The sequence below is a fragment of the Solanum lycopersicum genome, chromosome 6 (genome assembly GCF_036512215.1).
Source record: "Solanum lycopersicum chromosome 6, SLM_r2.1".
NCBI classification, from domain to species: domain Eukaryota; kingdom Viridiplantae; phylum Streptophyta; class Magnoliopsida; order Solanales; family Solanaceae; genus Solanum; species Solanum lycopersicum.
Window position 1 is genome coordinate 42,647,550 of NC_090805.1, and position 220,721 is coordinate 42,868,270.

Genomic DNA, 220,721 nt, shown 5'->3' on the forward strand with positions numbered 1-220,721 from the left:
TCAAAATGGGCTCAAATATAATTAACTCGTCTCAAATTTTATGGGTTGAGTGTAATATAATTTGGATTGAGTTCAGTTTTAATTTTTTTAAGTATTAATTCATTTAAATAATTTATTTTTGATTGATATTAATTTAATCTTCAATTTCAACCTATTTTAATATTTTTATTTACATTGATAGTAATGTATGTTTTTATATTGAATATATAAATTATTGTATATTTTATTTTCTTTTAGAATTTATATTTTATTCACATTATTATTAATGTAATACATGGTCTCGTGAATCATAACTAGTATATACAAACGCATCAACAAAAGTTGGATGGTTTTTCATCTTTTTCTTTAAGTTTAGTTCAAGATTTTGACGAATTTTTAGAATCTCTTGCTAATTAATTAAATATTAAATGTCGAGTCAATTAACAAGAAATTAGGTCAAAGTGTCAGAATGACCCGATGAAGATGCAACAAACTTAGGCATGTTCTTAATTTCAAAAATAAGAAGAGAAGAGATGAACAGAAGGAAGACGGTACATATGATGCTGTGATTTCAAAAAATAAGCGTAAGGTAAAAGAAATTACATCTACAAGCAATAAATCAGAATCATCGAAAAAGATCTTCAATCTGATTCAATGGACCAACAAGACGGGGAAAGAAATTGAGATGAATTGCATAAATTGATTTTATATTCCATTGAAGTTGTTCTTATTATTATAGTATAACATTACACATTTCGAGATTTATAGCCAATTTTTTCAGATTTACATTGTACTTATACAACGGATTTTATGTGTATGTATCAATTAGTTTTCTTGTTTATATGATTTTATGATATATTTTGTTTGTATAAGTTATAAAGAATTTGTATTTGCATAAATTTGAAATTGTATATAGTTATCTTGTTTTTTTATGTTTGATAAATATTAGCAAGTATACATTTCAACAGTTTTGAAAAGTCAGTTTAACTAATATTAAAGAAAAAATTACATGAATTAATATATTTTAAAAAATAATTACTTATTTTAGCGATATTTTTGGTTATTATCATTTATAGCAATATTGTGATAAATCTGTAATATGTATTAAAAGTAAATTATGTAATGTAATATATTTGAATTATAATTGTTATTTAAAATATATTATGTTTGTTTGGTAAAAAATAGTCACATTGTATTGTAAGTGTATTAAAATGTGTGATAAATGTACTATTCATCATTAAAACTTGTATTATATGTGAATAATAAATTGTTCTTGTATTAAACTTGTATTATAAATGAATTAAAAGTGATTAACTGAAAAAAATATTATTGGTATAAATGGTAAATATTTTTTATTATAGTATATTTATGTAAGTTTCCCATTTTTAAAGTTAAATTAGATTACATTAATTTGATAGTTTAAACAAAAAAATTTGATTCAAAACTATATGAAAAGTACTATAAATTGCAATTTTTTGCATATCAATATGATGAAAAAATACATCTTAAAATGTTAGTCAAAGTTCTTGTAGTTTGACTTTAAAAATAGAAATCATGACACTAAAAATGGACGGAAAGAATATATAATTACTTTTTTCTATTTATATATTATCAACAAATATACGTTCAAATAATTTATTTATATAGTTTCGACATTTGTATATATATATTTATTGTATATTTTCAATCAATTGTGTGTGTGTTTATTAAGTAATTTTTGACATGTTATCTTAAAAGTTAAATTATCTTTCTTTATCTGGTAGAAGTCATATTTGATAAGAAATTCTACTCATATACAATAACCATAAATATTTGGGGGATTGTTTTTCTTTTAAACATCTAAAATACTGCCTCATTAATTAAGATAAAGAATCCAATTCATACTTTTTTAAAAAAATTCAGCGAGCTATTGAAACTATAGGTTTGCTATGTAGTTAGATAAACAGTTACTAAGGAGGCTAATTATATTTTAACTCTTCGCTATCTGTTTAGCTTCTCAAATTAAACAATCTTGAACCTTTTCACCATTCGTAGAATTGTAAATTTTGATTTGGATAGCGATTGCTTCTTTTTTGAAGACCAACAAATTTAAAGGAGATATATATATATATAATTGAATTGAAAAAAAAATGTGATTTTTAGAGATCATTATATTCTGTTAGGATAACTACTTCTTCCGTTACTTAATTAATCATTTTTCAATTATATTTCAACTTCCTAATAACCTCATGCCCTTTATGTTTTTCCTTTCAATACGAGTCGAATTCAAAATTTTAATTTGATGGATTCAAAATTTTAACTTGATGAATTTTAATTAAAATCATGCACATGGAGAAGCACATTTATATGACATCACATTTAACATTTAAAAGGTTAAACAAATCAATAAATTAATAAATAATTGATTAAAAAAATTAAAGATTACTTATAAATATTATAAGTGTATGACGTGAAAGTGCTGATCTTTTAATTGAATACGAATTACTTTTTCTATATTGATTTTACAACACACTTTATAAAAACAGATTGCAATAGCATAGAATCATACAATTATATTAAATACAGAAAATTTGAATAAGCAAAATAACACTTTTACTAAACGAAATACAATATCTAACATATATTTGAATTTTTTTTTTTATAAAAAAAAACAATTTCTGGACCGCCACGTCATCCATTTGTTAATTTGATATAAGATTTGTTTTCATCCCAAATGAAATGACCGTTACACTTTCAACTCTCATTCTCTTCTTCAATGGCAATTCTCTCTGCAATATGGCGATTTGACCGTTACAGAAGCACCGGAATAAGGTCATGAAGATGGATCTTCAACCTCCAGATTCTCAATTTCCCTATTCCTTTCTCAATTCAGGTACTTTTTCTCATTTTCCTCTGACTAAGGGTTGGGGGCAACTCGTAGGAATGGGGAAATTGGTATATCAATCATGGTAGTTAGCTTTCTCTTGTTGAATCAGTAATCTGTGTAGATTTGTATTTGTTGAACCTAACTAGTTTGGAATTGGGGGTAGTTGGCTGATCGATGGACTTTTTCGGGATTTTCGCTTCAATTGATGTATTACTCCATAACTCAGTTTCTCGTTTTCCTTTGGACTACGTCAAGATGAACATTCACCTATTTTCTAACTGATTTAGTTTCTCAATGGAGAGCACACTGATGTGAACAAATAGAAGAAAGAAAAATCCATTCTGTTTCTTGAGTTTTATCTTTATACTCTAGTATTTTATTTGTTTGGGCTTGGCTGAGTTCAATTTGCTGGTTAGTTTGACCAGTGTTTGGGATCATGCACTATTGTTCAAAGAAAGGTTTCCGTTTCGTATTGATTTCAATATAGGATTGGAGTGGGAAGACCATTTATGATCTGCCGGACTTACAATAGTGGAAACTAGTTAACTCTTTTCAATTAGTGAGGATCTGCTTCTGTAGGAGGTTTGGTAATTTCAGATTTTATGAAGGTACTGTTAGTATGAGCTCACACACATCTTGATTATTGCATTAGGTATCTTATCTTCACCTGCTATCAGTTTTAGTAGAAAGAGATACAACATCTGTGAAAGCATCAATATACCCACGGATAATGAGTTGAAAATGACAAATCGAAAACTAAACGTTTCAACCTTGCCAAGTTCAGTATAGTACAAAGTTAACCTATGATTGATGTACATCTAAATAACTTAAAAAGCTACCTATTTTGGTTCTTCCTGTATTTCACAATACATTGTTTTAACCTGAAGCAGCTTTTCAAGATACTGTATTCTTCACCAGGTTTGCGAAGGCGGACCAATATGCGTGGGATCTTCTATAGATTCTTATCGTCCTCCTCTGCAAGCTCCAGACCTTCAGCAGCCAGAAGCCTTCTAATGACTCTTTTCTTTTCTTCCTCTGCTTTTCGCCGCATTATGTCTCTTTTCCTTAAGACAAGTGTATGTCGCTTTAACGTATTATTAAAATTCTCCACAGAAGCCTTTCTCTCTTTAGCAATGATTCATCTTTCTTCTAAAAAAAGATCAGTGGGATACGGTCGGCATGAAAGTGATAATTGCATAACTTTGCAAGGACAACCCATATGCGTCAACTTAACAAGATTTTTCAATCAGTGTATCCCTTTCTGTGGCTTCAATCTGCATTCTGATTATTCACTAAATGAAAATGTGTTGTAGAACTGCTATATTTATACCCTTTCTTTATTAAGTTTTCACCAGACCTAATTGTTTTATCCCTCTTTTCTGACTGGGGCAGGTTAGAGAAATTAGTCACTTTTTGCACCTAGGGAACTCGTTGGCAAGCTGAGGCGGCGTTAATTGCTATTCAAGAGGTACGCCAATTTCTCACCATAAAAAGTGGATCTGTTAGCTGCTATTTGGATCATGTGCGTTAAATTTAAGTATTTATAGGAATCACATGTTCCTAGAGAGGAGAGGGAAATCGATTCATATAATATATTTGCTCTTATATATCATCTAGTAGTTTAAATGTCAATAACATATCTAGTTTGAAACAGTCTCTGCTCCATAGACATAATAAAATCATTTTAATGTATCTTAGAGTAATTCTACTATCAATTTAAAAATGTGCTTAATAATCTCCTATAAAAGGTTTCTCCAAGTTATAGAAAATTACAACATGAACTCCATAATAATATAAAACATGTTCCAATTGTGTGGTCAGGCCAACATATTATTAAATTGATATTCCTCTTTTCATTACCTAGTATACATTAGGTAAGAAAGGGTATGTTGCTCGGACTCTTCAAAATGATCCTAGACCCGTGTCAAATTCATAAAAAATGCACTAGTTTCTGGCAATTCAACATGCATCCGTCAACATTTTTTATTATGGTTGTGCATTTTCCTCATCTGAGTCCTGCTCAACTGAATTGCTTTATATCTTCAAATTGCAAAAATACTATTTAGGTATATTTAATCTGGCAAGTTCAAAGTAAAAACTACTTACCTTTGATTTTTGCTTAGATAAACTTATGTCCTGAATGGTACTGTCCAGTGTCCACAAATAAGATCTCATGCATGAGGCAAATTATTAACTTAAGATTTCTATTAAAGACCTTTTTCTCTTTTATCTGTTTAGTATTGTCCAATTGGTAATAGTTCCATTCATAACAGATTATTTCTTTTATGTTCTTTGGTGTAAGCTTATTTCTTTTCTTTTTTTTAGTTTGGACAACATGTTTAGTTTTTACCCCCTAGCTTCTTCATGTTGCCCGGTCTGCATAAACAACTTGTGAAATAATCTTTTTTGTTGTGAACTGTAATTACTCTTTCAAAGGACAAACTTCTACTGCTCAACATAAGGTTGAAAATTGAAAATCATATAATTTAATTTATTCACTTTCATATCAGTCTTATTTCTTCTTCTTTTTTCATTTATACTTGAAACTTGTTATATTCAGAGTTGCATCAAATGGGCAAAATGCACTTCCTGGAGCGGAGAGGCAGCGGGAATGGAGGAGAGAGGGGGCAGGGGTAGGAGGGGGGGGGGGGGGAGCCTCGAGGGCCGGGGGTAGGGGTAGGGGTAGGAGGGGGGGGGGGCGGAGCCTCGAGGGCCGGGGGTAGGGGTAGGAGTAGGAGGGGGGGGGGGGGGCGGAGCCTCGAGGGCCGGGGGTAGGGGTAGGGGTAGGAGGGGGGGGAGGGGCAGTCGTCGGGGCGCGGAGCCTCGAGGGCCGGGGGTAGGGGTAGGGGCGGTCCTCGGGGCGCGGAGCCTCGAGGGCCAAGGGTAGGGGTAGGGGCGGTCCTCGGGGCGCGGAGCCTCGAGGGCCGGGGTAGGGGTAGGGGCGGTCCTCGGGGCGCGGAGCCTCGAGGGCCGGGGGTAGGGGTAGAAGGGGGCGGTCCTCGGGGCGCGGAGCCTCGAGGGCCGGGGGTAGGGGTAGGAGGGGGCAGTCCTCGGGGCGCGAAGCCTCGAGGGCCGGGGGTAGGGGTAGGAGGGGGGGGCAGTCCTCGGGGCGCGAAGCCTCGAGGGCCGGGGGTAGGGGTAGGAGGGGGGGTGGTCCTCGGGGCGCGGAGCCTCTAGGGTCGGGGGTAGTAGGGGGGGGAGGGGGGCGGACCTCGGGGCGCGGAGCCTCGAGGGCCGGGGGTCGGAGGGCGGCGGACCTCATGGCGCGGAGCCTCGAGGGCCGGGGGTAGGAGGGGGGGCGGTCCTCGGGGCGCGGAGCCTCGAGGGCCGGGGGTAGGAGGGGGGGCGGTCCTCGGGGCGCGGAGCCTCGAGGGCCGGGGGTAGGATGGGGGGCGGTCCTCGGGGCGCGGAGCCTCGAGGGCCGGGGGTAGGGGTAGGAGAGGGGCCGTCCTCGGGGCGCGGAGCCTCGAGGGCCGGGGGTAGGAGAGGGGCCGTCCTCGGGGCGCGGAGCCTCGAGGGCCGGGGGTAGGAGGGGGGGTCCTCGGGGCGCGGAGCCTCGAGGGCCGGGGGTAGGAGGGGGGGCGGTCCTCGGGGCGCGGAGCCTCGAGGGCCGGGGGTAGGAGGGGGGGCGGTCCTCGGGGCGCGGAGCCTCGAGGGCCGGGGGTAGGGGTAGGAGAGGGGCGGTCCTCAGGGCGCGGAGCCTCGAGGGCCGGGGTAGGGGTAGGAGAGGGGCGGTCCTCGGGGCGCGGAGCCTCGAGGGCCGGGGTAGGGGTAGGAGAGGGGCGGTCCTCGGGGCGCGGAGCCTCGAGGGCCGGGGTAGGGGTAGGAGGGGGGGGGGGGGGTCCTCGGGGCGTGGAGCCTCGAGGGCCGGGGTAGGGATAGGAGGGGGGGGTCCTCGGGGCGTGGAGCCTCGAGGGCCGGGGTAGGGATAAGAGGGGGGGGCGCGGTCCTCGGGGCGCGGAGCCTCGAGGGCCGGGGGTAGGGAGGGTCGGGGGTAGGAGGGGGGGCGGTCCTCGGGGCGCGGAGCCTCGAGGGCCGGGGGTAGGGAGGGCCGGGGGTAGGAGGGGGGGCGGTCCTCGGGGCGCGGAGCCTCGAGGGCCGGGGGTAGGGGTAGGAGGGCCGGGGGTAGGAGGGGGGCGGTCCTCGGGGCGCGGAGCCTCGAAGGCCGGGGGTAGGAGGGGGGCGGTCCTCGGGGCGCGGAGCCTCGAGGGCCGGGGGTAGGAGGGGGGGCGGTCCTCGGGGCGCGGAGCCTCGAGGGCCGGGGGTAGGAGGGGGGACGGTCCTCGGGGCGCGGAGCCTCGAGGGCCGGGGGTAGGGGTAGGAGGGCCGGGGGTAGGAGGGGGGCGGTCCTCGGGGCGCGGAGCCTCGAAGGCCGGGGGTAGGAGGGGGGGCGGTCCTCGGGGCGCGGAGCCTCGAGGGCCGGGGGTAGGAGGGGGGGCGGTCCTCGGGGCGCAGAGCCTCGAGGGCCGGGGGTAGGAGGGGGGGTCCTCGGGGCGCGGAGCCTCGAGGGCCGGGGGTAGGAGGGGGGGGGGGGGTCCTCGGGGCGCGGAGCCTCGAGGGCCGGGGGTAAGGGGGGGGGGGGGGGGGTCCTCGGGGCGCGGAGCCTCGAGGGCCGGGGGTAGGGGTAGGAGGGGGGCGGTCCTCGGGGCGCGGAGCCTCGAGGGCCGGGGGTAGGGGTAGGAGGGGGGCGGTCCTCGGGGCGCGGAGCCTCGAGGGCCGGGGGTAGGGGTAGGAGGGGGGGAAGGGGCGGTCCTCGGGGCGCGGAGCCTCGAGGGCCGGGGGTAGGGGTAGGAGGGGGGTGCGGTCCTCGGGGCGCGGAGCCTTGAGGGCGCGGAGCCTTGAGGGCGCGGAGCCTCGAGGGCGCGGAGCCTCGAGGGCCGGGGTGGGGGTAGGAGGGGGGCGGTAGGGGTAGGAGGGGGTAGGGGTACGGGGGGCGGTCCTCGGGGCGCGGAGCCTCGAGGGCCGGGGGTAGCGGTACGGGGGGCGGTCCTCGGGGGTAGGGGTAGGAGGGCAGGGGGGTTGGGTAGGTGGCCTCAGGGCGTGGCGTGTCGAGGTTCGGGGGTAGGGGTATAGTAGGTGGCCTCGGGGCTTGGAGCTTCGAGGTCTAGGGCAGGGGGGTAGGGTAGGTGGCCTCGGGGCGTGGCGCCTTGTGGTTCAGGGGGGGAGAGGGGTAGGGTAAGTGTCTAAAGGCGTGGCGCCTCGAGTTTCAGGGAGAGGGGGTAGGGTAGGAGGCCTCGGTAGGCGCGGCGCATCGATATCGGGGGGAGAGTGGGGTAGGGTAGGTGGCCTCGAGGCGTAGCGCCTCGAGTTCCGGAGGGGAGAGGTGGTAGGATAGGCTGGCCTTGGGGCGTGGCACCTCGAGGTTCGGGGGGAGAGGGGGTAGGGTAGGGGTCCTCGGTGTGTGGGGGAGGGGGTATTGTAGGGTAGGGGGCCTCTAGTTGGCTCCTTGAGGTTTGTGGGGGCTCGGGGCGCATTTATTTTAAAAAAATTTATGAATTATTGAGATTTCCCAGTTTTTACGTGTACGCCATGGATCTGGAACTTAGCAACTAAAACAAATTCTGAAAAAATCTTTATGAGGACCTCCGTTATTTTAAAATTACCTGTGTTTTTTCAGTTTTTCGTGTCTTAATTAGCGCATTGATTTGGCGCCTTCCCAAAAGAACTTTTGAAAGAACTTAGTATTATGTAATAAAAGAACTTTTGAAAGGTACCCACACTAATTATAACGTATATTTTTGCATTTAAAGGCCATGTTAATTTACCCAAATTTCTTGATTTTTCCTTGGTATTATTAGTCCATTGATCTAACGCCTTGAAACATTCCAAATATTTTTCTAAAAAATCTTTATGAGGACTTCTGTAACAAATTGGGGAATCATGACATATACTTATACTAACTTTCTAACGCATACTTTCACATTTACAGCCTATTTTAAGAATTACTTAAATTTCTCGATTTTTCGTATGCTTATCATGGATCTGGCGGCCTAAAGAATCCAAGAAAATATTTGAAAAAATTTTATGGGAACCTCTAGAATGATTTAGTTTATATTTTCGCATTTAGAGACTATTTTTGGAATTACCGGAACTCCACAATTTTTTCGAGTGTTATCTGGCGTCCAAACTTTTTTTTAAATAACTTTACGAGGACCTTCATATGTGTTGGGGAACTATTTTGAAAGCTCAAACAATTTTTAGTGCATATTTGCATTTACTGCAGGAAATATAATGTGAGTATACGTGTTAGCCCATGGATCTGACGCCCTGTAGCAAAAAAAAATCTCCGGGATGAGTTTAGGACCATCACGTATACTCACACTATTTTAGCACATATTTTCACATATACATGCCATTTTCTGGAATTATCTAAATTTCTCGAATTTTTATGTGCCTATGAATTTGGTACTCCGGAGCTCCCAAAAAAATTCTTAAAAATATATATTAGGACCTCTGTAGTGAGTTAGAGAACCATCACATATACTAATACGATTTTTAACATCTATTTTTCACATTTACGGACCATTTTAAAAAAAATTACCCAAATTTCTTAATTTTTCATTTGTTTAATTGGCGCATGAATCTAACCAAAAGCACTTACTTTATTTTGTGCATAAAATACTCTCCTTAATGAATTAAACCAAACACATCCTTAAAGCTGCAAAACATTATATTTTTGGGTGAAATTGAATCTGGTTTAAATTTAATGAATTTTGGGGAGGGTTAATAAGTTTTCTATTCGATCACTATTAATTGTCATGATTTTTCTTTTTAGAGTCAAATTATAAGGATATTGACCAATATTTTATAATATATTTTTTCAGTGTGATATGCCAAAAATTGTTATTTACAGTACTTTTCATATAATTTTTGAATATTTATTTTTGAAAAAAATATGAAATTAATATAATCTAACTTAGTTAAACATTAGTTAAAAAATAAGTAATATTTTTCTATTTTTTTAAAAAATAAGTGGTTGTATTACGGTTGGAGTGGGCCTTACAAGAAAGCTACTTTTCATCACTAAATGCGCACAGGGACCAAAAGGGTTGTACAAAATCGAATTAAAAACTGAATCAAATTACAAATTGAGTCAAATCGGAAAAAAAATCTGACTAGTGGTTTGGTTTGACTTGGTTTGGAGTTGGAAAAAGAATCCGATTATATTTGGGTTAGTTTGGTTTCAACTAAAAAAAAATAACTCGAGACTAAACCAACCCGACATTATATATATAATTTTTAAAATTTTATACTATACGAAAAAATATTTATTTACTTTGATATATTTTTTTAAATATCTTATACTTTTTCATAGTTTTTATCTTTTAAAATATTTATTTTTTGTTTGAAAGTTAGAATTCTTAATGATCCAATAAAGATGATAGTCTATACATGTTGGTAATTATAATAAAGTTTAAATCAAAATCAGATTATGCAAAGGGAGAAAGTCAATTCAACACTAAGAATGAGAATAATATTTAGCCACGTAACTAATATTTATGAAACTTCTTTTAACATGATTTAAAGCTTTTACATTATGATTAATTTCATTAAGACTTATTAATTTGCGATATTTGTTTTACGCGATTTCATTATAATTATTTTTTTGAATATTTTAGTGTCTTTAATCATTTCATATTTTGTGTTGTTTTCTTAAAAAACAACTTAGATAGTTGTATTATGATAGGATTAAAGAAATATTTGAAGTATAAGTAAATTATATGTTTTTATGAATACTTTACCTGAAAAACTTGAAAATCCGAAAACTCTAAAAAATTCGAAGTTGAAAAACCCGAGTTTTCTTGATTTGGTTTGATTTGGTTTATAAATTTAAAAATCCTACACAAATGGTTTGGTTTGATACTTCAAATATCCGAACCAATTGTGATACTTTTTCCGGCCATTTTTATTTATCATCTTATACTTTTAATTTGTTTAATTATTAAATAAATGTTAAACTAGATTATATAAATTTGATTTTTTTAAAAAAAATAGATATTCAAAATTATACGAAAATTACTACAAATTGTAATTTTTTTACATATTAAAATGATGGAAAGATACATCATAAAATGTTAGTCAAAATTTTTTAAGTTTGACTCAAAAAAAATAAAACTACGACGTTTGAAATAGACAGAGGTAATATGAAATTATGAGATTATGTCTGTATATGTGACTTCATGCTAATTTCATTTTATGAGATAAAATCTCAAATTCTTCAAAAGGCGTGATTTGAGATTTTATGAATATAAAAATTGACCCACAAATTTATATTTTGTAAGCACCCAACATTTATATCTGCTATCCAATTATTTGATAAGTAAATAAAATTTGTAATTCATGATTTTATATCGTTACTTTTTAAAAATTTATTTCTCATATAACAATTATTTTCACCATCATGTATAAAATTTATTATTACTCAAATCCAATTTTTATCTTATCATTTATATTGGTCAATTTTATTTATGAACAAATGGTTCAAAGTAACAATGTTAGTTCGTCTTCTTGATTATATGATCGAGAAATGCAAGTTTAATAAAAAGAGATTGTTCATACTATATGAGAGAATTATATTAGAGACTTATACACTACAACATGTGTTCAATTTTTTTTCTTAAAATAAAATTTGATTTATAAATTTTTGCTTATTTTTAAAATTGTATAAAGAATTGAGACAATTTAATAGTTTTAGAACTTACGGAGTTTTTATGTATATGAGAAAACATACAACATAAAAAATTCAAATAGCATGTCTAGGTAAAACTTCAACTTCGTTATATGATTGTATATCATGATTTTTTATCATGATTTAATATCGCATGGCCAAACGGACCCTCAATATAATAGACAATTAAAAATAACTACAGAAAGTTTTAAAAATTCAAATGAAGATAAATAATTTAACAAAATATCTTTGGTTAAAATATCTTTTGCAATATGACCTTTAAATTTGTAATATAATACATAAATATGACCCTTAATTTGGCGTCAGTTGATAACTATGACCTTTAAATTTTGGTGTGAACAAGTAGACATTTAAATTTGTATATAACTGAGCAAATGAACTCATTCATCATACACAACTACACGATGAAACTATTTCATCATAAATCATAGTTTTTAGGTTCGAACACCATATAGAAAACCAAAAAAAAAGAAAAAAAACTATATCTATGGGTAAAAATATAGAACTTTTATAATATAAGGGAGTAAATATTTGATTTTGGAGCTATCCGTAATTAATACCATAAGAGTATTTAGTGTAATTAATTAAATTCGATTATATATAACACTCTGTGTCTTTCATTATTCATTCTAGGATGAAATCTCAAACAACTTAAATTTGAGATTTCATTATTCATTCTTAAATTTGGGGTTAACATTAATGATCTCGATTACTGTAATATCATTAAACTATCAAATAAATAAAAAACTAGCATAAACAAGAGAGATAAAAAAGAAGAATGAAAGATGAAGTCAGTTTTACGAATCATACTACTCTATTATTAGCCACAATTGTTAATGTCACTCTAGCTTTTCACGTATTCTATGTTGATCATGAAGATACTACTATGGCATTAGCTCACTAAGTAAAATCAAATGAATATATATTAGTTACTACAAATCAATTTAATTGCGATATACGAGTCAATCTATGCACACTTAGATTATTTCATCGGTTACTATTAAGATTTAACTTCTGTCAATTTAAGCGTTTATAGTAGAGAGACTCTTTTTGAAAGATCAACAAAATTAAATGGGATGATTGAACTGGAATAGAAAGTGAGTTTTAGCTAAAGTCATTTGTGGGAGTAGTAGAAACTCCAAGAGATTGAAACATATGGAAAAAGCTTAGAGATATCATTCATTTGTTACAATAACCACTTCTTCTCTTTCTTAACTAACCATTTTCTAACTATATTTAAATGACATGAGTCGGATTTAAAACTTTAACTTTATTAATTCCTACCTTTAAGGTTCTTGGTACCTCTAAAATTATTGTTTCATATCTAATATTTATTGAAATTTTAATTTTACTTGAAATCTATATATACTCCTAACTAAAATACTGGATTCAGATAAAAGCATTGAATCCGCCTTTACAGGATACAACTGGGAGGAAGGGTGCGCAAGGGTGTTCATTTATGTCCTTTTCGTCTGAAATTTGCATTGTATATATAAAAGCTTAAATTTATTTTTTATGTATATCTAGTACATGTTTAATCCATTTGACTTTCACGTACGTATGTTTACTTTTTATATTTTAAATTTCCTTAGTATAAATTCTGGTACTGAGCCTAGCTTGTGTCCCAAATTCACATGCAAGTCAGTATTTCTTGCTTCAAATCCTGCAGGATAAAAGGAGAGGTTCTTTAATTATAATCTCTTCCAACTGAACCAAAGATAAAAAAAAATTGATTTTGCTAAATATAGTTAACCAACTATTGGATATCAATCCTGAAAATCCTCATAATCACTTCAACTTCTTACTCTTTTTCTATTTTTAGTAAGATGTAAGTAACTATAAATAGCTCTACAAACATCCATTGGCTACTCAAATCATCCTTTCTGTTTTATAAACTATATACATTCTTCTAACAAATTAATTAATGGCTTATTTTAGTAAAGCATTCTTTGCATTGCTCTGCCTCCTCCTACTAGCTATAGTCACAGAAGCTAGGAATATAAATACTAAAAATGTAGATTTTGTTAGAACAAGAGGTGCACATTTTGTACTAAATGGATCGCCTTTTCTGTTCAATGGTTTCAATTCTTATTGGCTAATGCATGTTGCTGCTGAGCCAACTGAGAGATACAAAGTCTCTGAGGTTTTCAAAGAAGCCTCTGCTGCTGGTCTCTCTGTATGCAGGACTTGGGCTTTTAGTGATGGTGGCGATGCAGCATTGCAAATTTCCCCTGGTGTCTATGATGAACGTGTTTTACAGGTCGTTTTTATTATTGCTTACTTATTTGATCAAGCTCATGTAAAAGTTGAAAACTATTTGACAGAACAAACTTTTTGTTTACTTATTATGTCTCGAGAATTAGCGGCTTATAATTTTATATCTATGGCCTTTAATTAACATGGATCTATTCTTTTTGTGATATAGGGATTGGATTTTGTGGTCTCGGAAGCAAGAAAGTATGGGATACGCTTAATATTGAGCTTTGTGAATAACTATAAAGATTTTGGAGGGAGAAGTCAATATGCTCAATGGGCGAAAAATGCAGGAATTCAGAATATCAACAGTGAAGATGATTTCTACACTCATCCAGTTCTTAAAGATTATTACAAGAATCATGTTAAGAAAATAGTGACAAGGGTCAATACAATGACTAGAATCGCATACAGAGATGACTCTACAATAATGGCGTGGGAACTTATCAATGAACCTCGCTGCAATGCTGATTATTCTGGAAGAACAGTTAATGTGAGTTAAAACAGACACAAATCTATCATATGTTATAATGTTATTTTAACTAATATTATATGATGTGATGTGATTTTTGCAGGGATGGGTTCAAGAGATGGCAAGTTATGTGAAATCACTAGACAATAAGCACTTATTGGAGATAGGAATGGAAGGATTTTATGGCGATTCAGTGCCTGAAAAGAAACAAGATAATCCTGGTTTTCAAGTTGGCACAGATTTCATCAGTAGCCATCTTATTAAAGAGATTGATTTTGCTACTATACATGCATACACCGACCAATGGTAAAGAGTACTAAACAGATCTCTATATTGTTAGTGCATATTACATAAACTCGTAAAATATAAAGGAAAACCTTTTTTTGTTAACAGGCTGCCTGGACAAAGTGACGATGCACAAGCAACATTCATGCAAAGATGGATGATAAGTCACTGGCAAGATTCAAGAACCATACTAAAGAAGCCATTGGTTCTCGCTGAATTTGGAAAGTCAAGCAAAGATCCAGGATACAATCAGAACGCAAGAGACACATTCATGAGTTTAGTTTACAGAAATGTGTACAATTTTGCGAAAGCAGGAGGGACGATGGGAGGGAGTTTAGTATGGCAGCTAGTGGCACAAGACATGGACAATTTTGACGATGGTTACTCTATTATCTTGGCACAAAATCCTTCAACTGCAGGGCTAATTTCAGGGCAATCACATGCCATGGCAACTTTGGCTCATTTGGTTAATGGCCCTAATTTGGGTCAGCTACATGGACATCATCCACTAGGTGTTGGGCATCATCCATTAGGAATGGGACATCATCGTTTTGGTCGATGAGATCATGGGATAGGGCACAATTCGTTTTTAAAGTGTCTGATTTATATTTCGGAGTACTCCTATAGCCAATTTGTAATCTTCGCATTAGCAAAAGTTAGCTAGTGATTAACTTTCTGAATGTATTTTTCTTGCATTTCTACATACTTGTAATTTCCGTCATTGAATCGTAATTGTTTGTTATTGGAATTAGATTATTTTATTTTTCTTCATATTTCTGTTTATTTTAGTACGATGATTGCTACTATATAATAGTATCACACTAAAATTATACTTTTTAATGCAACTTCAACTTAAAAGAGTTCTATTTGAAACTTCAACTAAAATACTGGCTTAAATTAAAGGAAAAATTACTTGGATAGATGCCTTTTAATAAATATTTACTGATTTTAGGAATACTTTTAATTTATTATCATTTATAGCAATACTATGTTAAATATGCAATATGTATTAAAAGTGAATTAAGTATGCAATAATATGTATTATAACTATTTTATAAAATATATTATGCATGTTTGGTAAGAAGTTGACACATTGAATTATAAGTGTATTAAAATGTGAGATAAATGCATTATCCATCAATAAAACTTGTATTATATGTGAATAATAAATTATTTTTTGTAATATGAATTAAAAGTGTATTATAAATGTATTAAAGGTGATAAAATGAAAAATATATATATTTTTACTATAAATAGTAAATATTTTTTATTTGTAGTATATTTATGCAAGTTTCCCTGTATTAAATAAACTAAGTGAATTTTGCTAAGGGTGTTTCTTATTTTAACTAAATTATTCTAAATTTTAAATCTCAAAAATATGCATACTTCACAAATTAAAAGGTTGTTTGTCATGTTGTTATTATATGTAAAAACACAAATTGTTATAAAGACATAAAAATATAATATATAAACCGATTCCGATAAATATTTAATTGTTCACTACTACAAATTAAAATTATATATTAATATAGTAGGAATATTATTTTTCATGTGTTAGTTATGGTTGTTGTTGATGAAAAAGAAAAAACGATATTTAAGTTATTACAATTTCAGAATGGTATTCTTATGATGTCATGAAAATTAGTAGAAGCCGTTTTCCCTCTTTCAACAAAATACATTGCATATTTTCTGCAACTTTATATGATAAATCCATGTTACTTCAATTCCCAATCATTTAATAACACACTTTCTCATTATTATTTTTTAATTTTATGAGAGGAATTACTTCACCCCACATATAAAAGTCAAGTGTGTTTCGTATGATCGTAAAGTATTTTCATAAAAAAAAAAAAATCTATTGTAATTGCTTAGTTAATTAGTGAAAAGTACTTCCTGATATATAATATATGAACTAATAATATATTGTTTTAATAAATTAAGTCAAACAATAAAACTAAGCCATAATATAAAGCAATTCACCAAAATAATATATTTTTCTAAAATTTTATGAACTAGTATAAACGTATTTCACAGTAACGTTTTAGGATATATTTTATTTTTTAAAAGACGACGGCATTAGATTGATACACGTTACTCAAAATGACGTTTTAGGAGTAAAATACTGTTTACAGTTACGTATATCAACCTAACACTATTAGTTTTTTAAAAATGAAATATATCATAAAACGTTATTGTGAAATTAGTTTATACTAGTTTTGTAAAAATTTAGAAAAATATATTATTTTAATAAATTGTTTTATATTATGGCTTAGTTTGATCAAAAATTCTGAACTTTTTTAAATGTTAAAGATTAAAATAATATTTAAGTGGTTGAAAGAAGTTATCCGGGGATAGAATTTTTTTTTCATCGATAATCAGAGATCTAAGGTTAGTTTGAAATCTGAATATAAAAAGGATCATGCTATGATCAAGTGAGAAATAAAAGAAAAATTACAAGTTAAAATATTTTTTAGGGAAAAACACTCGTTCATATGTTAAAGAAAATCAATTTCTCCCTTAAATGATTTTTACATTACACAAATTCAAATTATTTTCTAGTGAAAAATCCAAAAAAAAAATACAAATTAAAATAGTTATTAGGACAATAGTGGTCTTTCATAAGTTAGGGAAGTCAATTCCTCCTATTAATAGTAAATATTTTCCTTAAAACCCATTTTATGGAATCAAACATTAGAAAATTGACTTTTATCATTTCAAATTAAATAGGTGATAATAAAAATCCATCATAATTTGTGAATAAGACAACTTTATCCCACCTGACATGACTTGCGAACAAGATAAATTTTATCAATTGGACATAGCTGGTTAACAATTTAAAGATATTACTTCAAAATATAACACATATTGATCCCATTATATGTCATCACTAGTATATATATATGTTATATTTAACGTGATGACATTCACTTTATTTTAAACTAGAGAAGTCACAATAATAATTGCAATTAATACCATGTGAAAATACGATCGACTAAATTAATATAATTCAATTATTCGAACATAACATTATCTTTATTAATTTAAAGTAACTTTAATCCATTCTATTAAAACCAAGGAGTAGTAGTAGGAAGATGAAAAGATGATGATGAAAGTTGAACTTGTTGCCCTTGTGCTAATTGTCCTTCTATTTGTGTCTGGCCTTTAACAAGGCTAATTTCAGCTTGTACTTTTACTAACTCCCGTTCTAAACGATCAATTTCTTGATGTAAAATAGTAATAATTCCAACACACCCATAAACTGGACTCTTAATTCGACAATAAGCTTCGTAGTACAAGGAATCCGCTACATCCGCTCTTTGATGCTCTTGAACTTGCTGATATTTCACACACACACAAAAAAAAAAGAAACAATTAATTAATTTCATGAAAAAATATTTAATATATTTCAACTTAATTACAACTTAGAAAGGAGGAGGTTACTAATGAAATTAAATGAGACGAACAAATACATAAGTAAAAGATGCAATAACGAAGAGAAGCAAATTCAGAATTTAAAAATAATGAAAGCCTACTTATTATATGCGTATAATTTACATGTATATATTTATTTACCTGGAGCAATTTTCCAACATTGCTAGCGCCATAGATTCTGTGAACAAAAGAAAATCTTTGAGGATTATTTGGAGGAAAATATGGCAAAAAAATACAATCTGAAGGACATCTTCGTCTCAATTGTTTGCAAGCAGCACAACGTCTCGAATTCATAATAAGATTTTCAAAATCTTTTGTGTTAAAAGAACAAAAAATCTAGTGTAAATCTACCATTGCTAAGATTTCAGTAGTGTATTTAAATGAGAAGATTTTTAATTTTATTTTTTTATGAACGGCTATATTTTATTTTTTTTAAAAGTGTAGTTTTGAAAGAAATTTAGGAAAGTTACCAGTACATTTTGTAAATCTACCATTGTTTCATCGGACTAAACTTGGTAACATGTTTCAGATTGGTGTTTTTCCTTTTTCTTTCTTGCCTTGTATAATGCAAATTTAAATTTATATTTGAATTAATTTAGTCATTGCCTTTGAGTTTTTTCAATTCAAATAATAGTGAAAAATGTTGGAATTGTCTTTGACGGTAGCACTTTATTTTAAAGTAAATTATGTAATTTTTTGCCAAAGAAGTTCAATGGGAAACAACCTCTTGTGTCTCCTAACTAGATCCGTGTGAAATTTGGAGGAAGAGTGACCTAATAAGCACATATAGTACAAGCAAAAAAAAAATATAATTTATCTAAATGCATAATATTAAGAGCTAATTATATATAATTTTTTTTTACTTATTTATAAATTACAAAAGTCCTTTAAAATTAATTTATGAGTTTCAAATACATCACTCTTCCGAATGCATCACTCGACTTTTAAATATATGAGTAAACATCCAGGATACATTGGTGATGATGTATCAATCAGAGAGAGGATAGAATATCCAAATTAATAGGGGAGGGATGTAGTTGAAAGAAGAAAATATGTAAGAGACGGAATAAGATTCGAATACATAGGAAAAAGACGAAATGTATCCGAGAGAGGAGGGATATATCTAAGAGAAATAGTAATGTATCGTCGAGACGTATTCGAGAGAGGAGGAAAGTGATGTATTGATAAAAAATTATAAAAATTGTAATTTTTTCAAAAAAAGAAAAGTAGAAAGTAGTAACATCACCAACTTCTTCCATTCCAGTTACACCAGATTTCATTCGTATGATTGGATAACAAATTAAAATATTTTGAGATTGTCATTTTAAAATTATAAATTATTTTTTTGACCATTTATTCTATTTGAAAGATGAATAAAATAATTTTAAATAAATAAATAAATATATATATATATATTATCGATTATATAAATTAGAGAAGAAAAAAGATCAAAATCGCCTTTAAACTTGATATCAAAATTTACTTTATCACTTAATTAATCATTTTCATTTAAATACTCATTAATAATTTTAAAGTGATTTAAGTATTAATATAAAATTATAACACTATTCTCATCCCGTCACATCGGAATCATATAACCGCTAGATTATTTATCTATTTATTTATTTATTCACTATTTTTCAAAATACATTTTAATATTAATTACACTAATTAATTAATTTTTTTAAAAAAATAATTTTTCAAGTATCAAAATTTAAAATGTGGGCCATTTTATAAATTTTAAATATTTTTAATTAGTGGACACCCTCTTCATAAATCTCTATACGGTCCCCTCGGCCCTCCTCTCCTTCTTCTTCACCATTTAAATTTATGGTATTTTTTTTTCTCTTCTTTGTCACTCAATAATTTCTTTAAAAATAATTTTAGAGAAAAAGAGGACAAAAATCATTATAATATTTACAATACTCTCTTGATGATTGAATTTTGTGGAAGTCAATTTTTTCTTAACAACTTAAATGAAAAAAAGAAGGTTATATAAGAAAATTAATAAGTTTATATTTTTTTACTCCATAAAATAATAGAGAATTATAATAGATCACTCAAAATTCAAGATAAATTTACATTTATGAAATCAACATCAATAACATAAAATGAAAACGAAGTAAATAATATGATACTAAATTTTACACATTTAATAGCTATTGGAATGAAAATAGTTGATAAAAGGTGAGATGAGTAGAGTCACCTTTTAGGAAATATTCGATCGCTTCAAAGTTATTAAAAAAATATTTAAATATTTTAAATTAAATTTTGATGTAAAATGCGCTGATCGATAAATTAATTTAAATCTATCAATCAAGAAAAAAAATATATAGATATTTTATACTAACATCAATAAATGAAAAAGATAAGTCGAAATTATTAAAGACTCTCGAATGGGATTGATTGACCTTTAGGGGCAATGAAACAGAACATGTCCGATTGCTCTTCGGTGACTTAAAGGGGCAAGGTAGAATTTCTCTCCCTTAAAATGGAAAAAGAAGTTGAATATATTATTTTTTGTTTGTTTTAATTTTATAATTTTATCGTCAATTATTTTTATAATATTTTGAAATATATTTTTTAAATAATATATGTGGTATATGCGATATTTTGAGAGTTTTAATTTGCAAGCAATCACAATAAATTTAAAATGATTAAATTATTTTTGAACCAAGTGAATATTTTTTAAAAATACATACAATAATTGAGACGTGTGTGTTTATTTCCTCTTATATATGAATTTAGTTTTAGTTATATAATATGATTAAATACACTTTAATCGCTATCAAAAATATTCAGAAATAACCTTTATTTAAATGGAATATCCAAAATCAATCAAAAATAACTTAATTTCAATTTAAATTATATATTTTAAATAAATCCTCTAGAGCCTGTTTGGCTCAGCTTAAAAGCTGGTCAAACTGACTTAAAAGCTGGTTTTTGACTTATTTAGTTGTTTGTCAATACTCAAAAAAACTTATTTTAAGCCAAAAGTTAAAAGATGGGGTAGGGGTGTTTTTTTTTTTAGCTTATAAGCTGTTTTAAGTTTATCATATTTTTACCTTTTTGCCCTTAATATTTTTATACAATCTTCAAATTACCCACATAACCCTAACATCTCTTTCTTCCATTTTTTCCTTTTCACGTTTGACATAGCTGCTGAATTTCTTCCTGTTCTTCCAATTTAAAGTGAAGATAAACCTTGAAGTAAATTTTTTCGATTATTTTTTTATTAGCTTTCTTTCTTTTCTCTCGATTGATGTCGATGATATGTTGAAAAATAAAAATTTATATTCCTCTTATAAATAATTTGTGATAATAAAGAAATATGTAAATGATAGACAATTATTATTACCTATGGATGAAACTAAAATAAATCTTAAATAGTTCTTTGATCTATTCAAATTATATACCTTTAAAATCTATAATAAGTTTATATTCCTCTTATAAATAATTTGTGATGAGAAAGAAATATGTGAATGATAGCAAAATATAATTATTTATGATTGTAAAATATAAATTAATTAACTTTTATTATGTTAACTTTTTTAACTTCAGCACTTTTATCCAAACACATAACTGTTTATTTTAAAAATAAGTTTCATCACTTTCAAAAATACTTTTTTAAAGTTGTTTTTATTAAGCCCATCCAAACGGGCCCTAAATCCTATGAGTAACCGTCAAACAATCGCTGGTCATTAAAAAAGCCCACATTATTAATCCTTTCTTGATTTTTCTTTTACCTAGAATTGGTTATCAAAAAAAATCTGATCACATTTTGATTTTTTAGTGAATAATATTTAATTATTTTATGAAATTTTTTGAACGCCTCTTCGAGATATTACATTATTCTTTATATAAATATAAATTAAATTTTATAATAAAATAATCTCAAAAAAACACCATTATTAAAGTTGAATATATGCATGACAAAATAAAAGATTATACTAAAGGTTTTGAACTTCTTGATGATTGGTAAGGCAAGATTAGTTTTCTTTACTTGCACTATTATTAACAAAAACGTTTTTTTCTCTCTTCTATTCATAAATAATATATTAATATAAAGTTGTATTATAATATGTAGTAAGTTGCAAAAGTGATGAATTAGTTTATGAGTTGTAATTCAAAAATAGCTACATGTAATTTGAAGACACGAGGTTATGATTCTATTTTTTAATTCTTTTATTTATATATATAAAAGAAAAAAGTAGTAGCATGGAATCTACAGGCTTTTTTAATAATAATAAAAAATAAAATAATGGCATGGAATCTATAGGCTCTAGCAATGTGAGTTGCATAAAAAAAAAAAATTAGCCAGACCTAACTCCGTGACTCTGTCGTATTTGCAGCAAAATATGCTCGACATATCAACTAATTTATTATTAAAAGGAAAGAATGATTATTACGTCGCGAATTGATTGAGCAGGAATCTTTTAAGTGGAGATTTTGAATAAAATATTATCTGCATGTATTTTTTTATGAAGTTTATGGCATAAAATTTATCTATTGTGATTTATATATTTGATATGATTCGTAGGTTATTAAAAATATGTAATTAAAATTAAAAAAATAAAATCAAGTTAATATTTTATGGACAAAAAAAAATAGTATGTCATTAACAAATTATATAATTTATATAATTTCTTAAAAGATACTGCTAGTTAATTATTAGTGGAACCAATCGAATTACTTGACCAATAAACTTTTTGACAAGTGAATCAATTTGATTTTCAACCTTCCCTTTTCCTCTAAACTCAAGAAATAAAATGTTAAAGAATTAATAATCACACTGTTATTAGAATTGTGTTAATGAAGTTTAACTCATTTTCTTGGACATAGTTGTGTTACATTTATAATATATGGTACTGTTAAATTTCCAATGTAAGGCATAGAATAGTAAAACCAAATATCAGTCTTAATTTGTATAGATCTTTTTTTAAGAAAATCACTTAACTGTACCACTAATTGGTGTGTCAGTCAGTGTCACATTGATAAATAACGTGTGATATTTTATTTTGACAAAAAAAGAAATTTTCATTGATTAATTAGTAATTGTAAGTGAAATCATGTGTCTAACATAAATTCATATTAATTAATTTGTGATATGAATATAAATATTGGATAGAAACTCAAATAATAAAAATGTGCTTAAAATATGCAAGAAAAAAAGGGATTTTTACACCAAATACCTTATACTATGCTATGACTCAGTTACGAACTTCTGTATTTTAAAGTAAAAAAACTTGCCTTTTCTAATATTATGAAAATCCTGCTCTTACTCCTCTTATTATGTATATTCATAGCTAATAGTCGATACATTTAAAAACAATTATTTAAGAACAAACTAGTTTAAAATAAGTTGTTTTTCGAAGTTACTCATATGAGATTTATAAGACTGATTCGTTATTCTGGTGTGTCAAAAAACATCAAATTTAATTGGGAAAATTATGCTGAAAAGCAATCACTTAAATCACAATAAATGTTATAGTTATTGTTTAGGGAAATTCTAATTCACATAGTTTCGCCTTGTATTGCTATTCACATGATTTGTATAATTTGTCTGATTTGTATAGTTCACATGATTTGTATAAATATAATTCGTGATTATATAAATTCAGAATTTTTTTTTAGCTATTTATATGCGATTTATGAAAAAGTCATAATAAAATACCTTGTTTATATAGTGGCAAGCGAAATATATAAACACAATTTTGAAAAAAAAACCCTTCATGTATAAATATATAATTTGTATATACTTACCCTATTTTTGTATTCGCAAGCGAAATATACAAACTAACAGAAATATACCAGCACAACTTCCATAACAGATGAAACTATAGCTATGAAATGCAAATATCGAAATTATAGCTATAAAGCCTTATTATGTTTGCTATTTTTGAAATTTTTGTCAATTTCGTTCGCCATAACGTGAGATATAAACTACTCTGGGTCAATTCACTTTTTTTAAACTATAATTTTTAAATTTAAATTATAATTTTAAAATATTAACACAAATATATATAAGACAATATTATACATTGTTACTATGCAAATATATTTTGGCTTACTCCTATCAAACTAAAATCCCCCGTTATTAGATAATATAAAGTACATAAATCGCATATATTTGGGGGGCTAATTACATTCTATCACGAAATTTTTTCCAATTTCAAAAAATTCTTGTTACTCTCATATACATTCCTTTATTATCTGATACATTATTTAATGGAAGGGATGTAACGAAAGGAGATGAGTATATCCAAAAATTGATAGGATGTTTCCGAGAGAATTTTTATATGTGTTTTTAAATTATTGAAATTTTTTGAGATGATGATATTTTAAATTGTATATTTATATAATTTTTCATATTAGATAGGAAAAATTATTGAAATGCACGTCTTATGTTTCCCCTATTTCTAATATCCTTTTTCTATTCCTAAAAACCTCTAAAATTCTTTATTTTTAAAAAATATATCCGAGCTGCATATTAATGTATTCGAGTCAGTATTTAATGTATTCAATTTATTATATAATGTGTATGACTTACATATTATGTATCCGAACTATTTTTAATGTATCCGAACTATATATTAATATATCTATTTTTGTATTACTTTTTAAGGGATTAATATAATTATAAATAAAAAAGGAATAGATTGTATTTTCTATTATAAGCTCCAAAAACCTAACCACAATTCATATCAAATCACGAGTTTGGCTAGACTAATCAAATGGGCCTAAGTTCAACGATTCTATTCATTTGTATAGGATTTTCATTATTTATTTTATTTTTTGAAATAACATAGAACATAAATGTACTATTTTTTTTTTAATAAAGGAGCATGTTTGTAATTTTAAAATATATATAACTGAAGAAAAAAGAAAATTTCTTATGTCGCGCGGGCCAGGAGAAGCGGCGGAGGGTAGTGGTCCAAAGTGTGTGAATTAGTGCGCAAATTAACCAGGACCGCCAAATATAGATTCTATATATATATATATATATATAAGTGCTTAACATTTTTTTTTTATATAAGTAATAAAAAAGAAGCACCGGACCACACCACTCCACTCTTCCGCTGCACTATTGTCACTCTCAAATCTCAAATCAACCAAACAACAATGGCGTTTTCTTCATCCTCCATTTCTCCATGTTGTTCATCTAAATTCTCTTCAAATTCATACTTACCAGAAACGTATTTGAAGGCAAAGGTGAAGAAAATCGATGCGTTTAACAGCAACACACATACATTTCCACTCCTACAATCTATCAAGTAATTTTTGATTTCTATTTCGATTTTGATTTCTCTATCTCACGTACTATTTATGTTATGTGTGTATTCTCAATCACATTATTATGAGTTAACATTCAGTTTCGTCCACTATAATTTCTCTAACAGTATTCTTTTTTCTTTTTTTTTTTTAGCTTCCCGTGTAGTTTTAAGGCCATTGATGCCCTTGTAGACTTTTGTCTTCAGCTTAATAGCTCTAGTGTGGATTGTGAAGTTTTTGAATCTCGGTCAAAATATTGAGCTAGTGAATTTCATCTGTCAAAATAAAGTGGGTTGAGATTTGAGAATAATGATTTCTCAGGTTTAAACCCCTGCCTTGTTGGTGGGAGTTAAGCACGTACTCCGTGGAATAATCTAGCAAGCTGCATGAGACATTTTTTTTTAGCTACTATTTTGGGCATAAATTTGAATCAGATTTTGAAATTTTAAACTTCAAATATTTTGAAGCAACTTTTTGGGACTTCCACCTACAAAGCATCAATTTGTCTCCAACTAAAATACATTTCCAAACATAATTTCAAATTCCAAATATCACAACTTCAAAAACTCAAATTTTCAAGTTTCAAGTTCAAAATCTAAGGCCAAACGGGAGTTTAATCTTGTATATGGAATTATTGCTATATGAAGTGCTCTATATTTTCATCCAACGGAAAGTTAAATTTGTATTAAAAAAATTGTACTATATATTTTATACAACAAGTTAAAAGAAAGATTTGTTGTCTCAACAGTTTATCTAATTAAGATATCTAAAAAAATGACTCATGTGAATGGACACCTTGTATCGTAATTCCATGTTCTCTCTTTGTGATTGTACAAAAGATTTGTTGACTGACTTAAAACCAAGATTTTACTTGAGCATAATATTGGGTCCTACATCGAGTGCTATCCTGATAGATGATACTTCCCAACTATTACACTGTCCTTATTAAATGAGATAATCACACGATTCAACAGTAATAGGTATCCACGGTATCATTACTATGTTTTACTTTTCCCTTTGAGGAATCTTTTCTAGCTTAATGTTTCTATTCTGCTGAAGCCTTTCTTCGTTTTAATGATTTCTAGTTCAAAATGGGAAAGAGGAGAGTTGTTTCAGTTCAGGATAAGGGCAGCTGTTACAACTGAAGGTTAATCTATGTTGAAACATTAAATATCATCCTTATATATGATTTTATTCAGTTTTTTATTTTTCATTCTTTTCCCATTTGATGTTTTGGCAGAATACTTATTGGATGGATCTACAGAGAACAATCAGCTTCTTAAAGGGGACAGCTGGTCTGTTCATAAATTTGGTGGTACATGTGTGGGGAACTCTGAAAGAATTCGCAACGTTGCGGATGTTATAATTCAGGACCAATCAGAAGGAAAGTTGGTCGTTGTGTCTGCAATGTCAAAGGTCACAGATATGATGTATGATCTGATTCACAAGGCCCAGTCACGAGATGAGTCATACCTAACCGCATTAGATGCTGTCCTAGAAAAACACAAATTAACTGCTATGGATCTACTTGATGGCGATGAGCTTGCTAGTTTCTTATCTCGTATTCATCATGACATCAACAACCTAAAAGCCATGCTCCGTGCAATATACATTGGTAGATTGTGCTTTCCCTCTTTACTTGCTGAATGTCTCAAAGAAACACTTGTCAGAACCTCTATGTTCATAATTATGGGAAAAATAATAGGAAAAGTTTTCAAATTTGGACTACTCTTGGCAGCTCCATTGTCAGATAATTGTAAATTTTTTGTGGAATACTAAAAATGAAGGAAAATTCCTTTAGAGTATTCCGAATTGTCGTTTTGCTCCAGAACTTTGCATCCTGGTAAAAAGAAGAACATCAAATTGTTAAACTGAGTGTCCATATTATCTAAAAACTTAAGATGTTAGAGAGAGCACACTTTTATTACTTAATTGTATTCTCAACATGCCCCCTCATGTGCGTTCTGACACCTTGTTGAAGTGTGTGACCATATCATCTAAAATTTTAAAAGCTTAAGTTGTTAGAGAGAGTACACTTTTATTATTTAATTGTTTTCTCAACACAAATAGTGCAATACGGTCTTTGCTGAATGCTGTGGTAATTGTCAGTCATGAGGCTGAGGTTGGCATAATGGTCATTCTTCAATCTCTTTTTGTTTTTAATATAACTGAACTGTTTCCAAGCTAAAGTTTCTTCATTTGACCATATTTTTCCTGAAGTATCTGATTTTGAACCAAACCTCCTACTTTTGCTTTCAACTGACACAATAGCTTATTTGTATTGTAGCTGGTCATGCAACAGAATCATTCACGGATTTTGTTGCTGGGCATGGAGAGTTATGGTCTGCTCAGTTGCTGGCATCTGTTGTCAGAATGGTGATTCTCACATATGATCTTTTCCGGTCTTTAGGAAGCTATTGTATCTTTTAGTTATGTAAACTAAAATTTTGTTCCCACATATATGATTTTTTTTTCAAATTCCTATATTTGCAGAGTGGTGTAGAGTCTAAATGGATGGACACAAGAGAGGTGCTTGTTGTGAACCCCATGGGCTCTAATCAAGTTGATCCAGATTATCTTAAGTCAGGGGAAAGGCTTGAGAAATGGTACTCTAAGAATCCATCCATGACTATCATTGCCACTGGTTTTATAGCTAGCACTCCCCAAGACATTCCTACAACTTTGAAAAGAGATGGAAGTGATTTCTCTGCAGCTATCATGGGGGCACTGTTTAAAGCACGTCAAGTCACGATTTGGACAGATGTTGATGGCGTCTATAGTGCTGATCCAAGAAAAGGTTCATCCTCACTCAGTGCATGCTTTGCTCAATCTGAAACATATCAAGACCTTTCTCTGGCGAAATTTTATATCAAGCATCATTGTTCTCTATTAGTTGCTCATATATTGCCTTTTTTATTTAAAATCAATGATGAACTCCATTATGAAGTTAAGATCAACTAAAGGATACTTCATCTGCAGTAAGCGAGGCAGTAATACTGGAGAGACTATCTTATCAAGAGGCATGGGAAATGGTGATGTCGTGATTCTGTGTGGTTTCTGAAGTTAATAAGAGCTGTCAAGGCATTTTCTAATATAAAATTTCTCACCTTTTTGCAGTCATATTTTGGTGCCAATGTCTTGCATCCACGGACAATTGTTCCAGTTATGCAATATGACATTCCTATCATTATAAAAAACATCTTTAACCTTGCTGCACCTGGAACAAGGATCTGCCGATCTACTGATAATGAATTTGTAGATGGACAGATATCAGAATCCCCTGTCAAAGGATTTGCAACGATTGACAAACTAGCTCTAGTGAATGTTGAGGGGTAGGACCAATAGTTTACTTGCAAAAAAGAATTGATGGGTGTTAGGACTGCACTGCATCCAGTCATACTGTACATCTATTCACAAATTTCTTTGCTTACGCAAAATCGGTTACTTTCTGCAGAACCGGAATGACTGGTGTTCCTGGTACAGCTAGTGACATTTTTGGTGTAGTAAAAAGTGTTGGTGCTAACGTAATCATGATATCGCAGGCATGTTTATTCTTTGATTTCGGGTTAAGCTTATGATGCTTATAACTTCATGAAATTAATTGAGTGCTATAATACAGGCTAGTAGTGAGCATTCAATCTGCTTTGCGGTGCCTGAAAAAGAAGTGAAAGCTGTTGCTGATGCTTTAGAGTCTAGGTTTGGTCAGGCTCTGAGTTCCGGGCGCCTTTCTCAGGTATTCTGCCTTTTTCAATTCAATGTCTGAAGTTAAACACAGTTGTGGATCAGCATAAGAAATAAGCGAAAAAGCAGGAATAATTCTCCACTATGCCTGTTATCTTATAAATTATCTCTTTAAGGCGTTGTATAAGTCCAGAATGACAAAGAGAAGAATCCGTAATGATTACGTTGTCACAAATCTTGAACACTTTTGTTGGAGGAGAAAACCTCATTGCTTAAGGGCATATAGTGACGATGGTTTGCAAAATGTAACTCAGAGTCATAGGGATCATGAATTCCACAATAAAGTTATTATGGTGCTAATTATATCAGAAAGAGGAGAAAAATGTTTAGTGTGGGTTGAGCATTGCATTTATGTCCACCCATAATGTGGAACAACTGTGGGAGTTGTTCCTCTCATTGCAAAAAAAATTAGGTTGACTAGCAGATCTGAAAAGACTGCTTCTGGGGTTGTAGGTTCTCGTTTTTCCAACTTAAAACTTGAGAAGCCCAATCAAGCAAGCTTAACTGCTTAAGAATTAGTAAAGTAAAGCCATAAAAGCTAGTGGTCTCTAGATGCACAAAAGATGGGAAGGAGAACTGGATCAACAGCTTTCAGGGTGCTGATGAGCAGTGCTGTAATCATTTACTCTGCTTGATGCTAATTTCTTTTCGAAAGTTATGGGTAACGAATTCATGATGATCAGGCAATTGAAATCATGAAGCAGATTGAAAATTAGAATAGCCAAAGACAGAAGAAGTGAGGAAAAGTCTGGTAATCACTTTCAGCTTCTGTAGACGTCTCAGAAATGAACACGTACTGCAACTGCTACATTTTGTATGTGGTAATTCTAATTGGCTAAAAATATCACCTCAACATGTCAACACTCGGTAGGTATTTCTGTCTTAAAATATTATACAAAGTAAAGCTAACCTGAGAGGAAACAATCTTGCACATGAAACTTCTTCACACAACCTTCCTCTGTTAAAATAAGAGCTTAGATAAAAAAATAAATCAGCACACTTTCCAGAAATTCATTAGATTTGAAAATTCTTATCATGTTATGAGATAATGTAGAGTTTTTATGAAATTTTGAACTTGGTTTTTGAAGCAGAGTCATGTGCTTCTTTCTGTATTCTTAACAAAAGTTAGTTGTGGGATTTCGGGTACAGTTCATCTGAATTTCAATAACATATGAAGTTTATTGCTTTCTGCTTTTATTTTTTTGTCACTAACTTGGTGTGCAACATTATTTTCATCTACCTGATTAAAAACTTCTTTAATCAACCTGTTAAACTTCAAGTCTTCTCCAGATTTCAGTGATTCCAGGCTGTAGTATTTTGGCTGCTGTTGGTCAGAGAATGGCAAGCTCTTCTGGAGTTAGTGCTACATTTTTCAGTGCACTTGCAAAGGTTTGGTATATCTGATCCTTTTAAATAATAATTGAGAACATTTATGTGAATGTATATAGGTGTGTCTTGTCTAGAGTTACTGGTATTCTTGTAATCCGGTTAAATTAAAAATCTGCTTGTATTTGACCATTTTGTGGATATATCTTGTGTAAATATAATATTCTCCTGATTTTCGTCTATAGTTTATCCATTTCAAGAAAAAAAATAAAAATCATCTATAGTTTATTTTGCTACTGTTATGAGCCCTTAGCCCCTTACATGCATTCCATATCAATTCTCTAACTACCATATCGATCAATCAACTACTACTCAATCCCAAAAGAGCTGAGATCCGCTATACTAATCCCATTTTATCCATTCTACTGTATACGGGCCATTATATTTGTAAACTTCATCTTTGATTCATGATATCATGACTACTTTAACACGTGTGTCAACCTACTGCAAGTCTCCTCCTTTAGGCCGACTTGGTACCGGCTATGTGAAGCTCACTTAATTATAATCTATCTACCATACTGTTCTTGGTATTACGTAAAATGATCTACAGTTTATATGAGCTTTGAACTTTGCTTTAATTGCTGTCTGCTTTTGGCAACTTTGTGTTGCTTTTCCATAAAAATGATACCATGACATTCAAGCAAGAGTTATATAAGATGATCACCGTTACTAGTTGAATTTCATATAATCTATAATGTTTATCATCTTATCTAAGTCACATCTAATTTTGCAGGCAAATATTAATATTCGTGCTATAGCTCAAGGTTGCTCAGAGTACAATGTAACAGTAGTTGTTAAGCAAGAAGACTGTGTGAGGGCTTTACGTGCTGTGCACTCAAGATTCTATTTGACAAGAACTGCTATTGCTGTGGGCATTGTTGGACCTGGGTTGATAGGGGGTACATTGCTTGACCAGCTCAAGGATCAGGTCTTTCAATTCAAGTTCATGCTAATTTGTTATGTTGTATCCTACAACTGTTGAAGTCAATATATATTTTCTTCAATTGAGTATCATTCTTTCGCCTATTAATGCCCATGATTTAAGGGCAGTCGAGACTTTGATAACATCTTTTCTTTTCATTGGCAGTCAGCTGTCTTAAAGGAAAAATTCAACATTGACTTGCGCGTGATGGGTATAATTGGAAAAAACTCGATGCTATTAAGTGACTCGTAAGTCTTGAAAATCCATCTTTCCTTCTTTGGCCCTAAGATTTTTTGATTGTGTTTTTCTGTTTAGAATGAAGGAATCTGAATAAAAAAAATCAAGTGCAAAAAGGCAGAAAGATTCTAAAATTGTTATTCTAATTGATAAACAGAACAAGATTTTTTCAGCTATATGAATTTTTCGACCAATTGCAGAGATACATATTATTTTTTCAATTGAATTACTTTCTTTATCACTTTGGTAAAAGATGGGGTTTGCATAGCAAATACAAAATCTTAACTGCTCAATCGCAGTTACTCATTCCAGAAGAATATATTATGTTTTTGCCTTTGGATGACATGTTTCCAACCTTGTTCAGGGCTTTTATTAGTCAAACATAGGGAACCATATGTCATGTTATTTCTCCCTTCATCCTGTCTTTTGATTAGTATGAACATTAATGATAGAATATTTGATTTTTCTTTTTTTTAGATATACCTTCATGTTAATAGATAAAATGAACGTATTCAGGTGGCTGTTGGATTAAATTAGCACGAAGATGAAAGAAAATATATATTTAGATTACACATTGTCAAGTAGCTTTTATCTTTATAGACAGGGATCAATCTTCTTGGAGTGGAAACGGGATAGTTAGTAAAAGAAATAGGAACGGAAGGGGTACTTGCTAATTGGGAATTTTTGATTTGAGCTTCTTTTGTAAAATTAATAGTTGCATTTATGTAGAATAATAAATGAGCAATGCTAAGCTGATAAAGAATAAAATTTCTCCTAAAGGTTTCATCAAAGCTAGACTTCTAAAATATTTGCATACTTAGTGCCTACTTTGTGGTTCATATAAAGAAGTCTAGAGTATCTGTTGCTTGGTTCTTGCATTTTTTTTGTGAGTTGACTTATAATTCATTTTTTGCTACTTCAAATGGTAGCCTTAGCTAGAAATGTGCAAATAGATTTGAGTGTTCATTTATTCCCTCTCTTCCCGTCCTTAAAACTGATCTCATGCTCGCTTTGTTCATAACTTTATATAGCTTTTTACATTTTTAGTTTCAATGTGACCAAGGAACTTCCTAGTTTTTTTTGTGCTACTGATATTTCAAAGTCACAGGTTTCCTCAGTGTCAATCTCTGTGTGTCATGGTAGATCTTTAATAAGATGGAAAAATAAAGATTATGAGGAATTTAACATCTTCTCTCTCCTTCTCCTTATTTTTCACTATTACCTATTTAATATTTTATTACGTCTTTCTTGTTATTGGTTAACTTGCTGGTTCAAAAAGATACAAAGCCTTTCCAGCTGGTCACTGTTGCTTTCTGTCCGTAAATATTATTGAACTGTCTTCAGGGGTGCTGATGACAAGACATTCTTTTCAATGTTGATAGGGGTATTGATTTGTCGAAGTGGAAAGAACTGCAAAATCAAGATGGAGAAATGGCTGACTTGAATAAGTTTGTTCAACACGTGAGTGAAAATTATTTCATCCCAAATAGTGTTATAGTGGATTGCACTGCAGACTCTCATATCGCAAGCCATTACTATGACTGGTTGCATAGAGGAATCCATGTGGTCACCCCAAATAAAAAGGCTAATTCAGGACCACTTGACCGGGTAACTAAGTACTTTCATGTTTGATTTCATTTCCTCTTAAAAGTGCTTAACCTCGCAAACTTTCTTGCGCTTTGATCCACTATGTCAATAATCAAGTTTTCAGCCCTTGGTAATTATATTTTTCTTTACGCTGTCTTTCCATTATGATAGAATTGAAGACCTTGTAAAACTTTTGTCGTTATCTCTATTACAAAAATACCTCGAGACGAAACCAGCTAGTAAACGGCAATTATAAATAGCTGGAGGAGGAAGCTTCTCATACTTTTTATTTTTTTAATTTTCCTTCTATTGCCTCCAGTACTTGAAGCTGAGAGATCTACAACGACAATCATATACACACTACTTCTATGAAGCTACTGTTGGAGCTGGACTACCAATCATTAGCACCTTACGTGGTCTTCTTGAAACTGGGGACAAGATTTTGCGGATTGAGGGTATTTTTAGGTTGGTATGAATGAGATTATTCATTTTATGGGATTCAGATGAAACTCATCTTATCCTAAATTGTGGATTGTATAATGAAGCTATCCTTGTCTTAGCTACAAGAAGCACCATTTGAGTGCAAAACTTCTCTATTTAATCTGATCCCTTTTTTCATTTCCATGCATTCATTCTTTTCTTTTCTTTTCTTTTTTGGCAGTGGAACTCTGAGTTACATATTTAATAACTTCATGGGGACAAAAGCTTTTAGCCAAGTGGTGAAGGAGGCGAAAGAGGCTGGTTATACTGAGCCAGATCCAAGGGATGACCTATCTGGAACAGACGTTGCCAGAAAGGTATTGGCTGATAGGTTTTGGATGTTTACATTTACTGTTATGAAGTGTCAACCCTACGCAAGATCTCATTCTTTTTCTTTTTGTCCAATGCTTGATGAAATTTCCAACCACAACTTAGTGTTGCAAAAACGATATCTGTCAATTTACTTCTATACTGATCCCACCTCTTGCTGTTCATTTCCCTTCCGCCTTAGAATTAAAGACCAAGTTTTATTTTTGAGTTTACCCATGGCTTGATGATTTTTGATGTGCAAAAACTTTCCTGTTCCAGGTGATAATTCTTGCTAGAGAAAGTGGATTAAACCTAGAGCTTTCAGATATCCCTGTTCAGAGCCTTGTGCCAGAACCTTTAAGGGTGAGTGCTTAGCTTATATCCATGCAACATTAATTGGCAAGGCATATTTATTCTCTATGAAGTGATATTTTCTGTATTTCTCAGGCTACTGCATCTGCCGAGGACTTTTTGCTGGACCTTCCAAAATTTGATCATGAGTTGTCTAAACAGAGGCAGGAGGCTGAAGATGAAGAGGAGGTGAGTACTCTGGACTTGTAGAATTGAGCCTCAGAGTATTCTGATAGTCATGTTGTCTGAACGAACCTGCTATACTCCCTCCGTTGAAGTTACTTTTTTCCATACCTTTTTAGACCGTAGTAATGTCAAACAATCAATTTTCAAGCATCATCTCAGTACCTTGCCAAGTCACATGAAACATTTAATTTCACGTAGTAAGAATATGACTTTATATAGAACAAGAGCCGTTAGAATTCCACTGTGGAAGAGTTCCATTTTGCACGTTCAGTATCTTGCATTGAAGTGTCCCTTGTTTCCATCTGAAAATGTTGATATTCATGAAGGTCTTGAGGTATGTTGGAGTAGTGGATGTTGTCAACGGAAAAGGTGCTGTTGAATTGCGGAGATACAACAAGGACCATCCATTCGCGCAACTCTCTGGATCGGACAACATAATTGCATTCACTACTGAAAGATATTGTAAGCAACCTCTAATAGTTCGTGGTCCGGGAGCTGGGGCTGAAGTGACAGCAGGTGGAATATTCAGTGATATATTGCGACTTGCCTCATATCTTGGTGCTCCATCATAATTCATGGTGCTTCCCCCCAGTAATCGTAATTCTGCATTTCGTTTGGTCATCCCCCTTGCTTATAGTAGCAGCAGATATATAGTTACATGATTGTTGTGTAATTGTGAGCAACTGATAGTGTTGCTCACTTTGTATCATGGCGCTTATCATCGTAGGTTGCTTATTTAGGAATAAGTCTGATAGGTACTAAAGCTGTATGATGGTCATATGATGTTGTATGTCAATGGAATTAATTAACTGTTCAAAGCTTTCTTTTTGCTTTATAATTATTGGAATTCACCTCAGATCTCAGAGCTTTACTACGTTATAAAGAAGAGAACCGAAAGTTTAGCAGTTTTTACGTTGTAGATATTGAGCATCATTTAAAATGCTGAAACCTTCCACTAGAACAATGTTTTTCGTGAGAGCTAGCCATATGAAGGACCAGATATTGAAACAAGACAGAAGAACTCAAACATCAACCTAGGCGGAATTCTGATATTCTTTAAAAGGACCTCAATGAACTTAGATCAACTTAATACAGATATACCTGTCATATTTCCTTAAGCAAGATAATTTTTGTTGAAAGAGACTTGTGATTTCTTTTTGAGTCCTCTAATCAAGTTACAACAACTGATACAGAAGCACTACCAGAGGACTTCAAGCTCCATTTCCAGGGAATAAAGTTTGTTCGACTTCCATTTGTAGTTCTTGAGATAAGTCGTGGCAGAGTGCATGACTCTAAACGCTCTAGACTAAACAGTATAACTCAGTCAATTTTAGGAGCAAGATAAAACTTTGGATCCCGGAAAAACCTTGTGATTGTCTCAGCTGTTGTGGGTGATAGATCAGTAGTTTCCAAAAGGTACTCCTTTGATGACTTAGCTATTGCTTCAATTGAACCAATAGTTTGATTAAGCTGAATCAGACAAAAAGAAAAGAGAGTGAGTCGAGAGACTAAACGTGAAACTGATGATGTGCACTTCTATCATTCTTTAAACCACATGCTATGAACAGGAAAAGGTAACAAATCTGATGCAACACAACTGTGAAATATCACTAAATAAATTACCACATTTGCGCCATGGCTGTCAACCCCAGGTATAGATGTAACCACTTGTAGGTAAATCTCCATGGCCTGTACTGATTTTTCCTTCTAACAGCAAGAGAAAATGTCTCAGGTTTAGAAAAAACATTAGGTGATTAGTCAGAAAAGATTGAGGGAGCTGTTCAACCATCTACCTCAGCTTTTATTTTTGCTAATGCATCCTGGCGTTTGCATGCTGCAACAGATATTTTGGAGGTAAATTATATATTTAAGTTTCTTTTGTTTAGCTTGAGAGAACTGCCATCTTACCCCCACGAGCATGTGCTATCTTCACAATTTTTTCGAAGCCCATCTCCAGATCTCGAACAGGAACAAATGTTGGCCTTCCAAGTCGCACTCCATACCTTAAAAAAGATGAGGAGATTATCCTAGTTCTTCAAATACGCACCAGTTTGATATACAGAAAACAGTTGAAGAAGGTGAAGTTAAAATTGTCTCACTTGATATAGGAGTGTATCAAAGAATCATTCTGTTCCTTTGTAGGAAGGGTGATAACAACATAGAAATTCGCAAACTGCTCCTTCAATTTCTGAACTCTACATCAATTCACAATCTTATCAATTTTAGATGAAGTGAAACTGGAGTTTGAGAGATATACGACATGTTTACTTTCTATAGAAAGATTCTGTATCGACGCCATCCCAATTCGTCAGAAACATGAAAGCTACGGACAAACCACCACAATTAAAGATAAAATCCTGTAAATCGGAAATGTTATTACTTCCAGTTGCTAAAGAAGGAATTATACGAAGACCAAGACAGATGAAAAGAGTAGTTTTACCGGTGCAATTGGCACAATATTTAAACGGAAAGAATTTTCCTTGAGAAAGCAAGAGATGAAATTGAGAAAGGAAGGGTGTTGTTCATCCCTCCATGTGCTACGCATCATACAAACACCATTGCTACCTGCAAGAGCTGACGGTCAATGGTAATGCATGTCATTTGCTTTGGAGGTACAGTGCAACTGATCCTTTAAAATGGCAATCTAGAACAGTCAATATATCTGGAAATATTGCTATCAAAAGCAAAACAAATGCTGAAAATATTGTTCCTAGAGTTAAGAACTGCAAAAACCCTGTAAAGAACTTATTTGAGAGTACCTTACTGATTCTCCTAAACATTAGAGACAGAAAAAGTAAAAAATAGTGTATAACACAGAACAAGCAAGTGAGAAGATAAATTTTCTTCCATACATGAGAACTGTAGATCTAATCATTCAAAGCTAAGAATAAGCAAATGAAGTCACTAAAGCAATTTGTTAATATGAATTGTCAAGATATTTGTCATCTAAAAATTACTAAACATTCATGATAATGATCAATACAACACACACATCAAATAATGCATAAAACATGATTGTTCGCGATGTTTATCAAGCCTCCAAAATCTGCATATCACACGTTCAAACATAAAAGTGCATTACCTTGAGCAGTAGGAACTCAGATGAACAAACCAGTCACAAGAAAATCTGACTACTCCACTTACACTCCCATAAACATCAAGCACAAAGTAACCTCAAAGATAATTCGAGATTTAGAACTAAAATCTGATCCATCACCTCACGAACTAAACACTAATCAAATTTAGCAGCAGATAGGGGAATGGTATGCCACTCTTGAACTTCTATAACAGGCAGAAAAATTCAAATTCACATGCTTGAGATGCATTTTAGGTTTTAATCAAACAAAATTGACATAAAAAACTTAGAGTAAATACTCAAAAATCTACTACGAGTACGTTAAATCAGACTACAAAAATTCAGAACCGAGTAAATTACAGACTTATTTCCTTCAAAATCCGAAGCTCAACGCTTGGAATGCATTTTGAGTTTTATTCAAACAAATTGAACCAAAAAAATTTCATTAAAACAGAGTAGATACTCTCTACTCCCAGTACGTTAAATCAAATTCCATAAGTTCAGAACCGAGTAAATTACAGGCTTAACTCCTTCAAAATTCGAAATAAACACAGGAAAATGAAAAACTGAAACTCGTCGTAACACAAAGTCAGTCATCATTCTTCATACAATCACATCAAATTTATAACAACAGACTGTAAATTGCAATATTGAAGCAGAATGAATTGCTGATCCTTCAATTAATGTTGTAAAACAAGCAAAATATCGTTGAAAAAGAGGAAATGAGATAATACATGAAGTCGATAAGCTTGCAGAATTTGAAAATGGCGTCGAGTCTCTAAATCCTCGATTCATCACTAATTTTTCAGATTTTTTTTGTGATTTCAGTATTTGAATATACCGAGTTGGTTTATATACAAGACCGTCTTCAAATTTTTGGGCCATTTGGGCCTGGACGGACCAAACCATTTTTGTGGTAATAGTTTATTATGGGCAACTTTCACATATAGCAAACAAAAAATTCATATTTGTATAATATAGCAAACTTTGCATAATTGCGCTCCATAGCAAACATAAAAACTGTATAATCGCTATACATATACAAGTGTATAATTCGCTGGCCTAAATTGTATAATTCGCTGGTCTAAATTGTATAATTCGCTGGCCTATTTCGCTGCAATTGTATAATTTGCTTTGCATATAGTTGAATCGAATTAAAATGTATGTATATTGCATAATTATAAGTTTATAGCAAAAAGATATATGTTTTTCTCGCTTTATACGAAATCAAAAACACAATATATACACTTCTGTTGTATAAAGCTAGATAAAATTGTATTTCACTGCAATTGTATAATTCACAATTGTATAATTCGTTGGCCTTTTTCTCTGCAATTTTTGAAGTAAAATGTTTGTAAATTGTATAATTAAGTGTATAACACGAAGATATACATTTTTGCATGTGTTTATACAATTTTCTCTCGCTTTATACAAAACAGAAACAGAATTATACACTTCTGTGTATAAAGCGAGAGAGGCGAGCGAGAATAGAGAGTGGCGAGCGAGATTCCTGGGAGAGAGACGCTGGCAAATTTTAGATAATGTTTGCTATGGAGCACAATTAAATCAAACCCTAGCTATTCTATTTAATTTAGGTTATTAGTTTGCTATTCTATACAATTTTCCCTAGTTTATACGGATAAGCCACTTTGTGAACCGAGTTTTAAATAATAGTGTCACTATTTGAAATTTTATTTAAAAGGTAGTTATTTTTGATGTGGAAATAATGTGAAATGGCTTTCGAACTTAAATAAGTGAAAACTTCGCTATTTTTAGTGACTTTTGACTCTCTTTAACTATTTTCAGTTACCTAATTTGTTCGCGCCATTTGTGAATTTGTAAAAGCAAAAGGGACCATTGTAATAACATACAAATTTAAGTAAAAAATAATTTAAGATATTTATACATGGATATTGATGTATATATGTTTTAAGAGGTGGTTAAATCGATTTTATTTTATGGGATAAAATGCTATTTAGTTAAAACCTCCTATTCTAAAAAGAAAAATATAGTAGTGAAAATTGTGACGTTGAGATTGATGTTTAAGAGTGTTAGGATCAATGGGATTAGGAATAATAATCGGGATAAAAATAGGAGTGACCTCAATGGTGGATTCAATGAGGAAAGAGAAGTTGTGAAAAGGTGATATAAATCGTTAGATATAGTGAGGATGAAAAAAATTAGAAGTAGGGCGAACAAATGTACGAAAAAATTAATTAGATAGAATACGATACATCTTCAACTTATAAGTAATATAAATATAAAAGGATAATAGATAATTGAGTGTTGTCTCGATATTAGTATTTTCTTTTAGTCTTTTGACATGGTGATAGGGTAGAGCACGTGCTTCAACAAGAGGCACAGATTTTATTCAATCGCCAATAGTCGATTTCATTCATCCTCATATCACAAATCTATTTTTTGGAATCAAAGCACAGAATAACAGTAGATTCTACAAAGTTCCGTTCTTTGATGGAACACCCAACACAAATTTCACCATTGATAACAGTCCTCAAAACACTCTGAATTAACTCAGCACAACCTTAGAACAGAAGAGAGAAATCAAAAGAAAAAAAGGAAGTAGCTTTCCAGTTCCCCTTTATTCATCTGAAATGCCCACCATTGATTTAAGCAGAACACCTTCATGTGTCACTCTTTTTCCATCTTTTCAACAAGGACCCAAGATTCAATTTTCCCTTACAAAATCAGCTGTTAATTCGTTTCTGTATAGTTTTAAACCTAAAAGATTTCATTTCTTGAAACCATGTTCTTCCCTAAAGGAAACCAAGAAACAGCAGACCCTTTTGAAAACACCAAACAAATCTCCTCAGAGTTTCAGGAGACTGGTTAACTTGAACCCCAAAAATGATGATGGAGAGAGTGAGAGTGAGAGGGATAGTGGGTCAGGAGATGATGATAATGCTATTAAAGGTACCATTTTGGCTGGTCTTTTGATTGTGGGTGTGATTGGTGGATTTGGAACTGTTGGGTACATATACAAGGACCAGATCAATGCTTTCTTGAACCAGTTTTCTGGCATTATTGAAGGTAATCTTATATGACTTCTTGTATTAGGTTTCTATACTTACTTGTGGACATTAGAATAAGATATGTTTAGATAGTTCCTATTGGTTAATAGTTCAATCAATCAATAAACTGTGCTTCAATCCCCGAATCGATTGGCTTCCACATCAATAGTCATTCCACTGTATTGAGGGTTAACAATTAGGCGCATTACATAAGTATGTCCTTTGTCTTAGCCTTCAGTTGAAATCACACAAGTAGACACTTAATGTACTATAAAGTTGAACAAGTAGATACACATATCCTACATGGCAAATCTCAGAAGTATACACTTAATCTAAATGGGAATTGGGAGCTTCTTTTTGGTGAATGACCATAAATTTCTAATAAGAAAATTTTATGCGAAAATACGAATCTATGTGACTCTTGGGCTCATGGCTCTTTCTCTTTGCTATTTCCATATTATGCTAGAAGGATGCACCAATCATATAGTTGTTGCCTAACCTGACACGGTCTTCTTCTCTTGGATAAAACAAAACTATTTGGCAAATATCTACTCTTACCTCCTTGTGTTTCCCTGTCTCCTCCTCGTGTATCAAAAATAGGTGAAATAGCATTTCCAAACAAGTATTACCGCTTGCCAAGCTCAAGGTTTCTTTATCTTGTAAACCTGTTTGAACTGATTTGGGTTCCATGTGGCTTTTTTGGTGCTAGTTTGCTTCCTAATACAATTATCTCACACAATACAGTTAGGTGGAAATTTCAAACAAAACTGAGAAACTTGTAAGCCAAATGAATAAAGAATGCAATGATTTTCAAGATTTATCATGTGAGTATACTTTTATGGATTCATTTTGATTGAGGCTCCTCACATGGCAGGTTACGGGCCAGCTGGATATGCTCTTTTTGTTGCAGTTTATGCTGGACTAGAAGTAAGAATTACACTTTGTTTGCTTGGTTTAAAATATTTCGAGAAGCTGCAGCAATGTACTTGTTAGGGGTACAATGTTGTCTAATTGGAAAAACTTTTGTGGTCATAAAATATGGTGTATTTTCCGGTGCGGTCCCATCATATTAGGTTGTGCATGTCTAAGTTTTGTACTTCAGAAGATACTCATAGAGGGCTTATATTATGAACTGACAGAAGTAGCAAGAGTTAATATTCTTATTTTGTCAGTAAGTGAAACTAATGTATTTCAGTCAAGTTTCCTGGGCTTTTGCTTGACCCATGTTCTAGTTCTTTATTCATAATAAGATTAAATGTGCCTAGCGCAATAAGTGAAACCTTTAGAGTTTCTATATGGAACTGACTTTCAATATTGCACTTCTGATGTAGATCCTTGCAATACCTGCCATTCCGTTGACCATGTCGGCTGGTCTTCTATTTGGCACTGTCACTGGGACCATCATTGTTTCCATTGGTGGAACGGTAAGCTGATCATTCCATTCAATATAGCCACGATGACGTACAATGTGTTCTCAATAGTGTGATATGAACTCAGGTGGCGGCAAGTGTTGCATTCTTGATTGCCAGATATTTTGCTCGGGAACGTATTCTTAAGTTGGTCGAAGGGAACAAGAAATTTCTTGCAATAGACAAAGCAATTGGAGAAAATGGTTTCAAAGTTGTGACTCTTCTCCGTTTGAGCCCCTTGCTTCCATTTTCTCTCGGGAATTACCTTTATGGTCTTACTTCAGTCGAGTTTGTACCATATGTACTAGGAAGGTGAGTCTCATTTTCTATTTTCACTTCCTTCTTCACCTTTAGGCTAATGGTCAGATGTCTAAATTTCTGTGTTTTGGGTTCACTTCGAGGATGAAGTTCATTTTCGAGGATTTGGAAGAATTCAGATTCTTTTCCCCTGTATTCATGTGAAAATGTATCTTAACATATGCATATAGAAAGAAATACCTCAGTGCTATAATTTTGCATGAATTGTGTAATTTGATATCAGGCCTTTCAGTCACTTAGGCTTTTTTTGTCAGAGAGATGTTTTTGAGGTGGAAATTCCAAGGTAACAGCTATCATATGGTATGTGCTATCTGGTGATGCAAATGAGCTGGCCATTACGTGATCAATTACAAGTGCCAAAAAAGGAAAAACCTAAATTGTGGGGAGAAGAAGAACAGGCTGTCTTTTACATGCCTGTTTTCTTGTTTTATAGTGATATCAAACTCTTTTTTACAGTCTTTGATCACCTTGGGTGATATTTAGCATTAGCAAAGCTGTTTTGTTGAACAATGTAGTAAGGTTTCGTTTGCAATCTAGATTCTAGGTTTGTGGAAGTAGCCTCTCCTTCAGATTTCTTTTTGTTAGATATGAGGGATTGTTTGAGGATAGTGCGATGTCATAGCTATCCAAGAGAGCGAGTATGATAACTTCATGTTGTGCGTCAAATGTACTTTTGCTTTTTGAGGACTTGTTGATTCACTTGTCAGGCATGCTCTTCATATTGATAATATCTTATGTTTTTTACGCAGTTGGCTAGGAATGCTTCCTGGATCATGGGCGTATGTGAGTGCAGGTGCATTTGGCCGTGCAATTCTTGTGAGTTTGCCACTTGTTTATCTTGTGCACTTATCTGTGTGATCTCTATCTCATCTTATAATCAGTCATTTTCTCTGTGATTTTTATTTTTCCTGTCCTGTGGAAATGAGAATTGCAATTTCTGGTTAAGAGAAGCAGGCAGAGTATATAACAGTTGAAATAGCTTCAGAAGTGTACTCTTGCCAATTTATCGTTGTTTTACTCAACCAGAAACATTACAGGCTCTGCTTGGTTCACTCACACTGGCCTAGTGGAGGCAAAAACATTAGATGATTTCTCTCCATTTGTTTTAAGTCTTGGTGGACAAAGTACTTGGTATCTGTGTAGGTAGGTACCCATTAAATTGGTGGAGGTGCGCGCAAACTAGCCCCGGCACCGTGATTATTAAAAAAAAAAAGAAAGACAAAGGACGTTATGTCTTAATCATGACAAGCTAACACAGTTGAGATTAATTACCTACCAACTATTCTGATTTGATCTCACTGGACTATGAAAACAAAAGCGTATTGGGCATGTGAAACCCAAATTGAGACATTCCATTCTCAGTGCTATTGAGTAGCTTTACAACCATTCATAAGTTTCTACTTTGTTCATATTGAGATGTTGTAAGTTGTTGCCTTTCCATCCTTGATGTTAGAACATTAAAAGTTCTGTTAATCTAGGAAGTTTCGAACTCAAATAATAAAGTGATAACTCGCAAGAAATTCAGCAACTCCGTCAATGAACTTATATTTCTTGGTGTTCCAGCAAGAAGGATCTGAAATTGGCCTAGGAGGAAACCAGCTATTGACCCTTGGAGTTGGTTTATTGTTTACAGCACTTGCTGCAACTTATGTAACACGGCTCGCTAAGGTAACACTGATCATTTCCTGTTACAACACTATGCTCATACTGAACCTTGTGTATTTTGATACTTGCATATTCCTTCATCTCTGTAATGAAAGATCTGATCTGTATTTTATGATCGATCGGTTGTAACTTGTTCTTCATCAATGCAGGACGCTGTAAAAGATATTGAGTGAGCAGAATTATTTGTGCCCTAACCAAGTAGAGTTTACAAGCTCTTTTATCAACATGGACAACTAAAAAGGGCAGATCGGTGCACTAAACTCTCACTATGCACAACTACCTCGTGTAAATTGGAAAAACGATATACAGTTAATGAAATCAGATAGGACAAGTTGAGTTGTATCATCTTATTTGTATCATATCATTGATTCTTGATGCGTAGAGGATGAACAGAAAGGAATAGAAGGATTAATTAGCCCCTATTTGTGCTTTATGTTTGTAGCACAATTATGATTTTATTTGAATTGTATTAATCTAACTAATCTAAAAGCTTAAACTGTTGAGAATGAACATTCTTATTTCGGGCATTTCACTCCCTAATCAGATGTAGCATGCTGACACCGAGTTCATCTAAAGCTAGTACTTTCGATGCAAGATAATAATTTATATGTAAAAAATTATGAAAGTTTGCAATAAATAGGAGGTATAAATACATAATTTTAAATCTTGGGCATGTTTTATCCCTATTATGCTAGGTGGGGTGGTTTTAAGACCGTACGGGGTGGGTTCATCATAGTAAATGAAAATGGTTCATTTATATGCTTCCCCATGAATCTTTGAAAAACAAAAAAATTAAGTATCGTCTATTTAAATTAATATAACTTAAAAGAGAAAATGAATTAATATTTATAAATTTTATTTTTAATATCAAATTTAATTTTTAAAAAATAAATATTCAAAAAATTATGCAAAATAGATTTATGTGGCAAAGATTTATGCAGGGCGGATAGGTGAGTTGAAAATTAAAAAAATTGTAATGCTTGGTGGAGTGAGGCGGGTTAAATTTTTTTACGTATTAAGCTTAACCCACCCCACCCCATTGTTATCTCTATGTATCTCAAACACTCCAGTTCTATTCATATTATCGTTTGTGCAAGAGATATCATAGACACTTACTTTATTTCTTCAGGGAATACTATCTTAAAAGATCACTCAATTTTAGGAATTGATGTAGTAACATCATTAAAGTTTATTTTGTATCAAAAAAATCACTTAACTTACAAAGTTATTAAAATTTGTTGGGTATCAAAAAAATCATTCAACTTAAATTTTTATATCAATAAAATCACTCAACTTAAACATTTGTGTTAGTAAAATTATTAAACAAAATTTATCATTAATTTTATTTGTTTCATATAAAATAGACCCAACAAATATATAAAATTAAGAAAACTAATTTAATTTTTTTATGGGAAACTTCTCTAGTGAAACAAATACTTTTTTCTTAATATACTAATTACTAAATAAAAAGAAATAATTAGGAGTTCTATTTATTGGCCCACTAGTGCATATTTTTGAAAATGAACACAAATAAATTATCGATGAAATTTGTATTCACAAATCTAATTAGGACTCATCAGAAAATAAGAGTACTAAAATAATATTTAAAATTAACTGACAGCTTTTCTTTAACAATGCAAAAATTAAACAACAGTGATCTAATAAAACTTGTCTTTTTTGTTTAGTAACTTTTTTCAAAAAAAATAAAAATAAAAATAATTTTATATATCATTGTTCTTCTTCATTGAAATTTAAAATTATTTTGGCATCGTTAATCTTGATCTTTTTTTATAACTTCAATTTTTCAACTTAATTTTTTGCTTTAACTAGTCAATTTTGTGTAGATATTTTTTTTTTTGAAATGATAATAATAATATCATAATGCTTACATACTTTAATAAAAGTATGTTATTAAAGTATGTATTTCATTAGTTAAGTTTGTTCCTAAAAGTTAAATAACAACTTTTTAAATTTTTTTATTCATTTATAGGGTTCGTATTTATATGAAACAAACAAAAATAATGATAAATTTTGTTTAATGATTTTACTAACACAAATGTCTAAGTTAAGTGATTTTATTGATATAAAAATCTAAGTTGAGTGATTTTTTTGATACCCAACAAACTTTAAAATTGAGTGATTTTATTGATATAAAAATCTAAGTTGAGTGATTCTTTTGATATAAAACAAACTTTAATGACTTTGCTAAATCAAATTCTTGAAGTTGAGTAATCTTTTAAGATATTAACTTATTGATTTATTTAGAGAAATTTAATTTAACATGAAATTTAAGAAATCAGATTTTTTAAAAACTTCTAATTGAAGTTTTGAATTGACATAATATTTGTGTGACAAGGTGGGTAACTCATGAGTATAATAAAAGTATCATTGTGCATTACGAAAAGTTGTAAATTATACGCTGAATTATATGGATAAGGACTTGAAAATTAATTTTTGAGTGAACAAGAACAAATCTTACACTGAATTATAATATTAATTTTTTATCTTATCCAAAATCTATAGAATCATCATAATATGTTTACTACTTATTTATCATATTTTTTCTTGGATAGGTCTTCAAAACTTCCGTAAGATATGTTGATATTAATTCGTGGCAACCACGTTTAATCAATGCTCAAAATATTCTCTCACTTCATGTTGTAATATGAACACACTAATGACGGCACTCTCTCTCTCGATTATTTTATTTGTTCGCTATATCAAAAATAAATTTTTAAATTATTTTTCATGTCTATTGAAATTATACACCTAATACTATGAAATTTATAGTACTAAATATATACTAATTCGATTATTGAACTTAAAATTACAATGAAAAAGAAAGTTGAATAACTTTATAAAATAAAACGTAAATTACATAGTATACATATATTTAAGCTCGATGGTGAACAAGATCTAAATCTTATTCAACATACAAAAACCAAGTAATGGAAAAGGAATCAACTTCAATGGAATGCAAATTTTGGTCAAGTTTCCAATTTAGAAATCAAATTAAAGTAAATATTATTAAATTATCAATGGGAGGTACTTAAATTAGATGCAACGATGCAAGAACGCGCTATCTATAATACTTCAAAGATTGCAAAGATCACATTAATCGTCATATATAGAAGAATGCAGATTTTGTATATCCTCAAATATTTTCTAATGTTCAAAATTATCAGAAATTAATATAAAAGTATATAAAAAAAATGCTGTGAATAATAAGAAAATAATTAAGATTTGAAATGCGTCTCTATCCTATATATTGTTTAAGATTGTTTTGAAACCTATTTTGGAAAATTTAAGGTATATTACTGTACCAAAACTTCCACTACGAGACAGATTTAAAAAAAGGCTGAATTATAAGAGTCTATTATTCACAATCATATCTTACATGACTATTCTCACGTCCCAATCAAAGTGAAAAGTGTTGTCGTGTTATAAAGTCAGAAATTAATGATTTTAATAAATTGTTAAAAAACATGAAGTAACTGAAATTTATAGAAGCAATAAGAGAGATGAACAGAAATCAATCAATGAAAAAATTAAAATCTGTAAAAACACGTATCAAAATCTGTAAATTTTTAATAGGAAAAAGATCAAGTCCACTGAACTCATAGTGTCCCCTTAAAGAAATTATTTCCCTCTAGTATCCGAGGTTTGATTTTGGAATATCAACAACAGTAAAATACACGAAGTAATTTGTTGTGCAGAAGAAGAAGAAGAGATCAGAAAATTCGTAAGGAAAAATTCTGAAGAGTGAAAAGTATTTATAAGCAAGAGGAACAAGTTCCGAAAGGTTGCAACCCTTTCAGAATCCTCACAACCATTAATGAAACTTTGCAACCTTTCAAATGGTAATGATTGTTCCTGAAAGTTGCAACCTCTCAGAATACTCATGACGGCAATTTTAAATAAAATGAAAAAGTTTTTTTAAATTCAAACGGGTCACGCGCGGATTCGAGTCGGGTCGAGTTAATCAACTAATTGAATGAATTAGCCTTTTAATTTAGTTAAATAAATAAATAATTATATAATTAAAACGAACTTTATCCAAAAAATAATCTCTCAATTATTTGTCGAAGCCGAGCGATGACCACGACGCGAGGGGGACCCCTCTTTTCCAACCCTTTTAACAATTAATAGGAGTGTTTCTATATTTAAATTCTCCTACTTTTCTTTCCACCACCGATGAGGACAAATGCCTTTTCATTAAAACATAAAAAGACTTTTCAAGTTCCTCTCTTTCCCTCTATTTTCCATCAATTCTTGCAACATACCCAACAAAAAAAATATTTACATTGTTGTCAGAACTCTAATCTAGAACTTATGGTTAAGAGTGAAGCACAATTTTCCAATATTCTATAACTCATGTTGATCAGGTCACGAGTTATTAATGCATATATTAGAAATAATAATAACTGTTAGGTAGTGGAGCTTGATTAATATATATAATTATTTACGCGGTTTAACCTTCGCGGTGAGGTTGCCAGGGGGTTATGGGTGTCGGGAGCCCCCCATCCGAAAGCGGGGTTCGGGACAGCGCCCTGACCTAAATTTTAGGTTTTCTTATTTATTCTCTGTAACCAAAAATACTCTGAGTTATTAATATAAATATACCTCACCGCCGTGGAAGTTTACTCATGGGGCTCTAGATCTCTCATCTCTTTTCTCTTGAAAGTTCTTGTATTCTTCAGTCATCTAGTGTGTGTGCATGAATTCGATCCTAACAATAACTTTATACAGAATTTGATTATGTAAATATGAGTGTTTACAGGAAATTAAAAGGAATAAGAAAGGAAGATAATTAAATAACTTAATTAGTTCTTAATATCACCAATTAGATATCAGAATTTTTTTAGTCAAATGGAGTTGTTAATTAGAAGGATAATTAAAGGACATGATTCCATACGGAAATGAAACGATAATCCGAGAAATAAGAATAACATTAATAAATGAGTTATGGATCCTGTGGAAGATCATTACAACCATATTCATCTAAAAAAACAGATTAAACAAAAACTTTAAATCTTAAAAAAAATAAAAAAAATCTTGCAAAAAATCCGACATGTTATCTACATTCAGATACTGTATATATCTATTTAATTTGATTGAGCTACTGAATCTGTTTTTAACAAATAGAGCTGTTGTGAATTCTTAAGAGAGGAAAAAATAGAAATAGTTTCTCCGTTTCAAAATAAGTATTATTTAGCAATAACCATAAAAAAAGTTTTAAAGTAAGTATTATGAGAGGCAGAGCTAGACTTTGTATTTGTATTAGAAAATTAATTGACAGCTTACGGTAAGGAAGTGGCGATGGAAATGAAATTTCTCTTTCTTTTTCTTTTTTTATTTTCAAAAAAAGGAAGCATGTTTTGCAATATTTTTTTTGTTCTAAAATTTAGAACCCAAACTCCTAATTCCGATTCGGTAAGTGTTACCTCAAGGATTCAAGACAAATTAGTATGTTTTTTCTAATTACATTCTTATACTTAATAGTATTTCTCTAGATTATACACAATTACTTTAGATAATATTTTTTGCTTACAATTCATACACTAAAAAAGTAAATAAAAATAATAAAATAATTTATAATCATACCAAATATAATTTTTTTATTTTTTTATTAAACTCCGAATCAAGTCGAACAACATAGAGAAAAGAGAGTATTAATTATGTATTATATTATGGAGAATGTGAAATGACACCAAGAATGACATAACCAAATATTCAACTCAAGATAGGTACAGTACTAATATTGTTAGCTGATATCTTTATAAATATTTTTTTATGACGAAATCAACAAACAAATTATAAAAAAAAAATTGTCCACACCTTTCATCCCCTCAACTCTCTCTTTTAATCACAGCATGTAAAGCAAGAAAAACTTATAGTTGTCATACTACTAAAATATGTACTAATAAAACGTATAAAATAATAACACCACGATTTCCATAACAAATACTATTGCTACACGTGATTTTCTTTATCGTCCACTATATAACAATAAAAAACAATGAATTGAGTTAGAAATTAAAACCTCAAAATTTCAAATTTGTTAAACCATGGAAAATACAACTTTCAATAACAACATAATTGGTGATGAAGAAGCACCATTTGAATTTAAGAATCTACTATCTGAAATGTTCACATCTTTACCTAATCAAAATCCCACTACCTCCAATTCATTAGAAAATGTTCCTAAAATTGCATTTTCTTGTTCTTCTCCTTCTTCTAATAATTCATCGTCTTCATCGCAAAATATTATTTCATTTGGGAATAAAGCTGATTCTTTTTTCCTAGAGGATAATGAATTAGATTATGATATGATAACGGAGAAAGTGATAATGAGCAACGTCAACATATCGAATTCATCGATGGCATCTAAGAGGATATGTAGAAGTCCTTTGCAATCTCAAGATCATCTTTTGGCTGAAAGGAAACGTCGTGAAAGGTTCTCCCAACTTTTTGCTCTCTTGGCTAAAGCTATACCGCAACTCAAGAAGGTATGTTGGAATTTCAAATTTAATTTATACTTTTGATTTTTGAATATAACATAAGGATGAACTTTTATCTTTCGCGAAAAGAGGAAAGAGAAAAATTAAAATAGAAAATTTAAAACCCTCGCAAAAGAACTATACCTATAAACCTATGTAACAAAAAGAAAATTACATCTTTTTCTCAAAATGGAAATTATTATTTGTCTAGTTGAATCGAACCTCAAACCTTTCGAGGAACATGATGTGGAGAAGACAGTAGGTTTCAATTCCACTAGTAAATTCCAATTTAGCATTCTTGATGTTGTTGTTAGTGTCAAATATAATCTTTTTTTAATTTGATATTTTTGAGTATACATTCTTGACCAACATATTAGTGATAACTAGTGACCAATTTTGTGTTGAAATTGTTGAAGTCGCTAGCTATACCACAGTCTGAATCAAATTATTACGGTAGAATGCTAGTTAGTTAAGTACTCTTATATATGCTCAGAAGATGCGAGCGGTGGAAATGAAGATATTGAGATGAATGTGTGGACATATTGGGAGTGAATTAAGAATGAGAATATTGAGTCAAAGTGGGAGTGACATTCGTGGTGGACAAGACGAGGGAAGTATGACTGAGATAGTTTGGGCATGTGAAGAAGAGATGTGTGGATGCCCCAGTAAAGAGGTGCGCAGAGGTAGACAGAAGAAGTATTAGGTTAGAGGTGATTGGCATGAAGCATCTTTGGCCTACCGAGGACATGACCTTTAGATAGGAGGGTATGAAGGTCGAATACTAGACTAGAATGTTAGTATGTTGTGGAGGGTTGTTTTTGCTTTTTGAGATTTTAGGTTTGTTGGTGTTTGTCGTTGTACTATCCGTATTATTCTTGCTTATGGTATCTATCATCGTATGTTGTTTAATATATTTCGACTATCACACTATTTTGTTATTTTTGATCCTTTCTATAGTAATCTACACTGTTTTTCTTCTTCTTTATACTTAATTTACTGCTCTCAAGCTGAGTTTTTTTGAAAACAATCACTCTACCTCCACGAGGTAGTAGTACAGTGTGCGTAGATACATTCTACCCTCCTCAGATTTAACTTGTGAGATTTCACGGAATATGTTTCTTTTTGTAGTCCTACTACGAATAATAATGTTTTTATTTATATTGTTTGATGATGCAGTTGGACAAAGCTTCAATTCTTGAAGATGCTATAAAGTACATAGGAGAACTTCAAGAACGTGTTAGTTCTTTAGAGGAAGCTGCTCGGACGATAAAAAGTAGTACAAACTTGATTGAATCAACTCATCCCACACTAGTACACAAACAATATTCTCATGATGATCATGTTGATGATCTTGAATCCAAAAGACATGAGAATATTAATGATATAAAGGTTCAAATTCTGGACAAAAATGTACTCATAGGAATCCATTGCAATAAGCAAATGAGGAGTATTTTCTCTATTATTGCTGGAATAATGGAAAAGCTACATCTTACTATTCACCACATAAGAGTTTCCCCATCCAATCATACTTCTCTTCATTATATCTCCATTCTTGCTGAGGTAATTATTATTTCTCATTCTTCAATTTATAGTTATCACACATTTTTTTAATAACTATGGTAACTTTCCGGTATCTTAATTAATTTTGTGAGATACCTGCAACCTTCTACCAGCAACATGTACCAGGTAACTCTATTCACCAAAGATAGGACAAATGAAAAGAATTGCCTGATATTTATTTTGTCTCCACTGAATTTTGAACCTGAGATAATCATACTTTTGTCAAATCATAGCAACTTTCTAATACTGATAATGACATTCATTATATCCTTGCAGATTGATGAGAATGTTGATATTAAAGTGCAGGATGTTGAAAAGGCGTTTGAATTACATCTTCTTACCATACAAGACTCGACACAAGAATAAATTTGACTTTAAATATGTTCAAGGTCACTCCGATTGGGACAAATTTGTTAGTGTTAAATGAATCCTTTGATTAAATTCATGCTTTAATTTGTACTATTAATATGGATAACAACGTATATATGTATTGCTGGAACTATATATATATATATAAAATATCTTTTTTTGAGCCAAGAATAGTTTGTTGTATTGACATTTCGTTTAACTATTAATTTTTTTTATGAGACATTATTATAAATTATCGATTGAACTTTTGAGACCAATATTATTTGCAATAGTTAATCAGTAATACATGTGACTATTAGATCCAACTGTTAATCAATACTTCTTCTATTCACTTTTATTTGTCGTGTTATATTTTTCGAAAGTTAATTTGACTAATTTTTATAGTTAAATTAGATTACGTTAAATCGATATTTTTTTTAAAAAAAATATATTCAAAAACTATACAAAAGTACTATAAATTGCAATTTTTTACATATCAATAAAGATGAAAATATACATAATAAAATGTTGATCAAAATTCTTATAATTTGACTCTAAAAAAGAAAATCATGACAATTAATTATAGACGGAGGGAGTAATACTTTTGGTTTTGCTATTCTGATTCATAAAAAAATGGAACAACCACAATTGAAATTTATTAAAAAATAAATCAAACATCTCTTTTTTTCAAAAAAGAACAAAAAGCATAATTCATCTTTTCAAACATTGCATAGATTGTGTGATTTTGACTTATTTTACTAAAATGCAGCTAGTACCTATCTGTGATGACAATAATTTTTTTAAATCACGATAAAAATATGTATAAACTGAGCAAAGCTTTAAGTAGTGGCGTAGTCATAAGAGGACAATCGAACATTTTTCTTAAAAAATTATACTAATATATAGATTAATAAAAGATAGTTTTTAAATATATATATATATTAAATCTAGAATATTTTGATAATTTTTTGACTTTATTACTAATTTTACAACTATAGAATCCAAACCTTTAAACGATAGATTCACCAAAAACAATGTGAAGAAACAAATTCTAGTTAAATCCCCTAAAATCTGTGTCCTGTTTCACCAAGCACAATGAATATTATAGTAATTACTCCTAATTTAATACGTTTTTCGAGATTTAATTGGCAACGTTACTCCTATACTTATTTATCCACGTGCTCAAAATGAATTTGCCCTAGTGGGTGGCAAACTCGATAAGTACAAAAAAAAAATATATTACTAAGCTAAATAATGTCTTGAGAAAATAAATTTAATCAGTATATAATGTATGTTAAATAACCTGAATAAAACATAGTTAGATTCATAGAGATCCACGTTACTCATAATACATATATCTAATAAAAACATAAAAGTATGGTGTTTTGTCTGATTTCAATGTGTTAGAATCGAAATAACAAGAATTTAAATATTGATGATTGTAGAGCGTAAAAATAAAGAAAATTAATGCTAAAAACACACTCATAGTATTTTAATATGATTTTATTACCTTTTATAAACTATTTTATTACCTGTCTAATTTTGAAAAAGGTACGGTGGAGAGTAAGTCATAGGTATTTTCTAAGAATGAAAAGGTAATTAATTAAGATAAAATTCTTCTTCTTCTTTTTTCTGTAAAAATTCATTTTTTTTAAATTATTTTATTCTAAACTACTTTATTTCAAAGACTAATTACGCATGTACGTAAAATAAGCATTAATTATATGAAAGATATTTTAATTGAGTGTGTGTATGTCTAAACTAAGCAAATTCACCGACAAGACAATTTGAGCTTCTAGACGCAAAACGACTTGCAACATGGTCGGTCTTTACCACATTAATTTTATTATTTTTTACGATACTAAAATTTAAAATGAACAAATAAAAATAACGAATTTGATATATTTTAATTGGTATTTCGTTAATTCCTTAATCACGAACTACATAATCATTTTTCTTAATTTTCAACTTATCCGACTTAATTCAAAGTATAAGGAATGTAATACATAATTCTTATATTTGTTTAAATTATTATACTAGGAGTTATAATAATTAATCATTTAAAATATTTAAGAAAATATTTTTTAAACTCTTTAAATAGTAATGAAGACGCATAAATTAGACCAAAATACCCCTTCACTAAATAAGATTCGTCATTTCCTGTGCATGCTTTATTTTGTAAATTTAATTTGAGATGAATCTCTATAAAGATACTAATCACCTGCTCATGAACCTTATCAATAAATTAAATACACCAACTTCAAATGACATTATAAGTAGGTTACAAAAGTTCAACTAGGACTTCAAATTAAAAAATGAAACTTAGAACCATTCCTTTAGTATGTTACATTATCTAAGATTTAGAAAAGATCTGATCATCTTATCTTAAGCAAATTTAATTTGTTTTAGCAAGTTGAATCCTAACTAATCATTTCAAAAATTTAGGCTATTCTAATTAAAGGAAAAGGTTATGGTATGAAACTGCTTTAGTATAAAGCATTTCACCTTCAAATTAAAGTGAAAATTTCAGACATAAATATCAAGATTAGTCAACCAAAAGGAAAAGCTTACGAATATGAGTACCCTATTTTATTTTATTTTATTTTGTTTTGTAAAAAGGTATAGAAAAGTTAAAGTATTCTTTTCTTATTGATTGCGTAATTAAACAATCATAAAGTTTGTTTTCCTATAGAAGAAAAATACCCAACCCCAACCCCTACCCCACCACACAAAGAAAAAAGGGAAGATAAAAAAAAATTTTATTTTTTTTTTTGTTTGATTTATAATTTAAATGAATATTTTTTTTATAACTTTTAATTTTATGTTTCTACGTGATATGTTTGATGTAATAAGATAAGAAGGAAACGAATATCACAAATTTCGTTTTCAATTTATTTGTCTTTTATTTTTTTTTTAGCTCATTTCAAAATGAACGCTTTTTTCATTTTTGATAACTCTTTATTTTCATCTTTCTAAATTATCATATTTAAAGTCATAAGATTTAATTAATTTTGATATACATATATTTTTAATTTATAGCTATGAAATTCAAAAATTCGCGTCAAATCAAAATCAGAAAAACAAATTCAACAACATACAATTTCTCTTTATATATTTTCCTTCTTTCAAACATCCTAAAGAAAGAATGAAACATTTTTCAAATGTGGATGGACTAAAAACTTTGACATATTTAGGGTACAGGTTCTGGAAGATGTTTAAATGGGGAGGAAATGGAAGAGCCTTCTCTTTGACTAAATTTATGTTCATGATGAGTTATTACTAATATTAATTAATTAATACATTAATTAATTAATTGAATTAGTGAGGATGAAAAGATGACAGCTTTTCACACGTGGTATAAATATATAAAATATATATTATTTTAATTGGACACTTTGGAAAAAAATAATCAGTATTATTTCTATTCATCTCTTTTTAATTTTTTTTTTTAGGGTGGGGTGGTAGTGAGCTATTCAATGGAGACCTAATCCTTGATACCTTTCCTTGAGAAAGTATACACGGTTAAGTCTTTGAGTAAAATTTTTGTCTTTCGTAATGGAAAGTAATTATTACGATTCTTTTCAAGTAAGTTCATTAAATTTCAATTCTTTTTTTATTATATCGATCTATATTATTGTTGTTTGTTGATACTCAAGTTAATTAGTTGTTGAAAAATCTCATTTTGAAAGATGAAGCGTTTTTACTACAATTTCAATTTGGAAGCTCAAATAATGTACTTACAATTTCTTGTGTAAATGTTTAATCTCTTCAAAAATCTAGTAATTAGTTTGCATTTCACTAAAATTAGAACACCATTTTAGAAAGAAGAAAAAAGCTAGAAGAAAGAAGAGAAAATGGTACTACATTATTGTAAGGATAATTAATAAGGTCAATAAATGCAACTAAAAGTTCATTAATACTAATTACTCTTTACAACCTTATATCCTTTAATTTGATTTTTGTTTCCTTTTCTCTTAGGGCATGGAATATAGTGGTAATTATAACTATGAAGATGAGAGCTTCTTTGAATTCAAGCCAAATATTTCTCAAGGTATCTATGATTTATCAAGTGCTTACAACACAAATATTGAAGAAAAAAGTGGTCAAAAGTCAATTTCTTCTAATAATTCTTCCTCTAATTCTGGGGGATTTCTCATTTCATTTTCTTCAAATCAAGAAGAAGATATTGGTGCAATGATAAGCTCAGAAAATTCATGCCAAGAATCATTTTTATTAGGGGAAAATAATAATAACAATAATAATAATAATAATGTTATGTATAAGAGGAGTCCACAACAAGCACAAGATCATGTTATTGCAGAGAGGAAGAGGAGAGAAAAAATGGGAGACCTTTTCATCTCTTTGTCAAAGATTGTACCTGGTCTTAAGAAGGTAAACTTCTTTTCTTTTATCCTCTGTCTTTCTAGTTTTGACGTAACTGATAAAATTACTTTCATATAATTAGGATTGAGGTCATATAGTCGAATTGTAAAAATAAACTATTGCATAAATATCTGGTAAGACTATATGTGCAATAAACTCAATCTTGTGATTTGACTTTTTTTCAAACTTCACATAGCAAAAATTTAGTGTATCAAAATGCATTTTTCTTTCCTAACTCCCAACACTAGTGACTCACAATCATTTGTGATAACTTTTGATTAAAAGTAAAATAATTGTAGAATAAATTAATAAAAAGTCTAGTGATTCGACGACATCTATATATCATATATACAACATGAAAAACCAAATAAATTTGAAACCCTTGGCCCTCTAGCTCTCACCTCTGCTTTCGAACTAGTATCTTAACTAGCGAGACTATGAATAAAAAGAATTCATACAGTCAATTAAACATGCTTGAATAAAGAGAGTAATAGAGTAAATAATTATTTTCTATCTTCCTTTCAAAAAATATTTTTTTTAAAAAGGAAAAAAAATGAAAATGGTGAAAAGGCGATATATTCTTTTAAATAATTGTAGTACTTTGTAATTTCCGAAGACTTTTGAAAAAAAAAACATTTGGGTTCTCAAAATACAAATAGCAAGTGTTATAAGCATTAGTCTGTGGCATGGCTACATAGACTAAAGGGTGATCGATTGAATATCAAAAATTCTATAATTATATTTTATAAGTATATAAAAATAATAGTGTATTTATTCGAAAATATTTTTTTTTTAGATAGAAGTGAATAAGTAGATCATGTATTTTTAGGTTTCAGTTTATAGATCACTTGATACACAAATATGATTGTATATTTTTTTTTGTGTGTGTTTTATAGTTAGATAAATCATCTATCCTTGGAGATACGATTGAGTACATGAAAGAGCTTCAAGAACAAGTAAAACTTCTTGAAGAGTCAAAGAAAAACACATCATCATCTTTGGAACATAATGATTCTAACAAGGAACAAGTATTAGGATCAAACAAGATTAAGGTAAGGATTATGGACAAAAATGTACTTATTAACATACATTGCAACAAACAAGATGGAATGTTGGGAAGATTGCTAGTCCAAATGGAGCAATTGCATCTTTCAGTCCATGACATGAGGATTATGCCTTTTGGTCCTACTAATCTTGAAATATCACTTCTTGCTCAGGTACTTTAATTTATAATTAACACTCTTAATCTTCAATTAAGTATGACATCTACTGCAAAATTAACCATAATTTTGTTTCTACCTACTATTGAACAATTGACACTAGATTTTTGAGGTCTCAACAACTTTACAACAACTTGATACCTTAAAAGACAAAACTCCAGAGATATAAAACTAAAATAACCCATGAGTTGTTTTAAAGAGTGATCATCCATTTTTTAATATTGCATGGCAGTCATAAAATTATTCTCTTATAACCCAAAAAAAACAACTCAACTATACTCAGGTGGGGTCTGATCAAGGTGAGGTCATGTAATCTGACCTTAGTAATCCTACCTTTGTGGTGTAGGGAGTTGGCTATTTCGATAAATTTATGGCTCAAGTAAATTATTATTTTAGAATAGGTGAAAGAAATGGAAGAATAAAAAGTTGGGATGAAAATATTGAAGAAATAGAAGTACCGATAGTAAAATAGTAAAGATAACTCCTGATAAAATAAAATAGTAAAGAAAATTAAAGTTATAGAAATAACACTAGTAATGAAATTGAATGATATGATAATACTAGCAATAATAATAAGAATGGTATTGAAACATATATGTGTTCTAGACTACTTATTAACCGTCTATTGTAATTTTCGATCTTCATGTTCCCTAATCTAACTAGGGTCATATCCTCGGTGAGTAGAAGATATGCAATGTCTTGTCTAAATATCTCTCCCCAATTCGTCCTACACCTATGTACTTCTATTTCTCCTCAAGCTTATCACTTTTTAGCCTCTTGCACCTTTTCATTGGGCATTTGTTCTCTGTCATCTTTCACGTGTCAGAACCATCTCAATGTCCTTTCCAAGATCTTGTCCATCTTAGATTACTCTCATCTTGCCTCTTATATTTTCGTTTTTAATTTTATTCATTCTTAGTATATGTGCTCATACATAATTGAAACATCCTCATCTTTACTATTTTCATTTTTTGAATGTGCAAATTTTTGACTGGCCAATATTCCACCCTCTACAACATAGTCACTCTAACAATCATTCTATAAAACTCATCTTGAAGTCTCCTTGCCAGAATCTCAACGGCTAGTGACGCTCCAAATCACAAAAAATAATTCAATTATCACTATGCAAATGATTAATCATAATTTTTTATCGTTAAATAATTCATAGCTAACATATATTTTTTATAAGTATACGCTAATGCTTGAGTCCTTTTTTTAGAATTTTTTTTTAGAAAATGTGAACTACTATGGTCCTAAAACACTGGTTCTCACTTCGTCAACTCACCTTATGTATTATCCTTGTTACAACTTACACCACTTTAAAGAAAAATACCATTTTTATACCCACTTTTTTAAAAAATAATAAATCACATGATATACCACATGGTGGAAAACATCGGGTAATAGATTGGTTCAGAAAATGAGTTCTTTTTAAGGACTTATTGACACATAGCTATATAGTTAAATGAAGATTCTATACGTGATAACCTACTTGTATTTTTCTTTAACCTTATTATAATCTGTGATATATGAGCATTGCTGAGTTATATTTTGTCACAAATATTAGTTTTTTTACATATATGTACAAATGCGATAGAAAATTTAAATGATTATCGACGAAATTATCCAAATGCAATAATATAGGCTTTATACATGAGTTCGAAGCCTAAAGGGTATAAAATGTTAATAAAAATTTCAAAATGGAATATTAAGCAAAACAGCAAAATCGCTGGAATAGCAGCGATTTTCTCCGCTGGAAAAAGCAAAATCGTTGCTACACCAGCGATTTAGCAAAATATGATTTTTTTTAACAAAAAAAAATTAAAAAAGCAGCGATTTTGTTGCAATTTTGAAAAAATTAAATCGCAGCAGCGACTTTTAAATGATTTTTTTTTAATAAAACGCTCCACCTAGAGCGATTTACCTTTCTTTTTTTTTAATTGAAAAATACAAAAACAAATTTTGCTAAATCGCTGCTGTAGTAGCTATTTTGCCTTTTTCGGCGGAGAAAATCACTGTTATTCCAATAATTTTGCCGTTCTGATTAATATAAAATTTCATATACAATTTTAAAATTTTTATTAACATTTTATACCCTTTAAGTTCCGAACTCCTTTATAAATAGCAAAAAACACATCATCATTTGTTTATTTGAACTACTTGCAGATGGAGGATGGATGCTGCATAAATGTAGAGGATATTGTAAAGGCCATCCAAATCAACATCCTGGACCTCGTAAATAATTAAAACACATACACATTTTAAATTACCTATATGTATAATTAATTGAGGGATCTTTGCAGATTAATGTGTGATACTTAATTTCCTCTTCCTTTTAGTATGTATTTTTCTTTGTGGCAAAATTCCTTATATATATACACTGGACGAAAAATTAATTTACTTAAGTTTGGCATTTTTTTGTTTTTTCATTTGGCGTTCGTTTTGATCCCGATTAATTAATCGGATTACAAAGAAAGTGCTTTTAGTATATCTTTCAAATTTGAAATATAAATTGTATAATGAAAAGTGAGTAGAAAAATAACTTATAACCTGTTTTTCAACTTGAATTTAAAATTTTCATATTTAAATATTAATTTTCAAATAATTAAAGTGTAAATTATTTTTAAAAATATTTAAAAAGAATATTTTTTATGATCATACCTTATCATTAATTAGCAACTTCGGATTAGTTAAAGATTTCAAAGCTCCACATAAGAACACTTTCCTTCAATATATAAATATTTTCTTTTAATTTGTATAGTGAATATAGTTGAAGATTTGAAATATTTTCCTTGTCTGAACTCTCTTTGTCACTACACTTACCTCACTATACACTATAATATTTTTTCACAATTCTCATCTTTTTTGACATATCCTTCACAAAGAAAGAATTACCACTATTTTATAGGGGAGAAATTTTTCTTTGTATTGAATAAGAATAATGTGGATCTTAGGCTCGTAGGTGCTCACTCTATTATTATAAGTTACTATAAATCACAGTGTATAATTGTATATGTACAACTATTTAAAAGTTATAGTTAAAAACTCTTGATTTCTTAGAAAATCCAATTTTTCCTAACTTCTCTTACCAAGTACAACTAATAATTCACTCTTGTAAGCACTCTCGTTTATTTTATGTTAAAGAAATAAGCACTACACAACCATTCAAAAATTCATTACCTATACTATTACAAATTTCATTTTTTATGTATTTCATTGATGAAAAAACTTGTTCCATATAAACAGTAGCAATATGAAGAATGAGAGTAAGCACATAAACAAGTAGCAAGTTTGATGCTAATCTGACTTCACCAATACTTTAGCAAAATCACTAATTCTCTTCAAGTTGAAGAACCTCGTGTTAAAATTACGAGCATAAACTATAAAATTATCAAGATGTCAACTGAGATGTCGAAGCTTATTGCTATCAACTTAATTCATATGATACTCAGTTAACCTTATTATATATCCTGTTCTTATCAAAACCACCAAATGAACTAACTGAATTCAAGCTAGCCATACGAAGAAGTAAGTCACTATTCACATCATAAATACAATTATTACGCTCTTGAAAATGCAAATTATAAAAGACATAACAAATCTGAACGAGCAAATGATGAGAATATGTTATGTCAAGAGATTTACGCTTGGACTTTTCAGGCAAGCAGTTACCGTTCATGATAATGTAGCATCAAAAAGTGATAATTCTCGCTAAAAATATATATTTAATAGCAATTAAATTGTTATTATTAATTAACTGTCACTAAATATTATATTTGTTTTGTATCTATACATATTGATACATAATTTGCAAATAGCATTTTAAAATTTATATCAAATGTTGAACACCCGACTAACTCACGAATCAGGCAAATCACTCTTTGATAGGGGTGGGTAAAATCAGTCTGAATATTCATGATCCATCTAATTCATTTATGTTTGGATAAATTAATAATCCATTTATTTTATTGTATGGACTTCTTATTTGATCTGTTTATTTCATCCCACTTTAATTAAATTTCAGCTAATTTCATCTCACTTTAATTAAATTTCGGCTAATATAATGCTTTTCAAATTGATTCAAGAGAAATTACAAATGTCTTTTTCAAAACATTCAAATAAAATTTCTCATAAATCAATTGAAATGCTTTTAATATGACACTATAAAAAATAATTTATTTTATGTACAAAAAAATACATGTTGTGAACGAGGCATATGTTTCTGAAGATTACAAAGGCTTCATTAATTAGTTTTCAAGAATGAGCTCTAACTTCCAATCCAAATTATTGTCCATTAAATTATTCTATTTGTAGATAATATATCTTAAACAAATATGAAACAGTTGAAGAAGTTATAATAATTTAAATAAATTATACGAACTATTCAAACTTATTTATTTTCTGAGGGAAAAACAATAGTAAAATATAAAGCGATATTCAATTAATAGAACTTTCAAAACAATGAGCCAATACATTTAATTTTATAAGAAGAATATATTTTTCTCCTATGTTTTCAAACATGACTATGAATTTCAGTAAATTAATAGATAAAAATTTTAACTTTAATATTTATCTTAAAATTTTAAAACTAAGAACAAACAACAATTGTTATTTTTGGATTTTGATTTAAGTTTATCTTTTTAAAATTACTTAGTTACTTAATATTTTAGTTGAATTAATACCTTTAAAATCATTTTATATTTATCATATATATTAAGAATAGGAAATAAAAAAATTATATGAAAATCTATGCTCGATATATAATATTGTTTAAAATTAATTGAGAAAACAGTAACTACAGTAACAACATAAAGTTATATACTATATTGTCTTTTATCTCCTATCATTAAAGTTTTGAGTTATGCCAGCCAATAATATTTAAAATGTACCAATCATACGTGCAAAGTTATGCAAATGAAAAAGTAATCCAAATGTTTAAATTAATATGTGAGTAAGTAGTGTTTGGTTAATGAACAGTTTAAAAAGAGTTGCCTTTTATGCATTTATTAAATAATTATCTATGCAGAAAATACTTTTAAATATTAATTAAACTGTGGGTGTGTAATAAAAAGCCGTTTATTTTGGATACATTTGGAATTGAACTTTTTCTCCAACGCATAAATTCTTTTAATTTTAATTACTACAAAAATCACTTTTACAACTTATTATTTAGTTTGTCGTTTAGTAATTTTTTAATTTTTATTTTTGAAAATGCTAGTTATCCAGTGACTTTTAGAAAGTATTATTTAGTTTGTAGTTTTAAAAAATTAGCAATGTTTGAGTATTGGTTTTCAGAATTTTGAAGATAAGAATAAATTATAAATATATTCAAATAAGAATGTTTTAACTTTTACAAAAATAAGAAGTTAGGAATAGAAAGAAAAATCTTTTTTAAAACAACACTAATATACTGTTTTAAAATATATCACTGTTAATTTTTGGAGCTGCTTAAAATTTTTAATTTGTTTCTTTGAATTGTAATTTATTATTTAAATTAATTGATAGAAATTTGAGAGATCCCCATAAGTACAATCTTCTCAAGCCTAAAGTACTACTCCGTGATAGTTTTTTTTTTATCTGCTCACAAGAACTGGAACGAAGCTTTGGTTCATAGATGCACCGCTTATTGTTAGTTCAATGTCGGAATTACTGTCACACTCAAGCAATTGCATCAAATTCTCAGATTTCTCAATTTGCTCGTTTGGGTCAAATTCAGAATGCCCGAAGGGTGTTCGACGAAATGCCCAAGAAAAATGTGACTTCTTGGAACTCTATAATAACTGGGTATTTCCAAAATCACCTACCCAATGAAGGCCAGTGTATGTTTGATCAAATGCCTGAGAGAAACATTGTTTCATGGAATGGGTTAATTTCAGGTTATGTTAAGAATAGGATGGTGAAAGAAGCAAGGGAAGTGTTTGACAAAATGCCCCAACGAAACGTCATTTCTTGGACTGCTATGGTCAGAGGGTATGTTGAGGAGGGGTTTGTTGAGGAGGCGGAAGCCCTGTTTTGGCAAATGCCTGAAAAGAATGTTGTGTCATGGACTGTGATGATAGGTGGGTTGATTCAAGAAGGGAGAGTTGATGAGGCTAGAAGGCTTTATGACATGATGCCAGTAAAGGATGTAGTTGTGAGGACTAATATGATATGTGGATATTGTCAGGAAGGTAGGCTGGATGAGGCGCGCGACCTCTTTGATCGCATGCCGAAAAAGAATGTGGTGTCTTGGACGGCCATGGTATCAGGATATGCCCAAAATGGTAAACTGGATATTGCCAGAAAACTTTTTGAAGTCATGCCTGAGAAGAATGAGATCTCATGGACTGCAATTATAATAAGCTATGTGCAATATGGTAGATTTGAAGAGGCGTGGAAGCTTTTCGAAGTGATGCCTGTTAGAACTACTCCTGCTTGTAATGCCATAATTCTTGGAATAGGACAGAATGGGGAGGTCGCTAAGGCGCGGATGGTGTTTGATCTTTTGAAGGAGAAGGATGATGCAACATGGAGTGCAATGATAAAGGTGTATGAAAGGAAAGGATATGAGTTAGAGGCGCTGGATTTGTTTCACCAAATGCAAGTAGACAGGTTTCGGCCAAATTTCTCTTCGTTGATAAGCATACTTTCAATTTGTGCTAGTCTTGCAAGTCTCAATTATGGTAGAGAGATACATGCACAGTTAATCAGAACCGAGTGTGATGATGACGTGTATGTCTCTTCTGTATTAATTACGATGTACATCAAATGTGGTGATTTCGTCAAGGCCAAATTAATATTTGACAGATTTTCTCCAAAAGATGTGGTCATGTGGAATTCTATCATAACAGGTTATGCTCAACATGGATTAGGAGATGAAGCTCTAGAAGTGTTCAGAGAAATGTGTTCTTTAGGTATCACCCCAGACGAGGTTACCTTTGTTGGAGTTTTATCTGCATGTAGCTACACTGGGAAAGTGAAAGAAGGGCAAGATATCTTTGACTCCATGAATTCAAAATATCAGATGGAGCCAGGATCTGCACATTATGCTTGCATGGTTGACATGCTTGGTCGAGCTGGTCGATTGAATGAGGCGATGGATATGATCAACAAAATGACTGCAGAAGCAGATGCAATTATTTGGGGTTCTTTAATGGGTGCATGTAGGATGCATATGAACCTAGATTTAGCAGAAGTTGCTGCAAAGAAACTTTTACAGCTTGAACCCCAAAATTCAGGGCCCTATGTCCTACTTTCCAATATTTATGCATCCAAAGGTAAGTGGGCTGATGTTGCTTCACTTAGGAAGTCAATGCAGTCTAGGGAAGTGGTCAAATCACCTGGTTGTAGTTGGCTTGAGGCTGACAAAGAAGTGCATATGTTCACTGGTGGAGAGAGCATGCCCCATCCCGAGCATGAATCAATTCTCAAAATATTAGAAAAGTTGAGTCCTATGTTAAGAGAAGCTGGTTATATTCCTGATGGAAGCTTTGCTTTGCATGATGTGGAGGAAGAAGAGAAGTTGCATAGCTTGAATTATCACAGTGAGAAACTAGCTGTGGCCTATGGACTTCTTAAATTGCCTCAAGGTATGCCTATACGAATAATGAAAAATCTTCGAGTTTGTGGTGATTGTCATTCTGCTATTAAGTTAATCGCTAAAGTCACAGGAAGAGAGATAATTCTGAGAGATGCCAACAGATTTCACCATTTTAAGGATGGGGTATGTTCTTGCAAGGATTTTTGGTGACTGCTCTGTTGCTTTGTGCATAATTCATTAAAAAGCGGCTTTGGTGCTGTGGTCAATGGTGACTTTCAATTAGCATTCAACTGTATGCATTCACATCTAATAGATTGTGGAAGAGTATCATAAAACCCACAATTGATGAGCATTTCATCTCAAATCACTGGAGATATAGTCTGTGTTTGTCGAACAAGTACAGAGGATTGTGTTGTAAACTCAAAAAAGACATTTGTGAACATAAAAGAATGCAAAGATTAAGATGGAGCTAATTTTTGTTCGAATTATAGAGATGGAAGGGTTGAAGGTTAGAAATCTTGAGCTTAATGTCTAATCTCATGCTAAACAATGTTCAGCACCAAGCCAGGCCACTCATTATTGCAAGTATGCAACCTTCAGGACTGGAGTTCCACTTGCTGGAGCTGGTTTCCTGAGCATGAACCCAGTCAGAAAATTAGCATGAACTGGGATTAGGGCTGGGAACTTAGCTTTTGAACTATGCTGAACAGACACGACTTATACCTCAGCTTGTCCTTTTTGCTATGCATTGCAGCATCAGCCATGCTGATGAACTGAAATGGCCCTAATCTATCAAAAACAATCTTGATTCCCATCTTGGCATGCTTAAATGTGTTGGCATTATTGCAGCTACTGTTATCTTCATCAGCCGCTTGGTAATACAGAGTCACACTGGACAAAAGTTCAAGCGAAGGTAAAAACTGTCCTGCCTAAGTTCACTTGAAAATTGCAAATGTTGAAAACGGGGTTTGAATAAAATAAAACCCGACTTCATGGGGATGAAATTCTGAGAAGAAAGGACTGCATTCAGCATTTAGTAGGACCTACAGGCCCATAGTGTCCAGAAAGAAGTGAAGGTATGGGAATCAAAAATATGAAATGAGCAACAAAAGTTTGCTCCTCAAATGGCACAGGAGGTACAATGAGCAGGGATGAATTCTGCCTTACGGAAGAGTGTGATAGCAATAAAATAAAGTGCACTAAACCAGTGGCTACTTCATACAGAATTGCATTATAACAACCAATTCGTAGGAATTTATAGAGAAAACTGAAGACTGGAGGAGCTTTTTCCTGAATATAGTCATCTTCACAATCTCAAGATGCTACATCGAGGTGGATCAGGACTCCATTAAGAAAGAGAAAAAGAACCAAATGCTACGTGGGGTGGGTTGAATGAAGCCTTTTCGGGTTTAGACCAAACCGCATCGCAACAGCCCTGCCCCATTGCCATCTCTACTACCTTATCAACTATGGTCGCATCAGTTGTTTAGTTAAGCAAATCTGGGCCATTAAAATTTAAATGGGAGATGTGCAGAGCTAGTGAAGAAGAGCCTGATACACTCAAGAGTCAAGATTATAGGCTTAACTGTTATTGCAGAGTGAGTTCTAGATCTCATCATTATTGCAGAGAACAAAGATCACTCCGAACACTCCAAGCTTCAAATTTCGCCCTTTGTTGTAGCTCCAACTTTCCCCGTTTCTCATCAACCAAATCAATAAGCGTGATGGCCATACGACGTGTGCGTCCAATGAAGCTTACGATTCACAAATTTAGCGTATCTCACTATGTTTAAAATCTTCAAAGATTAATAATGTATATGGAGTAGTAATGCTGAGATTAATAATATAGGGATTAGTATGCAAGGTTTATTTTTACCAAGTATTTGGTTCATTTGTTTCCCACCCCATCTTGTTTTTGGACTTTATAACAAAAACTTCTTTACAATTACACTTTTGAATTATTATTTAATTATCGGACAATATTATATTTGTTATTACCTTCTAACAACTAGTTATGAGAAAAATAATTTTATTGTCATGCCCTTTTTTCACCCTTTTATGGTCACATAAAATAAAAACAAATACAAACATTTTCTTAGAAAATGCATTATTAATGTCCTTCCTATCGGTGCAAATATTTCTTAAGGTGTTGCATCAAAATTGTGATGTTTGTAGGATGTGTGGCTTAGAGGCTAAATAGTTGACCTTACGTTTTTCAGTTGGCAGGCTCCCATTAACTGGCCCGATTTTTAAAAAAAATGTTATGAATTTTGCAACACACTTATTTTGTCAATATTCAAAATTTATTGAGCTACTAAGATTGAGTGTCCCTCTTTTATGGAAAGCAAGAAAATTTGTTATGCTTTAATGGTGGGTACATATGCATATAATGACATAAATAGTAAGACTTGATTTGATTTATATGAATATTATGATGTTGTGGCGAAATTCAATAAATGTGAATTATATACCTAACAAGATTTACTATGTAATTACTTTGGCCTGAGATAGGGTTGTTGTACCCATATTCAATTTGTAAGGAATACTATAACAGTTGAGGCACGAAGTTTTTGAAAAAAATACTACAAAAGAATTGGTCAAAGTTTCACATACTGTCAAATGCAAAGAATGTCATACAAATGTTGCAAAAGTCTTTTCACTGTTTGAAATATTGAAGTAAAAAATATTACTTTTTTGTTGGTAAACTATTTACTAATATCATATTTGTATGAATAAATTGACGGATACAAGTTGTAAGTTTTCTTGCTTTTTCTCGAGGAACTGGATGTATTTTTTCATCATATTAATATGCAAAAAATTGTAATTTATAGCACTTTTCATATAATTTTAAAATATCTAAATTTTTGTTTAAAATATCAAATTAATGTCCTTTGAAAATTAATCAAATTGGACAAATATTTCCGGACGGAGGGAGTAGTAACAAATGAAGACCCATTTATGATCACACAAGTTGTTTGATTCTTGGAGACACCTTAGGCAGCAGCAGATCTGAAAAAACAAACACCTTCAACTCTATCTCAAGAACCATTAAAATATGGACTTTTATCAGTAGAAAATAACAAGGAAAGCTCAATAACATCTTGGAAAACCCATGATCTAAATAGAATCATCATCCTAAAGGATCCAACATCAGTTGCTATGGAATCAGAAGTGATTTCACCAAAACCATTACTAAATGAACAAACAACTGAACCAACCACATCGGAAAAGGAATTGACAATTTACATTCAGAAAAAAACTAAAACTCCTGTATATGGTAAAGTACTTGCAACCAAATGCTTAAAAAAGAAGCTACTTTACAGGGGAGATCAGACTATGAGGTCGAAATCAACCCAATTCTGCCCCAAACGCGAAGATGATGAAGAAGAATCATTGTGATCTTGATGATATGATGACGATGAGGTAGGATTAGTGTGGGAATAACTTCGGTATGAATAGAGATTAGGAGGGTAACAGATGAAAGTGCAGAAGCAGAGAGCTAAACGACCAATCTGTTGAAAAGGATAACAAATAACAAGATCCAACAGTTGCTGACTGCTTACTGGTTCTGGCAAACATGCCAGCAACTGCCAAATCTCTGCTGAAATTTTTGCCACTGACACCACCAATACCCCATTGAATGTCATATTTTTTTTCACTTTTCTGCCAAACAGAATGTAATTGTGTGGTCTAAAAAGTTGGAGACCATATGGAATAAATGGCCAAAAGTGGACTTTGGGTAAGTTAAGTGTCCCAAAATGAAATTCATAAAACATTCAGATCTTGATACGCAATAATATTCATATATATTTGTAATAAATAATAGAGGTCATAATTCACTCAAAAGAGAAAACATTATTAGCAGATGCCACTTGCCATCATGATAAAACTATGGATTTATTCGGTATGCATCTCATCTAGTCTGACTCGATATAACGTTATAACCAATAATTTACGTGGAGTTAAAAAATTTTAATTTATGAATTTTAATTATAATTATTAGATTTCTTTTTTTTTTTTGCTTACTAAGTTCTTGTTATATTATCTATACATATTATCTAATTTATATATAAATTTGAGCTAAAATTATTAAATATTTTATTGAATCCGCGATAATAATTGGTGGCTATGCACAAGTGAAATTATTGAATAATTTTATTGAATCCATAATAATAATTGGTGGCTATGCACAATTGGTTATGACTGTTTGAAAGAGACTAAAAAACATAGTGTAAACATGTGGTTTTCCTATTTTGTTGGAATAGCTAACTAATCAAAATCAAACAACTCATCACAATATATACGGTGAGGCCTAGATGAGTTGGTCAATTATGAAATTAAACGAGTCAATATATTCGACATTAAAACAAATTATTCCTTGAAAGTTAAAAAAATTTAATTATTAAGTCACTCTAGTTAATTTCTTTAATGGTCAGTTAAATTATAAAAATGAATCAATAAAATCAATTTTGTATTAATAGAATCACTTCCTAATTTATATCAGCTTACCTTTTGATAAGTATTATATAGTACGATAAGAAAAAAATTCAGTTTTGATTGAGACATGCTTAATACTATAATCAACTCGTCTTTTTGACACTTCAAAATAAATCTATAAAATTCACAAGATAACGATATTATCATATGAAACCTACTTATTTAATAAAATTTTGTACTACCTCAAACCGTCTGACTCGATTTTCCAAATAATAATTGCATTAACTATCCTCAAAATAATATTCGTTTAACCAGTAATTAAAAAGGGTCTTTGGCTTTTTCAAAGACACAATTTTTTAAAAGACACGTAATTTTCTTATTAAATAGTTAATAAATCAAAATAAAGCAACTCACCACTATATAGATGTTTAGGCACTTATGGCAGCTTGTACATCATCCACACAATCAAGTCAATATTTAAAATATTTTTTCCACGAACAATTGTTTAAAAAGATGAATAAACTTAGTCATTTAGTTATTAAATATGGATTGTAAATTTGTAATAGGATATTTGAGATTTCTTAAATCAGAGATTTTAAGTTTAATTAAAAAAAAAATTACGTTAGACTGCATCAACTCATGTTATTCCATTTTCAAATACTGAAAACTAAAGTATTAACAATAAATTAATAATATCAATCACTATTTTTAGGATAAACATTTGAAAGTCCAAATGCATTGATTGATTCATTATATATATTTCATCAGTTTAATTAGGTAACTATTTATATAAATTATTATATTTCAAACTTTTAATAATGGCAAAGGCACACGATTTTTGTTTTCTTTATTCATACCAATTGAGAATTTAAAAACTTAAAAAAATTTTAAAAAGAAGAAATTAAAGTGATTGGTCATGCATTTATAATTGGAAATCAACTTTGTTTGTCCACAGGCCATTAAATCAATTGCTTCCAGCCAAATTTTTCTAGGGAACGACTGAAATAATACAAGACAGAAAAAGGAAAAGAAAACTTACGTAAATATACTATAATTAAAAAAATATTTTTTTTTCACTTAATCACTTTTAATAAAAATTTAATAAAAGTTTACAAAGAATAATTTATTATTCACATATAATACAAATTTTAATGATGAATAATACATTTTATCATTTTAATACACTTATAATACAATGTGATATTTTTTTACCAAACAAACATGATATATTTCAAAAAATAATTACTACATTAATTTAATCTAAATACGAATAGATCAGTCTTCATGTGAAGTCCACTAAACTTGGTGCATCTCAAATTTATCATTAAAAGTCTTTTATTCACCTTTTATTTAAATTGCAATCAATTAATTAACCACAATTGTGGTATAATGATTAAAAGTTTTTTATCCTTTACTATCATAAATTTTGATTTTGAATTTTAAATATGAAAAATATTCTATTAAGAAGTCTCCGTTGATAAACCTTATGTAACATGATTCAAATTAACTAGATATAGAAAAACAATCAATTAAACTTGTTTAGAAGTAGCTAAGAATTTTTGGAGTTCGAATGTCACCAAAGAGGCGAAGCTAGAACACTTCATTTCAGATAAATTCTTTAAATTGCTTAAACAATAAATTCGTATTAATAAATTCATTAAATATATAAAAATATTAAATCTAAAATTCGATTATTATCAATTTTTACTGTTATTATAAATTTTAAAAATCAATAAAGGCGGCTTAGATTGACCCAAAATATAATATGCTTCAAGATAATTAATGTAACAAGACATTATAATCAATTACTTTTATAAAATAGAAAGCAAAATTGAATATTTCTTACGCGCCATTGATCTATTTGTTTTTTGATTATTTGGATAAGTAATAATTATATTTTTATTTTGATCTATTTTGTATAGATTAATTTTGAGTGCATATGATTGCTATGTGTTTGAGTTATTCTTGTTATTTCACCTCTGTATCATAAAATGTTGCGTTAATGACTTGTATTTTCAGTCTTAGTTCACTGTTGTCTAAGTATCTCTTGAATCTGCTATATTTTTTGGTTTATTCGTTTGTGGATCTTCATCGCATAGGCTTATCAGTCTTACTTGGTTTGAGTGCTTTAATCACTGTTTGAGTCCCTCGTTTAAGCATATAGAATTATGTTCTTGCTACTAGGATTCTTGATTCAAACATGTTGCCATTTCTTTAAGATTTATTGTTAGCATAGATTAATATTGAGTGCAAGATTCAAGCTCTCTGTTAGTAATTGATTGCTGTGTGTTTGAATTATTTTTTGTTATTTTCACCTCTGTCTCGTATCAATGTTGCATTCATTTTATCAATTAATCCAACTTACTCTTTTATTCTCTCACAACTTCTTGTTATTTTCACCTCTGTCTCACAAAAAACAAAAATATCTCACAACTTCTTCGTCTCAATTTAAGTATTTTACTTTTCTTTTTTTAAAAAAAAAATGTTTCAAAAAGAATGTCTTCAATATTTTACATGATAAATTTAAAATTACAACATTTAAAATGTTGCGTACACACGTCTGTAAAGTAGATTATTGCGTAAGAATGACAAGTAAAAAAGGGCAAGTATGTAGTTGTAGTTACATAAATGCAAGAGCAGTAAACGATTCAAACAAACTTTAAAATGAACAAAATGGCAAAGACTTCTCCAAATGTTTTGGTGGTTGAAAATTTTAAAAATTACATTTTGAATTAATGATTCAATTGATGTGAGCCTGGTTTAGGCTCCAAGCACTCAAAGTGGAGATGTCAACATGTTGGGATCCATTGTTGAAAACAAAAATATGGGCATTATCATTGATGGCCAAAGTTGGATAAGCTCTTGTTGTGATGCAAGCTTTTCCACCTCCGCCAAAGCTTTCTACAATCGAATGATCAATCTGAAAAAATAGATCCTTTTTATTAGACTCCTCCCCAGGAGCTCTCACTTTATTTCTCTCTCGCTGATATGTATAATTAATTCGATAGTGAAACTTACCAAAGTTCTTAGTGATAATTTTTCTGTAAGAGGATCAATGTCCAAAAAGGCTCCATAATTGGTTTTATCATATTCAAGGCCCACAGATGACCTGCATTTCAAAAAATTTACTCTCAATCTATAAATCTACAAGTAGAAAACAAAAATTTATTGGTTATCAATGTAAAACCAAATCCAGGGTGATTTTTGTACCTTTTTTGGTCACAGCCCATTAACACAACAAACTTGTCATTCTTTTTGAAAATTCTAAAGAATATTGCTGTATATTCTTCAATTTTATTTGAGGCCAAAACTAGCAACCCAAAAGGTCCAACACCAGTGTTGGCTAATGAACCACTTTGGTTAGCTATCTCTTGTGGATTCGTCCAATTTGATTCCAGCACCTCTGCCTGCTCAAGCACCGCAATTGGAATTGAGAAGGAGATTTCTACATCAGCCTGTCGTATTATGAGTGTCAAATTAGCAAGTTGTTTTGAATTTGGACGAATAATATCAACAAAAGAAATTGACAAGCTTTTGCATAGGAAGAATTATACCTGTGCAGCAGTGACACCACAAATCTCACGTTTTAAACCAGCTTCGAGTGTTATATTTTGTAAATCAACTTTGTTTGTCCTCAGCATTTCGATTTCTTCAACAGGCCATTGAACCAATTGCTTTCCACCTTTATCCAGCCAAATTTTCCTAGGAAACGACTGTAATAGTACAAGGATATTGAACTTTAGTTTTGACGGAAAAATGAGAAGTTCAAAATTAAATTTGTCTTTGGGATAAAAATAAATGGTCACCTAAACGAATTATTACCTGAAGACCAGACCATCCTTTAATTAAATCGATTTCCTTACTTGTAGACTCATTAACCCAAGCAATGAAGATTCTCCTCTTCTTCTCACTATCAAAAAAAGATTTGGAAGCGTAATACCTTCCATAATCCAATCGTAATCCTGATTCATTGTCTACCGATCCCTCATCTGGTGTATACACATCGTTGTGATGGTCATACGCTCCAACAGTATAATAATCAACAAATGAACGAGCCACGCTATTTTTAAGCACGTGTTTTATCCCTGAAAAAATCTCTGAAATGTCAAGTCCATTTTCCCCGTCAACTAAGACAGGGAAAAAATCAGGGCATTCCCACATTGTAGTTTCACTGGACGAATGCAGAGGCCGCTCTGCTTCAGTCCAACGAATAAAATCTTCACTCTTATATAAAACAGCAGTTCCTCTGTTTTCTCTTTCATTTCCTATAACAACTCTCCAAATCCCATCAGGCCCTAACCACGCGGTGGTTGGGTCTCTAAACGATTCTTTCTCATCTTCATTCGGTATCATGATTGGATTATCAGGAGATTTAACCCATTCGACAAGGTAAGGGTCGGATGGATCTTTAGGCACAGCTAGATTTTGAAGTTGAACTTTTTGTGAATTGCCTCCGGTATAGAGTATAGCTGGTGTGCCATCTTGGAGGATCGTCGCAGAACCTGTGAAGAAATGAATTTTTTATTTATACTTGATATAATGATATCGATCTATCTCCTGAAATAATAAACAAAATATTTTCACAAAAATCGTAACAACCTGACCAACAACCGTTGATATCATATGCGTCTGAAGGCAAAAGAGCGGGAGGATGAATAGTCCAGTTGACAAGATCAGTTGAAGTAGAATGGCCCCATGCTATGTTTCCCCATTCTGCACTTTCAGGATTGTACTGGTAAAATAAATGGTAAATTCCCTTGTAGATCATTGGTCCTGCAAATATAATGACAAGTGTTCGTGAAGAAGGTATTTTTTTTCAAACAAACACGGAGGGTAAAATTGGCAAAACAATTTGCTACTACTATTACTTGACATTATATTGCTATTTAAAAGGTAGATCAATGTAATAAAATTGTAAGTTCTCTAAACAGAACATTGATGATTAGACTGGAAAACTTACCATTAGGATCTGTAAATTCAACGACATGCCATGTATTCCCAGTTCATCAGCATTACAAGTCAATCACACGATTCATCGGAACATAAATCAATTAAAAAGAATTAACTTCGACTAGATTACACAAAATTAATCATATTTCTGAAGAAGAATGAGTGTGTTAAGAATGTACCATTTATCCAATTCTTGGGAGGTTGGAAATGATAAGCAGTTCTGTAAGGCTGAGCCATGAGGAGAGTTTTACTTTCTTTTTCTTTTGTATATGATATATTGCATACAACTGAAGAGGTGTATATATTAATTTCCCATCATACTCTCTCTTGTACAGGTCAAAATATTTTATTTACAAGTAAGTCATAATATATTCCAATTAATCCAAAATAATACATTCTAATTAATTCCATAGAATATGATCCAAACCAAACCAAGACGGCTAAGTCTTCCCTTTATCTATTATATTCAGTGGTCATAATAATATATTCAGACTTTCATTTATCGTGTACAAGTTAAAATATTATATTCACCGGTCATAATAATATATTCAGACTTCCATTTATCGTGTACAAGTCAAAATATTATATTCACGGGGCAAAATATTATACTCCAACTTGTTTGTATATATTCAACGAGTAGAAGTCATTCACATCCCTAACTATTCTTTAAAAATAAAATTTGTTCACATATTATATGAGATAAAAATGTTAATTTCATAACACATTTTGATTCTTCATTTATTTAACAAGTATATGTAGCAAATTATTAAGAGGGGTGAAAATTATTAAACTTAGGATGGTTTTGTTCACTTTAACATAGTTATTTGACCTTTTTAAATTTGTTACGTTACCGGACACCTCATATCAATGTATTGAACCTTGGTTCCAAGTTTCATGTAACATCCAACATCTATTGCTTGAGTTCGAACGCAACCCCATCTCTGCATGAAAAGGGATACTTCAACACAATCTACTAGAATTTTATTTGTTTGAGATTCAAGAAACTCGATCACTGCAAGGAAATGTATACTTTCAACACAAAATTTTACTAGAAACTATTGTTTTAAGTTCAAGAGACTCGTTCAGCAAGAACATGGATACTTCAAATACAAAACTAGTTGTTCAAAATTGTAAACAGCTGAATGTTTCAAGATAAAAGGGCTAAAACCAGATAATGCAAAAAATTAAGCAAGCGACACTCCTCTCAAAAAGGTCAAGCAGATCAACGGTAACGACGGAGAGACAGAGTCTGGTTCCTTTTCCAGGTTGCCCTTCTTGAGGGGCGAGCCTTGTGGTGGAGATGTCCTCTTCCTCGGAGTCCTCTGTATTTCTTACCAGCTGAAGTAAGACCACGCAATTCTCTGTGCTTATGCACTGGGTTGCAGATCCAGTTGATCCTTGGATCATTGCGGATAGCAGCATGAGCCTGGTCAACCAATATTACCTCAAAGTACTTGTAGGTAGAATCCTGCATTGGATAAGGTTAAGGTTAACGTATTATCATCATTAAGCATGTGTAAACAAAGTCCGCGACATGAAAAAATCGCAAATTTCAGTCAGCAAAACAGAACCATTTGTGAAGTGGTGTTCGCATACTCAGAAAAGTAATTCAACCAACCTGCAAGCCATATTATTAGGAGTATATTTTTGAAGCACAGACTTCTACATTTGTGGAGCTAATAAGATAAATCATAATATAGCGCTTGCAAGGTGGTTGAATTTGTTCATTATAAAAATAAAAAAAAACACGTTTCTTTGTCTCAATTACAAATGCAGTTAACTTTGCACTCTAGCATGTGAGCACATAAAAAAAATGCACTACAATGTACGAGAAATAGGTAAAAAGGTTAAAACAGATACCTCATTAATCCAGTAGGAGTTCAGGACTCTAAGACCACCCAACTTCCTTCCAGCACGCTCCTCAGCAACAGATCGCTTGCTGCGCTGGAACTTCAATTGTGTGACTCCCTGGTTGGTGGGCTTACCATACACAATACCCTTTGAAACAGGCCTCTTCCTTCCACCACGTTTCACACGAACACGATAGACCACATAACCCTGCAAAAATAATGATCTTAATAAAAATCCTGATGTAGTCCATACTATGGGAAAAGGCAGCATTTTACATTTAACATGATAAAGAAAATATTTCTTCATTAATACTGTTCCTCAAAAGGGAACAAGAAACAGAGGAGTATGCATATGCATTTCTATCCTTTGTATCTCAAAACTGTACAGAAATAAACCAACAATGAACAAAAATTCATACAGCCTTCACAAGAAGCTCAGCAATCACAGACGTATGTCACCAACATAACCCAGAAATAGTATCAGACCCAACAGTGAGACAAATATCAGAAGACACAACCGAATAGGCAACTAATGTACACAAAATATAAAAAACTAAAGAGCATGAATCAAACTTAATTTCCACTAGATATCCAAACTCACAACTCATTTACTGAACAAATCTTGGAAAAAAAGATAAAATGTCTGTAATCCTATCATTAAGTAGATATGGAGTATATTACTAGATACAACAGAAATATACCTGCTTGGCCTTGTATCCCAAGCGGCGTGCCTTGTCAGGACGTGTAGGCCTGGTGACACGGACGATAGAAGGGAGTTGACGGTACTCCCAGCACCTCACCCTTTGCAAGAACCTCATAACATCCGACTGCTTCTTCCTCCATAGCTCCGACACATAAGTGTAAGCACCTGCATTTCCACCAAACGTCAAAAACAAGCCACTATTCTAGCAACACCAATATCCATAAATACCACTTCAAGACTCATTTTTACTTTACCCTATCCAGCTTTTAGGATAAAATAGCCACATTTTCATCTCATGCGTGCATTTGGGATAAAATTACCATTTAATCTTAATCAGAGGGCAACTATGTAGCGGAAAATGCAGCATATTCCGTAAAATCGAACTCTATAATTGAAACACCACGCATAGCCTATTAGAATAAGATATCATTTTCTTACGAAGAGTTATCAATCACCCTATACATAAACAACCACGTCCAAAGCTAGTCCTCCCACCATAGCCAGATTATAGCAGACATTGTGTGTATATCTGATTCAATTACTAGATCTACGTTTGTTCAGTGCAACAAATTCTAATGAAAATTTAATAATTTAACAGAAGCATTACAACAAAATGTCCGATTATCTAACCTAAAGAGATGATTAGAAGTAGGAACCTGTTCCTAATCACAAAAAGACCTTACACAAAACCTATAGATTGTTCATTTTCAACTAAATTTTCGACATGAATGAACACAGCAAAGAGTACAATACAGAGAGAGATTTGATAGACGAACGTACCCATTGCGTCTGCTGTTCTTCTACCTCTGTGGTGTTCGGCGTCTCTAGGGTTTTGAGTGACACGTTATAAAAAGGAGTGTCGTTACCCTCCGGAATAGCCTTTTTGGCCCATAGGCCCATTGATGATGATCAGATTTAACTAGCAATTCTACTAGGATGGTTTGCACAAATAACCCCTTTTTATTTATCTCTAATTATTCAAATATAATTTTTGAAATTGATGCTCCTTTACATCTTAGTAGATTATTATTTATATAGTTCAAAATTGAGGGAAGGACAAAAAATACTATAATGTATTATATAGTCTATTTCTAAATGAGCTCCTCGACATGTTTACAAGTTTGTGACAAATATTAGCCTTTTAGGTGTTTTTGAATAACTATCATGTTTCTAATTAATGTTAAACTAAATGATGTGAACAAATTAGTTATTTTAATTAGAGATTTACAAAATGATTATTATTTTGACTATAATGAACCTACATAAGATAGTTGATTTTTAAAGTGTTTTTGTTTGCACCCTGATTTAAGTTAGGGATCCCTTTAAGATATTGAGTTAAATATTAAAATTTATTTGGATCAAGAATTGATATATATTAGAGCCTAGCTACTATGAAAGATCAAAATTTGAATGATATATAGTTCAAATTGAAATCTTTGATTGCAAAAATTAGGTTATAATGTAGTCTAAATTATGAAATTCTTATGTTTTTATTCAAATTTAGTAGGTTTCAAACTTTAAGTTCGGCTATAAAATTGATGCACGACAAAACTTAAACTACTTTTAATCTAGTTATTATAAAATTATTTAACTTTAAATTACTTCTTTTATTATTTTATAAATCAAACATGTTTAACTACACCATCACAAGTGAGTATCAAATGGTTTGAGATAATATGTTATGGGATCAAGTTAATCCATGAGTGATAAATTGAATTCCTATTAGATAGCTGTAATATAAAGGTAGAGTTTCCACCTTGATGGGTGAAGACATTTTTTAGGTCTTTTTAAGGCCTAGTTTATTTTACTTATGCATAAATGATTTGTGTTTAGATGGGATCGATTTTGATCTATAATTAAATTTATTTTTCATAATTTTTTTTGAACAAATTGTTTATTTGTTCGGATGATTCTTTCTTGAAAAGTCATTTTTTTCGATTCTACTAAATACAAAGCATACTTAGAAGTAACAAATTTAATTGTATATATATTTTAGGCTTTATTGTATCTTTGATAGAACTACATGTAATAACTCTAGATGGTTTATTGTCCTTTAAAGAATATACGTACAATAACTATTGCAAGATAATAATCTTTCACGCCTTTCTGGTCACCGGACCGGAATCGGGTCACCGGACCGGAATGAACCGGTACCAGACCGGACCGGAATCCGTTGACCGGAATTTTGACCGGTACCGGGATGAACCGGACCGAAATTACCGGGATGGTTCATCGGTTCCGTCCCGTTCCACTATATACCGGGACGGAACCGGAATGAACCGGAACGGACCGGGATGGAACGGGACGGGATTAACGGGACGATATTTTTTAAATTACGAAAATATAATTTTTTTTATTTTTTAAGTATAAATTAATAGTTTTTAAATTTATACTATAATTTTTAACTTAAGTTTATTTTAAAGATATTTTATTAATTTTTTTTTATTATTGTTAAGTTTGCAAGTAATCTAATAAAGTTTTCAAAATTTAAATCTTTTGAAGTTTATACTTTATAAGTTATTACTTATATTTATTAATATTTATTTTATAAGTTATATTTATAACTTGTATCTTGTAAATATTAAATAAATAAAATTTGTAATTTTAAAAAAGTAAATTAAATTACAAAAATTAAAAAATATCAATTTAATTTATTTAAATTTGTAACAAATTACAATTTCAATTTACAACTATTAGTAGAGTACATAGCTTACGCAGCCACCTTCTAGGAAGGGTTCTGTTTCAACTATGTCTCGAGACTCGAATGTAATACTAATAGTTGTATAGTCCCGTAAATCCTCTTTCTAACTCAGCTAGGGATTGATTGTGATCAACTTCTGGTCTTGGTAAAGCTCGTTGACGATCTTGAATTTCAATGCCATCATCACTACCACATCCAATAGCTGAATCTATGAAAAGTTCAAATTGACTATCTAACTTTGGAAGTCCTTGATTTCTACGCTCAGCATTTATCCAGTCTCTAAATAACACTGATATCTCCAGGCTGTCTTCTGCTAACGAATATCTGTGGTCTCCAATTTGAAATCTTGCCGCGCTGAAAGCTGCCTCCGAAGCTACTGATGATCCTTGAATTGCAAGCACATCCTTCACCATCCTACTAAGTTTTGGATATTGAGCTCCACGATTTCTCCACCAATTCAATAGTTCCGGTATACCATTATCGTTTGTAATATCATCTGTACCCTGTTCAAGATATTTAACAAATTCACATTTATTAGAAGAGTCAAGACCAAGTTTATGTTTCACTCGTCCATGAGCACCTACTTGATTTGTAGACGTTTGAGGATTTTCAACATTATTTAAGAATGAATATTTATCATACATTTCTTTTGCAAAGTATTTTATACTATTTTGACATGTTACCAAATCAGGTTCTTCTTCAGGTTGAATATCTAAATTCTGATAAATGCATTCAACTAAAGCTTTTGTACCATATTCTTTATATTCGGGGTTGAAAAGAAGTGCAGTTAAATAAATTTGAGGAATAGGAAAAAAATATTTTTAAAATTTTGTAATCATAACTTCAATAGCAGAGGTGAATAAAGTATTTGTTTTATATTCAGAAAAAATAGATGAAATCTCACATATGTGTATTAAAATTTCAGAAATAGTAGGATAATATATTCCAAAAAAAAATTTAGTAGCATCATAAAATGATTTCAAAAATATTCTAAGTTCATTTACTTCATCCCAATCACTATCATTAATTTTAAATTCAGGATAAGCATTATGATTATTAAATAGCGTAGTAATAGGTTGCCTATATGCATAAGCAACTTCAAGCATATCATAAAAGGAATTCCATCTAGTTTTTACATGCTTCAGAACTTTTCTAAACGGAAGTTTAAATGCATTACAAAGTTCTTTAAATTGATTAATTCTACTACTACTATTCATATGAAAAATGTAAAAACAAGCATTATCAATTTTATCACAACTATTTTCAAATAATTTCACACCGTCACTAACAACCAAATTTAATATATGCGCGGCACATCTAACATGAAAAGCATATTTACTAATAGGACAAAGTCTAGGTTCTAGCAAATTAATAGCATTTAAATTAGCAGAGGCATTATCTAAAGTAATACTAACGACTTTATCACAAAGACCAAAAAAATCTAAAATTTCCAAACACAGTAGTAGCAATATAAATTCCGGTTTTTTTCTTTTGACAAATTTTATAACCAATAATTCTTTTTTGTAAATTCCAATTATAATCGATCCAATGCGCAGTAACAGTTAAATAATCAAAACCATTAGGACTACGACCCATATCAGTAGTAATAGCAACTCTACAATCCATTAGTTCAAAATAGGCACGTAAATATTGACAATGTTTTTCTTGAAATTCGAAAATATCTCTTTTTACCATGCTTCTTGATAAACCTTGAAAACTAGGATTATATGTTTCACGAATATAAGCAATAAAACCCGGATGTTCTCCAAAACTAAAAGGTAAACCACAAACAACAACCATTTTAGCAAAGTTTTCACGATCACGATCCTTGTTATAGGTTCGATGTGTAAGAGGACCACTTGGGTTCGAAGTATTTAACTCACTTTGAACCATATTTGATCCTCTAACCGATTCTTCAACATTACAATTTCCACCAACTTCAAGAGAAGACATATATGCAAACCACTCTTTACTATGCTTGTTAATCAAATGTTTTTTTAATCCCCCCGTTGAACCTCCCGTCCCACCAGATGTATATTTAAAATGTTGTTTACAAAGATTACATATACTAAAAGTTTTTTCTTCATTCAAATAACAAAATTTCCACACATGTGATTTTAAAGAACGTTGTACCTTGGTCTTACCTCTAGTTGGAATAATAAGGGGACGAGTAGTTCCAACCGGAGGTGGAGCTTCAATACCTATACTATTGACTGTATTGAGGTCGGCGGCGGGGCTAGTCGGTGTATCATCTAAATCTACTTCTTCATCTAAATTTAATTGTTCATCCGTTTCCACTTCTTCATTTTCTTGATTAATACCATAATATCTTTCATAGAGTTCATGGGGAGTCGGACTATCTGAATTAATATTTATAGGACCGGGACGGGAAAAACTAGTTTCATTCACATGCGTAAATTCATCTGTATTTATTCTAACAAGAGGAATTTTAGATTTAGACGAACTAACACCTTTGTTAGTTTTTTTAACTAATTTTTTTACTGATTCTACTAGACCTTTTTTACTTCCACTTTTTTTAGAACACTCCATGATATAAAATTATAAATTATAAAATACGAAACTTAACAAGAACAACTTACAAGTTAAATAATAAATACAAAAAATAAATATAAGATTAGAGAGTGGAACGAAGTTACCAAACGTTTGTATAAGAACAAACGATTATAATGAAAATTAAAATATTGATGTCGAAACTTGAAATTTGAAGAAGATTCCTCCTCCGAAATACACCAAATGACCAAATGATATAAGTTATACTTATAAATATGAATGTAATTTGGAAATATATATTCTCTCAAATACTCAGATTATATTTGTAAGTTGTAAACTTGTAAATAAAATTTTTTTACACACAACTCTAATTTATACAACAAAAAAAACTAGCCGTTTTAATTTTTCCGTTTAAAATTTAAAGCTGTTCTTGGGAAAAGGGTAGGGGGCGGGGGGGGGGGGGGGGCCTGCACTGCAGCTGCAGTGCTGCTTTATGCAGACTGCAGTCTGCAGGGGCGGGCAGGGGCGAGATTTTTGAAAAAAATTTAAATTTTAAAATATAATTTATAAAAAATATAAATATAAATTATATAAAATATAAAAAAATTAATGTATATTAAATAAACCGGACCGAAACCGGAACGGACCGGACCGGAACCGGAATGAACCGGTAGCGGTACACCGGTACGAAACTACGGTTCCGTCCCGTTCCGTGTACCGGTTTAGAATATCCCGGCCCGTCACGTAGGCAACCGAAACGGGACGAACCGGAACGAACCGGAACGATACCGATACGTCCCGTTCCGTTGTCCAGTCTTACGCCTTATAACTCTAATTTCTCTATTATTTTACTTCTAAACATTCCTATTAAAACCCAAGGAGAAGTGGAAAACACCCTATTATGGGAAAGTGTATAAATAGGTGTTTGGAGGATCACTATTTAAAAGTATCTTATATTGTCTCTATTTGATATTGTTTGTCATATTTCATTTTTCGAAAGTCAATTTGATTATTTTTCAAAATTAAATTAGATTACATTAATTTGATATTTTAAATAAAAAAATTAAATATTCTAAAACGATATGAAAAGTATTATAAATTATAATTTTTTGCATATAAATATGATGAAAAATACATCTTAAATTTTTATTGTTTAATTCTAAAAATAAAAACCACGATAACCAATGCCAAACAAAGGAAATACAAAATATGTTAAAGCAAATTCAGGCTTATAATATTAAAATAAAAAATTCTAGGTTGAAGTTACATAATATCATATCTTTTAAATTGTTCATTTCAATGTATTCCTTTTATTTTAGTATTCCTAACCTCTCATAAGAGTTTTCTTTTTATATTGTGTATTTAACGGAGTTATTTATTCACTATCTATTTCAAAATAATTCAAATGTAAAATAGTTTTTTATAACCAAACGACCTGCAGTTCCTTTGGGCTGTACTGTGGACGCTTTAGTAGTAAAATAAAATGAAGTGTTTAATTTGGTCTCGGCCTTAAACGAAACACAACAAAGCCACCACAGATCTCTTGGCCGAGAAATAACAGAAAAAATCCCCTTTACAAACAGTAGTAGCAGAATTAGGAGGGGGAAAAAGTCTGCGTGTTCGACAGGGAAAAGGGAGCTCTCCACCTTCTCCTCGGTCTCTCCGTCGCATTATCTATTTATCAAGTTTGTCTTTTTCATATTTCTTTTTACCTGTACAAGTTGATTGGAGGAGGAATTTTGGGTGGTTTTCTTCACCGATCTCTTCTCCAAGAAATGTCGGCTATTTCGAATTTCACGGCGTGCCGGCGTTTCCAAAATGGAGCTGCATTAACAAAAGACTCACCTGGGGTTGGTTTGATTACTAACAAGTTTCTGGCGACCAAGATTTCTACGCCATTCCACAAGGTAAGTAATTTGTTTTCCTGGTTTTCACCAAGTTTGGACTAATGGGTAACCGGTATATTAATGAAACCATTACTCCTTCGTTATAAACGATGTTAACATTAAAAAAGGTCCAATTTTTATGCTTTTTTGGTATCTTGCTTACGTGTTTTAGCTTTTATTAATGAACTGTGTCCCAAATCTAAACTAGTTGAGGTCTATATAAGCTAGTTGGTGTCTTTCTTTCCTTTTGTAGCATTATTAATGAACAATGTTGCAATTCTAAACTAGTTGAAGTCTATATATGTCTGCTCTATTGGGGCCTGTGGAAGATCATTCATAGTAGTTTGATTATATGTAGGCTGTCTGTTTATGTTTTTCCATAGGAATGCAAATGCTATGTGAATACCATGGACTTCTCCTGGTTTTAGTGTGATACCTTAGAATTTGGCGGCACGTTTCTTGATTAAGCTGCTGGTCCATTTCAGAGTTATTTTACTATTTGTGCTATTCTGTAGTTTTGTATGATGTTTTTAGAAGTGACTGGAATAGTCTCAGACTGTCAAATAATGACATGTTTATTCTATTTCTCGAGCACATGTGTGAATTCGGTGACTCTGGTTTCTTGCTCATATTTCTCGATCATCTGCGTGAGTGAAAAGCAGCTACCCACTCTAGTGGTGCTCTTCTTCTTCATAGCATAAAAGCTTTAAATGGAAATTTCTTTTACTTCCATATTAATGACTGAGGTCATTAAGTTCGATGGTTTCTATGCTCTAGTGATAATTTTCTCATCTTGTTTTTAGTTTTTTTTGTCACTCCCTCCATTTCAAACTAAGTGGTGTTTTTACCTTTTCATTTGTTTCAAAATAAGTAAAAATACATCTTACTTTCTAGTAACGAGTAGTTTTCTTAAGGGGCGTGCCCAAGCTAAAAACACCAATTATTTGAAATGGAGGGAGTAATAATTTAGAATTTTACGCGGTAAATTAAATTTTATAAGTGATCCGATTTAAAATAATGAATGGCTTTGCATATTCTAAAGGGCTGTTGTGGTTCACTTTGCTCTGCTCAGGTGTCTCTCGTATGTTCAAAAAGGACGTTTAAAGGTTCAAATATAAGAATGACAATGTTAGATGACAAACTTTCCAGCGGGAAGGTTGTTGTGCCATCTGAAGTGCTGGTAGTGGATCTGTGCTATATCTCTTATTATCAAGTACTTATTTTGGAAAATTTGGAGTTGACTTCTCTTATACTTTTGGTAAAATTGTTGGTTCATTAATTTGTGACACTTACATCAGCACTTCTTCCTATCTCTAGAAGGATTGTACACAAAAATTTGATTCCATAATGGTGCTAAATTTAGTAAACATCATCAAACTTTTTTCTATTTGAATACAACTTTTGAAAAAGTTAGTTGACATGATAAAAGAACCTTCAGAAGGTACTTGAATATTAGAGAAAGTTTATCTTGGGAACTGAAGAAAGGAAGAGATAGGAAGGAAACGAGAGTGAATTTTCTCTTCTCTTGTTTGGTTGGTAGAGAAAGATTTGAGGATCATGGAGTACGGAAAGATCTTTTCCAAATTGGTGGCACGAAGCTGTGTTCTCTGTTTCTTCCTAACAATAGAAAGGAAGTGACGGCTTTTTCTCTAAATTTTTCTATCGTATTTTCTCTTCCCTTTCTCTGTTCCAAGCAAACAGTTAAGAAATGATATTATTTTTTACTTTCAATCTACACTCTTGTTTTTCAGATGAAACAAAAATGATTACACTGTTTTAAGTTTTAATACTTCTATACAAAAGTTATTTACGTTAGTTCAATGGATATCTAAAATCTAGAGGAAGGTAAATTATCAAAAAGTTTAAAAGTAAAAGTTTTCAGATGAAACAAAAATGATTACACTGTTTTAAGTTTTAATACTTCTATACAAAAGTTATTTACGTTAGTTCAATGGATATCTAAAATCTAGAGGAAGGTAAATTATCAAAAAGTTTAAAAGTAAAAGTTAAGGAAAATATATATCTGTTTTCACTTTCAATAAAAAAGGGAGGTATATCTGTTTTTTTCTCAAATTACGTAGTATTAAAGTAGTAATTGTTATTCGCTATAAATGTAGCAATTGAAGAGTGTGACTACCAAAGTTGTTTGATGTGCAACTGAATCAATCTACTACTGATGAGATTATTTTTCTATGCAGGCATATGAGCTCGTTCAAGGAGCAAAAGTAAGTCTCTTTTTTGAGTTGAAATGTAACTAATTTATGTTTGCTATGCTTTTTCTTTTTCCTTTCCCTCCTCTTTATTTTTTTTCACATTTGTATTTATTTTGAAGTATGCATGTGGGATATATCTGTTCGGAAAGTATTTTACAGCTGAACAGTAACCTAAGTATTTGAGTTGGTATGAAGTGTATAGATGGTGATATTCTGACTGTTCTGGGCCACGTCAAATTATAGTAGAAAAATCTGAAAAGTATTGCTTTAATCTAGTGGATACGGAGTGCAGTCTAGTCCTAGACCTATTTTTCTTTTTAGATTTTTGTTTTGTTTTTCCTTTTCTTTTTCTTGTCCAATACGGACTATACAGTGAATCAGATCTCCGGTCAGAAAAAGAAGCATATCTTTTCATGAAAAACTCTTGCTCGAGTGCTGCTACCTCTGGTTGGTGGAACATATATATAAAATTAGACACTTAGCTATTGCGTGTCATACACTTTTTGGTTACTGCTTTGTTAGTGAAAGGACACCTTAAATGGGTATTGTTTCGTGTCACAATATAACTGTTTGAGTTCATCTGAGAAGCAACTATGTGGTATATGATTTTAGTTGTATGATTTTAATCTAATGAAAGCCAACCACTATATACATATTTCAATCAATCAATAACCTTAATTACAATCTAATTGAGGTCGACTTTGTGAGTCATCTTTATACGTCCCTTACTATTCTAGGACATTTGGATTTTCATTCCAAAGTATTGGTAAATATTTGTCTGTCTCACAGCACTGACCCTCATATGGGACAATAAGGCTCTTTTTTTTTCCATCTGTAATATTCGGGCACATCTTATTCCATGATGTTAGTTATAGATTGTCTCCTAGGGCTAGTTAAGAGGTTTCCTAGATCCATTCTTATCTCTAATATGCGAGTTATTGCATAGGAGCGGGGTTTTTACCCTGTGTGCACCCAAAGGTAGCGGCTGCGGGTTTCCCTTGTCATAAGAATAATTAAAAAAACTCTCATCTCTACGCGGACTCCCATGTCAGAATAATTCTAAGATACTTGTACAAAGAGTGGACTAATTTGGTGTGTCAGCAACAACAAAGGCAACAACTAGGGTTTTATCTCAACTGGTATCACCTGTATGGATTTTTTTTACAATTGTCTTCTCCTCTTAGCGAAGTTCGCATCAATATGCATATTTCAAATTTTAAAGTTTTTGGTGATGGGTACACAGGAAAATGGGTTACTTTTATCATTTTGGTTGTGTTGTTTTCATTGTTGTTGTCATTGTAGCTCTTATTATGCTGCCATTGTCATTATTGTTTATTATTCCTAAAGTTGTTAATTCATCCCTGTCAAGCAATTTTCAAGTATAAACTTGAAATAAAAGAAGCCCCAAGGGCCTTGGTTCTAAGGCAAAGGTTGTACAAGAAGGGATGTGTGATAGGTAATAGCATAAAATTGAATCCTGTCCAGTGAACTAAGTATGGTGTTTAAGTAGATAGGATCCCATTATCCAATGGGTAATGTAGATGATAATATCAGAGTTAAGAAGATAAATTTATAAATAAACATACCAAATAGTTCAATGAATAACATATATTCCCCTGAGACATGACAATGGACCTCTCATTCAATTTTTAATCATCCTCCTCTTCTTTCTTGATATAACTTTGGGGAGACATCCCCTTTTTGCTGGATATCATCATAATTATCAAATTTATGACTTCAAAAAATGTTTTTGTAGTCTTAAGGAACTAAGATTCATTATTCCAACAGATAAAGTTGTTCAAAACTCTAGCTTTTTTCCATTTTCATAAGTTCTGTACATTCAATCATTTTTCAGTCCACAATCTATTTACTTCACTTATTCATTGATATGCTAAATAAACTAGTAGAATTGGTAATTTCTCTAGCCCATTAAACGTTTTTTCTGCTGTTTAACACGTATATGCCTTTGATAATTGGAACTTGGATGTATAGGTAAAATGGAGTTATATTATGGAGGGATCGTTGCCTGAACCACCGACTGCTGTTCTCTTGCATGGTATTCTTGGCAGCAGGAAAAACTGGGGTAATGACTCATTTAAAGATTTGTAACATTTCGGCACAACACACAAATGTCTTGTGTATTCACTGAATTCTCATGATTCTTTTAAAGTGCCTTGTTTTTCAAATTTCTTATCCTTGTATCTCTGAGCATATATTAACATTGCACATGCAGTGCTCGGTCAAGTCTTCTTATGTAACTAGCAGTTGGAATTTTGCTTGAAACGAGAACAGTTCCAACACCAGAATGTCTAAATGAAATTGTTATCATTTCCAAAACAGAGAGGAGTTGTAGAAACTTGAAAACTAATTCATGTACCATCTAATTCCCTCAATTTTCCAAATGGCACGGAATAATTCTTTCCTTACCCATTGCTTACCTCTTTATGAAATTAATAACCCATTCCATATTTCCATCTGCACAGAGTAATGTTCTATGTCCTTAGATTTCCATCTGCACTGAGTAATGTTCTATGTCCTTAGTTTTCTATCTTGATGCTCTAAATTGCACAATTGTTACACCTAGTAGCAGCTGATGCTGGTTGAGTTCAATTTGTTTCAGTTTTATTGGTGATTGCTGATTAGGACCATCTTAGCTATACTTCAGAAACTCTTTCTTGGATAGGAAAAACTTGCTTTCGTTTAGCAGAAAAGTTAAGGGAGTGTTGTGACAGAGATACTGGAAAGGAGATTCCATATTTTTTTTCTTTTCACCCGACCATGAACCAAGTTTCATGATGCATCATGCTTATTGCTCTCTGTGAATTCTCCTTTTATCTTCAAGTACAATGGGTTTACTCAAATTCTGTTTCCCCCTTTTTGTTTTGATATCTAACTGTGTTGCAAGTTCTTCTGCAATGTACTTCAGAATCCTGATAAAGAACCTGTAGTTTGAGCCTTGAGGAAGTTCATATTACAATAAAATGTAAAACTATTTGCTTAACGAAAAGACTGATTTAAAAGTGTCTCTATTGCTGGAGTGCAAGGGAAATTTTACATCTTGTGGCATAGAGGTTCTTATTTCCATAGAGAATTACTAGTTAATTGCCGACTTACTATTGCTTTAGATAGTTTTCTTTTGATTTCTATTATTTTTATTTTTCTTATTCCTCCAATCTGCTCAACCAATTTTTTCGTTCTTCAAGTTTCTTCTCGTCAACCTTTTTTCATGACAATCTCAAATTTTCAGGAAGCTTTGCTAGGAGATTGGCCCAAGAATTTCCGAAATGGCAGGTAGTAGAGATAAGCACTACTTCTTATCCCTTCTTATATACGCAATATCTTAAAGAGTTCTACATTATGTTTACCTTGTCTCAATTGGACAGGGAGTGTGTTTTGTTGCATGTTGTTTACTGTTGGCCAATTCAACCCCCTTTTCTTCTATATTTTATCTGTGAAGAATGAAGAGAAAGGAAGATTTGATCTGGCATTACTACCCTTGAGAGATAGTCTATTCTTATATTCGTAAAGCTTGGAGACATTGAAAAGCCCAAGAAGATTCTTTTCACATAACCATAGATTAGGCAATTCCCAGGCTGCTCAATTAGTGGTCACTGAAAGGGAAGGAGGTCTCAGGTTCAAATCCCAATGAAGGCAAAAAACACTTGGTGGTTTGTTTCCATCAGTCTAAACCATGGTTGTCAGGGTTACCCGTATCTGCGCTAGTAGAGATAGCAAGTACCTAGTGAATAGTTGAGGTGAGTGCACGCTGGCCCGTACACCACTGTCATTAGAAAAAAACATAATCATAGATTATATAAAAACAACACCTGAGTGTTTTTGTTGAACTTTTGGATAAGTGACATCCTCTTGTCTGTTCTTCAATTCTTTCCTGTATACTGTATTGAGCTGCTTACATTTTATCACTAAAATGATACGTCCTAAAACAATTTCTTTTTGGTTGTTGGAAGACAAATATAGGAACAAATTCAATTTCAAACTTCATTGAAGTCATTAATTAACATCCTATAGAAACTCTTTTGGGAACAATAAGTTTGGAGCGCAATGATGTTGGGGCAACTTTTGTTGTAGGGGTGCTGTATCATATGTGGCTACGCGTCAAGTCCTTACCTGAAAACAGTGCTCTATTTTTATCGATTTATTTGATCAAAAAGGTAATATTAAAACATATAGTGAAGCTTTAGAAAATAAAACAAAAACATATGAAGCTCCCAATTTTTTGGGGTTCTGATGTGCTTTATTACCCTCCTGAGAGAGGCAACTAGAAACAGATTGTGATGTATTGAACTGTTCTATTTGAGCTTGTTTGAGTTTTCCTGAATATTTTTCATTAACTCTTGGAAGATACTATTAATTGCGGTCTCATATTCTTGAACCAATATTTTCTCCTCTTTGTGGGGATGTCATCTTGAATTCATTTGCTTTTGATGCCTTTCGCCAGTTGTTGTCCTCAAAAATCACGTTCTTCTTCAACTGATTGTTGATATTTTATGATTGACTTGTTTTGATATGATATTTGGGTGATACTGATATTGTTGCGGACAGTCTTACAGTAGATTTACTTTTCTGCAGTTTCTCCTGGTGGACTTGCGGTGCCATGGTGATTCAGCATCCCTCAAGAAGAGAGGCACACATACAGTCGCGTCAGCTGCTCTTGATGTCCTAAAGCTGGTATAGTTTCTTGACCATGACCTGTTGCCTTATGCAAGTACTGTATTTTCTTGAGTGCCATTTTATATGGCATCCGTATCACTAAGCTTTTTGTGGGGCAGGCATGGAAAATTTTGACAGACATTATCAGTCAGTCCTTGACTGTGCTTCTATTTGTTTCGTTGAAGTTTAGAAGAGCATGACCAGTTGCATTATTCTCAAATGTATATTTTTCTTTGAATATTGATAAACATATTATCTTTCTGCAAGTAGATATGGGTCTTGCATGCACACTTGTGGATGTTTACATGTTTCATGTGGAAACATTAGCTATGGTCATGTCATCCTAGAAGCCCCCATGATTGATGTTGTTCCTTCCGTTATTGTTGAACTTTTTTGCCCTCATAGTTGACTTGCAATTCTAATTCTTTCAGTTAGATATCCATTTCCTATTTCATCCCTTTTTTTGTGGGATCAGTTCTCTACTTAGTCAAGTAGACAACATTCATTATTATTGGGTTCTCCCATTACATTCCCAACTGCTTTCAAATTTTCAAAGAGGGGACTAGCTTCATCTTCAAACCCATGAAAGTGAAGCTTTCTTCATCCATCTAAAGGCATCACATCTACTGGTGGTTTTACAATGACTTGCATGGCTTTTCGTCGTCACAACAATGGGTAATGAAGTGTCAACCTTAGTGTTGACTGAATGAATCTTTGTTGATCATCGAATGATGTTCTGATTCCCATGAATTTTCACTACATGCTTTGTTTGGACTGAATCACAAGATTTCTGAGTGTTAGTAATCTCTGTTCTCCCCTTGGCTTGATTGGTCAAGGCAGTTGACCTGTGCAACCTAGGTGAGAGGCCAAGATATGTGCATCATGTGATTTTTCCACATCAGCTAGGTGTCACCATCTCTTTTTGATAAGGTAAATAATTTTATCAATATTGGGAAATCCCTGCATACAAGATGTAGAGAAACCTACTCTAAAATATGATTCTCTACGAAGTCACCCACTCAACTAAACAAACAAGAACCTATTTGTGCAACAAAAGAAACTAGAGACAAGAAGCTACTCTTCACATGTACAAAATCACCCCAACCCCTTCGAAAGCTCTCCTATCCCTCTCCCTCCGCACAACCCATATACGTCTCTGATAAGTGTCCTGGCCAACTATCTTATGGCCTATTTGTTAATTTGCTCTAAGATGCTGCATTTTATGCAGGATTATTTTTTTGACGTGACAAGGCTAGTTTAATTTGAATCAAATATGGGTCCCGCAGACCTGTCCAAGATGTCCACTCTATGTACTCGACACATGTGGTCCTTCCCTCTGTGTTTGTGTTACATTGTCAGTGACTTACATTGTTGTCTCTTATGATTCTCTTGTTTTTCTGATTTTGTGTTGGGTCAAATGGTTCCCCATTTTGCCTCTTCACTTCTTGCCTGAGATGTTAACACTATTACGGTAACACATTGCTTGGGCTCAATCTTTATTTCTTCTGTCTAGCTTGGCCAGCTCAGACTGACTCCCCGAGTTGTAGTTGGTCACAGCTTTGGAGGAAAAGGTAACTTTTAGCTTATTACAGTGAAAAGCTACTTGGTGAATTCAATTGATATTTTGTTGTTTAGACATTGATCTTCCTTATTACTATGCAGTTGCATTGAGCATGGTTGAGCAGGTTCCAAAGCCCCTTGCACGGCCTGTTAGAGTAAGTATTCTGTATGAAGACTGTAAAAGCATGCTTGCAGTAATATCAAACACAGTTTTGGATATAGATTGGAACTTGTGAGTGGTTAAAGCAATGTTAAGAACTCAGTTAAGGCAGTATATACCATTTGCTTCACAATTCTCTCATTTTGAATGGGTGATATCGGTAATTGATCTTTACGCATAAGTATCCCGTAATAAAATTCTACAAGCATACTTGAGATAATATCAAATACTGTTTCAATATAGCTTAAACTTGTGAAAACTTAAAAGTAATGTTAAAAGCTCAGTTAAGGCTATATACCATTTGCCTTCCAGTTTTCTCGTTTACATATGATGATTTTGGTAATTGGCTTTCAGGGATGATAATTTTCTTTTCTATTGCACTTTCTTTTGTCTTGCAATCTATTTTTCCATCATGTGTTTTTTTTTCTTTTTCTTTCCACTCCAAATTCTTAGAAGTAATTCAAACTAATTGGGTCATAGGTCTGGGTTCTAGATGCCACTCCAGGAGAGGTTCGAGCTGGTGCAGATGGAGATGATCATCCAGCTGAATTGATATCATTTCTGAGTAAATTACCAAAAGAGGTAAGTCCTTCTGGTGATTTCACTTTGTATGAAAATGTCTCCATGTATGTTGCTTTACATGAACCTTAACAAACTTTATTCTCTCTACTTGTTAACTCTCCATGATATCTTTAGTGTGTCAATATAGATACGTGTTCATTTTAGGATTTTTGAGAAGAAATTGGGATGGGAGGTACAGTGGGCCTATTAGTGTGTTCATTCTCTGATGTGTATAGTTTAAAAGAGCAAAATAGGATTGCATTCTGAAGATAGAAATTTCTTGTTAAGTGTGTCATGTTTTTTTTTGTACCTCGCTTGTATAAATATTTGATCAAAATTGTGGATGGCTGCTCCTACATATAGAGTTGAGATTTGCTTAGTTATTGTAAACAATAGCTATCTCCCTCTTTGATAATAAATGTTTCACCTGTCCAAAAAGAATTCGCAAGAACTACTTTAGGTTTAAGGTATGATTGATATTTAATGTAATATGCTTACAATGACAAAGTAGTTTTTGGTGGCAAAAGCGTGTCCATTAGTTTGGAAGTAGAAGCTGAATGTGTCGGAGCAATGGAGAACAAGCCTTTCTCCTTCATATTTTACCTTGCTTTTGACTAATTCTTCTGTTCTTGCATGTTGATATTGTTTGACACTACTCTTGGTTTATAACTTGAAATAGCTTACAGTGTTGTGTTGAAACTTTATTAGCCTAGGCTATACAATTCACTCACTCAACTGTTGGTTCTCCTTCTCATCTCTCTCTCGTTCTGTCTTTGTTTTTTTACTGATATATTCACATAATCTGTATTGACGTCAATTCTTTTTATGAATAATATTTTTCAAGGAAGGTCTCTTCAAAACGAGATATTGTGGATGCTCTGATACAAGAAGGTTTTTCCAGGGATGTAGCACAGGTATCCCCTGGCCTCACATATTTTTCTTTCTAGGAATTCTGAAAGGTTAAACACTTAAACTTCAACTTTGCAAAACTTAAATTGCTGTATAAACGAAGACATTTTTCTGCATCTAGTGAGGCACTGAGCTTGATATTGAGTAACTGAGGAATGAGATCTCTGAAGTTCGTTAGAAACATTATCAATGTACTTCTTTAAGTTGTTGTAATTTTTTCCACTCTTCACAGTGCATGGAGAGTGAGCCAGTATATATCTCTTGACTACTACTGTGAAAGAAAAAGAGAATGATGATTTAGTAGGCCTACCAAGGATAAGTTGTCCAAAACAAAAACGGAAAAGAACCGTACCACAATAGTGACACTCCCCAGTCTCTCTTAGCATCTTGTAATGGACCTATAGCCTTAGTATGAAAGGCAGGAGAATACCCTATCTCGAATGCCTCTGACATGTCTACCTGGGTCCTGGAAAGATACATGTGATATGCCCACCGGAAACAATTGCCAACTTTGGGGAGAAACTTCTAATTTTACAATATCTTAAGCCCCTTAGTCAACTCTAACCAATATAAGTCCTTTATAGTAGCAATCAATCTCTTCCACCTTTCCTTTCTAAAGAGAGCTTATAGAAAAACATTGGGAGTCTTGTTTTTCCATATGATTTATTGGAAATGATGTTCTTGAATTTTGTTGGTTAGAATAGGAGACGATGTTTCACTCTACACCATTCAAAATTTAAACCGTCATTGCTGAAGCTGGATTCAGAAGTTAGAGCGCACGGGTTCAGAATTCTTGTGCTCCTATTATTCCTCTAATGCAGCTAGTTTGATTCTTTTTTTAATAATACACATAGGGGTCGTTTTGTATGCTGAACAAGCATAGATAGTAAAAGAATAAAAAATTAATACTGCCTTATCCCTTGTTTGGTTACTAATCCTAAGATAAGTTATACTATAATTAGTAATTATACTGAGATAAGTTAGCCGGTGGGCGGAATAATAGTACCGGGAATAGTTATCCCTCGATAAAACAATGAAAATGACAAAATACTCCTGAGGTCCCTACAACCCTTTTTCTGTATAACGTGGTGGGTATTTTTGTAAACAAACAATTTTTCTTATAAAGTATGCAATGTATGTTATTTTTAATATAACAAACTAAACAGTCAATAAGAAATAGTACCAAGATAATTGATCACATCATCACTAATCCCAACATAACTTGTCTACGAACCAAATGACCCATAGTCTCTATTCCTTTCACTTAACATATAAGGCCAGAGCAAGGCATAGCGGATTTCACCAAACTTACTGCGTCTACACTAGATATGCCTGTCTTCACTGCTCAAAGTGGATGACCTCATCACGCATGCATTTAACACTATTTCTTTGGTGCAAGAAAAGGTTTGAATAGAATAGGGGAATTCAGTCGAGGGAAATGCAATTAACACTAGTGCACAGTCCAAAACTTAGTGGATGCCTGACCCTCTATCCTGTCTCCACTTAAATATCAAACTTTTGTCCGTGGCCGCGTTCAAAATTGCACAAGTAGCATGTAATTGTTTGTAAAATAGATTTAGTAAAGGAGTATATCATGCAGTATGTCTGACTAAAAGTTCATCTATAAAGGCCATCATTCCATCAAACATTGTTCATTACCATATTTCTAACTGTTGATTTGCTTGCACATGAGACATGAGTTGGCCCAGTTCTCATTTTTTTCCCAACTGATGTCTGACAGTTACCTTTGTAAATTTTGCAGTGGGTGGTAACTAACCTTCGTCAAACCAACACTGCTGGTTCATCTCCTTCACCTTTGTCATGGGTGTTTGATCTCAAAGGTATTGCTGAAATGTATCAATCATATGAAGAAACAAATCTGTGGTAGGTTGCTCATGTCTGTTTTAAATTGCAGATTTTTGTATGATCATTCTTTTGGCTTCTTGTTCATTCCTCAACTGTTACAAGCGTGTACCAGTTGTCCAATACTGGCGTAGCCTGGACATGTACTAATTGTGGTTCAACAAATTACAAGCATGCACACCCTCTTTATCTTGTTGCTATAAATTAAATCAAAAGATTTTAGAAAAAAACATGGAAATCTTGATAAGTTGCAGGATATATTATGACTAGATTAAATTTCAACATTAATATAAGAATAGCAAGACGATCAGGAGTTTTTCTTCTAGGGGCAATGTACTGGGGGACTGGTCGCTCAGCTCAATGCTAGCACAGCTATAGAAAAAAAAAACTAAAAGGGAAGTGGAATATCTGGTATTATTGGAGCCTTAAAAAGTATTACGTATCGACATGCTAAGAATAAATGTGCACTGTAATAACTTATTTTATTCATATGATAATGAATGTGTGGCTTTTGCGAGGACTAAATTGAAGCTGGTTAAATACTTTAATTGTAGGTGAGTATATCAATGGTCTATTTCATATCTTTTTTGTGTTTTGTCACCAAGTTTCTAGTGGATCAAATCCATGGCTCATTCCCCCCAAAAAGGAGGGAATACTTATTGCAAGATCTTCTTGCAGGAAAATTGTGGAGGATGTTCCTCGGGGCGTGCATGTTAACTTTTTGAAAGCAGAAAGAAGTTTGCATAGATGGGCTCTTGAGGATATTAGAAGAATCCATGTTGCTGAGGAACAGGCTGTAGAGGAAGGAGGTGGAGTCGAAATGCATGTCCTCGAAGATGCAGGTCATTGGGTAGGTTGCTTCTTTCCTACACATTTCTTTCTTCTGTATGTATATATTTTGTTAGTTCTCAAGACGCAGAGTGTTTTTATTTTAAAATGTGCATCAGAGTTGGAAGCTGATAATTTATCATTCTTCCTCCCTTTCAAATCTTGAACTGTAGTTTGATTACGTTTGGAGTTTAGGAAAGAAAGATAAGACTTTTTTGTGTCTTGAACATGTCATGAGATTTCTCCAGCTATAAAAGCATGTCATTTAGAGTAAAAGTTAAACTGTCTCCAAATATAGAAAGGTGTCATTCTGCTTTGTATGGACTAATAAGGAAATAATGCCAAAGAAAATAGAATGGAGGGGGTACCTAGGTCGACTAGAGTTCATAAAATACCCGATGAATTGTGTCTCGGGAACTGATGGCCTCATCATTCCTTCTAGTGTTGGACTATCTACCCTCTTCTCCCAAACCGATATACAAAGAATAGCTAACCTGGTTGAATCCGGAAAAACAACTTTGCGTTACTAATGCTATCATATTCTGCATCTTTGGTTTCCCATTGTGTGGCGATGAACTGTGTCAAACAGAGCTTCTAGGAAGACAATTATAATTCTGATTTCTGACAGACAACAATGAACTTAGGGTACATGTTACTTGCTGTTTACATAAATTGTACAATTTTGCATCGCTTGATCCTTTGTCCTAATGCGAAGTATGTATCTTTTTTCCAGGTACATGCTGATAACCCAGATGGGCTATTCAAGATCCTTTCATTTTCCTTCCAAGGATTTTAGGCCCAAGGAATTCTGGCATTGACCCTATGACCTGAATATAGGTTGTGAACCCCTTGCAACCTATAAGATTGCAGAAAGATCCAATTCTTTTTGTAGTATAGTGTATATCATCTCATTCATTATGATTTGCTCGTTCTAGAATGTGATGTGCAGAAATTAGTTTGGTGGGGCTGTTTCACCTTTAAAGCTGAGTACACGATACAGAATTGTGCAAAGAACTTATTTACAAGTTATGTCCTGATGGATCATTAAACACCAGCTTTACTGGGTAATGTAAGCTCATTTATCTTCTTCAAATGAATATGATTCTACCAATTCATACATCAATTACATTCTGGAAACTAGGCATCACCAGTACCCATTGCAAATCATTTGTCTGATATGGATATAAGGGCATCTAGTAGCTGGTTCATCTAAAGGGGCGAACCATCTAATAGTGAAGCAAATGATTAGAGGAGGTTTTGATGGTGCAACACTCTTAACTATTCTCAAACTTGAAAAAATAGGTAGGACCGCGTGGCCGCACATATCCGGTAATAAGAACGAACTCGAGGGTTCCAACAAGCTACTGCGTACAATCATAGATTTTCATTGAATATATTATGCGACTGAAATAATTACCTGCGTATATACATTTAAATCAGAATCACTCATGAATGTGATTGAACTCTTTGGCTTTCAAAGAACAGCGAAATAAACTTCCCAAATTTTTTCCCTTGAAAAACCAAACCCAAGCATTCTTAAACAAGCCAAGTACAACTTTTTATTGAGCCGAATGTTTGTTGTATCTTGTGAACTCTTACAATGATATCCACAAAATCTTGACTAAAGAAAAAACACAACCACGTTAAATTAAAGTGATTACTTCACTTACTTCCTTCAATCCTGCTGAACAGGAACAGGCCCCATACGTCTCCGAGGAGAAGCGGATGGATGCTGAGGAGAGGATGAACCAGAAAGAGGCTGTCTTCGAGGAGATGACGACTCAGAGGAAGGCTGTCGTGGAGGAGAGGATGTCTCAGGAATAGGCTGCATCCGAGGAGGAGAGGATGACTCAAGAAGAGGCCTTCCGGTGCCAATGAGGGAAGTTTTCCGGACACTTTGGTTTGAAAGTAACAGCCGAAACGTCCATTGGAGAACATTTGGTGTGAATACTCTATAGAGAAGGAAAATGTCGTACCAACTCGGATATTTCACGTATGGATCTCCTCGGCATGCCCCTGATACAATCAACTTTGCAAAGTCCTCCACTGAACTTCCAGATGCATGAACCTTGAATGAGAATGCAAGTAACAACTTTAATTGCACAGAGATAAAACATTACCAAGAGTTCCAAGAAAACCAGAAATTGAAGGTTAATGAAATCCATGATAAATGAAAAAGACAAACGTAGTTTATACGATCTTGCCCGATTCTTAAAAGTAATAACCCTGTGTACGGTTAAGTTCATTCTAATTTAACACTTAGGACCGACCAATACAGCCGGTTAAACTTCAATATCAACATCTTCATTCTGTCAATACTAGTCCACAATCTTGGGCAAGTAACACAATTTTTCTCGGAATAGGGAGACTTACTTCTCTTTCTTCCTTCCACTGCATCTCAGCACCTTCCTCTAGCATGAATCTTCCACCTGTCATTTCAGTCCCAATCCATCCGTGTGTCGCTATTGTGACCCCTACGTCACCGTCCACCTCGAATCTCAAGGTCTCATAAAAATTTACAAGTGCTGCTTTCGCTGCCTATATTATAATACGACACACAAATTATCATCTCTCAAAGGGAAAATGCAACAAAAGAACCACTTGGGGACAAATGAAATAGGGGGCTGACGAAAAAATATTGAGTAATTCAATTCTCATACTGGACGAATTCCATTAGAAGGAATAGATAGCAATGGTCAGAATCACTAACTGCATATAAGCTCATCCTTGGCAAGGGCAACCAACTCTCTACTGAAGCATTGACTATGACTCGGCCTCTGCTTTGTCGCAGATAAGGTAGTGCAACATAGGTAGGATACACATTTCCCCAAAAATTGATATCCTGAAATGGACAATATTCAGACATTTACAAATTTAAAAGGTTTTGGGAGTAAAATGCAAGTTGTTGTACCCCTGCAACAAGATACTTAGAGAAAAATCATTCTACCAATACATTCCCGTCAAAGCTGAATATAAATAATTGTGAATGATTCTGAGTAAAAGCTCCACATACCATCAAAATGGGGAAGACATTTGTATCTGTGGCTTCTTCTAGGTAGAAGGTATGACCCAAACTTGCTGTATTTACAAGATGATCCACTGAAAATACGGAAATGAACGGAGATTATCGTCAGAGTTAAATTCAGACAACCTTTTGGTCACTAGGTGCTATTCTACGAGATTGAAACATGCCAAGCTATACATGCTCCCAATAAGTGCTTTACAAATATCAATTGACCAATGCAATCAGAAACAAATTCATCCGTCTCTAGAACATAACTTGGAGACTGAAACTAAATAACATGTTATGTAAGTTTCAACTTTTTTGTTTTTTCAAAATAGTTGTAACATCTTATTGTGTTTCCTAGACAAATAGTTGTATTTGCTTAATGAGAAATGAAATAGGACATAATATTCTCGCGATAGTAGTAGCACTCAGTAACATCAATGTCACTGTAAAACACGATGCTAGAAAGTTGAACTCGCTCTTGGTAATTTTTTATTACTGAAAAGGTCACATTTTAACAATTTGGTTCGACGTACACATTGTTGGGAGGGACTGCAAGTGTCCACTGCTTTCTCATTTCAATGAGAGAAGAGGTGTTAAAACTACATACTTTTAACACTATTTACAACATAAAACTGGAGATACAAACAAGTGGATATATCAATCAAATTGCTTACCACGCCCGTATAAGTTTACGGTCTCAGTAATGAATCTCCTACAATCAGCTTCCTTGACAACATCTGCAGCTGTTATAACAACACTTTTTGCACCTAATGCCCTCGCATTCTCGCTAATTCCCCAGAGTCTGGTTTCTCTTCGTGCAACCAGAACCAGATGAGCTTTCTTCTTTGCATATTCATATGCAATTTGCTAATTTTACAGAGCAAAACCAAGTATTTGTCACTTGTTCAATAAACAACAAATAGTAACTTTGGGCTTCTTTAATTTCAAACTAAAAATTCGTCTTTGTAACTCCAAAAACTCAAATTCCACAAAAAAAAAACTCAAGAATAGTTCTATCCATTGCATGCTAGGAATTTCTCCTCTAGAAAGAAATGAGTGTTGCCCAAAATATAATAAACCATTTTTTCATCGAAATCTGAGTAAAATCAATACAACTAGACATTTAATTTTCAAGTTCTAAAAACTGATCCAAACCAATTTTTTGGTTTTTTTTTTTTCACTCAGTTTTTTCAGATGCCCAAACACAATTTCAAAATCTATGGTCAAACTGGAACCGAGTCTAATTAAGGTATAGCTCTTCTTTTTTTTTGTTTACCTCTCCAATACCAGAAGAAGCTCCAGTGATGATGACGATTTTGTCCTCCATGTCTTCACCAAAGAACGAGTTGTACATCCTCTCACAAGTGTTGATGAAATACAAAGCAGGCCATGAAAAAGCCAACATAACCAAACTTGCTGGTGGCACCACAAAATTAAGCACTGAATTCACCAAATCCATCATTTTTTAACAACAAGATGAAGAAAAAAAACAGAGCAGAATGGTGTTACAATAATTTGTTGTTGATTTTTGGGTATATTATATGTGTTGAGTAGATAGAGCTGAGTATAATAACAAGATGCATGAAGTTGAACACGTGCTTTAAGGATTTGGTGACGAATGGAAGGGACTTGTTTTTGGAACTTAATGCATGAGATCACAACAAGTCATTATCTGTTTTTGAGTTATATTACTTATTTTTTATTTCTTTTTTTGCTTTAGAAGAAAAAAAAGGTTAAAAATACCTCTTTCATATATATATAAAAAAAATATCACAAGGCAAAAGAAAAATCCGTAAGATATTAAGTTTACTTAAAATAATTATCCTGAACATAAGTTTAATGATATTACGTTTCAAATAAAAGTTTATTAATATAAATTATACTCTTATGACCAAAACACAATTTATTTTCCAGGTATAAGTAAAGTAACACAAATTATACCTACACATAAGAGAAATTAAGCTTAAGGCACAAGTAATGCCCAAACAGAAGTTTAATGGCCTAATATAAGTTGTGTTATATGACTTAAGTTTAGCTGAGGAACTTTCGTATATAGTAACTCAAAAATAGATTAATTATATTTTATAATTAAAATTTACTGATTATGATTTATAAATACATGTTATAGGGAGGAGAGGGGCGAGCGAGACTGGGAGAAGGAGGAGAGAGGCGATCGAAAGAGTGGAGAGAGGTGAATTGTATATGTATATCAGTTAGATAATTGTATATTATACATATGTATTTGTATATTCCAGCAAGAGAGATTGGAAAAGGAGAGACGAGTGAGATTGGGAAAAGGATGAGATAGGCGAGCGAGAGAGGACAATTAATCTGTATAATTCACATATCATTTGTAAAATTTGCGGGCGCATATATTTAATTCACGTGTTTTTGTATAATTTAGTCATATACAAATACAAATCATCGTATACAAATATAAAACAAAGAATTGTTAGTTCCGAGTTACACATATGTGACGAATTATACATATACAAACTCGAAATCAGCCCACACAATTAATGATTTATGTTAGTTGCTAGTGATAATTATAGCAAACTATAACTATGATGAGTAATTAAGTAGTATAAGTTTGCTTAACCACATAATGTTCCTTTTAATTTAGTGTAGGGACAAAATGAAAATATTTATTCCATAAAACTAAATTTATTTTGTAAATAATAAATTTTAAATTATGATTCATATATATTCACAACATATTTTTACATTTCTCATGATTTTTTTTTTAAAAACTCGGACATTTAAAATAATATATTTTGCAATTAGAAGATCTTATTAACTTGATAATTAATATATATATATATATATATATATATATATATATATATATATATATATTTGCATTAACAAAAATATATATCTCATAGAAATTAGTTATTTGATAAATAATAAAAATTAAACTAACACGAACTTCACAAGACGTTATTACATGTCATATGACTTTTCTTTGTCTAAAATACTGAAATATTAAGAAATAATAAATCAGTAAAACAAAAAGGGCAATGTTTTAATAACTATTTTGGAGAAAACTTCATGACAAATAAAAAAATTAAATTGTAATAATTTTAACTCTTGAGAAGTTTGATAATTCAAGATAAAGATATGCAGAACCATTTGTCTACATCACAAGAAAAATTGTTAAAAAAACAAATGAATACATCATGTTAACTTCATATATTGGAACATTACATACTAATGTATATATTAAGCAAAAAGATTATACTCCTTCTGTTCCATTTTATGTGACACTTTTCGCATTTCGAGATTTAAACAAGTGTATCTTTGATTGTAACTTTTTCATAGATCCTTTTAACATTTTGAATTATCAATTATCGCGACTTATACTACTCTTTAGGTAGTTTACAAATATATAAAATTCATTTCAAAAAAATTGAAAATTTCATATGCAGATGTTCGGTCAAAATTAAAATGTTTGACTCTAGAAAAACGAAAAGTGTCACATAAAATGGAACAGAGAGATCGTATTATATCATCACAATTACTTTCCTTAAGTACTCCATGTTAAGATATATACCCTCTTAACATAGACCAATTTACTTCATTAGAATAGTTTTGCTAGATTTTAAACTCACTCAAAGAGAATAAATCACGCAAAAATTTTAAAAATGTAAGAAGAAGAGTTGAAGATTATAAAAGTTGTGGTTGAAAATGAGAGAAAACTCTTCTATTTATAGTTAACAGAGGGTAGTATGAACAAGTATTTTTCGTGTCTTATCTAAAAAGTCATGACCTTAGCCCAACCGTGAACTTTTCACGACGGCCTAAACGACCCATGAAAGGGTTGATGACCCGTTTAAAGGAAAGAAAGTGGCCGTTTAGGCAACCCAAAATTTAGCCCCCAACTTTACGACTCCATTCACGGACTATGAAGGGCTAAACATTCCATGAAAGCTCCCTTACATGTCTCCCATAAGCTTTTTAAGTCGGGCTATTTTAGTCATTTTCGATGCGTCTGGTACCAAAGCTATGTTGTTTTAACCCCTATAATAAGCCCTATATACGTATTTTAAGTCCTAAAACTACACATTCTAAAATCATTCTCCTAAATCCCGAATTTCTTTCAAGTTCTTCTCCTAATTTCTCTTTAAAGCTAAGAAAGAACAAGTTAGGATTTCACTTCAAGATCTTTGATTCATCATAGCACTGGGGTCTTTATTACTAAGGTATGTTAGTATTCACCTATGAAATCCTTTTCTCCATAGGATTCCCAAGATCTTTCAATTTTACAAGTTCACTTCTCAATCCAAAATTAGGATTTTATTCAAAGTCTTCATGTGTTCTTCTTAATTATAATTTAATTAATTATTTTCTATCTTTTATGCATGAATTGAAGTATTTACATGATTTTGAGTTGAATTCATATGAACTCATTCATGATTCATGATTTTAGACTATAAACACATGATGAAGCTCACGAGCACAAACACACTATAACACTATAAGTTTAGTGCTTCATTAGTCAAAGATAGTATAGTATAAAGATCGTTTCCATTAGAATTGATATAAATAATAATTCAATTAAATCTTGCTAACTATTATTCAGGTGATCAAAAGAAAAGAGTTGACTGTGGTGATGAACTACTTTTATAGACAAAATGATAATTAAAATTAATTGGTCACTATGAAGATTGATATCAATATTAAAGATAGGGTATGGTAAAAGCCTAAACATGTGCATAATGATAGTTGAGATTTGACTATATTCATTTATCACATCTAAAGTTCTATCAATCCTCTCGAATTCAATACCTTATTAGAGTATACGTTGAATTTCTAAAAAGGTCAACAATATTATTTTGTTGTTATTTTAAATATATTTTTTCCCTTCTATAAATATTGATAGAGTAACAAAGAAACAATAATGAGAAGTGGTGAATGTATGACCTCAGACAAGTAGATTGTCTCTAAAAAAAATTATTTATGTTGTTATGGTGTGTATTTTTAACGGTCTTTAACTTATTATAAAAATTATTGATGAAAAGGTGATAAAATAAATGATGAAAAATAGAAACAACTAATGTAATATAACTACGAGGACTTATAGTATTATAATTAAAGAATGTAAAAGAGTGTGAATAACGTTTGTAATAATTAGTAATAACTAAGAGAATATATATAATGTTATAGCTAATGAATTAATGTGCAATAGTTGAATTTGTAATAAATTTTGATTAATTATACTATTTTTTTTATTATAGTTATTAGATTTTAATTTAGGGAAAATTGTACAAAATAGCAAATTATTAACTCAAATTAAATGTTATATCCAAAGTTTTATTTAATTCTAATTCATAGCAAACAGTTCGCCACTCGCCTATCTCCCTAGAAATCTCGCTCGCCACTCTCCCTGATCTCACCCGCCACTCTCCCTCACCTCTCTCACTTAATACAAACACAAATGTATGAGTTGTGTTTGTGTTTGTATAAAGCAAGAGAAAACTGTATATACACATGCAAATACATATATCTCGTCCTATACACTTATAATTATACAATATGAATCTTCCCCTGCTTAGTTCTCTTTTACCTTTCTTGCTTTATACAAAATATAATATATAATTTTCGTTTGCATAAAGCGAGAAAGAGATTTATATACAAATCTATCTGTATACAAAAATACAATTACAATTACATATAATATACATATTTATATGTAAATACATATAATGCACATATACATATACGACTGAAAATCACAACAAAAATATAACATACAAATATATATATATATATATATATATATATATATATATATATGTATGTATGTATATGTATGTATGTATAAGTATACCAAAATATACAAATACAAATTTTTAGCTATATGTAAATCGAAATATACATATTAATAATCATAACAAACATAAAATTTATTATAGAGTACAATTATATAAACTATAAATATAACATATAAATATAATTTTTGTGTTTGCTAAATCTAACATTTACTCAAAAAATGTTGGGCTTAACAAGCCAACTCCAAAAATCATATGATAAGTCGAGTAAAAAGTAAATAACATATTTCAATCAATAAAGTATATCATCTACAAACCTGAATTTATTATTTTGAAATTTACAATAAATAAAGCTTGGAGTCATCTATGAGATTTAAGTTCAAATCAATTATATAGAAATGCTAGACAACTATTCATCAATATGTCTGCTTCTGACCGAATGCATTTTTAATTTTATTTCTGTGAAGCAGAAATTCGAACATGGAAAAAGAGGCAAAATATCTCTGTTTTATTTTATCAAAAGAGAAGGAAAAATAATACCTATGGCTAACCGTTTTTCTAGGTATTCCCAAACACGCTGGATTACTATACTATTTTCTTGAATAATAAACCTTGACTACTCAAAAATATTTATGTAAAAATTAATTCTTTTTCTAATTTTATCACAAAATTTAATTTTTGTTTTGATAAAACAAATAATGGCAAGTAATAAAACAGTTGAATTTTCTGGAAAAAAAATTAAACTTTTTTTTTGGAAGCCCAGAATACCCTCATTAGGTGCGCCTTGACCAGCATTCCTGCATTAATCCAACCTAACATAACCTTATTTTTTGTATACTTAAATCTTGAATTTTGTTTTTTTGGCTTCAATGTTGGATTTCTGGTCTGGGTTTTTTATCTTTTAATCTCTGTTTTTGTCATTCTTGAATTTTTTTTGGGGGTTTTCAGAACAATCTTGATGTATATGTTTTGATTGGTAAAATGGAAATAGAAACCTGGAAAAATCAAGAATCTGTTGTGAAATGTTAATTTGTTTAGATGAATATGATAATACTGAAAGATATTGTGGAAAGTTTGGGTCTTTGGTTGCTAATTATAATTTAGGGCTCAAATGCATTTGTTTGATAGAATATATTGTTGTAGACTTATGGGCTGTATTTGTTCAAAGGGTTCCTCAACAGATCATGATGATGTTGTTGAACATGAAAAGGAAAAAGAAATACAAGTTGATAAATCTTCTGTACAGTTGGTTGCTCCATCAGTAAGGGAAGAGATTAAAGAAATAGTTAAACCCAATGTAACATCAGAAGATAATGGTGTAACAACAAAAGTTGATGATGATGAGAAAACTAGGATTACAGAGAGGCCTAAGGACGGACGATTCAAGAGACAATCGACGATGGATTTTGGACTGATACGATCAAGGTCTCGAGTTGTTAACATGCCTCATGGTGGAATAGGGGAGCTCTGTGCTGCAGGTTGGCCATTATGGCTAAGTTCAGTTGCACAAGAGGCTATTCAAGGGTGGGTTCCTCGAAGTGCAGAATCATTTGAAAAATTGAACAAAGTCAGTTCTAACGTTATCTTTAAATCCTTACATTTTTATACTTTGAAATGTATAGTTTGCCCAATGTTCGTGATCTAAAGAAGATTATCATACTGATAGAATCAACCATGTGATGTTTTGCAGTATTGTTTCATATCCCCTTGTTTCCCTGTCCTCTTGAGTGTTTTAGGAACAGGATTTTCTAGATATTTCATTTTGTTACACATGATCTCGATGTGTCCTTTTACTTATTTTTGTTGCTTTCAATTTGAAAAATGAATTTTCAGTTTTAATTGCGGATGTAATCATAATGCATACGTTATAATTTCATAAAACATAACTAAAGTAAGTTGTATAATCTGACTTTGTTTGGTTGCATAATTTTTTCTTGCTGTTAGATCTGTTCAAGCTAAAATGGAATTAAGATTGTGAATTTCTGATTGAAAAAATGGATGCATGTGAATTTCTGATTGAAACAATGGATGCATTTAACTTTTAGATATCTCTTGATATTTGGAAATATGATAACCTCTAATGTTTATTTTCCAATGCAGATTGGTCAAGGAACATATAGTAATGTCTACAAGGCCCGTGACCTTGAAACCGACAAAATTGTTGCAATGAAGAAAGTAAAATTTGTCAATATGGATCCAGAGAGTGTTCGTTTTATGGCAAGAGAGATTTGTATTTTGCGTAGATTGGACCATCCAAATGTAATGAAACTTGAGGCTTTGGTCACATCCAGGATTTCAGGCAGCATATATCTTGTATTCGAATACATGGAGCACGATCTTGCTGGACTTGCATCAGCACCTGGGATCAAGTTCACTGAACCACAGGTATTTCTTCTTAGGTAGGTGCATTATGCTTACAAAGTTGTTTACAAGTTCTTTATATCCTTATGTTGCACAATTTGAATTGTATTTCAGATAAAGTGTTATATGCAACAAATGCTTTTGGGACTCGAACACTGTCATAGTCGGGGTATACTTCATCGAGACATTAAGGGTTCAAATCTTTTAATTGGTGATAATGGTGTTCTAAAGATCGGAGACTTTGGTCTGGCGACGTCTTTTAAGCCCAACCAAAAGCAGCCATTAACAAGTCGTGTCGTAACACTGTGGTATAGGGCTCCTGAGCTTTTGCTCGGTTCAACAGAGTATGGAGTGGCCATTGATATGTGGAGTGCTGGCTGCATCCTTGCTGAATTATTTACTGGAAAGCCTATAATGCCTGGAAGAACAGAGGTACCCCCATTTCGGGGCTCGAATTCACTCCTTGATCTCTACTTCCCTAGAAAAATTTACAGTTTTCTCCATGCTTACAATCAAAAAAGAAATTAATCATCAAGCACTAAATCCAATCGATTTCTAACTATTTTTCATCTCATTAACCAATTAGCACCCGTTTCTTCATGCATTTATTAAGTGAGAGATTTGAAAAAATTGCTAGGTGGAACAAATGCATAAAATCTTCAAGCTTTGTGGTTCACCTTCTGAGGAGTACTGGAGTAAATCAAAACTTCCACTTGCTACTAGTTTTAAGCAACAGAACCCATATAAGCGTGGTATTGCTGATACATTCAAGGACTTGCCTCCGACAGCTTTGGCTCTTGTTGATGCCTTACTTTCAATAGAACCAGAAAAGCGCGGCACTGCTTCTTCTGCACTCAGTAGTGAGGTAATGTCAAAAACTCATCTCTTCCTTACGGAAGTATATCTTCCTTCGGGAAAGTAATTTTCCCTCTTTGCCATGAAGAAGAAAAGTATTTCCCACTTTAGTGATTGATAAATGCAGTTAATATCAATCCTATATCTATAATTAAGTGGAAGTTATCTTGTTACTTTCCTAGGAACAATTTCAGTAAAAAAATTACTCCCACTTAAGAAGGTGAACAATTCCTCAGCAAAGAGCTAGAAGATTCATCGTTTGTTGTCAATCTATGCCTTCTGTGATGAACTTATGTAACTTGGCTTTCTTGTTTAATGTGAAGAATCAAAGAAAAAATCTCTTCATCTGATCAATCCATTTGTTAAGCATCTATAATAACATCTATTTTGAAAAACATTTCATAACTTCAACACTTGTCCTAGCATGATAATTTTTGTTTTTAAGCTATGCATTTTGCAATGACCTATGTAGCCTGCCTCTGCCAATCGATGATACGAGGCAGCTTTATTGTTTTGATTTGGGGAATCATTTGTTCAATATATCAGAATATGTTGTTCATCCGCTATATATTTCACTACCAAAAGAACTGCTTTATAACTTTATTCTTTGGTTTTATTTACTTTTCAGTTCTTCAAAACGAATCCCCTACCTTGTGATCCATATAGTTTACCAAAGTATCCTCCGAGCAAGGAATACGATACTAAGGTTCGAGATCAAGAAGCAAGAAGGTATACTGCATTAGTTGCATAAATACATTACTGATCAGTTATGTGTTTTGAATCCAGCATATGCTATTCATATGTTACATTAATATATTTAGTATAACTCATTTCATCTTATTCTACTTAGATTAATTTAAAGTTGTTGCTTATGTTTTCTCAATTTTGTTTCTTCTATTCTCCTTTTATATTCCTCCAGTACAATGCTGTAAGCCTCTAACAAATATGATTTGAAATTAATAATGTGGGGGGTTAGTGAAAGTTTAACACTATCATGCAACCCAATTTTGATTTCCACCTTCTTCATTGGGCATGGCTACTTCTTGGACTGCCTTGGAGGATGAGAAATATGTTAAACAACTCTACAAATGGAGAGTTCGGATAAAACAAGCTCTCACTGGTTAAATACTGGTTCCTACTCTGACCAAAAATAGAGTGACTTGTAATTTTGTTCTCATGCTTTGACTTGTGTATGTTTACTATCATGTTCTCCAAAGGAAGTGCAACTTTCTTGTAACCAAACTTTGCTATTCTTTCATATAGTTTCACAGTTGTGTTATCTTAATCACAGGCGAAAGGCTGAGGCTGGAAAAGCACATGGAGCCGAAACAACTAAGAAGTCATCGGGACAAGCAAAGGAAGAACCGGCAACAGAATTCAATGCTCACGGACAGGTTTTATTTTCTTCTAGTTGTCCAAGACTTATACAGAATATTCACATTTTCTTGCTTAAGACCCCTGTTGTTGCACCAATGACTTATGCAAATTGCAGGGACAGACGAGCAAAGGCATCAGAGTGAAATACAATGCTCTCGAGGACAATAGAGCTGGTTTCTCTATAGAGCCACCAGCATTGAGATACGGACTCACTCATTCTAATTCGGTGATCCATCCTAATACATCTGGTTACACATGGAACAACAAAGCAAAGGATGATTCAAGTGCAATCAATGAACGGGCATATCCCGCTTCCCAACATGGTGTAGAGCTTTCAAGGCAAGGTTCTCACAAGCCTCGAGCTACAGGAGAGTTTTCAAACATTCGTTCAAGGAGAGATGATAGGTCATCTGGTGGAGATTCCACGGTGAGTTCCATGGATAAAAAATTCCCCATTATCTAGCATGCTTTTATATCCAGAGTTATTATCATTAGGTATATATAAACAAACACTCGAACTTGACCTTAACTAGCAAGTAAGCACTCCAACTTTGAGAGTGCACATAGACACCTCAACTTGCTCTCAACTGGCAACTAGCACTCCAGCTCGTCTCCACTTTGCCTCGTAGACACCCAATGCTGACATGAAACATAAATTTTGGAGGTGTCTAGTTGATGAACTGACACAATAGAGACAAGTTGAGGTGTCTAGATGTGCATACTCAAAGTTAGAGTGTTTAGTTGACAGTTGAGGCCAAGGTTGAAGCGTCTATCTAAGTATTAAGCCTTTCATTTATTGTCTGTTCAAAGATCAGTTAACTGATCCGATTGACACAAACACACAGAGGTCTAATAGTCAAGTCATCAAGGAACCATTTAGGATGTTGGGCTAGATGGTATCATTGTTACATGTTTTGAGAAGAAATTGATTCATTTTGCAGTGGCATAAAAATGTTATTGATCCCACACAACACGCACAATCAGATATATAGGATGTTCTTAAGTCTAATGATTGAAGTCATCCAGGATCCACTAGCAGTTGAGCTGCAGAGTTAGCTTATGATCATTTGAGAAGAAATTTTGATTTGATGACTAACTTCCTGCTTTTTCATGTGCTGTTTTGATATTTTGAACTTTTCCTCTTTTTTTTGAGCTTTCTTGAGTGTAACTTGCCCCGCCCCTCGCTTCAGGTTTATGTGTCCAAGAGAAGCAGACTCCTGCACTCTGGACCACTAATGTCACAAGGGGGAAGTATGGAAGACATGTTAAAGGAACATGAGAGACAAATTCAAGAAGCAGTTCGGAAAGCATGTCAAGACAAGACAAGGCCCGAATAGAATTGATTAATCTCTTCTGGTGGAAAGGCTCTCGTATAATTTAACTCTTCTGCACATGAAATCCACATTTATACAGGGCTTGAAAGGAGATATATCTATTATCCATATCAGGAGTAAGGTTCTTTTCATCTAGTGACCTTATATTTGCTTTGTGTAGTTTGAAGAATTTGTCATAATGTAAAATCCATTTCTTCTTTTATATCTAGAAAAACTTAAGCTCACTAGTTGGTTCTGGATAGCTTTAGAAGGGAACTAAACCCTTTTGTAATATATTCAGAGGATTGATTGAAATACTGTAGTTGAACCAATATTCTCATGAGTTTTTCTCTAAGAAACCATTTATTTTATCCACTTCCAATGATGAATAAAATGAAACAGAACAACGAAAACTTGGAGCTTCCAAATTTCCACTTATCAAGCACAACAATCCACCCCTGTTAGAGGCTGAGTTAGTATTTTCATCGTATCAAATGAACCTAATACATGGGTTTTGCGACTGCGCGCATTAATTACTAATGTACTGCACTAATATTGACTAGTGCCGTTCCAATACTTTTGCCTTGGAAGATTCCAGAAAAAGCAGCTGCTGCACTTTCAAGACCTTTAGCAATATCTTGTAAATATACAATTTTTTTTGTCCCTTATAAGTGAAATGACCCATTCAAGGTATTGAGGATAGTATTTCCAATAATTAACATCAGAAAATCCTTCTATTCTTATGCATTTTGAGATAAGGTTGTGGATACCATATTGCTCCTTCAGTCCATACTGTGAAATCATTCCACAAACTACAATTCTACCATGACACTTCATGTGTAAAATTACCTCATCTAGCATTGCACCTCCAACATTAGCAAAGTACCATTTGGACAAACCCTAAAAAAACCATGACCAAGTTACACATTTGGCCGGTCGACAAAAAATATATAGTTAGGTACATCTACCAGCTAAATATACAAAGATATACATTATTACGTATAGAATATGTATACTCCTTCTTCTGTTTCATTTTACACTACACTCTTTTCTTCTAAGTCTAGTAAAAGAAATGATACATTTCTATATTATTTAAAAATAAATTCAGCTTCAAAAATTTTCATTTTATTCTAAATAACATGTTTTTTTTCTAGCAAGTAATTCCATTTTTTTGCTTTATTTCTTAAATTTTGTGCAACTGTACCTAGTCAAACGCCACTTAAAATGAAAAGAAGGAAGTAATTCCCACTGATATATATAATATATGGATAAGACACAAGCATTGTATAATCAAAATTTCAGACATATATTAAAGTATCATATAATTTTGTATATTTGTTTGACTTGTGTGATATTCAAATATCTTTTATGCGCTTCAACTATGTGGAGTCACAGTGTGTTATGTAAGTTAACGCGGCAAATCGTCTTAAAAACACAATAAAAAAGCGACGAATCGTCTTGAAAACAGCAGTATAATTTTTTTAAAAAATAAATTTAAAAATAATAAAACCTTTATTTAGTTAAGATACGTCCGCGTGAAATTTCAATTACAATCTATGGTACTTATGCTTTAGCCGTATAATGTATAAGTGGATCACATGAGTAGTAGATCAAATAAGTACCTTTTCAATGCTTCACCTAAATTTTCTTTCTTATTCTTATAGTTAAATAGTTAAAAGCATCATCAAATCCAAGCTTTTTTTTAAGATGTCAACCTGCACATGCACATGCACATGCATATTATATTATTTAATAAATTAATATTCTCAATTCCTTGAATTTATTAATTAAAAAGTGACAATAATTACTGTAAAATTTAATTATTTTAATTACCTTCTCATCGGTATTTGTACACAGAGGCGGAGTTAGAATTTTTAATAAGGAGGTTTATAACATATAGAAATAGATAATCAAAGGAAATTCAACATATACTATATATGCATATAAACTTATTTTAATCATATATAAATTATATAATTTTTCGCTAAAGGGAGTTTAAATGAACCCCTTAATGCAATATAGCTCCGCCCTTGCTCGTACTTCCAACAACATAAGAGTTCATCATTGTCCAGCAAGTTGACCAATACCTCCAGCTGCTGTAGAAACATATACTACTTCTCCTTCCTTCACTGATCGATGATATATTCTTAATACCGAAATAAGCTGTAAATCCACCCATTCCTGCATATTATTAATATTTCGTTTCTTGGATCTGTTATTAACTTGACATATTGTTTTAAAAAATAAATTAGATTTTTGAATTTGTGATTCTAAATTAAAGACATGTATAATGTATTAAAATGACTTTTAGTATTGTGATTTTAAATATGAGTAAAAAATTAGAATGAAAGAATTGTCAAGAATTTGAGAAGCACATTATTTAATAAAAAGACAAATAAATTAAAACGGAAAAAATAACTTTTTCCTTTTCTACTCTTAGCCCCTTTGATATTACATGTTTATACCATGCCAATAAATGTAAGATTCATAATTCCATATATATAGTTAAATGGTAAAAACATATACCTATAAGCCGACGTTTACAATAAACGAATATACGTATGGTAGTTTTGCCTATACACTAGTCTCACATAATTAACTTGGACATATTTCTTTAAGAAAATTATTTATTTTTTAAAAAAGGATGTATTTTTAGTAATTTATTTTATATAAATAAATACCTTTGAAAAAGATGAAGTTCGTTTCTTTATGTAGAACTTTATTTTTGTAAAATTGAAAAAATATAATTAATATTTTCTTGATTATATAAATATGAAATAAAATGGGATATATATACTGAAGGCTAGTCAGTACCAAGAATTCCGGTATAATGTGATAAATGGACGTCCGTATATTTGATTGTCAATAATACCCTTGGATTTTTAATCATACTATATTCTTCCTATCCAATAACTCCCCAAACGTAACTTCCCTCTACAAAATCTGGATAAGTACATTCCATTACTTTTGCCACGCTAAAAACCTCAATAATCTGCACTAATTAATGTTAATTGCGATAATAATAATAGTAATAGTAATAGTAATAGTAATAATAATAGTATTAATAGCAGTCCATCGAATTAAATTGGCCAAAGATGTGCGTTCGTGAGCCTATGCTAAAGTTTCAATCAATTTCTGCCAATATCCACGCCAAGTAATATTAGTAGTAGTAGTAGTAATAATAATAATAATAATAATAATAAAATAATATTAGTATTAATAATAATAATAATAATAGTAATAGTAGTAGTAATAATAAGAATAGTAATAATAATAATAGTAGTAGTAGTAATAGTAGTAACAATAGTAATAGTAATAGTAGTAATAATAATAGTAATAACAGTGATAATAATAATAATAATAATAATAATAATAATAATAACAACAACAACAACAACAGAAAAAGCTTAAAAATACTCCTAAACTATTTGAAATAGCTCATATATACCATTAAACTTTATTTCGGCTCAAAATTACCCTTCCCGTCATACTATTGTGTAAAAAAAAGTACCCTTCTTATTAACGGAAGTTGTTAAATGCCATGTGGATGCCATATGGATGCTACATTGCATGCCAATAGAATTTCATTGCCACGTAGACTAAATAAGCCATATTTATCCTTAAACTATATTTCGGCTCAAAACTACCCCAACCGTCAAACTATTGGGATCAAAAATACCCTTCTAATTAACAGAAATTGTTAAATGTCATATGGATATATACACACACACACATATTCTTGTTTTGGATTACTTGTGTAATGTTTAATGGACTTCCGTCAAGAGGTAATATTTGATTATGGATTGTTCTTAAATTCATACATCAATATTAGCATATTAGTCAAATTATAATATTTTATATTAATAGTAAGTAGATTAAATAACTCATATTTTAGAAATAAAAAATTATATCTAAGTAATAAAATTTGTAAGCTAATTTATTTAAATAAATTTATTATTATAAATATAAAATAGAAAATCAAGAAAAATTAATAAAATGACTAAAAGGATTTGAAGGGTTATTTTTGTCTTTATCTAGATTAGTTTCATGGGTATTAGAGTTAATACCACCAAATGGAAGGTATTAGTTATGCACCCTCTAATACCGTGTAGGGTGTATAACTAATCTATGGATTGATTATACATAGACCCAAAAATCTTACAAACATAGTACTAAATAATATCACACATAATACTTGGACTATTTTTCTAATATTCTCTACCAAACGATCCCTTATAGATACGAAATATATCTGAACACTCATATTTTTTCGCCCACAACGTCCATACACAATTACGAGATACATATTTCACCTCATTTAGTACAACTATTCACATAAGCAAAATCAAAAGACTTTTTTGCCGCCGCTTCGATTAATACCCAATAGCAACTCACTCTTGTTAGTGAAAGTTTAATTTTGAAACAAGTATGCTAGAGAACATGAAGAGTTTTCGCACTTGGTATTTACTGTTGGATTATAACATGAATGCAAGGTTGTGGTGGAGGTTTCCGAATCTTGAAGAACTGGACCTCAATGTTAAAGATGTGCCTGGTTTTTCTTTGTTTCCCATAGCGGAAGTTCAAAGTCACCTTCATTTTTTTATCTTGTGGGTCTAGTGCATGTTGATATTTTTTTCAGGCTAGTGCCACGTAGGCCTAAAAGGAATAAAAAAATTATTTATAAAATAAGTTCTGAAAATACTTGAACCTCAATATAATATAAGCGTGTCTCTGAAATTTCGAATATAGATTGAGGTTGCATATAAGCTTAAAATATATATATACACATTACAAATATTTTTATGCCATGTGACATGGACCCGACAGATAAAACAAAATTAAAGAAAACTCACATCTTAAACCCAATCCATCAACAATTTCATAATTGTCAAAATTATAAATTTGAAAATTTATAGGTCTGCAATATTATTCTCAAATTTATTTAATTTGTGTGGAAAAAAAATCATAAATTAACCTTCAAAGATCGATTTACATTTTTTGATTTTTTGGTAATTAATAAATAGACCTTCAATCAAAATTCCATTTAAATTTTTTGATGTTAAATAAACTGACCTTTAATAAAAGATCGATTGTAATTAAAACTTAAAAGTATGTGATTGTGTATAGGAACTTGATTTCTTTTTTTAAAAAGAATAATTAAATAAACCACATTTTATCTCTATTCAAATTTTTGTAAAAGGAGATAAATAAACAAACCAAACGGCGGAAGAAAAAAAAAGGCAGTGATTTTCTCCTCCATTTAACTTCCTTACTCGTCCAGCCAGTTATATCTATCGACAATTATTTTAATTAAATTTAGACTTAATTTCGGTATAATTGAATTCATGCAACTTTCTTAGCGTGCAGTGATTAACTCATATTTATATTATATGACACCGAAAATTAAAATATTTTATCATGTTAATGAAAAAGTTGGTTGAGTAATTTTATAAGTATAATAGAGAAATCAAATGACTTTATTAATAGAAAATAAAATTGAATGGCTTTATAACATAATTGAATAATGATTTGAGATATATGACCGCTAACATAAACAAAATCTTTTTCAGATCGAAAAAATGTGGGGTACAACGTAGATCCAGCTGTTGATTTGTAGTTTTAAATTTTGGTCAGACCTAAACTTGATTACTTCTTTTTATATCTAATCTATAGTTTTTCTCAGTTCCCATTTCTCTAAACTCAAAAGCATCAAATTAAGAAATATTGGTGTCCTGTTCTCTGCTCTTAATAACCCAAGGTCAGATTTCTAAATTTTATTTTTCATACATTTTATTCTATTTAATTGACATCATTATTAAGTAATGTCTTTTAATCAGATAATACTATAAACATTTCATCTTTCTACAATGATCTGATTTTTTTTTCAATCCGGATCAACTCAAAGTTTCTCTCTTAAATAATTTCAAACTTGTTTCAAGTCTTTTGATATTTTATAGACTTGAAATGATTCACATTTTGTGATATATAGAATTTTAAATTTTGACTTCAAAGCTCTTATGTTGGTAGTAAATTTTAGTTGAAAATAAATGACAAAAATGAATTAAAAAATTAAGATTATACAAGAGAATAATAAAATAATAGAAAATAAACCTATATGTATAATAATGATTTAAACATGCATATTGAAGAGAATGAAAAAAGAAAGAGGGAGAAGATGAAAAGAATAAAGCGGCTGGTGGACTTGGGGTGGGATGGGGAAACAACAGATTTGAGCTTTAAAGAAATTGACTTGTTAATGAATCATTAATGAAGGTGTTTAAATTTAAGATAATTATTTAATATCATATTTAAGGAATTTGTGTATCTAATTAAATTTTTTAAAATATATGGTATAAATATTAGAAGTGATAATATTTGTAATTGTTTTAAACTAGAGGTAAATAATATATATATAATTAGAGGCGGTTCTAGGATTTGCTGATTGGGGGTGTCATACCATTTAAGTAAGATAATATGATCAGTTATTTTAATTTTGGGTTACAATTCGGGTTATTGATTTTTTTTATAAACAAATCGATCAAATATGCATGTTAGTAATATTTTATTTTAGATATTTTGTGATTAGATATAACTAAAGAATTCAATTTTCATTCTCTTTTTGAAATTAGATGTCTTATTCGTTGAAATTTTGAGGAAAAAAGAAGATTTTTCACATTAATATTTGAGCTTGTATAAATCATTAAATATTAACATAATATATTCATATTCCATTAGCTTTCTGTGTTGTTGAAGATATTTAATAAAGAAAGAATGAAAATTATAGTTTCAGACTAGTCTTCTTACTCAGCAAAAACGTCGGTGAAGATAGAAATAACCTTGGAATTTAAAAAAACTCTAATAATAATATTCATCATTTTTAAAAACTATTTTTTAAATGTATTCTTAATAATATTTATTTGATGTTCATAATTCAAAGGGAAAATGTATAAGTACGCCCTTAACCTACGCCTGAAATCTTAGATTCACACTTATACTATGCTAAGGTCCTATTATCACTTGAACTTATTTTATTAATAATTTTCTACCCCTTTTTGTCCTACGTGGCATTAGTTTGAAAAAAAAAATGTCAACACACGTTGGGCCCAAAAGATAGTGTCACATAGGTCAAAAAGGGGTAGAAAATTATTTATAAAATAAGTTCAGGGTGTATAGTATAGTATAAGTGTGTCTCTAAAATTTTGGACATAGGTTGAGGAGGTACTTGTGCATTATCCCTAATTCAAAACTCATTAATTGATAAAAATAAACACGTTACTCTTATGAGACAAATAATTAGTGCAAGAGAAATTAAAAAAAACTAAAAGATAATTATAAAAAGGGGCCAATTTGAATCAATAAAGAATAGTTAATAAATAAGAATGAATGGACAAAGAAAAAATTAAGCCCTTTACACACTAATGAAAAAAGAAAAGAAAAGAAACAAACATTTTAAAAAGGTGGGGTTGGTATATATGTATATATATACAACGTTTTTTCCGAGATCAGTGGATGTCGTAGCACCCCCACCTCTCCACGTAGATCCGTCCCTGTATATAATATTGATGTATGTGTAGTTAGGTAGTTTTTCTTAAACAAAGGTGCAAATATTCTTTAAGAAGATTCTAGCTCACTACGACATAATCTACATAGACCCAACAATATCACTATTAACTTGTCCCATCTAGAATACAACAGTCCAACAACGTCGTATATTCAAGCAACTGTGGGTTAGTTGTAGAGTTCAAAACTCCACAAAAAGAATACCTTTCTTTATCATATAATTACCCTATTTTATATAGTTAATATAATTGAACACTTGGAATATTCTTCTTTGTGTCAACTATCTCTTTCATTACACTAACTTTACTACAATATTTTTCCACACTTCTCATATTGTTTTCACAAAAGAAGAAACATCATTATTTATAAATGAAAAAGTCTTCCATATAACCAATGGGTAGAACTAGAGATTGTAGTGCGATAGATATGACTTAAGTTATACGCAGGGCGACTCAACATAATTTAAAGTCTAAAATGAAATTTTACATAGAGACCTAAAATTATGAAAAATAAAAGAATATTTATAATTTTCTTTGTTCAACATTTTCCGGTCATTGATTCATATTTTTGACTTTTTATTATTCTAACTATTAAAGATTTGAAGAATGTAGTGTAGAAGGAATTAAAAAAGATAGGTAATGTGAGTGTTAACGAAGAAAATACAATATATATATATATATATATATTTTTTTTTTATTATAATTAATTATTTCTTTTATAAAAAATTAAATATAATTTTTTATTTTTAAAAAAATTGAGGCCCAAAAAATTGAGTGCCTAAGGCATTGGCCTAAAATTTTTTAGCCAAGAATAGGCACCGGTTATACAAAACTAATGGTAATATGACCTACAAGAAGCTAATGACTATGACAGTTACAAAACTAATAGGAATCTTGATAACGATTTATTTACTCCGTCCGGAATTGTTTGTCATGTTATGCTTTTCGAAAGTCAATTTAATGAATTTTTTCAAGTTAAATAAGATCTCATTAATTTGATATTTTCAACAAAAAATTTATATATTCTAAAATTATATGAAAGTATTATAAATTGCAATTTTTAGCATATTAATGTGATGAAAAAAATATATCTTAGTCAAAATTTTTATAATTTGACTTTAAAAATAGAAACCATAACAAATAATTCTGGACGGATAGAGTATACCCAGCAATGTGTTGTTTGTAGAAGATCATGCTGGATTCTTGTAACATCAAATGCATTTCACTGGAAAAGAAAATGTGACGAATGGCCAATTTTGGTGATAACAGATTATACGTTAAAGGTGACAAAACAATTAACTCAAGCCATGGATGTTGTTGAGACTTGTGGAAAAGGAACTCTTTCTTCTGGAGAGCCTTCAAACAAACCTAGTACTGCATCAATCTATGATGATGATGAAGTTGTGGGCTTTGAGAAAGATGCAGAAATTATAATGAAGAAATTGATACGAGGAACAAAGGAGCGGGATCTTATCTCAATCTATGGAATGCCCGGACTTGGTAAAACAACTTTGGCAAGGAAGGTGTACAACAATCCCTCTATTGTTAATTATTTTGAAGTTAAAGCATGGTGTGCTGTGTCACAAGCATATAATAGGAGTACGTTATTGGTTGAGATTTTCAAACAAGCTACAAATGATAAGATCAAAATCAAAGAGGACGATGATGTAGCTGACATGTTACGCAAGGTTCTAATAGGCAAGAGATACCTCATCGTATTAGATGACATTTGGGAAGTCGAGGCATGGGAAGATTTGGGAATATGTTTCCCTCAAGGTGAATGTGGAAGCAGAGTAATGGTCACAACACGAATTGAACAAGTGGCTAAGCATCTTCAGCACCACAGTCATCCTTATTCTCTTAGCTTTCTCTCATCCAAAAAGAGTTGGGAATTATTGGAGAAGAAGGTATTTCGAGGAGAGAGTTGTCCCCCCGATCTACTGGAAGCAGGGTTGCAAGTTGCCCTACACTGTAAGGGATTACCTCTTGTGGTTGTTCTGATTGCTGGAATGATTGCAAAAATGGATAGGGAGGCGTCCTTGTGGCTCGAGGTTGCAAATGACTTAAGTTCTCTTGCTTTAGGAGAGCAGAGTATGAAGGTAATACAATCAAGTTATGACCATTTAGAAAACCACTTAAAGCCCTGCCTTCTTTACATGGCATTGTTTCCAGAAGACCATAAGATTACAGTGGACGATCTGCTCAAGTTGTGGATGGCTGAGGAGTTTGTATTGAATGTCGAAACAGAGAACATGGAGGAAGCATCTCGAGTTTGCTTGAGTGATTTGCTTAACAGAAGCCTAATAATAATGGTCTCCGGAATGAGATTTTATGATAATGTACAATACTGCTCACTTCATGATGTAGTGCGTGAGTTCTGCTTGAGAAAACTCACAGAAGACAAGTATATGCAGCTCACAGTTCCATACAATCCATATCAACATTTGCATTCCACAGAGTCACGGTTATGCATTTTTATTCATGATGATTTTGTTAAACAATTAGATCATCCCGACTACCAGCTGGATAAGATTCCAAGGCTGGATTTCAAGGAAACGAACTCTTTGGAGTTCATTGCTCATCCAAAACTCAATGTGTGGAATAACCAATATTCAAATCCTTTAGATTTAGTTCTTAAATTAAGATTTGTTCGGGTATTGGATTTGATGGATGTGGAATTGCCAGATTCATGGGCTACTGCAATTCAATCGCTAACTGAGTTGAGATACCTTGCACTTTGTGTCAAACAATTTGAATTGAAGTGGATATCACACCTACACAATCTCCAAACTCTGCGGCTCAAGTCAAGTGAGAAGTTACGCCTAAGGGCTGCTACTTTATGGGAAATGACCAAACTAAGGCATGTGAATATAGACTGTTTTTCCGTGGCATGGGAAGACAATGAGCAAGAAAGTTCTTCAACAAGTTTGCTAGAGAACATGAAGAGTTTTGGCACTTGCAATATACGCTTCGATAATATGAATGCAAGATTCTGGTGGAGGTTTCCGAATCTTGAAGAACTCTGCCTCAGTGTTGAAGATGTACCTGAGTTTCCTTACTTTCCGATAGTGGAAGTTCATAGTCACCTTCATTTTCTTTCTCTGGAGTTCCCTTTAATCGAATTATTTAATTCATTTGGATGGGAGAGGTTTTGTGTGTTCCCTTCAAATCTTAGGCATTTGGACCTTGACAAATGTTTCTTGACGGAAGAAATGGTTTTAAACATTGCAAGACTGAAGAAGCTTGAGAGTCTCAAATTATTTTTGGGATTTCCTTCTATGAGATCATATTGTTGGGATGTCACAAATGTGGAGTTTCCTTCACTCAAATACTTGGGATTATTCTTTATGAAGATAGAAGAATGGAAAGCTTCAGAGGAATCGTTTCCTGTGCTTGAGAAGCTAGTTATAAGTGCATGGCCCGGTTTCAGGGGGATCAAGGAGATCCCCCCAAGCTTTGCGGATATTCTAACCCTAAGACGTATTGAACTGTTTGACTGCACGGACTCTCTAGGGGTTTCAGCTATGAATATGAAAAGAGAGATTGAAGAAAACACAGGATGTGACAGTCTCCAAGTTGTTATACAGAAGTAAATAAATGTATTTAAAAGAACTTCATTGCTACTTCTTAATTCTACTTCTATATTGTTGCATTATTATCTGTTTTTTAGGACTTGATCTGAGCTGATAGCTAGGTACATTGATAATCATAACGTCTTATCATTTATCCTTCAATCAATCATCTTTAAATTCATTTTATCTTTTTGCTTTCAGGAAGTGTTATTATTTGATATTTTTTTGGGGAATCACATGAACGTCAACTTGAGATATTAACATGAACGTCAACTTGAGATTTTAACTTGAGTAGAATGGAAGGCTTCAGAGGAATCCTTTCCTGTTCTTGAGAAGTTAGTTATAAGAAGAAGTTCCATCAAGGAGATTCCCCCTAGCTTTGCGGATATTCCAACACTAAAACTTATTGCACTGATTGGCTGCAAGGAGTCTGTAGGGGTTTCAGCTATGAATATCAAAAGAGAGATTGAAGAAAACACAGGATGTGACAGTCTCCATGTTGTAGTTGTAAAACAAAACTAAATGTATTTAATTAAAAGCAATTCAAAGTTATTTTTACTTCTGTATGTCACATTATTATCTGTTTTTCTTATTAGGGAACTTCTTAACTTGGAAGCTGAGATTGCAATTCAATTTGGATGTTTTTGAGAGGTCAAAACTGCTTTATTTCAAAATGTGAGATGTATGGTTATGCTTTTGAGAAAAATATATATAAGTGCTTTTGGAGCAGCAGAAACTGTTTTCACAGTCAAAGATAATTTATGACTCATTCCATGTTTCATTTTCAAACATTTATCTTAAGTTGACTATTATTTTAAATTATTGCTTAAAAACCAAGTCTTATAATGCTTCTGTAAGGATAAATTTGTGAAAGTGCTTACTTATTTGATTGGAAAGAAGAAATTTCTGCTCACCTTCACCTATTCAACTGTGTTTGCCTCCTCCTCTGAAAATCATCTTCCTAACTTTATAGAGAAAATGATCAAAATGGTCCTTAATATATTGCGGAGTTGATTTACTAGGCCCTTAACAGAGGCAGACCTAGGATTTAAAAACGAAATGGCACACTAGAGGCCGATGTGTGCTAGTCGAAGCATCACTATAAAATCTTGGGAAAATGTTTTCCAAACAAGTATAAAATTGAAGGTATTGAAATAAATATAAATGTGTAACATAGTTCAAATGCATGTATGGTTGGATGACAATGACTTTTGAGTGTACACTTTGAGGTTTCTAGTTCAAATTTGGAAAAAATAACAACAAGAAAACGCAACAATCAAGAATCGAACTTAATACACTTTGCTTTTGAAGAAGTGCAGTGATCAGTGTTGGACCAACGCACCAACTCAACTAACGTATTTATGGGTGCACAATTGGTTATGATCCTTATTTATTTGTATACATGTATATATACATAATTTTTTTCAAAGTTAACAGGTGTACGTGCACTCCCTTTCTTAAACACGAGTCCGCTTCTCGTCCTTGATGTATAATTCGCTCTGAAATAATCCTTAATGAATGTAAAAGAAATGAGTGTTTTTAGGTCCACAACCTAAAACACATTAAGGACTAGTTTGCTTGGGGGTTATACATAAAAAAAGTAAAAAAAATAATTCAAATTCTTGATGTATTAAGGTCGATTGACAAATATATGGTAAATAAACTAGTAATTAAAAAGCTGACTTTATAATAGTTAAGAAAAATACATTAACATAAGTTGCTCCTTCATCCTCTAAATAGGCATACTACGCTGTTCAACTAATACTGATCATATATTATTACAAAAGAGAACCAAAAAAGTTAAAAGTTGAATTACGATTTTACCCTTATTATAAATTAAAATGTTATAAAAATATTTAATTATTTAATATAGATATTAAGTTATATTATTTTAATAGAAATGTTAATGACTTTTGCACTTCTTTAGATTAATTCTTAATTAAAATATCTAATTTAATTTATTTTCTTGAAATATTTACCCTTTAAATAGATACATGTATATGGTTTATCTTCTAAATTAATTTATGTTCTTAATTAATATTTGTCTTTAATTTTTGTAACACTTGACCTTTCAACTTTGTAAGTGAATCTTCATATTCCAAAGCTATACTTTTTCCTATAAATACAATCTTTTAACATTATTTTTTTAGAAAAATTTACACGTGATACAATTTTTGTGTGTGGAAGACTAGGGAAGCTTTAATTAAGTGAAGAAAATTTCAAGGCAAGAGGATTTGTGTCAAGATTACAAGGCATAATGTGATTATATGAATGTTAATTACTAAAATATCGAAGCTTGATGTATTTATTTTTATTTATTTATTTGTCGAGATCAGAACTATGGTAAGACCCCTCCATTTATGTAGTTAAATATCACTTCCATTAACTAGTCTTCCAAATATTTTAATTTTTTATGGTCAAAAGTTGAATGTTTATTACTATAACTTTGTTTCAATTTGCATTATCAAGAAAAAACAGGAAAAAAATTGTCTTAGAATTTTTCTATTTTTCGTTGGTTGCATTATGCTAAACTTGCTCCTATATATGATACTTTTTCTTTGTATTTGTAATTTTGTTTTAAGAATATATTTGATTGAAGGGTTATTTTTTGCTTTAGAAAATGAGACAAATACGATTATAAAAATAGTGTATAAGACATGCAAAACAATTAATGCTTACAAGTCTAATTTCAAATTATTAATAATTATATTTTTGCATTTTAAATTTTAAATATTTGTAAAGAATCATTCTTACATGTGCTTGTGGATAAAATCTATAGTTTTTCGATAATTTTCATTAAAATTATCATGAGATCCAAATCTCAAAGTCAAAAAAATGATATACTAAAATGCTTAAGAAGTTAGAAGATCTTTTATCCTTTGACCAAATATTGCTGCTATTAATTTTTTAACAAAAAAATGTAAAATATATTTTAACAAACTTTTAATTGTAAGAATACTAATATTGTCATTTTGACTCTCCACTAAATTAAAATCTGATTTATTTAATTAAATATTAATATTTTATTTGTATAATTACATAATTTGAATACCAATCATTGCACTTTAAATCTTAGTTATTTCCTTCTAATAAGTTTTTTATTTATAAATTTTAATTACTTAATTGCATTCTACTTAATGAGAAGGAGAATTTCATCTTTTACTAATTAATGTCAAACATTTTATCTTCTTGAAATGTATAAATATTAATTTAATTTCAACATTTTTATGAGACAAAAAAGACATTTTAAGAAAGTTAATCATAAGATAGTATGCCTCCATTTTTGTTTTTGCTACTTTATTTTATCTTTTAAAACAAATATATAATTTCTATATCAAAATTATAATAAAGGGAGGACTAAATGTAAAAAAAATTCTTCAAGTTAATTATACATTACAAACATTTTTTTAAAAGTTAAATTGTTAATCATTTTATTCATCGTTATGAAGTGAACGTGCAACGCACGTGTCCATATACTAGTGTAGAAAAAAAACTAAACTAAATATGAACCACCGTACGCACATACAGCTGTTGATAATTGGGATTTTTATATTAAGTCATGTTGGAATTCCTCAACAAAAGATTGCAAAGCTAATGTAACCTAAATAAAAGATTACAAAGCTATATAACCTAAGGAATTATAAACTCTAATTCCTAGAGAAATTATAAACTCTAATTCCTAGTTAAGAAATTATAAACTCTAATTTCTAGCTATTTAAAGACACAAAACCCCCTTCTAATGTTCTTCAAGTTCTACAACTTGTCGAACAACTCCTACTCACAAACTCAGATTGTAAACAAGACTCTTGAATACAATCTTATAATTTTTCCTCACAAATTGCAACACTCCCAATAAATCTCAAAACTCTTTCAAACCTCTTGATCGTATTTTAATCTTTTCTCTATGTAAGTGCGAAATTTTTTCTGATGCAAATAGCTCCCTATTTATAGATTAGAACTTCAACAACTCCTTGTATAATTCAACTTGTATTTGCCTTCTCCAAGTCGTTGTTGACTTCTACTTGGACTCTTTTTCTACAGAATTTCCTTAAATAAATAAGAAAGCACAATTTCCTTAAATAGGAATTAGTTTTCCTTCTTTCGCTTGGCTTTGAACTCCTTTATAAAAGGAAACTTTCTGTATTGGTTGCTTGTCAAAAAAAAATAAAATAATTCCACAACTTTATAACTTCTAATTCACGTGGTTGACGTTTTCCTTATCCAAGTCTGATTCGTTCTGTAAGGAACACGTCTGTACAACCTGTTTCTGTTAGGTTGTTAGGTTATTGTTTTTTCATTAACAGTTTCTTTCATCTGTTCCTGTATTTGTCAATTATCAAAATGTTTATCATTCTAACAAATTTCTCCTTTTTGATGATGACAATTATACATTTCGAACTCAGCAAATAAGACACACATCTTTCTTCTTTTGCTATGTTACTACTACAACTCCTTAGCTTTGCCATACTTCAAAACAACGACACTTTAACAAATTCCCCCTTTTTGACTATGACAAATTCTATCTGCTTGCATTGAATAGTTACACATAACTCATATGCAGCTGCTTCCCCCTTTTGACATCAGGCAAAAATAAAACTTTGAAGGCATACACTACAGTAAGAGAAACAAATTCTATACTCATGGTCACTAGGGCTAACACCTACACATCACCTAAAAATCAAGAACTCAGTTAGCTATAGCACAAGATCTGCACAAACATATGAGATAGACATGAACCTGAAACTCAAACCCAACATAAACATTAATCAAAAAGCATATACACCAAAAATGTATTAAAAATAAAGATAGAATCAAGAAATTGTGGTGAGAAATAATTTGGAAGTCAAAGGCTAGAGTGACTAGGTAATACCAAAAGATGAAAGAATTAATAAAAGTCATTTTTCAGCAACAACGATATCTTTTGGATTAACAAAATTAGTAGCCTTCTCAATTTCAAAGTTAACCTTGGTCTATGCACGCTCAATTCCTTTTTTTAATTACTTTTAAGGAACTTGTTTAATCAATCATGTTCCTTCTGCAGAAACAATTGTTCACTCATCTTTAATTTCAATAGAGTCAGCATGAGGAACAAATTTTCTTGAATATCACTTGTAAAGAAACATGTTCTCTTAATCTGTTCCCTGGACGTGTACTATCAGGTGCAACACCAATTATAATTTTTTTATATCAATCCGAAATTCCAGTTTATATGATTTCTAATAGAAGAACTAGGTTCGATAAATGGATCTCTCATCGATTCCCCCTTACTAGATGCACCCAAGTTGAGTTTAACAAGTGAACTTAGTTCAAGTATAGGGTCTCCAAAATATTCCCCCTCATAATGTAAATCCTCCAAGACTTTACTCAATACAAAAGATTTCCCCTAAGAACCAACACACTCTACTTTCTTAATCTATATTTATAAGGCACCAAAGTAGAGGTGTCCTCCATCAAATTCATCTCAACCATAGACCATCACATTGGGATAAGACTTTTTAAGAAGATATTTATTTTGATAGTATTTAGGGCATGAATATCTTTTGTGACAAGTGGTTCAAGTGCATTGACTTTATACTTAATCATGAATAATTATAGTGCACATACCTTAGATCTCTGGATAATGCTGAATTTTGCTTCAATTTTACCAAGTCTCTCTCCTGTGCTAGATGCAAATACAATGTTATAGTGCATGGGTAGCATGACTTTAAAAGTGGTATAGAGACATACAACTTAATGTACAAAATCTGAGCATAGAATTCAAGATTAGAGGGCAATATGTGCAATGTTGATTAGCCATTTAGAGATACTCATGTGACCTTAATCATCCCCAAGTTTTAAATTTTTCTTTTTGAAAGTGTTTTCCTTGGCTGATCATATTTTTGATTGATTGATCATTTGAGTGCGCGTAATTGTTAGATACTGCACATGCTTCTTTCAGTATTTTCACTTTTTTTTACACTTTTTTTTCCAGTCAATGTTATTCATCCATTCCTGTTTCCTTTTTCTTTCAAGCGAGAGAAATTTCTTCTAGTTTCAATCATGCATCTAAAGCAACACGTTCAATTGGTGAATGTTGCCTGCTTCCTCTCACTTTACTTGCAAATTCAAAGGTTAGAGTTAGGAACCCAGACTAGCTTGGGTCCTTTGTTTTGATCAAAAAGATAAATAAGATCTCTACGAGCCCATTTGTGCAGACTGTTTTTAGGAATATACCTGTTCCTCTAAACAGTTTCATAAGTTCCTTTTGTTTTATTTTCTCCAGTAGCTTTGTATTTATGACAATATTGTTTAGGGTGACTTGAGTTACCACAAATAATACAAAACATAGGATTCCCATTTATGGGATGTTCATACCCTATTCCAGTTTTAATGTTCCTATTATTGTTACCTAGATGGGTTACTATCATGGAGGATTTTGTCCACTTATTTGCTCTTGCCAGATCACTTCTCATCCTAGTCAATTCAAGATTTATTCTCCTAGATTTTTTCTTTTCTAGTTTTAAGTTATTTTTGAGTTTGTCGACCTTAAGTTTTTGGTCAGACAGTTCACCCCCTTTTTCTTTACCAAGAACTTTTAGTTTTAGATTCTCTGTTCTTAGTTCCAGATTGTGAGATTCAAGTTGATTGATTTTACTTTGAAGGTCATATTTGTTCTTATTAAGATCAATGTGCTCAAACTTTAAGCTAGACAGGAAAGCAAGTAGTTGACTCTTGGTGTTAACAAGTTCTTGAATTGTGTCTATGGAAGCAAGCAATAGGAATGAAAGCTTTTTCTAAGAGAACTTTACTAGTTTATCATTTAGGTTTAGAAATTTTACCTCAGTTTCTTCAGAGTTTGATTCAGGTTCAACATCTGATTCTTCTATCGCCATCAAAGCAATGTCCTCATCATCTTCTTCATACATGTCCGATGAATCTGTTCCCCAAGCTGCATACATTGCTTGTTCTTTTTCTTTGTTTTTCTTTTTATTAAAGAGTTCCTTTCTTTTTCAGTTTTTTCCTTTTTCCATTCTAATTCCCACATTGGGCAATCCTTGATCTGATGATCTGTCTTACCACACTTGAAGCAGCCTCCACTTTGTGGTCTCTCAAGATTTCTTTCTTTTTGGGGTAGTGATTTCTTGCTAGCGTTTAATCTTCTTTTTAAGAGTTTCTTGAAGTTCTTACTTATTAGAGCAAGATCATCATTATCTATGTCAGATTCATCACTTTCAGTTGCTTTAAATCCAAGATTTTTCTCTTTATTTCCTTCACCTCTTTTGTCAACATTCATCTCATAAGTTTTGAGCTTTCCAACTAATTCATCCAGAGTCATATTGGGGCTTCTCTAATTGCAGTGACTTTTATTTACGAAGACCTAGGTAGAGTTCTAAGTACTTTGTCGACCTGTTCCTCAGTGGTGTATACTTTGCCCAAGGATATTAATTCGTTTACCACAGTGGTGAATCTAGTAATCATATCTTGAAGAGATTCTTCGGACTTCATCTTAAAGGCTTCACATTCAGAACAAAGTCTGATAATTCTGAATTTACGCACTTGAGTTGTACCTTCGTGAACATTTTGTAAAGTGTCCCATATTTGTTTTGCAGAGGTACAACTAGAGATGCGATTAAACTCATCAATTCCTAGTCCACATACGATAATGCACTTGGCTTTTGCATTTTCCCCTAGCATCTTGTAGTCAGCTTCTCCGTATTTTTCAGTAGGTTTAGGTACCTTATTCCCTTCACTATCAGTAATAGTAGGAATTAATGGTCCATTAGTAATTCTAACCCATAGTTCGCAATCTCAGCTTGAATGAAGTCTTCCATCCTAGTCTTCCACCAAGAGTAGTATTCTCCATTAAATAATGGTGGTTTGTTGATGTGTTGCCCATGACCATGCCCAAGAGGAGGTGCAAAATTCATAATTGTCTTATCTTGAGTTATTGAACTCTTCAAAGATAACCTGCTCTAATACCAATTTTGGAATTCTACCCTCTTGAATTCTTCACAGTAACACGTACAGACAACGTGTTTCTATTTGTTTGAAACTTAATGATAATCAATTCGAACAATTCAAACCTAAACTTAATTATTTTTATACCTTCTTAACGTGTATGACTAATTATTAACATGTCATGCACTGAGTTATTTGTTTATACTCATTTATATTTCCACAACATGTCATGTAGTACTACTATATATTTATAGTATCACTCTTCATTCTTCAATATATCTCCATTAATTTATGATGATGATGAAGTTGTGAGATTTGAGAAAGATGAAGAAATTATAATGATGAAATTGACACGAGGAACAAAGAAGCGGGATGTTATCTCCATCTATGGAATGCCTGGACTTGGTAAAACAACTTTGACAAGGAAGGTGTACAACAATCCCTATATTGTTAATTACTTTGATGTTAAAACATGGTGTGCTGTGTCACAAGCATATAATAGGAAGAAGTTGTTGGCAGAGATTTTTAACCAAACAACACGTAGAGAAATGGATGAAGATGATGACATAGCTGATTTGTTGCGCAAGAGTCTAGAGGAAGAAGATATCTCATTGTATTAGATGACATTTGGGATGTCGAGGCATGGGAAGATTTAGGAACATGTTTCCCTCAAGGTAAATATGGAAGCAAAGTAATGGTCAGTCACAACACAAATTGAACATGTGGCTAAGCATCTTCAGCACCACGGTGATCCTTATTCTCTTATTTTTCTAACATCCACACAGAGTTGGAAATTATTGGAGAATAAGTTATCTCGAAGAGAGAGATGTCCCCTGGATCTACTGGAAGCAGGTTTGAGAGTTGCCCAACACTGTAAGGGATTGCCTCTTATGGTTGTCCTTGTCGCTGGATTTATTGCCAAAATGGAAAGGGAGCTCGAGGTTGCGAATGATTTAAGTTCCCTTGTTTTAGGAGAGCAGAGTATGAAGGTTATACAATCAAGTTATGAACATTTAGAAGACCATTAAAGCCTTGACTTCTTTACATGGCATTGTTTCTAGAGGACCATAAGATTCTAGTGACGATCTGCTGAAGCTGCGGATGGCTGAAGTGTTTGTATTGAATGCTGAAACAACGAACATGGAGGAAGCATCTCATAATTGCTTGAGAGATTTGCTTAATAGAAGCCTTGTAATGGTCTCTGGGATGAGAATTAATGAGTTAATAACTTTGAAGGTCACTCAACTATCAATTGTTTTTCATAGAATGTCACTCATCTTTCAATTTTAACTCAAAAGTCACTCAATAATGATTTCTTTGCATAGAAAGTCACTCAACTTTCATTTTCAACTTAAAAGTCACTCAACTATGACTTCTTTGCACAAAAAGTCACTCAACCTATTTAATTATTTTTTCATTTTCCCTACTTTATTCTTCTTCTTATTTATATAAATTTATTACACATTATCAATACGAGACTCTACCATATTTAAATGTATATACATTGAAATAGACCAATGCTACAAATTATAGTCACACAAAAGCAAAAGACGGGCAGGTAATTGTTTCAATATTATTACATGGTTAGTATGCCACAAACTTTGGATAGTACTGCAATATTATTCCAAAAAATAAAATGTATGTTTCTAACCACCATTGTTGTATGAGTTATGTTAATGCTTCATACTCAAAAAGGTTCCCTCTTTTCTGTTGGGTATGTCTGCCCTGAGTTTTTTACCATACATATGTTTTTTTTTTAATAAAAGGTGTGGATTGTCTATTCTTTTTTTTGGTAGGAAAAAGTTTAGGACTTTATAAATAGATGAATATTCCTTCTAACTTTATTCGCATTCACAGTGTAGTCTTAAGGGCTTTGAGAGTTTTAGTAGGGGGGAGAATTTATGGGACACAAGCTTGATACATTATGACTTGTGTGAACCTCCCATGTATTCCGAGTGAATTGATTGAGGTTGTTTCTCTATATATTTTGTACTCTTATATATATTGAAACCTATTTTTTAGTCATTGCAAACATTTTCTCTTTAAAAGATGAAATCTATCAAATTTGATTAGTGAAAATGAGATGATATTAAAAAACTTATGATTTGTGAATGTTGTAATGAAAGAACATATTCTGTAATTTCTATCATTGTCCAAATTAAAGTATTTTTTAAGAAAAAAGTACAAGTTCAATAGCATTAAAAATAACCAATAGTAACTTTAAAGACAATATTTGAGAAATTGCAACAACTAAAGCAATTGCAGGAGCTTCATAGGCACTTCCAGTCTTCTTAACATGATGAGACAAAATAGAGAGGACTATAATAATACTTGATATTGAATACATAAGAGCGAAAGTGGAAAATATGTATTATGTAACCAACGTAGCGCACACTTTATTAATCATGTCCATGCTTTCGAAATCTGATGGGAAAAAATGCTTCAATCGGTAAACAACGACGATTTAGCAGAAACAGAGATCATATCCAACTAATAATATGTGGTAAAATAGATCAATCATAGGTTCTACATATGTTGTGAAGAAAAAAAAAACATCTAACGACAGAGTGAAAAACAATGTAAGTTGGCTTATCAAAAAATAAAATTACAGAAAAAGAAAGTACTTCACTTTATTTGATAGCAAATTTCATTTTTGTACAATTTATGAGTAAATAATATGTAGATACTAAAATCATCCATCATTCAACTCATTTTTATTCACATGACAAGTCAAAAATTTATATATTCACATCTAACCCATTTTCAACTCATTTATATGCGATCTAATACTCTGTTAGCTAGCCAACACAAGTCACAACACATGAATAACATCATAGTTACTTAGGGAGAAGTTGACGATGTTTGTGTAGAAGGTTTTGGTAATTCTGTCTTTAATACACTTGGAACCTCAGGATCTAAAATAACGGGTAATTCATGCTTTGTAAATGTTGGGATCTCTGAATTTGGGGTAGTTGGTAGCTTATGGTTTGGTACACTTGGTTTTTTAGGCCAAGAAACAGTTGGAGTTTCAGATTCTGGTGCTGCTGCTGGGGCTACTGGAATATCAAGCTTTGAAGAATTAGATTTTTTGGGTTTTAAGAAACCAGGTATATCTGGCTCTGAGAAACTAGGAGTCTTTAAATTTGGAGAACTTGGGGTCTCATACTTCGGTGAATTTGGCATCTCGAAATTTGAAGAACTTGGTGTGTCGGGCTTTTGGGAACTAGGAGTTTCGGATTTTGGAAAACTTGGAGTCTCAAAACTTGAGGTGCCATGCTTTGGGGAGCTTGGCATCTTGGGCTTTGGAAAGCTTGGCGTCTCAGGCTTTGGGGAACTTGGGGTCTCGGTCTTTGGGGAACTTGGAGTCTCGGGCTTTGGGGAGCTTAGCATCTCGAACTTTGCGGAACTTGGCGTCTTGGGCTTTGGAGATCTTGGTGTCTTGGGCTTTGGGGAACTTGGCGTCTCGGGCTTTTGGGAGCTTGGGGTCGCGGGCTTTAGGGAACTTGGAGTATCGGACTTTGTAGAACTTGGTGTCTCGAGATTTAGGGAGCTTGGCGTCTCAGGTTTTGAAAAAATAAGAGTCTTGGGATTCGGGGAACTTGAAGTCTCGGGCTTTGACAAACTAGGAGTCTCGATCTTTGAGAAACTAGGGGTCTCGAGCTTCGGGGAACTTGGAGTCTCGGACTTTGAAAAACTAGGAGTTTCAGGCTTTAGGGAACTTGAGGGACTTGGAGAACTTGGAGTGTCAGGTTTTGATAAACTAGGAGCCTTGGGCTTTGAGAAACTTGACATCTCGGGCGTTGGGGAACTTGGTGCCTTAGGCTTCGAGGAATTTGGAGTATTAGGCTTTGAGAAACTAGGAGTCTTAGGCTTTGAAAAGCTAGATGTCTCAGGCTTTGAGAAACTAGGGGTCTCAGGCTTTGGGGAATCTTGTGTCTTGGGGCTTGGAGAACTTGCCATTTCAGGCTTTGTGAAAGTAGGGGTCTCAGACTTTGGGGAACTCGGAGTCTCGGGTTTTGAAAAACTGGGAGTCTTAGATTTTGCGGAGCTTGAAGTCTCAGGCTTTGAGAAACTAGGAGTCTCGAGCTTTGGGAAGCTAGGGGTCTCGAGCTTTGTGAAACTAGGGGTCTCGAGCTTTGTGAAACTAGGGGTCTCAGGCTTCGAAGAACTTGGAATTTCTGGCTTTAAAGAAGTAGGAGTATCTAACTTTGGGGAATTCAGAGTCCCAGGCTTTGAAAAAGTAGGAGTCTCAAATTTTGAGAAACTAGGGGTTTTAGGCTTTGAAAAACTAGGGGTCTCAAGCTTTTGAGAATCAGGGGTCTCTGGCTTTAGGGAATTAGGTTTCTTAGGCTTTAAAAAACTAGAAATCTTGGGTTTTGTAGAACTAGGAGTCTCAGATTTTGAAAAACTTGGAATCTCAGGTTTTGATAAAGTAGGAGTCTTAGGCTTAGAGAAAGTAGGAGTCTCAGGCTTCGATAAAGTAGGGGTATCGGGCTTTGGGGAAGTAGGAGTCTTGGTCATTGAAAAACTAGGGTTCTCAGGCTTTGAGAAGGTAGGATTCTCAGATTTTGGTGAACCAGGGGTCTTGGGCTCAGAGAAACTTGGAGTCTTGGGCTTTGAGAAAATAAGAGTTTCAGGCTTGGATAAAGTAAGAGTCTCAGGCTTTGGAGAACTAGGGGTATCAAGTTTTGAAAAACTAGGAGTCTCAGGCTTTGAGAAACTAGGAGTCTCAGGTTTTGAAAAACTAGGGGTCTCGGGCTTTGAAAAAGTAGGGGTCTCAGGTTTTAAAAAACTAGGTGTCTCAAGCTTTGAGACAGGTGTCTCAGGCTTTGAGAAACTAGGAGTTTCTGACTTGGAGAAACTAGGAGCCTCAGGTTTTGAGAAACTAGGGATTTCAGGTTTGGAAAAACTAGGTGTCTCAGGATTTGAGAAACTAGATGTCTTAGGGTTTGAGAAACTAGGAGTTTTTGACTTTGAGAAACTAGGAGTCTCAGGCTTTGAAAAAGTAGGAATCTCTGGTTTTGAGAAAGTAGGGGTTTCAGGTTTTGAAAAGCTAGGTGACTTAGACTTTGAGAAACTAGGTGTTTCAGGTTTTGAGAAACTAGGGATGTCAGGCTTTGCAAGACTAGGGGTCTCAGGCTTTGAAAGACTAGGTGAACTGGAGAAACTTAGGGTAGTTGGCGTTGAGAAACTAGGGGTCTCAGGATTTGTAAAACTAGAAATTTTGAAATTTGAGAAACTAGGAGTCTCGGGCTTTGAGAACCCTGGTGTTCCAGGTTTAGAGAAACTAGGATTCTCTGGCTTTGAGAAACTAGGTGTTTCAGGTTTAGAAAAACTAGGGTTCTCAGGCTTTGAAAGACCGGGGGAATTGGAGAAACTTGGGGTAGCAGGCATTAAGAAAGTAGGGGTAGTGGGCGTCGAGAAACTTGGGACAACGGATGTTGAAAAACTAGGATTAGCGGGTGCTGAAAAACTTGGGGTCTGAAGAAGGCGACTTGCCGTTATAGTAGTTATCATGTCGTCATGCATAAAGTAGATAAAAGCAAACAATAAGATGGAGGAAAAGTTGTAGGGCCAAGCCATTTTTGTGCTGAGACAAGAAACTTAAAGAAAAATATGGTAAAAGAAAATAAAATTTTGATATTTTAATTGTTTTTCATTTAGCTATATATAGATTTTTAAAGGCATGTAAAAGGGAGGATTTCAATACTTGATAGGTTAGTTGTCCTATTTATCTGCCAATATTATAGTATCTAGAATTTGTATTATGATAGCAAGATTATAGTATCTTGAATATCGCTAGAATGAAGGAATGCTCAAATTTTCTAGCTTAAATGAGATTATTAAGGAAACAAATAATTGTTAAACTATTTACTAATTATCTTTAAATTATCAATCATTATGTCTTTTAATTATGTCCTTTCTTTCTTTCTAGCCTTTCTCTCAGGATAAAATTTAAATAAAAGTGGGTATAAGAAAGACACATCATATCATAATCAAACATAATTGAACTTAACATGCATATAACTCTATCATGATAAGAATGGCAGCATTGATTTCTTCTTTTAATAACTAAAATCATTACACTTTTCACCATATATCTTTAAAAATAAACATATAAACTTCCTTAGTCTATTTATTTTATAAGGCATTGTTTGATTGAATACCGCGTCTGGATGTTAACTTTATTTAAGTATTAATATTATTACTACAAATATTAAAATAATTATTGATAATTTAATTTGATGGAGAAAAAATTATATTATATGAATATACTTAAAAGTATTAATCAACTATCGACAAAATAATATTCCATATTTTAGTAAATTATGATAACTTTTGGGAGCATTGGGATGTCCCAGTTAAAAGAAATAAAAAGTTGATTATAACTCGAAACAAAATTAGGCTTTGTATGGAACAATAGCGACAGAAAGACAACTTACCAACAAGATGTCGATCATCAATATATCATTGTTGTAGAGACATGGTGGGAAATAAGTATTTATTAATCTGCTGATAATTTTGATTTAATGTGGATATCTCACCTTTTGGATCTTCAAACTCTAGTTGTTTGTTCATCTAATATATTAAGGACATCTCTTGCAACTATTTGGAAAATGAAGACGCGGAGGCATTTGGATGTAGACAAACTTTCTTTTGTATGGGATGACAATGATAAAGAAATTTTTGAACAATGTTCAACAACTATGCTAGAGAACTTGAAGACATTTCACACTCATCGTATATCTGTGGATGATCTGAATCCAAGGTTCTGGTGGAGATTTGCGAATCTTGAAGAACTTAGCCTCCGTGTTGAAGCTTTACCTAGTTGTCCTTTGTTTCCATCAGCGGAAGTTCATACTCATACTCATCTTCAATCTCTTAATCTGATCATAAGCCCTTGAGGATTCTTCGATTCAGTTGGTTGGGAGAGCTACTGTGTCTTCGCTTCGAATATTAGGGATTTGTGCATTGGCGGTTGTTCCTTAACAAAAGAAATGACTAAATATTACAAGATTGAAGAAGCTTCAAAGTCTCTCATTACAGGGGGACTTTTATCATGGAAATCAGAGAACTCTTGTTTGGACGTCACAAGTGTCGAGTTCCCTGCACTCAAATACTTGGAATTACACTTTGTGAGGATGGAAGAATGGAAAGCATCGGAGGAATCATTTCATGTGCTTGAGGAGCTGTCTATAAGAAGTGATTACTTCTACAAGGAGATCCCTTCGAGCTTTGCAGATATTTCAACACTGCGACTTATTAAACTATTTGACTACACGGACTCTCTTAGGGTTTCAGCTATGAATATCAAAAAAGAAATCGAAGAAAACACAGGATGTGATAGTCTCCAAGTTCTTTTATTGTCCTAGTTCGATACACATAGCATAGAGTCATAGACATGCATTCTCATTCTTAATCCAAGTAAGTAGTCAACTAAACAATATTGTATTTAATTTTTCTTCTGCAAGATTTGCAAGTCTCCCTATTTATTTGTATTTCAGAATGTATTTAAGTTTCACAAATAGTTATCTCAATTTATAAATAGACACAACACTAGGAGATCTCAATTTATGAATTCATTTACTTGTCGTTTCAGCTGTGAACATCAAAAAAGATAGAGAAGAAAACACTGGATGATAGTCTCCAAGTTAGCCATATTACGTGGTGAAAATCGTCCAAAATCATACAATGAGTCTAATCTTCCTTCCCGAAGAAAAGAGATAAAGCTGCCTTTTGGGACATCTACCATATCAAATTTAGCCTTCATTTGCGACTCAGTCATGAACTCATCGCATGGGACTTGTCTAGTGCATTTCAAAACTCCTGTGAGCAGATTACATCAAAATATTCACTCAAAAGATAGTGGATATAGCAGAGGTTGTGGGTTTACCTTGGGATTCCAAAAAAAAAAAAAAGACTACTAGTAGTAAAAGCTTGTTTAGTGATTAGTTCTCATCACTTGTATTGATCATTATTAATCATACATGTGAGTGTGCTCATTACTATAAATCTAGAATACATGTTCTTAATTAAGTTGATTTTTTATTCTAAATTCTTTCTTAACCAAGTGTTATTTGTAGTTTTGATAATTTAACAAATTCAGGGACCTTATGAAGGAACCTGGTTCTTGGCTCAATATACTTTTCATTGCCAACTGGAGAAAGTACAAAAAGTTGGTGCATAGTCTCCAACAGTGGCAGAAATGGCAGACGCGCCAGGTACCTCAGCCAATGGGATTGTTTTATGTTTTATGACCTTTCTACATAAACAAAACATCCCTATACTCACAATTAATTTTTACAATTTGAAAAGGCATCTCAAGAACTCTTGCAAAGGCTTACAAAAGGAGTGAAGAAACATCCTCAAGGTCAACTCAAATCTGAAAGAGTTGGAAGCTTAGTTGTCTTAGGATTATTTCTTCTGCATGTAAATTGTAAATCTGTTCCTCTCTATATAAAGGAATCAAATAGTTGTTTGGTGTAAAAATCCTAAAGCAGTTGAGTCCAACTAATTTAGTGGGCAACCTTGTTTGTTGCTTAGCAAAACTTCTAAGTCATCCGGAGCGTGGTGATTTAGTGGGCAATATGCGTGTTGGTTAGTTGAATCCTAAATTGTCTAGAGGTGATAACTTAGTGGGCAGGGTGAAATCCGCTTAGGCTCTTCAAGCAATAGAGTTATTGCTTGGTTGTGAGATTAATAGCTTTTTCTCAGGTTATTGTAATCGCGTTTCACTTTTGATTGTGAAGATTAGTGAAAATGGTTGAAAATCCTGTGTGACAGGTCGTGGTTTTACTCCCTTGAGCAAGGAAGTTTCCACGTAAACTGTTTGTGCTATTTTATGTTGTTACTTACTATTTGTTCTTACTTCGAGCTGTGTCAAGAGACCTAATCCGTTGACTGGTAGTGGACGCACGCATTCTAACACCAAGTCTTACTATAATCCTTTTATTTAAGCACCACCAACAATTAATAGTATTAACTCTAAACCAGAAGTTGACAGACCATAAAATTTATTTTTGCAAGTGGAAAATCAAATGGTGCTAATAGGTTCTTAGATTTGACACATGAAGGATTGATAACACAACCACGCCAGCCTTCATTTATGCTTTAATTAAAGGTTATAAAATCACCAAAATCATTGCCCCTACTCATACAATAGGGACTATTTTTGTCATGACCTAAATCTGAATGGTTCTGACGTAGGATCATTATTTATCATGCATGTGAACATTACTATTTAGATCTAGAATACATTATCTTAATTAAGTTGACTTTTTATTCTAAGTTATTGCTTAAAACAAAGTGTTACTATAATCCTTTTATTTAAGCGCCACCAACAATAATTAACATAAATGTTATATTTTAGTCATTTTCCGATTATTATCATATGCACGTTCAACATTTATTCAAACTATTTACCATCAATTAAGTTAAATTTCTTTTGTTTGTACATAGGTAATAGTAGACCATTACTATTCAAACTATTCACAGAACTCTTTTTTCCTCTCCCTAGGAAGAGCTTTCACCTCTTTTGCTCCCTTAGTGATTCGAACTCGCAATCTTCAGATTGAAAGTGAAGGAGGCTTATCATTCGAACAATTCCCTCTCATCATTCATTATTGACTTGACATACATCTTAAGAAACAAATTAAATTTAATGCTTTAAAAAAAACTAGATATTTATTTAATAGCAAAAATAAATAAATAAAATGTTTTTCTAAACGGGACAAGTAATATTGGATTGGGGATATATAGTTGATATTCACACACCAACTATATATTTGTATCATTCTTCAAGATTGAAGTCCACCATTATCTCCTATAATACAATTCTCTCTCATTTTATATTTCTGTCGTTACCATCACCTTTTGATCTCTCATCTGTTGCCACCCTCATCAACAACACAAGGTGAGAATCATTTTTAAGTTCTTTTTGTTGTTATTTTGCTATGTCTCTTCTGATCTTTTGTACAATAATATATATTCACTTTTATATGCCTTCTTTATATGTGTTGTGATTATGAGTTCCTTTTCTTTCCAAAATACACTGATTCACAATGATTATATATATTAAGTATATTTGATTATACTTATCACTATACTCTTAGAAAAAGAATCATATTTAACCTTTGTTATATTTTTTTGATACCATCCAACATTAAGTCCATAATTATCCTTCATCCGTTAAATCTTCATATTTCCACATAATGTTATCTGTAAGGGGCCTATATAGATTTTGATTTTATCTAATTAAATCTAAATATCATTTTAACCCACCCACATAGAATTGAACTCGACCCACTAACCACAAAAATGAACCTAAGACCAAGCCCTTAAACTATCGTGGGTTTGGGTTTATGTATCTCAAGGGGAGATGGGTTAATAGAGGAATGAAATTGTTAGATCTCCACAACCACTGAAAAAACTGAAACATCGCCCTTGAATTGAATTTGTTTTAATTTATTTTTAGTTACAACAAAGCTGATTGTTGTCTGAGGTAAAAGAGGAGGTATATAATTCTCTTTTACATCAGACATTTAATGAGAATGAAATTAGGTTTATTTTGATTAGTGAATTTGGTTTAATGTGTGGAGCAGGTTAAATTTATTTAAATAATATTTTGATTTAATTCAGAAAAAAAATAAAATTCACGAAGGCGCTACATTAGTATTTGTATGTGGGAATAGGAAGGTTTAACTAATAAAGGGTAACTAGATGATAAAGAATAATATATCATTCATGATGAAGGGTAAACATGATCCTTTTCTAATCTAAGATTATATCTAATTAAGTTATGAAATAACTTGGTTTCCCTTTCTTTTATGAAATTAGGGTGACATAACAATTGATTCAAGGAATGGAAGTTGTTGAGACTTGTGGAAAAGCAACTCTTTCTGCTGGAGAACCTTCCACCAAACGTAGTATTACATCAATTTATGATGATGATGAAGTTGTGGGCTTTGAGAATGATGCACAAATTATAATGAAGAAATTGATACGAGGAACAAAGGAGCGGGATCTTATCTCCATCTATGGAATGCCCGGACTTGGTAAAACAACTTTGGCAAGGAAGGTGTACAACAATCCCTATATTGTTAATTACTTTGATGTTAAAACATGGTGTGCTGTGTCACAAGCATATAATAGGAGGACATTATTGGTTGAGATTTTCAAACAAGCTACAGACGATAAGATCAAAATCAAAGAGGACGATGATGTAGCTGACATGTTGCGCAAGGTTCTAATTGGCAAGAGATACCTCATCGTATTAGATGACATTTGGGATGTCGAGGCATGGGAAGATTTGGGAATATGTTTCCCTCAAGGTGAATGTGGAAGCAGAGTAATGGTCACAACACGAATTGAACAAGTGGCTAAGCATCTTCAGCACCACAGTCATCCTTATTCTCTTAGCTTTCTCTCATCCAAAAAGAGTTGGGAATTATTGGAGAAGAAGGTATTTCGAGGAGAGAGTTGTCCCCCCGATCTACTGGAAGCAGGGTTGCAAGTTGCCCTACACTGTAAGGGATTACCGCTTGTGGTTGTTCTGATTGCTGGAATGCTTGCAAAAATGGATAGGAAGTCGTCCTTGTGGCTCAAGGTTGCAAATGACTTAAGTTCTCTTGCTTTAGGAGAGCAGAGTATGAAGGTAATACAATCAAGTTATGACCATTTAGAAAACCACTTAAAGCCCTGCCTTCTTTACATGGCATTGTTTCCAGAAGACCATAAGATTACAGTGGACGATCTGCTCAAGTTGTGGATGGCTGAGGAGTTTGTATTGAATGTCAAAACAGAGAACATGGAGGAAGCATATCGAGTTTGCTTGAGTGATTTGCTTAACAAAAGCCTAGTAATGGCCTCTGGAATCAGAGCTAATCGTGATGTAGTGCACTGCTCACTTCATGATGTAGTGCGTGAGTTCTGCTTGAGAAAACTCACAGAAGACAAGTATATGCATTCCACAGATTCACGGTTATGCATTTATATTCATGATGATCTTGTTAAACAATTAGATTATTCTGAATACCAGCTGGATAAGATTCCAATGCTGGGTTTCAAGGAAACAAATTCTTTGGAGTTCATTGCTCATCCAAAACTCAGTACATGGAATAACAGATATTGGAATCCTTTAGATTTAGTTGTTAAATTAAGATCTGTTCGAGCGTTGCATTTGATGGAAGTCTCGTTGCCAGATTCATGGGCTACTGCAATTCAATCACTAACTGAGTTGAGGTACCTCACACTTCATGTCAGACAATTTGAATTTGAGTGGATATCACACCTACACCATCTCCAAACTCTGCAGCTCAAGTTAAGAAATTATAAGAGTATACGCCTTAGGGCTGCTACTATATGGGAAATGAAGAAGCTAAGGCATGTGAATATATATAGTTTTCCGGTGGTATGGGAAGACATTAATGACGAAGGAGGTTTTGAAACAAGTATGCTAGAGAACATGAAGACTTTTCGCACTTGCAATATACGGTTGGATAATATGAATACAAGGTTGTGGTGGAGGTTTCCGAATCTTGAAGAACTCGGCCTCAAGGTTGAAGATGAACCTAAGTTTCCTTTGTTTCCAATACCAGAAGTTCATACTCGGCTTCATTCTGTTTCTCTGAGGTTCTCAGTAATGGAAGTCTTCAATTCAGTTGGATGGGAGAGGTATTTTGTGTTCCCTTCAAATATTAGGCATTTGGACCTTACCGGCTTTTTCTTGACGGAAGAAATGGTTTTAAACATTGCAAGATTGAAGAAGCTTGAGAGTCTCAAATTATTTTTGGGATTTCCTTTTGGGAGATCAGAGTACCATTATTGGGATGTCACAAATGTGGAGTTCCCTGCACTCAAATACTTGAGATTAGACGTTATGAGGATAGTAGAATGGAAGGCTTCAGAGGAATCCTTTCCTGTTCTTGAGAAGTTAGTTATAAAAGGAGGTTACATCAAGGAGATTCCTCCTAGCTTTGCGGATATTCCAACACTAAAACTTATTCAACTGATTAACTGCATGGAGTCTGTAGGGGTTTCAGCTATGAATATCAAAAGAGAAATTGAAGAAAACACAGGATGTGACAATCTCCATGTTGTAGTTGTAAAACCAAAATAAATGTATTTAGAAGCAATTCAAAGTTGCTCTATTTCCACTTCTGTATTGTCACATTATTATCTGTTTTTCTTATTAGGGAACTTTTTAACTTGGAAGCTGAGATTGCAATTCAATTTTGAAGTTTTTGAGAGGTCAAAACTGCTTTATTTCAAAATGTGAGATGTTTGGTTATGCTTTTGTGAGAAAATATATAAATGCTTTTGGAGCAGCAGAAACTGTTGTCACAGTTTAAAATAATTTATGACTCATTCCATGTTTCATTTTCAAACATTTATCTTAAGTTGACCATTATGTTAAATTATTGCTTAAAAAACAAGTCTTATAATGCTGCTGTAAGGATAAATTTGTGAAAGTGCTTACTTATTTGATTGGAAAGAATAAAATTTCTGCTCACCTTCACCTATTCAACTGTGTCTGCCTCCTCCTCTGAAAATCATCTTGCTAACTTTATAGGGAAAATTATCAAAATGGTCCTTGAAGAAAACCTTACCTCAATACAAGAACCAGGTTCTTTTAATTCTGTCGCAACACAATAAAATAAAAATTTATCGTGAAAATCTTCCTAACTTAAGGAAGTAAAAAATCACACCGAAGTTTTATATTAATTCAAGATTTACAACTCAGTTAATCAATGAATTTAACCCTAAACTTCTATTTTTTTATTAACTATAATCGAAATTCTCCACTCAACAAGAAGTCAAACTCGCTTCTTCTTTACAACGACTCTCAACTCTTCTTAACGCTGACCACCCAAGAGTCAAACTCAATTCTTGTTTACAATTCTCACAACCTCTCTTCCAAGAAGTCAAACCCACTTCTTGTTACAATTCTCTCAAGGCTCAACTCCAAGAAGTCAAACCCACTTCTTGTTACACACAATCTAGGAATTATTACAACTCAATAATAAACCTAGAACAAATCAACAAAGACTAATAACCCTAGACTTTAATTGATCAGACTTCAACATTCAATAGTTCTGAGTGGAACAGACGTGGACCTGGTCCTTACATTGTTGTTATGAAGGTGAACCTGGTCCTTACGTTGCTGTGACGAAGGCCTGCATTTTTTCTCCAGTAAATACTGCTCTCAAGATGATATATTTTGTGAATATCCAATGGCTATTGTTCTGGCTTTGCTGATAAATTCTCTCGATTTGTGTTTATGCAAAGACGTTAGTTTTTCAACTTCTTGATCCTTTTATAGATTTGATTTTGTAATGAAAGAACATGCTATGCAATTTCTATCATTGTCCAAATTAAAGTTTTTTTAAGAAAAAAGTGCAAGTTCAAAAGCATTAAAAATAACCAACACTAACTTGAAAGGCAACATTTAAGAAAGGCATAATACATAAATATGCCCTTTAACTTGGCTTCGAATCACATTTATGCCCTTCAACTTTGCGTGTGCACAAGTAGACACTTAAACTTGTATAAAGTTGAACAAATAGACACACATGTCATCCTACGTGTCATTTTTGTCCTACGTGGTGTCCTATGTGTATTGTGCTATGTAGGACTCATGTGTTTATTTATTTAAAATTTGGATAGTTAAAGTGTCTGTTTGTGCATTATGAAAGTTGGAGGTCAAATTTAAAATTTAAAGCCAAGTTTAGGATCCAATATATGCATTATGCCTTTGAGAAATTGCAACAACTAAAGCAATTGCAGCAATTATAAGTGGGAACTATAATAATACTTGACATGATAGGCACTTCCAATCTTCTTAACATGATGAGACAAAATAGAGAGAACTATAATAATACTTGATATCATATATTATTATAAGTGGGAACTTCAAAGTGAAAAGTTGAATTACCATTTTATCCTACACTAAATAAAATTATTATAAAAATATTAATTAAATATTCTATCATTTATAAAGAAAATCATCATATTCAACACTACACCATAATTTACACATTCATGGCATATTTAAATTTTAATAAAAATCAATGAAGTATTTGGGTATACAAAGAGGTGAACTAATATACTTGCAATGTCATTTATTTCAACATTTTCAATACTTTAAAATAACTTTTCATCTTACTAAATTAATTCAATGTTTATAAGGACTTTTCAACTTCCAACTATAGTTATAGAATTTTATAAATAGTCAGTTCAATGAAGCATGGTAAATTCATTGAGGTTTTCTTCTGGAGTTACAATACCACATGTCCTCTTCTTCTTTTTCATTATTTATCTTTAATGTGTCAGTTAAAGGGTTCCATACAGGGGCCGGTAGATATAGTTAAAAATGTTATTGGCATGAATAAATGAAAAGTGTGTGTGTGTTTATTCAAGATTTAAGCTGATAGCTCTTTTTTTTCCAATTGCTTTTATTTATTTCGTTACATTTGAGTATTATTCTATTAAGATGTTTGATGTTTCTGATTTGAAGAAGAATTGAAAGTTGTGTTAATTGCAAGAATGTTATGACTTGCTAATTTCTTTGATTTTATCTAATAATAATATTTCATTACTCGCGTGAAGTAGGAATCAAAATAAATATGTTGATTTCAGTTCATTTGTGAAATTGTTTTTAAATAACCCTCATGAGTTATAATTATTATATCACACTCTCTAATTAGTTCGATTTTAGAGTATTATAAAGGATCTAATTTCATGTAGCAGTGGTAGTTTTATCCATATTGGATCTTGAAATTGTTGAGTCTAAGCCTTATCTTTATCTTGTCTATGCCAAAAAAGAACATTATGAAACTTGGATTTTAATTACCAAAAATTAGAAAAATAAAGATTTACAAGATTTAGGATTTGAATAAATTGCAATCTTTTAGTCTTTCAACAATTTCAATAATACCAAATAATACCAACTTCTTATGAACCATTCACATACAAAAGAAAAAGAAAACATAATTAACAATTAATTAAGTAAACAAAGAATATAATATTATATCATCGTGTGTATATATGTAAGGAAAAAGTTAGATTACAATTCTATTTCTACATTAAATTTCAATGTTATAAATTATTTAATAAACTAAATATTGAATAGTAAATCATCATATTAGTACATGAATCAACCATTTATGCACTTTTAGTCAATTTATAATTAAGGATTTGTGTTGTTTTTATTAGGATGATATATGAACTTTCAATTGTAAAAACAATGATTTTTTTTGGTAAATATCAATAAATTTGAAGTGGAGAAAATATGTCATTTACAAAAAAAAATTTATATAAAATATTTTGGGATAAACGTGCAACACACATTTCTGGAACTAGTCAAATACATAAGAGCAAAGTGAAAAATATATATTATGCAACCAACGTAGCGCACACTTAATTAATCATGTCCATGCTTTCGAAATCTGATAGGAAAAAATGTTTCAGTCTATAAACAACGACGATTTAGCAGAAACAGAGATCATGTCCGGCTAATAATATGTGGTAAAATAGATCAATCATAGAATCTACATATGTTGATTAAGAAAAAACAAACATCTAACGATAGAGTGAAAAACAATGTAAGTTGGCTTATCAAAAAATAAAATTACAGAAAAAAAAGTGTTTCACTTTATTTGATAACAAATTTCATTTTTGTACAATTTATGAGTAAATAATATGTGGATACAAAAATCATCCATCATTCAACTCATTTTTATTCACATGACAAGTAAAAACTTTATCTATTCGCATCTAACCCATTTTCAACTCATTTATATGCGATCTAATACTCTGTTAGCTAGCCAACACAAGTCATGACACATAAATAACATCATAGTTACTTAGGGAGAAGTTGACAATGTGTGTTCAGAAGGTTTTGGTATTTCTCTCTTTAATATACTTGGAATCTCAGGATCTAAAATAACAGGTAATTCAGGCTTTGTAAATGTTGGGATCTCTGATGGTAGCTTACGGTTTGATACACTTGGTTTTTCAGGCCTAGAAACAGTTGGAGTCTCAGGTTTCGGGGCTGCTGTTGGGGCTACTGGAATATCAAGCTTTGAAGAATTAGAGGTTTTGGGTTTTAAGAAACCAGGTAAATCTGGCTCTAAGAAGCTAGAAGTCTTAAAATTTGGAGAACTTGGGGTCTCATGCTTCGGCGAACTTGGCGTCTTGGAATTTGGGGAACTTGGTGTCTCGGGATTTTGGTAACTAGGAGTTTCTGGTTTTGGAAAACTTGAAGTCTTAAAACTTGAGGTGTCAGGCTTTTGGGAGCTTGGCGTCTCGGGCTTTGAGGAGCTTGGTGTCTTGGGCTTTAGAAAGTTTGGCGTCTCAGGCTTTGGGGAACTTGGGATCTCGATCTTTGGGGAACTTAGAGTCTCGGGCTTTTGGGAGCTTGGCATCTCGGGCATTGCAGAATTTCGTTTCTCGGGCTTTGGAGAGCTTGCTGTCTCGGACTTTGGGGAACTTGGAGTATCGGGCTTTGGGGAGCTTGGGGTCTCGGGCTTTGGGGAACTTGGAGTATCAGCCTTTGTAGAACTTGGTGTCTCACGTTTTGAAAAAATAGGAGTCTTGGGATTCTGGGAACTTGGATTCTCGGGTTTTGAGAAACTAGGAATCTCGGGTTTTGAAAAACTAGGAGTATCGATCTTTGAGAAACTAGGGGTCTCGGCCTTCTGGGAACTTGGAATCTCGGGCTTCGAAAAACTAGGAGTTTTAGGTTTTAGGGAACTTGAGGGACTTGGAGAACTTGGAGTCTCAGATTTTGAGAAATTAGGAGCCTTGGGCTTTGAGAAACTTGACATCTCGGGTGTTGGGGAACTTGGTGCCTTAGGCTTCGAGGAACTTGGAGTATTAGTCTTTGAGAAACTAGGAGTCTCAGGCTTTGAAAAGCTAGGTTTCTTAAGCTTTGAGAAACTAGGGGTCTCAAGCTTTGGAGAATTTTGTGTCTTGGGGCTTGGAGAACTTGGCGTTTCAGGCTTTGTGAAAGTAGGGGTCTCAGACTTTGGGGAACTTGGAGTCTCGGGTTTTGTAAAAATGGGAGTCTCATATTTTGGGGAACTTGATGTCTCAGGCTTTGAGAAACTAGGAGTCTCGAGCTTTGGGAAACTAGGGGTTTCGGGCTTTGAGAAACTAGGGGTCTCAGGCTTCGGAGAACTTGGAATTTCAAGCTTTGAAAAAGAAGGAGTATCTAACTTTGGGTAAATCGGAGTCTCAGGCTTTGAGAAAGTAGGAGTCTCAGGTTTTGAGAAACTAGGGGCATTAGGCTTTGAAAAACTAGGGGTCTCGAGCTTTTGAGAATCAGAGGTCTCTGGCTTTAGGGAATTAGGTTTCTCAGGCTTTGAAAAACTGGGAATCATGGGTTTTGTAGAACTAGGGGTTTCGGGTTTTGAAAAACTTGGGATCTCAGGTTTTGAGAAAGTAGGAGTCTTAGGCTTTGAGAAAGTAGGGGTCTCGGGCTTTGGGGAAGTAGGAGTCTTGGTCATTGAAAAACTAGGGTTCTCAGGTTTTGAGAAGGTAGGATTCTCAGACTTTGGTGAACCAGGGATTTTGGGCTCGGAGAAACTTGGAGTCTTGGGCTTTGAGAAAATAAGAGTTTCAGGCTTGGAAAAAGTAGAAGTCTCAGGCTTTAGAGAACTAGGGGTATCAAGTTTTGAAAAACTAGGAGTCTCAGGCTTTGAGAAACTAGGAGTTTCAGGTTTTGAAACACTAGGGGTCTCGGGCTTTGAGAAAGTAGGGGTCTTAGGTTTTGAGAAACCAGGGGTTTCAGGTTTTGAGAAACTAGGTGTTTCAAGCTTTGAGACAGGTGTCTTAGGCTTTGAGAAACTAGGAGTTTCAGGCTTTGAGAAACTAGAAGCCTCAGGTTTTGAGAAACTAAGAGTTTCAGGTTTGGAAAAACTAGGTGTCTCAGGCTTTGAAAAACTAAGTGTCTCAGTCGTTGAGAAACTAGGAGTTTCTGGCTTTGAGAAACTATGAGTCTCGGGCTTTGAAAAAGTAGGGTTCTCTGATTTTGAGAAAGTAGAGGTTTCAGGTTTTGAAAAACTAGGAGTTTCAGGCTTTGAGAAACTAGGTGTTTCAGGTTTTGAAAAACTAGGGATGTCATGCTTTGCAAGACTAGGGACCTCAGGCTTTGAAAGACTAGGGGCCTCAGGCTTTGAAAGACTAGGTGGATTGGAGAAACTTAGGGTAGTTGGCGTTGAGAAACTAGGGGTCTCGGGTTTTGTAATACTAGAAATTTTGGGCTTTGAGAAACTAGGAGTCTCGGGCTTTGAGAAACTTGGTGTTCCAGGTTTAGAGAAATTAGGATTCTCAGGCTTTGAGAAACTAGGTGTCTCAGGATTTGAGAAACTAAGAGTCTTGGGCTTTGAAAAACTAGGTTTTTCAGGTTTAGAAAAACTAGGGTTCTCAGGCTTTGAAAGACCGGGGGAATTGGAGAAACTTGGGTTAGCAGGCATTGAGAAGCTGGGATTAGTGGGCGTCGAGAAACTTGGGACAGCGGATGTTGAAAAACTAGGAGTAGCGGGTGCTGAAAAACTAGGGGTCTGAAGAAGGCGACGTGCCGTTATAGTAGTTATCATGTCGTCATGCATAAAGTAGATAAAAGCAAACAATAAGATGGAGGAAAAGTTGTAATGCCAAGCCATCTTTGTGTTGATGCAAGAAACTTAAAGAAAAATGTGGTAAAAGAAACTAAAATTTTGATATTTTAATTGTTTTCCATTTAGCTATATATATAGATTTTTAAAGGCATGTAAAAGGGAGGATTTCAATACTTGATAGGTTAGTTGTCCTATTTATCCGCCAATATTATAGTATTTAGAATTTGTATTATGATAGCAAAATTATAGTATCTTGAATATCGCTAGAATGAAGGAATGCTCAAATTTTCTAGCTTATATGAGATTATTAAGGAAGCAAATAATTGTTAAACTATTTACTAATTATCTTTAAATTATCAATCATTATGTCTTTTAATTATGTCCTTTCTTTCTTTCTACTCTTCCTCTCAGGATAAAATTTAAATAAAAGTGGGTTTAAGAAAGACACGTCATATCATAATCAAACATAATTGAACTTAACATGCATATAACTCTATCACGATAAGAATGACAACGTTGATTTATTCTTTTAATAACTAAAATCATTACATTATATGAATATATTTAAAAGTATTAATCAACTATCGACAAAATAATATTCCATATTTTAGTAAAATATGATAACTTTTGGGAGCATTGGGATGTCCCAGTTAAAAGAAATAAAAAGTTGATTATAACTCGGAACAAAATTAGGCTTTGTATGGAACAATAGTGACAGAAAGACTACTTACCAACAAGATGTCGATCATCAATATATCATTGTTGTAGAGACATGGCGGGGAATAAGTATTTATTAATCCTTAATTAGATTTCTTAAATTTGAGATTTGAAAATGGAGTCATCTTTGGTTGCACAAATCATGAGTTGCAGGGTGACAAAGCAGGCAAGAGCAAACGCAACACGAAAAATTAGATTCATCTTAACTTAGTAATTTTGTTGTGGAGTTTATGGGTAAAGTGATCACTAAAATCACATCATATATTATTATAAGCGGGAAGCTTCAACCTTCAAAGTTGGATTACCATTTTGCCCCTCCACTAAATCAAAATAAATTAATTTATTTTTAAATACTTATATTTAATTACATAATGGTATAATATAAAGTCCTAAAACTACACTTTAATTTTTTAGTTATGACATTATAATTGTAATTAAATAGGTTAAATTAAATTAGAGTAGAAAACAATAATGTATAAAACTCTTCGAATTTTGAAATTAACATAAATTTATTTGTCATAAAACTATAATGTATGAAACTCTTCAAAGTTTGTGATTCCTTGAATTTAGAAACTAAAACAAATGCATCTATCATGGTTCAATGCCCTGCTAAAAAAAATTTGGTAGATGAAAGGCAATCAAATCATCATATCATATCATATCATATTATACTAAAAGCATGAAGCTCCATAGTTGAAAGTTGAATTACAAAAATATCCCTAATTATATTAAAAGTAACCACTTTCTCCTGATCATTTAAATAATGTATCAAACTTTTCATATTACAACATTTATATCTTTTGTCTTTTAAACTTCAATTAGTTAAATATTTTATACCCTTTTCGTATTCTTTGCACTTTATAAAGTTACCACACTGTCAAATTTCTTTATCATTTTATTCTTACTCCTCGATTTATCGAGCATTCGTTGCCTGATCTTACACCTGGTAAGTGCTAAACTACTTTCTAAATGTGTGCAAGTTCCATTGTGTTTGGCGTGTCTTAAAACAAGTCTGTCTTGCAGAGCAGAGAAAAAGCATGAGAGAAATCAGTAAAGCTGACGGGCCTAGGATTAAGTATCTGGAAAGAGTTGTTCATAAGAAGAGGAAGTATTCCGAGCAGCACTCTGTTCGAACTGCTACCCAGGAGTTCCTTGAGAAAGCTGCCCGTGAACTTCTTGGTGAAAACCAGAGTGGTTTTAAGGGACCTTTACAACTGCCAGAGGGTGATGATGAAGACATACCTATGAGCTGATTTTCTGGTAGATTTTTAACTCATTTCTTCCAGTTTATATTCTCTCTCTACTTTATGGGTCTTGTAGTTGCACTGTTGGCATATTATTTTATCTTCTCAAAATATTTTCATGGCTTTTACGCAATTTAATTTCTTTAGATTATGATATCCCTTAGATAAAATTATATTATATTATACTAAATACTAAAATAAGAAGGTGTAAAGTCAAACTTTGAAAACAAAAATATTTCATAGAAAATTATTAGAAATTATTTCATAGAAAATTGTTAGAAATTACTTTTTTTTTAAAAAAAAAGTCTCTATTCTTTCTCTATAGTTAGTGTGGTTAAATGGATTAAACTTGTTATCCTTTCTCTATAATTATTATAATTAAATGTATTGAATTATTAGTAACAACAATCAACCTTTATTCTCCCCCATGTCTAAGATCACTAACTTCTAAAAATTACCTTAAATAACTCTTCACCTTTTCATCTAATCATATAAATTTTTAGCTATATATATGTATCATGAAAAAGTAATTTTTCTTTATCACTTACCTCTTGTTGATGTGAATCATTAGACAATTTTCATGTACTTTTTTTGTTTTAAATATTCATATTTGTTTGATTCTAATTAGAATGATATTTTGTATCATAGTTTTATCTTTATCATTTTAGATGTTTTTTTTTTTGTTACTGGAGAGGTATCATCAAGAACTTTACTCCTTATGTATTTTTTTTACTATATATATGGTTATAATTAAAGTCTTAAGAAGGGTATGAATGTTGTATTTCTTCTTATCTGTTTATTTTTGTTATATTCTTTACCGATTTATAATTCTTTAATTTAATCTACTATGAAATTATAAATGTTATGTATATTTTTATCAGTGCTGAAATTACTAATTTATGACTTTTATATTCAGTTTTAAATGTACTTTTATAATATTTTTTTCTTTTATCCTTTCCTTACTGATATAGTTTCTTTAAGTAGATACATATTTGTGTACTTAGTATATGGAGCGTAATGAGAGATTATTAAGGATAAATCATATAAATATATTCATATTATTAGATGCTATAGTAATATTATTATTTTTCCATATTTCTTGCTTGATAGTCAATGTAATATTCGATTATTATGAATTTTATTTAATGAATAAAATATAAATTGGTAAAACTAATATTTTTAAATTCAACTCCTAACTTAAAAGTTGAATTACCATTTTGCCCTTATTTTATTTCCAAATTAAATTAAACATTAATATATAATTAATTTAATATTAATAATCATATTTAAATACATGCATCTAGACACCATGGTTTAAATTCTATTTATTTACATACTAAGTAATAATTATATTATATTGTACTAAATACTAAAAATAAGAAGGTGTAAGGTCAAACTTTTAAAGATAAAAATATTTTATAGAAAATTGCTAGAAATTGTAATTTTTTGCGTGTCAATATAATAAAAAATACATCGTAAAATGTTAGTCAAAATACTCATTGTTTGACTCTATTAAAAGAAATCATGACAATTAAAACTGGATGGAGGTAGTAAAAGAATAAAAGTAAAAGATGGAAAACATATATACTCTCTCTATCCCATTTTATGTGACACTAATACATTCATGAGGAGACAGAAAAGTGAGTCTACTTTTGAAGGACAATTTAATAATTATTTCAAAGTTTTCATTTATTTCTTAAACTCCATATCGGATCAAATGTTTCCACATAAAATGGGAAGGAGAGAGTATTATTTTATGGCATTGTACATAAATAGGACCCTTAAGTCGGTTTTAAATTTTAACTTTAACCTTAAACTTTCAAAGTGCACAAAGAGGCACTTTAGATATCCAACTCTTAAACAAAAAAACACTCGAATATTGTAGCCCAAATACGTGAAATGCAGATAATCCAACGTGGATTAGTAAATCACTCAAGTCAAATATCAGATCAAACTTAAGTTAAATAATATAAAAGGAAGGAGCATAAACAAAGTTATCTTTTCCGATTGGAAACATGGGGTACAATACATACAGCTATTGATTGGGAGTTTTTATGTATTTATTTGTTTAATCAACAATTATATTTATATCATTGAAGTCCACCATCTCTATTCTTTCTCAGTTTTTTCCATTTCTCTCAACACAAAAGCATCAAATTAAGCTATCTTCTCAATAACCCAAGCAAGGTCAGATTTATAGATTGTTTTATTTTTATTTTTCATACATTTTACTCATTATTCATTACTATTTTTTAATCAGTTTTTTCTTGGTTATTTTTTACTTTTTTTATTTATTTGCTTCTCCACTTATTTACTGGGGATTTTGTTCCATTCAGAAGTTAAATTTTAGAGTTGTTAAACTAAATTAGAAATTACGAATCATATCTATATATAATAATATTTATATATTATCACATTTCATCTTCTTCATTGATCTGTTTCTTTTTTCAATCTCAACCAACTCAAAATTTCTATTAAACAGTTTTAAATTTTAGATATGAGTTCCTCTCAATATTTTCATATATTATTCATTTGAAATGATTAACACATTTATGGTAAGTTAAAATTTAAAATTTGAGCTTCGAAGCTTTGTCAATGACGGATTATTCCATTTTTCATTCTCAATAGTAAGAAAGAATATTAAGGTGAAGTTAAACTCGCATATTTAAGTCTGGGATCCGATCTGCCACTATATGGGAAAGGGATTTAAACAAAACTTGATGAACTAGCTATTGTATTCGGCAATTTCATATATAATTTAATCGTCGACAGGTCACTGATTTTTCCTCTTTTTTCAAGCTTTGGTCCAAACCCAACAGTGTGTTTGTTTGTAAAATCAAATGCATTTTGCCGAAAATAAAAATGACCATTTTTGGTAATAAAAGATTATTGAGTAACGAATTTTGACTCAGGGAACCTAGAATTAAAATCGAAAGAAAATACACGGAGGTAAAAGTGTATGTAGTAGCGGATATATTTGTGACACAAAACGTTATATGTTACATTAATTTGATATGTTTGCGTTTGGTTTTTTTCTTCTCTAAATTCTAAAATGATGTTGTTTTCGTTTCTTTTATGAAAGGTGACAAAGCCCATGGAGGTTGTTGGAACTTGTGGAAAAAGAACTTCTTCTTCTGGACATACTTCAAACAAACCTAGTAATATTACATCAATTTATGATGATGATGATGATGTTGTGGGCTTTGAGATACATGCACAAATTATAGTGAATAAATTGATACGAGGAACCAAGGAGCGGAATGTTATCTCCATCTATGGGATGCCCGGTCTTGGTAAAACAACTTTGGCAAGAAAGGTGTACAACAATCCTTCTATTCTTAATTACTTTGATGTTAAAGCATGGTGTGCTGTGTCGCAAGCATATAATAGGAGAACGTTGTTGGTTGAGATTTTCAAACAAGCTACAAGTAATAAGATCAAAATCAAAGAGGACGATGATGTAGCTGACATGTTGCGCAAGGTTCTAATAGGCAAGAGATACCTCATCGTACTAGATGACATTTGGGATGTCGAGGCATGGGAAGATTTGGGAATATGTTTCCCTCAAGGTGAATGTGGAAGCAGAGTAATGGTCACAACACGAATTGAACAAATAGCTAAGCATCTTCAGCACCACAGTGATCCTCCTTATTCTCTTAGCTTTCTAACGTCCGAAGAGAGTTGGGGATTATTGGAGAAGAAGATATTTCGAGGAGAGAGTTGCCCCCCGGATCTAGTGGAAGCAGGGTTACAAGTTGCCCTACACTGTAAGGGATTGCCTCTTACGGTTGTCTTGATTGCTGGAATTTTAGGAAAAACGGAAAGGGAGGCGTCCTTGTGGCTCGAGGTTGCAGCAGACTTAAGTTCTCTTGCTTTAGGACAGCAGAGTATGAAGGTGATACAATCAAGTTATGACCATTTAGAAGACCACTTAAAGCCTTGCCTTCTTTACATGGCATTGTTTCCAGAGGACCATAAGATCCCAGTAGACCATCTGTTGAAGTTGTGGATAGCTGAAGAGTTTGTATTGAATGCCGGAACAGAGAACATGGAGGAAGCATGTCGAGTTTGCTTGAGTGATTTGCTTAACAGAAGCCTAATAATGGTCTCCGGAATGAGATTTTATTGTGATGTACAATACTACTCACTTCATGATGTAGTGCGTGAGTTTTGCTTGAGAAAACTCACAGAAGACAAGTATATGCAGCTCGCAGTGCCATTCAATCCGTATCAACATTTGCATTCCACGATATCACGGTTGTACATTTATATTCATGATGATCTCGTTAAACAACTAGATCATTCAAACTACCAGCTGGATAAGATTCCAATGCTGGATTTCAAGGAAACAAACTCTTTGGAGTTCATTGCTCATCCAAAACTCAATGTGTGGAATAATCAATATTCAAATCCTTTAGATTTAGTTGTTAAATTAAGATTTGTTCGGGCATTGGATTTGATGGATGTGGAATTGCCAGATTCATGGGCTACTGCAATTCAATCGCTAACTGAGTTGAGATACCTTGCACTTTGTGTCAAACAATTTGAATTGAAGTGGATATCACACCTACACCATCTCCAAACTCTCTGGCTCAAGTCAAGTGAGAAGTTACGCCTAAGGGCTGCTACTTTATGGGAAATGATGAAACTAAGGCATGTGAATATAGATTGTTTTTCCGTGGCATGGGAAGACAATGAGCAAGAAAGTTCTCCAACAACTTTGCTAGAGAACATGAAGAGTTTTGGCACTTGCAATATACACTTCGATAATATGAATGCAAGATTCTGGTGGAGGTTTCCGAATCTTGAAGAACTCTGCCTCAGCGTTAAAGATGTACCTGAGTTTCCTTACTTTCCCATAGCGGAAGTTCATAGTCACCTTCATTTTCTTTCTCTGGAGTTCCCTTTAATGGAGTTATTTGATTCATTTGGATGGGAGAGGTTTTGTGTGTTCCCTTCAAATCTTAGGCATTTGGACCTTGCCAAATGTTTGTTGACGGAAGAAATGGTTTTAAACATTGCAAGACTGAAGAAGCTTGAGAGTCTCAAATTACAAATGGGATTTCCTTCTATGAGATCATATTGTTGGGATGTCACAAATGTGGAGTTTCCTGCACTCAAATACTTGGGATTATTCTTTATGCAGATAGAAGAATGGAAAGCTTCAGAGGAATCGTTTCCTGTGCTTGAGAAGCTAGTTATAAGTGCATGGCCCGGTTTCAGGGAGATCAAGGAGATCCCCCCAAGCTTTGCAGATATTCTAACCCTAAGACGTATTGAACTGTTTGACTGCACGGACTCTCTAGGGGTTTCAGCTATGAATATGAAAAGAGAGATTGAAGAAAACACAGGCTGTGACAGTCTCCAAGTTGTTATACAGAAGTAAATAAATGTATTTAAAAGCACTTCATTGCTACTCTGCTTCTACTTCTTAATTCTACTTCTATATTGTTGCATTATTATCTGTTCTTTAGGACTTGATCTGAGTTGATAGCTATATACTTTGATAATTATAACATCTTATCATTTATCCTTCAATCAATCATCTTTAAATTCATTTTATCTTTTTGCTTTCAAGAAGTGTTATTATTTGACATTTTTTGGGGAATCACATGAACGTCAATTTGAGATATTAAATTTTCTAATAAATAAATAATCGTTGGTGAACAGATAAATAAATTTAGAGAGGCCGAAAAAAATGAACAAATATTATAATTCTAACATGTAAAAAGTTCAGCTCTACCTTTTGCTTTACATATATCTTTTTAAAGTTTCTCATTTAAATGTATAATTAAAATGGATAACTTAAGGGAGAATTGATCATATTTGACAACAATTCAACTTATGATATATACTTGAAAGGGAAAAATATTACACAAAACTATTCAGTTTTGTTTTAGTGTTTTATAAAAATCAACATACCAGAGTGATGTAATTCAATTTGATACTAGACTTCTATTCCTATTGCAGTGTCGAGAAACACCTCTATTACTACAAGAAAAGAATTTACAACTTGCAATAAATTTGAAAAATTGTCCATATTTCATATTGAATATGATCAATTAACTTATTGTGTAGTTATCAATGTATTTGGGATTAAAAGAAGTTCCAGTCTAGTCATATTCCTCTATAGATCATCCAACACATCCTTGAACCCAAGTCAAAAGTTTGTTAATTGTTGTCTTCTTTTCCTGGTTCACTTGGCACATCAAAGTGTGACAGTTTTTAAGGTCTTTAAGTCCTTACAGTGGCTTACCAAATTTGAAATTTGTCTTCAAGATATGGTAGTATAGATCTTGAAGAATTTTTTTATTGTATCTTTAACAATTTCAGTTAAGAAAACTTGCGTGAATACTCAATTAACGTGTGTTATTTAATATGTCCTAACAATAACTTTATAGAAATATATACAAAGTTTAAAACATGTACTCAAAAGCAATTAATGACATAATTGTAAATGAACATACTAGGATATGTAACAATAGAATGAACAGAATGAAAAAATGGAGCCCACGGAATGCACATTATTCCCTTAAGAAATTATTTCCTTGTAGTACTTGAGGTTTGAAGGAATAGATTCTCTCATATAGAACGATTCTATTAACCATTGTATTGATACAAAAATAATGGTGTCATTGAGTCATTCAACAAGATCAAAATACACGAATATTTAAGGCATAATACATTTATTGGATCCTAAACTTGACTTCAAATTTTAACTTTGACCTCTAACTTTCATAATGCACAAACAGACATTTTAACTATCCAACTTTTTAAATAAATAAACACATGAGTCCTACATAGCACAATACACGTAGGACACCACGTAGGACGTAGGATGACATGTAGGACACGCGTGTTTATTTGTTCAACTTTATACAAACTTAAGTCTCTACTTGTGCACACCCAAAGTTGAAGGGCATAAATGTGATTGAAGCCAAGTTAAAGGGCACAATTATGTATTATGTTAATATTTAATTGTGCAAAGGAGGAAGAAAAAGTTCAGAATTTTCATTGTTTTGAAATGAGAGGAAATCCTTCTATTTATAGCAACAAACTGGAGTATGAACAAATACGTATTATTGTGCTTTATCGGGAAGAACACAACTCTTCGGAAATGTCACAACCTTTCATAAAAGTCACAACTTTTTCATAAAAGCCACAACTCTTTATAAAAGTCACAACTTTTCATAGATGTCACAATTTTTCATAAAAATCACAACTTTTCATGAACACCTTGTTTGGATGGTTGTTCATGTTGTTAGTTTAAATATAAAATTTATTTTGATTGTGACGTTACTTAATTTCTATTGTATCGTATTTGTATCGTTTAAATCCATCATTAGATAATGACAAAAAGACCCATTTTGTATACCTTGCAATTTCTTGTAGATTTTTCATTGAAATTATGGATATGTGACATTATGTAATGACGAAGAATGATACAATTTATTTAAATGGTGTATTTTTTTAAACAATATAGTACGATACTATACGATACAATGAAACAATACCTACCAACCGTCCAAACAAAGTGTTAATTGTTGTTATTGATCTCACGCTAATATCAAATCAAGTGTTTGCATGGCCCACAACGGTAAAAAATGTTGAAATAACAATTCTACCCCTCGGATTCCGGTCAATCTCCGTCAACCCAAAACTCCCATCCGTTTTACCCAACCTTTCTCCTTCTTCCTCCACACTGGAGCACAACCCATGAAGCAAACAAGCTTCGAGCTCGCAAAACCCACCAAATACCCGACCCCAAACCCATTAGATCCGCTGTCTCCGGCGAGAATCATCACGAAACAACACTGCAGCTCGAACCAGACACAAAAACAGCAACCAAATGACCCTCAAAACCCCATGAAAACAGACCCAACAACCACAAGAAACCTAAACCAAGAAACCAGCCATCAACGAAACCTCTGAGCTCCGTCAAACATTGAGCTCCAAGCTCTAAAAAACATTAGGAGGAATTAATTTTGATTCTTGTATATAAATTAAAATTAAAATTAATTTTGATTTTTCTATATAAATCAAAATTAATTTTGAATTTTTTAGTTCTAAAATTAACGTGTAAAGTATTTAACTAGTTGACAGTCATTGAGTGGCTCATTAATACACGTTGGAGCGATTGTCTTTCACGCTCTTTGACTGTAAAAATTGTGTGTTTATTTATTAAAAGGTAGGATAGTTAAAGTGCATATTTGTTCACTATGAAAGTTGGAGGTCAAAGTAAAATTTGAAGCCAAGTTTAGGATCCAAATTCAAGTATTATGCCTATTACAAAATATCTAACAATCCTCCACTAGTTTTTAACATTTCTCGTAATATCATGCATACCAGAAAGTATCTTGTGATAGATTTGAACTTTCTATTAGTGCAAGTACTTTAAAGTTTTGACGAAGTAACTGATATGTTGAAAGATTCGAACCACAATTTCTTGTGGTCAAAATCGAAAATATCACACACATAATATTATTCATAGCTTGGAAACCTCATTATTTGTTTTACAACGTTTATGGCCATGTGTTCATCCAAATTTCAAGAATATTTGCAAGACCAATCCTTAAAATCTTGCTTGAAGCAACACCATTTCAATACACATATTGGTGAAATTAGCTACTATGTCCTTGTTACTATAGACATTTATTAATTTCATTAACAATTAATTCAACCTATGTGTAATAGTCTGCACTATAGAGTTGGTTACTATGCCCTTGTTATCTCAAGCATTTAACAACTTCTCACGTAATATAATGCAGTACAATTGAATAAAGGCTCTAAAATAAGACTCATATTTTAGCAACACAAAGTAAATTATTATTACCCGTTGAACTTGTATTTTCAGAGTGTATACTAACTCAAAGTTGATTCCCATCACCTTTGTTTAGTTTCAGATTTAATGGAAGTATAAAATGGTACCATGAGGAACAATTTTCTGTTCTTAGTTTGATTAGTATACTCTTTAAAATGGTACACTCAGTACTACATCAATATAATAGAATAGCAAAAACAAAACAAAATAGATTTAAACCTTGCACTATCTCTAAGTTCTCTTTCAAGAGGAAAATCTTCTGTTGTGTCTTTGTTTCATCCCTGAGTTGAGAAAATTATCTTTCCCTCAAACTCCACCTGCTTTGAAGCAGAATTAATTTGTTTGACTTCTTCAACTGTTACCTTATTTTCAAGGTAGATTCATCAAAGGTAACATCCGTCTCTGGACACCATAAACGGTATCCTTTGACTCCAGAAGTAATTTTCATAAATAAAGCTTTTTTTGCTCTTGGGTCCAACTTTGATTCTCTTACATGATAATATGCAATTGAGCCAAATAACATATAAAGAACCATAATCTTCCGCAGGTTTTCCATACCATTTTTCAAATGGTGTTTTCCCACCAATAGCAGCAGATGGTAGACGATTAATGAGGTGGCAGACATATGTTATTGCCTCAGCCCAAAATCCTTTGCCCAAGCCAGCATTGGACAACATACACTGAACATTATCCAACAAAGTTTGGTTCATGCGTTCTGCCACTCCATTCTGTTGTGGTGTATTTCTGACAGTGAAATGTCTGACGATGCCATTTTCCTCACAAATTTTATGAAAAAAATCATTCTTGTATTCTCCACCATTGTCTGTGCGAAGACACTTGCTCTTTCTGCCACTTTGAGTCTCTATTATCGCCTTTCATTTGAGAAAAATTCTCAATGCTTCATCTTTTCTTTTCATCGTATACACCCACAAACATAGAGAAATGTCATCAACAAAGTTTAAAAAATAGTATTTCCCACCTAATGAAGGTGTTTTGGAAGCACCCCAAACATCTAAATGAATATAATCCAAAATACCTTTAATATTATGGATAGTTGTTCCAAATTAAACCCTTGTTTGCTTTCCCTTGATATAACGCTCACAAAACTCCAAGTTGCAAGTTTTCACTCCTTTTAGCAATCCCTGATCTGATAAAGTTTTCAAGGATTTTCCTCCAGCATGTCCCAAGCGCATATGTCACAACTCGGTCATTTCTGCCTCCTTCTCGTCATTCAATGTTGTTGTCGTTGTCCCAATAACTGCACTACCTTGATAGTGGTACATGTTATTATTTCTTTGAATTGCCTTCATTACCACCAGTGCACCAGAGCATATTTTCATCACGTCATTATCTGCAATGACTTTGAACCCCTTTGACTCTAGGGCTCCTACAGAATTGAGATTTTTCTTCAAATATGGTACATATCGAACATCTGTTAATGTTCTACTTAATCCATCATGGTTCCTTAATCGGATCGAACCAACACCATATGTGGTAAGAGAGTTATTGTTTGCAGTGTGAATAACTCTACATTCTTCTTCTTGTAAATCAACAAACCAGTCTCGATTGGGACACATATGATAGCTACAAGCTGAGTCCATCAACCATACATCAGATGATTTGGATGAACCTGTTGTAACTAGTGAGTAATCGGAGTCATCACAATCAGCCACATTTGAATCCATGACAGTCTACCCATTATTTGGTTTGGCTTTGCTATTCAACTTTGGTAGTCTTTCTTCCAATGCTCTTTTTCTCTGGAAAAGGCACATTCATCTTTGCTGAATCTGGATCTTGACTTAGATCTCCCTTTCTTCGTTCTCGTATGATTTTGAGAACGACCTCTCGCAATCAGTGCTTCTGCTTCTCTGCCTTTTTGTTTTTCTCTCTTTCTTTGTTCATAATTATATAAGGCTGAACAAACTTCTTTGAGAGATACTTCATCATTCCCATGCAGTAGAGCCGTTTCAAGATGCTCGAACTCATCAGGAAGTGAACTTAAAAACATTAAGGTCATATCTCCATCAGTAAAAATCACGTCCATATTCTGTAAATTTGTTGTCAACTTATTAAAGATGGTGAAATGATCATTCATTGTGCTACTAGGAATATAAGTAAAGCGTAACACTCTTCTTTTCATGTAAAGTTTATTTTGACTGTTTTTCTTCAAGAATTTTTCCTCCAATGAATTTCATAATTTATTTGCAGATGTTTCCTTCGTGTATGGATACTTTTGTTCTCTTGTGAGGTGAGATTGATGGTACCGCAATCAACAAGGTTGATAATCTTCCAATCTTCTTCTCCTACACCTTCTGGTTTCTTTTCTTCTATAGCAATATCTATCCATTTGATGAAAAAGAACATCAAGGACCCCGCCTTGCCACATTCCGAAATGTGTTGATCTGTCAAAAATTTCAACTGCAAATTTCGCATTTGACACAATTATTGTCATAAGTGAAGATGTCAATGATGATGTATTACTGACACTCGATGTGGACTCATCATTTTTCTTGTCTCCTATTTGTACAACAAATACTATTTACTAGCTAACAATGCAGTGACCAAAGTAAATCCTTTTCTGATGTGAAAGTTCAGACTATGCTGCAACCACAGAGCTTACTCATACAATACCTTGGCTCTGATACCAATTGTTGCGGAAGCCGAATATATAGAGAGTGATGGAATCACAACTATTATATCTAAAGGTAACTAATAAATAGTAAATGAGACAGCAATAAAAAAAATAAGAATTAACGAGGTTCGGCAAACTTTTGTTTTCTTTTGCCTATTCCTGGAACACAACCAATCAATATTTATTTCACTCCAAAAGAGTACAAGCGAAATACTACAAGAGAGAAAGAAGAACAAATGTCTTAGGAGATGAGTAGGCAAGTTAGAAGTGTGTTATAAATGAATTAGGAGCTACCTATTTATATGAGTGAATTCTTCCTATTGATGTCATCCATGACATCATAATATGTCAAAATATCAAGATTTACCTTGTGAAATCAATTTATGGTTCACCAACAAAAAGATGTTATCTTGACTTTTGTACTAATGAAGAATTATCCTTCTAACTACCATATCTTCTCATAAATCCATTTTTGAATCTTGTCAAATTTAACATGAAGAACTCAGCCTCCAGGTTAAATGTGTACCCAAGTTTCCTTTGTTTCCCATCCCGGATGTTCATACTCTTTCTTTCGAGTTAGGTTTAATTAAATTCTGGAATTCAGTTGGATGGGAGAGGTATTATGTTTTCCCCTCAAATCTTAGGGAGCTGCACCTTTATGGCTTTCTGTTGACGGAAGAAATGGTTTAAAACATTGCAAGATTGGAGAAGCTTGAGAGTCTCAAATTAGCATTGGGAATTCCTTCGAGGAGATCACAGAGTTATTGTTGGGACGTCAGAAATGTCGAGTTCCCTGCACTCAAATACTTGACATTACTGAGTGTGCTAGTAGATGAGTGGAAGGCTTCAGAGGAATCCTTTCCAGTGCTTGGGGTGCTGGTTTTGAATTCCAGGAGATCCCCCCTAGCTTTGCGGATGTTCCAACTCTGCGACTTATTGAACTGTTTGACTGCACGGACTCTCTTAATATTTCAGCTATGAATATCAAAAAGAGAAATAGAAGAAAACACAGGATGTGACGCTCTCCAATTTGTTATAAAAATGAGTAGTTGTTGTTGTTGATCTTGTTGAACAATTAGATCATTCTGAATACCAATTGGATAAGATTCCAAAGCTCGAGTCCACCAATAAAACATATTGTTATGGTAAATGTCCTATGAGTCTTTTTTGTATGAGTATGGTTCGATATATTCAAGTTCGATTTCAGTATTTTACTTGGTAAATCGATAATTATGATTCGTTTAACTTCAACTAACATATATATACTCGTATAATAAAGTATTATGACTTCAACATTTAGGAAAAGGTCTCAATTGTATCATACTAACACATTACACATGTAAAAATATATATACAAATAAAGTACAAACAACTCTTTTTGTTAATCAATTACAATTCAAATATATTTCAATTAAAATAGAGTAGTCAAAGTTTTAACTTCTAAACATTTTAGTTTATACTAATACTAGGTTTCATGTTTATTAGTATTTTATTAATATAGTATGTTATTTATATAACTATATATACTTCAGTATGGTATTTGATATTTCAGTATGTTACATCTAAATATTAAATATCGTATCAAATACAAAAAAAAAATATATTGTGTACCACACCAAATATCATAATATCAGAATCATGGTATTAAAATATTTGATATATATCATACCATGCCTAGCCCTGGCAGAGAGTGACAATGGTAAAATTTTCCAGTCCTTGGTATCATATAGAGTAGTACAATACACTACTCTATTCCAAAAATATGCATTCCAAGTTACCAAGCAATTTTTTGGTTTTAGTTACTTTCCTATTCTTTTAAAAGAGAATAAAATTTGAGTTATTATCACGGTGTGGGGGTTGATTTGACTCCTACAATATCCAAAAAATTATGAATACCATAAAAAATAATTATCCAAGTGAAAATGATACATATTCAGTAATCCAGAGTTTAAAAGAAATTATTGATATCATAAAAGATAATGTTGATAATGAAATCATAGATGATATATACAATACCTTTAGAATTAGCTATGCGTAAGTAACACTTATCGTATTTACAACTTTTTTTAATATTATGTGCATTTCGAAAGACAATACTAGAACTTGTGGATGCAATAAGAAAAATTAGAGATAAACTTCAACTAGATTTAATGCTTAACAAAAAAAAATAAAACACAATCGTCTTAGATATATTTATACTTTGAATTATTAATTTATGATATTGATGGGAGCATATATTATATACGGATCTTCTAAAAATATATTTTATTATTATATTATCAAAACATGTGACTTTTTCCATTGGCTCGAGTTGGAACTGAAAAAAATATTATCATAAAAAGATTATTAAGTTATCGAATATTAATGGGAAAATACACAAGTACTCCCTATACTATGACAAAAATCTGAGAGACACACCTTAACTAAACTAAGGTCTTATTATCCCCTGAACTTTTTTTTTGTTTTGTAATTTTGTACACTTTTTGTCTTATGTGGCACACTCATGACTCCAAGGAATTGAGGCGCGTGAGAGATATTTGGATGTCACGTAAGCTAGTGCACAAAGTTACAAAAAAAAAAGTTTACGGAGATAATAGAACCTTAATTTAATTAAAATGTATCTCTGAAATTTCGATTATAGTCTAGGATGTACTTGTACATTTTTCGAATATTAATTTAGTGACATTTGTGAGTTTTTACTGTAGTTTAGTCATGACCTAAATTTGAATTAGAATGGTCCTGACTTCTGACTTAGGATTATTAATCATGCATGTGAATGTGCACATTACTCTTTAGATCTAGAATATATTATCTTAATTAAGTTGACTTTTTATTCTTAATTATTGCTTTAAGCAAAGTGTTACTATAATCCTTTAATCTAAGCGCCAGCAACAATAATTAATACAAATGTTATTTTAGTTATTTTTTCTATTATTATTATTATTATTATTATTATTATTATTATTATTATGTGCCCGTTCAATATTTATTTAAACTATTCACCATCAATTAAGTTCAATTTCTTTTGTTTGTATATTAGTAATAGTTGACCAATCAATCTGAGAGAGCCTTTATTTTGATTATATTTATTAGAAAAAATGCACAAGTACCTTTTTATACTATGATCAAAATTCAAAAGGCACACCTTAACTATTGTAAGGTTCTATTACTCTCTGTTTTTTTTCAAAAAAAAATTATGCACCTTTTTGGCTGATGTGACATTCAAATATCTCTCACGCGCCTTAATTGCGTGGAGTCATGGAGCGTTCTATGTAAGATAAAAGGTGTATAAATTTTTATTTTTTAAAAAAAGTTTGGGGATAACAAGACCTTAATTTAGTTAAGGTGTGTCTCTGAGATTTTAATCATAGTCTAGAGGGTACTTGTGCATTTTCCCTATTTATTATGTAGTTAATATTCACTCATATTATAAGATTAGGGTGTATTTAAATTCAGTTAATCATGTAGATGAGTGTTTTAAGGTTATCAATAGTTTGGAATGAAACTAATAATCTATGCTGAGTTTAGGAATGTTTTCAATAATTCTCTCTTTATTTATTTACTACTCCTTTTGTCCAACCATAGTTGTTCACTATTGACTTGACATACACCTTAATAAACAAATTAAATTTAATGCTTTCAGAAAAATATTAGATATTGAACACATTTAATAGCATAAAACAAATATAAAAGGATAAATATCTTTTGATTTTCTAAAATGGATAAGCATTATTGGAGAAGGAATAGTTGATATTCCCACACCAACTATATATTTGTATCATTCTTGAAGATTGAAGTCCACCATTATCTCCTATGATACAATTCTCTCTCATTTTATATTTCTGTCGTTACCATCACCTTTTGATCTCTCATCTGTTGCCACCCTCATCAACAACACAAGGTGAGAATCATTTTTAAGTTCTTTTTGTTGTTATTTTGCTACGTCTCTTCTGATCTTTTGTACAACAATATATAGTCACTTTTATATGCCTTCTTTATATATGTTGTGATTATGAGTTCCTTTTCTTTCCAAAATACACTGATTCACAATGATTATATATATTAAAGTATATTTGATCATACTTATCACCCTACTCTTAGAAAAAGAATCATATTTGACCTTTGTCATACTTTTTTGACATATTTTCTTTTACCATCCAACATTAAGTCAATAATTATCCTTCATCCGTTAAATCTTCATATTTCCACATAATGTTATCTATAAGGGGCCTATATGGATTTTGGTTTTACCTAATTAAATCTAAATATCATTTTAACCCACCCACATTGAATTGAACTCGACCAACTAACCACAAAAATGAACCTAAGACCAAGCCCTTAAACTATCATGGATTTGGGTTTATGCTTTTAAAGGAGAGATGGGTTAATGGAGTTGTACAGAGGAATGAAATTGTTAGATCTCCACCATCACCGAGAAACTGAGACATCGCCCCTGAACCATCGAATCAAATCCACCAAATAAGTATATCACCAAACTACACTAAATATTCTAGATATATAGAAGTTTTCGGAGACATTAAAATATTGGCCTAATCCATCGGTAGCTTCTTAAAGTTGGCACAAACTTTCACTTAAACACTCTAACTAGACTATTCATTTTAGACACTTTATTAAGGATCTATTGTGTCATTTAAATATTTTTTTTACAATCAGCAAAAAGATATAATGTGTTTGTTATGCACTCGCGAATGACGTGTAAAGTGTCCAATTAAATGACAATATTTGCCATTTGTGCCTAAAATCATTCTTAAATAATGATTTTGAGAAAAATTAAAATGTAACCAATGAATCAATGACATGTGGCATTTTGCCCACACAATTTAAAAGAAAACATTTAACCAAAAATATTTTGCAACCTTCTCATCATCTTCTCCAAAATAATAATTTAGCAGAAACACTGCCCTCCCCCCCTCCCCCCAAATCCATCACTTCTCAATCATACACCAACCCTTTTATTATAGAAGTATAAAGCTAAGTCATGCATTCACATTCTTCTTAATCAATAACAAAACACTAAAATTGAACAGAAATAATTAAAGTTAAGTGAAAAAAATAAGAAAGCACTTACAGTGGACTGTAAGTCTTAAGTAAAGTATGAAGGTAAGTGAAGAAAGAGGAAAAATCAAATCCACTTCCATAAGTAATTTCCTCCAAAAAAAAAAAAAAGAATTTCATGACTATTGCAACATTTAAATCTTCAAATAAGTCATTTCCTAAAATTTTAAAACATTCGTCATGGATGGAGTTGAGTTTGAAAATTGAAGGCTAAAAATGGGGAAGAAGAAAAAGAAAAAAAATTGATTAAAAAAGTTTTTCACGCGCAATAAACGAGTGGATCACACTCTCCATGACGTGTCTACAAAAAGTGTCAAAATGACAATGAAAACTTATGTCAGGTGACTAAAATGAACAAAGTCTAGTTAGAATGTCTAAGTGAAAATTTGTGTCAACTTAAAGGGTCCACTGATGGGTTAGATCTAAAATATTGGATTGAATGTTAAAATTTATTTTTAGTTTTAAAGCTGATTGTTGTCTGATGTAAAAGAGGAGGTATATAATTTTCTACCCAGAAAAATTTAAGAAGAATCAAATTAGGTTTATTTTGATTAGTGAATTTGGTTTAATGCGTGGAGTAGGTTAGAATTATTTAAATAATATTTTGATTTAATTAGAAGAAATAAAATTCAAGTAGGCGCTACATTAGTATTTGTATGTGGGAATATGAAGGTTTAAGTAATAAAGGGTAAATAGATGACAAAGATAAATGTATCAAAATATTCATGAAAAAGGGTAAACATATAATCCTTTTCTAAGAGTATTTTTAAGTTATGAAATAATGAAATGTAGTTTCCTTTCTTTTCCGAAATTAGGGTGACAAAGCAATTAATTGAAGGCATGGAAGTTGTTGAGACTTGTGGAAAAGGAACTCTTTCTGCTGGAGAACCTTCCACCAAACGTACTATTACATCCATTTATGATGATGATGAAGTTGTGGGCTTTGAGAATGATGCAGAAGTTATAATGATGAAATTGATACGAGGAACAAAGGAGCGAGATGTTATCTCCATCTATGGAATGCCTGGACTCGGTAAAACTACTTTGGCAAGGAAGGTGTACAACAATCCCTCTATTGCTAATTACTTTGATGTTAAAGCATGGTGTGCTGTGTCACAAGCATATAATAGGAGGACGTTATTGGTTGAGATTTTCAAACAAGCTACAGACGATGAGATCAAAATCAAAGAAGATGATGATGTAGCTGACATGTTGCGCAGGGTTCTAATTGGCAAGAGATACCTCATCGTATTAGATGATATTTGGGATGTCGAGGCATGGGAAGATTTGGGAATATGTTTTCCTTTAGGTGAATATGAAAGCAGAGTAATGGTCACAACACGAATTGAACAAGTGACTAAGCATCTTCAGCACCACAGTCATCCTTATTCTCTTAAATTTCTAACGTCCCAAGAGAGTTGGGAATTATTGGAGAAGAAGGTATTTCGAGGAGAGAGTTGTCCCCCCGATCTAGTGGAAGCAGGGTTACAAGTTGCCCTACACTGTAAGGGATTGCCTCTTGCGGTTGTCCTGATTGCTGGAATTATTGCAAAAATGAAAAGGGAGGCATCCTTGTGGGTCGAGGTTGCAAATGACTTAAGTTCTTTTGCTTTAGGAGAGCAGAGTATGAAGGTAATACAATCAAGTTACCACCATTTAGATGACCACTTAAAGCCTTGCCTTCTTTACATGGCATTGTTTCCAGAAGACCATAAGATCCCAGTGGACGATCTGCTCAAGTTGTGGATGGCTGAAGAGTTTGTATTGAATTCTGAAACAGAGAACATGGAGGAAGCATCTCGAAATTGCTTGTGTGGTTTGCTTAACAAAAGTCTAGTAATGATGTACGGAAGGAACGATAATCGTGATGTACGGTACTGCTCACTTCATGATGTAGTGCGTGAGTTCTGCTTGAGAAAACTCACAGAAGACAAGTACATGCAGCTCATAGTTCCATACAATCCATATCAACATTTGCATTCCACGGAATCACGGTTATGCATTTATATTCATGATGATTTTTTTAAACAATCAGATCATCCCGACTACCAGCTGGATAAGATTCCAATGCTCAATTTCAAGGAAACAAATTCTTTGGAGTTCATTGCTCATCCAAAACTGAATACATGGAATAACCAATATTGGAATCCTTTAGATTTGATTGTTAAATTAAGATTTGTTCGGGCGTTGCATTTGATGGATGTCGCATTGCCAGATTCATGGGCTACTGCAATTCAATCACTATCTGAGTTGAGGTACCTTGCAATTTGTGTCAGACAGTTTGAATTGGAGTGGATATCACACCTACACAATCTCCAAACTCTGCAGGTCAAGTCAAGTAATAAGGGTATACGCCTTAGGGCTGCTACTTTATGGGAAATGAAGAAGCTAAGGCATGTGAATATATACAGTTTTCAGGTGGTATGGGAAGACATTAATGACGAAGGAGGTTTTAAAACAAGTATGCTAGAGAACATGAAGACTTTTCGCACTAGCAATGTACGGCTGGATAATATGAATGCAAGGTTGTGGTGGAGGTTTCCGAATCTTGAAGAACTCGGCCTCAAGGTTGAAGATGAACCTAAGTTTCCTTTGTTTCCAGTACCAGAAGTTCATACTCGCATTCATTCTCTTTCTCTGTCGTTACCTTCAATGAAATTCTTAGATTCAGTTGGATGGGAGAGGTATTTTGAGTTCCCTTCTAATATTAGGCATTTGGACCTTGGCGGCTGTTTGTTGACGGAAGAAATGGCTTTAAACATTGCAAGATTGAAGAAGCTTGAGAGTCTCAAATTATTTTATGGATTAACTTTAGGGAGATCAATGAGCTTATGCTGGGATGTGACAAATGTGGAGTTCCCTGCACTCAAATACTTGACATTATGCCGTGTGAAGATGAAAGAATGGGAAGCTTCAGAGGAATCCTTTCCTGTGCTTGAGAAGCTAGTTATAATAGGAGGTTTCATCACGGAGATGCCTCCTAGCTTTGCGGATATTCCAACACTACAACTTATTCAACTGATTGACTGCAAGGACTCCCTAGGTGTTTCAGTTATGAATATCAAAAGAGAGATTGAAGAAAACACAGGATGTGACAATCTCCGTGTTCTAATGGAAAAACATAAATAAGAGGTCATTTGGTGGAAAGATTAACAACACAGAGATTAGTGATTAGTAGTGCAAAGTTTATTTTTATCAAGTGTTTGGTTCATTTTTTTTCTGTCTCATCTTGTGTTTGGATAAAAAGTTTCTTCCCAATTATACCCTTGAATTATTAAGTAAATGGATCAAGGTAGAAAATTGCCGGACAATATTATTTTTTCATAACCTTCTAAACTAGCTATGAGAAGAACAATTTACTTGTTTAGTTTGTTATTTTTTCACTTGAATTATTTGAGTATAAATAATTGTCATCCTAATAAATTGATCACTCACAAAATGTCATTTTTCAAATTAAAAGATATAAACAATCTACTTTTAAAATCGAAAAAACGGTCATTAGTAAAAATGAATAAACCATCTAAATGTACACATAAAATTGGGTTAGAGTTTTAATATGCATATAAATTTTTAAATTGTTTAAAATACAAATAATTAGAAATCATTCATATATATACACATTCAATTTAGACTACAAACTTCATATACAATTAAACAGCACAGATTTTAATTTTGTATTGGATTTATTAGTAACAAACAACTTTCTCTAAATAATTTGTAAGTTAATTTATTTAAATAAATTTACTAATACAAATATAAATCATATTATGACTATGAACATCGAAAAAGATAGAGAAGAAAACACTGGATGCGATAGTCTCCAGGTTAGCCATACTACGTGGTGAAGATCGTCCAAAATCATATAATAAGTCTAATCTTCCTTCCCGAAGATGAGAGATAAACCTTCCTTTTGGCATCGTTGCATTACCATTAATTCCATGTCCGAAAAATGGAGTAACAAAATCTCTGTCCAGCACTCAACATGTTATGACTTGTCACTACTAGCTAAAACAACTGTGAATACCTTCAGATAGATAACTTTATAATTTCGAATTTAGAGAACCTTTAACTAGTAAGTACTGCCCGCAAGAGCATGAGCAGATTACCACAAAATGTTCACTCAAAATATAATAGAGGCTGTGGGTTTACCTGCTGGGGATTCCAAAAAAAGAAAAAAAAAAAAACATGACCAATAGCTAGTAAAAGCTTGTTTATTCAGTGCAATAAAAATAATTTTTAGCGGCATTAAATATTAACACTAATAAAGAGTGCTTAAGTCTTTACCGGCATTAGTTAAGTGTCACTAGAACTAATGTCGCTAAAGGCTTTAGGAACATATACAAAGAGTGACAATTACCGCTAAAAATATATATTTAGCGACAATTAAAAATGAAATGCCGCTAATGGTCATTTTTGTTGTAGTGAGTGAAGATTCTTGGGACCTTAAACCACTTCTTTATTGCAAATTATCTTGATTAGTTCTCATCACTTGTATTGATCATTATTAATCATACCTCTGAGTGTGCACATTACTTTAGATTTAGAATATATAATCATATTTAAGTTGATTTTTTATTCTAAATTCTTTCTTAACCAAGTCTTACTATAATCCTTTTATTCAAGCACGACCAACAATTAATTGTATTAACTCTAAACCAGAAGTTGACATACCATAAAATTTATTTTTGCAAGTGGAAAATCAAATGGTGCTAATAGGTTCTTAGATTTGACACATGAAGGATTGATAACACAACCACGCCAGCCTTCATTTATGCTTTAATTGAGTGTTACAAAATCACCAAAATCATGGAAAAAGGGATAATCTCATATATCATCATAATGGTGACAAAATGGGCGAGTTGGGTTAAATTTGGGCGGGTTCAAACTGGATTAACATAAAATGGAAAATAATTCAATACACCCATATTTGATATGGGTAAAAATGAATTGGGGAACAAATGGTTGGGTAAAATACTAATTTACCCATATCTACTTAAGTATTCAACACGGAGAAATATTGTAATCTTTTTTAGATGAAAAATGTTGAAAATGCTTCATTTAGTTTTATTGTATCATAAATATAAAATAAATTTATAATTAATTAATGTTATATCAAGGGGAACATATTCTTAATATCAAAGTAGATGAATATTTGCATTTTAGGACTAAAACATGTTTAATACACTTTAAACAATGTCAATACTAATGCATGATTTGTTTATACTAAACTATTATTTATCATCCAATATAAAACTAAACAAATAAAAGAATATAATTATAATTAACAAAAAAAATGTACATTTAAAATATATTTTTTTGGAGGCCAAAGACTTCACCTTTAAGAGAAAAATAATGTTTTATAGAAGAACATAAAAAGGTTAGGGAATATACACACGTACCATCCTAGACTATGACTGAAATTTCAGAGACACGCCTTAACTAAACTAGGGTCCTATTACCCCCTCAACTTATTTTTTTTTTTTGTAATTTTTACACTTTTTTGGCTTATGTGACATCCAAAATACTTCACACGCGCCTCAATTGCGTGGATTCATAGAATTGATGGGGTAATAGGACCTTAGTTTAATTAAGGCGTGTCTCTAAGATTTCGGTCATAATTCAGGAGGTACTTATGCATTTTCCCAAAAGGTCACAATATTTTTGGGAGAAAACAGTCAAAAGACTCCCTAATCCATATTAGAAATTTCAACTACACACTTTAACTTTATGAGAGTCCTATCATCCATGAAGTGTTTAAAACTAAAATTTATATTTTCTTGAATGCTTAGCTGTCAAAGAGAGTGTATTTAACTCTGTTTGAGAGAGTGAACACAAAAATAAATATTAAAATTTTATTTTTAATAGCTCTTTTTAAAATATATGTATTTTTATTTATTTTTTCTTATCTATTGTTTTTCTTCTCCATAGCAACCAAATTCCTTAACCGAATTCACCATTATTGATTGTACACAAACTTTTAAACTCTCATGTAAAAAATTTTAAGAACCAATCAATTCAATTGAAGATAAAATGACATGCATTTATATCATCCAAAAAGGAGATCTTGATCGGAGTTGAAAAAACTAATCAAATTGGGTTTACATCAAATTCAATTGAACTCGCAAATGAGAATGCTTTTTTATTTATTTATGGGAAAATACCCAAGTACCCCCTCAACCTATGCCCGAAATCTCAAAGACACACTTATACTATACTAAGGTCCTATTACCCTCCTGAACTTATTTTATATGTAATTTTCTAGCCCTTTTTAGCCTACGTGGCACTAGTTCGAAAAAAATCAATCATCGTTAGGCCCACAAGATAGTGCCACGTAAGCTAAAAAGGGGTAAAAAATTATTAATAAAATAAGTTCAGGATGGTAATAGGACCTTAGTATAGTATAAGTGTGTCTCTAAGATTTCGGTCATAGGTTGAGGGGGTACTTATGCATTATCCCTTTATTTATGGATCCTTTAATTATCAATCTCAAATTTCTATTGACCTCCATTAATGGCATTGTTACTGCCTTCATTCGTTCTCCATCTTTCCTTACTTTTTTGAGTGTGTATTCGTTCTCCATCTTCGACAAGCAAAACTCGAATATTGCTTGACAAACTCTTGCTATCAATATTTATCTTTGATCCTCACAATTTAACAGGAATTCAAAAGAATAAGGGGAAGAATTTACTTCAGGAATTTGAAGAAATTGGGAGAGTATAGGAAAAAGTGAAAAAGAATTATTAAAAAATTGATAAAAAATAATAAATTAATCAATTTCCACCGGTCAAATGTGTGAAGTTCACATGTCAAGATAAATCTGGTTGTGGCTTTTTAAGGATGTAATTATTACAGTTTTAAACAGTTCAGGTGGGTGATAGGACTCTCGTAAAGTTAAAGTGTGTAGTTGGAAATGTGGATATAGATTAAGGGGCTTTAAATTTTCTCATATTTTTGGTGATATCATGAATTTTGAGTGAATAAAAATTAGAAGTTTAATCATTTGGCTAATCCATATTTTACCCATATTTTTATGGGTTGAATATGTATATATTTTACTGTTCTGAAAAGTCACTCACCTAATCCATTAAAATATTGACGAATTGAACGAATTACTAAAATATGAGTTCATTTTACCTCCAGAAGATCATTATAATGATTTTTTCAATTAATCTTTCGTTGTCTTTGAACCAAATATGTAAAACTTTTGCATTGTATTCTATCATTGACCCACTCATATAATAGGGACTATTTTCGTCATGACCTAGATTTAAATTTGAATGGTTCTGACTTCTGACTTAGGATCATTATTAATCATGCATGTGAATGTGCACATTACTCTTTAGATCCAGAATACATTATCTTAACTAAGTTGACTTTTTATTCTACAGTATTGCTTAAAGCAAAGTGTTACTCACCAACAATACATTAATATAAATGTTATTTTAGTCATTTTATCTATTATTATCCTCGCGTTCAACATTTATTCAAACTATTCACCATCAATTAAGTAAATTTTCTTTTGTTTGTACTTTAGTAATACCTGACCAACCGATACACGAAAGATATTCACTCATGTTATAAGATTTAGGTGTATTTAAGTCTAGTTAGTCAAGTAGATGAGTGTTTTAAGGCTATTAATAGTTTGAAATGAAACTAATAATTTGTGTCGAATTAAGGGGCGTTTTCAATTTTTCTCTTTTTATTTATTTACTTATTCCGTTTGTCCAACCATAGTTGTCCATTACTGACTTGACATACATCTTAAGAAACAAATAAAATTTAATGCTTTCAGAAAAATATTAGATACAGAACACGTATTTAATAGCAAAGATAAAATAAATACAAAAAGATAAATTATCTTTTAATTTCTAAAGTGGATAACTCCCTCCTCCCCATTTTATATGTCAACTTTCGGATTTCAAGATTCAGATAAGTCTATCTTTGACCGTAAATTATTCATAGATCTTTTAAACATTCTAAAATATCAATTAGTGTGACTTATAGTACTTTAATATATAAAAAAAAAAATTAAAGATTTCATGCGTAAATTTCTGATCAAACTTAAACTGTTTGACTCTAAAAAAATACAATGTGTCATATAAACTGTGACAAAGGGAATAATGAACAGGGAATAGTTGATATCCCACAGCAACTATATATTTGTATCATTCTTCAAGATTGAAGTCCACCATTGTCTCCTATAATACAACTCTCTCTCATTTTATATTTCTGTTACCATCACCTTTTGGACCAATTGATCTCTCATTTGTTGCCACCCTCATCAACAACACAAGGTGAGCATCCTTTTTAAGTTCTTTTTGCTGTTATTTTGCTATGTCTCTTCTGATCTTTTGTACAATAATATGCATTTTTTTGTGCCTTCTTTATATATGTTGTGATTATGAGTTCCTTTTCTTTCCAAAATACACTGATTCACAATGATTATATATACTAATATATTTGATCATATTTATTCCTGTACTCTTAGAAAAAGGATCATATTTGACCTTTATCATATTTTTTTTGATATATTTATTTTTACCATTCAACTTTTAAGTCATTGTTACCCTTCATTCATTAAGTCTCCATATTTTCGCATAATATTATCTATGTGGCGCCTATGTTGATTTTAGTTTTACCTAATTAAATCTAAATATTATGAAAATTACTTTAACTCACAGAGAATTGAACTCAACCCACTGATAACCACAAAAATGAACCTAAGACCAAGCCCTTAACTATCGTGGGTTTGGGTTTATGCTTGTCTAGGAGAGCACATGTAGAATGTTTGTGAAATTCTGCCTATTTTTTAAATTAAATGTTAATTAATCAATTTTGTGCATCGAAATTAAAGATGAAGCTTGGCTTTAATTAATTACTTAACAAAAATATTGAATTGAATGTTAAAATTTATTTTTAGTTCAAAAGCTGATTGTTGTCTAATGCAAAAGAGCAGGTATATAATTTTCTACGTTTGTTCCAATACAAACGCCCATAGAGAAAATTTAAGAAGAATCAAATTATGTTTATTTTGATCAGTGAATTCGGTTTAATGTGCGGAGTAGGTTAAAACTATTTAGATAACATATTGATTTAATTAGAAGAAAATAAAATTCGCGTAGGTTCTACATTAGTATTCTATGTGGAAATATGAAGGTTTAACAAATAAAGGATAAATATGGTCTTATAGTTGGATGACAAAGATAAATATATTAAAATTCACGATAAATAATAAATATGATCCTTTTTTAAGAATATAGGAACAAAAATGACCCTTTTCTGTTTTATTTATTAGTGGAGTCCATATTTATATGACATAATAAAAAATATTTATTTTGTCATGTCAAATTTTGTAAGATAAAACTTACCTTAAGTGATTTTGGAAGATATAAAATAAAATTTAATAACTTTACTATATCAATTCTCATAGTTGAGTTATCTTATGTCTTCTAGGATATTAACTTATTTTAGAGGCGAAGCCACGATAAAAAATTTGGGAGTTCTAAATAAATCGTCAATTAATTTTATTAGAGCTTTACAAATTAATATACATATATATTTAATTAAATTAATTGAACAAATTCAATAGCTTCCACCTAGCTCCGCCTCTGGCTCATACAGAGTAGCAAGGTTGGCATTAATACTTCCTGTATGGGGAAGAAGATACCTTGTATTCACGTTGATTACATATTGGTTACACATAAGACTTTACTTTTATTAAATGTAAAAGAGAAAATACATAAAATTTCTTTAAACTTGTCATCAAAACTTATTTTAGCACTAAAATTTTACGTATATTTAAATATCCCTTTAACTATTTGTAAGTGAATTAACTTTAACCTTAGTGGATGACGTGGCGAATTTAAAAAATTTATGTATCACTCTGTTTGACACGCAATATTCGTCAAATTATTAGAAATATGTTGTGTGTTAGATTTTTATTCTAGGCTTGTAATGGAGAAGATGGAACTAAGAAGAAGAAGATTAGTAAGTAGTGAAAAAGAGAACAAAAATATATGGAAAAAGTATTTTTTTTAAAAAGAAAAAACTAAAACCAAAAAATGACATGGAAAAAGAAAAAAGAAATGAAAACAAATTTTTTCCACCATATGACGTGTTGTCAATGTGTCACTAAGGTGGTGGTGATGTGGCTTGCGCGTATATCACATCCAACTGCGAAATGGGTACTGTATGTATAAAATCATCTCCAATCCACCTCTATTTTATTCTTCATTCTCTATATTTGGAGAGTAAAATAATGAATTAATACTCCAACCCACCTTCAAATCACTCTATGTTCAAATTTAGAGAGTTGAATAGTTGTTATCTCTTTTTCATTTTTTTAATATTTTATTATTATTTCCATCACTTTCTAACAAACATATTATTTTACATATAATTTTATTAATTAAATATCTAATATTCATAATTTTTTTAAATGTTATATAATATTTTAAAAATATATTATTTGATGTATACTACTTTACTTTCAAATAAATAGTATATTTAAATTTTTTCTAATTTTCATCAATAATTAAATTTAATTTTATTACTAAATTTTCGTTACAAAGAATACACAAAATTAAAATGGTAAAATGAAAAATTAATTTAAATACATCTAACAATGCAATAAATACAATACACAACATAATAGTTAATTTGCGATGAAACAAGAATCATGTCGAAAAGATGTTGAAAGAAAATTCGAAGTTTCACAATTATTGCAGGACCATCATATTTTTAGACAAAGAAAGTGCTACATGATAATGACTACATGTATTATACTGCACAACGTGATAATTGAGAATAACCGTGATCTTAATGCACTAATTCAAGATGTCATAAAGGCTCTAACTTCAACGACAAAAGTGGTGAAAATGGTGGTAGATGAAAATTTCGATTTGAACAATTTTTATCTAGACATAAAAAAACTAAGGACAAAAATATTCATTTTAAACTCCATAATGCATTAATCGAGCATTTATGAGAGTAGCATAATGATTTCGAAAATTAAGTATTTATGTAATTGTATTTCAATTTTATTTAAATTTGTCCATTAATTTAATATTATATAATATCTTCTTGCAATTTATGGTGTTCAAAAATATAGAATGAAATATGATTTTATATTAAATGAAAAAAAAATTAAAAATAAAATTTTGTATCATATAAGAATTCTATAAAATAATTATTGGGGAAAAGAAATAAATGATTTATATTATGAAATAAGTTAATAAGAATGAAATAGAAATAATAATAATATAATATTGAGGATAGAGGAAACTATTCTTTTTTTAGAATAAAATAGAGAATTGAGTTGAAGTTGATTGTTCGAGAAAATGAAAAACTCTATATTTGGAGAGTAAAATAGAATTTAGAGTTGAAAAACCTATTTAATTCACCTGAAAGTTCTTTTAATGGGATGTTTAAACATCTATAAAAATTACAATACTAAATTGAGGTTTGTGAACAAGTTTGAGGGGAATTTTGTGTATTTCCTCAATGTATAAAGAAAGACTCATTTATTTCATCGGCTAAAAATTGTTTGACTCTTTTTGAGGTAAAAAAAATAATTTTATAAAATTGAAATTAAAAAATAATAGCAAGAATGAGTCTTTTTTCCAAACGACAATAACATGATCCAAAGGTTTAATGAATGACATAAATGGGTCATGGTTTTGGAAAAGACATAAAGACACCATCAAAGTTGTCCCGTATTTGCATTAAGACACCTTAACTTTTAAAATGTCCTATCACCCCACAGAACTATTTAATTTCTTTGTAAATGGACCATTTTGACCCATTTCCTAGTCTGAGTTGTTACCACGCACTTGAGGCGCGTAATGCATTATTTTTACTGCCATGGACCAGTTTAAAGGTGCCATGTGTCATTATTTTTCTTCATTATTAATTATTTTATCAATTTATGTCATCTTTCCCAAATTTAAACCCAAAATAATCATTGTTAGCCCTAATTTTTTAATTTCATAGTTTTTTCCATAGCAAAATCAATTTTGATACTCTTTGTTTGACCACTTCATCATCTTCTCTAAGAAAATAAGACACCACTATTGGCGAGAAACTTCTGGATCAATGAAGAATGTGATTTTCTTGTTCAATAAATTCAAAGTAAACACTTACAAGCTATGGATGTTCTTGTCTAAGCATCACAACTGGCCATAATGACTGAGAAAAAGATTGTCTGCCACAAGTTGGCCAATGGAACATGATGAACAAGAAAATGGTTAATGGAGGAACTGTTGTCAATTGGATCTGCAACTTTTCTTGCAATGTGCAAGAAAGTGTTCACATGGATTTTGTTCTGAGTTAGCATAAATGTGTGAGTTATTTAGGTCTGAGTTTTGCTATCAAAAGGGTTGCAACTAATAGCAATCCCACATTCAAAATTTTATTGTCACCTAACTCCATAGCTGAATAAAAAAATATCCGAATGAAGAAAAATTAACGAAAATTTCTTGAAGGTGCAAGCCAAACAGAGAAGAAAAGAAATGGAGAAGATGACTTCTCTTTAAAGAATAGGGTCGGGTCAGGTTGAATAGGGAGTTGAGCAACACGCGCCACTACAGAGACGAGAAAATGGGTCAAAATGACCCATTTACAAAGAAATTAATTAATTCTGTGGGGTAATAGGACACTTTAAAAGTTAAGGTGTCTTTATGCGAATACGGAACAACTTTGATGGTGTGTGTTTTCTCTTTTTTCTTCTGTAAGTTATGAAATAATGTAATTTCCTTTCTTTTACGAAACAAAGCAATTAATTGAAGGCATGGAAGTTGTTGAGACTTGTGGAAAAGGAACTCTTTCTGGTGGAGAACCTTCCACCAAACGTACTATTACATCCATTTATGATGATGATGAAGTTGTGGGCTTTGAAAAAGACGCTGAAATTATAATGATGAAATTGATACGAGGAACAAAGGAGCGGGATGTTATCTCCATCTATGGAATGCCTGGACTTGGTAAAACTACTTTGGCGAGGAAAGTGTACAACAATCCCTATATTGTTATATACGTTTCGCTGGCCTATTTCGCTACAATTGTATAATTCGCTGGCCTATTTCGCTGCCATTGTATAATTCGCTGATCTATTTTGCTGCAATATCTGTATAAAATTTGCATTTGTTTATAATTGAATCGAAGTAAAATGTTTGTATATTGTATAATTATAAGTGTATAGGAAGAAGATATATGTTTTTACATGTGTATATACAATTTTCTCTCGCTTTAAACAAAACATAAACAAAATTTATACACTTCTGTTGTATAAAGCGAGAGAAAATTGTATTTCACTGCAATTTTATAATACGTTGGCCTATTCCACTGCAATATCTGTATAAAATTTGCATTCGTATATAATTGAATCGAAGTAAAATGTTTGTATATTGTATAATTAAGTGTATAACATGAAGATATATGTTTTTGCATGTGTACATACAATTTTCTCTCGTTTTTTACAAAACAAAAACGCAATTTATACACTTCTGTTCTATAAAGCGAGAGAGGCGAGCGAGAGTTTAGGGAGAGTGGCAAGCGAGAATTTAGGGAGAGAGGTGACTGATAAACGTTTTCTATGGGGCACAATTAAATTAATAAATTAAACATCAGCTACTCCATTTATTTTAAATTATTTGTTTGCTATTACGTACAATTATCCCTTTCTTTATATGTGGACGTAGATCAACTGAGAAATCCACATTAAATTATTGCGTCTCTTTTATTATATTTCTCTTATGTTGTCTGACATGTGATTTATTTGGATCCTAAGATTGTTATACTAAGTTAGAAATTACAATTCTTAGAAATTTCCATCCTAAGATTAAATGAAGTGAACTACTGAAGTAAGCTGTTTGTTCATTTCGTTCATCTTTGATTATATAGTGGTGGCTTTTAGACTCATAAAACTTTACTTTGTTACTAAAAAAAATTCTTCTAAAATTTTAAGATTGTTGATGTTTGTTTTATGAAAAGATTGATTTGTTTTTTACTTTTATAAATAGGAACGTTACTATTATTTTTGATACATAAAAATACATAAAACTTTTAAATTTATGATAAAATATTTTCCTTCCGTAATTTAACATCAGTTCCAATAAATATATATACAAGTTAAATCAAATAATTTTATTGTTTGACATAAATTACGACCGGTAAAAAAAAATTGTGACAGTTAAAAAAAAGTGGGCAATATTTTGGGGGAAAAAAAGGGACGGAAATAACGTCAGCTCCTGATTGGGACTTCCAAATTTTAGCGAGACCTAAATTTAAAATGATTATTGTATGCCTACTTAACGTGTATGATTAATCAATAACATGCCATGTAGTACTGTACAATATTTGTTTAATTAACATGTACTTAGTCTTACTACATTACTTTAATTACTTCTTAATTTAAAATTTTGTACATCTCTTAATGTTTATGATTAATTATGTTTACTCTTGCTATGATAAAAATGATAAGTGAATAAAAATATTTTTAGTATAGTGTACATAATAAAAATGAATGTAGACCATGAGATTCGAGTGTATGATTTGCTCAAGTTGTGGATGGCTGAAGAGTTTGTATTGAGTTCTGAAACAGAGAACTTGGAGGAAGCATCTAGAGTTTGCTTGAACGATCTACTTAATAGAAGCCTTGTAATGGTCTCTACAAGGAAAATCAATGGTGACATAGAAAGGTGCATACTTCATGATGTAGTGCGTGAGTTTTGCTTGAAAAAACTTAAAGAAGAAAAGTTTATGCAGCTAACAGTGCCATACAGTCCATATCAGCATTTATGTTGTATGAACTCACGGTTATGTGTTTATATTCATGATGATCTTGTTAAACAATTAGATCATTTCGAATATCAGTTTGATAAGATTCCAATGCTTGAGTCTAAGGAAAGTACAAAGTGTTTTGGTGAATGTCTTTAAGATCCTTGGAATTTATTGAATGTTCAACCCATGGAAAAAATCAAATCCTTTACCTTTACTTGTTAAGTTAAAACTTGTTCGGGTGTTGCATTTTCCTTATGAGGATCTGCCAAGTTCTTGGCCTACCGCAGTACAATCCCTGACTCACCTAGGAATTTCTGTTGAAAATTTTGATTTCAACTGGATATCTCACCTTTTGGATCTTCAAACTCTAGTGGTTCGTTCATCTAATATATTTAGGACATCGCCTGCAACTATCTGGAAAATGAAGAAGCTGAGGCATTTGAATGTAAACAAACTTTTCGTGGCATGGGATTTTTGAAGAATGTTAAACAAGTATGCTAGAGAACTTGAAGACATTTTGCACTTATCGTATATCTGTGGATGATATGAATCCAAGGATCAGGTGGAGATTTGCGAATCTTGAAGAACTTAGCCTCTGTGTTGAAGCTTAACCTAGTTGTCCTTTGTTTCCATCAGCGGAAGTTCATACTCATACTCGTCTTCAATCTCTTAATCTGATCATAAGCCCTCGAGGATTCTTTGATTCAGTTGGTTGGGAGAGCTACTTTGTCTTCCCTTCAAATCTCAGGGATTTGTGCATTGGTGGTTGTTTCTTAACGAAAGAAATGATTCTAAACCTAGCAAGATTGGAGAAGCTTGAGAGTTTCACATTAGAGGGGGGAAATCACCGATGGGAATCAGCTTACTATTGTTGGGACGTTACAAATGTGAAGTTCCCTGCACTCAAATACTTCGAATTACACTTTGTGAAGATGGAAAAATGGGAAGCTTCAGAGGAATCCTTTTCCGCGCTTAAGGAACTATCTGTAAGAACTGGTTACTTCTACAAGGTGATCCCTCCGTGCTTTGCAGATATTACAACACTGCGACTTATTAAAAACTGTATGACTAAAAACCAACTCTCTAAAGGTTTCAGCTATGAATATCAAAAAAGATATCGAAGATAACACAGGATGTGACAGCCTCCAAGTTCTTTTATTGTAGTATTTGTTTTGCTTTGTATTCTTTATTTATTTTGTATCAATCATATTTGAAATACAACTGTATTCATCCTTTCTTTGATTGGATAAAAATACATTTGACACACATTCTATTTGTATTTATACAAATATACAAAATACAGTTTTTCAAATACAATTGAAATAAAATACAAAACTCTAATAAAATTGATACTTTTACCATTTTAACCAAAGTAATGTATGATTGGTAGACTATAACAACTTGTATCAACTCCCAGCATGGGAAAGGATTATTAAGCTTAATGAATAGATATGTCAAAGTTGGTACTATTTAACAACTGGAGCTTTCAAACAGCTCCATATACATTATAGCCAGTAGCTAACCAGGTGTTGTGAAGTTACTTACATATTGCCATTTCTTTTTAACTTAGTGCATCCGCTTCATCAAAATCTACAGATTTCTATATCACCTGCTCGCAGTAGCGGAGCCAGAATTTTCATCTATTCTATTGAGCTGCTCTGTTGGTATTATGTATCAACGTTACCATAGTTATAAATATGAATGTTAACCAGGATAGAATGAGACAGGCGTAGGGGGGATCGGAACAAGATCAGTTTTTAGTCCACCTATTCTATTCAGCATGCTTTGTGTATACGTTAACAGAATCAACTAAATGAAGTATAAACAATGAATTTGAAATTCAATAAATGAATGAATTACAATAAAATATTAACTTCTCATAAAGTTCAAATTTTGAATCCGCCTCGAAAAATATCCATCATAATTTGCTCCTAGACATGTCTTGTTCCAAATAGTAGTTTATAGTATGTCATAACAAACACGTTTTCAATTGATTTGTTAGGTCCTCTGTTTCTTCTTTAGTATAGTACAAAAAATAACTACAAAATGCACTTTATCATTGAATTTTCATCTAGAATATTCAATGCATATGAATATTAATTAAATCAGCTCAAAAGCATTGTATCTTTTTTCATTTCTTTCACTTTAAACTAAGAAACAAATCATGTAAAATCACTATTTAATTGTGAATTCTTTCCCCTCTTCCATTTCACATCTAGTTAAAAAACCAAACCATCTAGCTCCTCCATATACCCTCACAAGTCTATCCCAATGAAAGAAAACCAAATAACATCCAAAAAACAACAAACAATGATCCTGAACAAGCTCATATTATCATGTATTTTCTTCATCTTTCTCTTGTACTTGATACTAAGAGCAAACTCCCCATCTTTCAAGCTGAAAAACTTATCAATAAGCTCATGCAACAAGATTCCACCATCTCTAGCTGAATCAATTCTCCACTATGCCACTACCAACAAAACAATACAACAAAAACACGAAGAAATATCAATAACACTTAAGGTCCTTGAGAAGAAATCACCATGCAATTTCTTAGTCTTTGGACTTGGATTAGATAGCTTAATGTGGAGTTCACTCAACCATAATGGACGAACGGTCTTCATCGAAGAAAATATACATTGGATCCAAAAAATTACTAAAGAAGTACCTTCACTAGAAGCTTATCATTACATTTATGACACTAGACTTGATCAAGCTCCTGAACTTCTAAGTATTGGTAAAAGAGAAGATTCTTGCAAGAAAAACTTAGGTGATCCAAGAAATTCTAAGTGTCCACTTGCCCTAACAAATATGCCAAAAGAAGTGTATGAAATTGAATGGGATTTAATTATGATTGACGCACCAACAGGTTCATTTTATAATTTACCAGGGAGGATGAAAGTGATATATACTGTTGGATTATTGGCTAGGAATAGAGAAAATGGAGAAACTGATGTGTTTGTGCATGATTGTAAAAGGTATGTTGAAGATCAATTCTCTAGGAATTTTCTTTGTGAGGGATACATTAGAGGACAAGTTAGAAATCTTAGGCACTTCACTATCCCAAGTTATAGAAGTGGTTTGGTCAAGTCCTTTTGTCCTTGACTCCTAGTCTTGTCACACTGTGTTCTGTAATCTTTCAATTATCATATAGTTTTACATTTACACGAAAGAGGACCTGTCTTATTGAAAGCTAAGAATATGTGTATTTTGTTTATTTTTCCTTTTGTTTGATCTATTATTTAAAAATTTCGTGTATATGTAAAATTTTCCCTTGTGGATCATAAATGGTTTGATAGAAAGCCATACGATATCGATACGTTGAACATCGAATTCTCGCGAAAGTTCCACCTTAAATAAATTAGAAGTATGAACAAATTATGAGAATTCTGAAGGTTTTATTATGTTATAAATTTCAATAAATACGTAAGAAAGAAAAGAAATGCATGTATATAACATATTAACATAGATGTTTATAGTATGAGTTCGAACAATTTGTGGTGTTTAATCGAAGAACCGTGAGGTTAGAGGACTGATTTTACAAATATACAAAGTGAAGGCGTCAATTTGTATATATTAAGCTAAAATTGAAAATGACGAGAACGACGTCGTTTGGTCTCGCCAAAACTCTTCTCTCCTTTATCTTCTTTTTTTTCATTCGTTGTCCTCCTCAGACTGCAATTTTTTTGAGCTTTGGAAATGGCGAAAGGGAAGAAAGAGCTGTTAGCGTCAGCACCATGGAGGGTAGACCAAGAACAAGATGAAAAGTTCAAAGACGCAAGGCTCAAAGTCACTAGCCAACCAGGTAAAACATCCACTATGCACGTTCCTGGTAAAAAAACCGTGAATTCCAAAGACAATGAAGCAGATGATTCACTTGAAATTGATCCTGAACTTCGTTACAGCTTCCAACGTAACTTCCAGGTCCCTCTCTCTACTCTCTCTCTCTCTCTCTCTCTCTTTGTTGTTTGTAGATATGAGGGGCGGCGTCAGGTAGGGAAGAGAGGTTTATCCATCTCTTTCGGAGGGAAATTACACTATTTATACATGATGAAACCCCTTTGACTTTGTAATGTGTTAAGTTCTTCGTATTTTGAAGCCCCCTTAGTGAAAATCCCCGTTCCGCAATTGGTGTACACATAAAGTCATGAACTTGTGTTGTTAGTATATGGAAATTGTTACTCCGCTATTGAGTCTGGGATAAGGAAGGATTGTTGGTTTGCGTAAAACTAGTAGTCCACAACTTGTGATAAATTCTGTGATTAACAAGATTGGGTTTATATAGGCTATAGCTGAACCCACTGTGTAGGTGAACAGCCACTGTAACTTATATTGCAGGTATAAACTAATTAAAATTTGAGTATATGAAATTGCTAACTGTATGTGGGTTGGTTTCGCTGTTTAAGTTGGATTCAAAAGGTTGCTGATTTCATATGAGTGATTAAGAAGATTGTTGATTTCTTTTGATAGGTTATTACATTCCAGTTATTGAGAATAGTACCTTCAACGAATTGCTTTTGGCTATTTGCTAATGGAATGGAAAAATAGTTTTATCAACTTTTTGTCAGAGAAATAGTGAATTGTTATGATATAATAGTGAAGACGAGTCAATGAGGATTTTCTCTTGGTAAAGTTGAACCACAAACACATTGAGCATTACTCGATTGGGAAAAGCATAGGACGCAATTGGAATAATTTTAGGGTCTTCAACTCCTTCTGTGTGACTCTATAAGAATGGATATGTTGCAATAGACTTGATTTATATAGCTTTAATCTTTAGTCTGCCAAATAACAGAAAAAGAACGGGGGTGAGGGAACAGGAGAGAGAATGGTACTTCCATGTATGTGTTTTTCTGTTCATAGAGCTTTAATCTGCAAAGAGAAGACCTTTAATAACTTTCAAACTTCAAAAAGAAGTGATGGGACTACTCTTCTAAAATCTGGGAGAGTAAGAAAACAAAGGTGACTATGCTCATAGATCATAGATGAATTTGTGGAACTAACTACAACAACAAACCCAGTGTGATCCCACAAGTGATGAAAAAACAACTAATGGTCCAAGGTATCCCAATGTTAGCAGTTGGCGATGTAAGTTTCTATCATGAAGACCAGTGTGCCACTTGACTTAAGTTATCTAGTGAAGAGATAGAGAGCTGAATGAGTTCCACATCCTTATGTGTCCATATGTCTGGGACCCGCATGCCTCAAATAGTTCCACTTGTGAGGTGGAGCCGTGGAGGTTGTCTAAACATACTAACATTTATTTTGGTTCTCATAGAGCATAGACCTTAATATAACGACCCCTCAAACCATTTTTTTTTCTCGAGTCAGAAGTTGTGTTGCATCAATGTGGCTTTCAGTGTATTGCATGTGTCAGACAAGCAGTACATTTAGTAGATATATATTAGGTAGATTCTAGAGGAGTTCTGTGTAATGAAGAAACCTGTATTTGTGTTTGTTTCCAATTACATGCCCTTCCATGTAAGTGGAGAGACAGTAAGTGGATTACGAAATTAGTTTCCAGTCCGTAGTTGAACAATGGTTTTTTCTCCACTATATTGTTTTTTCTTATTTTGTCCTCAATGTGAAGCATTAGATTTTAAATGAGCCTTAGAGGCACATCAAGAGTAAGACAAAAATTAATTAAGCAACTTGAATTGACATGAAGAATAAAATAGGAAAAGGAAACTATAAAAGTTACGAAAAAGAAAAGAGCACAAGGAAGAAGCTAAGGACAGCAATGACAATGGGCGCTATTCCAGTCATACATACATACCCTTCACAATTTGATTAGCTCCGGCCACCTCTGTGCTTCAGTACACCCTTGTCTGCTTGCTCCTCCTTTGTCTCTCCATTTGCTTTTTCAACCACCCTTGTACTCTCCCTCCCACTCTTTCGAGCTCTTTTCTAATACCCTCTATTCCTCTCCTCATATTTGTTACTTCCACTCTCCCCCATCACCTTAGTGCTTGTTGCATAAGCCTTGCTCAAACTATTCTTTTTAGCATCAACAATTTCATGTCATTGATAGTGCAGAAGTACTTGCTCAATGGGCTGTCTTATGATCTCCCAGTGCTTAAATTCAGGGTTTGACTTGGATACTCACTATGAATTTAGGCTTGGGACTTCCATGTTGGAGGTCTCAAGTTTGAAACCCCTTGCCAGCAAAAGCAAGGGGTTTGCCTTCTGGGTCGAGCTTGTAGTCGGGCTTGCCTAGTGCAGCTCACCTCTCATGTGTGGTTTGCGAGCTATTGTATAGGAGCGGGGGTTTTACCCTGTGTGCACCCAAAGGCTAGCGGCTACAGGTTTCCCTTGTCATAAAAAAAATATCTTCCATTTTTGCTTGACAGCAATCCTAGATTAGCTCTAAGAGGTTTCAGATGGTTTCACTGTGCCAAGATTCCCTGTACTTGAAATTTGGGCTTATTTGCGACCAAATACATAAATATTTGGAATAATTGGATGATCCAGCTGACAAAGGATGAAACTCGAGGGATTTGGATTAAAAAATAATAGATGTGTACTTGGAAGTTTGACTGAAGATTGGACTGAAAGGAACTGTGGCATATAGGTGGGGAAATGTTGAGAGAGAGATGAAAGGAATTGTTGGGGAAGATAGCTAATTTTATAAACGTAAAATCAATCTGACAAGTATTTGGATTGACAATCCTAAACCTGACAATATGTAGAAGAACTATAGATGACAAAATACATTCATCTGAACCTTTTCTATGATTGATTATTAATCTATTTGTTCAATCCTTTTACACCGTTAGAAGACCAATGCAATCTAAATCTTAAGTTAAGCTGTGTATCTGAAAGACTGATACGGGTACATGATTAAGGAAATTTTAGGAAATTAAGTTGATGCTCTTTTTGATGATGGATGACACCCTTCAATATAGTAATTTAGTATCTGCTATACTTTTAAAAGCTATGGAGCCTTTGATATCTCTTGATTTATTAGAAAATAACAGTACATTCTTTCATCTCTTTGCAGTTTCTTCAACGTGTCTTCAGCATTGACACAGTTGTTAAACCTCTGCCTCCTACAATGGCATACAATGTTTCTCGTAACTTGACCTTCTTTACGAGTATCTTTACGCAATTCTTTGGTAAGCCTATTTGTCTGTTGCATATTACAATTTGCTTACAAGAAAAAAGGTCCTTTTTTGTGCCGTTCCCTTGGGAGCTACTTTTGGCTAGTTTGGTTATTTTCATCATTTTGCTGAAATGTTTGTTTTTCTTATGAAGACCCCTTTTCAGTTTGCTTCTTTTGGAGTATCTATCCTTGCGTCTTTTTGTTTGGAGGTGGGGGATCATTGGGAATTCTTTTTTCAAATAAAAGCTTGCTGGGAGGTTTGAATCTTGGAGTTTTAGGTGTTAAGGCTGGAGATTTTACTTTAGGTAATATTTGTTAAGTTGTCTATGCAAGTTGCAAATGCAAAGGTGGGAATGAAGTCAAGACTAGCAGAGTCTCCTGTGGTATGGCTAAAAGATGAAAAGGAGAAAAAGATTTTCTTTTGTTTCCCCCTAGTTTTTTTAGATCTTAATTCTTTCCTTATGGGTATAGTACAGGGAAAGCAAATGAAGTATAAAAACAGATATGTTTTTCCCCTTCTAAAACCTTTTGATCATTTTTGTTTCCTTCCCCTTCTCTTCTTCTTTATTTTCGCGCTTTAACCTATTTTTTTCATTTTGGCAGATCCTCAAGGAATAGCAAATGCACAGAAATCTCTCGGCTTAGGACAGGAAGAAAAAGTTCGTAAGGTCCGCTAAAGGACTCATTTAATCTCTGCAAGGAGTAATGTTGAGTTCTCTTTGTCCTTTGCTTGTACCTCTGATATTCTGGGCAATTTTGTATTCTATATACATTTGCTGATAAATGACAAGTAATCTTTGAACTGATCAGTTTACCAACATAAGTACCAGTAACTCCTAGTTAGATATATCCCCATGCTACTAGCCCTGTTTACCTTCATCCACATCGGTACACACTTCTAATCATTTACATCTAATTTAGCCAAAAAAAACGTGTTAGATCTCTTCTGAATGGTATTTTCTTGATCCTTGACGAAATCTTTTCATCAGTCCGGTAAGACATAGCTGGGTAACCAGTATTTCTACTAGATTTTGAATCATGAATCTGTTTCAACGAAGGAGTTGTAGGTGCAGTTGTCCTCTGCGTTCCAAAAACTTAAAAATCATAAATTTCCGTTGTCTTATAGTTTCTGAAGAGAAGTCTTAGAGCAATTGTAAAGTTGTTTTCGAGGGTTATGGTTTCGAGCCAGGAGAGATGTTTGTGTGAGAATAGATCCCTTGTGTAAACGCGCCATGTTTCGTGTGTTGGGTTTCCTTTCCTTTATCTAATAGTTCTTCACATCTGTGGGAAATTTTATGGATGTTACAATTTTAAGGTATCATACCTTGGAAATTAATGATCGTACCCGTGATTACTTATAGCAACTGGCAGATAAGGGTGTGAGCACACTCATAATCTTCAACATGAACTTAATTAATAATTGTTTCAATTATTCAAAAACTATATAGTAAGTTCTTACCTACTGTTAAAAAATAATAATGGGTGCAATGACACTCCGCATTCATTATTAATTCAAAATCACAACCTCATCTGTCCATCTCAAATTCTTGAAAATATTAATTAAAAGCGAGTTTTGACTATTTTGTCCCTATTTATTTCTTAAGCTATAACCTCTCTTCATATTTACTTTATTCCAGTGTTTGTATTGTAAAAATCACCTACACTCTATGTTCTTCTAACAGCCTTTTCTATCAATACCATTAATATTTACTATCATTTTATATGTTTGAAGCACATTAACGTGAGAATCTTTAAAAGAATGATAAAATTGTAGAATGTCACACATTCCTAATATATCAGTAACTGCCTCATGATTCTCCACAAGAACAAGACAATTATATTCTTAACTAAATATAGAAAAATACCCACAAAAACATATTAAGGCAGAGCTCAGTTCACTACACATAAATGGTAGTAATTAGTAGAAGTAAATCAATTTCCTTCCATTACATCAAAGAGTGGCAAGTTGCTGAATATTCATTGGATAAACAACATCAGGTCCACCACTAAAAGCCTTCCTTCCAAACAAGACGTTTACTGCTTCAGTTGGATGAAATGCATCCCAAAATATGTATTGTTCCCTGTTAGAACATGGTGTTTGGAATGGTAAACATGTTATTTGCCCTCTATTTCTCCCTACTCCACAACATCCAAGATTTACTTCACTAAATCCTGTTACATATACAAAAGTTGAAATTACAAATTTAGTTAAAACCTATGGATTAATAATATATATTGACTTACCATAGTGTCTGGAATTAGCAAGAAGATCTTGAAACATATTCCTAATGTCAATGTAAGAAAATTTGAAGCCAGGGAAATTGGTATTTAGGCTGGTGAGCATTGATCTAACATTGTTATGGAATGGAAGAACAAGTTGATTCACTTCCTCTGAACATGCACCATTTTGGCTTTGTGCAAGAATACTTGGAATACACCCCATTAGTCCTACTCCACCAATCACAAATTTTCTTGCTCCAAGATTGTATAATCTCTGCAATTTTGTTTAGTAAATGAAAATGAGAAAACAAATTACAAGAAAAGAAAATACTATGAGATAACAAAAAGAGAATTCTTACTATAAGTTGTTGATTATACTGTTGTGTCAAGAGAGTAGCATATTCTTGAGGATTATATTGATTTTTTGTATTATAATTAGGCATAAGGTAATTGTTAAGGTAGTCATTGCTTCCCATTCCAACAAAGAAAATTGATTTTGCTAGTGCCTCTTCCACATCTCCATTGTTTCTTAATTGGTTCAGTGTGCTCTCAAAATTTGTGATTTGCTGATTGAATGGAATGCGCCCTACCTGTATAAAAATTTCACAATGATGAACAATTAATTACTACATGCAAGATTCTACTAATTAATTAAAAAAGTAAAGAAATGTAAAAGTACTTGGGTAGGTGGTAGGTAGGTGTAGTGCATTTAAGTTTATTTAATTGTTCATGGATTCATTGTTGCTATGTTTGAAGTATCATTTATTAGGTTGTACTTGTGAGTTAGATGCATCATTATTCCTCGAGGTTACCTACCACAATTACAGAGAGAGATAAGAATTTCTCTATTTTTAATTAGAGGTTTTGAGCTCAGACGAAAAAATCCTATTAAAAAGAGTTTCTTCCCTTAATTAGGTCATCTGTTTCACGATTCAAATTAATTAAACCTCCGATAAATATGGGACGCCAAAAAATTAAGGTTTGTAGGCCATATGGTCTCTTTTTTCTTCCTTTCATCCAAATGCAACTTATTTGAGTCGGTGGTTCGTCAAAAACTAATTCTTTAACATCAAAAAATGGTACTGAAACACTAAATTACTGCATACACATTGGCCTTTTCGAACCTTACTTATGAAATTATATTAAATACGTTATTATTGTCTTGGTCATCATCGAAATGGCTACTTACTTATTTTAACTTTTATACACTACTCTAATTACACTAATTAAGATCACTATAGGCAATTGAGCGTTATAAGGGAAATTAATAACCTAAGACAACAGGATAAATTACATAAAAAATACAATAATAGTGTACTATGTACAAGTTTACTCTTTTTTTTTCTTTCTAATTTTGCTTTGAGGTTGAGGTGATTTTTGCCACAAAATGATTAAATAGAGAGTACTTACAAAATTTCTTCCAGTATTATCAAGAATGCCAGCAGCAGCAGAGGCATAATTGACTCCAAATCTCATTTGGTCTCCAGAAACCTGTGAGTATGCTGGAGTCAAAGGCAGTCCAAGCAATTCAGCTGCATGTACAATGCCATGTGTTAATATTTATTTACGCTAATTAATTTCTATACATTCACTTACATAATAATAATAATCAACATGCATGCTACCATCAAGAATCACGATAGAATAGATAATATACAATCTCTCTGCGTTTAACTAAAGGTTTTGAGTTCGAGCAGTCAGTTTATGTTTTTTCCGACTTACACAACGCGAATTATACGTACCAATAACATCAACCATAGTGAGACCATTGGAGAAACGACCAGTAGGGCCACCATTAAAATCAATTCCATAAGGAAAATAGTTAGCCTTAGCTAAAGAAGCTAAGTTATTGTTATTGCCATTGTCTATCAATGAGTCTCCAAAAATAAACATGGCAGGCACCAATGCACTTTTTGTTCCACTTCCTTCTTCTTGACATATTACATTATTATTATTATTCACTAGCAATAAAAACATCAAAAAACACAAAGGAAATAGCCTAAAATTACAAGCCATATTTTATTTTATTTTATTGTAAAATGGATTTTCTAGTATGAGAAATGTAAGTTGAAATTGTTATGAGAAGGTTTAATATAGAGGTGGGGGGGAAATAAATATGCGGTTGGTTAGAGAGGAGTAAATGAATTCACCTGTATGTTGTTGCTTGATGCAGTAAATTAAATGAGAAATAATTGATGAGTGAGTATATAAGAATTAATCTTTAGAAAAATATTTAATTAATTTCTATGTCATGATTTTGTATATATGCCAAAGTGCTACTCTCTCTACAACAATAATTAATCATCATATAAATAATGTATATTTATGCTAATTCATGAGTGTGTATTGACTCCATAAGAATTGATCTTGAGAATATAATTAATTAACTTCTATGTCATAATTTTGTATGCCAAGTGCTACTCACTCTACAACAATAATTAATCATCATATAAATAATGTATATTTATGCTAATTGATGAGTGTGTATTGACTCCATAAGAATTGATCTTGAGAATATAATTAATTAACTTCTGTCATAATTTTGTATGCCAAGTGTTACTTTACAACAATAATTAATCATCACATAAATAATGTATATTTACTACTATTATGCTTATTCATTTCACTAATAATTTGTCCATGTGCGTGGCTATTTGGAAAGTTATCATACTTTTCATGTATTGATTCTTCAGTAAACTGTTTTTATATATTACAATATATATTTAAATTTATTGCTCTAATTTAATTTTAACTTGATAGCAAATTTTTTTAAAAAGAACTTTAAATTTTGTGGTCATAAGTTAAAAGATAGAATGTACTAAATTATCTTTTAAGCATTTCTTGAGTAAACTTATTTAAAAAATAAATATCTTTTAAACAAATTAAAAATGAATTAGAGAAACAAATTGAGTGGAAAGAGTACTTATTATTCTCCGTTGATATTATAGTCATTTGGTAGAGTCTATTAGCAAAAACAATGTTTGCATTAGCTTTATGTATATTTTTTCATTCTATGTATAATTAATGCTTGCATTAGTTATGCACTCTATTGTTTATTGGAGAGTGTATCGGGGGGAGCTATGGCTGGTGAGGATGATCAGCTAAACACCAGTCTTCAAAAAATTAAATCATATATATAGATAAAATAAATGTATTATAAGGATATATGAATAAATGAACACTCTTTAAAAATAACAAAGGTTTGTGGTGCCTGATAAGCTTATCTCATTTAAGAACCTAAGGTCTCTTTGGTTCGATACGTGCATGCCCCATAATAACAAAATAATGCTTGTATTAATAATGCAAAGAAATTTAATTAATACATGCATTAGCTGGTTAAAGACCTAATTATTTCTTAAAATTCTTTTACACCTTCACCATCATAATTGTGGAAGATATTTTTGTCAACAAATATTTTTATACACTATATATTTTTTTTAATACAACAAAAAATAAAGCATAAAAATATATTCTATGCATAAGTAATGTAAACATAACTAATACAAACATTACTAATAAACTCTATTTAGTATTATTTTTATAATACGTTACTCTATCAAACGATCCTACTCATATTTAACATAATTAATAAATAATCTTATCTATAAGAAGAGTAAATGCTTAAATTATAGAAAAGGGTCATAGTTGTTTTTGTAGTTTTTTTTTTTAAAAAAAGTTATATTTGTCTTTCGGCATATTTTTTTTATATATTTGCTCTTGTCATTTAACTTTAGGCACGTTGATTTAGCACTTCTTAGGGGTTTATTTTGTAAAATTAATCTTATTAATTGTGTTTTATATATTCGAATTTGACTAGTACTTTTTTATATAGTTATTAATGATAAAGATAGTGTTGAAAGATACGATTTCTTTTGATTCATTAAAATGGACGATTATAAAAACAAAATTTTATTTTAATATAACAGCCAAATAAAATCAAACCGTAAGAGTACTTCCCTCACTTTATTAAGGGTGATCTTTTTATAGAAAAAAAACAGTTAAGATCAATAAATGTTTTTCATCGTACAAAACCATCATGTATTTCAAAACAAATTCAAACTGACAAACGAATATATTAAATTAAAAAACATTAATTAAATGGTGAAGGTGGATTTGAATATGATTTTTCGATGAAATGAAAATTGAAAATGAGTGAGCTAAGTGATGAAGAAGATATAATTATTAAAGAGTAAAATATAGTTAATAAAAGAAAAGTTAATTAATAAATAAAATAAATATAATTTATAATATGACACTGATATAATGTTGATGTGACAGCAAATGTAATTTATCAAATATTATGAGAATAATATCACATGTTTCAAGGTAATAATAAGTTTACTTTTACATAAATGTATAATAGATGACTATAATAATTTAAGTGTGTAAACCGACTTTTTCGGAGTTACAAATTTTTTACATGAATCTATATCATGTGAATGTCAATGCCATGCAAAAATATGAGGTGTGAGTTAAGAAATGATTGGTCCGTTTGGGCGGAGGGAGCATTGCGCGTTTTTACATTTAATAATGCTCTGCTTCCTTCATTTAATTATACTTCGCTGGCCGGTAACAATATAATCAAGTCTCACACTTCCCAAGAAAATATAAGAAAAAAATGCAATGTTTGGGAAGGTTTAATTTATGACTAACACAAATAAATGCAAAAATACACACTTCATTCATATTCACTACCTAAAAGTCTCATCTTCACCCGTAAAACTTCTTAACAAAATGCATGTGCAAATACAAATTCAAATTGCAATTTAAAATTTTATAACCAAATGAGATGTTCACTGTGCTGTGCAACTTGTGCAGTGTAAGTCTGCAAAAAAACTTGTTTTCGTGTGTAGGAGACAGTTGAGAAGGTTTTTTCAATAATAAAAAAACTCACCTGGTGTTCGACACATTATAAAAGGATAAAATGCTTCCTAACAAATGACTTACGTGAAGTCGAGATGGTTGTTTAGCATTTACCAACACATGATGGCTCTTTTGTTTGTTAGGTTCACTACGAGTGTAGTATATATATAAATATACTAGTGAATTCAGCCGCGCTTCGCGCGGTCATAATAACTTGTTAAATTCACTAACTAACTTTTTAGAATAATTGAGTACTTAAAATATTTTATATATTTTTTATAGTGACATCCTAACGATTAAATCAGATTTCATGTTTAATGAAATATATTATTAGTATTTAAGTTTTATATCTTTTATAATCTTAAGTAAGAGTCTTTATCTTCTAATAATATTTTTTATATCGCTAAACTTATGCTCCTTATTTTTGTAAGTAAAAGAAAATTTGATTCAAGAAGTTATATACATGTTTATCTATACATAATTTTTCCTTTCATTTATATGGAAGCATTGATGAAAAACATTTTAATATAAATGCAACAACCTATTTAAATTAGTTATTTAAACTTGAAAATCAAAAAATTAAAAACGTAGAAACATAAGAAAGAAAAAGTTTTGAACTGTGAAAACCCAATTGATCATTTGAACTTCATTTTTATGATTCTATCATTTTAAATTTTCACGACTTAAAATTTAAAAAAATAGAAAAACAATGAATAATAACTTTTATTAAAAAAATAATCAATATATAGCGTATGGTAAAAATAATTTAAAAAACTAAACAATCTATATTTTTTCATTCCTCTACAAATTTATATATGTCGTATCCATCCAATCATAAGTAACTAAAAGGATGTATTTAATCATTATTTTTATTTATTTCTTTTGAATTTCAACTATGGAAAACTCAATTTGACTATGAAAGTTTAAAATTTAACTCATAATTTTTAAAATTTTGAGAAATAATAAAAAAGATTTTCAATCCAAATCATTGGCAAAAAGTCAAAGTAATTTGCATTACACAATTCCAGTTTCCATAAATTATTTTTCATTTTTTAAAATAACAATTATTTTTTAAAAATTGTACAATAAAAGTGGACAATTGCCTATAAAGTTTTCTGATTTATGGTCATAATTATTGTGTCTTAAGAAATTTATATAAAAAAATGTAGTGAAGCAAACTCTCTTTGGTGTCTTGTTCTCGTTTTACTTTCCTTTTCTCTAGCAACTAAAAGGATAAAGAATTAACAATTCATAATATAAATAACAATCAATCTCTTTTTCTGTATGAATTTTTTAGTAACATTTTTTTTGTTTATTGGCTTCTAAAACAATTTCTTGAACTTGAATTTAAATTTGTTCCTACAAAAAATATAATATTATACTTACAGTTCACATTTTATAGATGCTTATGTTTTTTAATATGCTATTTTTACAAAAATGTATATAAAAAAATAATTTCACTTCTTTTGGTATGTGTGAATTTTAAGCAACCTCGTTTTGTTATTGATTTTCAAATGTGTCTCTTAGGTTGAGACTCTAAGTAACACTTCTTCCAACAAAATATAAAATTATAGTTTATAGTTCACATTTTAACATATTACTTTTGAAAAATGTATATAGAAAAGAAAATAGATATTCTCACTTCTTTTGATATGTGCGAATTTTTTAACAACCTTTTTAGGTTGAGACTCCATATAAGAGTTTCTCCTGCAAATTATAAAATCATAATTCAGGGCTCACATTTCATAAAAACTCATATTTTTTATTAGATTCCTTTTGAAAATTGAATAAATAAAAGAAGATAGATATTCTTACCATTAATTCATATAAAAGATTATAAATTTGAGCCTCCAAGCAACACTCCTCAAAAATATAATATCATAATTCAAGGTTAACAATTCATAAACACTCATGTCTTTTGATAAATTTTTTCTGAAAAATGCATAAATAGAAAAAGATAAATATTCTTATCATCAATTTATATAAAAGAAAATAGACATTCTCACATGTATATTATAATAATAACTAAATTAATAGATGAAATTTAGGGACAGAATTGAATATTTGCAACACATAAAATGTGTTTTATGTATCGTTGTCCAGTTGGGTATATTGTAACGTATATATACAAAATAATAAAGGAATTAATGTAAGAATTTAAACGAAAATGATTAATAGAGGGCATTTATTTAATTTATTTAATATATTAAGATGAAAATAAGATAAAATAAAAAAATCAGGCATGAAAATTACTTACTAAGATAATAAAATATGGACTACACTGACAATGCTAAAATAAAATAATTAAAAAAAAGGAAAAAAAGAAAGAAAAGAAAGAAAAAAACCTTCTTGCAAAAAGAGATTGAAATAAAAAGAAGAATAATTGAAAGGAAATTATGAATGAAAAAGGACAAAATGTTATGTGGTATTAGATATTTGCTTTAGTATTTATAGTTAGTATAATAATTAGTAACATATGAATATGAAAAGATAAATAACATTCATTAGAGTAATTATAATTCAATGACTTTAATTGTGATTAACAATATTTAAGAGACTCTTTTTATATTTTAAAATTTAAAAAATGATTTAAAAAATATATTAAAAAAAAGATGAATATTTTTCTAGCCCTTAGAGGCATAGTATTTATAGTTAGTATGATAATTAGTAACATATGAATATGAAAAGATAAATAATAATTAGTAACATATCAATATGAAAAGATAAATAACATCCATTGGAGTAATTATAATTCAATGACTTTAATTGTGATTAACAATATTTAAGAGACTCTTTTTATATTTTAAAATTTTAAAAATGATTTAAAAAATATATTAAAAAAAAGATGAATATTTTTCTAGCCCTTAGAGGCATGCCACATCAGCGGTTTTGAATTCAGATTTATATATTATATATTGATTTTTCCTACTATTTGACATGCAAAAATACGTCTTTTCTAATTGTTTCAAGTTTTTTTATTAGTTCGAACTTCGTATTAAGTTCCTCCTAAACCATAGATAAGTAATATGAAATTGTAATAAGTAAATATATTTGTTTTCAGGATCTATTTGCTGACAGACTTTTATTTATTTGAAAAGAAACAATCCCTCATTTAACTTTTCAAATCTCCTTTCAATATCACAAACAGATGTCATAATTTTGTGTTCATATTTATGCAAGACCTACTTAGTCACGTAATGTCAATTCTTGTAAGCCTAAAATTTTATAATATTATTTGGTTTAAAAGAATTTCAATCCCTAAGAACTTGTACTTAAGTGTCAATTCCACAATCAGTGTGTCATTTGACATACATAAATAAGGAACATAGCCTTATCGATCCCTCTAAGAAAAATCACAAAAGAAGATCTAGTACGCATAGCATAAAATTCCTTTTGCTGCCAAAGGTGTATGAAGACACTTACATGAGGCATCTGATTGAATAGACTAAAGTTCAAACAAACAAAAAATATATCAGAGATAAATATACATCGATAATGAAAATAGCGATACACTAAACACCAAGCTTTACTAGTCAACACCAAGAAACAATCATACAGATTGTTAAGTCCACTTTTACACGAAGGTGACAACATGGCAAAAGAATGTTTAAGGCTTCCATAGCTTCATGGTGCAGTCTTCTCCATATGTGGCAACAAGGTTTATATGGGGATGGTGAGTGATACCAATTACATCCTTTTCATGTACCTGCCATAATGCACAAACTAAAGCTCAGTAACTTGGCCTTTATCCTGTTCCGAAAGCAAGAATAACAGAGAGTCCCAGGACTTAAAACCAACAACTCTAAGAACCCACCTACAAATATAATGCATCTGTAACAAGGAATAACTACCATATTCGACATTCAACTTGACACTATGCAAGTATATGAATAAACAAGTGCATTTGAATAAACAAGTTTGTGTGTTGTTTAGGGAAGCTGTACAAAATGCCAGTAAGGGAGGATAACGAGTAACTAAAAGGAAATAGTATATGTAACATTTGGTAAACTGTGAGTGGAATCGAGACCAGGGAGAGAAATAAACACAAAATGAATAAGCTGATGTTTCTATCATTTTATCTTCTTTCGCTAGCAGATTGGTTGGAGATGTATTTTATGAGAAGAGAAATGAGACATGTTAAACCAAAATATTCAAGCTATTTCCCCTAATTTTCTTCGTATAAATATCAGGTAAGAAACTGAAAACAAGGACACGTCATCAGTGAATGATTTTTGAAACAAAAACATTTTAAGAAATCAATATCCTCCTGTACTCTGTTATTTTTCATCTTTTGACAAATACAGAAAATATTTAACTTAGCCTAGGCCGCATTCACATATGTGAGTATGTCTGAGGTACATACACATATGTCCCAGCAATGTGAGCGAGCAAACAAGAGACAAAGAAAGCAAGAAAGCCTTGTAATGATACCAAACTCAAATTGTTAACTCTAAATGTAGGATTTGTAACTGTGACAACGAGTAATCAAACTTCACGTCAGAGTTGAAGCTTACCTTCATCAGATGCTCCAGTTTGTTTGATTGATAACTAAAGCAGTACAAGTTTCTGTTGAAATGCACAAACCACATGATCAGCATAAAAGGGATAAATCCTTGCATTAAATACCAATATCGTCCACTTAATGAAGTTCAAAATAAGTAGCACTTATCGTGATGGAAAAAAGACATAAAATATTTGTCACTGTACAATCAGCAATGACAATTCAAAAGAACTACAAGAGAGCTGTAATAGTTTCAGAATAACTCGAAAAAATTAAAGTGAGTAACTATGTTTAATCTTAGAGATGAAGCAAGTCCTTGAAGTTTGTTAAATGTAAGAGGAGAGGAATCCTCGAGGATGAAATAAAATCAAAGTTCACCAAGGTTTCATTAAAGTCACTCTCTCTTTTCCCTTTGAAACAAGAAATAATTGTACCAATCTTGGAACTCCAATGAAGCAAAGGGACATAAATTTCATATCATACCTGTCTTCACCTACACAGTATATCCATTCTCCTTTTGGTGATAGACAAGCAGCCACAAAGTCTCCACCTTCTCTTTTACCAGATGAGAAACTTTTGACGACCTACATGACAATTGCACAGCATAAGTTCACTTACCGTTTGTGCTCCCTAATATTTTGAAAGATTACAACCACTTCAGTTCATTATCCTTATGTTATCTTCTTTTAGAAAATAAATTTGACATTTTGATTTCTAACTGTTGCTTGTCAGAAATGCTTCCACTCCCCAACTTGTTCACTCCTTGCTTTGGCAAAGGGAAAAATCTCCCAAAACAAAAACCTATCGAATGGGAAAGAAGAATGATCCACGAATAACAATGCCTACCTGTCCTTGAAGTGTCATCAGATAAATAGATGATGTCTTATTGCACACTATAATGTGTTCATTATTCTTAGGGAAAAGATGGACAGAATTCACAGATGCATCGCCACCCTGTAAGAGAAAAAAATTCAAACGAGTTCAAAAAACAAAATCGTGTAAAAGAAGGTATACTGAGAAAAACTAACAAATAATAAGTAATATAGTGGTAATATGCCCCAGGCAAGTTGAATACCCTTAAAGGAGGAGGTGGTCTAAATGTCTGCAAACACTCTGTAGTTTTGGCATCCCAGACCTGTTTTGAGGCAACTCAGACAAATTATGCACACAGAATAAAGCAGATAACCCCAATATAAATGGAAAAGAAAATAGCATGCTTCTCTCTACCTTCACTTGAAACTTCAAAGACAATCATCTTACCTTCACTGAGCCGTCACTAGATGCGGTGATGACTCGAGATCCATCAAAGGTAAAGATGGCATCATTCACATAAGAAGAATGTCCGCGGAATTCTTTTAACAATTTACCTGACTTCAGGCCATGAATTCTATAAGAGATGAAACAGAGATATCAGGCATGCTTCTCCCAACCAAGACAAACAGTAATTAATTAATAGCTATAACGGTGGATCTGAGGATATCATTTAGCTTAAACCACTAAGCCTAACAGCTACTGATGACATGCCATCACAGTAAATGGTCAAAGGAAAAAAACCTCGCTGTGCTGTCAAAGGATGTGCTTAAGATCTGAGTTCCATCTCGAGAGAAGACAAGACTGGTGACACCCTGAGAATGTGCACGTTCAAGGCGACGCAAGCACTGACCAGTCCTTATGCGCCAGACCTATAAAACACAGTAACATAAGAACAAGCAATCCAAAATCAAATCTAACACGTTTACACGAGGAAATGGACATAAGATGGAGGTGTTTATAAGGAAGAATTTTTATTATGGTGAGCACAAAGCAGCTGTTGTTCTGTACATGAGCAGAAGTATATATATTCATTTATTTTTACTTTTTGATGACCGTGGTGTCTGAACCAACTTTCCCACACCTCGACTAATGGCATGGGATACCTGCCACCTCCCAGTATATATGTTCTATGCCTACACTTTAGAGAAATTAAGATCTCAAAGGGAGGTCAACAAGCAACTAAATTCAAAATATGTTGCAACTTCTTTGTTCCCAAAACACCTTATGTTCCTTGCTTTCTAGATTACCCAAAGTATGCGTGGATGGGTAGAACGCAATCGCTTACTGCTATTTTCTCCTTCTCCTACCCATCATGCATATCCAAGCTGTATTCAAGTAACAAGACACCACCAATTTACCTAGTTAAAGATCCATAATGGGAAACTATGAAAAGACGTAGAAAAAGGTGATTTATATGTCCTCATTCATTAAAGCACAGATAGCTTCTGGAGCCCGAGGACCCATTCTAACAATAAAAAACTTGAGGAAGAGGGTGACTCACATCAGTTGGTGCCACATGTGCACACGGTCGGGGAAGATGTGAAACATTTACTAATTCATCGCCAACTAGGGCAATGACTGTGGGGCATGATATGGACTTTGCAATGTGTTTGATATTGTGTAGGTAATTTTGTTTCAGTTAAGACTGCTAACTAAGTTGGGCAAGATGAAGAGATAATGAGGAATTTAGAAATAAAAGGAATCAAAAGCTTTTGAAAACTTCGTGAACTCCTTGTTACAGATAAGATGACCGTTGTTATTTCTTGTAAAGTTTTGTAGTACCTACAGGATACCAGTTAGTATAGATTGATTGTTGGTTTTTGGTAGTAAAACACAATCTTAACTATTCCCATATACGACTAGTTTTTGGGGTTATTCAAAGAAATATAAGTAAAACACCTCATCAGAAAATATCAAATTCAAGTCTGGTATTAGTACTGGTACTAGATATACTGGAATATGCACCAGATACAATAAATTTGACGATTTGTACTTCAGCGCCATCAATTTTATGATGAATTGTAATGTATTTCCTAAATTTCATAGCTTTCTTGACTTCTCACTCTAAGTTGTAACCAAACTGATATTAAATATGACACTAATCCCGTACTGTATACAAAATACCGAACCAAACCATTAAGACGTGATGAGCTTGTCAGAAGTCATTATGTTCTTATATTATTTTAAAAAGCCTATAAAAAAGTTCAAAGACGACACTCTGCTAAGGGCTGTCCAACATTCTACCAACTACCATTTTTAACTAGCTAAAATAGAGATATGTATAGGCATATGAAGGATGTGCCATAAATTCGACAACTTGGACTCTCGCACTGATTCGCTAATTAAAGTTTCTGATAAAACAAGCGCTAAGCAAAAATAGCCATTATAATTTTGTTTCTTCTCTCTTTCAATTGATCATTGAATCCTTCTCCAGCTCCAACAAATGTTAAAGATGATTTCTTTATAAGCAAATTATTAAGGATCTTTATGAAGCTGTTTTCAATTTAACATATAAGGCAACACAATATGTTGCTTCATTTGATTGCTTCAGCATGTTACATCAAATTGCATTTGCACATAATACATATCTGAAGTTCAATCACAGCATAACAATGTTAAAACAGATTGCTCAAGACCTAAGTTGCTTGGACTCTCCAAAAATGTAGCCGCACCCATGTCGGACCCTCCAAAAACTGTACCAGTTTTGAAGGATCTAATACGCACCCAATGACATTTTTGAAGAGTCCGAGCAACATGGCTCAGGACTTCCTCACGTGTCTCAGTTCTCTCATAGTCAAATTGGCAGGATGAAGATAATAAGAAATCAAAAGGTTTTACTATATATCTGGAACATGTTCTTCTCACTTTTAAGAATTGTTTGAGTGGTGCCTAATAATGTAAGAAAGCCTATGAGTGCTGACGTTCATTGAGAGTTGGAAAATCCATCAACATCTGGAAAATGGTGCCTGCTTGTATATTTGGGTGCATCTGGAATGACAGGAATTAGAAGATGCTTTGATGGTATCACAACTCCTAATCATGTCGCAAAACCTAGTGCTTATTAAACCTTTTTTTCTGGTTAAACAAAGGCATATGTAACTACTCATGAACTTTCTTTCTGATTGTATCCTTTCAAGTGTTAAGAGTAAACAGTTGTACATGAGCCGACACATCTTTATGTCGTAATCTACGCTGTGCATCTACTTGATGCATTTCGAATGAAATCTTATACTACATCAAGACAAAAGGTTTTACTGTATAAACTAAAAGCAGAATAGAAACTAAACGTTTACCTTTATTTTTCCATCTTGTGACCCAGACGCGAGCATCTCCGAGTCTCTGCTAAAATCAACACAAAGGACAGCATCATCATGCATCATAAAAGTTTCCTACATAAATATACAGCAAGTCAGAAAATACAAAAGATTCAACCACAAGCATGAACATCCAGAGTTCAAAAAATAAGTAAACACAAATTCAGATGCATCAGCTGCTGATTAGGAAATGAAAGAAGCAGGAATCCAGCACGATAGACAAAACTAACACACACACACACCCCAAAAAAAAAGGAGGAAGAAAAACAAATGACCCTATATTTATAAATTCTAGATAACAAACAGCTTTGCAACCTTTTTGGTAAAAAAATTGCTTTAGATTTAAACTACCTGCATATTGACATTTACAAAGGAATAACTGCTTAAGGCAATTCATAAGACAACTAGCAAACCAGCAGCTAAAATATTATATATCTTCTACTGATTAATATATTTGGCAAATACAGTGTAGAAGTCACAATACTGCAATTGCTCCCAGCAAAGATTTAGCATCAGTAGTAACATACAGAGATGAAACAGCCAAAGAATTACACTTGAATTCCAAATAAATACAGCCCAAAAAATAATCAAAATTTAAAAGAAATAAATGTATAACTCACATCAGCCTGATATTGAAGATCCTTCTTCAGTTTTCCACTTATGTGATCCCAGACCTGGTGAGTAATGTAAAAATAAATTGGATCAACTCTACCATCAATAAAGCATAAAAGAGAAGGAATAAAAGTGAAAGATAGCATGGAGAGAGACTTAGCTTTAGCATACCTCAATAAATCCATCAACTGAGCATGAGACAAGAAATTGTCCATCCGGTGAGAACCTAGAACATTCTGGATGACTCTTCTTACCAAACTGCAGCACAAAATTCAGTACATAAATGAAATTATCAAATTTAAGTTTCTTATCCCCCCCCCCCCCACCACCACCTCCACCACCTTATTACTACTGAAAGAGGAAAAGAGACAAGGCTTGAAACAAAAGAAAAAATCAGAGACTAGGAAAAATAGCTGGACAAACTCATCTAGTGAGAAACCTATTAACAGAAAAAGACACCAGTAAAAAGAAAAATGGAGAGACAAAACATGCATGAAGGTGATAACCAGCTGAGAGCAGTTTCAGCATGTGGGTAGATTCATAATAGGAATAACAAAAAGTAAACACCCCCTTCTGCTCTAACCTTCCAAAGGATAATGAGCATGAAAACAAATATAAAAGAAAATAAGATAAAACAGATATTCAAAAAAATCTAGGTCACCATGTTTTTGAATTTCACAGAAACTTCTGAAGCAAAATCCAAGAATTGAAAGTTTGTGTCAACAACATATCTCTTTGATGAAGTTATAAAAAACCTAACATGAAACACAAATTTTAAACCTAACATGCAAAAAGAGCTTATGTAAACCAACAAACCTTAATAGTGTGACCAAGTGTTGTCGGATACATATCCTCTTCATCTTGTTTCATAGCAGCTGTTCCTCGGAATAGATCAAACTGTGTTCCAGGTGGAAGTAAACCTGAAAAGTGTTGTCGGACACATGAGCATGAAAATCAATGTTTGCTTACTCTTCAACAAAGTGAAAATGCTCGGAAGTTTCATGTTAATTACTAACAAGTCAATTGAGAATCTAGAGGTGGGATTTCCAGCAGTGATGAAAATGATATATCTCACCTTGATGTTGTTGCCATTTCAAGGCTTGACCAATCAAAGCCATTAGGCGTGATGGTGGAACAACAGAAACCTCAGCAGAAAGCGCTGCATGCAGCCAAAGAAGATATATTATAATCTTAGTTGCGTTGTTAACCAAATTATGCATTAATAAGTACATATAATTGACAATGACACTCCAACCATTTCAATCCTGAAATATCATAAACTGCTCAGCCCTATTTAGTACTGTAGAATTGGTATACTTCTTAATGTATTACAAAGACGTGGAGGACCACTATAAGGCCATCATTATGCAGATAAGATAATACAGATCTCAGAATATAACATATCCAAAGATCATATAAATTAGAATAGAGACGGATCATAGAAGGAATTGCAGCAATGAGATGTTAATCTGGTGGGAATGTGGGATAAAGTAATAGGAATGATAGTAAGATGCAGCTTTTTATGTAGTGGTTCTTAGAACAGGTGAGCGATTTAGGAAGTACACCTTCCTTTTACTTGGTAGGAACTTTACGAAACTACTTCAAGGGAGTTACTTAATCACATCTCAGGTGGTTGTACTTTTTTTTCTGATGAAGTAATCACATCTCAGGTGGTCATTCAATACCTCTTTGAAGAGTTTAACAGGCTAAACAGCTTTACATTCATCTCGGCACCATGCATCTATGTCTATAATATCAAGACAGATTGCTAACATTTAATTACTCTGAGTACTGAAACGAAACAGTCTCATAAAACTTGCTCCCGTGTTACATGCAACATTTGCACATATTGCAAATATCTTTGTTTCAAGATTTTCTTTTAAGATTCAAACTAAATGTTTTATCAATCTAAGCAAAGTGGGATTTTGGCAACCTTGGGAAATTTGGGCACGCCTTTTCTCCTTGGTTGAGTCATTATAAGCCTGCACATATAACATTTGCAGGCAAGGTCAAAATCCACATTAAGTTAAACCTCAAGTCAAGGGTATCAAGACAACTTCAAGCAGTTAAGGATGCAGCAGACAGTTAAGAAGACAATTATTTTACACCATCAGAGATCTAACAGGAGGTTGAGCACATGTCAGAAACAAGTATAATATTTTTCTTCTTATTTTTTTATGAAGAACAAGAATACATTTTCTTTTGGAGATGAAAAAGTAAAACAAGTATACTTGCGCAGCTAATATTGCATTGTGAATAATACAAACAACAATCGCTGAGGGTGTTCAAACCTCAACTAGCGACATAAAGAAAAGACCGCATAGCTTAATCTCTTTTTTTTAAGAATGATTCTAACCTCATGGGGATCAAAGTAAGTCCGGACTAGTAGATGCTCGAGCCGCAAATATCTTTCTGGTTGCTCCTGTTTCATGACACCCATCACGTTGGTTTGCCTTAAAATAGCTCGTGCAGTATCCATCTCTCGAAGTTCAATCATTTCTAAGACAATCTATCAGATACAGGAAAGAGTAAGGAGCAGAAAAGGTTGTACTGAAAAGACAGCAAAAGGTGATCAAATACATCAGAGAAAACCAAGAAAGTTAAAAAAATTTGCACTTCAATATTTTTCCACCAAGCTGAAGCTCATCTGAATACAAAACCAGATTGCCAAAGAAGCACATTGAACAAAATTTTGAAGTTCTACTGAGTGCATGAGTCAGTCACACGAAACTGAATTCTAAAGTTCTGCCCAGGTGCAAGTATGCAGCAATCACGAGAAACTAAAGTCCAGCCCAGTCCAAGCATGCAACAATCACGAGATATGAAATCAGCATGGCAGAGATACTTGGATGCAAAGTGGAACCCAACAACCACATGCTTGGGGATTCCAATTGGGAGCCAAATACAAATGCTATACCACTTGCAATTGGTAAAAGAGATGCTTGAAAGGATATTGTCAAGTTGGAAGAAGCAAAATTTGTCATTTGGTTTTTTGTGTATGTTGGGGGCGGGACAGGTATGTTAACAAATAGTGAATTAGACGATTAGAAAATAAATTGTGATGTCACTCTTTCCCCTTCCAGAAAAAGGAAAAGAGAATAGGTCGGCTGAGAAGAGATTTCCTATGGAGTGGAAACAAGGAGAACAAGATGTCATTACAAAAATAGTCATCACAGCAGAAATGACGTTTAGACATCAACAAGCATAGTTTGCACAGCAAGAGCCCTTTATTAGAATGACCATGGAGGTAGGAAGTACAACTCAAAGAACAGACCATTGTGGAAATACACTGCAACTGCTAGGCAACGGAAGAAGGAAACTGATCCAGTATGCTCTCAAGGAGTAGAAGTGTGGAAGAGTAATAGAAATCTATGGGAGGATCATGTAAAAATATATGCTTGTCAGTGGGAAATAGAATGAAAAAGAGGTTTTGGCAAGACACTAGGACTGGCCATATTCTACTAAAGAATGAATCCACAGATCATTAAAATATGGCAGTTAATACTTAATATTGATGTAACAGTGACACAACATTGGTCACAAAGAAGATGAGAACTACATTTTAGAAGAAGTTGTTAAGGCTAGGAAGTCGAAGGGATTATGAGAACTACATGTGTACTCTGTTGGGGAAGCTGGAGAAGATTAGAATTTTCCAGGTGTAAAAGGTACAGACGTACAGTTAGATAGAAACATCAAAATCATGGAAGCACATTGTTAAATATGGGTACACATCAGAGCAAGAATCAAAGTACCACCATACAGTGGCCTTGGAAGATAATACAGACAAAGAAGCACCACCTAAAGTGGCCATATTTCGCAATGTGCAGTATATGCAATATGTCTGAAGAGAATTAGGAGGAGGTGAATCACTTCTTTATTCACAGCCAGGCAGCCAAGAAGTGGTGGTGTACGTTTCTCAGTATACTCAATCTATTACCTCACTAACAAATACTACTCACTCTCACATCCAACATATTTAATACAACTCTCAAAAATACTGAATCCATAAAAAGAGCAAGTAAGAGGATAATAACCTTAAAAAACACTATTTAAAAGAGGATGACATATTTTAGGCACTAAGCTTTCTTTGAAACAATGAAGAGGTGCAAACCTGCTCATATAAATCCTCCAGTATCTTTCTAGGAAGCTTAAGTTGTGCAACTTGAGGTAGTACAGCATCCCATCTTCCACTATTAATATCAGCTATAAAAGTTTCAAGGCTATCCACAGTATTAAGAGAAACCTGGCACTCATTTTGCAATGTCTGGAAAGATTGATGCAGAGAGTTCTCCTTGCAGAATTGAAGAACTATCTTAATGACACTGCAAAGAAGAAAGATAACATTATCTCTCACATGCAACAATAACAATAAGATACTCCTATGTTGTTCCCAATTGATATGTCTATTGTCTGCAAGTTAGTATCTTCAATAAGAGCAATGTCAAATGGCTTTCTTGAGAAAGAAAATGGTCCTGACAACAAATAGCTCAACTAGCTAGAACTGCTACTTCTACATGCATCAGTTCAGAAACAGCTTCTATCCAGTAATGTGGTCCTAAGGCTAGCTCCAGTGGCAAAAGGTGGAGGATTCATAACTTAGGTCGCAGGTTCAACCCCCACACCATGCAAAGGGAAGCCCGGTATGTAAGTGGAGAAGGGTAGAGGGGCGGGCTCATTATCCACCGAGTTAAGAAGGTTGTGATTGGTCCAAAAAGGGTGGCGAGTCACAGACGGATTTCTTGGTTATTAAATATGGGTTGGATAAATGCAACGGGCATTGCAAGAAGTCTTCTTGTTATACATGGTTCCCAAAACAAAATTTGCCTAGCCTGATCAAGGATGTGGCCTAATGGTGAATAAAGTGGGTTGAGAACCACGGGCTATCAGGTTCAATTCCCAACAGAGGCAAATATATTAGGTGATTTCTTCTCACTACCCAGCATTGTTGGATAGAGTTATTCAGTAGCAGATACCTATACTGGTGGGAGGTGGCAGGTGCGCCATCGAATTAGTTGAGGTGCACACAGGTAGGTCTGAACACCATGGTTATTGGAAAAAAAAGTTGCGAGTGCTGCAAGAAGTCTTCTTTATTATACATGGTGCGTTACTTAACTATACAAAAAGGTAAGGTAAGACTAGCAACTTGATAGTGGTAACCCCTCTATATTACTTCTCCTAAGAAATCAGTATCTCCATACTGTTATCAACCACACCTCACTAAGAATGACTATACATGAATCCTCAATATCCATTCAGCTCGTCTTCTTTCCTTTTTCAATAATGATGGTGCCCCAGCCAGTGGCAAAGCTATCTATTTATCATACAAGATCAAAGCAGAGGTACTACAATTAAAGTTTCGATTTTCACCTTTCTTTTGGTCAGAATAAGCAAATTCTATAGTCATGAGGCACCATAGACGACAAATAAAACTTCTTTATCACATTCCTCTATTATATCAACAGATATCCTTGCTCATTTCGAATTCTAAAAATTCATGATATAATTTTTCCACACATCCAAAAAAAAAAAATTCATTAGGCGAACATACACAGAGAGACAGAGAAGAAACTTACTCTCGAGCTTCGATTTCCAGTGTAGAAGACATTTGCTAAGAATGAGAATGCTTATAATCCCTAGCTAAGCCCTGCTTTTGAGAGTAAAATCACGAACAGAAATAAATACATATACACAGAGAGATGTAAGGGTTTTGTCTATGAACTGAACTTCGCCAGAACCGTTGCGCAGTTCTCCAATTTTCTCACTCGTGGGCCTGATAAGTGGGTTGGGCCTAGAAATGTTTTTTCAAGCCTAACCAATGTATTACACAAGGCTTTTACCTCGACCCGTAATTAACGGCCCAAGTTTTTTTTTTTTTTTATAGAACAATTAAGTTAGTTTACTTATTGTCATTGTTCCTATAAGTTTCACAAATCTCCAAGATCCCTCAATTTTCTCTTTAAAACAAAAAATGTTATTAATGTATCCAACACTCCATGAGTGTATCTAACCCTCTTCTTAATGTACTAGCGCATGTATTCAATCCTTTTTTTAATGTATCAGCGCTTTGATTTTTTGGTCATATGATGTATCCGAACCCTCCTTTAATGTATCCGTTTAAGAAAAATCTATAATTATAAATTTTTAAGGGAAAGATTGTAAATTTTCCTTCTATAATTTGCCTTTTTTTTCAAACATTGTAAATCAACGACTTCACCAATCACATTTTGACCTCAGTAACTATGATGTTCAACGTGGCTTTGTGCTGATAGGTCATATGCATGCCTGGTATTCATGAGAGCTCTAAAGACTAGGTCAAAATCTCATAGAAGTGGTCATATTTCCACTTCTCATATAGGTGACTTCATCAAGTGTATATTGTTTTAACTACACCATCCTTAATTAAAGACTATGAATTCATTAAGCGTTAATAATTTATTCTTTCATTTTTAGTAGCAATTCACTCACCCTCAGTTAATACGCAGTATCAACATTGACTTGTTAACACTTCATGAGATCACTAATCACATAAATTGAGTTAACATCTCTATTGACAATCATATTGGCCTTAAACCCTCCCCCAAGCCCACCCAAGAAAAACTATGTTTGATTAATTGGCAATAATTTTTTTTTGACTTCCAAATATTCATTTCATGTATAGCTTGGTTGTCCTTCAAAGTGATCAAAAAATCCACATATGTATATCCAAGATAATTATTTATTTATAAAATATCATTTTAATTCACTTCTAAGCGTGGTATATATAATTTTTTGCACAAATAAGATATTTTCATACCACGCTTAAAAACTATTACTGATTTTTACAGTAGTTCATATATGGCTTTTTGGAAAAAAAATCAAAGTAAGATATTATTAAGTTGAGTGCATTGATGATAAAGTAATGTCAATTGCGGCATGTAGGTCAAGACAAATTGATACATTTTGATGTTATATTCAACCAATTATCTTGTTGGACAACTGACAATCTCTCATATTGTAATAATTTTTAGTTTTTATTAATGGTAATTGGCGTAAATTTTGATTTTTCTTTTAGGAAAAGGTTTTAGATTGTCTAGTCTTTAATTTTTCTATTAGGAAAAGATTTATGATTTTATAAAAAAATATTTTTTTCTTTTAACTTAATTAGCATTCACAATGCAATTTTAGGATTTTGATGGTTTTGGTTATGGGGGTAATTTTTGTGAATTTCCTTGTATTTTGGGTGAAATTGGTGAGGTTGTTACTCTCTATATTTTGTACTCTCATATTTATAATGAATTATTCGTAGGTCGATTGATCGAACCACGTTAAAATTATCTCTTTAATTTTGATATATTTCTCATTTGTTTTTTTACTCATAATCTTTAAAATTTATTTTACCAACTTTCACACTACACCTACTTATTTCGATCCTAACACAATACCTCATTTAAACTTAGTTGAGTTTACTGCAATTAAATGGTATGTTTTTCTTTTTTTGTTTTCACTCATCACCTCATAAAAAATTATTTCATTTACTCTATTTAATTATCATGATGTCTAAATAAATCTCATGCCACTTCATGTAAAGTCATTTCATTTAATCCACAAAATCATTAGGATTTTTAATTTTATACTCAAAGTAACCTCATATGAATTTATTTCATTTACTCCGCAAAATTATCATGATTTTTAATTTTCGCTCATTTTATCTTATATTAACTTTTTTTATATAACTCTACCGAGTTTCGATGGTCTAGATTTTTTCACATAAAAATGCAAACATCCCTTGACACATTAAATAATATACATGTATATACATAGATATATGTGTGACAAAAATGAGAACTACACATGGCAAGGATGCACTGATATTTGCTTACCTATTGATTGAAGCTAGTGGAGATCATCATCAAGTGTAATTTTCTGCATTTGAATTTTTATGTTTGAACATATTGTGAATTACGCGGTAATTTTATGAATTTTCATATTAATCTTTTGAAAAATTTCCATATAATTTTAAAAAATAAATTTATAGTGTGAGGTGTTTGAAAATATATTTTAAAAAATAAATATGTAAAAATGATATTTCAAAATTCACAATATCATAATCTATCTTATCAAGAAGTTCATGATCTTCACGTTATATGACTAATAAATGTGTAGGGTTAGGGAATTAAGTTGGTTAGTAATTAGGTCAAATCAAAATCTATCCCGTAACTTCTGAATGCTGTCTAATCTAATTTTTTTTTTGTTAGGAATGTGACATATTCAATTATTTAAGCATTTGTTCATCATTCAAGTAATTTACATTATTATTCTAAGAAATCGAATAAGATTTTTTTTTTTCCTTTCAATTATCATTAGCTATCCGCGTAACTTTTTAAATATTTTTCAATGCTTCAAACCTTAAATCAAGAATTTATGAATAATTGAATTAATCCTATTGCTAAAGACCTTACTCAAACAAATTCATTAATAAATGAATTTTAGGACAAAATCAATTAACCAAAAACCATAACTTTAAAACTACAAAAAAAAAAAAAAAAAAACAAGAATAACTTTTATTATTCCACATAAAAATCATATTCTTAACATGAAAATAGAAATTATTACTTGATCTTGGAGTTGGAGTAACTTGAATAATCCCTTAGAACTAAGAATCCAAAGAAAGATATATATTGTTTTATTGGTTTACCTAAAATTGGATGTGGTCCAAATTGTATAATGGACTTATAAATGGTAAGTTACTCTATTAAGGATATTTCCCTTTTTAGTCTAGGAAATAACTCTCAGTTCACACCATATGATATGAGCTTTTTCTTTCAAATATTCACACACTGAAACACCAGCTTTAATTTTCTTATTTGTTGACTGATCCAAAAATTGAACCCACCACAAAATTATAGAAACATACAATTTTAATATTTCTGATGCTTGATTAGATATTTCGAATTTAATTTTCACAAATAAAAGAAAAAATCTTGAAAAGATCAGTACCTCTCCGGTTCTCAGCCGCCTTCTTTTGCACTAATGTTTCTTACGACGTCTCTTCTCTTATGCAATTCCTAACTAGTTAGTAGTTTTTCTCAGGACCTAAATAAGAGGTTTCAACTTTTCAGCGTATTTAACATAACCAATAATTCTATATTGAAAAAATCTCAAAATTACAAACAATTTTAATCGATATTCAACTGAGGGCCCTGTTAAGTAAGATGGGAGCCAATACGAAGCTAACAAACTTTCTTAAATGGAACCCTAATCTAGATACAATAAGATCAATTGGAGTTAGCAAATCTAAAGTGTGGCATTTTGCTAGTTATAGTTTTCGATTGTGTATGCATCAAAAAATAGAACCTTAATTTTAAAACCATATTCATTATGCTACACATGGACATATAATTTTCTGTGAAAAGTAAAATACTGTATTATTATAAATACAGGAAAAATGAAGTTTCAAGCGATTAAGATTCAATTATTTAGTTAAAAATGTAATAATTGTAGTGATTAAAATTGTTACATAGCTGACTTTTTCTTTTCTTGAATAATAAATACCCTCAGGAAGTACAATAATTTGATCCCCATATTAAGCTAAACTGCTCATGCAGTTTGTTGGATTTTTCCTTTTTAAGCAGCAACTTGTAATTAATCTCCATGTATTGTTTGCCTTTATCAAGCTAGAATTGAAGCAACTGATTGAATTTTTTTTTTAAAGTTAGTATAGTATTTTGCTAGTGGAAGACCTTTGATTTCTCTTTCACCCTTTTGACCTTTAATTTTGTCTTAGTATTTGTAAATTTTATTATTCATTAACTTTAATTATTGCTGATTTATCAGAGCAAGTCTCACTCCTAAATCATGTAGTATAAAACAATAATTGATTTTAACATATATTGCTGATTTATCATAGCAAGTCTCACTCATAAACCATGTAGTATAAAACAATAAATATAATTTTCACATATGGCTGATTTATCATAGCAAGTCTCACTCATAAACCTATCATATATTTATTTATATAAAAGACAACTCCAGGTCCGCTTACGTGGCGTGGCGTTTAGAAGTAAGAATTTTTTTAAAAATTTATTTATTTCTAAAATCAGCCTTCCTTTTTTATGAAAAGATGTAATTTTTATAAAAAAAATTGCGACTTTAATAAAGAGTTGTGACTTTTATCAAAAGTTGTGATTTTAATAAAGAGTTGTGACTTTTATAATAAAATCGTGAATTTTATGAAAAGTTGGAATTTTAATGAAGATTTGCGACTTTTATGAAAATGTTATGACTTTATTGAAGAGTTGCGACTTTCATAAAAAAAATTGTGACTTTTATGAAAAATTGGGAATTAATGAAGATTTGCGACTTCTATGAAAATGTTCTGACTTTATTGAAGAGTTACGACTTTATGAAAAATTATGACTTTTATGAAAGGTTGTGAACTCGAAGGGTTGCAACTTTACTAAATATTTGTAACATTTCTGATAAGATACAATAAACAGTTGTTCACATTATCCTTTGATGTCTATAAATAGAGAGATTTCCTCTCATTTTAAAACAACAACTTTGATCTTCTTCTTTTACTTCTACAAAATTAAAGATTCGTGTATTTTGTTCCTGTTGAGTGACTTACTGACATCATTGTTTTGTATCAATAAGTTGGTGAATAAAATTGTCTCATCCTGAAAGGATGTAATTCTTTAAACATTGGTATTGGAGGGGAGTAATTTTCTTAAAGGGGCATTATTGTGCATTCAATTTTTTCCTTTCTATTTCATTCTATTTTTACATATCCTAGTGTATTTTTTACACTCATTAATTTATACTTATGTTATCAATTGTAGTTTTTAAGTACAAATTTTAAACTCTGTTTTTATGTTTCTGCAAAATTATTGTCTTTGGTTATATTGAACATATACACATATAGTACATATATTCATTGTGCAGAAAATAATTATTGTACTCAGTTCCAATAATTTATGTTGTGATATTCTATATTAAATTTTATAACTTAAAAGTACTATATATAAGTTAAATATTATCTATTTTTACATAAATATGAAAATTTCTCACTTATAATCTATGCAACTTAAATGTTTCTTTATATTACGAAATGTCTTTGTATATATATTCTTATTTTTTTAATTTATTTTTCCTTTAATATTAATTAAAAAATCAATAGTTTATTATTTTGTGAACAATTCATTCAGTAGAGAATCTTGAGTTGTGTGATAATAACAAATAATCAAATTCATGTTGAAATATTGCTAATATTTTTTAAAGAACCCATTTTCCTATTATTTTTTTAACTGTGTGGATATTAGAAAAAAAATAATTGCATATTCAATGCAATTATTATTTATAACCGCGCGAAGTGCGTACAAATTACCTAGTGTAGTATAAAATAATAAAAAGTACATTAATTTTTGCATAATCAATTCTTGCGTTACTAATACATTGCATAGTGTTTCTTATATCGGTTATTCCATCTTCTATTCTGTATGTCTTATATATGTTTTTGTTATACGGTTTCTAAGTTGCAAACTAAACACCTTATTAGTTTATATATGAACAATTCATCTCCTAACCAATTATTAAATTATCAAATATGATATTACTTATACATATTTGATATGCATATAAAACTCATATCCAAGGGCGTACTTACCCATATCGAAGGGGTGTCATCAAATTTTAGTTCAGTAAATACATATATGCAAGTATTTACACCTTTTGACACAAGTTAAAGATTTAATCTTGTGATTAAGGTGTTGTGAAAAGTCCTTGAGGTCAGTACTCTAGTCCTAGTAGCCACATAATTATATTTTCTTACTATAACCATTGACGCCTCATGATTATATATTTTTTACTATAACAATCGACATTCTTTAATGACAATTTTGGATCCGCTATTGATCTCCAAGACCAGTCACCAAACCTATCCTTAGTTAGGACTTGATTCTGCTATGCAGAAGTACACTAAGTAAAGGGTAAATAGTTGCTCGTGCCGAGTAGCGGTGTCATGGATGGATTAATTAAGTTGAATTTGAGAAGGTCAAAGTGAATTGAGTTATAAATACATGGGTTATAACTGGCCAAAATACTATAACAAAATTCATAAATTTTAATTTTATAATTTTTAGTACCTAATTTTTTTCTTTCTTTATTATGATTACATATGGTATATTAAAAAATCTTTCGTGAGTCAGTTTGAGCTTTATATCAACCTCTAATAGAAAGTAAAATAGATTAGGCTAAAATGAGCTGAACTAATAATAAGCGGATCAATTACCTAACTTTCGCAAACTTGAGCAGTTAGATTATATTTTCATGAGAAATTTTTGTTATCCCTTACTAGTACCTAGTATTTACACCTAATTAACTAAACAAATAACCATAAGAGTTAACCATGATTAATTAAGTGATAAAAAGTACACATACATTATTGGCTTGATGTAAACCTCGTGCGAATAATTTTTCACCGGCCCTAAAGAAATTGTATAGATCTGGAAAGATAAAATGGGAAACAGAAGGGAATGCATATAAGACTTAGGACCACCTACAAATAAAGGAGGCTTGAATTGCAGAAGAAGATCATAAATATAATATTATGAATACCACCATCTTTGAAATAGACATAAACCATTTAACCCTATACTGCAAAATCCAATTTTTCTAAACCTAATATCTGACCACCTGATAAGTAACCAAAAATAGAAAATGAAAAAGACTTCAATTTGTGGTCCAAAGTCCAGCCAAAATATTTTTTTTTAAAAAAAAAACACCATGTGCACTAATTTCCATCAAAACTTTGGCTTATACACCTTTGAAAATATTAGTTTATGAATTATGATTAAGAAAGGGAAACTTTTTTTTTATTTCAAAAGATAATATTTATATATTATTATTATTACTTATGCAATTCATAACAATATACATGATCGTTTCGGATATTTTATTATCCAAGTATTGGCGAAAGGATGTTTGCGTAAGCTTATAAGCAATGACTGAAATATTTATTGTGTAGTTATATCCATATAACATAAAAAATAATAAATTATAGCTATTTATTTTAAATATGTATTAATATTTGTCATATTTTATAGTTTTTCTCTCTTTTTCTTTTAGGCTTATTTATATGTTTAGTTAACACTAAATATACTATTATAAGCTTAAAATTGGGGGATAATCATAACATGGTCACCGAAACTTATGAAATTAAAACTTTTGGGATGTAGAAATTAAGTATATATTTTAATATTTATCTTTTTCAACAATTAATTAGTCTCACCTTTCCTTCAAAGTTCCAAAGCACGTATCTTTCATTGTCATTTGACTAGTAGATAACCGAGGGCAGTAAAATAGCCTATATGATTCGATTATGTTTTGACTACGGGTTATTT

The 220,721-nt window shown here is 32.3% G+C and overlaps 24 protein-coding genes and 2 long non-coding RNA genes across 36 annotated transcripts; 18 read left to right on the plus strand and 8 right to left on the minus strand.

Annotated features, from left to right (window-relative positions):
• Positions 1 to 2,668: 2,668 nt before the first annotated feature.
• LOC104648070 (uncharacterized) lies at positions 2,669 to 5,483 on the plus strand. Its single transcript, XR_742096.4, has 3 exons — positions 2,669 to 2,851; positions 4,238 to 4,313; positions 5,406 to 5,483. It is a non-coding gene; the product is annotated as an uncharacterized lncRNA (long non-coding RNA).
• Positions 5,484 to 12,969: 7,486 nt separating this feature from the next.
• LOC138349158 (mannan endo-1,4-beta-mannosidase 5-like) lies at positions 12,970 to 15,292 on the plus strand. Its single transcript, XM_069299291.1, has 4 exons — positions 12,970 to 13,794; positions 13,960 to 14,280; positions 14,363 to 14,565; positions 14,653 to 15,292. The coding sequence occupies exons 1-4, from the start codon at positions 13,459 to 13,461 to the stop codon at positions 15,104 to 15,106; spliced, it is 1,314 nt and encodes a 437-aa protein (XP_069155392.1). The 5' UTR covers positions 12,970 to 13,458; the 3' UTR covers positions 15,107 to 15,292.
• Positions 15,293 to 25,001: 9,709 nt separating this feature from the next.
• On the plus strand, positions 25,002 to 35,303 carry LOC101258465 (bifunctional aspartokinase/homoserine dehydrogenase 1, chloroplastic). The gene is made up of 18 exons (XM_004241802.5): positions 25,002 to 25,250; positions 26,334 to 26,395; positions 26,489 to 26,863; positions 27,536 to 27,624; positions 27,742 to 28,045; positions 28,228 to 28,280; positions 28,366 to 28,580; positions 28,703 to 28,790; positions 28,868 to 28,981; positions 30,280 to 30,378; positions 31,109 to 31,303; positions 31,463 to 31,545; positions 32,917 to 33,142; positions 33,441 to 33,586; positions 33,783 to 33,918; positions 34,190 to 34,273; positions 34,358 to 34,450; positions 34,774 to 35,303. The coding sequence occupies exons 1-18, from the start codon at positions 25,099 to 25,101 to the stop codon at positions 35,017 to 35,019; spliced, it is 2,760 nt and encodes a 919-aa protein (XP_004241850.1). The 5' UTR covers positions 25,002 to 25,098; the 3' UTR covers positions 35,020 to 35,303.
• A 166-nt stretch (positions 35,304 to 35,469) lies between these two features.
• LOC101260831 (protein PARTING DANCERS homolog) lies at positions 35,470 to 38,345 on the minus strand. Of its 4 annotated transcripts, none has more exons than XM_069299292.1 (8): positions 38,258 to 38,345; positions 36,888 to 37,012; positions 36,716 to 36,804; positions 36,547 to 36,642; positions 36,356 to 36,450; positions 36,241 to 36,281; positions 36,071 to 36,151; positions 35,470 to 35,917 (listed from the first exon to the last, which is right to left on the minus strand). In XM_069299292.1, the coding sequence occupies exons 1-8, from the start codon at positions 38,316 to 38,318 to the stop codon at positions 35,768 to 35,770; spliced, it is 738 nt and encodes a 245-aa protein (XP_069155393.1). In that variant the 5' UTR covers positions 38,319 to 38,345; the 3' UTR covers positions 35,470 to 35,767. The 4 variants fall into 4 exon arrangements, with proteins under 4 accessions (XP_069155393.1, XP_004242258.1, XP_010322790.1 ...); XM_004242210.5 differs by having other exon boundaries at positions 36,071 to 36,154; XM_010324488.4 differs by having other exon boundaries at positions 36,888 to 37,021; positions 38,258 to 38,343.
• Positions 38,346 to 39,808: 1,463 nt separating this feature from the next.
• On the plus strand, positions 39,809 to 44,471 carry LOC101245369 (uncharacterized). Its single transcript, XM_004241844.5, has 7 exons — positions 39,809 to 40,571; positions 41,427 to 41,479; positions 41,884 to 41,976; positions 42,050 to 42,273; positions 43,029 to 43,095; positions 43,843 to 43,947; positions 44,094 to 44,471. The coding sequence occupies exons 1-7, from the start codon at positions 40,136 to 40,138 to the stop codon at positions 44,115 to 44,117; spliced, it is 1,002 nt and encodes a 333-aa protein (XP_004241892.1). The 5' UTR covers positions 39,809 to 40,135; the 3' UTR covers positions 44,118 to 44,471.
• Positions 44,472 to 49,975: 5,504 nt separating this feature from the next.
• Positions 49,976 to 52,538, plus strand: LOC112941719 (transcription factor bHLH18-like). The gene is made up of 3 exons (XM_026031732.2): positions 49,976 to 50,453; positions 51,621 to 52,004; positions 52,281 to 52,538. The coding sequence occupies exons 1-3, from the start codon at positions 50,013 to 50,015 to the stop codon at positions 52,368 to 52,370; spliced, it is 915 nt and encodes a 304-aa protein (XP_025887517.1). The 5' UTR covers positions 49,976 to 50,012; the 3' UTR covers positions 52,371 to 52,538.
• A 3,233-nt stretch (positions 52,539 to 55,771) lies between these two features.
• LOC112941643 (transcription factor bHLH18-like) lies at positions 55,772 to 60,368 on the plus strand. Its single transcript, XM_026031351.2, has 4 exons — positions 55,772 to 55,937; positions 56,331 to 56,744; positions 57,632 to 57,952; positions 60,122 to 60,368. The coding sequence occupies exons 1-4, from the start codon at positions 55,908 to 55,910 to the stop codon at positions 60,200 to 60,202; spliced, it is 846 nt and encodes a 281-aa protein (XP_025887136.1). The 5' UTR covers positions 55,772 to 55,907; the 3' UTR covers positions 60,203 to 60,368.
• A 2,967-nt stretch (positions 60,369 to 63,335) lies between these two features.
• On the plus strand, positions 63,336 to 69,252 carry LOC104648069 (pentatricopeptide repeat-containing protein At1g56690, mitochondrial-like). The gene has a single exon (XM_010324484.4). It carries the CDS (start codon positions 63,570 to 63,572, stop codon positions 65,682 to 65,684), a length of 2,115 nt encoding a protein of 704 aa, XP_010322786.1. The 5' UTR covers positions 63,336 to 63,569; the 3' UTR covers positions 65,685 to 69,252.
• Positions 69,253 to 72,396: 3,144 nt separating this feature from the next.
• LOC101268695 (beta-fructofuranosidase, insoluble isoenzyme CWINV3-like) lies at positions 72,397 to 75,163 on the minus strand. 2 transcript variants are annotated; one of them, XM_069299293.1, is made up of 7 exons: positions 75,041 to 75,163; positions 74,511 to 74,684; positions 73,734 to 74,413; positions 73,466 to 73,624; positions 73,122 to 73,366; positions 72,930 to 73,020; positions 72,397 to 72,831 (listed from the first exon to the last, which is right to left on the minus strand). In XM_069299293.1, exons 1-7 carry the CDS (start codon positions 75,096 to 75,098, stop codon positions 72,652 to 72,654), a joined length of 1,587 nt encoding a protein of 528 aa, XP_069155394.1. In that variant the 5' UTR covers positions 75,099 to 75,163; the 3' UTR covers positions 72,397 to 72,651. The 2 variants fall into 2 exon arrangements, with proteins under 2 accessions (XP_069155394.1, XP_069155395.1); XM_069299294.1 differs by having other exon boundaries at positions 74,872 to 75,135.
• A 723-nt stretch (positions 75,164 to 75,886) lies between these two features.
• LOC101252296 (large ribosomal subunit protein eL15) lies at positions 75,887 to 78,347 on the minus strand. Its single transcript, XM_004241869.5, has 4 exons — positions 78,195 to 78,347; positions 77,413 to 77,579; positions 76,722 to 76,919; positions 75,887 to 76,329 (listed from the first exon to the last, which is right to left on the minus strand). Exons 1-4 carry the CDS (start codon positions 78,196 to 78,198, stop codon positions 76,084 to 76,086), a joined length of 615 nt encoding a protein of 204 aa, XP_004241917.1. The 5' UTR covers positions 78,199 to 78,347; the 3' UTR covers positions 75,887 to 76,083.
• A 5,700-nt stretch (positions 78,348 to 84,047) lies between these two features.
• On the plus strand, positions 84,048 to 98,370 carry LOC101266233 (uncharacterized). 5 transcript variants are annotated; one of them, XR_742095.4, is made up of 13 exons: positions 84,048 to 84,533; positions 85,585 to 85,692; positions 86,711 to 86,737; positions 88,718 to 88,808; positions 89,973 to 90,016; positions 91,316 to 91,414; positions 92,910 to 92,967; positions 93,059 to 93,111; positions 93,597 to 93,698; positions 94,522 to 94,591; positions 96,349 to 96,470; positions 97,128 to 97,299; positions 98,011 to 98,370. XR_742095.4 is itself a non-coding variant. In XM_004241828.5 (13 exons), the coding sequence occupies exons 1-13, from the start codon at positions 84,402 to 84,404 to the stop codon at positions 98,071 to 98,073; spliced, it is 1,137 nt and encodes a 378-aa protein (XP_004241876.1). In that variant the 5' UTR covers positions 84,048 to 84,401; the 3' UTR covers positions 98,074 to 98,370. The 5 variants fall into 5 exon arrangements, 2 of the variants coding, with proteins under 2 accessions (XP_004241876.1, XP_069155397.1); XR_011221777.1 differs by having other exon boundaries at positions 94,526 to 94,591; positions 96,349 to 97,003; XM_004241828.5 differs by having other exon boundaries at positions 94,526 to 94,591.
• Positions 98,371 to 98,772: 402 nt separating this feature from the next.
• LOC101260242 (11-beta-hydroxysteroid dehydrogenase B) lies at positions 98,773 to 101,853 on the minus strand. The gene is made up of 6 exons (XM_004242208.5): positions 101,564 to 101,853; positions 100,962 to 101,154; positions 100,291 to 100,376; positions 99,988 to 100,119; positions 99,651 to 99,815; positions 98,773 to 99,345 (listed from the first exon to the last, which is right to left on the minus strand). Exons 1-6 carry the CDS (start codon positions 101,747 to 101,749, stop codon positions 98,953 to 98,955), a joined length of 1,155 nt encoding a protein of 384 aa, XP_004242256.1. The 5' UTR covers positions 101,750 to 101,853; the 3' UTR covers positions 98,773 to 98,952.
• Positions 101,854 to 106,776: 4,923 nt separating this feature from the next.
• LOC101259948 (probable serine/threonine-protein kinase At1g09600) lies at positions 106,777 to 112,339 on the plus strand. Of its 2 annotated transcripts, none has more exons than XM_004242207.5 (8): positions 106,777 to 107,625; positions 108,159 to 108,443; positions 108,534 to 108,851; positions 109,057 to 109,284; positions 109,903 to 110,003; positions 110,566 to 110,668; positions 110,767 to 111,078; positions 111,842 to 112,339. In XM_004242207.5, the coding sequence occupies exons 1-8, from the start codon at positions 107,170 to 107,172 to the stop codon at positions 111,986 to 111,988; spliced, it is 1,950 nt and encodes a 649-aa protein (XP_004242255.1). In that variant the 5' UTR covers positions 106,777 to 107,169; the 3' UTR covers positions 111,989 to 112,339. The 2 variants fall into 2 exon arrangements, with proteins under 2 accessions (XP_004242255.1, XP_019069705.1); XM_019214160.3 differs by having other exon boundaries at positions 107,397 to 107,582.
• A 5,291-nt stretch (positions 112,340 to 117,630) lies between these two features.
• On the plus strand, positions 117,631 to 123,853 carry LOC101259645 (putative late blight resistance protein homolog R1C-3). Of its 2 annotated transcripts, none has more exons than XM_026031571.2 (3): positions 117,631 to 117,722; positions 120,793 to 123,122; positions 123,297 to 123,853. In XM_026031571.2, the coding sequence occupies exon 2, from the start codon at positions 120,831 to 120,833 to the stop codon at positions 123,114 to 123,116; it is 2,286 nt and encodes a 761-aa protein (XP_025887356.1). In that variant the 5' UTR covers positions 117,631 to 117,722; positions 120,793 to 120,830; the 3' UTR covers positions 123,117 to 123,122; positions 123,297 to 123,853. The 2 variants fall into 2 exon arrangements, with proteins under 2 accessions (XP_025887356.1, XP_069155396.1); XM_069299295.1 differs by having other exon boundaries at positions 117,637 to 117,722; positions 120,793 to 123,112.
• Positions 123,854 to 131,374: 7,521 nt separating this feature from the next.
• On the plus strand, positions 131,375 to 132,061 carry LOC138349397 (putative late blight resistance protein homolog R1B-12). The gene is made up of 2 exons (XM_069299732.1): positions 131,375 to 131,646; positions 131,821 to 132,061. Exons 1-2 carry the CDS (start codon positions 131,375 to 131,377, stop codon positions 132,059 to 132,061), a joined length of 513 nt encoding a protein of 170 aa, XP_069155833.1.
• Positions 132,062 to 133,874: 1,813 nt separating this feature from the next.
• On the minus strand, positions 133,875 to 136,616 carry LOC104648109 (uncharacterized). The gene has a single exon (XM_010324683.3). The coding sequence runs from the start codon at positions 136,614 to 136,616 to the stop codon at positions 133,875 to 133,877; it is 2,742 nt and encodes a 913-aa protein (XP_010322985.1).
• Positions 136,617 to 140,814: 4,198 nt separating this feature from the next.
• On the plus strand, positions 140,815 to 144,365 carry LOC101259056 (putative late blight resistance protein homolog R1C-3). The gene is made up of 2 exons (XM_004242204.5): positions 140,815 to 140,946; positions 141,870 to 144,365. The coding sequence occupies exon 2, from the start codon at positions 141,895 to 141,897 to the stop codon at positions 144,148 to 144,150; it is 2,256 nt and encodes a 751-aa protein (XP_004242252.1). The 5' UTR covers positions 140,815 to 140,946; positions 141,870 to 141,894; the 3' UTR covers positions 144,151 to 144,365.
• A 3,530-nt stretch (positions 144,366 to 147,895) lies between these two features.
• Positions 147,896 to 150,697, minus strand: LOC104648108 (uncharacterized). Its single transcript, XM_019214311.1, has one exon. The coding sequence runs from the start codon at positions 150,695 to 150,697 to the stop codon at positions 147,896 to 147,898; it is 2,802 nt and encodes a 933-aa protein (XP_019069856.1).
• A 3,882-nt stretch (positions 150,698 to 154,579) lies between these two features.
• On the plus strand, positions 154,580 to 158,151 carry LOC101258764 (putative late blight resistance protein homolog R1B-17). Its single transcript, XM_004242203.5, has 2 exons — positions 154,580 to 154,800; positions 155,696 to 158,151. The coding sequence occupies exon 2, from the start codon at positions 155,708 to 155,710 to the stop codon at positions 157,997 to 157,999; it is 2,292 nt and encodes a 763-aa protein (XP_004242251.1). The 5' UTR covers positions 154,580 to 154,800; positions 155,696 to 155,707; the 3' UTR covers positions 158,000 to 158,151.
• A 9,663-nt stretch (positions 158,152 to 167,814) lies between these two features.
• On the plus strand, positions 167,815 to 172,509 carry LOC101258467 (putative late blight resistance protein homolog R1B-16). The gene is made up of 2 exons (XM_004242202.5): positions 167,815 to 167,967; positions 169,958 to 172,509. Exon 2 carries the CDS (start codon positions 169,983 to 169,985, stop codon positions 172,269 to 172,271), a length of 2,289 nt encoding a protein of 762 aa, XP_004242250.1. The 5' UTR covers positions 167,815 to 167,967; positions 169,958 to 169,982; the 3' UTR covers positions 172,272 to 172,509.
• Positions 172,510 to 177,327: 4,818 nt separating this feature from the next.
• LOC138349159 (uncharacterized) lies at positions 177,328 to 182,346 on the plus strand. The gene is made up of 2 exons (XR_011221779.1): positions 177,328 to 177,436; positions 181,915 to 182,346. It is a non-coding gene; the product is annotated as an uncharacterized lncRNA (long non-coding RNA).
• Positions 182,347 to 183,289: 943 nt separating this feature from the next.
• LOC101258165 (glucuronoxylan 4-O-methyltransferase 3-like) lies at positions 183,290 to 187,143 on the plus strand. The gene has a single exon (XM_069299298.1). It carries the CDS (start codon positions 186,192 to 186,194, stop codon positions 187,023 to 187,025), a length of 834 nt encoding a protein of 277 aa, XP_069155399.1. The 5' UTR covers positions 183,290 to 186,191; the 3' UTR covers positions 187,026 to 187,143.
• Positions 183,660 to 185,047, plus strand: LOC138349398 (putative late blight resistance protein homolog R1B-11). The gene is made up of 2 exons (XM_069299733.1): positions 183,660 to 184,047; positions 184,557 to 185,047. Exons 1-2 carry the CDS (start codon positions 183,660 to 183,662, stop codon positions 185,045 to 185,047), a joined length of 879 nt encoding a protein of 292 aa, XP_069155834.1.
• A 380-nt stretch (positions 187,144 to 187,523) lies between the features above and the next one.
• LOC101253499 (uncharacterized) lies at positions 187,524 to 191,828 on the plus strand. Its single transcript, XM_004241873.5, has 3 exons — positions 187,524 to 187,844; positions 190,921 to 191,035; positions 191,626 to 191,828. The coding sequence occupies exons 1-3, from the start codon at positions 187,620 to 187,622 to the stop codon at positions 191,697 to 191,699; spliced, it is 414 nt and encodes a 137-aa protein (XP_004241921.1). The 5' UTR covers positions 187,524 to 187,619; the 3' UTR covers positions 191,700 to 191,828.
• A 988-nt stretch (positions 191,829 to 192,816) lies between these two features.
• Positions 192,817 to 195,317, minus strand: LOC101250517 (GDSL esterase/lipase At1g71691-like). Its single transcript, XM_004241863.5, has 5 exons — positions 194,985 to 195,317; positions 194,653 to 194,774; positions 193,602 to 193,832; positions 193,267 to 193,516; positions 192,817 to 193,194 (listed from the first exon to the last, which is right to left on the minus strand). Exons 1-5 carry the CDS (start codon positions 195,256 to 195,258, stop codon positions 192,974 to 192,976), a joined length of 1,098 nt encoding a protein of 365 aa, XP_004241911.1. The 5' UTR covers positions 195,259 to 195,317; the 3' UTR covers positions 192,817 to 192,973.
• Positions 195,318 to 201,483: 6,166 nt separating this feature from the next.
• LOC544252 (WD-40 repeat protein) lies at positions 201,484 to 213,048 on the minus strand. The gene is made up of 16 exons (NM_001247939.2): positions 212,919 to 213,048; positions 211,457 to 211,667; positions 209,702 to 209,854; positions 209,279 to 209,327; positions 208,421 to 208,504; positions 208,162 to 208,265; positions 207,517 to 207,603; positions 207,354 to 207,407; positions 206,713 to 206,808; positions 204,161 to 204,288; positions 203,867 to 203,993; positions 203,682 to 203,741; positions 203,453 to 203,560; positions 203,090 to 203,190; positions 202,620 to 202,671; positions 201,484 to 201,811 (listed from the first exon to the last, which is right to left on the minus strand). The coding sequence occupies exons 1-16, from the start codon at positions 212,948 to 212,950 to the stop codon at positions 201,713 to 201,715; spliced, it is 1,545 nt and encodes a 514-aa protein (NP_001234868.2). The 5' UTR covers positions 212,951 to 213,048; the 3' UTR covers positions 201,484 to 201,712.
• Positions 213,049 to 220,721: the final 7,673 nt, after the last annotated feature.

Excerpts from the sequence above, each read along its gene's own strand:
- LOC101259056 (XM_004242204.5), top strand. The coding sequence starts at position 141,895 with ATGGAAGTTGTTGAGACTTGTGGAAAAGCAACTCTTTCTGCTGGAGAA.
- LOC101259645 (XM_069299295.1), top strand. The coding sequence starts at position 120,831 with ATGGATGTTGTTGAGACTTGTGGAAAAGGAACTCTTTCTTCTGGAGAG. Across the intron at positions 123,113-123,296 it reads CTCCAAGTTGTTATACAGAA|GAAGTGTTATTATTTGATAT; the intron begins GTAAATAAATGT and ends TTTTGCTTTCAG.
- LOC101258467 (XM_004242202.5), top strand. The coding sequence starts at position 169,983 with ATGGAAGTTGTTGAGACTTGTGGAAAAGGAACTCTTTCTGCTGGAGAA.
- LOC101252296 (XM_004241869.5), bottom strand. Across the intron at positions 76,920-77,412 it reads TGGGATACAAGGCCAAGCAG|GGTTATGTGGTCTATCGTGT; the intron begins GTATATTTCTGT and ends TTATTTTTGCAG. Across the intron at positions 76,330-76,721 it reads ACTCCTACTGGATTAATGAG|GATTCTACCTACAAGTACTT; the intron begins GTATCTGTTTTA and ends TATCCAATGCAG.
- LOC138349158 (XM_069299291.1), top strand. The coding sequence starts at position 13,459 with ATGGCTTATTTTAGTAAAGCATTCTTTGCATTGCTCTGCCTCCTCCTA. Across the intron at positions 14,281-14,362 it reads ATTCTGGAAGAACAGTTAAT|GGATGGGTTCAAGAGATGGC; the intron begins GTGAGTTAAAAC and ends TGATTTTTGCAG. Across the intron at positions 14,566-14,652 it reads CATGCATACACCGACCAATG|GCTGCCTGGACAAAGTGACG; the intron begins GTAAAGAGTACT and ends TTTTGTTAACAG.
- LOC544252 (NM_001247939.2), bottom strand. The coding sequence starts at position 212,950 with ATGTCTTCTACACTGGAAATCGAAGCTCGAGA. Across the intron at positions 206,809-207,353 it reads ATCTTCAATATCAGGCTGAT|GAAACTTTTATGATGCATGA; the intron begins GTGAGTTATACA and ends ATATTTATGTAG. Across the intron at positions 203,191-203,452 it reads TGATGACACTTCAAGGACAG|GTCGTCAAAAGTTTCTCATC; the intron begins GTAGGCATTGTT and ends ATTGTCATGTAG.
- LOC101250517 (XM_004241863.5), bottom strand. The coding sequence starts at position 195,258 with ATGGCTTGTAATTTTAGGCTATTTCCTTTGTGTTTTTTGATGTTTTTA. Across the intron at positions 193,833-194,652 it reads ATAATACTGGAAGAAATTTT|GTAGGGCGCATTCCATTCAA; the intron begins GTAAGTACTCTC and ends ATTTTTATACAG. Across the intron at positions 193,195-193,266 it reads TGCTAATTCCAGACACTATG|GATTTAGTGAAGTAAATCTT; the intron begins GTAAGTCAATAT and ends TATATGTAACAG.
- LOC101245369 (XM_004241844.5), top strand. The coding sequence starts at position 40,136 with ATGCCCACCATTGATTTAAGCAGAACACCTTCATGTGTCACTCTTTTT. Across the intron at positions 40,572-41,426 it reads GTTTTCTGGCATTATTGAAG|GTTACGGGCCAGCTGGATAT; the intron begins GTAATCTTATAT and ends CTCACATGGCAG. Across the intron at positions 43,948-44,093 it reads ATGTAACACGGCTCGCTAAG|GACGCTGTAAAAGATATTGA; the intron begins GTAACACTGATC and ends TCATCAATGCAG.
- LOC101253499 (XM_004241873.5), top strand. The coding sequence starts at position 187,620 with ATGGCGAAAGGGAAGAAAGAGCTGTTAGCGTCAGCACCATGGAGGGTA. Across the intron at positions 187,845-190,920 it reads GCTTCCAACGTAACTTCCAG|TTTCTTCAACGTGTCTTCAG; the intron begins GTCCCTCTCTCT and ends ATCTCTTTGCAG. Across the intron at positions 191,036-191,625 it reads TATCTTTACGCAATTCTTTG|ATCCTCAAGGAATAGCAAAT; the intron begins GTAAGCCTATTT and ends TCATTTTGGCAG.
- LOC101258165 (XM_069299298.1), top strand. The coding sequence starts at position 186,192 with ATGAAAGAAAACCAAATAACATCCAAAAAACAACAAACAATGATCCTG.
- LOC104648069 (XM_010324484.4), top strand. The coding sequence starts at position 63,570 with ATGCACCGCTTATTGTTAGTTCAATGTCGGAATTACTGTCACACTCAA.
- LOC104648109 (XM_010324683.3), bottom strand. The coding sequence starts at position 136,616 with ATGGCTTGGCCCTACAACTTTTCCTCCATCTTATTGTTTGCTTTTATC.
- LOC101266233 (XM_069299296.1), top strand. The coding sequence starts at position 84,402 with ATGTCGGCTATTTCGAATTTCACGGCGTGCCGGCGTTTCCAAAATGGA. Across the intron at positions 93,699-94,525 it reads TGAGTAAATTACCAAAAGAG|GTCTCTTCAAAACGAGATAT; the intron begins GTAAGTCCTTCT and ends TTTTCAAGGAAG. Across the intron at positions 96,471-97,127 it reads TATGAAGAAACAAATCTGTG|GAAAATTGTGGAGGATGTTC; the intron begins GTAGGTTGCTCA and ends ATCTTCTTGCAG.
- LOC101258764 (XM_004242203.5), top strand. The coding sequence starts at position 155,708 with ATGGAGGTTGTTGGAACTTGTGGAAAAAGAACTTCTTCTTCTGGACAT.
- LOC138349397 (XM_069299732.1), top strand. The coding sequence starts at position 131,375 with ATGAAATTGACACGAGGAACAAAGAAGCGGGATGTTATCTCCATCTAT. Across the intron at positions 131,647-131,820 it reads GAGGAAGAAGATATCTCATT|TTGGAAATTATTGGAGAATA; the intron begins GTATTAGATGAC and ends ATCCACACAGAG.
- LOC138349398 (XM_069299733.1), top strand. The coding sequence starts at position 183,660 with ATGAATGTAGACCATGAGATTCGAGTGTATGATTTGCTCAAGTTGTGG. Across the intron at positions 184,048-184,556 it reads AATGCTTGAGTCTAAGGAAA|CGGAAGTTCATACTCATACT; the intron begins GTACAAAGTGTT and ends TGTTTCCATCAG.
- LOC112941643 (XM_026031351.2), top strand. The coding sequence starts at position 55,908 with ATGGAAAGTAATTATTACGATTCTTTTCAA. Across the intron at positions 56,745-57,631 it reads TTGTACCTGGTCTTAAGAAG|TTAGATAAATCATCTATCCT; the intron begins GTAAACTTCTTT and ends TGTGTTTTATAG. Across the intron at positions 57,953-60,121 it reads AAATATCACTTCTTGCTCAG|ATGGAGGATGGATGCTGCAT; the intron begins GTACTTTAATTT and ends AACTACTTGCAG.
- LOC101260242 (XM_004242208.5), bottom strand. The coding sequence starts at position 101,749 with ATGATGGATTTGGTGAATTCAGTGCTTAATTTTGTGGTGCCACCAGCA. Across the intron at positions 100,377-100,961 it reads CGTAAACTTATACGGGCGTG|TGGATCATCTTGTAAATACA; the intron begins GTAAGCAATTTG and ends CCGTATTTTCAG. Across the intron at positions 99,816-99,987 it reads CAAGGATGAGCTTATATGCA|GCAGCGAAAGCAGCACTTGT; the intron begins GTTAGTGATTCT and ends ATTATAATATAG.
- LOC101259948 (XM_004242207.5), top strand. The coding sequence starts at position 107,170 with ATGCATTTGTTTGATAGAATATATTGTTGTAGACTTATGGGCTGTATT. Across the intron at positions 110,004-110,565 it reads CGAGATCAAGAAGCAAGAAG|GCGAAAGGCTGAGGCTGGAA; the intron begins GTATACTGCATT and ends TCTTAATCACAG. Across the intron at positions 111,079-111,841 it reads CATCTGGTGGAGATTCCACG|GTTTATGTGTCCAAGAGAAG; the intron begins GTGAGTTCCATG and ends CCCTCGCTTCAG.
- LOC112941719 (XM_026031732.2), top strand. The coding sequence starts at position 50,013 with ATGGAAAATACAACTTTCAATAACAACATAATTGGTGATGAAGAAGCA. Across the intron at positions 50,454-51,620 it reads CTATACCGCAACTCAAGAAG|TTGGACAAAGCTTCAATTCT; the intron begins GTATGTTGGAAT and ends TTGATGATGCAG. Across the intron at positions 52,005-52,280 it reads ATATCTCCATTCTTGCTGAG|ATTGATGAGAATGTTGATAT; the intron begins GTAATTATTATT and ends ATATCCTTGCAG.
- LOC104648108 (XM_019214311.1), bottom strand. The coding sequence starts at position 150,697 with ATGGCTTGGCATTACAACTTTTCCTCCATCTTATTGTTTGCTTTTATC.
- LOC101258465 (XM_004241802.5), top strand. The coding sequence starts at position 25,099 with ATGGCGTTTTCTTCATCCTCCATTTCTCCATGTTGTTCATCTAAATTC. Across the intron at positions 25,251-26,333 it reads CCACTCCTACAATCTATCAA|TTCAAAATGGGAAAGAGGAG; the intron begins GTAATTTTTGAT and ends AATGATTTCTAG. Across the intron at positions 28,982-30,279 it reads GTTCCGGGCGCCTTTCTCAG|ATTTCAGTGATTCCAGGCTG; the intron begins GTATTCTGCCTT and ends AGTCTTCTCCAG.
- LOC101260831 (XM_010324487.4), bottom strand. The coding sequence starts at position 38,318 with ATGAATCGAGGATTTAGAGACTCGACGCCATTTTCAAATTCTGCAAGC. Across the intron at positions 37,022-38,257 it reads TGCAAGCTTATCGACTTCAT|CTCTTGCAGGTAGCAATGGT; the intron begins GTATTATCTCAT and ends ATTGACCGTCAG. Across the intron at positions 36,282-36,355 it reads GATAGCACATGCTCGTGGGG|CATGCAAACGCCAGGATGCA; the intron begins GTAAGATGGCAG and ends TATCTGTTGCAG.
- LOC101268695 (XM_069299293.1), bottom strand. The coding sequence starts at position 75,098 with ATGGCTCAGCCTTACAGAACTGCTTATCATTTCCAACCTCCCAAGAAT. Across the intron at positions 74,414-74,510 it reads TATCAACGGTTGTTGGTCAG|GTTCTGCGACGATCCTCCAA; the intron begins GTTGTTACGATT and ends ATTTCTTCACAG. Across the intron at positions 72,832-72,929 it reads AATTATCACTAAGAACTTTG|ATTGATCATTCGATTGTAGA; the intron begins GTAAGTTTCACT and ends CTATTTTTTCAG.